Consider the following 285548-nt stretch of genomic DNA (forward strand, 5'->3'; position numbering starts at 1 on the left):
ATTTATGAAAACAGAGATGTATAGGAAAACAAACATGACAGTACCCAGATATTACCAATGTAAAAATTCTGCTATAAAAAGACAAATACTGTATGATTCCACTTATTTAAGTGGTAGCAAAAGTAGTCAAATTCATAGAAACATAAAGTAGAGTGGTGTTTGCAGGAATAAGTGGGGCGGGGGAGGGAGTTATTGTTTGATGGGCACAGAGTTTTAGTTTTGCAAGATGAAAAAGTTCTGGAGATGTGTTCCACAACAATCTGAATATACTTAACACTATGGAACTGTATACTTTAAAGTAGTTAAGATGTTAAATTTTATGTTACTTATTTTTAGTACATGCACACAAATTTTTGGATGTATTTCTTTCCAACAGACACACTCTAGTACCCAGTTTGAAAATTTTTTCAAACCCACTAGTACCAATGCCATATCACTTCTTCACTGACCTCTACTTGTCACATCCTCCCTTCTCTCCCTACCCAGCTTCAGGCATTCCCTTGCAGACACCCCCAACTCCCTGCATGTATATTGCAAACACCCCATCTCTGTCTGTTCTGGTTGCTATAACCAAAATATCATAGACTGGGTGGTTATAAACATCAGAAATTTATTGCTCACAGTTTTGGAGGCTGGAAGTCCAAGATCAGGATACCAGCATAGTCAGGTTCTGGTGAAAGTCCTCTTCCAGGTTGCAGACTGCTGACTTCTCGCTGTGTCCTTACATGGTGGAGGGGCTAGGGAGACAGACCCATAGGTGTCTTTTTTAAGGTCACTAATCTCATTCATGAGAGTTCCACCCTCCTGACCCAATCAGCTCCCAAATGCCCCACCTCCTAACCACCATCAATTATTAGGATTTCAGCATATGAGTTTGAAAGGGTCACAAACGTTCAGACTATAGAACACCTGAATATATGTTCCCAGCCACAATCTCTCAGCACTTCGGATTCTTAATTCCAACTGCACATTGACTCTTGGGTGTGTATTAGGCATTTCAGATTTAACAAGTCCATTTCCAAACCTGCTCTGCTCCCAGTATTTCCTGTCTCAATAAATAGAAACATTGAATTGCTCAAGCAGGATCATCCTTGACTCCTCTTTCTCCAAAACTATGTTCAACCCACCAGAAAATTCTGTCGATTCTGTCTTCAAAATATAACTTTTCTCATCACCTCCATTGCTACCACCTATTTTCTTTTACACAGATTATTGCACACTTGCATCCCCCGCAGTTTATTCTCTAGAAAGCATCCATTTTATGTTCTTACCATGATTTGCGTCAAGCAATATGGCATTCCTTGGTGATATATGCATATGCCCACACATGCTCCCAGCTCAAGTTCTTTACCTTCTGCTAAGATGCTCTTTTTTCAGAGCCCCCTTGTAGTCACTGTCCTCTAAAAGGTAGCTTCTTATGGTAGCTCACAGAGAAAAAAATGTGACAATGAATATATATATGTTCATGTATAACTGAAAAATTGTGCTCTACAGTGGAATTTGACACAACATTGTAAAATGTTTAGAAATCAATAAAAAATGCTAAAAAAATAAATAAAAGGTAGCTTCTAACATCATAGATTAGTTTAACCTGTTTTTTTAATTTATTTAAATAGAATCATATGTATTATTTTGTGTCTGACTTCTTTTGCTCAATACTGTATTTGTGAGATTCATCAACATTGTTGTGTGTAGTTGTAGTCTCTTTATTTTCATTGCTGTGTGTACTCCACATTGTATGATATAACAGTATTTATTTGCCCACTGCACTGCTGATGGGCATTGGGTGGTTTCCAGTTTGGGGTTAATATTAAGAGTGTTCTAGGAACATTCTAGAATATGTCTTTTGGTGAATGTTTGTATGCATTTCTGTTGGTTATATACCTAAGGATAAGATTGCTGGACATAATGTTCAGCTTTAGTAAATACTACTGCTAAATACTTTTCTGAAAGAGTTGTACCAGTTTATACTCTCACCAAAAGCACCTGAAATGTCTGGTCCTTAATTTTAATGTGGATCAATTTATCAATTTTGTCCTTTAAGTTTAGCATTTTTTATCCCATGTAATAAATGTATGCCCACTTCAAGGTCATAAAAATATTCTCCTATTTTCTTCTAAAAAATTTATTGTTTTACTTATCACATTTGGATTTGTAATCCAACTGGACTGATTTTTGTTTATGTTATAAAGTAAGGATTAATATGAATATTCAATTGACCTATCACCAATTTATTTAAAAGATCTTCTTTTTCTCCACCCTTGTCCTAAATCAGGTGATGGTCTATACATAGGTCTGAATTTGGAATCTTATGTTCCATTGTTCAGTTTGTCTATTCTTGCACTAATACCTACCTTATTGTCTTAATTACTATAACTTTATAATAGGTTTTCATATTCAGTAATATAAGTCTACCAGTTAACAATATACATTTTCTACTTACCAAAATTTAATGTTAATGAATAATTCTACTCTCCTCCACAATAGTCCTTGAACACTTTAACTATGACACTTTAATTTAGAATACTTTAACTTCATTCATGCCCCTTTCAACCTATATGCTATTTTTCTCAGATATTTTAATTTGATTTTTTAAACTTCACAAATCACTAAGATATTTACTCTACATCATTAATTCTCATTTAGATTGAGGCACATGTTTTGCTGTCATTGTTCTTTCTTTTTTGCATTTTAGTCCTTTTGTCTGGAATCATTTTCTTTCTGCCTTGAAAATTTTCTTTAAACTTTCTGTAGTCTGCTGGTAGCAAACTCTCTGTTTTTAATTTTTGTTTGTTTGTTTGTTTGTTTGAAAGTGTCTTTATTTCTCCTTTATTCTTGAAAGATTTTTTTGAAAATTCTGCGCTGAATTCTGGGTTGCTAATTATTTCTTCTCAACACATTGACGATTTCATCCCACAGTCTTTTGACTTCCATTATTGCTGATGATAAGTTAGCTGTCACAATGCTGCTTGTGCTAGTTATCAAAGTTTGCCACTGTATTAATTAGGAATTTCTGCATAACAAGTAACTCCAAAACTTAATCGCTTAAAAAATTAAACATTTTTTAATCTCACATTTTTAATGGGTCAGTAATTCAGAGGCTGCTTAGGTGGGAGTTTTTGGCTCAGGATGAAATCAATATGGGGTTTCAGTAAGATGTCAGCTGAGGTGGGAGCCCTAGTAACACATTCCTTTTAAGATATATGTATATATATATTCATTCCAGAGTTTTATTTTTAAAATGACTGTTGTTTTCTGAGTTGAGTTGGTATAAATATCCCTGCCCACTATTACCAGAAAGAGGAACTCCAGCCATCCTCTATCCCCCTCTCCACCTGCTGCTTCCTTTTTCTTCATAGCTCTTACCATCACCGGGGGTATTAACTCTTTATTTTTCTATTTATTGTGGACTGAAGAAAAATGCACAACCTGAAAGATGTGAGTTAATTTTTACTTGAGGACCTTACTGAGGACTATAGCCTGGGAGACAGGCTCTCAGATAGCTCTGAGGAACTGCTCAGAAGAGGGGAGCCAGGATACATAGGAGTTTTTGCTGAAGAGAATCATGTAGTCAAACATAAAAAGATTACTGTTAATCACAAAAACACCCAGACATCTCAAGTTAATGATTTTAGTGCTGTTCTATGTATAGGAAAATAGAAGAGTCTGGGCTTATTGAAGTTATTCCTTAGATATGCATCTGGTAACTATCTGGGGCCAGTATCCAGAGCACAGGATGTTTCCTGTTTTTCTCCAGCCTGAATTCCCCTCAGGGTGCACCATCCGTGGCTGATGGCTTCATGGTGGGCAATTGGTTGTTTACTGGAATGACAGGCAACCTTCCCATTCCACATTATTATTATCTATTTAGTTCTGCTAGAATTAAGATCGAACAAAGAAGAGACTGTGTTTTGATGACTGGGATCTCCTTGGAGCCTGCAGCAATGTGTGGAGGATTTAGGCTCTCAGAAGATAGTTGTTGCACAAATGAATGAATGAATGAATGAATGACAGAGAAAGGGCTTCTCCACCGGAAGAGCTGGGCGGCCAAGTGTTCTCTTGGGACCTCTGTCAGGAAACGAGGGCGATCTGCCAGGGTGGGGCTGTCCAGGGACTGGCAGCCCTCGGGGGGGGGGGGGGGGGGGGCGCGCTCCTCGGGTTCCGGACTCCGGGTTTTCACGAGCGCCTGCCTCCCCGAGAGGGCGGGGCCCTCGGCGGCTCCCCATGGGCGGAGCCGGCGGCTGGGCGTGCGGAACCCGCCGGAAGACGCGCGGGCTCTGGGGTTGGTGGCTACACTGCTGTGTCCAGGGACCGCACCCGGGGCTGCCCGGGCTGGGGTGAGGGCGACCCGGGGTGCGGGCAAAGGCCAAGCCGCGTCGGGAGGGCGGAGGCGCCGGGATACCAGGGCTGGGGCCCAGGAGGCGCGGCGCCGGTGGATCTGGCCGCTGCCGCCGGCCCGGCATCAGAACAGCAGTCGGCGAGGTGCATTCTCGCCCCTGTCTGCGGAAAGCCGGTTCGAGGCACCCGTCCCATTGCGGTCCCCAAAGCCCCTCTCCTGAGGGTGCGGCTGGGAAAGGACACCTTGGAGGGGCAGTGGGGGATCTGGTGCCGCAGCACCTGCCCTAGGCCGCCTCTGGGGAATTTGGAAAAGACCCCCACCCAGTCCGGAGGCCGACAGTCCTCTGGGGTTCCGAAGGAAGCCTGTGTGAACGTTGGGCGATTTTTGAAGAATCATTGTGTTGGGTAGGGGTGCGATCTGCCTATAAAAGGCTGGGAAAGAACAAAGTCTGTTATCCCCAGTCTTCTCTAAAGAGACACCCTCTGGAGCTGAAAGCCTCAAGAACGGGTGCTCTCGCGCCCCCATCTCTGATCCTACCAGCTTCCAAGGCCGGTCTGGTGAGTAGGAGGCTACGTTCGCAGCCTGTGTCTGTTAAGTCTGTAAGTCCGAGGTAGGCATATCTGGGAGCAATGAGAAGGGGCATCCTCGAAATAAAGCTTCTCTGTCTTTAACTGTTTCCTAAGTAAGATTTGAAAGTTTCTCCACTTGGGTTGCAAACCATTTTACATTTTATATATTCAGGGGCAGGATATTTTCCACATGCTCCAATCCATAGGCTCCTTTCTCTGCATCAGTCACAGCTAAAAACAAAAAGAAGCCAAATACCCTGTCCCACAAACTTCAAAAAATTAGGCCGGCTTTCTTTCCACGGAGCTAACACTAGGACTGTTCTTGGGGCCCAGGTACACTGGATCTGGTCGCTGTGGAGACCTGTTCAGATGCCAGGGGGTTCGATGGGATGATAGATTTGGGTTGTTTCCAAATTTTCCCTTTACAAACAGTTCTGCAATAGTCCTCATTATACATCAAGTTCTCTACTTCCTCCATTTGAAGTCATACCCCTCTCCCCCAATTTTTACATTTTCTGAAACCAGGGTGCGTCTTAACAGAGAGGTTTAGAGGAGCTGCCACTGCTGGACATCCATGTGGGTGGCAATGTGTCTGTCACTGCTTGCCCATGTGAAAACTTGGCTATGTGATTGTTCCATCAGCTGAGATACTCAGACTTTAAATTCAGATCTGTAATTGTTTTTTTTTTTAAACTTAGATAATGCTGTGATGCAACATTAAAGCAAAAGGTCTATAATAATGTTTATTAAGGGTTTACTGTATGCAAACATTTTTTCAATTAATCAGTGCACCCTATGAAGTACAATTATCCCCATTTTCTAGATGAAGAAACTGAAGCTCAGAGAGTTGAAGTACCTTAGAGCTTTTAAGTACAAATGTCAGAATTCTAACCCAGGCTGTCTGAGGTCTAAGCTTATCCTCTTAACTCCCAAATCTGTGTCCAGGCAGAAGATACATGTGCTTACAAGGAGGGAGGTCAAGGCAGAGCCTCTGAGTGTGTGTGGGTCTTTGGCTGTGTGTGTGTGTGTGTGTGTGTGTGTGTGTGTGTGTGTAACTGGGAGATAGAGCCACATGCAAAGCATTGGTTCTACTTATTCCCATATTGATGCCAAATCCTTGTTTTTGGATCTTTTGCAGCTCTAAGTATATTTCTGCAAGTTCTGGAGGTTGGAGCTGTATGATCAGTTTTCTGGATCCCTCGTCTCCTGCCTTTTTCTCTGCTAGAAGAATATAAAGAAGCATGTACTCAGACCTACTCAACCGGCTGCCTCCCAAGGAGGCAGTACTTGATTTAAGAGAGGAGCCAGTGTTTCAGAGCTATTAAAGCCACATCAGCCTCTAGGAGCCACCAGGTTCTCCTGCCGCAGGGACACGCCAAAGTCCTGAGGGCAGGAGGCTGTGATCAGAGGAGGACCATGCAACTTTGATGCCTCTCAGCGTAGGCTCTGGCCGGTTCCTCACTGGGAAGTGGACAAGGCCAGTCAGGCAGCAGCATCATGCTGCAGCAGCTCCTGATCACCCTGCCCACAGACACCAGCACCTGGGTGAAGCTGCACCATCCAGAGAAGGCCAAGGAGGGGCCGCCCCTGTGGGAGGATGTGACGAAGATGTTTGAAGGAGAAGGTGAGGGTAGAATGATGGACTCGGGAGGGAGGAGGGGGAAGGGTTCTCAAGTTATGTGTGGAAAGGTAGGTACACACTTCATGGTGGGAGCCCCTTGGGGAGAAAATTGGAGGAAAGCACTTCCTTGGGGCTCATGCTTATGGCTTTGGGGACGGGACTGCTATGAGAGAAAATGTTGGGCTCTCAGCACTGAATCCTGGTCACACGTTCCCCATGCTGCTCCCATCCCCTATCCTCAAATAAACACATGACAGAAGACAGAATCCAGGGTGTTACCCACCAGCGGCTCCCAAGTGTATCCGTGCGATTCACAGACAGCGGGGTCAAAGGTTTCTACCCCCTTAAGCCCTCCAGTGGTTTTCCTTCTTAAGTTTCAGTCATTTTAGCCCCAAACCAACATTTTTTCTTTCTTTTCCTCTCCTGCAAAGTGGAAGGAATGACATGCTTGGTTACTCTCATTTTATCTTTAAATGTATGAGTTCAGTGGGAAACATGTCCAAGGTTACACATTATTTAGTGGTCTGATCAGGATAGATGGATGGACAGAGGAATTCCTATGTTTTATGTGGTCTCTTAGTTCATACCTTTAAGTCTTCAGATTCAGCCTGTATTTACTGTATTCTAGCTCTGTCAGGCAGGGTCTTTGCTAAGCATCCTGACAGATGGAAAAATGAGTAATGATCCCTAATGCTAATTATGAGTTGATAGAAACAGACACATACCCAGATCAAAAGAATAGAATGGAGCCCAAGAATATTCTATGGTAAAATTGTTGTGGAAGACAGGAGACAGGAAACAATCTTCTGATTGTACTTAGAGCAGTTTTCACAAAGCAGATGCTATTAAACTGGGCTTTAGAAGATGTCTAAATTTTTTTTAACATTTTTTATTGATTTATAATCATTTTACAATGTTGTGTCAAATTCCAGTGTTCAGCACAGTTTTTCAGTCATACTGTCTAAGTTTTTGATGGAAGAGTCAGAGAAAGGATACAAAAGTTGGGTACCTTGAAAAGTGGTTCAGAGAATGGAGACTCTTCCAGTCTAACAGGGTTAAGAATGTGGTTGACATGTGTCCCACAGGTAAAGGATGGTGGTTAGAGGAAATCAGTGCTGGGGAGAAACGCTTCAGGCAGCTTGTAGAGCGCCTTGAAGTCCATGGGAAGTGTCTATATTGTTCTTCCTTGTCAGGAATCTTTGAACAAAGGCATGGTCTGGTGGATCTGTGCTTTTGGACCATCATCGACCATTGGGAAATATTAATGCCCAAAGCAATGCCCTGCAGCTCCTCCTCACTAAGGAGGCTCCAGTCTGCTCTTGAGTCACTCTCAGTGTCCCTCTTTGTGAATGTATGAGAGAGGAGCCACATTCAGCAGGTCTGCAGGCAGCTTTTCTATTTGGGGGATTTGGGGAGATACAAACTTCATAGCTCTTTTCCTTCTTCAGCTCTGCTGTCTCAGGATGCTGATGAGACCCAGGGAGGAAGTTTAAAGGATGAAGTGACCCCCAGGTCCCCGACAGCAAAATTCCAGGTGGGTTGGAGTTTCCTGTCACTTTCTTGACATGCTTCTTGGTTTTTAAGATTATAACTTGCCTTTTGTTTTGGAGTTGGGGTGTGTTGAGGCTAACAAGTTCAACCCAGGGAGCTCAGTGCAAGTTGCTCTCGTATAGAAAACTGGGCCCCAGTGGCAGCAGTTTCTCTACTCATAGAAAGCTTGTTTCTAACTGACATCTAGGTCTAACATTGTGAAAATTTCTGTAGAGAAAGCAAAACGAGTGACATAATTCTAGCCCCTAAAACCCAACAGATACCCCTGGGATCTAAGCTAAACCTTAATTTTTATGAGTATTTTATACTTAAAACTTGTGAGAAAGAAAGTTCTGACATTCTTCGTGAGGTGCACATATCACTTCATGAGGTGGTTCTTAGAATAGTACCAGGAGCAGAGCTGAAACTGCAGCCAAAGGAGACATGAGTGGAGAAGAAATGGTCAGACCACACACATTAGACACGCTGTGTGGTTACAGCAGGGTGTGGAAACGGTGTCCTCACTGCCTGGTGGAAGTGGAAGTGAAACAAAAGGAAAACTATGAAATAAATGAGAGATGAGGACTTGAGTAAGTGATGTTATTCAAGGACAGAAGAGTTTTAAGAGAGAAGAACCTGAGTTCTGAAAGTAGTATAGGATTTGAACTTATCTCTTGTATCTACTTGCTCAGTGTTTTTTTTTTAGGTGTTTACAATCCCAGTTTCCTCAGCTAATTCAGATACTAACACCCTGTAGGACTGAAATGCATTCCAGGAGTATTTCCAGTAATATAGAAGCAGTAATAATAGTCTAATGTTTGAAGAGTTATCTCCACATTCAACTTATCTGGAATTCTGATTTTTTATCTCCTGACATATATCAGAAACTGATGGGATTTTTAGCACTGGAAAAGATTAAACTTATTAAAATTGAGCTCTAGTTTACGTATAGGAAAATACACTTAAGAAAGTGTTTAGTTCTATTTTGACATATTTATACACCATGTAACCAAATCAAGATACAGAACATTTCCACCATCTCAGAATGTTTCCTTGTGCCCCTTTCCAGTCAAAGCTCTGTTTTGCCCCTAGTAGAGAATACATGGGATCTCTGCATTATTTCTTATAACTGCATATAAATCTATAATGAAATTATATTAATATATAATAAATGTATAATCTCAAAGAGTTTATTTTAAAAAAGAAATCTATATACTGCAGTTGTTGGTAGTAGTCTATAAATGTCAATTAGGTTAAGTTGGCTGATAGGTTGTTCAAACTATATCTTTGATGAATTTTTGTCTACTTCTCTCATTTACTGAAAGGAGTGTTGAAATCTCTAATTAATGTGGTTAATTAAAGGGTCTAAATCTCCCTTTAGTTATGTCAACTCTATTTTATTTATTTTGAATTCTGAAACGTGTAGGATTGTTGTCTTCTTGATGAATTGACCATTTATCACTATGAAATATTTCTTCTTTATGCCTAATAATATTCTTTTTCCTTAGCCCAGTTTATCTGATTTAACGTAGCTCCTTCAGTGTTCTTTTAGTTATTGTTTGTATGGTATAGCTTTATCCATTCTTTTACTTTTAACCTATCTGTGTCTTTATATTAAAAGTGTGACCTTCTTAAATATAGGTGGGTCTTGCTTGCTTAGCCCATTTACAGTTACATAATCATTGATATGGTGGGATTTAAGTGTATACTCTTGTTCTTTGTTTGCTGTTTGTCAAATCTACTCTTTGTTTCTTGGTTGCTCCTCTCCTGCCTTCTTTTAGGTTGTGTAGTCTTTTAATATTCCATTTTATGTCCTCTAGTGACTTTTATAGCTATACTTCTTTGATCTGTTTTTAGTGGTTGCTCTAGCCATTACAATATGCATTTTAAAATTTTTATTTATTTATTTATTTATTTATTTTATTGAAGTACAATCAATTACGATGTGTCAGTTTCTGGTGTACAGCACAATGTCCCAGTCATGCATGTACATACATATATTCATTTTCATATTTTTACAATATGCATTTTTAACATGTCACCATTGAATATTATACTGCTTCACATATAATATGAAAGCGTCATTTCCCCACTTACCCTTCCCATTCTTTGTGTATTGTCATCGCGCCTCTCTCTTTACATGTTATCCACCCCACAGTACATTGTTCTTATTTTTGCTTTTAACAGTAAATTGTCTTATAAGGAATTAAGAAAAGGAAAAAAATCGAGTCTTTCATATTTGCCCACATATTTACCAATTCAGGCACTTTTCATTCCTTCCTTTAGTTCCAAGTTTCTAAATGGCATCATTTCCCTTCAGCCTAAAGAACATCTCTTAGCATTTCCTGTAGTGTGGGTATTCTGGTGACAAATTCTCGCAGCATCTGTCTTTATGTGGTCTTCCTATTTGAGGATCTTTTACTGGATATAGAGTTCTAGGGTGGCTGTTTTTCCCTTTAAACACTAAAGATGTTCCATGATCTTTTAGCTTGTATTGTTTCGGATGAAAAGTCAGCTATTATTCTTATTCTTCCCATAAATGTGATGTCTTTCTGTTCGTTTCTTTGTTTTATACCAACTTTTCTTGTTTTTTGTTTGTTTGTTTGTTTCTCCTTTCCTACCTTCTTTTCACTACTTTTATGATCTTCCCTTTTATCTTTGCTCTTCAGAAGTTTTAATGAGATGCATAGACGTAGTACTTTTTTTTTTTTTTGAGTTTTTTTTTGGGGGGATGGTTTGTTGAGCTTTTGGATTCATGGGTTAATGTTTTTAAATTAAATTTGGAAATTTGTTTGGCCTTTATTTCTTCAAATACTTTTTTTTTTTTTTACCCATTCTCTCTTCTTCTTCTGAGATTCTAACTACATATATATTAGACTATTTGATATTATCCCAGGGTTTTCTCTCTCTCTTTCTCTCTCTCTTGGTGTTTCAGTTTGTATACTTTCTATTGACCTGCCTTAAGTTTCACTGATCTTGTCTTCATCAGGGTCCAATCTGCTATTCAGCGTAGCCAGTAAATTTTGCAGATCTTTTATTTGCCAGTTGTAGAATTTTCTTTCAGTTCTTTTTTAGCCTTTCTTTCTCCTCGGTTACCCTGGTGTTTTCACCTATTCATATTTTATTATAAATTCTTCAACATACATTTAAATAATTGCTTTAAACTTCTTGTCTGCTAATTCCAGTGACCTGGTTACCTGGGATTTTGCTTCTTTTGATTTTTATTTTCTTGTTTATAGGTCAGATTTTCTTCCTTCTTTACATATCTAATAATTTTTTTTATTGCAATTCAGATATTGTGTATAAAAGAACAGAGGAGAATGACGTATGCATAGGTAGGCCCATTTCTCCATCAGCCTGGAAGGACTTTGGTGTTGAGGAGATTAACTCTCTTCGACAAAACTTCGGATGCATGGCCTTTTGGCCAAGCGTCTGTGATTTCATATTGTTGGAACATTTGTTGTATCCCTGGGGGTTGCAGCTTACTATAAGTTTGCTGTGGCTGAACCAAGAAAGAAGGCATATGCAGATTTCTGCAGAAATTAGGATTCCATGAAAGGTTTTGAGGAGATGAGGAAGGTGGGTATCTTTCAGAGTGCAAAGTGATTTTGGAATGTGAAGAATTTCTTTCGGTTGAGTTCCATGGAGGTTTATCCCTGACCTGTGTTCCTCAACTGAAACGTGAATATCTGGGCTAAGGACTAGTTTCTCTTAATAAATAATTAACAAATTAAAAATACATGAATATACATATATTCGTTTTCATATTCCTTTTCACCTTAAGCTACTACAAGATGTCAAATACAGAAACTGATACAACATTGTAAACTGACTATACTTCAATTAAAAAGAAGTTTAAAAAAAACTGAGTGGAAGAAGCAATGAACTAGTCTCAACATCAAATCAAATCAAGTGAAGTGAATAAATATCCACTGAGCACCAAAAAATAATATATATATATGAATAGATAGATAGATAGATATAGTCTGTTTGTTTGGTCTGTTCTGTTTATTTCCAGAAGACTCTAAGGTCTTTCCTCTGACTGGTGATTAAGGTGAGGGACTGAGTATTCATGTTTTCCCTAGAGCTGTGGCTGCATTCTGGCTGACATACACTTTGAGTTCACTTCTGATTAACCCAGCTACCTCTGCTGAGGGGCTGATCCGTTTTAATCCCTTCAGTATTTGAGCTAAGGAGAGGTAAGACCGCAGTTCCAGACAGTTCTGTTCATCTTGCATTAAACTCCAGCAGGGCCCCAGAATTTCAGCTCGGCAGGAACACACTGGTTTCTTTGTGACAGTAAGTGCTGAAAGCCTCTCTCTCCCCTCCCCCAGCCCCTCTGATCTCATTTCCTCCCATTCTCCCCTTCGCTAGCCCACCTCCAGCAATGCTGGCCACTCTCTTGTTCCTCAGACAAGCCAAAGATGCTCTCACCTCAGGTCTTTTGTCCCTGCCTGGAATGCTGTCCCCTCAGATGTCCATGTGGCTCTTCCTCACTGAATTCATGTCTCTGGTCAAATAGCACCCTTGCAGGAAGTCCTTCCCCAGCTATTCTGCACGAAAGGTCCTCACTGTGACTCTCCCTGTTTCCCTATCCTACTTCATTTTTTTCTAAGACACATATGACCATCTATCCTCTATATTTAGTTACTTATTTATATTTACTTCTTACTTCTCTATATTTAGTTACTTAATCTCCAGAGAATCGCCAAACAGATCCAGAGGAGGCTCCCAGTAAAACCAGTTTAGAATCTCTCAGGATTTAGAGTACTGTCAGACATCTTGGACCTTGATGGAGGTGGTCTGACTGAAAAGGAATATATTTGATGTTCTAGGAACTGTTGACCTTCAAGGACATATGTGTGGACTTCACCCAGGAGGAGTGGAAGCAGCTGGCCCCTGATCACCAGAATCTGTACCGGGAAGTGATGCTGGAGAACTATGGGCACCTAGTCTCAGTGGGTAAGGATGGGCTAAACCTACATCCAGAAACCTGCCTATTACAGGAGAGTCATAATTTCTTAATTATTAAATGTTGTGGATTCCCTGGAGTTTGGCCTTGGGTTCAGTATTGGAGATAGATATCTCATTCCTTTGAAAATCAAGCTAGAGCGTATCTGAACCTCCTTTCTTGGGGGAACAATTTTACTTTGTAGAACGAGAATAGAAAGACGTGCTGCGGTGCCCCTTTCCATTTTGAGAGACCCTAAATGCCAGATGACTGGAACTACATGCTAGGGATGGTTCTTCAACCTTAGCAGAAATATTCATACTCTTTTTTCACTCCATAAGCAGGATATCAACTTTCCAAACCTAGTGTGATTTCCCAGTTGGAGAAAGGAGAGGAGCCATGGATGACAGAGAAAGAAGGCCCAGGAGATCTGAGTTCAGGTGAGACCAAGGCAGATGGTACCTTTTAATATGTAGGCCAGAGAGGGGGAGAGCATAGCTCAGTGGTGGAGTGCATGCTTAGCATGCATGAGGTCCTATGTTCAATCCCCAGTATCTCCATTAAATAAACAAACAAACAAACCTAATTCCCCCCCAAAAAAACAAACAGAACAAACAAACAAACAAAAAACACATTCATCATAGTCCCTACCACCTGATATGAACTGCATTCATGGGACATGTGTATAAGAACATTCAGGCAACCAATATATAGGCCAGAGAGCCCCACATCTCCCCAGGCTGTGGGGAAGGCTGAGGCCAGTGGACAAGCACTGAACCCGATTTCACCCCTCCCTTTGCCACCCTTTTCCTTCAGCTGACCTTGCAAAGCTCTCTCTGGAGTTGGAGGGAAGAGAAGTCTTCTCTTCATTAAGGTTAAACTTGATTTTTCCTCTTTCTTCAGCATCCTAAAGTCTGCCAATCGAGAGTTCCTTTCTTAAGCAGTCAGATGTACGTCGTCTCTCCTCACAGAAAACAGATCTCTGGTCAGGACTGCCATCGCATTCTACAGATCTTTACTCTTCTCTCTTGCATTCTGTCTCCACAGTCCCCCAGCTTCCATTTTACAATCCCAATTCTGTTCTCACTCGCTTTTTGACTCATGTATCTTAATCTATTGTGACAATTACTTTGTTATGGAAATTTCTGCAAGAAAAATTACCACAGGATTCCTTCTCATCAAGTCCAGTGGTCTTTAACAATCTCCTTAACTTTGCTTTTATTATGAAATATTTAGACATTCAGAAAGGCATAGAGAAAATTATAAATTTCTGTGTAGCTTCCAGTTGGATTAAGAAATAGAAGAGTTGAAGCCCCACTGTTTCCCTCTTACCTTTTGAAATAACCAGCTCTTCTGAGGTTAAATATTTTCATTGCTATATGTGTCTTCATACTTTTATGTCATGTGGTGTATATCCCCGAACAATATATAATACTATTTTGCATGTTCTTATTCTTTAAATAAACGGTATATATGCTTCTCCCACTTGCTTTTCTCTTTCAACACTGTTGATATTTACCCATATTGCTCTGGTTCATTCATTTCCATTGTATTCATAAACTACACTTTATCCATTTTCCTGTTGATAGACATTTGTAGTGTTCCTGAATTTGGGGGTTACAAAGATGCTGCAGTAAATCTTCGTGTATGTATATTCTCATGCATATAAGCAAGTGTTTCCCTGAGATACTTGCTGGAAGCAGACTTGTTGGGCCATGGAGGAGATGCACCTCTGTTTTGCTAGGTCTCACCAAATTGCTCTTCAATGTAGTTGCACCAATTGCAGGTTTTAAGCGTTTCCAGAACTCAGCATCTTTGTCAACACTTGGCATTGTCAACCTTTCACATTTTTATAAATTTAGTGGGTGAATATGGTATTTTGTTGTTTCTTTCATTTTCCTGATGACTAATAAGAGGGAGCATATTTTTCATGTTTACTGGCCATCCATCCAGGATTTCTTTTTTGTAAATTACCTGTTTATATCCTTTGCCAGTTTTTCTATTTTTTTCCTTACTGATATATAGAAAAATATATATGTTATTTGATCATTTTTAAATTTTGCTTTTCCTATTTAGGTTTAAATCTGAATTTATTTTTTATGTAGTGTGAGGTGAGGATCTTGTTTCACCTTTTCCATGTGGATAATCAGTCCAGGAACCATTTATTGAATAGTTAATGCCACTCTGTCACCTGCCAGGTTTCCTTGAGTCTATTTCTGGACTCTATTCTGTTCCATTTTTCTATTTTCTATCCCTACTGTAATGCCAAGCTGTCTTAATTATTGTATTTCATAGTGAGACTTAATATCTTGTTCTTCAAAATCATCCTGGCTGTTGTCAGCCCCATGCTTTTCCATTTGAATTACATAATGCATGTGTCAGATTACACACATACACATTGACTGGAATAGACTTGAATTTATAGATCAATTTGGGGGGGGGCAAAATTAATAGTATGACAGTGAGTCCTCCTGTCCAGGAACATGGTATATTGCTCCACTAATTGATATTTACCAATACAAAAAAATAGTTTCAGAATTTTCCCCCATAAAAGGTCTTTTACACATGGTACATCCTTCGTCAGATTCGTCCTGAAGAACCTACATTTTGTTGCTATTGCAGATGCTATAAATTTTTTAAATGATGCCTCCTCTTTGCTGCTAGTGTGTAATAACATGATTGGTTTTGATCTTCTAGCCAGCCACCTTGTTTCACTCTGTTATTAATTCCAATCATTTGTCCATTCTCCTGGGATTTGTCTTTTTCAACTTATAATAATGAAAATAATAATAAAAGCTACCACAAATGTTCTTTCCCTGCCTCTGGGTGAAATCTCAAAGAGGTCCTGTAGATAGTCCAGTCCCTTTAAATAACAAGAACAGTCTGATTTTAGTGAAATGTTTAGTTCGGTGCAATAATAAAAACTCCCAACCTCAAAGTTAAATCTTCTCTCCTCCCCTAGCTTGGACCTGCTTCAGCTTGGATACTGAATTGGAGGGGGTCATAGATGGCCTGTTCTCTCTCTCCCTCTCCTCTTCTTCTCTTCCTCTTTCCCTATTTGGGGGCCTGCAGAGCACAGACTTTATTATGGCCTCTATTCATTTAGAATTTGGAATTTGGAAGTACTAATGATCCTTCTATGTTGATCAAAAACCCTACGAGAAGTCACACTATTCAGGAATACAGAGCTGTCAGTTGAAATATTAGTCATGGTACAATAAATTATCAAGTAAAAAAAAACAGTCAGAATTTTAAAGGTTAAAGGATATTTTCATAGAACATAACAATCGTTGCAACATAGCAGGCTGGGTTTCTTACATAAATAACACTTCCTGGGACAGGTGAATAACTACAGGAAGCAAAACAATGTGTGAATATTAATACAAGTTTCAATAATAGAGAGCTTGACATTCTTGTGAATGTTCTTACTTCAAACCTCATTTTTTGAACTGGCTGGAGTGGGAAAAGGGAAATCTTTTCATCTTTCTGAGAATGTTTTCCAAAGTAATTATCAATTAAAAAGACATATTGTTAGTTCAAAATTTGTAGATACTGACAGGTATATGTAGAATAGATAAGATTATACTGTATAGCACAGGGAAATATATACAAGATCTTGTGGTAGCTCACAGCAAAAAAAAATGTGACAATGAATATATGTATGTTCATGTATAACTGAAAAATTGTGCTCTACACTGGAATCTAACACAGCATCGGAAAATGACTATAACTCAATAAAAAAAGTTTTTAAAAAAAGGCATATTGTTAAGACACAGCCCTGAAATTTCATTATTTAGTATTAATAGAAAAGGAATAAAATGTTCAATTTTTAACTCTGTATGTAAAAATCACACTTTTACCCTGTTTGTTCTTTTTTTTTTAATTGAAGTATAGTCAGTTTACAATGTTGTGTCAGTTTCTGGTGTATAGCATAATAGTTCAGTCATGCATATACATACATATATTCATTTTCACATTCGTTTCCATTATAGGTTACTGCAAGATATTGAACATAGTTCCCTGTGCTATACAGTAGAAATCTGTTGTCATTGTTTCTTAATTTAATTTCCCATTTCCTCTCCAGGCTACATAACCATATATAAATATAGTCAAAATCTCATGTACTTTATATGTATTGTTATCTAAATCTCTATTCCATACCCAGTATAATAATTGATTTTTCAGAGCATAATGAAGATGAGTTATGTGCATTTATCCATTTCTTTCAGACTTGAAGAGTAAGACAGAAACCAGTGCGTCAACTGCAAAGAACGACATTTTACAGAAACAGTTAAATCACGGCACGATGATGGGAAAGTTCATGAGGGATGATGTCATGTATTCCACATGGAGAAAAGTCTCCAAATATGATGATGAGTTAGAAAGGCACCATGATACCCCTGAAAGAGACGCGAGACAACCCATCTTGACTCACAAGAGGAGAGGCCAAGAAACTGACAAATTCGGCAAAAATATTGTGAGTTCAGATGTTGTTATAGAACAGAAGCACCGTAAGTGTGACACACCTAGAAGGCGAAACAGATGCAAACTAGATGTAATTAACCATCCAACGAGTTACATAAGAACAAAAACCTATGAATGTAATATATGTGAAAAGGCCTTCAAACAACCCATTCACCTTACTGAACACATGAGAATTCATACGGGTGAGAAACCTTTCAGGTGTAAGGAATGTGGAAGGGCCTTTAGTCAAAGCGCATCCCTTACAACACACCAGAGAATCCACACTGGTGAGAAACCCTTTGAATGTGAAGAATGTGGCAAAGCCTTCAGACATCGCTCATCCCTTAATCAGCACCATAGAACTCACACAGGGGAGAAACCCTACGTATGTGATAAATGTCAGAAAGCTTTCAGCCAGAACATTAGCTTGATCCAACATTTGAGGACTCATTCTGGAGAGAAACCCTTTACGTGCAATGAATGTGGCAAAACCTTCAGACAGATTAGACACCTTAGTGAACATATAAGAATTCATACTGGGGAGAAGCCCTATGCATGCACTGCATGTTGTAAAACTTTTAGTCATAGAGCATATCTGACGCATCACCAGAGAATCCACACTGGGGAGAGACCCTACAAATGTAAGGAATGTGGGAAAGCCTTTAGGCAGAGGATACACCTTAGCAACCACAAAACTGTTCACACAGGAGTGAAAGCGTATGAATGCAACCGCTGTGGGAAAGCCTACAGGCATGATTCATCCTTTAAGAAACATCAGAGGCATCACACAGGAGAAAAACCTTATGAATGTAATGAATGTGGAAAAGCCTTCAGCTATAATTCATCTCTTACTCGACACCATGAAATACACAGGAGGAATGCCTTCCAAAATAATGCGTAAAAACAGATTATTCAACATGAGAACAAAAACCAAGTCTAAATCAGTCATTCTATGCTTTGAATTTCAGGACTGTAAATCTGAGGAATTGACATAATGATGCCAACTTCTGATTTTGCCCACCATGTAAATAAATGCTACATTGGTAACTACTGATACCTCCATACAAAGTACTTAATCAAGAATAAAGGATGACCCTTCAAATTAAATTCAACAGAATAGAAAATTCATACATTATTATTTTTATGATTTCATGGTAGATTAAATATCTTCATGGGCAATGACTGATTTTTCAGACTGGCATTTGGAAACTACTGTTTGAAATATCACCACCCCTATTTTTTTAATTAAAATTTTATTTTTTTTAAAAGGGAAAACTTTCACATGGTATGAAGTTCATAAGACACAGTCATTTTTACAAGTGAAAAGCCTTCTTCCATCCCCCACCACAAAATTTACCTAGAAGTAACCGTTTTTTATAACTAGTGTTTTGTGCGCCTTTCCAGAGATTTTTCAGTTTACATCCAAGAGAATGCAAATACACATTTTTTCTTTTTAACAATAAATAGCAGCCTCCTATACAGATGCATCTGCATGTTACATTTATTGCTTCACCGTATATCATGGAGGTCATTCCATATCAGTAAATAAAGTGCCTACTCATTCTTTTTCATAGCTGCAGAGTATTCCATGATTTGAATATACTTTAGCCATTTCACTACAGATGGACTTTTTTGGATTTCTGATCTTTTGTTTATATGATCTTGCAATGAGTAGTCAACATTTTCATTTCTCACGCATATAAGTACATGCATAGGGTAAGTTCCCAGAACTGGGATTTATGTGCATTTGTATAATGGATACTGCCAAACTGACCTTCACAGAGATTGGACCAATTTATTTTCCCACCAGTAAGACATAGAACTATAGGAACCATATCCGGTGCTGAAGCATCTCCTGGACCAACAGCTCTATCATCATCCATCAAAGAAGTATCAGCTTCTCTCAATAACATAGCCTAGAAGTACCAGGTGAGCTGCATCCCCAGAAGGAGCAGCACTTGCTGTCCTTGAAGCCAGAGAGAAATGTGCATCTTATTGAATAGCAGCCAAACCCACCAAAGTTTCAGTTGGACAAGGAGAAGACATCCCTCCACCAACTGCTCTAGTCCCTGACTTCTGAACCTGGAACTGTCTGATGAATAAGAGTCCCATTAAAGAGACTGGTCCACCTGCCTTAGTAAGTATAGTCTTGGCTGTAACCCCTTTGTTTGGAACGGAGGAAAACTGACAATTGAATCAGGGTACTTAAGATGGCAGGGTATACCACAGACGATCAACTGACCACACGTAGCATTTTAAAGGATGGCTATGTTAGCAAGTTACAGTTCACATGTGGAGGGAGACAGAAACGAGCTAGGACACAGTTGTCTAATTAATAAACATTAATTAATGAATGAGCATTAATTAATTAGTTGACATTGCTTACTATGTTGTGAAAGCTGAGTGCCAAGGTCAGGACCACAATGATTTTGTACATGTTCATTTTTCATTCTGGTAAAATTTTATTAAAGTTTTAGTGATTCTGCAAAATGTTGATGGATTTCCCCTCATCTCCATCCCCACAGCCACTACTCCAGTTATAAACCAAATCCTGGCACTTAGGATCCTTCATTACATCTAGTCTTCTTTATAACTTCTTCTTCCATTTACTTCTCTCCTTCCCACACAGGCCCTGACTACATCAAATATGTTACTTGAGACTCTAAGTTGCAAGTAACAGAAATCAACTGAGGCTAGTTAAGTCTCAAAGGGAGGTGTTAATAGAAGGATATTAGTGTATCTCCTGTAATTCAAGGCAGTGATACAGTATAACGGTGGACAGAGACCAGGACCTGAAACACCGAAAACCTAGGCACAGGTTTCTCTCCATCTCTCACCTCTGCTTTGTGTTTTCTTCATTCTAGATTTTTTTTAACACCTCATTGCAAATCATGCTTACCATCAGCTTTAGATTTTACTATCTTCAGTTTCCATCACCCAGAGAAAAGCTGTCTTCTCTTTCTCGCTTATCTCAAAATCCTGGGGAAGGCCTCTTATTGGCCCAGCTTGGTCAGCTGCCCACCTCTAAACAAGTCACTTGTAGGCAGAGATTGCAGCTTCTGTGGGAACCATGTGGATGGCGTGAAGAGGTGGTGGGTGGGGTGATGGGGAGGGCTGCTGGAGCGGTGGGAGAGCAGGAGAAAGGGTTGCTGTTCCGAATCCTACTTACTCTTCAATGCCAGCTCTTCAGATCAGAACTTTAGAATTGGAGAGAGTCTATGAATTCACCTAATTGGAACTTCTCACTTTATAGATGAAGAAATGGAGAATCCTCTTCTTTAATTACTCATGTCCTTTCACCTGAGTCATATTTTCGAGCACTTATTCTGAGTTGTTAGTCTAGCTTTCCAAACACTTGCCCTTAATAACTTAACACATCTGCACTTTGCCATTATAAGGGTTTTACTTCTTAGATCTCCTTTTGCCCCAAGAAGATCTTTCAAAAGTCATGCTTCAGAGCCTACCCATTGGCTCTGCCTTTTATCAGTGCCTATTCATTCATTCTACTTAACCCACAGGCACTTCTTCTGCGGTTATGTGAATGTTCTTCCCCAGAGCTGTGTCCTTAGGCATATCGTCTTCTCAAGCTATACATTTTGTCTGATTGATCTTTTTAACATCCCAACATGTCTCACATCTACATCTGTATCTTAGAAATCTCTCCTGAGCTCCAGAACATTATATTCAACATCCCACTGGATATCTCCACTTGGGTATCTCATAGTCACCTCCAAGTCAGTATGTTCAAAACTCAACTCAATTTTTTCAATAAAATCTGTAATCCTTAATCCAGGAAATGGTACCACCCCTCATCCAATTCTCCAGTTTATACTTCTCCCTCTCCCTTATTGATCATTTCCCCTAATCTATCACTAGGTCCTATGTATCCTATTTGGGATCTCTTCAGTATGTATCCTCTCTAGTCCCATTGTCAGTGCTTTAATGAGGCTCTTAGCATTTCCTAACTGCTTAAATAGATTCCTGGTTTTTTTTTTCTGTATTTAATGGACTCATCTCTCTATCTTCCCCACTGCTGCTAGAGAGATCATTTAAAACACATAACTAATCAAATTATTGTTTGAAATCCCTAAATGGTTTCTCATAAAGGACAGATTCCTTAATAGAACAATTGGTATAGAGCATTGCCTATTTTTCCAGCAGTAGCTCCCAAACTTCCCCCCAAGCATACTTTTCTCCAGCCATAAAGAGCTCATAGTCCTCTAAATATTCCATGCTATTTCATGGTTTCTGCTCATCAACTGTGCTGGGGTTTTTTCTTCTTTCTGCCCAACTTCTTTAGTTAGTTCCTACTCATCCTCCCAGATTTAGTTCGTGTCACATCCTCAGGGAATACTACACAACATTTTGTGAAGTTTTGGGGTGAACACTTGAATTCTTGGCTAAATTTACTAAATAAAGAGATCAGCCTTATCCTGCAGGAATTTTGGCCAGAAAGTGCTAACATGGGATTTAAATTTTACAAAATTACTCTGGAATCAGTATGGAAGACCATGGCTTGACATGAAGCAATAGCCAGTCCTATACCACTTCAATTTGATTCACACTGTTGCTTGCTACACTTCCTTCTTTTCTTGCCCTTGCTAGCATGGGTTTGCACCTTAAAAAAAAAAAAGCCTCCAGTCCTTGCCTCAAGCTCTGTTTTTGAGAAGATTCTGGCTAAGACAAGCATATAACCCCCGTTTCAGTAATCAGGGTCAATGGGACAATTTCTGGACTTCCTGTTTTTCCACTGGACATAAATCTGGAAGACTGTTGCCCTGGGAGATACTGGCAGTGGAAGAGGAAGGAGGCTGCCAATAAGTAGAGAAACACAGAGGAACTAAATCCAAGAAATGGAGACAGAAATCTCAATTCTGGTCACACTGTTTTATGCCTGGATCAAGCCTCACCTGAAGCTAGAGCTCTTGGGTTTTCAAACTGATAAAAGAATAAACCCTAATTGATTCAAGGGTTCAAATGTCCTACATTTGAGGCTGCCTGTTTTTAGCAGAAGCTTGGCTCAGTCTTAAGTGCTTAACTTATTCCCATCTCCCCTGACTTTCTAGCTTAGGGCTACCTTTTCTGGCTTTCTCCAACTAAGTAACACCCTATTCAATGACCAGAAATTGGTGTTTGGCTGAGGAGAGGCTGATCTTACATGGTGACGAGAATCTTCTCATACTGTCAATGGGTTTCTCTTAAGCGTGTTAAAGTTATGTCAGTGATTGTTTTAGCACCTGTGGGGAACACAAATTTGAGCAAGGTAAGTTCCCTGCTGGTAGGTTCTGATGCTCAAGAGCAACATTGTCCAAGAGAAATATAATGTGAGCCACGACACAAATGTGAACCACATTAAATAATTTAAAAATTTCTACCCGCCACATTAATACAATTAAAAGCAATAAGTAAAATTAATTAAAAAATAGATTTAACTCAATATATCCAAATATTACCATTTCAACATGTAATCAGTATAACAATTATTAGTGAGTTACTTAATTTTTTTAACTAAGTCTTAAAAATACAGTATATTGATAGTTACAGCACGTCTCATTTTGGACTAGCCACATTTCAAGTGCTTAAGAGCTAAACATGGCTAGTGGCTACCGATGGCTGGGAGTCGCTTATAGGTCAAATGACAGCACAATTCCGTCCCGAGTCAAAACACACGCACAGCCAGCGGCGCACGGGAAGGACCGGTCCAGAGCTGTATCCTGCATCAGGACCCTCCTCCGCCCCGCAGCCAACGGGCTCTCGCGGGATCCGCGGACTCGCGAGGACTAAACGGTGCCGCTGAGGCCTCTGGGAGGGGCGGTCCTTGGGCAGCCGCTGGGCATTCTGGGCCTGGTCTCCGGGAGGCTTCTTAGGACGCACAACAGCAAAGGGCCTCTTCCGGACTTTAGCGTGCGCATCGAAGGTAAGAGTTGGGGAGCTGTTTTGAGGCTGCGGCGTTCAGAGGAGTATCCGAGGTTAGGGGAAGGCCGGCGAATGGGGGTGGCTGGTGGAGGTGTTGCGGTCTGGAGCCCAGGGATCTGTCCCCGCTGTTGCCGCGTCCGCCTACCGGCTGGGAACGTCTCCGTGGCAGCGGTGTATCTCGTCTGTCTGCTCTTGTGCCTTTAGGACCTTGCGCCCTCCAAGGACCCTGCTGTTGGCTAGGACCCCTTCCCGAGGCCAGCGACCCCTTGCTCGCTCCTCCAGGATATTGCCGGGAGTGCTCAGTAAACTTTCGGGCATGCTTGAAACTCCCGGGAAGACAATGGTTTGGGGCCGGTGGGAAGGCTCCCGCTGAAGGCGGTAGTTTTCGGGGCCCACAAGTCTGGGCTGCACTTAACAAGTCAGGATGTTGAGGGTGAAGGCAGTGGCAGTTCCTCAACAGCAGGAGCCCGTCAGAGAGGAAAAGCCTCTGATCTGAGATCTCTGCTTGAGCTTCTGGACCTAGGTTGGGGCTGAAAGAGGGAACTGACCTTGGAGCTCCTGGGGGGACAGGCGTTATTTTTGACCCTTTCACTTGCAGGGAGCAGGGATTGGATCAAGTAACTGCATCCAGGGTATGGGCAAAACGAAGAAGTCATGGAGAATTTGCCCTCGGAGAGAGGCAGGCGTCACCTAGGACCTGGGTTGGGCAACAGTCTGTGCAGTGTGGACCAGAGAGGAGGAAGCGCCACAATGCGAGGGACAAGTGAGGAAGGACCAAAAGTCCCGGTTCCACCACAGCAAGGCCCAGAGTTGCTAATCTGAATTCTTCGATTGCAGACTTTCAGAGCTCCTTTCTCCTTCCTCAGCCTCGTCATTTCAGCATTCTGCCTTTTCCTTTGAGAAGTCAGATCATCCAAGTCCAGGTGAGTAGAAGTTTCCTCTCTCCTAAAGTTTACTCATTTGTCAGAGGGAATAGATATACTGTCTCATCTCTTCCTTGGGAAGGAGAAGGAGATCCACATTTGTTGAGTGCCAGGATGTGTACTGTGTCTTATCACTCAATAGTTTGGGTAGCTGAGTGTGGTTGGAAGGAGTATTCTAATTTTAAAGATGTATCAGAAAACAGGAAACTTGCATAAGAGTATTCGTAAGGCAAGTAGCATACTACTACTGCTGACCTAGTTAGGATCAGGTTCTGAACCCAGATCTGTAGGACCGGCAGACTTTTGACACTATGCTGATGTTTCACAAACGTCTCATTCACTTACCACCTGATGATTTTTGCCATACCTGGGGCCTACCTGTATTATTTTTCTCATATTTTTAATTTTATACTTACATTTATTTAAAAAAATCAAACTTATCCTGAGAAACACTGTATGAGAAATTATGTATTTGATGGATGCTCTAGTAGCTTTATATTTATTCTAGCATATATCTAAAGGTGTTGATCTATGTACCATATAAAATCATCTCTTGTCAGAAAGATACAGAATGTATTTTGGGACACCATGCACTGCATTATGCTTTGGCTGGATTTTTTTCTGTGTAGGAAAGTCCAAGCAGCATATCTGGGTCTAAATTGTCCATCCGCAGTGCATTGTTTTTTTCCTTTAGATGAATAATTCCACAGAGAATGCCCCTTTTTGTGTCATCTCTACAAAACATTTCACTTACCTATTAAGGGCTACCCTGTTCTGAATGTTGTGTGTAAAGCAAGTAAGAAGTCCCTACATTTCAGGAGCTTACTCTCTCTGGGGAGTTGATACATATACGTGAAATAATTAAACCAGTGCTGTCCAAAGAACTATCTGTGATCAGGGAAAAGTTCTGTCTCTGTTCCTTATAATGTGGTACCCACTAGCCACATGTAGCTACTGAGCACTTGAAAAGTACCTAATGCAAGAAAGAGAAAATGAAAAAAAAAAAAATTTTTAATTTTGTTTAATTTTAATTAAATTTAAGTTGCTATATTGGATAGCCCAGGTCTAGATACTTGAAGTAAACTATTTTCAAGGTCAGTTGATTTGGATTTAGTGCCCTCCCCCTACGGAGGTGACGGGTGGGGAGGGAACAAGCCAAAGTATATGTGTTAATTGCTATTTAACTTTTGTTTCTTGGTGGAGGGTAAAGATTCTTTCCCACTTTCAGGGACTTTATAGTCCAAATAACATACTCATTATGAAACTGTGTTCATCGAAGACATATTTATAGTTTAAGAGACTTGTGCAAATGTGCAGCTTCTGTGTTTTATTACTATTGACGTGTCCTATAAAGCAATCACTTTATAGGATATACACAAAAGTCTCAGCATTGTATTACTTTTGTTCATTGCAAATAACTTTTCTTCCAGCTATCTGTGTTTTCTTTCATTAGGGACATTTAGGCTATGTAAAAATTAGGAACAATGATAACTAATATTAATAGCATTTTCAAAGTATCAGATCTTAAGCGTTTTACATGGAAGTTGGTGTATTCAGCTCATTCATTGCTCATTAGCGTAGCAGGGAGGAAACTTGGTTCATAATTCCCTCAATCAGCTTGAATTCTCTGTCAAGTTATTTTCCTGGCACCCAGAGTCAAATACTAGTGGGCTAGTCATACCTTGTTTTGTTTTGTTTTCTCTCTATACAGAGTTAGGTATGTGGGGTTAGAAAGAAAGCTTAAAAAGAGTATCTTCACAGGACAATTTGCCTAATTTCTTAAGACTGAAAATATTTGAGAGACAAAATAACCAGACATACTATATAGTCTTTGTTTCTTGGTTTAAAGAAAAGCTATCCAAGCTGTTTTTAGGGCAGTTGGGAAAGTTTGAATATGGACAGGACTATTAGGGAATTATTAATTTTGTGAGATGTGCTGATAGTATTGTAGTTAATATAGGAATCTTCTTTGGAAATGCATGCTGAAGCATTTATGTTTGAAGTGTTATGATGTCTGTAATTTACTTTAAAATAGTTCAACTTAAAAAAGCACATGAAAAGAAGCAGATACAGCAAGCAACATGTCAATAGTTGTTTATTTCAATGGTGTTCATTGTTCTGTTCTTTCAATCTCCTGTATTTGTGAAATTGTTGTAAAATGAGAGGGTACTTGTCCCACAGGAGAGTACTGAAATACTGGATTTGAAGCACTTGGCTCGGTGTCTAAGCATACCATAACTGTGCACTAAATATTCACTGTTATTTATAGCAAAATACAGTAATATTTTAAGAGTATTCATTAACAGATATTTTCCACTATAAGCTAATTTCTTGTGGAGGGAGAAAACCTCCACAAGTGGGAAACATCAATTTCCATAAAGTTAGGAGGAATTTATGAAGTCAGTAAGGATAAAGTAAAACGCACCAAGAGCCTTTTCTCCTTGCCATTTTTAAAATATATCTCAAATACAAAAAGCAACTGATGTCCACATGTTGCTGTGAATATGCTCTCTCATGACTTCATGCTCTTGCTTTGTGTATGAGTAGGTCTATTTGTATTTGTCTGTAGTTAGTCTGAGTTTTGTCATACTATGTTCCAGGGAGCTACATTTGAAAACAGTCATTGTAGAGCTGATTTTTCTCAAGGAACAGTTTGTTATTGAGATTTATTTTCCTAGTCAAGGACTTTGTATCAAAGAAATTGTAGAAGTGGCCCATGGTAAACTGGCAAACATTGCTCCAGCATTTATAATGATCCATATTCACTTAAAATAATGAAATAATGTCCCAAGTCAGTAGAATTTTGAAGGAAAAAAGGCAAACCTCAAATCTCCTTTTAAATGAAGGAACTGAGGACAAGGAACATGATTTGCTTAAAGTCACATATACTATGTTAGTGCCAAATTCAGGAATAGAACTATTTTGCATTAAAAAAAAAACTTGCCAAGTGTCCATATAAGGATGATGCAGTGAGCCTTACGATTGTTAATTGTACCTATACTACAACTCTATAGCGTTACTAATTGGTCATAAATAAATAAGCATCTTTAAAGACTGTGTATAAATAATGGTCATGAATCTTTTTTACCTTATTAGAATTTGAAAGTGCTTTTGAAAATGTTTTTATTTGGATAATGCATTTCTTTAACATGATATGCAAGGCCTTTGCCCAATCCACAGCTGTACTATGGCAGAGCCTGGGGAAGAAGAGGCAGTGTCAGCAGAGGCCTCAGGGTTCTCAGACTTGAGTGACTCAGAGTTTCTGGACCTGGAAGATATGCAAGAGGCAAGTACTTCACCTAGCGAGCCTGGCCCTTCTTCCGAACTCCCTGGGAAGGATGGCAAACTCATTAGCTTACCAAAGTGGAAAAGAGGATTGGATGTCTCATCACCTATGGAGCGATTCTGTCTGAAATACTTATATGTCACTGACCTGTCTGCTCAGAACTGGTGTGAACAGCAGATGACATATGGGAAGGAGCTTCCTGGTTTCTTGACACCTGAGAAGTCAGCTGTTTTGGACACTGGTGCCAGTATCCACCTAGCAAGAGAACTAGAAGTTCATGATCTTGTGACTATCCCCGTCACCACTAAAGAAGATGCTTGGGCAATTAAGTTTCTGAACATACTATCAATGATTCCCACTCTGCAGTCAGAAGGGCGTGTCAGAGAGTTTCCAGTGTTTGGAGAAGTGGAGGGTTTACTTCTTGTTGGAGTGATTGATGAGCTGCACTATACAGCCAAGGGGGAACTGGAACTGGCTGAGCTCAAGACACGCAGGCGCCCTGTGCTTCCTCTGGATGCTCAGAAGAAAAAAGACTGTTTTCAAGTCAGCTTGTACAAATATATCTTTGATGCCATGGTACAGGGGAAAGTGACCCCTGAAAGCCTAATCCACCACACAAAACTGCATCCAGAAAAGCCACTGGGACCTTCAGTGCTGAGGCATGCCCGGCAGGGAGGCTTCTCTGTGAAGTCCATGGGTGACCTCATGGAGCTGGTCTTCTTGTCTCTAACACTGTCTGACCTCCCCATTATTGACAGCCTGAAGATTGAGTATATCCACCAAGAGACTGCTACTGTGCTGGGTACAGAGATCGTGGCCTTCGAAGAGAAGGAAGTGAGAAGCAAAGTGCAACACTATATGGCCTACTGGATGGGCCACCGAGAGCCTCAAGGTGTTGACGTGGAGGAGGCTTGGAAATGCCGGACGTGCAGCTATGCAGATATCTGTGAGTGGAGGAAGGGCAGTGGGTTGCCCAACTCTGTGCTAGAGCCACAAGCCAAAAAAGCCAAATGAACGGGTGTGCCCTTAGGAACTTTGATCTTTCCTGTTCCCAATATATTCAGCAGAGAAAACAGAACCAGTCTCTGAGCTTGACATTCATGGAGAATGTTCTTATTTTGGTTCTTTTCATATTTCCTCACCCTCTAACCTCACAAATCCATGACCAAGGCTCAGGGATGAGTGGGAGAGATCTGGGATTATACTGTCCCTGGAGCTTCGCCATAGATTGCCAAGAAGACAGAGGCTCATCATGGCTGGAGCAAAGGTATCCTTCAGCAATCACTGCTTTTCTAAGAAGAGTCTTCAGTTTCTTGTAAGTCTTTTCTCTATTTTTTTCTCAATCAAGGTGTCTACATTTTATATAATGAAATAAAGTGAAACACTGTCCAGGTTGGTTGAACTGATGTTTTTTTTTCATAATTTCAACCCTTCAAAGGGGACCACCACAAATAGTTGTGTGTGTGCTATTCCAAGCCTTTAAGTACGTACATAAACATATTTATGAAGTAGTGGAATGAGCAGAGCAAGAATTTAAAAGAAGCATAATACGTATACTCAAAGAAATAAGGAAAAGTGAAGCAGAAAGAGGAATTCATATACAATGAAAATAGTAAATGTGAAAAACATAATCCATGATGTAACATGTGACATTCACACACTGTACAATCCAGCAAGACTACTAAGTATATGCTAAGAGAAATTCTTATACATGTACAGCAGGAAATATGAACAAGAACTTGGTAGCACTTTGACAATAGCAAAGCCTAAACCGAGAAACTACCCAGTGCCTGTCATTGGAAGAGTGGCTGGTGTGGTACAGCAGCCAAAACACATGAGCTACAAGGACATGCAACCATGTGGATGAAACTCAGCACCACAATATTAAGTGAAAAAATAAGTCCCAAAAGGTTACATATGATATGATAATCTCTTTATAAAGTGAAAAACAACAAAATAAAAACAGTGTAAGGACAGTGTAAAGGTAATGGAGAAGAACCTCAGAGCATCTTAGAGGAGTCTCAGTGGAGCCTTTAACTGGAAACATCACCAAGGCCAAAGGAAAGAGTGACATGAGCATCACCTGGAAGGAGAAGGCTTGATTATGGAGACACCACGAGAGAATTTGCAAACGTAGCTGGAGGGATAAGAGTTGGCAGGGGTGGGGTTTCTGTATGAACTAGAAGGTCAAGAGCCAGCAGAAGATGGTGGATATTGTTAGTGTGACTGCATGTTATACATGAACTGGTAAAACGAGGATATTTATGGGAGTTAGAGGTGGCCTCTGGAGGCCTTCTGAGCTACACGTACTCTTTTTTTATGAACAGTGGGAATCTTCTAATAATAACTCTTCCCATTTTCTAAGTGAGTATTACGTCCCAGGCACTGTGCTAAGCACATTTTATGATTAAATTTATGTATCCATTAGTATCCCTGATGAGGGAACTCAGGCTTAGGAGGGTTCTAAAACTTGCCCAAGTTCCCACAGTTTGAAAGTGATTGACTTTAGCTGACATATGTCTGTGCCTACGCTCTTAACTATTAGGCTGTGAAGCTTTTCTGGCTGTGTTAAGCTGCCTGCTCTGTACGTTATTCTAAGCCCTAGGAAGTTTGGAATCAAATTTGGGCATGGTAAACTAGACCTTATGGGACAAGCAGTATTAAGCAAATAGTCTTCAAGAAAAGAACTTGCTCAAGGTTCTGTAGCATCATCTTAGTTATAGCAGAATCTTTAAAAAGAGGAAAAAGAGAAAATCAGTTGGTTTTAGACAGTGACTAATAGAATTTAGTCAGAATTCTATAATTCAGTAATTCCCTGAGCTCTCAAATCCTTATTTTAAATGAACATCTTTCAGTTATCACTTTATGGTTTCTCACAAGATAGTTGAGGCACCTATAGTTGGGATCACCTCAGGATTAGTGGAAATACTTCCCTGGTTTGCAGTTTCTACATATCTAATAAAGACATCTCTCCCTTGTGAATTCTGTCTGAGGTCTGACCTACAAATTATGAACCTCTTCGTTATTTTTGTTCAGTGAGTGAGCAAATAAAAAGAGATGTCATAACAAAGCTATTTCTTGATTTGTGGGGGGGGGGTTGGTTGTTTTGTGGTTTTATGTTTTGTTTTGTTTCGTTTTTTTTAACTTGTTTTTTAAAACTTGCTTCCTGGGCCAGAGAATAGGTTAAGTACCTTAATTAGGATTAGGTTCGACTGTTCACAATACAAATTGCCAAGACAGTGGTATTTAAAATAGAATTTTTTTTTCTCTCTTATGAAAAGGAACCCTAGGTACCGTTAGTCTAGGTCATGATGACCCATATGTCAGGAGTCCAGGTTCCTTCTCTCTGTTTTCTCTGAAATCAACAGGCATTTTCCTACTTCATAGTCCAAAACAGCTGCCCAAATTCCAATCACCCATTACACATTCAGCATAAAGCTCAAATAGGAAACGGGCATCATTTTAAGGACATATCATAAATTTGCAGCGCTTACATCCCACTGGCCAAAACTTGGTCACCTGGTCATAACTAGCTACAAGGGAGGTTGGGATATGTCACTTTTATTCTGAGAAAGCATATGTTCACACAAAAACAAGGTTCTGTGAACTGCCAAAACCGGAGAATGGATATTGAGTGACAGCTTGCCATCTCTGCCCCACTGAGATTTTCGGTAACAGAGCTTGCACTTTTTGCCTTGCCAAGGACTGTACACCCTTGGGGAAAGGAGGAAGATGGAACATGACTAGTCCTTAACCGATCTCCACAACTCCATCCTGGCACCAGAATGTGTCAGAACTGACAGTTAAGACTAAGTTAAGACTCATGATTTTAAAAATCTGATGTCATGTGCTAGATGGAATTTGAACAATTCTTTCTCTGCCTTGCATATTTTGGGGCAAAAGCATTAGACTTACAAGGTCAGCTTTTAGGATTTGATACTTCCAAACTCATTGGAGGCCTGCAGGAGGCAGAGCCTCAAGGCCTTGAAATCTTGAAGTCTTAACTAGTGATTCTGGACATCTCATGGCACAAAGAGAGCAGGTGTGAGAGGATCCAGCCAAGATAACTGCGTTCTGGCCCTCATGCTTTGTATAGAGAATACAGACAGGTAAACTGGCAATGACAGAGCCATGTGATAAGAGCTCGCATAGGGTGGTACAAGATATTAGAGAAATCTGGGCAAGATGTTAGGAAATCGGCACTGGGCTTTTAGAGATCAGGAAAGCTTTCTGGTGGGAGTGAAGACTGCTGAACAAAGTGAATTAGCTGAGTTAAGAAAGTTTGGGTAATGTTTCAGGCAGAGATTGGTACGTGCAACAGCCTGGCAGATAAAGAACATGGTGCGTTCAGAGATCAAAAAAATGTATTAAGTTTAGGTAGTAGGATGAAGGGAAGTGGGAGAAGACAAAACTAGAGAGATAAGCAGGGCACAGAATAAGACCTTATAAATCTTGTTTTAAGTTTGAGAGTGAGAATTGATTAAATTCTTGCCCCTAATTTCTCTCTCTCAATTTTCAATATCTTAAAACATTTGTTTTTTATTGAGATAAAATAAGTAACATCAAATTTACCATTTTAACCACTTTAAGTTTACAGTTCAGTGGCATTACATTCACATTGTTTGCCATCCATCTTCAGAACTTTTTTATCTTCCACAGCTGAGATTCTCTACCCATTAAGCACTGACTCCCCATTCCTCCCTCCCTTCAGCCCCTGGCAGTCACACTATACTACTTTCTGTCTATGAATTTGACTACTCTAGGTATAAGTGGAATCATACAATATTTGTCTTTTTGTGACTGGCTTATTTCACTTAGCATGATGTCTTCAAACTTTCATCTGTGTTTTAGCATGTGTCAAAATTTCCTTCCTTTTTGAGACTGAATAATATTCAGTTGTGTCGGTAACTTTTAAAAGTAAGTAGAAGCCAAGTAGTGTTGCAGAAGGGGAGCTGACTTGATAAAGAGAACGTGTTGCAGAATGATTTATCTCAGATAGATCTGAGATCAGAAATACTGTAGTGGTGTCACAGTCCACCAGGTTGTGTAGTTGTCAGACCCTCAAATGTGGAAGCAGAAAATGCAGAGTGGTCCTGTTGTTATGGAACCAGGGGGAGGCTCCAAGCCCTGGAGGTCTGGATGAAGTGAAAAATGAGCTGCCTTGAATTCCAGGTCAGTATCCCAGGAATACTGATGAAGGCCCCGTAAGCAAAATCTGTGAATGTGGGGCATAAGTAAGCTAAGAATCGTCATCCTAGCATCAGTTTCTCCAGTTCCACTGAACTTAACTTCTACGTCTTCCATAATGACTCCAGTAACCACAGCATTTATTGTGTATCTTTACTGGGAGTATCTTTTTCAAGTGTGTGACTTACCTTTTATTGTCATGGTGTCTTTTAATGAACAAAATTTTAATGAAGACCAGTCTCAATGTTTTACTAGTGCTTTTTGTGTCTCATTATCTTCCTACTTCAACACACTTTCTTTTACTTATCAATTTATTTTGGAGTTGTTTTATATTAATATTTATAGTTTACCTCCTTTTAGCAACTCAAAGGATTCCATTGTAAAGATACACTACTGTTTATCTAACCAGGCCTCTATTTACATACACTTAGCTTATTTCCTGTCTTTTCCTACTACAAACACTGTAACAATATATAAAGTAGAAAGTAAAAGTTGCTGTCACATACACACCTATTAATCCTGAATCCCAAAAATAACTATTGATAGAAAGTTGATGAGGTTCTTCAAGACATTTTATGGACATATCAGTATATCTTTATATATAAAACAAATATGTGTGTATTGGGGTGTATGTGATTAGACACAAAAAATCCTCCATAACTTGCTTGTTTGAGTCAAGTTTTATCATGGACATATTTTCATATTAGTATCATATCAGCAGCTGGATAATACAGTATTTCATTCTATAGGTGTAATGTAATTTATTATTTACTTATTCCTTCCCAGTCGGCACATACAGGGATAAATATAGACACATAGATGTGCGCAGCCTGTATATAAACATTGATACTGCGAATATTTTTCTAATTTTCCTCCTCTTATTCCAAGGCCTAGACATTTTGGGGTATAAGATAGGCAATTTAAAATACATCTGGATCCAGATTGCCCTGTGAAAATATTATACCTTTTAGTCTCTAGGATCCCCCAAAGCAAGGGTTTTTTGTACTTGTCACTGTTATCATCATATGACATAATAACTCAAAATTATTTTCTAAAAAGAAGTACATAAAAATGTATGTTCTTCTACACCCTAACAGTAGTAGTATAATTTTTTAAAATGATGCCAGTGTGAGATAATTGATATTTTAACCTTAATGTTTTAATTTGCACTATTCAGATAATCTGGGAAGACGAATATCTGTCCTTTATTTATTGATAATTTGTACTTTTATGAATTTCTTATATTCACTGCCCATTTTTAATGAGGATTTTAATCTTTTTAAATGATTCTTAAAAGCCAGTTTATTGCATGTCTTGTAATTTCCCTTATGGTGGAGTTTTCTGATAAAATAATACATGTTCCACATGTTCATGATCTAAAAAATCCAAAAAATACATTAAAGAATAGTAAAAGTACATTAAAATGTAAGGAAGAAAGTACTCCTTAAATTTTTTCAACTGTTATTTTTTTGGTTGTTGCTTCTCTTATTTTCTCTATAATTTCTATTATATATGTTTTCTGCATCTCCTAATTTTTCCTCTTATTATTTTATTCTGTCATTTTCTCTTAATACTGAGAAAATTGTTTGTGCTGGTCTTCAACTTCTTCAACTTAGAAAATATTTCTTTGAGTATTATCCCTCTATTCTCTTCCCTCCTTCTGGACTGCTTGTTATATGTACATTAAATTTCCTTGATCTGCCTTCTATATCTATTATCTTTTGTCTCATATTTCACTTTTTACTTTTTATCTTTACATTCTAAGAATTCTTTGACCTGTTATCTAGTTAACTAAGTAAGATTCCTGCATTTTTCCAGTTTTCTCTTCTATTCAAGAAGCCATTGAAGTTTTTGTTCAGTGATTTATTTTTCATGCCACAAAATCTCACTGTTCTCTGATTTCCCTTTTTCCGCATAAGGAATAAATGTTATAAGCATAACAAGTGTAGTAGATGCTTCACCTGAGTATTGAGCTCATCAGAAAGTCCACACAGAGACCATTAAATGTGATGAATGTGGTGGGGATTCAAACAGAACATAGGTCTTTACTATAAGGAGAATTCACAAAAGGGAGAAACTGTTTAATGTGATACATACGGTAAAGTCTTCAGTTGTAACACAATTCATATTCGTTGCACAGAGAGTGAGTCTATAAAAATGAAGGTAAGGCTTTCATTCAGAGAGTTATTTACTTTGTTAACCAGTATGATAAGGGCTTTTTCAATGGTATAAATTAAAAAGAGAAACAATAGAGCCAGAGAAACACGTTTTTGGGGGGTGCATTTATATATTGCAGTATGATTACTACAGTAGCTTTAGCTAACATCTGTAAAAATTTTTTTAATTTAATTTTATTTTTTGTGTGTAGAGGAGGTAATTAGGTTTATGTATTTCTTAGAGGAGGTACTGGGGATTGAACCTAGGACCATATTCATGCTAAGCATGTGCTCTACCACTTGAGCTATACCCTCCCCTCTTAGCTAATAACATCTTTATCACATTACATAATTATCATTTTTTTGTGTTGAGAACAGTTAAGATCTAGTCTTTTAGCAACTTTAAAATTTATAATACAGTATTGTTGACTATAATCACTATGTTGTGCATCAGATCTCCAGAACTTACTTATTTACTGTTTGTAATTTTATACCTTTCTATAGCTGCCCAATTTCAACCCACCCCTCCAGCCCCAGCCCCAGCCCCAGGTAACCATTATTCTACTGTTTTTATGCATTGAAATACAGAGAAACTCTTACATGTGCAATTTGGGGAGAACATTTTAACAACTTTTACAGCTTCGAACTAAAAAATATGATATCTAGGAAAGTAATCTTATTAGTACCTTGAGTAGAGTGAAATATATAAAATTGGTATTCATGGAAAAACTGTTTAGGAATGTTTACTTGCAAGTCACTCAGTGGCTATGGATATATTTCTTTTTTTAGATTTATATTCATATAAAAATGAATAGAGCTTTATCTTTTAATCTCATGGTTCATTTGCTGCATTATGAACATAATAATATACATTCTCTCCTAACATACGCTCTAGACTCCTACTCAGAGACATAATTGTTTCATCTGTCACTTAGCTTTCTAAATCTTAAAAATGTTACATCCAGTGATCAAGATCAAGTGTCTTCTGGACTTCTTAACTTCTCTTCCATTTAATTTTAGACATATTAGCCTTTGAAACTGGAACTCATAATTCTCAGAGGTCTAGAGTAGTCATTAATTAATTACATGGATCCACTGTTTTAATAGACCTTGATAATAATTTATTTAAGATACTTTTTAAATGTCCAAGTTGAACTTCTAAAGATGAAAAGTACAATGTCTGAGATGAAAAATAAGCTGGATGGGATTAATGACAGATTTGATACTGTAGAAGAAAAGATTAGTGGTTGCAGATTTAGCCAAAATGAAACAGAAAAAAAAAGTACTGAAAATGAAAAAACATCAATTAGCAATGGGAAAACTTTAAGTGATGGTCTAATACATATGTAATTGTTGTCCACAAAGGAAGGGAAGGGACAGAGGACAGGAAAAGTATTTGAAGAAATAATGATGAAAAATTTTCCAAATCAAATGAAAACTGTAAACCCACAGATCCAAGAAGCTCAATGACTTCTCCAAGAAACATGGAGAAAATTAAACTAAAACACATAATAATCAAATTGTTTAAAGCCAGTGATAATGAAAAAAATCTTACAAGTAACAAAAAAATAATAGTAATAATAAAGAGGGAAATAAAGAGAGAGGGAAAGAAAAATAAAGATGACAGCAGACTGTTTGTTGGAAATGATAGAAGCCACAGAAAGCAGTGGAGCATTATCTTTATTAAAGTCCTTAAATTAAAACTATCAACCTAGAATTCTTTATGCTGTGAAAATATTCTTCAGAGGTGAAAGTGAAATAAAGACTTACTGACATACAGAAGTTGAATTCATCACAAGCAGGCCTATATAGAAATAATGTTATACGAAGTCCTTCAAGCAGAAGGAAAATGATACCAGAATGAAATCTGGATATATACAAAGGAAAGATGACCGTAGGAAGTGGTAACTATGTGAGTAAATACAAACACTTTAAAATTATTTAAATCTCTTTAAAAGGTAACTTGCCCATTTAATAAAGTAATGATAATAGAGTGTTTTGTGGGATTTATAATGTATTTAGAAGTATGACAAAAGCATAAAAAGCAAGAAGGGAAAAATGAAAGTTTACTGTTGTAAAGTTCTTTTTTTAATGCCATTTTAAAAATTGAGATATAATTGACATGTAACATTATATGTTATAGGGTTCTTATATTCTGGTAAGTGAAGTGGTATAATATAACTTGAAAAGTAGTCTGTGTTAAGAACATATACTGTAGACGCTAAAGCAACCAATTACAGAGACAAAATAAAGATATATAGCTAATAAGCCAACACAGAAGATTAAAATAAAGTCATTAAAAATCATTAAAAATGTTTAATCCAAAGGAAGATTGGGAAAAAAGGAATAAATTACAAATGGGAGAAATAGAAAACACTTAGTAAGATGGTAGGTTTAAACTGGTCATACCAATCATATTAAATGTAAATGTTCTGAAGAACTTATTAAAAGGAAGTGATTGTCAGATTGTAGGAAAAAGACGAATATAAGCTTCCTAAAAGAAACTCATTTTAAATATAAAGATAGTAATAGGTTAAAACTCAAAGAATGGAAAAAGATATACCATGTTAACATTACTCCAAAGAAAGCTTGTCAGTAGAGGGTGCTGGAGGTACACTAGAGGAGGAAGTTGTGATGGTTTATTTTATGTGTCAACTTGAGTAGGCTAAAGGATGCTCAGATAGCTGGAAAAAACATTATTTCTTGGTATGTCTGTGAGAGTGTTTCCAGAAGAGATTAGCATTTGAATCAGGGTGTTGACTAAATAAAGAAGATCTGCCCTTACCAGTGGACAGTTATTATCCAGTCTGTTCAGGGCCAGAAGAACAAAAAATGTCAAGAAAGGGCAATTTCTTGCTCTCTCCTTGTTCTGGGGCATCCATCTTCTGCCCTCAGTCATTGGAGCACCCGGTACTCCAAGACTCACACTAGTGCATGCACTCTACTCCTGTTCTCAGGCCTTTGGCTTCAGACTAGGCATAACACCATCATTTGGCTCTGTTGATTCACAGGCATTCAGACCAAGACTGAATTACACACACTGGCTTTCCTGGTTCTCCAGCTTGCACACAGCAGCTTGGAGAACTTCTTAGCCTCCATAAATGCTTGAACCAATTCCAAACATCCATCTCTCTCTCTCTCAATCTCAATCTTTCCCTCTCTCTGTATTTGAAGAAGAAATACAAATAAAGTCTACACAAACTTTCAGAAAATGGAAGAGGAGGGAAACGTCCCTACTCATTCAATGATACCAGCATTACTCTGATACCCAGACCAGATATTACATGAAAAGAAAACTATAGACCAGTGCAGTGTACCCTGTGAACATAGATGCAAAGATTTTGAATAAAGTTTTAGCAAATAGAATCCAACAATATATATAAAGGACAACACACCATGACCAAGTGAGGTTTATGCCAGAATTGTAAGATTGGTTTAAAATTAAAAGTATCAATGTAATTCACCACATTAATATACCAAAAATGAAAAAAACATGATAATAGATACAGAAAATTTTTTGAGAAAATTCACCACCCATCCTTCAGAAAACTAAAACTAAAAGGGAACTTCCTCAGTCTCATGAAGAGCATCTACAGGAAACCTACAGTTAACATTATACTTAATGTATTTCTACATCGTCACAACAAACAATTGGAAATGGAAATTCAAAACTACAACTTAATAATATCAAAAATATGAAATATTTAGGGATAAATCTGACCAAAAATAAATGAGTTGTACACTGAAAACTAGAAAATATTGCTGAGAAATTAAAGTATACCTGAATTAAATGATGAGATGTATCATGCTCATGGACTGGAAAACTCAGTATTGTTAGGATGTCAGTTTCCCTCAAATTGATCTATGGATTTAAGACCCTAGCCAGACAGCTTGCGTGATGCATTTATGGAAATGAAACTATAGACATTTTCACATTCACTCGTCTTTATTTAGCATCTATTATGTGCCAGGTCCTGGAGGTATAATCATTGACAAAACTAAGATTTTATTCACACCAATTCCAATGTGCAGGGTTTTCCCCACCACAAGTAATTTTCAGACACCAGATGTTGTCCTACAATTCAACACAATTCTGACACTATCTACCTGGCAATAATGTCAGGTCTTAGAGTTTAAGGGTTCAGTCCTTGAAGACTGCCCCGCTGCCCCTCCTTCAGATGCCAATTACATGTCCAAGTTATCTACTTGTGCGTCTGACCTACTAGCTATAGGTTGGAGGTTCCAACAGCCCCCTCCTCAGGTTTTATTAATTTACCCAAGTGGCTCACAAAACTCAGAAACATTTTACTTACTCTACTACCAGTTTGTTATTAAAGGATATAACTCGGGAACAGCCAGGCAGAAGAAACGCATAAGGCAAGATCTGGGGAAAGCATGGCAGTTTCATGCTGTCTCTTGGCACATCACTCTCCCCACACCTCCATACATTCACCAGCCCAGAAGCTATCTGAACTCTATCTTTTTGGGGTTGTATGGAGGCCTCATTACATAGCCGTGATTGATTAAATCATTGGTAGTTGATTCAACCACCCTTCTCTCCCCTCCCAAAGGTTAGAAGGTGTGGGACTGAAAGTTCCAACTTTCTAATCACGTGGTTGGTTTTCTTGGCAACCAGGCCCCATCCTTAAGTGCAGTCCAAAAATCACCTAATTAATGTAACAAAAGACACCATTATTGCTCTCATCACTTAGGAAATTCCAAAAGTTTTAGGAATGCTGAGCCAGAATTGGGGATGAAGGCCAAAAGTATATTTCTTAGTCTAAATCACAGTATCACAAAAACACTGCTTTTTAATCTGCCGCACAGATTATTCTCTCAGTCTTCTTTACTGGGTCCTCTTCATGTCCCAACCGAAGCTGGTGTATTGCTAGAAGAAACTGAACTGAATAAGGGTATCTTATTCCCTTAGCATCCTGCTGATTTAGATTTTCCAGTACTTAAAAATTCTGGTGTCTATCATTTAATGATAGACACATTTCCCTTTTATAAATGAGCGCGTCTCTCTAAGCATAGCCAGAGACACCAACCCAGGAATATCTCCTCAAAAAAGCAGAAAGCCTCCGACACCTACCGGAAACCAACTCCACAGGCCTTGTGGGAAATGTAGTGTCAGATGAATAGCCTGCTCCGCAGGGGAGCCTGGGAACTCCGGGCGGGTAGTTACTTCCGCACACGCGCAGTGGGGCGGTAGTCGGTATTCCGTAATTTTCCAACCAGCGTCTCATGAAGTGAGAGTGGGTTTCTCCCAGATGTAGGAGAGCTCTGTAACCTGATAAACAGCTTAGAGCCGGAGCTGGGAGCGTGATGGTGCGAGGCTGGCAGGTATGACTCTGCAGAACTCGGGGGACATACGGGAAGGGCAGGGGGGAAAAGGGACGGGTTTATTAGCTTGCTCAACCGAAGATAAAACTTTAAAACTCTCACGTGCGGTAACTTCATTTTGGGTGTGTGGGTCCTGTCCAATTTTGGAGTAATTCAGAGAAAGCAAGAGAAGGGTCTCACTGCCACTGGGTGGGTTCCTAGATCCCAGGTGGGGGTAGAGCAGCTCTGCTTTCCTGCCCTCATAAGTAAAGATCACTGTGTAGAAGTCTGCATCAGACTGCACCTTTCCTGATTTCAGGAGCACCGTTTGCTGTACCAGAGCTTGCAAAAGGAAATATTAAACCATTTTAAGGGATCTAGGAAGAAAATATTTCTAGAGAAAGTTTGGTGCACTCTTCTTAGGATGCTCTCATAACAATCTTCTGAAATAAATGTTATCTCCCTTTTACATATGAATTAACTAAAGCTGAGAGAGGGGACGTTAACTTTCCTAGACTCACACGGTTTAGTATAGTGGAAGATCTGAGATTCAGATCCAGATGAGTTTTCTCCACATTCCATTCTTTCTGCAAGATGAAAAAAAACAAAAACCCTGCAGAACAAAGTGTTGGACTTACTTTCCTTTTGAACTATTCCAGTAATGTATGCTGAGTAAATTTCAGCTTGTCTTCTTTTTTTTTCTCCAATTATCTCTTGGTGAGTCTGAAGATTTTCCAATGAAGACTGTAAATAAAGCTCGGGGTCCCTCTTGCACATTTTAGCCTTTCTAGGGCCCTAGAAGTGCTGGTTGGAATTTCAAAAAGCCCAAACTGGGCTCATAGCAGTTGGTGAGTTCCCAGAGAGAAAGAAACAGATCTAGAGTCTAAACTGAAAACTCCTGCTTAAAAAAAAATTTCCCCAAGTCCCTCCATCCAGCCTTCTCAAGAGACCTAATTTGAGATCTCTTACTCCAGCTATAGAACAGAGACCAAGAATCACAGGAAGGAATGGCTTCCAAAGATAGTGAGCTTCAGAGATCAGGCTTTTAGTTATCCTTTTAACTCATTATTATTTACTTAGGATAAATTTCTGAGAAAAAAAGGCACTGGTTTAAATGTTAACTACTTGCTTTTAGGTCTGTAGGACAGAAATGTATAACATATCAAACTCCATGTATTCATAACACAAGTAGAGATCGTTGCTTATAAAATAGGAATTTTCTGACTTGCTAGGCATGTCATTCTCCCACTGGGTGGCATTTTCTGAGGCTGCAGCGTGTGTGCTTCTGTTCTCATAGAGCATGGTTCTATATTGCAGTCCTGGTATTTCATGTCTTTATTCTCTTCCTCATTTCTGCTTTCATAGATCTCTGTGCAAGTGCTGCAGAAATGATCAACTTCAAGGTAAGGCACCCACTTTCTGTTATTTAAATCTCTTAAAAATCCGTATAAAAAGGAACTGTGTAGTCAGGGGAAATGTAGATTCGATCCAAAAGGAAATTCAGAAAATTGGTAAGTTGATATCCAGGTTATAGGCTCTGTACATAGTTGGAGCTGCATATGTATAACCAATCTTCCTGGGGATCATAGGAAATGGATAGCCAACCAGTTAAAGTATTGGCTTTTTCCGTGAGGATAATTCAAAACAATTCCTCAGATAAGTAAAAATTTTTTCCTGGCACAATTCTCCAAAGAAAATATCTTACATTGGGATTTCATAGGGATAATGTTAGAAACACTGTTGATGGTGACAATCCTGTGACAAATATAACATCAGATTTTCTGTGACTTTCTTAGACTGTTTCCTAGAATAAGCAGGGAACCTAGTGCCAAGAAGTGCTACATGAACTCAATTTGTAAACCCAGGTACATAGCCTTTTTAATGTTCATTTGGATCCATAAGTAAACCTTGTACCTTTTCCAGAGTCTTCAGGAATTCTTGAGCATTTTCTCTTCCATGTGAATTTCACAATCAGCTTGCCAAGGTTCATAAGAGTATTTTTATTGTGATTGCACTACACTTTTAGATTAACTTGGAGAGAATTTGTAACTTTTCAATAATGAGTTCTCCATTTATTCAGTTTTTCTTTTGGTCCTTCATTACAGTTTTATAGGTTTATTATCCTAACTCTTGTATGTTTCTTATAATGTTTATTCTTATATATGGTTTAAGTTGCTATTGAGAATGGGATGGATTTTTTTTCATTATATTTTCTGATTGGCTATTCTGGTATATAGGAATGTATAGGTTTATCTATTTGACTTTATGTCAACTTACAGAATTCTTACTAAGTCCAAGAGTTTTTTACTTGCTTCTTAGATTTTCTAGGTAGACCATCCTAAACTCTTCAAATGGAGTTTTGTCCCTTTTTGCCCAATATGTATGTCTCCATTTTTTTCTTGTCTCATTGTAGTGGACAAGACTTCTCATAACTAATTTTGAATGGTATTGCTAGCCAAAATCTTTTTTGTTCCAATTTTAATGGCAATTTTCCTAGTGTTTTACTGTTTCCTCCTATATTCTGGTAGATAGTTTTTGTTTGGTTGGTTTTTGTTTTTTGGCTTTTTTAAAAAATCAAGTTAAAGATTTTTAGCTCAAGATTGTTTTCGTAAATTGAGAACTTTTTTCTTCTATCCTTTTTTTTTTTTACCTGTTAATGAAATCATGTGTTTTATTTTCTTTAATACAGCAGTTTAAAGATTTCATTTCCCAAAACTGAACTGTCTATGCATTTCTAGGATAAACCTTACCTAGTCTCTTAACTTTTTAAAGGGACAGATAGAAAAAAAAAGAGGGGGGACAGATAGTAAATATTTTAGGCTTAAAGGCCATATACCCTCTATGGCAACTACTCAACTCTGCCCTTGTAGCTTAAGTAAACAAATGGGCATAACTATGTTTCAGTAACATTTTATTTACAAATATAGGAAGCTAGCTTGTGGGTTATAGTTTGCTGACCGCTGCTCTGTATAGTTTTAACTATCTCTTTGTGATGGACGTGTTGCCATATGCCTTTTTTTTTTTTTAATTAAAAAAAAATTTTTTTATTAATGGAGGTACTGGGGATTGAACCCAGGACCTTGTGCTTGCTAAGCATGCACTCTGCCACTTGAGCTATACCCTCCCCCTCCACATGCCTTTTTTAATTTCAGTCTAAGTTAAACATGATTTTGACTTTATGGTTAAGATGATATATTTTATCATATAAGAAATCTCTATTTTTCTATTTTATTATGCTTATGTGAGGCTAGCCTGTTACCCTTATAGCCTCACTAACATCTTATTACACTTAACATGTTTATTTTGCAGTGTCTAGTAGATTGTAAGATCTCTGAGGGCTGTAATAATTTTGTTCTTTTTTGTATAACTAGTATTGTACTTGGTATGTCCTCATTAAATACTGTTATGAGTGAATGAAGAACATATAAGCAGTATTTTAAAATTATTCTATTGAGACATAATTCACATACTACAAATTGATCTCTTTAAATGTATACAATTTAGTTGGTATTTAAAAAAATATAGTCTCATAATTGTGAATTGTCTAATTTAAGAACATTTTCATTACCCTCAAAAGAAACCCCATACTTATTAGCAGTCACTCTCCACTTCTTTCTTCCCCAACCCGAAATAACTTTGTGTTTATATGGATTTGCCTATTCTGAACATTTCATACAAATGGAACCATACAATATGTGGTCTTTTGTGACTCTTTTCTTTCACTTAGCACAATATTTTTCAAGGATCATCTCTATAGTTTTACTGCTGAATAATATTACATTATATGAATATACCTCATTTTGTTTATCCATTTATTTGATGGATACCCATATTCTTGCCACTTTTACCTATTATGAATATTTTGCGTGGATATATGTTTTCAATTCTTCTGGGTATGTACCTAGGAAAAATTGCTGGGTCATATGGTAACTCTATGTTTACCATTTTGAGGAACTCCTAAACTGGTTTCCATAGTTGCTGCACCATTTTAGAATTCCACCAGCAATGTCTGAGAGTTCCAGTTTCTCCCTATCCTTGCTAACACTTGTCGTTGTCTGCCTTTGATTTTAGCCATCCTAATGGGTGTGAAGTGATGTCTCATTGTGGTTTTGATTTGTATTTTACTAATGATGTTGAACATCTCTTCATGTGCTTATGGACCATATCTGTCTTTGGAGAAATGTCTGTTCAAACCTTTGCCCATTTTTAAATCAGATTGTCTTTTTTATCATTGTGCTGTAAGAGGTCTTTTTATGTTTTAGATACAGATATCTTGTTGCAAATATTTCCCCCTATTTTGTGAGTTGTCTTTTTTACTTTCTTCATGGTGTCCTTTGAAACATAAAAATTTTAAATTTTGATGAATTCCAATTTGTTTTTTCTTTTGGCACTTATACTTTTCCTGTTATGTTTAGCGTCTAAGAAACCACTGCCTAATCCAAGGTCACAAAGATTTACTCCCTTGTTTTCTTCTAAGAATTATATATGGTTGACCCTTGAACAACATGGGTTTGAACTGTGTGGGTCCACTCCTAAGCAGATTTTTTTCAATAAATACATATTACAGTACTGCATGACCCATGGTTGGTTGAATCCATAGATATGGAGGCTGTAAAGTTACATGTGGATTTTTGAGTGTGGGGAGGGTTGGCATCCCTAACCCCCAGGTTGTTTAAGGGTCACCTGTAGTTTTAACTCTTAGATTTAGGTCTCTGATCCAATTTTAGTTCATTTTTGTATATGATGTGAGGTGTGTGTTTTGGGAAGAGTCTAACTTCATTCTTTTGCATGTGGTTATCCAGTTATCCCAAAGCCATTTGTTTCAAAGATTGTTCTTTTTCCCATTGAATTATCTTGGCACTAGTTGAATATTTTTAACACAATTGTTGTTTCTATCACAAAGTGTGTTTCTGAATCAGGTGTACAGTAGTTACGATACATAACTTTCTGAAAACTCACCAGTGGACATGATATGATCCTAAGAGGCTGCCATGTTTCTCTTGCAAGTCCTCAAATGATGCACACTTTAGTTTGAAGATCCATGTACTATTCCAGGGATCAGTGACACTCCAGGATGTGGCTGTGGAATTCACCCCAGAGGAGTGGCAGCTTCTTGACTGTGATCAGAGAACCTTGTATTGGGATGTGATGTTGGAGAACTTTAGAAACCTCATCTCAGTGGGTAAGGACAGTGGGTGGTAACTTTTCATTGAAACTCAGAATGTTTTATTAGTGCCCTTCCTTTAAGAATTGTGGAAGCTGTGAACATTCTGAAGCATTAATGAGTTTGGCCCTGAATTTTTGTGGTCAGAGATTCTTAATCCCCTTTGGGGATCAGATAGTGTGTTCATGCTTCCCAGATGGAGGCAAAGGGTCTTTTCTGTTCTAAAGCCTGTTTGTCATCCTTTCCAGGCCCTGAGACTCCAGGAGGCAAATCCAAATTGTGAGGTAGTTGTTTGTCCCCAGCACTTTGTCCCCAATTCTGTGTTGTTTCCCATGAACAGGGTGTCCAGACACCAAGACAAAAGTGATCTTCAAGGTGGAGCAAGGACAGGAGCCATGGATGGTGGAGGGAGAGAACCCACATTGGCGCACTCCAGGTGAGTCAGCGAAAATCAAGTAGACGGGAGTCTATGGAGTTGGGATCCCAGGTGGCGTGTGAGGGACAGGCACCTTTGAAATACTTTTCAGGAAGCACCTCTTAAAAGCCACACACCTTTGGAGGTGACACAACATCCTCAGATCCCCAAGTGGCACCTTCACTTCCACTCTCCCACGTGGCTGCCCTTCCTCTTTCTCAGCTCTGGTGTGGGGGGATGTCCCTCCTCTGCTCTGGCTCCTCCCACTGCCTGTTCCATCTAAGTGCTTGCTTGGTTCTCTTAATTCCTAGAATCCTCATTCTTCTTCCCTCCTCAACACGATCGCAGATCTTTTCATACACCTAGTTCTAATAATGTGGTTAGATTGTGTGGATTTGATTTTATTCCACCAACCACTGTGTAACCTAATTCTTTTGTAGCACAACTTTATTTATGAAATAGGGATAATATTAGTCTTTACCTCAAGTTTTTGTAAAGATTATATGAGTTAATAGATGCAGAACCCTTCAATTAGTTTACAGGCAGTAAGTGTTCAGTATATGTTGTTTTTATTTCAAAACTGTTAGTAACATATGCTCAAATTATTTTCTTTTTTTTAAAAAAAAAAAGTCACCCCTTTTCTTGCAGCAGGTACTCCACCTGTGTACCCACCTGGTTTGTCTTTAGTCTTCAAGTTCACTTGGGATATCTGCCTTCTAGTGCATCTTTCTGTTTCACTTGACAATAGTGATATTTTTTTGAAATCCTCCTCCAATTTTATTTGAATTGGTTCTCACTAATATGCCTTCACCCTTTCTTACTGCTTATTCCCCGTTTGTGTCTTGCCTTTTCTTCCATCTTCTGCATTTCTCCCCACAATAACTCCCTCAGAAACTTCATCACTCTAAAGGTTAGTTATTTGTTTTGTGCCATCTTCAGCCTCTTTGCCTCATGAACTTTCCATTCCCATAATTTTATCCCACCTGGCCTTATTGTCTGTTTTTTCATAGTAACCAATTTTTAATATCCTTCAGCCTTTTACCTTTATCTTTACAATCAAGGGTAATGACTGGCCTGTTGCTTTGTAGTCTCAAAGTCACTGTGGTAAGCGGTTTGGTTTTTTCTCTTAAGAATTTCTCCTTAAATACTACCTATGATTTATTACCTGTGATTTCAACTATTGGTTTACCCAAGTAATTCAAAATAAAATCTTCCCTTTCCACAGAGCTCATAAAAGAAGTATGTTTCAAATGAGTAAGACACCAATTAAGTGTATTTTAGATTCCCTGGGGCCCCACTTTCTACTAACATAAACCAAATGGGTTTTAATTCCTGATATGCTATCTAGACTGTTTCTGTACCTATATTGCCAATTCCTTTCTATTTGCTGGTTCATCTTAGATGTTCCTGCAAGATTTATTCAAATTACTTTATTTTTCTTGTCAGTCTTCTGACAAATAAACATAAATTATTCCTTTATAACCTGTATTGTGGTCTTTAAATGGCTTATAAGACCCTCTTTAATGTGATCCCATTTTGTTTATCCAGAATTGTCCATCTTTTCCTATTTCATGGCAGTTGGACTCTTCAGCATCCTCTGTACACAATCATCTTCTCTGTATCAGTCCTTTTGATTCTGGTGTGCTCCACCTACTAAAACTGGCATGCTGTATTTTTTTATTTTCCCTTAACTCTCTTGTTTCTTGTTTCTTGTTCCCCTGGTTACTTTGTTCATTGATCTCATCTCCATAGTGGGCTCTCTTCATTCTGTGAGCTAACCATGCACCTTTGTTGAACAGCTTTATTTCTTTTGTACCCTACCCACTGTACCTTGTACCAGCTTTACTACCTTTCCTCAGGCTCACAAGTTAAGCCATCTGTTCTCATTGCCAGTCTGTTCTCCTGTTTCCTCTTCAGCAGTTTTATTCTTAAAGCTCGAGAGCAAGGCAAATACAGGATTTGCTCCACAATGACAGATTAGATTTGAAAACATGTAAGTTTCTTTCTATAACCATTGATGGCAGAAATTAACTAGGAATGTCTTATTGTACTCCTTTTTAGAAGCTGACTGCCCAGGCAAGCACCAGGAAAGCAAAGACAATGTTTTGAACTCAGTTTTGTTCACATTCTGTAAAATTCTGACTGTGGAGAGACTCCATGGTTATAATATGAGCACAGGTCTTAATCCTACAAGAAAAAAATCATATAAATGTAAGTCATATGGAAAGAGTTTGCAGCCTACTTTAGACTTACTTAATTATAACAGATGTTATACTAGAGAAAACACTTACAAATGCAATGAATGTGGGAAAGCCTTCAAAAAGAAGTTTCATTTTATTAGACATGAAAAAAATCATGCAAGAAAAAAACCCTTTGAATGCAACGACTGTGGAAAAGCCTATAGCAGGAAGGCACACCTTGCAACTCATCAGAAAATCCATAATGGAGATAGACCCTTTGTGTGCACTGATTGTGGGAAAGCGTTCATGCATAAAGCACAACTGGTGGTCCACCAGAGACTCCACACAGGAGAGAAGCCTTACGAATGCGGTCAGTGCGGGAAATCATTCACTTGGAACTCTTCCTTTACGCAACATGTGAAATCTCATACCCTTGAGAACTCCTTTGAATGTAAGGAGTGTGGGAAAACCTTTAGGTATAGTTCGTCCCTTTATAAACATTCTAGGTTTCATACAGGAGAGAAACCCTACCGATGTATCGTATGCGGTAAAGCCTTTGGCAACACATCTGTGCTTGTTACGCATCAAAGAATTCATACAGGAGAGAAACCTTATGGGTGTATTGAATGTGGCAAAGCCTTCATCAAGAAGTCTCATCTCCTTAGACATCAGATAACTCATACAGGGGAAAAGCCGTATGAATGTAGCAAATGTGGGAAAGCATTTTCCCAGAAGTCAAATCTCATTGTACATCAGAAAATTCATACATAATGTTCACTTAAAAGTATGAGAAAACCTTAAATATTTTATAAACCTTATTAAGTAGAGAATTCATGGTGAGGAGAAATCCACCAATTTGAATGAATTGGAAGAATAGATTCCCATTAAAAAATTTTTGATGCCAATCATGTTCTGAAAATGATAATAAAGTTTTTAGTGAAAAGATCACAGAAAACATTAATTTATAAATGATAGCCCGTAGAGCTTGGAAAGTAAGCATAAATTAAACAATCAAGGAATCAATGAAAACTACATTTACCATCTCTGATTTTTTATTTTTGTAATACATTATACACTTATGCAAGTGTGAGTATGAAATATGCTTATATATTACGTTGAATCATATCTATTAAGAGTTTCTGCAGTAACTTTTTTTTTTCTTCCATCCTAACAACATGCAAGTGAAAAAATGTGGTTTAATTTGTAGTATGAGTTTCAGTAATATTTTCATCCATTTGCTGGCACTTTGAATGGGTATGGCAGTGTTGCTGAATCTCAGAGTCTCCTCTTTAATTCTAAAACTTGTTATAAAGGTGTTTTCCTATGTATGTAAGCATGAAAGCAAAAAATTTAACAAGATACCGATTGAGAGGGGGAAAGCGGTTGTATTCCATATTACAGTAAGTATTCAGTTGCGGAAAAGAAGTATTTAAGTATGTAAATAAAACATTTGCACTTCAAGTGTATCTGTCTTTTTCATTGGTGTATCTACATAAGGTGTAAGCATAGCTCAAATAGTGCTTAACTGAGCTGTCATCTGTATTTCATTTTAATACAGTAGAGTATCATGATACTTTGCAACTTTCAGGGAGCGAGTGTTTCGGTCTGGTTTTTGTTTTCTTGTATGAAATTGATACTGGTTTGGCCCCTAGGTGTGTGTGGAATTTTCTATATAACAGCATAGGCAGTATTAATCAAGTTGAAAAGAGCAAGTTTTTTGCTTAGCAACTTCACTTTGGAATGTGACATTTTGTAAGTTTCTTATATTCCCTTAAAAGGATGAACCAGCCATTATTTAAGCTACTGTTTTTATTGCTATCCACAATATTCCTTGATGATATCAAAAAATTTTATGTCTTTTCTTGAGTTGTGACAAAACAGCTTGAACCTAAATTCAGAAATCAAGCCTTTTCAAGTTTAAGCTCAGTTACAACTACTTGGCATTGTTTTTCTTTCATTCATCATTTTTTTGAATTAATGTTGAGTAATGATTATAAATGAATGACAGTGCTTTTTTGAACAAGCATACTATAACTTAAGGATCTCAACTAAATCTCATTGGCTGACAAAGATTTTTTTGCTTGACCAAACTTCAGTCAGGCTACTGAAGCTTCCCTCCCGTAGGTCCATCTGTACACTCCCTTGTAAAATCTAGTTTTAGCAAGAACCCTGCTAAGTCATTTTAGCCAGAACCCTCCACCCTCAATATCTGATCAGATTCCTCATTCTCCATCATCCTTCAGGTGATGTCTGATCACCCTGGCCTGTCTTCAGGAAGAACTCTGTTAGGTGGGTTTAGCCAGAACCCTCCTTGCCCCTGATGTTTTCTCTTATTAATTTTCCATCCACTGACCCTCCACCCTACTCCTTGGCTATAAATTCCCACTTGACAATGCTGTATTCAATCTCTCTGGGTCCAATCTCTCCCGACCCAAACTAAAATCCCATTGCAGTGGTCTCTACCTATCACGCCAGTCCTGAGTAAAATCTGTCTTGTCATTTGTCATCTTTAAGAAATGTGACTGAATACTTTTTTTCTTTCACATTTTCCCAGTTATTTTAGGAGGCTATGTATTGACTACACTATTACCTTTCTTTTGGGATTGTCTTCAGAATCAGTTTGCTAGCCAAATTCTTTGGGTATGTATTGTCCCGGGACGTGCCTTTTTTTCAGCTCAACAGTTTCATTTCCTACATGAAATCCTCGTTTTGCCCTGCCTAGTGTTCACCGTTCCCATCCTATCTCCTCTCCCCATGTCCATGCTTCTCATCTAAGAGACTCCAAACTACTTAAGACTGCAGGAAGAGAATGCATTTTAGGAGGGAGTAGGGGGCTCTACTGCTGTCAGCATGACGTGAGGTCCCCTTGGGAGAGCAGCTGTGTAGGTCAAGGTGGCAAGAAATGTGCAACGGTCTGCGAATAAAACAAGGGAGTTTTCATTGTAACATATCAGGAAACATATAATCTAGGTTCCATAAATTAATCTGCTCCCTTAAGTGAAAGAAGGAATACAGTAGAGCAAGTTAAAATATATTTGTGTGAACAAATACACACTGCCACCTTAAGAGTTTTTGTCACTGACCTCATTGTCTTAAGCTGTGCAAGATGTTGGCAAGAAGAAAACCAAAACTATGCTTAGCTCCACCCAAATGTCTCAGATTCCCAGAACTCCCTAGTCTATATTCTGTGGCTGAAACAGCCATGGACAATTTAAGTGATAAGTCCCTCGATTTTTCTTATCTCTTAAGAGTTTGTCATGCCTTGAGATTTTTTTTTTTCACTTTATAAAAAGAGTGAAAAATGCCTTCTTTCTCTTTTTTGTACATAGGGCAGATAGGGCATTTCTCCCACCCCAATGAAACTGTTCAGTTTTTCTGACTTTATCATATATGCTAACTTTTAAGAATCAAATACAAAAGGTATAATGAAAAGAAAAAAGTGGTGAAGGGAGATGTGAGTTTAGGAGTCTGAGTTCTGGAAAGGGGTAGAGAGTTTAGACCTTATATATAAAAAAAAGTAAGGGTAATCTGAAAAGCATTGAAATATAATGTGTAACTTAAAAATCTGAAGAGAAGACTAATAAAAATGTCATAAATCCAACAAAGCAGGAAAGAAAGGTAAGATAAATAAAAGCAAAAAAGAAGTGCTTTAGTCTTTATAATTTCCTTTGCAAACTAAAAGCCTGTTATTTCCAGTGAGCTAGAGCAGCCCACCAGACACTCTTGCCACCTTGACCTATGCTTTCAAGTGGATCTCACACTACACTTGCAACACTGGAACCCTCTACCCACTTCTTAAGGGCAGTTTGGAGTTTCTCAGATGAGGGACAGGAACAGGGAGAGGAAGAACCAATATTGTATGTTTTTTGTACTGTGTTTAAAGTTGTTTGAATTGCTTCATTTGTTTGCATGTTTGTGACTGACTTAAATATGCAGCTAGTTTCCTTTTTTTCTATTTGTATTTGATGTTAGAGTTTTTGTTTTTTCTTTTTTTTTCTTTAGGTAATGGAAAATTTCAAACATACACACAAGTAGAGAGAATAGTATGATGAATTCCCATCCTGTCTCCTACTTTAACAATCAGTAATTCAAGGCCAGTCTTATTTCTTCTATACTCCTTCCCAGGATCCACTCACTCCCAATTTATTTTTGAAGTGAATCTCAGATCATTTCATTCATAATACTTCAGCACCTATCTCTAAAAGTTAAGGATTTTTTTAAAAATACATAACCATAATAGCATTATCTCTACTAACAGTATTCATTAAAGTAATCCAACATATATATCCAATTGATGTTTGAATTCCTCTTTTTTTTAATTTATTTTTATTATATAAGTTTCAGCTGGACAGCATTATATAATCCAACATCTGAATATACTATGAAGTGATCACAAGTCTGGTTACTATCCATCACCATACAATTGACCCATTTTGCTCTCCCCCCCAACCCCCTTTCCCTCCAGTAACCACTAATCTGATCTCTGTATCTATGCATGTTTTGTTTTATTTTGTTTGTTCACTTATATTGGGTTTTTTTTTAGATTCCACATATGCATAGAATCGTACAGTATTTGTATTTCTCCATCTGACTTATTTCATTTAGCATACCTTCAGGGTCCATCCATGTTGTCACAAATGGCAGGATTTCATTTTTATGACTTAGTAATATTCCATTATGTATACATACCACATCTTCTTTATTGATTCATCCATTGACGGACACTTAGGATGTTTCCATATCTTGGCTACTGTAAATAATGCTGCAGTGAACATCAGGGTGCACCTATCTTTCTGAACTACTGTTTTTGTGTTCTTACAATAAATACCCAGAAGTGGATAGCTGGGTCATATGGTAGTTCTGTTCTTAATTTTTTGTCTAATTTATTTTTAAACAAATACTTCCAAGGTTCAAAAGTCAAAACTGTATCTTTTTTATCCCATTACCATGCACCCTATAGATAATCATTTTCATTCATTTCTGCTTTATTCTTCCAGGTACATTTGGCAAACACAGACACACACACACATTGTGTTATTAGATATTGTTCTTTCTCCTTTTTTCTTACACAAAATGTAGCATGCTATATATAAACTTTTGCACCTTGCTTGGTTTTTTCCCTCTTAACATATATATCAATCAAGGCCCAACCAGGAGACGGGAACCACACAGAAAATTTTAATGTAAGAGTTTTTAACTATAATAGGGGGTTGGAATAACAAAGGATTGGCTGATAACACGTAAAGAGAACTCTAAAGAATATAGAAATAGAAGAAGCAGCCACCACGTCTAGGGCTCAGATAGTGTGCTCAAGGAGGAGCACTCCCCCCACTGGTGCCGAGATCCTGACCTTGGCTGTGAGGCCTCAGCTGTGGCTCACTGGACAGCAGAGAAGCTGCTTAGACTCTGCACCTGCAGAAGTTGCTGCAAATCCACCCTCTGCAACACTGGGGGAAGCTACTCATTGGGAGGTATCTCACTGGAAGCAACATGCTAAAAAACTGCTATGGAAGGCCAGGGAAGCTGCTAGCCACTGGGTGCTGCTGGCCGCCATGCAGAGCAGGAGCCCGGCACTGAGGGAGCTAAAATGTTGCAGGAGCTGGAGGCATCCTGCTATAAAATCAATGAAGGGGGCGCTGGGGGAAGCTGCTGGCCTCGTTTACTGCTTTTTATTCCCTACGGAAATAAACTGAAAGAGCCTGGTTGTGCAGAGCAGAGGGTAGGAGGTTGGGAATTGGAATAAAACTTGATCTTGCGGCAAGAATTAAATCAAGGTTATAGCTGACACATACATCATTAAAACCTCACATCAGTTTAAGATTTCTCAGAGAAAATACCCAATTAATGTTATGATGCTCATAAAAACTTTCAACTGAGCAAAATAGCCGGAGGTAGGGAGGTGGAGACTAAAGATGTGCTTCTGCCTTTGAAGTCTTATAGGGTCAAAGTACTTGAATTAAGATAAGAGAGAGAGAGGCTTGGGACCAAGAAAGAAGATAAATGTAGTACATCTTGTCCAGGACAGAACTGTGGCCATGGCTATAGACGCCTGGGGCTGACTGGGATCACACAGGTGAGAAGTCTTTGAGACAACTGTACTACCTGATTTTTAAGAGACCAGAACTGTGCAAGACTTAAAACCAGCTCTTGGAGCTCCGACTGTCCACGTGCTGAAAGTGAGCTAAGAAAGCTGCACAAGAGGGCAGATTCTCCAATGTCCTTTCCAGCCGGGGATAATGAGGGCAATGAAAAGGGAAGGACATCCCAGAGAGGGAGCCAAGGCCTATGGAGAACAATGAACAATGACAACAAACAACAGTAAAGCATAATGAACAAAGCTACTCCCAGGAAGGAGAACCAAGACCTAAATAAGGATGATTTCTCACCCCAAGGGAGTACTGTATTCAGAATTAAAATGGACCTGCTGTGTCTTCCATTTTTCACCTTTCCTGTTGGGAATGTATGCTGTTGTCACTCTGTCTCTATTCTACCCTGTTCCAAATCAAAGTGTGTGTGAGGTACAGAAAACTTGTCCATTTAATTCACAGATATTCAGCTCAAGAGGAGCCCCATCTGGACTTGATGAGAAGACTACCACTTACCAACATCCTATTTATACTACTGTGCATTACCCAGAAGTCCTGAACTTGGGAGTCTGATACTATGACAAGACGAGACTTTTGGCTTTTCTTCATTGGGAAGAAGGTGCCTATATTTTGCCTTCAGGAGGGAACATGAGTGAATATTTAGTGACAGTGGTTGGTTGTTAATGCTTTCACTAAATATTTCTGACTCAATTCCTTTTAGGCACTTGTAGGACTGAGTTTTCTGGTTTCTTTGTGTTTGATGCCAAGGGATTAGTTCTGGCCCATGAATTATGACAAAACTGACATGTGTTATTCCCAGTCAAGCATTTAATTGCTGATACAAGACCCCTCAAAGCTTGATTTTCCTCCAGCATGGCAACTGCAATGTTCAAGATGGTGACGACTCTTCCAGCTAGAGTTTGACTATGAGACACAGAGCCCTGTACTGTTCTGCTGTAATATATAGCAAGTGCAAGAAATAAATTTCTGAGCCTTAATCTTAAATCTTAATCGACTAAGATTTGGGGATTGTGATAGACTAAACTGTTGACTATGATGCCATTCAACCAGTTCTAATTAACTCAATCAAATTTAATTAACTCAATATATTCTAAAGACTGAAAAATCCTCTTAATATCAAAAATGTACCTAAAAATATTCCTTCTTGCAAATGTAATTTCTCATGAAAAGAAACTGTCTCTAACAGCCTTACTTTGAAAAATTCTGATTTTCTACAACAGCATGTTGCCTCTGGAATAACTTAGCTCCAATCACCTTACAGTACTTTGTCACTGTTAAGGGCTGAATTGTGCCCCTCCCCTTGCCAAAATTCATATGTTCAAGCCCTAAATCTCAGTACCTCAGAATGTGACCATATTTGGAGGTAAGGTCTTTAAATAAAGTCTTCAGGTTGGGTCCTATTCTAATCTGACGGGTGTCCTTTCAAGAAGAGGAAACTGAAACACAGACATGCACACAGAGGAAAGACCAAGCGAGGACACAGCCATGAAATCTCTGCAAGCCAACGAAAGAGGTGTCAGAAGAAATCAAACCTACCAAAACCGTGGACTTCTAGCCTCCAGAACTGTGAGAAAATAAAATCCTATTGTTTAAGCCACTCAGTCATTGCTATTTTGTTACAGCGGTCCTAGAAAACCATACAGCCACTCTACTAAATATTTAAGTTCATAAGTGGATGTGATCAGCCTAGATTGGATATCATGTTCACCCCGTGGCAGGAGAGCAGAAAACCTTGATTCACATTACCACCAAGATCTCATGTAATAGGAACAGAGTCATCCCCATAAAGAATAAAAGGGTCTGTTACCAAAAGCAGGAAGAAGTGGGGCTAAGCAGATGCCCAATAACATTTCATCCCTTTGAACACGAACTTTCTGTTATATAACCACAGTTCAGAGATCAAAAAATTTTTTAAATTACCACTGATACAATACTATTGTCTAATCTGTCATCCATAAAGTCCCTAATTGTCTCAATATTGTTCTTTTTAAAATAAATTTTTACTTTTAGAATAATTTTAGGTTTATAGAAAGTTTCAAAAATGGTACAGAGAGTTCCCATGTACCCCTCACCTATTGCCCCTAAAGTTAACTCCTTCTATTACCAGAGTACAACTAAGAAACCAACACTGGTGTATCACTATTAACTAAATTCCATATTTTATTCATATTTCACTAGTTTTCCCACAAATGTCCTTTTTCTGTCCTAGGATCCAATCCAAGACACCACATTGCATTTACACCAATAATGTTCTTCTTAATCGTTTTTTTTTTTTTCTGGTCCAGGTTCCAAACCAGGATTACCCACTATATTTAGTTGTTATATTTTTTAAGACTCCTTTAATCTGGAACAACCCTTTGGCTTTTCAACATCTTTCATGACATTGATATTTTTTGGAGAGTACAGGCCAGTTATTTTGTAAAGTGCCCCTCAGTTTTGGTTGGTCTGATGTTTCCTCATGATTAGATTCAAGCTATACATTTTGGCAAGTATATCACACAAGTGATATTCTCAGCATTTTATGTCAGGAGGCATAATGTTGACTTGTCTCATTACTGGTGATTTTAACTGATTACTTGGTTTAAGGTGGCATCCACCATGTTTCTACATCATAAAATTACCATTTTCTCCATTGTAATTAAGTAATTTATAGGGGAAATAATATCCTGTTCCTCATCAAACTTTCACTAGAGTGCTAGATTTAACCCTCTGTTAATCAACCGGTTCCCCGTCCATCTTTTTTTTTTCTTTCTTAAATTTATTTTATTTTATTTTATTTCAGTCAAAGAAACCAGCTCTTTGTCCCACTGAAATTCTCCCAATCTAAATTTTTCAGATCATGTTCTCTTAAACTCACTCCAAGTAGGCTTTCCCCTACACCACTCCACTGAAACTGTTCTTGTTAAAGTCACCAATAAAATTCTAATTGCTGTATCCAATGATCAAGTTGTCAGTCTTAATTATCAATAATTTTGGACACAATGTATCACTCTATTCACTTTGAAGCACATTTTTTTATTTTCACTTGGCTTAGAGGATCCACATTCTCCTGGTTCTCTTACTTCACTGATTTTTTTCCTTCTCAGGCTCTTGCTGATTCCTTCTCATCTCTACAAACTTTCAACTTGGGAATATACCAGGTCTCAATAGTTGGACCCCTTCTCTTCTCTTTGTACACTGTCTTCATTGGTAACCTCATTTGTTTTGAAGTCTATCTATATAATGATATCTCCCAAATTTATTTCTTGTGGACATCTCCCCTGAACTCAAGCATATCTGCTCAGTATCACCAGTTGGTTGTATCTAATTGGCATCTCAGATTCAGTGAGTTCAAAACAGGTCCTGATCTCCCTTATTCTCCCTAGCTCTGCTCCTCCTGCAGTTTTCTCCATCTCATCTGATGGCAATTCCATCCTTTCACTTGATCAGATCTGAAACTTGGGAATCATCCTTGGATCCCCTTTTTCTCTCATACCCTCCCTGTGACGTACAACAAATCCTATGGGGTCTGCCCTCAAATTAGACTTTGAATTCAACTACTTCTCACTACCTCTTCTTCTACAACTTGGTCTGAGCCACCATCATCTCACTTCTTGACTATTATAATAACCTCCTAACTGGTGATGCCCTTGCTTCCCTCCAGTCTGTTCTCACAGCAGCCAGAGTGATCTTACTAAAACTCCAGTCAGACCATGCCACTCCGCTGCTCAAAATTCTCCAGCGGCTTCTATTTTCACTCAGAGGAAAAGCCAAAGTCCTTACATTAAGGTTATAAGTCCCTCTGCAGCCTAGGCCTCACCCTTCCTTACCTCTTTATTATTCTTACATTTCCATGCACACCCTCCTTGCTGTTTACATGTGTGGTCATTTTCTGCTTCAGGTCTTTGCTCTTGTTGCTTCCTCTATTTAAAACACTTCTCATTTGGCATGAGTTTGCAGCTTCATTTCCTTCAGGTCTTTGCTCAAATATCTCCTAACAGAGGCCTTCCTCAACTACTCTAGTTAAAATTATAGTTCTCCACTACTTCCTATCCCCTTTCTTTTTTCCTTTTAAATTTTTAATATTTTTTATTGAGTTATAGTCAGTTTACAATGTTGTGTCAATTTCCAGTGTAGAGCACAATTTTTCAGTCATGAATATACATATATTCATTTTCACATTCTTTTTCACCATGAGCTACCACAAGATCTTGTATATATTTCCCTGTGCTACACAGTATAAACTTGTTTACCTATTCTATATATACCTGTCAGTATCTACAAATTTCGAACTCCCTGTTTGTCCCTTCCCACCTCCCTCCCCCCTGGCAACCACAAGTTTGTATTCTATGTCTATGAGTCCTCTCCCCTTACATTGTACTATTTTTCTCCATAGCATTTATCAATATCTAATAAAAGAGAGCATTAGCTCCATGAGGGCAGGTGTTTTGTTTGCTTTATCACTACTGCACACTGAAATCAATGCCTCGAATATAACAGGAGCTCAGGCAACATGTTTTTGTTGAATGGATATTAGATATATGCTTACAAAAAGGCGTGACAGTATACAGTACACACACATTTTAAAAGGGGCGGGGCAGAGGGATGGGAGTTGGGGAGTCGGGGAGAAAGGTCTGAAGAAACTGTAAAAGAGAAGTTACAGAAATTGTCTCAAACCTGGTCTGGGAAAACGGTTTTTTGGCATACGATAATTCATGATTTCATTATGGGAAAAATTGTCATTCCTGATGAGTAATATCTAAATGACTTGAATGGGATTAAGACTTGTTCTAAAAAGCTAGTTGTCCACAAACCCTGATGCCTGTCACATAGACTCCTTTTTGTAGCTAGCCAACAATGATTATGTAACCATTCTCTTTTCCAGTATAAACGCTTTCCCTGAGTGAAACTTGAAATTGGCCTCTTGCTGTTGTTCTCTTATAGCAAGACTGTAAAAAAAAAAAATTGAAACATACTCATACATAACTAGGCTGTCCGAAAGAAACAAACAAAAAACTCGAATACATTAATTTACATAGTTTATATTTTTAAATTATTTACAGTTGTTATGTTACTCCAGTGTTACTAAAATAAGTTTAATTCCTTTAAAACATAAAATGAAAAAAGAAACTCTTTCTTTAAATAAATCACTTTTATTCACCATGTCTATGTCATATGTTATTTCTATTGTCTTGCCTATACTAATCAGTAAAGGTTACGTACACGTTTCCTTTCCATATGACCACAGCCCTCCATGAAGCCCCAGTGACACCAAACTAGAACTCCCCAGTAGGCTAAGTGGAAACCCCTGAAGCCTTCTGGACCGGGACTCCACGAGCATTGTGGGAAATGTAGTCTCGGGTGGATTTCCCCTGGGAACGCTGGGGAAGCTGGGTAGGTCACTACTTCCGCACACGCGCAGTGGGGACTTCAGGAATCGTCTGCGTCCCTCCACTTGTTTCAATTCTGAGCGCAGGTGACCCAAGAGGGCTTGAGGCACAGTTGGGGAGCAGAAACCGGTTTGTCCGCTCATGCGAAGGAAGTAAAATTGTAGGTAACCCCTACGCGCGGGGGCATTTGGCGTAGAGAAAGCCGAGTAAGGAAGGGCAGGCTCCCGTCTGCCCAGGTCTGGCTGCGGCGGGGCGGGCCAGTCTCCGTTGTGTTGTAGGTAGTGTGTGCTGCGTGGGGAGCCCATGCCTGTGCGTGGAACCTTAACTCACCTCATTCCGCAAGGCTTTTAACTCGCAGAAGGCAGTTAACCCCTTCAAAGTGGAGGGGAAGAGAACCAGTATATCCAGAGCCAGACAGTGTTAAGCACTTGTTTAAAGTATGGCATTTATTTACCACGGTTACTTTGTGATGTTAAATATCCTCATCGTTTTACAGAGGATGGGCAACTGCTTCAAATCACACAGCTAGTAAGTGGAGCCGCTCGCTAGTCTTCAGACTCAGTGCTATTTTACCCAGAGCTCATGATTTGCAACACAGTAATTTGCCTAAAACGAAGAGTTACTTTGTTTAGTTTGTATTCTTTTTAAAGAGTTAATGCTAAGTGAACTTCAACTAGTGATCATTGTTATTGAGAGAACTCTTGGTGTCTCTGCAGGAAGACTGTAATTGAACCTGTGAGTCCCTCTTGGGCCTGTCTCAGTTTACAGCGGCCCTGGTTAAAAATCTACAAAAAGCCAACCTTGGGCCACAGAATGGTGAATTTACAGAATTGGGACCCAGCGTGAAGGTTCCAGTTGAAGGAGTGTTGCCTCTCTATCACCCAGTCCATCTTTTCTAGGGAACAGTTAAGAGGAAAAAGGTTAATCCGGGGAAGATGCTCTCCTGACCTGTGAATTTCACCTCGTTTCAGGAGAGGTAGGAATCAACTCTTGTCTCTCCTGTCTAGTGAGAGTAGGTCTTGACTCATAGCATTACATGTAAGTACCATCAAGGACTGTGTCCGTGGAGGTATGTCCCACATGTTTCAGGAGAAAAGAGAGAACTGCAGAAAATGAAGAGTGGGTGTATGTGGTCAGGCTCCACAGGAAAATGAAACTCACAGGAGGAGAATGAGGGTATGGTCAAGGGGAAGAATCAAGAGCTACTATAGAAGAAATTCTACTTGTTTCCTAAATACATTTATTCATTCTCTCTCTCTCAGGCTCTCACAAGCACACATTCACACCAGTGTGTTCCCTTCATTCCTCATGGGTTCCTTCAAGATTAAACTGCCTCCTTATTATCTCACTTGTCACATTTACCCTTTGGGGATATACTGATTCCCTTTCTCCCCTTACCTAAATGCAGAAACAGTATACAGGGTAATCACAGCCTGGTAGTGCCAGAAGGACTTTTAGGAGTCTTCTAGATCTGCTTCTTCATTTTGAGGAGGAATCAAACTAGCCCTGAGATCGCATTTGAGTGCGAGTCCCACAGTTTGTGAGTGGCTGAGTGTGGCCTGATATCCAGTCTTCAATTCCCAGACTATTCTTTTTCCTGCATCGCAGTTCAGTTGGGCCGAAGTTGCTTAATAAATTTCTTTTGAAAACATGTAACAAGGAGATTCATTCATTCAGCAAATATATGCTGAGTGTCTGTTGTGGACCAAACACCTATTCTGGAACTGGGTGTACCACAATGAGCAAAACAGAGTCTGTGTTTTCATGGAGGAAAATAAACAAAACCCAAATAATCAGATACATACTCTGTCATTTGGTGGCAGGTGCAATAGAGAAAAAGACAAAGTAAGGGTGTACAGAGTGATGGTGACAGTAAGGGAGTCTCTTTTACCTGAAGTGGTCAAGAAAAACCTCACTGCTCAGTGAGCTGTGAGCAGAGACCCAAAGGAGCTTAGAGAGTGAGCCATGCAGTATCTGGAGTTTTCCTGAGAAAGAATAGTCCAGGCAGAGGAAATGTACAGAAATTCTGAGTAATCATCCTTGGTATTTTAGAGGAAGAGCAAGAAAGCGACTGATCAGAGTAGGTCAGAGGAGAGTGATGGAGGGGTTGAAGCAGATGAGCTTAGAAGAGATAGAACAAGATGGTGTAGGGCCTTACAGACCTTTGTTTAAATTTAATGTGTATATTTTTAAATGGTATATACTTATATGTGTGTGTATATATGTAGTTGGGAAAATACTGCATTATAAAAAATTAGAAAGTACAGGTATGTAAAAAAAAAAAAAAAGAAGTTATATATGATCCTGCTATCTTTACAATCCTAAATAATAATTATTAACATTTTGATATAGGACCGCTGAGTTTGTGTGTCTCTGCGTCAGCATGCATAGTCTTCTAAAAGGGGAGGAGAGGATCATGTTTTACGTGTCAAAGTACTTTTTTACCTACAAATATAAGTGGAACCTCTTTCCTTAACAGTATCTTTCTACAGCATCTCTTTTTTAAAAATCAGCATCGTATTAATGGACATTTAAGTTATTGTCATTGTTTTCATAGCATAAGCAATGATGTAAAAACAGTGCTTTTTATCTCTCCCTTTCTCCCTTTTTTATTTTTAAAAATAATAGCAATTTTACTAAGTGCTTGCCACATATTGTTCTGAATGCTTTACATGTATTAACTTATGTAATCCTCATAAAAATCCTGTGATGTGTGTACTATTATTATCAGCATTTTGTAGGTAAGAAAACTGAGGTACAGAGCAGTTAAGTAACTTTCTCAGGGTCATACCTTTAGTAAGTGGAGTAGCTGAATTTGAACTTGGATTGCCTGACTCTGGAATCCAGGCTTTTAATCGTTGTATCCATCAATTTTTATTGCTATTTCTAGAGAAGTCACTAGGTCAGAAATTAACCATAAATTGTAATAGATCGATAGGGCAGAAATGTATGCATCTACCCAAGGGAGAACATCCTTGTCCAAGTTCCCTGTAATCCTGTCAGAATCAAAAGTTGGTGCTTCTGGAACATGACTTCTCTGGCTTGTTTGAAAGCTCATTCTTCCACCAGTAGCCTTTTTTATAGTTGGTATATGGGTATTTATTTCTAGGCAGGAAAGGCATGGAACCACTTCCTTCCCACCCTCTCCCCCAGTCTTGTTTTCATAAGTCTGTGTCCTTTCCCACGAGCAGCAGACAATGACCAATTTCCAGGCAAGACATCTATCCATCCATCTATCCATCCATGTATTCATTCAAATTCAGCTTTGCTTTCTGGTGAATATGCAGTGACTTGTAAGACTCCATATATTAAAGTAGAAAAGTATTTTGAGGTAAGAATATAAACAGGAAAAATATACATTGAAATTTAAATTGAAGAAAGGTTAAAAAATTGATATGGAGATTATAGGGCCTGCACAGTTTGTAATGTTGAGATACAAATTCATGTTTAAACTTGGCAGTCATAAAAAAGGACACCTAATCAGTGAAATTATGGCCTCGTCCTAGAGAATAAGGTATAACAATTCCATAGATAAAGGTTTTCCTGGCACTTACTTATTTATTATGAAAAAAAAATTTAATGAATGTTTATATAAGAGATTTGTCGTAAATACAGTAGCAGTCTCCATGTGACCATTTTTCAAGTGTCCCTTTGTATAAGCAGAAAACATGAGGCCAAAGCAAGGCTTAGTGAACTTAATATTTTCTATTCTCTTCTCTTCCTCTTCCTCCATAGATACATAATATATGCATGTATATATACATATGTGTGTGCATGTATGTGATGGGAGAGTTTTAATATGATTTTCTTCTGTCACAAATTTAAATTCTGAATCAACTACATAGTTTTTAGTTGTCGTATGTAACTTCCCGCAAACTCTGAACAGTGAACGTAATTAGAGGAATTGCTCTGAATCTCCTCCACATGCCCTAGTGGTGCTCACTACAGTTCGAAGATGAATGTACTATTCCAGGGATCAGTGACATTCCAGGATGTGGCCATGGACTTCACCCTGGAGGAGTGGCAGCTGCTGGGATGTGCTCAGAGGAAGCTGTATTGGGATGTGATGCTGGAGAACTTTAGAAACTGTATCTCAGTGGGTAAGAGCAACTTCCCTGTGTGACTCAGCATATGCTATTAGTGCCCTTCCTTTAAGACTTGTGGAAGCTGTGAACGTTCTGAAGCATTAATGAGTTTGGCCCTGAATTTTTGTGGTCAGAGATTCTTAATCCCCTTTGGGGATCAGATAGTGTGTTCATGCTTCCCAGATGGAGGCAAAGGGTCTTTTCTGTTCTAAAGCCTGTTTGTCATCCTTTCCAGGCCCTGAGACTCCAGGAGGCAAATCCAAATTGTGAGGTAGTTGTTTGTCCCCAGCACTTTGTCCCCAGTTCTGTGTTGTTTCCCATGACAGGGTGTCCAGACACCAAGACAAAAGTGATCTTCAAGGTGGAGCAAGGACAGGAGCCATGGATGGTGGTGGGAGAGAACCCACGTTGGCGCACTCCAGGTGAGTCAGCGAAAATCAAGTAGACGGGAGTCTATGGAGTTGGGATCCCAGGTGGCGTGTGAGGGACAGGCACCTTTGAAATACTTTTCAGGAAGCACCTCTTAAAAGCCACACACCTTTGGAGGTGACACAACATCCTCAGATCCCCAAGTGGCACCTTCACTTCCACTCTCCCACGTGGCTGCCCTTCCTCTTTCTCAGCTCTGGTGTGGGGGGATGTCCCTCCTCTGCTCTGGCTCCTCCCACTGCCTGTTCCATCTAAGTGCTTGCTTGGTTCTCTTAATTCCTAGAATCCTCATTCTTCTTCCCTCCTCAACACGATCGCAGATCTTTTCATACATCTAGTTCTAATAATGTGGTCAGATTGTGTTTACTTGAGAAGTAAGGAATGAGGTATGAGTCCAGAGTGTTACACTGAGAAGATTCTCTCTTGATGGAAGGCAGTCTCAGAAATAGTGAAGAATTGTCTTCTCCCCCATTTTTCCTAACATTATTATATCAGTGGACTTAGCGTTAGTAGGGTTTTGAGCTTGGCAGTGATGATGTTGTGTTGGACATGACGTGGCATCACGGTAACAGTAGTCAGAGAACCTTCTTAACCACACAATATATAAAGGCACAAGTTGGTAGAGCCTAGGAGTCTGTGGTTCAGATCCCCAGAGTTAATGGAAGCTGTAAGTGTGGAAACCAAAATGTGAAATTTGAGTTGAAGAGTGGTGTCAGGGGCAAAGTAGAGTTCTGGAGGCTAGTATATCTGGAAGATTGGAAGAGGTTGTAAAGAATAGGATTAATGATCAGGAAAAACTCTTCTCAAGTAGCAGAAATAACTGATGATAGAAGCAAAAGGAATTTACATCTGGTCTCTTTTATAAATGTTCTGCGGAGCCTCTGTGATCCTGGGTATATGTCAGCATTGGAGAATGAACCCTAGCTAGAACTTGAGTTGGAGAACTTTCTACAGATATGCTGCCACTATTTGAGTGGTTTGAGAGGATATAGGAACATGCCTATAGGTAAACGGGAGTTAATGGCTTGAGAGTCCATTTGGTGATTGTGTGCAGGGTGAGTAAGAATAAAGAAGTGTATGGAGGAGTCTAGAGAGGACCCTAAGAGGATCATTTAATTTTTAGATGTTGTAGACTTTGATCAAACTTCTCCAAACCAATCCAGCTCTCCTCATTTCCCCATAATGCCTTTATCTCCTTGTTCCCCTCGTCACCCAACTCATTTATTCCTCTCCCCATTCTCAGCTTGTTCTATGTCCCTGTTAAGAGAGCTTCTTAACTTTCTTTGTCATCATTGTAGCTTTACTTTGTGTCTACTTCGCCATCTTTCACAGGTTGGAAAGTCATATTTATAAATAGAAAATCTTGTTCTCATTATTGTTTTCCAGAAGCGTCCATTTCAGCAGTTTCTTCTTAGTGCCCAGGGCAGGGCAAATACAGGTTTATTTTTTGTTCTGTAGTCCGGAATGGGAAACCAGGCCTGAAACCAGAGACTGTGTGTGTGTGGTTAAAATGACAACAACAACAACAACAACATATAATATAAAATCTGTACAATTTTACTTGCTATAAAAATCAGCAAAACTTTTAAGTGTACAGGACAATATTGTTAACTATATGCACATTAATGTTTGGGGGAATCTCTAGAACTTCTCCATCTTGCAGAACTGAAACCCTGCACCCACTGAACAACAATTCCCTCTCCTCCCTGCCCCTGGCAACTACCATTCTACTTTCTGCTTCTGTGATTTGACTATTTTAAGTACCTTATATAAGTGAAAGCATGCAGTTTTTGTCCTTCTGTGACTGACTGTTTTCACTTATTCTGAGGTCCTTGAGGTTCACCCATGTTGTGGCAGGCGACAGAGTTCCTTCTTTTTTAAAGTATGTATATATCACATTTCCCTCATCTATTCATCTGTCGATGAACTTCAGATTGTTTCCAGCTCTTGGCTATTGTGAATAATGCTGCAGTGAACATGGGAGTGCTGGTATCTCTAGGATTCCAGTTTTCAGGGTTTTTTTGGTAAATACCCAGAAGCGGGATTGCTGAATCATACGGTGTTTCCATTTTTGGTATTTTCAGGAACCTCCATGCTGTTTTCTGTAGTGGCTGCACTATTTTACATTCCCACCAACAGTGCACAAGGGTTCCAGTTTCTCCGCATCCTTGCCAACGCTCATTATTTTCTGTTTTTTGGATAATGGACATCCTAACAGGTGTGAGGTGATAGCTTATTGTGGTTTTGGTTTGCATTTCCCTGATGACTAGTGAGGTTGAGCATCTTTTCATATTCCTGCCAGCCGTTTGGAGAAATGTCTATTGTAGTTCTTGCCCATTTTTTTGCCATTGAGTTGTAGGGGTTCCTTACATGTTTTAGACATTAACCCCTTATCCAATATGTTTCTAAAATACTTTCTCCCATTCTGTAGGTTGCCTTTTCACTCTGTTGATTGTTTGCTTTGCTGCATAGAGACTTTTTAGTTGGATGTAGTCCCACTTGTTGGTTTTTCCTTTTGTTGCCAGTGCTTTTGGTTCCACATCCAAGAAATCATTGCCAAGACCTAAGTTTAAGTCTTTAGTACATCTTGAGTTGATTTTTGTGTATGGTTTTAAGTTTAGGGTCCAATTTCACTTCTTTACATGGGGGTATCTGGTTTTCCCAGCACCATTTGTTGAAGAAACTATTCTTTCCCCGTCGTGTTGTCTTGTCACATTTGTTGAAGACCATATATGCATGGGCTTATTTCTGGGCTGTCAGTTCTTTCCCGTTGGTCTATATGTCTGTCTTTATGCCAATACCATACTGTTTTGATTATTGTAACTTTGTAATGTGGTTTCAAGACAGGAAGTGAGAGGCCTGCTGCTTTGTTCTTTCTCAGTTGTTTTGGTTATTGGAAATCCTTTGTGGTTCCATATGAAATTTTAGAATTTTTTTTCTAATTCTGCAAAAATTACATTGGGATTGCATTGAGTCTGTAGATCGCTTTGGGTACATTTGGGACATTTTAATAATAGTCCATGAACACAGGATGTCTTTCCATTTATTTGTGTTTTCCTTAATCTCTTTCAGCGGTGTTTTGTAGTTGTCAGTGTAGAAGTCTTTCATCTCCTTGCTTAAGTTTATTTTATTATTTTTGATGCTATTGTAAATAGGCCTGTTTTCTTAAGTTCCTTTTCAGATTGTTTATTTCTAGTGTATAGAAACACAGCTGATTTTTATGTTGATTCTGTATCCTACAACTGTGCTGAATTTATTTGTTCTAACTTTTTTCATGAAGTCTTTAGGGTTTTCTGCCTAGAAGATCATGTCATCAAGGAACAGAGATTCTTTTACTTCTTCCTCTCCCACTTGGATGCCTCTTATTTCTTTTTCCTACTTTATCGGTCTAGCTAGGACCTTAGTACTACATTGAATAGAAGTGGTCAGAAGAAGCATCCTTGCCCAAAAGCATTGACTAGAAATTTCTTTCTATAACATGATATTGGGAGGAGTAACTGAGAATGTTTCATTTTACTCCTTTTTAGAAGGTATCTGCTTACTTGATGATGAGCTAGAGAGACAGGAAGGAAACAAAGACAGTTTTTGGAACCATGATATGTTCACCTTCAAGAAAACACTGACCAATGAGACAGTCCAGAATTGTAATCTGAGTATCAAATTTATTTCTTCAAGACAAAAACACCATAAATGTGAGTCAAATGGAAAGAGTTTGCAACCTAATTTACACTTCCTTAATTATAGTAAAAGTTATACTAGCAAAAACCCTTATGAATACAAGGAATGTGGAAGAGCCGTCAAAAACAAGTGGTGTCTCATTAGACATGAAAAAAAGCATGCAAGGAAAAAAACCTTTGGGTGCAATGACTGTGGGAAAGCCTTCCAAAAGAAGTCTTGTCTCATTAGACATGAAAAAAAGCATGCAAGGAAAAAAACCTTTGGGTGCAATGACTGTGGGAAAGCCTTCCAAAAGAAGTCTTGTCTCATTAGACATGAAAAAAAGCACTCAAGGGAAATAAAAACCTTTGAATGCAATGACTGTGGGAAAGCCGTTAACAGTAAGAGACACCTTACAGCTCATCAAAAAATTCATAGTGGAGAGAGACCCTTTGTGTGCAGTGATTGTGGGAAAGCATTTACACATAAAGCACAACTGGTGGTCCACCAGCGACTCCATACTGGAGAGAAGCCTTATGAATGCGGTCAGTGTGGGAAATCATTCACTTGGCACTCCTCCTTTGCACAACACGTGAAATCTCACACACCCGAGAACTCATTTGAATGTAAGGAATGTGGGAAAACCTTTAAGTACAGTTCATCCCTTTATAAACACTCCAGAATTCATACAGCAGAGAAACCGCACCGATGCAGAGAGTGTGGCAAAGCCTTTGCAGACTCCTCAGTGCTGGTCATGCATCAGAGGATTCACACAGGTGAGAAACCCCGTGGGTGCACTGAGTGTGGCAAAGCCTTCATCAAGAAGTCACATCTCCTGAAACATTACTTAACTCACAGCAGGGCAAACAAAATAAATGTAACACACATGGGAAATCTTTTAACCAGAAGACACATCTCACCCTCCATCAAAGAAGTCATAAAAACAAAGAAGCTTTGTAAGTGTGGGGACACTTAAAATTTAGCCTTTTAATAAAGCAGCAAAGAATTCATCATGAGAAAAACCCTATCAGTTGAATAAGTGTGGGAAAGTGTGTCCTGAAATTCATATTCTGTAAGTGATATTACTGATTTTATTGAAAAGATTACAGAAAATTTTGAGCCATAGACAACTTTACAGTAAAGCTGAGGAAGTTGTGAAAAAAAATGAGTAATTAAGGCACCAGAGCAGTATAATTGCATATATACACTGCCCTCAACTTACGATTTTTTACACAAATAATACAAATGTCTGCATTGCTTAAGAAATTTTTATAACCGTAGGTTTGAAATATGTGCTGTGCACATTATACAAAATTATATATGATGATGGTTGCACAACATTGTGAACATACTTAATGCCAATGAATCGTACTCTTAAAAATGGTTTAAATAGTAAATTTTATGTTACGTATATTTTACTATGATAAAAATATGTAAGTAAACTTAAACCGCTTCCAAAATTATATCTATTAAAATCTCTGGTAAACCCCTTCGCTATCTCTTCAAAGCCTAAAATCGTCATATCCAGAATTGCCAATTATAAGTGAAATAATAGGGCTCATGATTTAGAGTAAAGGTCAGTGCTACGAACTTGATCTCTAACCATTTCGTGGCACCTATGAATAGTTGTGGCAGTTGTTAACTGAGACTTCTTGAGCCACCTCTTAGATAGTAATCAGGGACAGTTAAGAAGTCTACTGGTCTGCTCACCTGAGACTATCTCGTAATAGGTTCTGTGCAAAACGTGTGTGTGTGTGTGTGTGTGTGTGTGTGTGTTTAATCCTGGTTGACCAGACAACAGCTGTGTTTTGTATTACTCCAAGCACTTAGTACAGAGAAGGAGGCATCCTGCAGGTAAACAGCCTTAAGTAAAAGCCATCCCATTTCACTGACGCAGCTCCGTAAGTAGAAGTCAGCCTAGCTCAAGCAGCATAGAACTGGGGTTCTTAGTTTAGAAAAATTAGGTGTCATGATGCTTTGTGAGACTTCTGGGAAAAAAAAATCAATTATTACCTTTTAGTTTTAGAAATTGTCTCAGAGATATCTCAGGCTCATTTGGAAATTTCCAGGTGGCTAGCATAGGTAGATCAAGCTATTTTGAAAAGCTTTTTTCTACTTCCTTGAACTGCTTAGCAACTCCTTTATAATTCGACATTATGTAAATTCTGTGGATTCCTTTTAAAGACACGTGAACTAGCGATGAGGTAAGTGAAACTTCTGCATTTCACTTGAAGTGTTACTTGCTATTATTAAAGAGTCTTTAAGCCCTTTCTTCAGATGTATTTGTGAAGCTTATGTACAGCATTGAGCTTGAACCTGTATTCACAAAACCAGGTTTTCTCTTGCAAGCATACATTTTTGGATTAAATGTGTGAACTTGGAATTGTTTTTCCTCATTAGCATTTTTGCAGGGTGATGAAAGACTTACGAATGAAAGTGATTTTCTGAATATCCATCAAATCGAAGGTAAACCGTGTCTTACAGCACTTTCATACTAAAACTATATGCTAATTAAACTTAGGCAATCACCCCAAATCGCTTGGCAGACCACAAAAGTATACATGTAAGTTATAAACTCAAGGAGCTTTTTTCAAAGCTGCCTCTTCTCTCACTTCCTTTTAAAGCTGACATTTTGCTTTATTTAACATTTTCTCCTCCTCTCCTGACTTTTTCTCAGCTCCTGGCCTTAGCAGTAATAGCATCTGAGCAAATCTAGACGTTAAGACAGCAAGAAAACACCCTTGAGGCGGGGAAGGGGGAGTGTTTTCATTGCTGCTGGAATGATGTGAGCCTCCTAAAAAGAGAGGCCTTGCACATCAAGGTGGAAAACTGAGAGTAAGAAGGGGCCCGGGAGGTTCATTTGATATTATGATCTGAGCTCTTAATTAAACTGTTTGTTCCCTTTCTTATAGAGGAAAATAATTAGCTAACTATGAACCATAATGAACCAGAACTCATTCATGACCTCCGAAGAAGAAAACTCTAGGTCCAGAGGATTTCACTGATGAATTCTACCAAACACTTAAGGAAGAAATAACAATTCTTCACAGTTTCTTCTAGAAGATAAAGAGGCAATACTTTGTAGCTCATTTTATAAAGGAAGTAGTAACCTCATGTCAAAACAAGGCAAGACAGAAGTCACAGTCTTCTGTAACCTAACCACAGAAGTAACACCCCCATCACTGTTGCCATGATCATTTCATTATAAGAAACTGAAAGGGAAATTAATATTGTTAGTATTTCTTATTCTGTTTGTTAGAGGCAAGTTATTATGAAATAATGCAAGAGGAAGGGATTGTCCAAGGCTGTGATTACTTGGGGACGTGAATATCATGGGAGCCATGTCAGAAGCTTGTAACCACATGCCCTTTTTAGATGACCTAAAATAAAAAATTCTAACAGTCTTGGAGTTCACACAGTAGAATGGCCTTGCAAATGTGCTGAGTGGGTTGAAGGTTTTAGCCAGTACAAAAATATTTGCAATCATAAAAGTGTCTATACAGGAGGGAAACCCTATAAATGAAGTAAACATGGTGAGGGTTACTCTAGAGCTGCCAGTCTTAGAGGTCATCAGAGTACACATGAGAGAGATACCTTATACATGCGGTGAGCATAGTAAGGGCTTCACCAGACGTTCTGCTCTTCTGCATCATACCCTCCACTCAGGAGAAAAAGCATGTCAGTGTGGGATGTGTGGTAAGAATTTTTCTCAAGAGCATAGAAAACTCCAATTTGAAAAGATACATGCACCCCACTGTTCATAGCAGCAGTATTTACAATAGCCACGGTGTGGAAACAACCTGAATGTTCATCAACAGATGGCTGGATAAAGAATGTGTGGTATATATACATACAGCACACTGGAATACTTCTCAGCCATAAAAAGGATGAAATAATGCCATTGCAGCAACATGGATGGACCTGGAGCTTGTCATACTAAGAGAAGTAAGTCACAGAGAGAAAGACAAATATTATATGATACCACTTATATGTAGAAGCAAAAAAAGTGATACAAATGAACTTACTTACAAAACAGAAATAGACTCACAGACATAGAAAAACTTATGGTTACCAAAGGGGACCGGATGGGGGAGGGATAAATTAGGAGTTTGGGATTAACATATATAAAATAGATAACAAACGAGGACCTACTATGTAGCACAGGGAACTATATTCAATATCTTATAATAACCTATAATGGAAAAGAACCTGGAAAAGATTAGCTATATGTATATATATAACTGAATCACTTTGCTGTACACCTGAAGCTAACACAACGTTGCAAATCAACTATATTTCAATTTAAAAAAAAATTTTTTTTTTCTTGGAGTGCAAAACTTGGCTTTAATGAAACAGCCCACTGAGGAGAGACCCTTTAAGTGTGACAAGTGCAGTAAGGCTTTAGCACGTCACACTCCACATAATAGAAAACTGATATTAATGAGTGTGATAGGAACTTCAGTCAGAAAGGAAATACCTTAGTAGAGTCGACATATAGGAGAAATCCTTTACAGTCGACGTGGTAATGGACTGTCAAAAATGTGTTACAGACACGCAGCAGAGACACCTATTACAAATGTGACAATCGCAGGGGGAAAAGTTTACCTAGAACCTTAGAACTCATAACAAAATTACACATAAGAAATAAACCATACCAATACCCTAAGTGAAATTTAAATGAAAATATTGTCAAGTGTTTTAATGTGACAAGATTATATAAAGAGTGACCTTAAGTTTCTGTTTATGAAGAAGCAATAAAAGAAGTTGAAAAGAATTATTTCTATGGGACATCCTGGACTCATAATTAGACAAACAACTCATGTAGAGTTGGGTTCATACCATGACCTGTCCAGCGGTGCAAGGCTCTGCCAAGAATGTAAGCGATCATGCAGGTAGTCCTGGGTAATCATGTCCTATGCAGTGTCTAAAATCTTGTCTTGAGACATGTGAAACTTTCCACTTTCACATATCTTATGTGAGTGTTCTTGTTTCTCACAGTGTGGTTTGCGGATCACCTGTATCAGGATTAATCAAGGTGAGTACTAGAGTGTAAATAATACTTAACATTCAGTGCACAAAAACGTCAGTGTGCGTAGTTATCTGGGGGTACTTGTTAACGTGCAGATTCCTGGGCCTCGACCGCATCTACTCAGTCTGTGGGTGTGAGGACCAAGGATTTGCATTTGTAAAAGCTCCTTCCGCCTTGTAGATGATGAGTCTGTACGCCAGAGTTGGAGAACTCCTGCCCTATATGGTATTTGTATAAGGAAAAAAGCAGAACATTGGGTGGCATTTTACTAGTGTGCTGAATCTACTGAATATAGGAATTTTTTTCAGTCGACTGAAATAAGGAGTAAAATTCAGGAGACTTGAAAATGCACATTAGCTGCCCAAGCAAATGTCAACAGCGTCATCCATGATGAGCTGGGTGATGACCACACATGAAAACTAATGGGGACAAGCAGCCACAACCGAGCTTTTAAATGATGTTATTGCTAAAGCTTCAAACAGCATTAAGCATGGTTTGGTGTGGAACATACAACTTGATAAGGGGAATCTGGTGTGAATCTATTATATATGAAACATTAAAAAAAGATTGAGAAATTCCTATACTAGAGTAGGATACTGGTTAAATCATCCTCAGTGCAGTGATGATTGAATTAGAAACATCAGCGTCCATTCAGTCTGTCACTGGAATAATTTGTGCTGTCTCTGGCATCAGCCTGTTTACTGTAAACAGTCATATGGAATGGTATAAACATGCAATTTGTACCCTCATCTGAGTCTGCGTCAGTGGTTCCCAAATGTGCCTGGGCATCTGAATCCACTGCGGTTTGTTAAAAATAAAATTATCTTGGGTTCCACCCCGGGAGGCTGAGATTCAGCATTTCTGAGAGAAGGCTTGACTAAGCATCTCAGCTCCAGGTTTGGAAACTGCTGCTTTATACTCCTTTTCTAAATGGAATCTGGGCATCCAGGAGGCTGGCTAATTCAGAGTCTAGGTCATGGCAAGTAAGACGGGCCTGGAACACCCCGTTAAAGTACTGATGCTCACTGAGTTGCCTGGGGTTGTGATTAAGGGAAGTAAGAGGACCAGGCAAGAAGAGGGCTTCCACTTATGAGACGGTAGCTTTGGTAGTGCCAGCTAGCTGGCTCTCTCTCCTGGCCTCTCAATCTCCCTCTGCACCACTTCTGAATATAATTTTTAGCATCTCTCAACATGTGAGATACTATTAACCTTCTAGCTATAAAGTCCTTGAAACCACTTCCACACTTGCTCTTAAAATTTCTGAGCTTCACTTACCCATTCAAATTGACTTAAATTCAACTGTGAATTGTTCTCAACAGTCTAATTGGATGGTAAGTGTTCCTGCATTGAAAGCCATTCATTCATTTAAGAAGCATTGAATGCAGATCCTATGAGGTGAGCTAATGGGAAAGGCTGGGATGCTGGTTCCTCCTCCATGTACCCCTCTCCGTAGGCTGGAAATGCCTGACCCCCCACCCCCACCCCGGGTGTTAGCCAAGGTTGGCCAGCACTATGTACTTCACTCAGAGCATTCTGGAATTTCAGTAAGAATTGTTATTTTTGAGGACATCGGTTAGATCACGTAGAGCATGATTCTCTTTATTCATCTTCAGTGAGTAACCGGAACTCAGAGTTCATGGAAGGCTCTCAGCAATAGCAGGTGAAAGTGTGAATGGCCTAGAAAATTAGGGAGACGTCTGTGACTTGAAGCAGTAAGGAATCACTTAAGGTTTTATACCAGGGGTGCAATAAACAAAACTGGATGTTTCAGGTAGAAAATTTGGCAGAGATATGAAGAGTATTTAGAAAGCACGTGACAGCTGTAAATGCGAGTAAGAAATCCAGCATTGCAGTCATGGAGTGATAGAGACTAGGCTCAGGCTACAGTGGGAAGGGAGCACATGGGAGGATCTAAGAGCTAGTTCCTAGAAGAACTGATGCAGGAGAAACGGATGTGGGGTGTGAGGAGGGCCGTGTGCCAGGCTTCGGCTGAGCCCCTGGGATGTGCCCCGCCAAGTGTGGGTCCTTGGCTTCACGCAGGAAAGAATTCAAGAGCGAGCCACAGTTGAGTGAAGGTAGATTTATTCAGAGGGATAACATTGAAAGGCAAGATAAAGGTCATGAGGTATGGGGTTGGGTGCTCAGATTAAAGGTAGGTACACATTCCATAGACAGAATGTGGGCCGTCTCCAAAGAGGAAGAGAGAGGGGCAGTCGCAAGGCATCGTGTTGCCAGTTTTTATGGGCTTGGTGGCTTCATACGCTAAGTGGAAGGACCAGTCTAAGTAGCCTGGGGAAGAGGCTGGGATTCCTAGGAAGTTGGCCATTTCCCACTCTTTGACCTTTTGTGGCTAGCCTTGGGACTGCCATGGTGCCTGTGGGCATGTTACTCACATTGTTAAAATATTACAATGAGTGTATAATGAAGCTCAAGATCTACTAGAAGTTAAATCTCTCATCGTCTTGTGCCTCAAGGCCTGCTGGGGGTTGAATCTTTCACCATTTTGATGTTAATTGCTGTAGCATTCCTTGAATGGCTGTGCCCTGTCCCCTTCCTGTCTCAAAACTGTAGAAAACAAGGGGGAAACTGGTGGTAGAAATATAGTACTCATTCAAGCTGCCACCATAGTCCCCAGGAGGGCATGTTACGAAGATGAAACAGTCAGATTTATTCCAAGGATTCTGAATAGCACAGAAACAATGGGCCTGAGTTTTGGACTACCAGTCTCACTGATGGGAGGCTACCATTTCCACTCTGGTTGGCTTTAAGACTGTACGGAAGTTACTTAATAACACTGACCACCATCTGTCTTTTCAGTTCAAGTTGTCTGGTACCTACACTCCAATAATTCTTCAACCCCACTGGGGTTTCCCAGGACCTGATGCCCCCTACTTTCCATGATCCTTCCCTATCCTCCTGTCTCCACTTTCCACCTTTCCAGGATTATAGATCTCTGTAAACAGCTACAACCCCCCTCCCCTCTCTTTCTCTATCCATCATATTAACCTAGAAAGCCCCCAACCCTTGATAACCCCAACTCTGACCCTGAGCCTGTACTCAAGCAGCTGCTTGTTGCTGGAGAAAAGTCACACAACACTGACTGCCTTTACATTCACCCTCAACTGGGTAAGTATAATTGAATAAGCTTCGCTCGTGACATCATCCAAGTAATTTTATTTTAGACTCTTACCATCCCTTTAATACTCTCTTATGGAGTCACCTCCATTCCTGGAAGAGACTCTGGCAGACCTGCACTTTTCTTCTCTTAAGAAAGAAACAGCCCTACCATCGCTTCCAGTTCCAAATAGTCTACACTTCCACACAGTGATAAGAATGTCCAGACATGGCTTAGTGTTGAGTCCTGTGACCTTCCCCACATGGAACAACTTCATCACTCTGCTCCCTCCTGTCTTCCTGCTCATCTCCTCCCCTATTCATTAACCACTGTTTAGGACCCACCAGAGTGTAAGGACAGAGGAGGAAGGACAGTAGCATGTGAACTGGTGCTCTTAACACCTGCCTTCAAGCCCTCTGGTGCAAGCCGGCACTCTGGTTGGCTCTGGTAGGTGGAGAAAATCAGTGCTCTCATGGGTGCTGTGATGATTATTCAGAAGTCTCCTGTCGCTGACATATCTCTCCCTGATCGGTCAGTGATGCAGAGCAGTGCACCTGTGTTCTAGGTAGCTGCTTGTGATTCCTTCCCCAGCCCTGCCATCAAGCACCGCTTCTCAGCCTGCGTCAATCAAGGTTGCTCCACCCCTCCACACAGCCCTGTTGAACAGGACCTAAGATAACACCATGCCAGCTCCCTCTCTAGCTCTTGGCCCACCGGAAACATTTGTATCCCCTTGTTATTGCGCATTCCAGGAATGAGACCTGTCCCACTGCAGCAAAACGCCCTGACCAATGCAGTCAAACAGCCCTCTGGCCTCCAGACTTCCATGTCCACAGTCTGCTGTAGCTTTTCCCGGCATCCCCAAGCCTCTTTGCTTCCAGCTTAGTTAACATGACTCAAAGCTGTCCTGTTGGGAGCTCTGAAGCCCCTTCAGTAGACTTGGGTTCCAGGGTAGCATCCTCCCACCTGACCAGAGTGGATGGAGGACTCTCAGCTTGGCGTCAGCAACATTTCTCCAAAGAGAACCCTTTGCTGGTCTCCTCCTCTCACTCTCTGCCCCCTTTCTGTGCATCTTGGTCTGGCTGAGAGTTCAAGGAATTCTAGAAGAGATTCTTAGACCATTTTCTTTGTAAATCCTCAGAGGATGATCTGGCCCCTCCCTCTGGGATTTCATATCTGTTGTATCTTGTTTCACATCTATTATGTCTTGTTGTCAAAACTTCATTTTTAACAACTCGTTTCACTTTAAAGAACCACCCAGGAATTCTATAGTTTCCTAATTAGCGTGCGGCCTACTTTCCAAAACAACTCAAAAATCAGGGCAGTGATGTCTGAACTTGCAGAACCTGGGTTCAGACCCTCTCTCTGCCACCTAGTAGCTGGGTAACCTCAGGCAAGTGATTTAACTTCTCTGTGCCCCATTTCCTCATCTGAAAAATGGGCTCCAAATGGTACTTACTTCACAGAGTTTTTATGAGGATTAAATGAATTGACACCAACAAGGTGCTTAGAACAACCCCTAAAGTCTAGTAAGCACTCAGTAAGCGTTATTACCGTCTCCTCTTTCTGGAAACCAGCTGTAGCTCACCCCACTCTCATTTGATGACTTTGCCTCATCTTTTTTTAAAAAGTATTTTATTTATTTATTATTATATTATTTAATTATTTTATTTTGGCTTTGGTGAGTAGGAAATTAGGCTTATTTATTTTTATAGGAGGTACTAGGGATTGAACCCAGGAGCTCATGCATGCTAAGCACACACTCTACCGCTTGAGCTACACCCTCCCCCCTTTATCTTTTATTGAAAGAATGAGGCAACCAGAAAGGGAAGCCCACTGCCTTCTTCCTGCCACCAAATCTACCAGCATGCCTGCTTCTCTACTAATATTCTTTCTGTCCTCTGCCCCTTAAAATATCCTTGCCAACCCCCTGACCCCAAACTGTGCGCACCCTGTTCACTGTCAAGGACTTCTTCAACTTTCCCCTCCCTCCAGTGTCACTGACCTCCCCGTCTCACAACACGCAAACATATCTTAAAACAAGAGTGCAAACACCAAACCCTTCCTCGGCAGCCTGTGAAGGGTGGGGTGGGAGAGCAGAAGAGAGACTCCACATCTCCCCCATGGAGTTGTCGAGAGAAAAAAAATTACCTACTAAATGATAACAAGTCCTAAGCACGGCACCTAGCTTGCAGCGAGGGCATACATGTTAGCCACGTTACTGTCATTGTTGCACTTATTCTTGTAAATTTTCCTTTCAGTGCTTGCTGCCGGAGTGGAATCTCTTAAAAATGATATTGCCAGCAACAATTAGGGATCCAAATTTAAGACAGAATCCACACAACTCCCTGGAAGATAGGAAAGGATCTCTAATAGAGCCTGTTCCCTCTCCATCAATTAGAGGCAACCGTCCTCTACCTGCCAATTGTCAATTTTAATTATTTCACTCTCTTAATAGTTTTCCATTAATGTTTCTGCATATAAGAGGACAATGTGTTTTAAACATTTCAAAAGCAACTTTGTTCTCCAGTATTTTTATTTTATTTTATTTTATTTTAATTTTATTTTCAGACTATCAGTTGTCCAGAAAAAAATAATATTAAAAGCACAAAGGAAACAGATTTCCTATCAATGGAATATGCATCAGGTTGACGTCAGACTTCAGATGAAAATCTGCAATACTTGTTGCAAAAATACAGTGAAGCAACAGCTTCAAATTTCTGGGAGAAAATAATATTGAACCTAAAACTCTAAACTCAAGTAAATGCTCATTCTGGTGTGGGGGCTTGTCCTTTGTGTTCCTGTCCCTTTTCCCAATGTGGTCATTTAACGGGAAGAGCACAGAACTAGGTGCCAGGATTCTGAGGCTGTGTGGCCCTGGGCAAGTGTTTTCATCCATCTTGGCATAGTTTCTTCTTCCTGAAAATGGAGGTAACATCCCTGCCTGATGAATTTCTAATGAGACAAACAGTGAGAAATGTATTGGAGCATCTAACGCAATGACTAGAGGGAGACTCTAAATTCTCCTTGACCCACCCCCGTGCTCCAGATCCTTCTTCCCCTGGTCCCCAGACCCCAGGCTTGGATTTCATCTAAATTATTGCTTGGTGAGTGGGTCAGTATTGATGTTTCCTTCAGGTTCAGTCCCTTCCCTGGGCAGTATTCAGTGGGCTTTCCCATGGTGGGGAGATAAGAGGCTTCTTGCAGGTTCTGATAATGACTAGACAGAGGTAGAAGGTGCCTCTCAAGGATGGAGAGTGGCCACCTCCACTGCCTCTGTCTAGGCCCCTCCCCAAGGACCAGAGGGGCCCCTTCCACGCCCTGGAGAGCCCTACACTTTGGTCCACTGCCTAGTTAGCCTGGAAATTTTTTACAAGCTCCGGATTGGATTCTGTCCAAATTGTGCCCCTAAATAACTGTTAGGTGACTTTGGACAACCCTCGGATCTTTGTTTCTTAATTTATAAGATGGAGAAATCTGTACTCATGGATCTCAAAGGTATCTTTCAAGTCAAAACCTCATAGAATTTTGGACTCTTTTAATGGAATCTGAGTCATAATGGCATCAAGCAAAGAAAGAATGCAGAACACTGAACCCAGCACTTCTCAGCTGAGAGCCATGCAGAGGAAGCTGCCCTGTCTTCCTGCTCCACCTCCTCTTCATCACACTTCTCCCCTTGCCCCAGCTCAGCTTTCCGCTCCCTCCCTTCCTCCTGTCCTGCCTCTTGTCCCTATGACTTCCCAGTCTCTTGGCCCTGTGCCTACCTCAGTCACCAGTTACTCAGCCCAAACTGGTCCTCTTCCTACCTCATGCCCAGACCGGCTCCCTCCTCTTACCAGTTCTGCACCCTCCCACCTCCCTGCCTGGGTCACCTCCAGCCTGGCCTGTCCCCCTGCCCCTCCTACCACCTGCCTTCCTCCTCTCCCTCTCCCTTCCATTCGCCGCCCCTTCCGACTTGCTCCCCTCTTCTCCCGCACCCCTCCCTCACCCGTTGCACCTCCTCCTCACCCTGCCTTTCCCCACACCTGCATGGGCCTTGGGCCCAGATAAGCCTCCCTAGTTCCTGCTAGCACATCTGCCCCAACCAGCCCTCACCAGACCTGATTCCCACTTTCCATCACGGGGCCATGTGTTTCTACCAGTGGGGCACCTGGCACATCCCAGAACTCTTGGGAATGTGGTACGCAGCATCCTGGTGACCTGGTGGACATGGGGGACACTGGATGATGGCCAGCAGGCATACAACCTGGAGGAGCACCTCCCTCAGGTAAGAGCCTCTTTCCCAAGATGGGTTCTCAGCTACTCCCATGTCTTGGTTATCTTGTTGCCCGAGTTTAGCGTATGTCTTCACTCCCATTCCTTACACCAAATATAAAGGGGAGCAAAGCTTAGGGAAAATTACAAGTGGACTCTGAATTTCAGTCCCTGTACATCTCAACACTTGAGTCATGGACACTGATACACACACAGACACGTGCCGTCCTGCACCAACTCCCAGTGGCCATAACCCTGTACAGAGATCAGCTCCAAGTGCAAGGCAGCCTGAGCCTGATGGTGGTATGGATGGAATGCTCCTGAGACATTCCGTTTCCCCGTCTTTTTATACAATCTAAAAACCTTGGTTTGGACCTCTCGGTTTCCTTCTGTAACATATTGGTCAGTTGAGGTCCATTGGCCATGGTTCATAACATGCTTTTATCATTGGCCTGTGCGAGGCCCCTTTCTTGTTCATTTAGTTATTCACTTTTCTGCCCATTTCTCATTTCTCCACTCCCATTGTAGAGAAAAAAGCCCTCTGAAAATATTTTGACATGTGGGTGTGTGTATTCTTGCAAAATATGTGGTGTTATGTTGGGAACTGTATTTTTAATTTTCATACATGATATTATGCACTAGACTTTATTACATTTACTGCCTTTTCACCCAGCACTATTTTTAAGATGTGTGTGTGTGTGTGTGTGTGTGTGTGTGTGTGTGATCTGTGCTCCTAACTTCTGCACTGTATCCTGCTAAGTGTCTCCTCCACATTATACTCATCCATTTTCCCCAAGCAGATGGACACCTAGATGGCCTCTAACTCTCCACCATGGTGGACAGTTCCCAAATGGCCATGCTTATACATGCCCGCCTTTGGTGCCATGTGGGAGTTCGCTGGGATAGATGCCCAGAACTGGGAGCGCTGAGCTGAAGGGTGCTCTAGTCAGTCTTCCATTATTCACATACAAGTGTTCTTGCTGGGTAGAGAAGTCATTCATTCTATACGCATATTCATAGAGCAACTTTAGTAAACTCCCTCTGGGCCACTGATGTGCCTGAGACCTAGGAAGTGAAATAATTTCTCAAACCTGCGAGATAACTTTTGGTTCTGCTGAGGCGAAGACTTTTCTAACCAGACTATATTTGACAGCTTTGTCTAGATCTCAGTAAATGTTCTCTATCCATCTGTGGGGTTTTGAGGCAAGTACACACACATACAAATCAAAAACTATAGGATTTCTCCTCGACCCCAGCACAGGCAAGCTTTAGCTACTCAGTCAATACCCATTGTTAGGCTTTATTTATAAAGGAGCTGCTTGCCGGACTTCTGCAACTTCTTTGTTCTCATGATTAATAGTATTACCAATCTCAGTTGTTACCGATATATGTCAATCCACAATGCTTCATGCTTTCAGAAGCTGCTGGGATCCTTAGTTAAGTTCCTTTTCCTTAGGCAGTTTGCTCCCCCTGAGTCGCTCATTCCTGCCTGGTTAGTTGTCCAGTCTTGAAGGCTGTCTCCCTCTGTAATTGTCCCTGCACACCACCTGGGCTCTGGCCAAGCCATGAAAGATACAGGACTGGTGATGGCTGAGCTAGAGAAGAATGCAGGGGCCTGCCCTTAGGGAGAACATGACTGGAGTTTCCTGGGCAGCTCCCTTCCAGGCGTATCATCTCATCTACTTCCCAGGAATAATCCAGAATAATCCTCTATGACCGCCGAGACTTTCCCTCTATGAGAATCCAACTCCTGCAGGAAGAGGGAGGTTTCCAATGTTCAGATCAAAGCTGTGATTTTTCTCAAGTGGAATTTACAAGGCAGCAGGGTTTGGAAGGCAGTGGTAGTCTAGATCCTACATGGCTGTAAGCATCTGATTTACAGGTGATATTTTTAAGATAGACATTGCTGAGGCACAATTTACATAAAATAAAATATATCCATTATAATGGTACAGTTTGATGCATTTTTATAAATACACACACCTATGTAACCACTACCGCAATCCAGATATGGAATATTTCTATCATCTCCCCAAATTCCTCTGTGATCCTTTGCAGTCAATACCACACATCCCAAATCCTCAGGTAACACCGATTGACATTTTTTTCCCTATAGATGACTCTCATGTGGTCTAGAATTTCATATGACAGTCTTTTTTAAATTGAAGTATAGTTGATATACAATGTTGTGTTAGTTTCTAGTATACAACATAGTGATTCAGTTATACATATATGTTCTTTTTCATTATAGGTTACTACAAGATATTGAATATAATTCCCTGTCCTCTACAGTAGGACCTTGTTGTTTATCTATTTTGTATATGGCAGTTTGTATCTGCTAATCCCAAACTCCTAATTTATCCCTCCCCTCCGCCTTTCCCCTTTGGTAACCATAAGTTTGTTTTCTATGTCTGTGAGTCTGTTTCTATTTCATAAATAAGTTCATTTGTTTCATCTTTTTAGATTCCACATTTAAGTGTTATCTTGCGATATTTGCCTTTATCTGACTTACTTCACTTAGTATGACCATCTCCAGGTCCATCCATGTTGCTGCAAATAACATTGCTTTATCATTTTTATGGCCGAGTAGTATTGCATTGTGTGTGTGTGTATATGCATGTGTGTATATGTATATACCACAACTTCTTTATCCAGTGATCTGTCAATGGACATTTAGGTTATTTCCATGTCTTGGCTATTGTAAATAGTGCTGCTATGAACATTGAGGTGCACGTATCATTTCAAATTAGAGTTTTCTCCAGATATATGCCCAGGAGTGGGATTGCTGAATCATATGGTAATTCTATTTTTAATTTTTTAAAGAATCTACATATTGTGTTCTATAATCACTGCACCAAACTACATTCCCACCAACAGTGTAGGAGGGTTCCCTTTTCTCCACATCCTTTCCAGCATTTATCATTTGTGGACTTTTTAATGATGGCCATTCTGACCGATGTGAGGTGATACCTCATTGTAGTTTTGGTTTGCATTTCTCTGATAATTAGCGATATTGAGCATCTGTTCATATGTCTGTTAACCATCTGTATGTCTTCATTGGATAAATGTCTGTTTAGGTGTTCTGCCCATTTTTTGACTGGGTTTTTTTTTTGTTACTGAGCTGTATGAGCTGTCACATAACAGTCTTTACTCTTTTGTGTCTGCTTTCTTTCATTCAGTGTGCTGTTTTTGCCATCCATCTGTGCTGTCCATTTATCGGTAGTTCATTCTATTTAGTGCTGATGAGCAACACATTAATCTGCCACAAATTGCTTTCCCATTGCACCTGTTGCTGGATATAACAATTATCAATTTATTGCCTCTCAACTCCAAATCTACCCTTCATTACCTACTCTGCGATAGTTGGATAGCCCCTTTATGCGTTTCTCCTTTGCAGTGACAACAATATAGAGCTATGTCAGTAGGTGGTGCTGGAGGGACATGGCAGGAGGAAGAAATATTTCCTGGGTCCAGGGTTCTTCCGTTTGCTTCTCTTCCTTCAATTGCCCTGCTGCCAGAGGCACATGCATGGGCATATCCATTAATGTTCTGTCCCAACTGTGTGTCCAGGGCATGTGATGCCTATGAGTTCACAGCCTCAGGCCTACCCCTGCTCCCACCTTGCTAGATCCCTCCCATTGTAGGCTCTGTGCCCCTTGGGCACCACCCTCTGACTCCCTTGTGCACCTACCTGCCAGCCTCCACCCACCAGCTCCCTGGAAGGGTGTTTCCAGTGGCCCTCCAGACATGGGCACATGTGTCCTAGGCCTTCACGGCTCAGCCTGCAAGTAGGTTCCTAACTGGACTCGCCCAGGGCACTCCCTGCCAGCCTCTGCTGCCAGTACCCCAGAGGAATGCTTCCTGATGACCTGGAGTCTGTGGACCAGGCCTGGCCTGGGCTCCCAGCACACCTCACATCAAATTACACGTTCTTCAACAAGGTTTGAGTCCTGGCTTGATGGAAAGGTCCCTCTTCAAATTTGTTCCTTCCTCGGACACTCCCTCAGCTTTAGAATATTCTGTACATTTCTCTCTACACTGGTAGCATTAATAATTTTTAACCTTAAGGTTTCTTTGTTCTAATTACTGTGTGGTTTCTTTGTTTTGATTGACCCCTGACAAATACATTAGACATCTGTCCTGCTTCCAAGTTGGAGCTATTATAAATAAGGCTGCCATGAGCATTTCTGTCTTTCAGTGGACACTTTCATCTTTCCTGATGAACAGCTGAAAGTGGAGTTGCTGAGTCTCGGGGTAAGTGTGTAAGAAATTTACAAGAAATTGCCAAACTGTTTCCCATAGTGATTATACCAGTTTCTGTTTCCATCTAGAATGCTGTTCCAAGGGGAAAGGTATAGCTCAGTGGTAGAGCGCATACTTAGCATGCACGAGATCCTGGGTTCAATCCCCAGTACCTCCATTAAAATAAATAAATTAATTAATCTAATTACCTCCCCTCTTCACCAAAAATTAAAAAAAAAAAAGGAAAGAAAAGAAAACGTTAAGAACGATGCTCCGCAGGCCCACCAACACTTGATACAGCCAGTCTTTAATTTTAGCTATTCCAATGTGTGCAGCTTCCTGATGAATTATGGTGATACATATCTTCCCATGTGCTGATTGGCAATTTGTTTCTCTTTTTTTGTGACACGTCCATTTAAATCTTTTGCCCATTTTTACTTTGTCTTATTAAGTCATCATCTTATTCTAAGTAATAATGGTATCTTTCAAAGAGAAGACATTTTGAGGAAATCCAATTTATCTTGTTATTTTTATTTTAGGGTTAGTTAGTGCTTTCTGTGTTCTAAGAAATTGCTGCTTACCATAAAGTTGTGAAGATGTTTTCCTATATTTTCTTGTAGAAGTTTTATAATTTTAACTTTTATGTTTAGGCCTATGATCCATTTTGAGTTAACTTTTGTTTATAATGTGAGGGGTAGAGGTTCATATTTTTCCATTCAAATATCCAGTTGCAGCAACATTTGTTGAAAAGATTATTGAATGATTCTGGGACCTTTGTCAGAAATTAATTGGTGGGGGAAGGGCATAGCTCAGCAGTAGATTGCATGCTTAACATGCACAAAATCCTGGGTTCAATCCCCAGTACTTCCATTAAATAAACAAGTAAATAAACCTCACTACCTCCCCCCAAAAAAGTTAAAATTAAAAAAAAATTGGCCGTGTGTTAAGTCTGTTTCTGCACAGTGCTCTTTTGCATTGATCAATCCTTATGCCAATACCATTGTTACTTCATAGTCAGTCTTGCAGTCAGGTAACATAAGTCTTCCAACTCGGTTCTTCCTTTTCAAAATTGCTTTTGCTTCAGTTCTTCTGCCCATATTTTAAATGGGTTGGATTGTTGTTTACTTGCTTTTTAATTGAAGTACAGTTAATTTTGAATGTTGTATGATAGCATGGATGGATTTGGAGAGAATTATGCTAAGTGAAATAAGTCATACAGAGAAAGTCAAATACTGTAAGATACCACTTACATGTGGAATCTAAAAAGAAATACAACAAACTAGTGAATATAACTGAAAAGAAACAGACTCACAGATGCAGAGAAGGAACTAGTGGTTACCAGTGGGGAGAGGGAAGGAGAGGGGCAAGATGGAGGTGGAGGATTAAGAGGTACAAACTATCAGGTATAAAATAAAATAAAGCTACAAGGATGTGCTGTACAACATGGGGAATATAGCCAATATTTTACAATAACTATAAGTGAAGTATAACCTTTAAAAATTGTGAATTACTATATTGTATACCTATAACATAATATTGTACATCAACTATACTTCAATTTTTAAAATGTGATTATTATGAAATAAATACATAAATTTTTAAAAATTGCTTTTACTTTTCAAGGTCTTTTGCATTTCCACATAAATTTTATTACTGGTATGTCAATTTCTTCCAAAAGCCTCCTGGAATTTTTACTGAAAGTGTGTTGACTCCAGAGGTAAACTTGAGAAGAACTGACATCTTAACAATATTGTGTGTTTCAATCCATGAACGGGGTATGACTAACTCTCCATATATTTATGTCTTTAATTGCTGTCACACCACATCTCTCCAATCATTCTTCTGCAATCACATCTCCTTTTGACTACAGCTGAAGAGTTTTCCACTTTTAAAGACCCAAGTGATTAGAATGGGCCCACCCACGTAATGCAGGATAATCTCCCTATCTCAAAGTCCTTAATTTAGTCATATCTGCAAAGTCCCTTTTGCCATGTAAATGAACATTTTCACAGGTTCTGGGCATTTTATGTGGATGTCTTTAGGGGGCCATTATTTGGCCTGCCACACTTCACCACAAATACTGCTACGATGAATATCCCTTGTACATGTCCCTTTAGTGGATCAATGCACAAATTCATAGGTCTTAGTGTCTGCGTATAATTGTCTTGCACTCCAAAATGGCTGTACCAGTTGAACCTCCATATCCTTGACATCACTTGGCAGTATCCAGTTTTCTAATTTTTGCCAGTTGGTCATTACTAGTATAAAGTGATATCTCTTTACTGCCTTGATTTGCATTTCTCTGATTATAATGATTCTGAGGTTATTTTCATGTGCTTATTAACATTTGGACTTTGCCTGTTTATTTCCTTTGCCTGTTTTTTCCACTGAAGTTATTACCCTTTTATTGTTGATTTGCAGGATTTCCTTGTATATTCTAACTATTAATCACTTGCTGTTTCTTGACACTGTCAATTATCATTCTGCAATCTGTTTAACTTCTGTCCATGACACCGTTCATTAAATAGAAATCTTTACTTTTAATGTAATCCCAGTACACAGTTATTAATGTATAATTTGTGCTTTTGAAATATTAAAACTTCTTCCTTGCCCTTAGTTCACAAAAACTATTTCTTTTACATTTTTAAGAATTATCTTTACAGTTGGCCTTTCAATGGGTCTATTAACCCATCCAGAGCTTATCTTTGTAACTTGGTTTAGGTGGGTGTCGGGTCAAGCCACTCAAGATGGCTGTTCTCCTGCTCTCTGTACATCCCCTGCTCAACCAGGCCCTGCCTCACTCACAGGACTATCCAATCCCCTTAATTATAGGGCTGATCAGTAACTGCCTACGTGCTTGCCACCTCCCCCAGCTGCTGGTTTCCCTGGTAACTGATGAGCCAACCTGCCATCAATTCCCCCTATAAATGGTAGCCGCCCTCTCCCCTGAGTAGCAAAGATTGCTGCCCTGTCCTGCCTGCCCTCTGTGGTGCACGGAGGGGTGTCACTCCAGGACCCTTTGCTTCAGACGTGTAAGATCCCCTACCCAATAAGCTGTTGGTGTCTCTGCTACTGTCTCCAGGCTCTTTCTTCCGTCTCGAGGCTGGGCAACTACAAGGCTTGCAGGCCTGCAGGATGCAGCCCAACAACTGGTGAGCCAGCCAAGAGGCCGAGAAAACTCCCAGGAGTGTGCCGAGATGTGGGGAAATAAGGACAAGGAACAGAAAGTTGCAGAGTAATCCCGAGGCAGCCACGTGGGGCCCTGTGGCAGCTGACTGCCATGAGAGGGGTCTTTCTCTCCTATTATATTGATGATGTCCTGTTAACCTCAGGGTCTCTTTCCAGTTTAAAAGTAGCAACCCCTTGCTCAGGGTTTACCTGACTACGTGAGAATGGCTGGTGAATACAGACAGAACACAAGGACCTGGATTATCTACAAAATACTAGCATACCCCTGACCCGCCACCCCTGAACAACTACAGACACAGGCTTTGGGGATATTAACTCAAGGACAGGCTTGTGAATTGGACGTGGCCAGTTACCCAAAAGGGTTTTGTTGAGGGCTGTGGCAACGGCAAAATAATAAGAGTATCCTTGAGCTTCTGGTCCCAGCTCTGGAAGGGGTGAGCAATGATACGGTGTGATGGAACAACAGCTATATGCCATTATGAAGCATTACAGGTGGAAGACATTACAAAAGGTCTACCTGGGTGGTCAAGCAATGCCAAAACCCACTGTTTAGGGTCTAGAACAGCTGTATGTGACATAGGGACCCCATGGACAGCCACCAAGGAACCACTTCAAAGGCCATGAAGTTCAGGAACAGACTGATAAAAATAACATACACTTAGGATTTCCACCTGCCTTACAACCCCCCTGCTGCCGGACTAAGTGAAAGGATGAATGAACTACTTAAACAACAACTGAGGTGGGAAACCTGTTCTCTCACCACGTGGACCAGGAGGCTCACTCAGGTCCTCCCAACTATAACTGAACATCCCTGGAGCCATCGTCCCAGGGCTTACGCACTACGGTCAGGACAATAACTCACTTTCGTCCCCACCACAGGATCCACCCCCAGGGGGACACATTATAAAATGGCCCTAGAACTGGCAGGTAAAGCCCCAGTGGTTTGGGTTTGTCATGGGGAACAGGATTAGAAAGACACTTACAGATTTCACCTGTCTTCTATGTGGTCCCACCTACGACTACTAATATAATTATTCTGGGCTCCCTACCGGAGAAGGCACCATTATATTAACCCTGAGGTCTGTTGTTCTGTCACCTCTCCAGTGCTTGGCACAGGCTATGGGGGCTGAGGGTGGACAGGTGATATGGTATGGTATTGCACACCAGGACAAAAACCACAGGCAGGGGTGGTATTATTGCAGAATGGTTTTACTGCTTGTGCTTTGCATAATGGTCATGTCTGTACTGCGTAATGGTCAGCCCTGTAATGTGCCTGTTAAACATCTCAGATTTCATCCCTCGCCTGGGTGGAGGGAATCTGTTTGCAGACTGGGCGACAATGGTGGCCTCACTTGGAAATGAGTCTGATTGCTAGGTCTGCAGTGAGCTTCCGTAGAAAATCAGCGTAACTAATGAGACCATGTGGGGACGACTGAGGACTCTCACCTTTCTCCTGTCCCACATGCCAAGTGCCTGGCTCTAAAATTGCCCACTTCTTGGCGAGTCCCTATTGTTAGCATACTAGGTGTCCTACTCTTGATACTCTTTTCAGCTGCTGCTGTCTGTATTGCGCTGGTGGCATTTGGTTGCAGTGTCCCCTACATACCTGATGCCAGGGATATTGCGGAAGAGGGGTGGACCAGGACTGTTAGGGTCATACAGGGTACACAGGGGTGGAGGGTCAGGCCACTCAGATGGCTGTCCTCCTGCTCTCTGTACATCCCCTGCTCGTCCAGTCCCTGCTTCACTCACATGGCTATTCCATCCTCTTAATTATAGAGCTTGATCAGTAACTGCCTACATGCCTGCTTCCTGCCCCAGCTGCTGGTTTCCTTGGTAACTAATGAGCCAATCTGACGTCAATTCTCCCTATAAATGGTAGTAGCCTCCTTCTCCCCCAAGTAGCGGACTGCTGCCCTGTCCTGCTTGCTGTCTGTCATACCCCATGGGGAGTTTCTCCAGGACCTTTTGCTTCGATCGTGTAAGATCTTTCCAATAAACCATTTATGTCTCTGTCACTATCTCCAGGCTCTCTCTCCCATCTGGAGGCTGGGCAACCACAAGGCTTGCAAGGCACAATGGTAGGAATTTCTTTTTTCCAGATGGTGAACCAGTTTTTCTAATATTTTGAACCATACATTTCTCTCCACTGTTTTTTTTTTTAATTTAATTGTATTTTTTTTAAATTAAAGCCCACGGCTCTTGCCAAGGCTTTTTATTTTTATTTTATTTATTTATTTTTTTATTGAGGAATATTCAGTTTACGATGTTGTTTCAATTTCTGGTGTACAGCATAATGTTTCAGTTATACATATACATAGATATATTTGTTTCCATATTCTTTTTTATTATAGGTTACTACAAGATATTGAATATAATTCTCTGTGCTATATACAGTAGAAACTTGTTTATTTTATATGTAGTAGTTGGTATCTGCAAATCTCAACTTATCCCTTCCCACCTCATCCTTTCCCACCTCCTTTCTCCCTGGTAACTCAAAGTTTGTTTTCTATGTCTGTGAGTCTGCTTCTGTCTTGTAAATAAGTTCATTTGTGTCATTTTTTTTTAAGATTCCGCCTGTAAGTGATATCATAATATTTCTTTCTCTGTCTGACTTCACCTAGTATGACAATCTCCAGGTCCATCCATGATGATGCAAATGGAATTATTTTTCCTTTTTATGGTTGAGTAGTATTTCATTGTGTGTATATATACACAAACACCCCCCCCCCCGCCAACAACTTCTTTATCCAGTCATCTGTCGATGGACATTTAGGTTGCTTCCATGTCTTGGCTAATGTGAATAGTGCTGTTATGAACATTGGGGTGCATGTATCTTTTCAAATTAGAGCTTCCTCCAGATACATGCTCAGGAGGGGGATTGCTGGATCATATGGTAAGTCTATTTTTAGCTTTTTAAGGAATCCTCCATACTGTTTTCCATAATGGCTCCACGAAACCACATTCTCACCAACAGCATGCGGGGGGGGGGGGGGGTGTTCCCTTTTCTCCACATCCTCTCCAGCATTTACCATTTGTGAGCTTTTTAATGATGGTCATTCTGACTGGTGTGAGGTGATACCTCATTGGAGTTTTGCTTTGCATTTCTCTGATAATAAGTGATATTGAGCACTTTTCCATGTACTTATTGGCCACTTGTATGTCTTTGGAGAAATGCTTGTTTAGGTCTTCTGCCCATTTTTGGATGGGATTGTTTGGGTGTTTTTTGTTATTAAGTTGTATAAGCTGTTTGTATATTCTTTTCCCCCACTGTTTTAAGGTGCCTCTTTTGTCAGATATTAATTTCCCAGATATACATGTGCCAATCTGTTCCCTTCTTTAAACAGAAGTTGATTTAACCATTCATAGACTAACATTATTGCATGTAAGTTGTAGAGTAAGTTTAGTTAACATACAAACCGAAATTTTTAGACTACATTGAACTTATAGATTAATTTAGGGAGAGTTAATATCTTTATATTAAACTGTCTATCCAACAACAGGGAATGTCTCTTCATTTATTCGGATCATCAACTCTTCTATTAGAGTTTGAAAATTCTCTCCATAGACGTCTTGGTATCTATCCTGACTGGTGTTGTCTGAGCTTCCTAGATCTGTGGTTTGGTGTCTGTCATTAATTTTGGAAAATTCTTGGCTATTATAAATTTCAAATATTTCTGCTCTATTTTTTCTTCTTTGGTATTCCCAATATACTCATGTTATACCTTTTAGAAATTGCCAACAGTTCTTAGATGTTCCATTCTGGTATTTTCACTATTTTTTCTTTTCATTTCAGTATGGAAAGTTTCTATTGTCCCGTCTTCCAAGCTCACTGATTCTTTCCTTGACCATGTCCTATCTAATGATGAGACTATCGAGGGCATTCTTCACTTCTGCTCATTTATTTTGACTTTTACCAGGCTTTTGATTGCTTAGTCTTCTCTACCTGCTTGCTTTACTCATCTGTTCTTGCATGTTGTCTACTTTTTCATTAGAGCCCTTCACATATTAATAGTAGTTATTTTGAATTTCCTGCCTAATAATTCCAAAGTGTGTGTCACAACTGATTCTGACTCCACGGCTTGCTTTTTCCTTTCAGACTGTGGTTTTTTTTCTTGCCTTTAATATGTCTAATATTTTATCTAAAGCTGGACCTGATGTATTGGGCAATGGGGTATATTGGATAACAGGAACTGAAGTAAATATGTTGTAATGGTGTGGTTTTGTTAGTCTGGCTAGGAGTTAGGCTGTATTTAATGTAGCTATAGTTGTCTTAGATTTCAACTTTCTCTAGTGACCTTATTTTTATCTCCCCTATTGATATGGGGCTTCCCTAAGAACTTCTTTCAGAGGCTGTGTCTTGCAGCTATTCCAACAGTAACACACTAGATTCCTGTTCATATTGGGGTAAGTCGTGGGACAGAGGAAGCACTGTATCATGCTATGATTGCATCTCATTCTTTTAATGGGTCTGTTTCCCTGTGTTGTGACTTTCACAGGTGCTTTACTTTTCTTCTCTCCTCAGGTGGGAGAGGAAATCTAGAGGACCCCAGAGTGGGGAAAATGCCCTTCTCCAGGTGATTCTGGTTGTGTTTCCCTTGGAGAGTAAGCCTTTGCTATCGAGGAAGCTCTGGAGGTGCTTCAGAACTATTTCTCTTTCCCTCCTCCTGATAAAACCACTAGATCTTTCTCAGATCTTTACTGTGGGTACCCAGAGAGACAAACCCATGTAAGTATGCCGCCTTCCCAAGACCACAGCCCCCAGTTGTTCGTCATTCTCAAATTAGTCCACATTCAGCTTCCATCCATTTGTTAATATTAACACTTAAGCATTCCCATCAGTTTTTGGCTCCAGTGGGTTCTCCTGGTAAGCATATATTAGCTCTAATTCTCTATATGTGCTTGTCTCTCCAGATTTCAAGGTAGCAGTTTGCCTTGAAACATCAGTTCTGACAGGTCCAAGAAACATCACTGATTCTCCTTGCATTCATCTTAAAGAGAATGTCAAGTATGTTCAGTAACATTTGCTATAGGCTTTTTGGTATATGACTCTTATCAAATTAATCTTCCATTTGCCAGAAGTTTTATCATAAATAGGATTAAATTCTATAAAATGCTTCTTCTGCATTAGGATAATTGTAATTTTTTCTACTTTAGTCTATAGATGTAGTGAATTACAGTGATGAATTTTTCTAATGACCCACCCTTGCATTCCTGGGATAAATACCAGTTAATTATGATGTATTATTACTTTTTTAAATCCAGGAATCTTATCTTTATTTTTTTATTAAAGTATAGTTAGTTCACATGTATTATTTTTTAATACACTGTTGGATTTCATAGTTTGTATTTAGGTTTTTTGTACCTGATTCTATTTTTCTTAGTATTTACTCTAGATTTTAGCATGGATACTTAAGGAACATTGAGGTTATTCAGTGTTTTTAGCCTCCTCAAGAACATTCTAAGGATCAATTTATATGCAATCATTCTCCAATATTTTTAGTTCATGACTATATTTTTTAACTTTAAAAATTAAGCATTATTATAGTTTTATAATCTGTATGTTAATATTTATTAATTTTTAAAACTTTCATCTTTTGCTCACTTTCTTAATTTCAGCCCTTCCATCTAGGATCATTTCCTTAATTATAGCAAACACAGTAAATGCTATCTGCCAGGCCCTCTTCTGAGCACTTTAAACATATGACCTCATGCTAACCCCCCAATAAATTCCCTGTAAGTTATGTACCATAGTCCTTCTGTCTGAAGAACATCCTTTAGAATTTCTTCCTCTGGATCTCAGATTTTGTCTGTCCTTTTGTCTTTTTTCATTTTCTGTTTTGTTTTTGTTTTTGTTTTTTTTTGAAAGAATTTTGCTGGTTAGAAGCAGAAAAGTTCTTAAACTCATGAGAGTGTATGGGATATCTCAGGGAGAGCAGAAGGGAAAAGAAGAAACAGAACCCTTGGGAGTACCAGAGCTTACGTATTGGTCTCCTGAGCTTTCCCCAAAGGAATGGTACTCACTGGAACTGCAAGGCCAAAGGCCAGAACCAGAGCAGGGGAGGCCACACTGGAGGACTCTTGGGCTGGGGGAAGCATGTGCTATGACATTGCTATATTTTGTCCATCTTCTGTACCCCTAGACCCGGTCCTAGGAGGACAATGGCACTGCCCATAAGTGACTAAGTGACCCTCCCTGAGGCAGGGAGGGGAAGGGTTGTTCTAGAGGTCAATGATTGCTATAGTTCACGGCACTGGAGGTCAATGGCTATGTCTACTGCTTGTATCAGGTGTGGCTGAAATAAGCAAGACTGCCCCAGCCACATGCCTGAGCAGAGCTGCTGGAACCAAGAACTCAGAAAGAAACAGTGGGCGGAAAGCAGTGGCCTTAGCTCCATCTTATCGTCCCCTCTAGTTGGCTCTGGGCATCTCTTGTGGAATCTGTGAGAAGAGAAGGCTTTGAAGCCTGTAAGCTGCCTGGAACAGTCAGATTTCATGGCCCAATGACATCACTGTGGCAACAGAGTTCCCAAAGAGGAGTCAGAGGCCCAGGTCTGATCTTTCAGGCCTTTTTCTGAGATGTAATTCTCTGTCCTGCCTCTCAGCCAAGGCATCTTCCTTCCTCCTTTAGTCACCTGCAACCCCATTTTCTCTTCCCTAGAATCAAGAACTGTCTTCAGAAAGCAACACATGAAACCATTTTCAAACTGACTTTAATCATTTTTTGCTGCCCAAATACTGTACATGCAGAAGCCATGTGAAGAATGTTCTCCTCAAGGGAATTGGCAAGAATGTTGTTAAGAGACAGCTGGCCGTCCTGCCCAGCCATCCACCTGCCACCTGGGAGCCACAGCGAGTTTGGAAAGAAGCTGCACATAGAAAATGTATAGAGCGCAGATATAAAAGGCTAACTGCTTATCTAAACAGTGTGCTTGTCAGTCCCTATCAGCTCGCTCTCTCTTTGCAGGATGCATTTGGAAATTCTAAAAAAGGGGTTCCTGCTGCTTGTTAATTTACATTCTAAAGGAGTAGATAGAACAATCAGGCCAACTTTTCCTAAGGAAGCAGCCACTCTGCCTGCTGAGATGGTATCTGGTAAAAGACATGCTGGAGAGAAGAGTGATGTTTAAGAAGCAAAATACTTTGAAGGGAAATAGGTTCCCTCTCTCCTCCCATCAGAGAGCATTTCCTTTAAGATTCTCCCACTGATGTCATTCTAGAAGCAGAAATGAGGACCAACCCAGCCTCGTCTGCTGGTGGGGATACTGACCTACACAGGTGCAGCTGAGGCTGCGACGTCACATCAGCACCTTGGAAATTGTCCATTGTAGACAACCCTTAATTATGTCTCATCATTACACAGGAAGAGAGGAGCAACGAACCACGAAGGTGTGGAAGCACAGTCTGGTAGGATTCCCAGAGTTCTTGTCGGAAGCAGCATCTGGGCATGGACAGTTGGGGACCTGCACCCAGCTGAGGGCACCCAGGGCTGGAGGGAACCAGCCCGTGGAACCAGGTGCCGGGTGCACCAGGCTCACAACCCTCATCAGCTCCAGATCAGACTTTTGAAACCTAGAGGGGAACCCTGGAGTAACTAGCAAATGCTCTGGTTTTGCAGATGAGGAAGCTGAGGCCCAGAAAAGGGAGGAGCCTTGCACAAGGTCACAGTTTCTGGCAAAACTGTATGTTAGAGCCTTCGATTCTCTGTAGCCAGCTGTCCAGGGCATTGACCATTGGGACAGATGCTCTGCTGCCCCTGGAATTCCCAGGGCCCATTTCTGTTTGCCAAGCTCTCTGGAACCTAGTCCCAAGGACCCTTCTGGCATCAGTGTGAACTCCTTGGGAGGCTCAAGGCTCCTGGCCTTACTGGCCAAGTTTCCAACCAGAGCCCAGGAAGGTTTTCCCCAAGCAGTAACACTCATGCTTTTTGATGAGCATCCGCCCCAAGCCAGTCTGTGAGAATGCAAGTTTCCCTCACAGGCACAGCCTTGCTATGCCCACAACAGCCCAAGTTCAGGGTCGAGGGGACGGGGGAGTTGCTTTGCTACATGGAAAGATTAAGCCCTTTGTCAGAGAACAAGGTCCCACCATCAGGCAGGCCAATGCCTGAGCCGCACGTGTGCAGCTCAGCCGGCAGAGCTGGTGCCCAAGGAGGCCAAGTTCCTCTCTTTGGCATCAGTGACATTGCTCTGAGATGCTCAGGCACTCTTTCAAAATAACCCTTTCCCAGCCAGACCAGGCTGAACCAGCCCCCATCAGGCCTCACCGGATCGGGCAAGGCTCCCCTGCCCTTCAGTCATGATTGCTTTGTTTTGTTTTTCCCCATCTCTTCTGACCTGAGTGAAAAGCAGACTTGAGGGAGAAGGCGGGTGAGGAGTCTACATTCCTGTCTCCTCCCTGATCATTCAGTGAACGGTAATCCAGGACAGGAAGCAGCATTTTCAAGAACCTCTTTCCGTGTCAGGATATTGGAGAAGAAAACACCGGGGAGAGGAAGAGAAGGGGAGGAGTTGGCAGGGCAGCAGGCCTCTTTACCCTCTTCTTGCAGCCACAGCAGAAATCCCGCTGGACCACACCTCCTGGCTGCGAAGGATGCACCACCACTCTCCACCGTCACGCAAAGGCAGCAATTTCTTGCATGGGGTTTGCACAGTGCAGGAATCAATCAGAGAAGCAGAAGAGCAGCCTTCCTGAAGCCCTGCTGCTTTCTGGGCCGAGGAAGATGGGGAATTGGAGGTATCCGGAGCACTGGAGCCCCGGGGAGGTGGAGGGAGGGGCACGGCAGCTCCTGGGCAGCAGGGCGCGGAGCAAGAGCCCTGGTTACAGGTCAGGGCTCCTGGTAACTCAGTCTAAGATTGTGCTACATTTCATTTCCAAAGAAGTACCCTTGGAGGGCTCTGTTGTCTTTAAAAGGGGTGGGGGGCTTCTGCACTCCTCAAGGCTGGCAGTGAAAGAAGAGCTCAGGCATGCTTGCCCTGGTGGGGGTCACGCCCCTGGGAGCCCAATGATCCCACGAGTGATGAGCTGTGGGGATGCCCCCTCTGTCGGCCCCTGAAATGCTGGCAGTGCCTGGGGCTTGCGGCATTACTGACAGCCTCCTGAGAGCTCCTTTCCTAGGAGTGCGGCGTGATGGGAGAGACTGGATGGGGAGTAGTTTGGGAGATGTTTCTTCCCTGAAGGGTCACACCCCCTCTGTCACACCAAGACTTGGCCCCATTTGCTGGAGCCTGATTCATACCAAAGGCCCATCACAGACTTCCCTTTAGGGAAGGAAGGAAGTGGGACAGATTGAACAGAGCAGAAAGGTGAAGACAGAGACTCTGAATCATCCATCACGGTTCCTGCCCAACAGCCCAGCATCACTGCAGGGCCACTCTTGTCTCTGCCACGTTTCCCACAAATTCTGCCTGAGCCGAGGAGAACAGGATGACAAAGAGTCTTCCTGCTGTCATCAGCGCTGGCTTCCCCTGGTCTAAGGGGGCAGGTGGAGCCAGGATACTGCATCTAACAGTGAGTTGGTCCCAGGTTAGGGAGAATTCTGAGCGGATCATGTTTCTTCCCTCCCTGCCATGCCCTCTTCAAAGGACAGATGCTCCCCATCCAGGGAAGGCCAGGAGTCACGCCTGTGCTCCCTTCTCTCCTGGACAGGCTGGATCCAGAGCAGCTTCTCAGACAAGCCCCTGCATCCAGGCTGCAGAGAGCCAGACCCTTAAGTCCAGCCACTCACCATCACACATGTGCATAGCCTACATGACTCTACCCTCATGGGGGGAATCCAGGTGGGGATTAGGAACCCATTCGGTACAAAGGGTTAAAAAGAATAATTCCCCAAGGTCAACATGTGGGGGAAATTACTTCTCATCAGTGAGGTGGGACAGCCGAGTAGCCCAACCCTTGGGCTGTTTCAGCAGCTGGGGATTGTAAGCAGGTCAGCAGAGGTACCAACATCTCGGGCCCTACCTCTGGCTAGAACATCCCCTGTGCTACCAACCTTCCCCTGGACACAAGAGGCCAGCGGCCTTCAGCTCCCCAGCAGCAGCCTCTGCTGGTTGCTCCCTGCCTTCTGTCTTCCTGGCCCCTAGATGCATGAGAGTGACAGCCCTCACTGACATCCCGGATTCCCGGGGTGACTGCATGGGCTGGGTATCATTAAACTCAACGCCACATCACATCGGCAAATGTCTACACTACCCCCACGGGTCACTAATAATCCCCCCACTCCGAAGGTGTCGGGCATCTTCACCCCCTTCTGAGGGCCACTGCTCTACATCACCGACAGGACATAAGGATACTCTTTTGCAAGTGAGTTTCCTCCCTCTCCCCACCCTAGGATCTCAAAGCACAGAGCCCTTTGCCTCATTTTAGAAACAGGAGGAAAGTGTGTGCACTAGCCAGTCCCACCACTAGGAGAGAAATTCTGTAGAAAGAGAAAACTCAACCCAGCTGCCTCCTCTCTCCACTCCACGCACACAACTGTTCCTGCCTCTGACGATCCAAGAACGGAGGCTCCAGCAGGAGTCAGGGGCCCAGGAGCTCATTCCGTTAGTTCTTACTGCCCTGACCCACTTTTTGTCTGTGGGCAGGACCGATGGGGTCCTGGCTTCTCCTAGTTTTCTTGGGAGGGAGGTTGCCGGGCCCTGGCTTCAGCCTAATGTAGATCCTGCCAGAAAGGCGACCCATTGGTGGAGATGGCTGTCTCCAGAGAGCCTCTTCCTTCACCCCCACCCCGAGCAGCCACCTCCATGCCCACTGGGCTCTGGTTACAAATGGAGTCCAAGCATGTCTCCACTGCTCCCCTGGGTCACTCCCCTCAACCCCCACGTACATGATTAGAGACACGCAGCCCTCGGGGATGATGTCTGGGGAAGAGGTAGAGGGGAGCCTGCCCCAGACCTTGACTCCTTGTGTTACCTCTTTCCTCCCCACCAGACATGGACCCGAGGGCTGCTGTGTTCATCTCCTGGGTGGCAACCTGTCTTTCACCCTAGACCTGAGGAGGGAGAGAGACAGATTTGGGCACTCCTGAGCCAGACTTCAGGACCCCCAGCAGGCATCTCACAAGGTCCAGTCCAGGCCTTGGTGTCCACCCACAGGGCCCAGCTGTCCAGTCAAGGCAGGGTTTGAGTGGCTTTGGGCAGCTCCAACCAGACAAGGGTGGAAAGAAAGCAGAGGTGGGTGCGGTGTCTAGAGCAGGCCGGGCCCTCTCCACAGGGCAGCAGCGGAGCACGGGAGGCAGGCAGGGGGAGTATTGCTTGTACAGAGCTGGTGACTGTGGTGGTCTTGACTTCAGAGCCAGGCTGTCCATGGAGCCAGGAGGCTGGAGCCCGCGTGAGTCTGAGCTCCCAGACAGGGACCCTGGTCTGGAAATGAGCTAAATAATAGAGCCCCAGTGATCAACTTCATGCAGCTAGTCCTCAAAGTTCAGACAGAATGATCAACAGGGCTCAGAGCAAGTCAGCCCCGGTCTTCCTCATTCCAGCCAGCAGCCCTGCCCTCGGGGGCACCTCAACAAGCCAGGCACCACCCCAGGACGAGCCTAGAGGGGCACAGGGCCACCCTCAGGGCCTGGGGAGGACACAGGTGCCTCCAGGGGCTGCCTGCTTTGGCAGGTAACATCCCCTCTGAGGCCGACCTCTCGCACATCACATCAAGACCCTCCAGTCTGCACCTCCTGAGGTCCACTGGGAGAGCTGCTTTGGCATGTTGGAGGCAAGGAGGCTTGGAGGGAGACAGGAGGTGAATGCTAAGGGAGGCACCAGAACTTCCCCTCCAAGGAACCTGGCCAGCAACCCTAGGAACTGATACCTCCTCAGATCTGACTTGCAGGAAGGAGGTAATGAGGGAAAAAGCAATCTCCAAGCCCTCAGCTCCCCGGCACCTTCTACTCCCCGGAGCCCAGGCCAGGGTTCTCTGTGAGATGCTACATGCTGCCGGTGCCTTCGGTGGGAAGAGCACCTGGAGTGCCGGGGGGAGAAGGAGGGGTGTCTGGGTTCCCTGGGGGGCCTCATGTGGCCAGCTGCAGTGGAGGCTACATTCCTCAAAAAACAGCAGCAGTGCTGGGAGACGGAGAGGTGGAACAAAGAACAAGACAGAAAACTAAGCAAGGACCACCAAGAACAGGCACAGATGGGGGGCACATGGGCTCTGCCCTGAACCCAGGACCAGATGGCATGGACCAAGGACCACGTCACCCACTTCCACCCCTGGACTCGGGGGGGGGGGGCTTGTGTCCATGCAACACTCCTTTGTGTTTCATTTCAACAAGACACAGAGACATGAATTTCAGCCCATATAGTCACCAAGACCACCCAGACAAATGAACAGATCTAACATGATCACATACAGACACAAATGCACACACAAACACACAGGCACACACACTAGAGTCTCCACTGTCAGCTGGGACAGGCCCAGTAGCCAACAGGCATGCAGGAGGGCAAGGGGTCCAGAAAGACGTGAAGACTATGTACATGGGAGGAGGTCACCCCTTCCCACACAGCATCCTGGCCTCTTCCTGAGGTCCTCAGGGGCACGAGGGGCTGGTGGCACTCTCCAGGGAGGACTGGGACAGGCGCCTGGTGAGGGAGCCAAGGGTGGAGTCTGCCACTGAGGATGTGGGGAAGAGTTTGTACCAGCCGGTGACTGCAGCACTCAGGTCCAGCTCGTCCAGCATGATCTGGGCCATGCCCATGAAGCACTTGTGGTCCATGCGGCCGTAGTCTCCCCAAACAATCACCTGCCAGTGGGGAGGAAGAGAGCGGAGCTGAGCCACCTCTCTGACTCTAGGGCTGGGCAGTGGGCCCAGGAATCTTGTAGGAGTTTTGCCAGGGCACTGATGGGACAGAGGCAGAACTCAGATTTCAAGCAACAGATTGCTGAGTACTTCAGGTACGCTGGCCTCGGCCCTATAGACTTTATACACATTATCTCAACTGTTACAACCATCTAGGTAGATGTGCTATGTATTATCTCCACAAAGAGGAAATGCAGCTCAGAGAGGTTAATTAACTAACCCAAAGATACACAGTAATTGGTGGCAGCACTGAGATTAGAACTTGGGTCTGACTTCCAGAGCATCCCAGATGACAGCCTTCCTGAGGGAAGAGCAGACTGGGAGTCCAGGACCTGGGTTACAGCTCTCACTCTGCTGCCGGATCACAGGGACAATAAACACGAGCGCCAGGACAGGACGTCAGGTGGGAAGCCACCCAGGAAGAAGGCATCTGTCAAACCCTGCTTCTACCTACCAGCTGTGCAAGCTGGGGGTAATCGAGTTCTCCCCCAAATCTCTGTTTCCTTATGAGTCAACCAGGGCAATAACATCTCACTGGGTTGTGACAATAAATGGATAAACATGTCTTAATGAGCCTGGCACAGGATAAATCATAAATGAAACAAATTTTAAGTTACAGTTTGTAGTCTTTGAGAGTTGCTCTGCCCCACTGGCCCCAGGACACACACCTGCAACACCTTGCCCTGGGGCCCCTCGTCAAAGAGCAGAGCCTGCTGGTACAGGGGGTCACAGGTCTTCTTGGTCACCTTCGTCTTCTTCTTGGCCAGGCAGGCCCCGTTCTCGAGCAGGTAAACCTTGATATAGATGGCTGAGGGATGGAAGAAAGCATGATGGGGAGGGGTCCAGGGAAACAGCCATGGCCTGTCCCATCCCCTAACCTCCAGGTGATCATGGAGGTGAGCAGGGTGAGTAGGACGAGCTGACCAGTGGGCAGCAGGTGGAAGAGACTGACTCAAACACCCACCCTTCCACCCTCCCCCCCATCCCTGTTCCCTGGCCTTCTAGGCAATCCGTGAATCCAGTGTTGAGAATACAGACTTAGGCCAATGGGGAGCTGGGACTCACTAGATCCAGAGCTCAGCTATATATCCCTCCCTGGCAGGACCCCAGTTCCAAAATCCCTGTCCCAGCTGCTCTACCTCACCTGGGAGGGATTTGGAGCCTGGTTTGGGGGTCAGGCCCCGAGCCTCAATCACTTCCACCTCCAGCTGGCCGCTCCGGTCCATGATGGCAATGTGCACGTCCCCTGCAAGGGAGAAGAGGGGCGGTCCAGGCAGAGCCAGGCCATGGGGCAGGTAGGCCAGCTGCTGTGCAGAATGCCAGTCTGCAGAGGATGCTACCACACTGGAAAGGACACAAGACAGACAGAACTGCATGCCCCAGAGCTGCTCTTGGGAGACCACTTTAAAGTGGCTGAGAAAAGTTTTGATAGGGCCCTTGGGGTGCAGTGGCAGCATGACCCTCAAGGGCATGCTTGGCTAACAAGAAATGGTTGCCAAACTCCCATGTAAGTCTGGTTATGGGGGTGGGAGAAGGGCTTCTGTTTCACTGAACAAGTTTGGGGACAGAGTTCCCTGTCAGGAAGAACAGTGTCAGCGGCCCTCAGCCACTCCCCCAGATAAACATCAAACTGAGATGTAAAGGTTATCAGTTTGCAGAGATGCAGAGATACAAGTGTGCCCAGGATACAGACACGTCCGGGGGGATGAGGGCCTGCTGGTACCCTTGATAAAGGATGGAGGGAAGGCTAGCAGAGGTCCCAGGAGCAGAGTACTGAGAACTCCCTACGGCACCCCAACAAAATGGATTATCCACCCGGGGCGAGTTCTCTGCTTGGAGTCATGTCATCTGATTTCTAGAACTCTTAGCTTTCTTTGACACAGGAACAGGTTAGCAGACTTTGAAATTCTGCACTAGTTACTTGAGACGTCCTTCAAAGGGGTGCAGCATCACAAGCCTGATTGCGGAAAAAGTTAAATGGGCTGGACTTTAAGTTCAGTCACCCATTTTAGATTCTCTGAGCTGTCATCCAATTGTTGGTATGTGCACACTTTGGAAGCTGGGGATTTGTTACTTTCAGGAGACATCCTGGAATTCATCCCTCTCCTTCTAGCTATTCCTAGGGAAGGGGGAAAGGGGGAAGGTCGGGGAGGTCTCAGGAATTAATCTCCTCTGTGTTTCACTGTTAACAGTCTGAAAAAGATGAGCCAATGCAAACCTGTCCTTCCCAATTTGGGACACCAGGGGGCACCACGTACAAATGCTCTAGGCTGTGATGCATTAGCCTTGTAGAAGTGGCTGGTTCCTCTCTCTCAGCTGTGGGCTGGGCCTAAGGCTAGGAAAGCAGACTCTCCAGGCCCTTAAAAGCCCGAAAGCAAAGGTTGGGAATTCGCCAAATCCAACCCAAGAGCCAGATAGGAGCTGACGCTTACCCTCTGAGGGTCCCTGTGCTCCCCTCTTCCAGGAGACAAAAGCTCAGGGGTGAGCCTATTAGAGGAAGACAGGGCAGTGCAGTGGGAAGAGCCCTGGCCTGGAACGGAGGCCAGCTCCACTGCGTGGCTCACAGCAGGGCTCTGTCTGCACTTGTCCTCCTCATTTGCTGTGAGGTCAAAGGTTAGACACTGTCTACAGGAGGGCTGAGTGCAGACGTCTGGGTCAGACACTGCTCAGGTCAGACTGATGGAGGGGGAGGCGGTGGTGGTGAGGAGGCATCTCTGGGGAAGCCAGCCTGGGAGGAGCTGCTTGAAGCCAACACTGCAGGGATCTAAGGGAGAGAGAGAGAGGGAGGGAAGGGGCCAGAACTGCAGCTAAGACAACTGAGAATAGATTGTAGGGAGTACTTCCTAGCTGCAGGGAAGAGGGATGAGAAAAGTGCTAAAAGGCTTCTAGGTGCCAGGCACTGTCAGAATAACAAGTCAAATAAGACCCAGTTCCTAAGGAGTAAATGAAATAGTTTTGCAAAGCATCACATAGGGTCTCGATAAATTGTCTTTAGATTGCAGAACTGAGGCAGGCATTACTAGTCCCAATATACAGCTGAGGAAACTAAGGCTCAAAGAAGGGAAGTGACTTGCCCAAGGTCCCCCAGAGAGTCAGTGATGCAGCAAACCCCATTAACGTCAATGCTGTGATGATTTTTGTTCACCATTTTATGCCCAACACTTAGTGCTGCCCGGCACACAGTAGGCGGTGGGAGAGCAGATGAGTGTGTGGTGATGTGAGGGAGAGAATATGCTGGAAAAGCAGCTGCAGGGTGGTGGCCAGTGTAGAAAGGCTGGAACCCCTTTCCTCTCTGATGAGGGAGGGACTGATGAGTGCTATGCTAACTCTGCCACACTGGCACAAAAGCCCACACTGCCCTTAAGACGACTCACCCATTGGTGGTGTTGCCAGCGTCTGTCGCCCCACAATCTGGGCTGGTCCCAGCCCATCCAGGAAATCGCTGAACTGGCTTTCAGCCCCGAGCCGGGTGGTGGGGAAGATGAACCTGGAGAAGGAGGCAGAGGGGTGTGTGAGGGCATCTGGATGGCCCCTGGGGCACTGGGCACTTCTATGCCTCAATCTCTCCTCTGCAGAGTGTGAGGGTACTACTTTGGCTGGGGACAAACAGAACTGTTCATCTCTGCACATTAAAGAAAAATACTTTGATGTCACTTGAGAAAGAGACTAATAAACATAATTATGGCATTTAATCTTCAAGCACCAGAATTTCTAATGTAACCCTGAAAAGGCAGGGCTTGCTGGACATCTGTGTCCTCATCAGGGGCTGTTAATGCCAAGAATCAGAGATGCAGGCCAGAAATTTCAATTCCTGGAGAAAGTTGCAAGAACTGAGGTTTAGTTGATTGTAAGTTTGAAATCCAAATCAATAATGCAAGATGGTGCCCCAAACTGCAACTGAGACCAAAATAATATGATTACAGGGTTGAGATGAATGACAATTTATGCTGGGTGGTCCATAGCTGTGAGGGGACTGGAAATAGTAACAGGATAAACTGACAGTGATTGAAAGTTGGCCAGATGCCAGCAGCGTACTATGTGCTCCTGGTGTGTATCATTTAAGCCTTATAATCACTGTGTGTGGCAGGAGCTATTAGCCGATTTTGCAGACAAGAAAACAGAGGCTCCAAGAGGTAGGAGACTTGCCTTGCCTGTAGAACAGAGATGATGCCCTACTATACAGGATGATGGAGAGGATTAGGGCAGATGGTGAATGAACAGTTCCAGACAAACAGGAAACAATCAGTGGCAGTTACAGCTGCTCTTGTTGTGAGCATCAAGGAAAATGTGCTACATTTTCATGTCCTCAAGCCTAGACGTTCTGGGTGTGGCTAGCAGAGAAAGGACAGGTGAGGGAGGGCTGGCCCAGAACTGCCGAGGGACTATGATGGACCAAAGAAAGTTCTAAGATCTCCCAGAACAGCCCAGGCTCCTGCCTAGAGAGAGAAAAGTTGTCCCAGAACAAATCCGTTGTTGGACCGTTGGCCTGAGTCTCCGTTGGCCAGTGACAGGCAGGAAGGGGAGACAGACTGCATATGCTTATCAGAGAGGGCCTGTGTCTCCCCAACTAATCTCAGCCTCCACTCCCCAGGGGAGGGCTTCAAGGCCCATCCATTTTTATTGGCCGCAGTCAGCAATAGCCTAATATTGCATTTTTAGGACAGAGGGATCTGAAAAGGTTAAATGAATAGCCAAGACATGGAAGCAACCTAAGTGTCGGTCAACAGGTGAATGGATAAAGAAGATGTGGTATATATATAGTGGAATATTACTCAGCCATAAAAAGGTGAAATGATGCCATTTGCAGCCACATAGATGGACCTGAAGATTATCATACTAAGGGACGTCAGAGAAAGACCAATATTATATGATATTACTTACATGTGGAATCAAAATATAATACAAATGAACTTATTTACAAAACAGGGCAGACTTACAGACATAGAAAACAAACTTACGGTTACCCAAGGGGAACAGGAGAGGAATATATTGGGAGTCTGGGATTAACAGATGCACACTACCATGTTATAAAATAGATAAACAACAAGGATTTACTGGGAACTATATCCAATATCTTGTAATAACCTATAATGGAAAAGAATAGAAAAAAAAGAATATAGATCTATATATGTGTATAACCGAATCACCTTGCTGTACACCTGAAACTAACAATATTGTAAATCAACCATAGTTCAATTTAAGAAAAAAAAAAAAGGATAACAACAACAAAAAAGAAAGACTCTTCAGGTCACAGAATTTCAAGAGCTTGGTATAGAGAGTGTAGAGATTGTGAACAAAGGTTATAGTGTCATATGGCCTTAATTCAAATCCTGATTCCACCAGCACTTAATAGCAGTGACCTTGGGAAGGTACTATACCCTCTTCCTGTGCCTCAGTTTCTCCACTTGTAAAAATGGAGATAATGGTTGTACCAACATCCCTTAGGATTGTTGTATTAACTGAGACACTGTTTTTGGCCTGAGAGTGGCTGGTAGACCCCAGAGTAGGAGGCACTGATCTAAAGTGCCCAGTGATGCCTTGTATATGGTAAGATGCACAAAATGCTAGCAGCTAGAAGGAGGTATAATAGCGAGATATGTGATCACAGAATCTTAAATAATAGAGCCGCAAAACCCTGAAATCACTGGGCCTTGATGAAGCCGATTCAGAAAATCTTAGTCATAAAACAATAGTGTCACAGATTTAGTAGAGATCCAAGGGAATACCTAACCCAGAGACTTTCAAATTTTGGACTGCAAGCCATATACACATGTAAGAAATACATTTAACATCACAGACCTAGCGCATCAATATATATATAAAAGTTCACAGGGTAATTCTTCCTTTCTATTTCCTTTTCTAATGCTGGTTTTGGCCCACTAAACTGATTTTACTTCCTGCCTGCGAGCCACCACCCACAGTTTGAAAAACACTGATCTAGTCCAATCTCCTTCCCTAAGCTCCAAGCAAGGCCAACTGTGAGAACTTCATTCATCTGAGCCATAGCAATGGTTTCAGATTTTAAAGGATATTAGGATCCCATTTTTCTTTCTAAACCTCTCCTCTGAGCCGGGCAGTGTGGAGGTGCAAAACATACAGAAGGATGAACTGCTCCTGGGCCACTGGGGTATTCAAACGGGAAACAGCTGCCTGGAGCAATAGAAAGACTGGGGCCCAGGCAGCAGGTGTCCAGGGCAGGGGGACACAGGGACGCAGGGATACAGAGGAACCCAGATTATCTGGGGACCCAACCAGGAGATTTTCTAGCCCTGTGCTTATGACTAGAGAACTGAGGAGGAGGGTGGGGACACGGTGGGGGTGGGCTGAACGCACGTGCCATCGGAGCTATTGCTGTTGGTGCTCCCGTCCGTGGACTCCCGGCTGCCCTGGCGAGGGACCCGACTCCGCATCTCCACGGCAACACCCGTCTCTGTGCTTCGCCGGATGTTGCTGCGCAGCTTCTTGGTGGCCCCTTCTGTGACCCGCCGCCCGCAACAAAGCACAGAGAGGGAAAATGGTCAGATTACCAATGAGGCTTATTTGAGAGCACTGCCAAAGTCATCCTCTCGGGAGGGGGCAGGACGGGCTGGGCTCTGACTGGAGGCAGAGGCATTGCTGAGATAACCTCTAGAGCTTGTCTGCACCCTGAACCCCTGGCCCTGCTTGGGGCAATGATGCAGACAAAGCAGACCAGGATGGCTGGAGGCAGAGTCGAGATGGTGGGGCTATGGGTGGAGAGTCAGCAAGCAGAGCTCAGCCCTGCAGCCCTCAGCCTCATCCCTGCCAGATTCCCCTGCCATATCCCTTCCCACTCAGTCGCAGTCCTTGCCCCAAAGGGCTAAGTTTCTTGAAAGTTTGCCTTCTCTGGAATTCCCACATTTGGTTTCCTTCTTCCAGGTACACCATGAACCCTATCATTCCCAGATATCACAACCTACCTCTGTGATACCTTTACAGCCCTATTAAAAAACCCTTGTGAGCCCTGGCCACTCTCAAACTAACACTCATTCTCAAAGTGGGTTGAATGTGGAGGGGGTTGTGTGTGGAGAGGTGGAGAGGCCATTAGGAAAACAAGACCGAGAAGGATGGCTAGGGTGACCTGAACTGACTTTGGCTTTGAGGGAGAGGTCTGCAGAACCTCAGAAGCCGTGTGGTGAGAGCTCACCCCCAGGGTCTCTGTACCTCCTGTTTGGGGAGCCCTCCACCTCTCAGCCTCCCTCTTTAGCCGTGCAGGGAACATGGGGCACTTTACCTCTCCTAGTAGGGCACCATCCTGCCTGGGTTTCCATGGCAACCTCCTAGGCATTGCAGTGTGGTCCCTTTAGACACCCTGTCCTAATGGGGGTGGGGCAGGGGAAGCAGAAGACGGGCCGTGGGTTTGCAGGGACTTCCCCTCTTGAAGCTCGGCTGCCTGAGGAGCTTGATGGAGAAGGAAGTGGTGCTCAGATAAGGGCTGTACCAAAGAAGCCTTTTGCTGTCACTGGTAAGAATCCCAGGCAAATTAAGAGCAGGGGGAGAGGCCAGGGTGGGGCAGGCAGCACAGCCCCTGAAAGCAGTGGGGGGAGGGACCAAGTGGGATAGTCAAGAACCCAGTCAGGGAGAAGGGGGACTTTATTCCTCCTGCTTTGCCCTATTTATCTTTCAGGAAGTCCCACCAGGAGAGGAAAGGCTGAGAGGGCCAGCATCACTAGTGAATGGGAGGAGGGGACTGGGAGTTGGAGTGGTGGGGTGGTAGTGAGGAGGAATGTGTCTCTGAAACCACCCCAGCTTCTGGGATATTTGAAGAGCTACTATCAAGGAATCAATGAGCCCATCAATGTGTCTGTCTGTCTGTCTCTCACTCACACACACATACACAGCCACATTAGCTCATACATATTTCCTTCACACAGGCATAAGCAGACATATATGAGTACCAACAATCACATATATAAATATAGTTATCTCACATACAAGGTCATGTGTATGTTCACACAACAATCACATAGTCATTAAAGGTCCTACCAAGTCTTAGTCATACGAACCCACGACATAGTCTGCCACATACATGTGACGTTCACACCATAACACTTGGGGTTGAACCCATCCACTCAATCACATAGATGCAAATCCACAAATGGTGTGACCCACCACACATAGAGGGCTGGGCAATAATGGTGGGTGTGGGGGGACTTGCCCTGTCCCTTGCTCCTAACTGTCACATCCCCTCTAACCCAGTTAGAAGACAGATGGGTGTGTTGGGGCTACACTTTTCTCTCCCTCTCCTCGAATCCCTCCAGCATTGACTCTGAGCTGAAGTCAGAGCCTCACCACCTCATGACCCCAAACCCCCCTCTTCTAGAGCTTGGGAAAGCTTTGACCCATTTGGGAGAAAATTCACCTTCTTTGACCTGCCCAACCCACTGTAAGCCCCTGGGTAGGGGATGTAAAGAATCCTGAAATGCACCCCCCGCCCCACCATTTCACAGGTGCAGATCCTGGTGTCCAGGTGCTCCTGGGGCCAGGGCTAGACCCTAGGCCCTCTGACTCCCAATCCACTCATGTGCTACTTTTCACTCCCCTCTGCCAACTACTCATTGCTTTGAGAAGTGACTCAGCAGAGATTAAGCTCCATGTCTCTGGGTGGGAAGAAAGGTCTTGCAATCTCAGAGAAAAGTCCTCTGCTGTCCAGTCTCTGAACCCTGTTGATCTGAGGAATAACTTTATGTAGCCTCTCCCCCTAGAAAACTGGGCCAAGTTGCTCGCAATAATTCTATGGTTCTTGGAGACCAAAAGACATCCCATCTGTTCCACCACATAGAAGGGAGAAACATTCACAGCCTCCAGCAGCACTCCCCATGAGATCTCCTAGCAGGATCCTGAGCCCTCACCCCACCCTGGTCCAGAGCCCAGAGCATAGGAGGGGAGAGTTGCTGTCCTTGGTACTGAAAAGAGTAGCTCCATTTGGGCAGGGGCCAGGACAGCCCAGGACGGCCCTATACGGACCCAGCCTAAGGCCATGCCAGAACCCACCTGTGTCCTGGGAGCCCAGAGTTCTGACCCCAACTTCCTCACTGCTTCCACAACTTAAAGAATGTTAGATCTAGGAGAAAGTTGTGAGATAATCTTGTGGTTTCCATTTTACAGAAGAGGAAACTGAGGCCCAGTGGGAAAGTGACTTTCCCATGAGGAGCTAGAGCCAGGACTAGTCCTCTAAAGCTTCAGGGTGAGTTTTTGGAAGACCACTTCAGGGCAACGTGAGGAATAAGTGGAAAGGGCAGGGAGGAGGCAGGGGAACTAGAGAGGCGGCTGTGCAATAGACCAGGCTTTGAAACAAAGAGGAGGGGATGGGTGGGGCCCAAGCCAATGTAGGGCATGGAGGCCCCTGGGAAGGGCAGATTCAAAGCCCAGAAGACTGGGTCCAGGAGAGGAGTTCCTCCCCCACTTCTTACAGCCCTGCCCTGCAGGGGCCTGAGCTATGCCACCAAGGGCAGCAGGGTCACCCTGCTAGGATCTTTTCCCAGAAGAGTTTCTAAGGCCAATGCCCACAGTGAGTCAGCCCCATACATTCCCTTGGCGCCAGACTCTCCCACGCAGGAAGGAGCTCTAAGCAGGGACATGGGCAGCCTCAAGGCCTGGGAGAGAAAAATGGGGATAAGGAATTACAGATGGGAGAGGAGTATGCTACAAGCAAGGGGCAGAGCTGTGGAGGCCAAAAAAGTCACTTCTTTTCTGGCCCTACTGTGTGACCACTGGTAATAATAACACTGACAGTTTACCAAGTGTCTACTACGTGCCAGGCACGAGGCTGGGTGTCTTTGCCTATCCTATCTCATTCACTCTGCTTGCCAACTTGGCAAGGCATGTTTCATTGTTCTTATTCTACAAACAAGGACACAGGCTCAGAGAGGTGAAGTTACTTGCCTGAGTCACCCAGCTAGTAAATGACAGGGTGTACCTCCGAAGGCCAATTTGAAGCCCTTCTCCAAAAAACTGCCCTCTCCTCTCCAGGCTCTGATGCCTCATTGATAAAATGAGCACAGCAGACCAGATGATCTCCAGGGCCCCTTCTTGCTCTGACATTTGGCAACTGGATGATTCATAACGACCTTTGGTTAAAAGGGCAGGGGGCATTCCCCTGGCTCAGGACCCAGGCCATCAGCTGTGCCCTTGCACACCACACAGACAAGTGATCCAGAAGCCCCATCATCATTCATCTCCCCTCAAGGCTGGAGGTCATCCCGGTGTCTGCTCCAATCCCTGCCTGCTGACTGTAGAGTTTAGATAGGTGGACAGTCCCAGGCAGACCACTGAAATGTCTCCCAGTAACTCAGGCACCTGCCCTGGCCTTGGAAGACTGTCTCTCCAAATCATTTGGCTCTGAAGAACCCTTTGGATCTAAAGCTGAATCAGCCGATTCAGCCAGAGATCAGCAGGGCTTGGTTTCCTGGAGCCAGACTCCTGGGGCCTAACACCTCCTCCACCCTCCTAATCTTAGTCCCACCAACTTGGTTCTGTCCCAGCCCAACTCCCGGATTCCCAGATCCCATCGCCCTGACTCCCTAGTGTCTAGCATATTCACAGAGGCCGTGCTTACCCTGGGGCACTAATAATCTCAAGCCCCCTCCCCATCTAGCATTTCTCTGAGCCAGAAACCACATCACAGCTTGATTGCTGGAAAAGACCATCCCACATGCTCCTGTGGAGGGCTTTGTAAAAATCTATTTTAAGGCCTGGAAATGTCCCCCACCCCCACCCCAACTGGGAGTCTTGATGAGCTTTCTCCCCGGATCCTCCGGCGCCCCCACCCCCTCACCACCCCCATCCAGCTGCCTATTTGAAGGTTTCTTAGGGAAGTTGTTACTCTGAGCAAAATAAGCAGGAAGAGATTTTAAAACAAAACCAGCTGGTGTCTGGGCTGATGCCACAAAGTGAGCAGGTCTTGGTGGGGAAGACTGGCTTCTCTGTGACGTGAGCTCCAGGTGAGACTGTGTGTGACCAGATGGGTCACCCACCAGTCTGAACATCAGTGTGATTCTATAACCAGGTGTCTGAGAAAGTATAATGTATTTACCAGGCTGTAGCTGTTAGGGTAGTGTGTGAATGTGGCTTGTGAGGTATGTGCATGCGTATGTGTGACATGTTTCTGTCACCACAGGCCACTGAGTGTGCATGTAACTGTGCTTCTGTGACCTGAGTCTGAGCATCTGTATTCAGAGGACTATGTATGGTTTGCATGACTGGTTTTATATGTGACCGTGTGCAGCATGAACGAATGTCCTGTGCTCTCCTGGCAGCAGGGGTAGCTTTCCAGAGCAACCGAGCATGCTATTTACATGACCATGCAAGCCATGTGTCTTTATGTGTATATGTCTCTCTTGTGGCTTTGTAACACATGTGTGTGGCTATTTGTCCTTAGGAAACTTGGAGATTACAGGTGAGACTGAATCTTGTGGGTATGTGCGTCTATGAAGTTGTGGTGTCACCTAAGGACAGTGCCAGGAACACGATGGTGGTTTACTGAATAATTGCTAATTAGTGTGTAAGTCTGTGCATAAAGGCAGCAGAGTATAAAGATTGGGAGCATGAACTCAGAAGCCTAACTGCTGGAGTTTGAACTCAGATCCCACCACTTCCAGGTGTGTAGTTTGGGGCATCTTGCTTCTCTTCTCTGTGCTTCAGTACCTGCCTCGAAGAGTTACATGAGGATTCAGTGAGTTAGGACACAGACTGGACCCAGAATGGCACCTGGTATGCGGTAAGTGCAACATAAGTGTTGTGGGCGTGGGGGAGCATACCCACGAGGACAGTCCCTGGGTGCCCTGTCACTGCGAGGTGCCCCACCCCAGCCTGGGTGCCCCATGCTCCTCACCAGCTTGTGGGAGCTGAAGTGTGCTCTTGCTCCACTGGGTTAGGCCCACGATGGCCACCATCTTGGCCCCAAGGCTGCTGCGCCGCTTCTTGGCAGTGGTGGTCCCGGTCCCGTCCCCAGCCTGCTGGGATCCGCAGATTTCGCCGCTGATGCTGGAGCTCCGCACCACGTTCCTGGAGGCCGCAGCCGAGTCTGGACCTGGCTCCCCGTTAAACATGGTCCACAGGGTGGCAGGGCTTCAGGCAACCCTGTGGGGGAGGGGAAGAGACAAAGGGGTCCTACATCAGACCCTAGGCCACTCTACCGCGGCCCCACCGCTTCCTAGCTGTGTGACTTTGGGGAAGGCGCTCAGCCTCTCTGAGGTGGTGAGGATTAAATGAACAAATCAATGCTGGGGGTGTGCAGAGAGTCTGGCTCAATGAACAGGACTGACTATTCTCATTAGCACATGGCTGCCGGACAAGTGACCTGGTTTAGCAGTGAAGATGGAGGCTGGGCAGCCATGTGACCCACTCTTGAATTCCAAAGGCCTCTCCACACTCACCGTGTGACTTCAAGACTGAACATCTTGGGGTTTCAGTGACCACCTCAGCAAAACGAGAAATAAAAGCACTTACCTCATGGGATTGTTGCAAGGATTAAGTTAGATAGTGCAGGTGGGAGTGCCTGGAACAGTGTAGGCACAGAGTAAATATTCAGTAAGTGTGACTGCTGTTTGCATAGCCAATAATGAGAACAGGGAGAACAAAACTGGCTCCAGCCTGAACAGACTGTGGAAGGGGTCTTCCTGCTTGAAGGGGGTGGGACAGAAAAGCGTAAAGAAGCAAGAAAAATCACCCTTAATTGCACTGCCAAGAGGCAGCCACTCTAGACATTTTAACCTATTTCCTCCCAGTCTCTTTTCTACACATTAAAAAAATAACTGAACTTGTACTGCAAATACAATTTTATATCCTGGTATTTTTGCTTTAATGCTATATTACAAGAATTTCCCAACGTCATTAACCCTTTGCAGAAATGTTTAAATGTACCATAATGTTCCATTGTATGGAGGCAGTATAATTGACTTAAATATTTCAATAGTTACCCCTCAGGTAAGTCCAACTTTCTCCTCTCTCTCTCCTGTCTTTTAAACAATGCTGCAATAAATATCTTTCTACACTGATTTTTATCTGCTTATTTCCTTAGGACTGACTCCTAGAAGTGGAGAGGCTGGGCTAGTGAGTGTGAATACTGCTGCTAGCCTTCTCCCCGGAGCCTGCTTCCTGACAGAGTGCTGGTTTTGTCCAAATACCACCTCATCCTTTGTTCTAGAGGCAGGTCCTGATTTGTTTAAACCAGTGAATGGCATTCACCTTGGTAAATCTTACTAGTCCAAGGTTAGGCATATGACTAAGTTGGCCCAATGTGACTTAAGGGGAAGATGTGGACTCCATGCTTACAAGAGCAGTGGGTGTCTCTCCCTCCATCTCTGTCTTCCCTTCCTCACCCCTCTCCCAACAAAGGGCCTAGTCTAGAATGAAACCAGTGCTGCTGAGGGCAGAACGGCACAGAAACACAAGGGAACTCAGGCCACCCTGCAGCCAGCCTTCTCTGGCCTTCCAGTTACATGAGACAATGTGTTTTCCATTGCTTAAGAAGTCTGAATCAGGGTTCTCTGTTACATCCAAAAGCATCCTACCTAATACCGAGGGCATAAACATTTTTCTGATTCTTGGAACATATTGCTAAGTTCCTTTCCAAAGTATACAAATTTACTCTCTAATGCTTCATTCAACAAATATTTAAAGGGAATACAGCTGATATTGTATAATAACTATAAATGGAGTATAACCTTTAAAAACTGTGAATTACCACACTGTAGATCTGTAACTTATATAATACTGTACATCAACTATATTTCAATAAAAAAGATTGAAAAACAAAAACAAAAGTCAGTTATCCCTAAATTGATCTATAGATTCAGTGCAATCCCAATCAATATTCTAACAGACTTTCTTACAGAAACTGGCAAGATTCTGTCCTAAAATAATCAAAGCAATTAAAAAACTTTATCCATTCATTTTTTAAAACTGAAGTATAAATGACCTACAACACTATGTTAGATCCAGGTATACAACACAGTGATTTGATAGTTCTGTACATTACAAAATGATCACAAGTGATCCCAAGTTTTAACTATTACTTATATTCATGCTAAGGGTCATCATTTTATTTAATAATATACATTGGAAAAATATTTTTTTTCTCTGAGTATAAAATTAAGAAAAAATTTAAAAAAAATGTAAGCCCCTAAAATTCCAAGGACTATGCTGAGTGCCAATGATACAGTAGTGAGCCAGGCTGACTTCATCCTGCCCTCCCAGAGCCTGCAGTCCACCAGGAGGAGAAACAGTGAAAAACTAATTATGCAATTAAATATTTAATGGCAGTTCCGACCAGTGCTAGAGAAGAGGACAGAGGGTGCTCGTGTGACAGGCTGGGACCTGGGACCCTTTGCTGCAGTGCTTGCCCTGGACAAATGTCTCCTGGAACAACAGAAAAAAAAGAAACTCTAAGGGACTAAAAATAACTACATGCATGCACAGTTGGGGCAAATTATGAACAAGATACAGAAAGACCAAAAATCCAACTGCCACTTTTGAGGTGTTGGGGAGCAAAAAGCAGGGGACTGTGCATGATCTCTGTACACAGCACCACCAAGGGGTGGGCAGACCACCTAAGCCATCCCTCGGACTCAACTCGTGGATCTGTCCCTACCTTCACCCCATTTAAGGGATGAGCTTGCCCCCAAGCAGGCAGTGAACAAGGGAACCTGTTACTTGTCTCCCTCCCTCAGGCTGCAGCAGGAGTCCCAATAAGCCTTGCCTGAATTCCTCATCTGGCTTCTTATCAATTTGTTTTGATTAAAGAGTCCAAGAAGCCAGGTTGGCAGCACCGGGTGCCACTCTAGGGGAACGGGACAGCAGGTGCCTATGGCTCTGTTTTTTGCAGAGGTGGGATCTCCTGCTGTTGGCCTCTACAACTTGGCTGGAAGCCCGAAGCCCAGGCAGAGCACCAGAAAGATCCGCTGTGGGCAGGCTCTGTGCCTGGCCCTTCCCAGCTCTGTCCTGGCCCCCAGCGTTTTCCCCAAGGCAACTCCTCATCCCAGGGCTCAGGACCCTGTCACCCTGAGGGAATCTGACTTTTCAGAAGGACACAGAAAGGGGAGGGGAAGTGGGAGTGGGAAGGGAAGGCACCACTCCAGCTGACCAGGAAGACAGTCCTCAGATAGCTGAGAATGGCTGCCTGGGCTCCCGGTCAGCATGGCTCCCGCCGGCCTGGCAAATGTGGGCTGACAGTGGAGATGAGTTAAAGCCACGTCTTGCCTTCTTTGCAGCTGTCTGGGCTGTTCTCACTGGCCCTGTGACGTGTGCAGAGTCTCAGATCATATTTCTCCATCCATCCCCCATCAACCTCGCAGCCAATGGAAAGTCCCTCCGGACCTGGGCCTATGATGACCTCTTTAGTTTCCAATTCTAGCGCCAGTTGGTATGTTTTGTGGGTATCTGCATGGTCTTCTGGTGAACGGTGGGAGAGGGCTTATCTGATACCTTGAACTGGCTATGGAGTAAGACTAACTTTCTCCTTAAAGTATTTCTGTTAGGTGTGTTGTTATCTCTGTGTCACAGATGAGAAAACCGAGTCTCGGAGAAGTCAAGGTCTCACCCATCCTACTCAGCTAAGAAGTGGCCAGGCCTGGACTCCTGTTTCCACAAAGAGACAGACACGCTCAGCCCCCACCCCTTCAACCCAGAGCTCACCCAAAGAGGGGGGCCCATCCCTCCCGCTCAGGCTTTGCCCTGGGTCTCTGAGCTCTTTGAGAAAACTGCAAGCAAAGTATCTAAGGTGAGTAAACCGCCTCTGGCCCAGGTTCCCACGGCTGGCGTGAGCACTGAGGGGCGGCAGAGATGCCACTCAGACCACAGCTGGAGAAACAAGTGCTTCCCTGGTGCCACCGACAGGAAGCTCAAGAACACTGCTCCCAGGGGGAAAGAAGGGAAGAGGGCAAGGGACAAGATTCCTGACCCGGCCAACCCCAGGGCTCATGTTTCCTCATGAATAATGGATGGAACTGACAAGCAGATGGACATCCAGGACTCTGTACCTTTCAGGGCCATGTTCTCATCTTTAACCACCTGGGGATCACCCAGGGGGCCTGGGAGGGGTTCTAGACAGGCAGGCCACCCCCACGGGGACAGGAGGAGTCAGACCCAAAGAACTGGACCCAGGGTCTTAGGGCCTGGTCCCAAGCCCTGGGAAGGGCAGCCTGGGAGAGTTCAGAATCAGGAGGTGGGGTTAGATTGTACACAGATTTTTCTGTGTGACTGTCTCTGAGCCTTGGTTCCTCATCTGTGTGTCAAGTGAAGGGGTCAGATGAGGGGACCTCTAAAGTCCTTCTGACTGGGAGAGCAGGGCACAAACACAGACTGCAGCAGCAGGCTCAGAACTAGGGCTCCAGTTGGCAGCCAGTCTAGCTCAAGAGGGGCAAGATGGAGAGCCAGCCAGAGCCGACCACCTGGCCCCTATAAGAAGGGATGTTCTACTCACAACAAGCCCCCACCTCGAGCCATCAGACCACAGGGGTGGGAAAGGGGCTGCAGGCAGAGATGGGAGCTGAACGGTGAGGGGCTGGCAGGACACAGAACACAGCACTTCACATACTGGTGGTTCTACAGGACTGCTAAATGAATTTCTACGAAAGTCACCTCAACAATTCCCTGCCTCTGAGCAGACTGTCCCTTTCCCAGCCCAGGTCATGGCTCCTGGCAGAAGAAAACCCTCCATGATCTCGCTGGGTCACAGGAACCTCATCCTGCAGCTCTCCCTGCTGACTCCTATCTATTTGCTACAGTAGCATCTATGGCTGCAGCTTGGACAAGCCCTCCAAAGAGGAAGGCTGCTGGTCCCCACTCCTGCCAAGCTCCATGCCACTGGTACCTTCTGAGCTCCCCAAGGAAAGAGCCTAGTGTTTTCTTTCTGGCCCTCAGTGTTTGGCCTCTACTCTGGGATCTCAGTACCCTAAGGGCTCCCCAAACCCTCTCCTGGATCCTGACAACAGCAGGACTCTGGGCTCTGCCTGGCCACCCTGGGCCCTGTGGTCCCTTTGACCATGTATCTAACCAAGTAATGAGCCTTTTTTTGAGAGTCAATGAGACTAATCAAAAGCCCAAGATGAATCTAGCTACTCATCCCTTCAACAGAAATGACCAAGGAATGTCATAGGGTGACAGACTGTTAGGCTGGAAGGGACGGCAAATTATTAAGGTTCTTACCACCCCTTCCAATCCTCCATCCACAGCAGACATCACTAATCCATCTCATTCTCTCATTGGGGCCAGATTTTTAAACCTTAGAATCCCTCTTAACACGGAGCTGCAGCAGCAACTGATTAGAACCAGCTCATGAGGTAAAACTGATTTGCTTCCCTATTCCAACCTGAGCCTTTTATTTTGCAGAGGAGGAAATCAAGGCTCAGAATGGGAAAGAGACACACCCAGGGCCACATAGAAAGTTGCTGACAAAACCAGAGCTCCAACCCAAGACTCCTAACTCCCAGGTCCCACATCACCTGTCAGGTGCTTCCTACCCACCTCTCATCTGGAAGAAAATCCAAACTCACCAAACTGATGAATCTGAGCGTGGTGTTCCCATCACAGGGGGCTGTACCCCTCCCAACAGCACGCCCTTAGGGCATTTACACAAGCCTTCTGTTAACTTCTGCTGAAACACCAGTTTTCAAGAAGGAAGGAGGTGAAGACAATCAGGGTAGATCCCAGGAGGAAGTGATGTGATAAGAGTCTGGAAGGAAAGAGGGGAGCTTAGGGGAAGGGCTAGAGAAGACATTTGTCCTCCAGGGCTTCCAGTAGCTCATGGAGTAAAAAGACAGACTTTGGAGATAGTTGTGTGACCTTGGGCAAATCATTTAAACTCTCTGATGCTGTTTCCTCCTTTGTAAAACTGTCCAGACTCCTGGGCCCCCTAATCTGCCTTTAAGCACTTTAATGTCAAATTGCTGGTACTGAAGCCAAGGGACTCATCCAGGTCCAATTGCTAAGGAGCTTCAGACCCTATTTTTCCTTCCTCTGTCCTCCTCCTGACCAAGGGGGTTTATGTCCCTCCCCAAACACTGTGACACGACCAGCAGTCAGGATTGTGTGTGTGTGGAGGGGCTGTCAGGGGGTGGGTCCACCTTTCCAACTTCTGGGTCCACCCCCAGCGTGTAAACCTGAGAAGGTCATTCAGCATCTCTGAACCTCCATCTCTTCTTCTATGAAAGGAGTCTACATACCACCTGGACCCAACCCGGCTCTCCAGCCTGGACTGGGGATCAGATGAGATAACAAGCAGCAGGAAAACACAGTGATTAAAAGCACAGGCTTTGGAGGCAGACAGACTTAGTTCAAAACCTAGATCTGCCACTTACAAGCTGTATGACACAGGGCAATTTCCTTAACAAACGCCCTGAGCCTACAGCTGCTCATCCCTAAAGTGGAGATAATAATACCTGCTTTAGGATTCTTAGATGAAATATTGCAAAAATAAGGATTGGTACATGCTAAATGCTCAGCTGGGCAATTATATTATTACTATTCATAATGTGCCTTTGTAAACGGGAAAGGACTTCACATGTGTTAGTGCTTATTAGTCTAGATTGCACGCCAGGTGCAACCACTTCATGGGAAGGCCAAGAGGATCACCTCCCACTCCAGCCCCAAGTGCTTCCCCCCAGAGCCCAGGATCAGTGTGGGATCTGGGTCCCTGCACTTCTCAGTTGAGGTGGGAGCTGGCATGTGAGGCTGTGCGCTTCTTTGCCAGCATCTCAGCTCCTCGCCCCTCAGTGGATGTTGGATCTGGCATTTGAGACCCCTGCTCCAACCATCGTCCAGCACCAGAGCTGCCCACCACGTCGCCGGTGCCAATCTGTGCTCAGGTCAGAGGCCAGACTTAACCTTAGAATCCCTCTTAACACAGTGCTGCCTCAACAACTAATGAGAACTAGCTCATGAAGTAAGACGTATTTTTTACCTGCATCCACTGGGGAGGGGTCCCTTGTTTCTAGCCTTTCCTCTCCCTGCTCAGGGAGAAGCAGGTGGGTGACAGGGCCTGTGTGTGGTGCAGCTCCCTCTGGGCCTAGGGAGCACACTCAGCCTGAGTGGGGAGCACTTTGCCAGCTCTCCTGGTTGTGTGACTTTTGTCTCCCCCAAACCAGGCTCGCACACTCACTACACACAAGGAGAGACATGGGGTATCGAATTTCAAATGTGTGATCACACACCATGAAGATCCACACAAATGATACACAAAGACATGATCACATGTGTACACAGATATGCACAAACCCCCGAGACACTCACCCACACAAAAGCACACAGAAGCAGCCACACTGACAGTCACAGGGGTTCGCAGACTCACACCCACACACACTCACACACCCTGGCCCCTGTCCAGCTCAGAGAGATGGAAAGAGCCCCATCCCTTCAGTGGGCAGGAAGGCAGGAAATGTCTTACCCAGATCTGTGCAGTCCCTTGGCCAGGCACCCACACCAGCTCTGAGCAGGCACTTGAGTGAGCTTGCACACACACATTCATACACACTCTGGCCCCCAATCTCACCCTCCTGGCTTCCATCCCCACAGTTTGGACAAAGGATCTCATCATGAGGTTTGTAGTGAGGAGATGAGAAGGCTGGCAGGGAGCAGCTGCTGTTGCCATGGCTACTGAGCTGACCCACTTCTGCTCCACCCAGCCTGGCCCACCCAGCCCAGGCAAGGGGCACAGGCAGCTTTGGGTTGGGGGCAGGGGAGGGGCTCTCCCATCACATGGTAAAGGGGCAGCCCTCTGAGGGTGTGGTAAGGGATGGATTGAGCACCAAATAGGCTGCGTCCTGATACGAAGGCAATATCCAGACATCTCTTGAGGGGAGCAGGGTGCTGAGGACCCAGCCCCTACAAGACTCAGCCCCGGTCTCCCCCAGCATTGGGGCCTCTGGCCTCAGGGACACACAGAGGTCATGCAGTTGCCCCGGACACATTCTCATAGTCCTCACAGCAGCACAGGGGGTCAGGTGGCCAGGCCCAAGTTGAGTCCCCCAGACTCCAAGGACTCAGGACACCCAAGGTGAAGCAGACCTAGAGCTGGGACAGCCCCGTCTTCCTTTCAGAACAAGGTTCCTGAGGGCAAGTCTTGTCTTCCCTACTTGGACTAAGGGCTGCTGGGAGATGGCCAGGCCTTCCTTCCTTAGGTGGGTTGCCGTGTGTCTTCTCTCAGCCAGGGGGCTCCTGAGGACATGACCATGTGTCTTCCTGCAGAACTGGGTTCACAGAGGAACAACACAGCCTTCAGACAGCTCAGTCTTGTGAGGAGACGGCTCACAAAGCAGAATGAATCACTCCTGCGTGACAGCCTCCGGTAGCTCTCCACTCCCTTCAGGAGAAAGTAAAAGCCCCTCACGAGGCCCACGAGTGAAGTGACCCTGCCACCTCGTACTCCCACCCCTCCTCTGCACTCCGGCTGCACTTACATTCTTTTTGTTATTATTATTACTACTTTTTTATTTGAGGTACTGGGGATTGAACCCAGGACCTCCTGCATGCTAAGCACACGCTCTACCACTGAGCTATACCCTCCACCCTACACTTATATTCTTTCCCTCCTCAAAAGTGCCACTTTGTCCCCTGCCAGCCTGGAATGCTCTCCTCCAGCCCACCCTCACCCTCACACTCCGAGGACCCAGTATCTGTCTGTCGTGCCAACTTTGCTGGATAATCCCTACTTAGTGCTCAGTCCCACTCTGAATGTCATGTCCTAGGAGTCTTTCCAGACAAGGTAGTCCCCCTGGCATGCTCCTCCAGACCCAGTATTGTCCTTGCCTCTTATGGGTTGAACTGTGTCCTCCCCAACAAAGACACGTTAAAATCCTAACCCCTGGTACCTCAGAATATGACCTCATTTGGATGTGATGTGATTCATTAAGCTGAGGTCATACTGAAGTAGGGTGGGTCCCTAACCCAATATGACTGGTGTCTTTATATGAAGATGGCCGTGTGGAGACAGAGATAGAATGGAGAGGGAAGGGCATGTGACAATAAAGGCAGAGATTGAGGTGATACAAGTGAAGGAACCCCAAGGATTGCCTGCTGTCCCTGGAAGCCAGGAGAGAGCCAGGAAACATCCTCCCTCAGAAGGAACCAACTGACACCTACTGACACCTTGATTTCAGACTTCCAGCCTCCAGAATTGTGACAGAATAAACGTCTGTTGTTTTAGGCCACCTTGATTGTGATACTTTGTTACAGCTGTCCTGGGAAACAAATATACCCCCGGTCCTAACTCCTTCAGTCTCCCAAACCCCGCCCCCGGCTATGAGCTGCTTGAAAATAGGAACCATGCCATTTTCACCCTCAATCCCCAGTGCTTAGCACATAGTAGGGCTCTGTAAATATTTGTTGAATGAATGAACAGTGATCTAAAATAGTGATATAGCTGGGTAGTAGAATGGTGAATCATTTTTATTTTCTTCATGTGACATACTGTGTTTTCTAAAGTTACTACTTTAGAAACTATTAACGGTGTCATAAAGAAAAAGCTAAAATACGTATTTTTCTTTTCAAAACATACATTAAAATAAAATTTCCACCAATGTGTGTGTTGTGGACAGAGAACAGTTCTGTCCTACGCTTGATGACTGTCTTTTTATTGATTAATTGATAATTGATTCCTCCTTTTTATTGAGTAATTGATTAATTGATTCCTCCTCCTCCAATTGATTATTGATTTATTGATTAATTGATTCCTCCTGTCACTAGAGTGCTTCCCAGATTCAGATTTATAGAGCTTCAGCTCTGCCACCTTGTGGGGCATAGATTCCAGGTGGAAGCATCCAGGCAGAGTGCACATGCTTTCCAGCCATTTACATCAGCCACCCCCTCTCATAGCTTATGGAACCTGGCCAGATGTGGCAGCTGTCACCTGACAAAGGCTGCTAGGCTTGGCACTTGAGAACACCACTAGGAAACACCCTGGCTGAAGGCCACTTCCAAACAGAAGCAAGATGCTGCCCTCAATGAACACACCATCCAGTGCTTCTCAGACTTAAATGTGCACAGAAATATAACCTAGGGATCTCATTGAAATGCAGATTCTGACTCCACAGGGCACAGGAAGGTGGAGCCTGAGATTCTGCATTTCTAACAAGCTCCCAGGTGATATCCATGCAGCTGGTCTACAGACCACCCAAAGCACTGAAAGGAAAAGATAAAATACTCTGGCTGTTCTGCAGAAAGAGTGACCACTTCAGGATGGGGAGACCAGAGAAGGCATCATGGAGAAGTTCACTGCAGAGCACTTCAAAAGATGGGTGGGATTTGGAGAGACAGAGGTGGCAGGAAAGAGGTGGGAATTAGCTGGGAAGGTCCAGAGAAAGAATGGCATGTTGAGGGGCTGGTGAACAGAGCAATGCAGCTGGAGCAGGAGGCAGGTGCCATTGTGGAAGAGAGGGCTGGAAAGGTAGGCTTGGAATAGCCAATGAAGGGCTCTCAATGCAGGGCTAAGAAGCTTGGCTTTAATCCTGAAGGGAGTGAAATCTGACATGGCTTAGATGTAACATTTTACAGAGATCAATCAGACACAGTACAGAATCAGAAGAAAGCCTGACAGCAGGAAGAGCAGTCAGGAGGCAGGTAAGAAGGTCTGCACTGCTTCAGATAGTGCTGGTGGAGAGAGGAAAGCGGTGAGGGAGTCATGGGACGGCTTGAGGGGATTGCCTAGAATTAGTGATGGGACAAAGTTAGGGAAATGGAAAAAAAAACATAATCCAACATGATTTACAGGAAGGGTGGGAGCTGACGGATGCCATCAGCAGAGTCTGAGGTCCTAGAGGGAAAAACTGAGTTCCCGTTTTAGAAATGATAAGTCTGAGATAATATTGCAACTCCCATATGGAGGCGTTGGGCAGATTCCCTGGAGTTCAAGAGAGCAGTGTGGGTGGGCAGGATTTGGGTGTGTTCCCCATAATGAAGGAAAATGCCCAGATTAGGGTACAGAGTGAAGACAGGGTAAGAATAGGGGTAGGAGGAAAAGATAATCTGCTGAAGGAGGGAAAATCAGCAGGTAAAAGTAGAACTAAGAGAAAATGTCATGAATACACAGATGGCCAAACTGGAGGCCCTACCACCCCCTGACATCGAGACCAAGGAGAGGCCTGTGCAGCCAGAGATGCAGGAGGGCAAAGGAAGCCCAGGCCTGAACAAGAGTACAGCTTGAATGGAAAGCAAAATTTGGACTGGTGGAGAAGAGGGCTGGTTCCTCTGGGGAGGGTCTGGGTTGCAGCAGGATCCCAAGGGGCCCGGGGCTCCCAAATCCTTATTCCAACTCAGCCTAAGCACAGGAAGGACAATGTCCCCACCCACAAACACAGACACTGCACTTTCACACCCATGTGGCTACAGAACCCTCAGGGGCAGAGCAGAGAAGCGGAGAGAAGAGGTCTTTAGAGCAAAGCCTTATTGCTGGGAAGCGAATAATTTATCATCCAATTAAGACTCTTCTGAAAGTGAGCAGAGACACTAACAATCACATCAGGACCACAGCTGTAAATGAGGAGTGTCCCAGGCAAACCTAGCCCCATGGTTGCCCTAGCCCTGAGGGATACTGGATACCCCCCAAATACTCATTTGGCCCCTGTTCTCCTTTCCTACATGGGGTGGTGGAACTGACAGACAGGTGGTAGGGGCAAACTAGCTCATCCTCAGAGGCAGGGGCACCGCTGAGGGTGTCGGTGGATGGGGAAACCTCTGCCGCTCCCAGCCCCGCCCCAGCCTGAGCGCTGACGCCCCCGCCAAGAGACGCGGCAGCACCACGGACAGCGGCCGGCCGCCGCTCCCTGCCGGCCCTCCTCTGGCCAGGGCCGCCGCGAGGAGGATCAATATTTCATGGGGGAAGGGGCTCTGATTACCAGCCTCCGCACCAAGCCGGGCCGGAAGGCGCCGCCTGCCCGCGCCCGCCGCCCACTCTGGGGACCCTCCCGGGGAAGTCAGCGCACCCACGGCCCCAGCCCAGACAGACACTGCCCTCAATGCACTCGGCCTTCCCAGCACAACCCCCTGCCCAGCACCCTCTCCCCAGCACAAAGCCCCGAGTGCACGTCACACACCTGTACGCGGCCACTCAGACACACCACATTGCCGGACGCGCGCTCTATAAAGACGATGACGTACACAAAACAACAGACACACACCACACCCAGCATGCAGTCACCCAGATGCACAGCGCACACACACATACACACAGCACATGCCTCACAGACACACTTTACACTAGATACAGTCACCACAGACCCACCTGCACATCACACTCAAGACACACTAGACACCTTGCCACACACGCCCAAACTCACACTCCGTACAGAGCCTCCCCCACATAGACCCTCAGACATATCCCTCAGAGGTACATTCACCACGGACACACCAGCACACATCGTATGCACATGTACATACAAACTCTCACATACACACACACAATATGCCTTCGCAGAGACCCCTGGACATTCACCATGGATATGCAAGCACACACCCCACACTACTCAGGCTCTCCACCCTCCTGGAGCCCAGGCATGCCCTCCCACAGTGAACATGGAACTGGGGAAGGACAGGCAGGACTTCCCTCCTGCTCACCTGGCCCTGGTCTTGGGCCCTGTGGATAAATCCTCTGTGTCCTCTGAGGCCTCCTAAATCATTGCCCAATCCGCAGGGGCAGGCAGTCCATGGCACAAAAAGGTGGAAAAGGGGGGAGCAAGGAGTGCAGGACATTTGAGAGCCCAAAGCTTCCTGGCTTCACTGTCCCTCAAGCTCTGGGGACAGCCTCACCCTCACTCACGGCTCCGGCAGCCTCAGCACTCCCTGGGATCCAAGCCCTTTGGGAGTCACTGAGGCCCGTGTTGTGCATGGAGACCTGGAGGACTGTGGAGTCTGCAGCTTCTGCTCCCCCCAGGAGTGCCCAAGTCCTGCCTCAGAGGCAAGGGGGCATCCTAGTTCCATCCAGATACCCCAACTCCAAGAGTCCCTTCTCAAGCAAGCTGGAAGGCAGTGGCCCACATTCTCCCATCTTCAGGACAACTATGGCAGAATTCTCTGAAAGAAACCCAAGCCAGGGCATGAGGTGAGGAGAGTGGAGCAGGCTGGCACAACAGGAAGAGATCTCCAACTTTTCCAGATAGGTGTAGGGGATTTGAAAAATCATTCAAGTCCACATCCCCGATGTCACCATACAACTTCCCAGTTTTGCATTATCCACATAACATTGTGTGTCCCTCAACCATTTCTGCCAAATGTCCATACACCTGTCTTGTTCATTATTTTCTTGAAAGTGACACTTTTAACTTAAATGCATTTATTTTAAATAGAAATTTTGTGGTACTACCATAAACAGAAAGCAACACCATTTTTAATAAATAGAAAATGACAGGAAAATAAGTACAGTGAAAACAAAGCTATATTATTAAATTTTAGCTACACAGAGCTGCCAGTCAAGATCTCTTTGTTTAAAAGGGAGGGCAGCAAGTGTTGGAAAGTTGTTAAAGACACACTAGCACTGCACTGACACTTTATCCCTGGGACAACCTTGGACTCAACAGACTTGAAAGGGAACCAGCTTTCTATATGAGTCAATGCCATGTATTGGCAGGTCCACAAGCCACCAAAAGAAAGTCATCTCAGGCCTCACTGAAGGTACCCAGCCCACACTGGGAAGGAACCTCTAGGCTTGCCTGCCTCCTGCTGAGCTTGGTTGGCACAGTGGCCAGCTGGCACCCTGTTGTCATGATCCATTCTGTTAATAACAATCCTTAGAAATTGCTCAGTTCTCTCCTATTTAAAAATTGTCCTTATACCTACCATCTAATATGAGCCTCATGGTAGGAATTAGCATCCCCATTTCTGAATGAGAACATGAGGCTTTGAAATGTTAGGAGACTTGTCTAGAGTCACACAGCTACACAGCGTAGGTCCACGAGTAAAAGACTCCCACCCAGATGTCTTTTCTACTCTACCTGCATCCATCTATATCACAGTTGAGAGCCCTTGCTCTGGGCTGGCCCTGTGCTGGGCAGTGGGGAGCAGAGGGAGGATGGTAACCTGGTATCTGCCCCTGAGGCCCTCACTATCCTGAAAGGTAAGCAGGCAAATAGCTGAGGTTAAGAGCTTTCCTTCTGGAGTCACACCGCTCCTGTCCTTAGCCTGTAAATGTCACTTCTCTGAACCTCAGTTTCCTTGTTTTTAAGATGGAGATAATAATAGTACCTATCTTATAGGGTATGAGGATTAAATAGTACATGTGCATAGTGTCTGGTACAGAGTAGGTGCTCAAAAAACCACTTACTAATAGGAAAATACAAAGAATATAATTAATGCAGGTAAAGAAGGGGGAAGGGGGCGGTAGACATGCATGGCTCTTCACTGAGGAAAGGAAACAAGTTGAGTCTTAGGAAGTGAATAAGATTTTGGCAGAAAGAACTGTCCTGACTGCTCACACCCTCCTCTTCCCTCTCCCAGTCCGAAGAAAATCAGAGTCTCATCTCCCTAACTCTCTGCTCAGCCTCTGAATGACATTTGACAGGTTCTTTGGTGCCTGCCCTGGACACTGCCACCCCAAGAAAAGACTCCTCTTGAAGTCACAATGCCAGGTCTGCTTTCTCCAAGTGCTGTCCAGGTGGAAGGTCGAGGACCAGGCTCACCTGACCCTGTAAGAATTCTAGCAGATGTCTTTTGAAGTATTTGTCCAGATAACAAACAAACAAGAGCCATGCTAGCATGTCTGACTTTGTGATCCTTCCCTGCAGGCAGCAGTTGATTGGACAACAGTAGACACCTGACTCCCTCAGAGCCAATCAGATCCTCTCCTGGGAGTTTGGACTTGGATCTGCTAAGCTTCGGGTTCTACCTCTGAATATGGCTGGAACTGAGGGGTACAATACAGGAACTCTAGGTGGCCCAGTATCTGGAAAAGCAGAGAAAACCCAGTCTGGGGAGACAGAAAGGTGAAGGCAGCCAATAAGGCACAGAGAATGGCTGTTTTAATTTCTCCTGGCTGGCCTAGAGGTCCCATCTCCCAGAGACTAATGATTTTCTTACTCCTCAGTTCCCAGGAATCCCTTGTGTCCTCATACTAAACCCTCTTTACCACCAGGGCCGGCTTGAGTGGGTTTCCGTATACAAGCAAAGAACTAACTAGGGGCAGGGGAGAAGCTGGGAGCTGGAGGCACACAGATGAACAAACATAGGAAGAGCTCAGTTTAATGGGAGACAGAGAGGAAAAGATGTAGACTCCGTATGGATGTGGCCGAGGGAGGGTGTGCTAACTCTGCACAGGGAGGGCTGGGAGGGTTCCTCAGAGGCTTCACATTAAAGGTGGTAGCTGAGATGATTTTGAAGAATGAAGGATGTTCTCCAGGGAGACAAAGCAGGGGTGGGGAGGCATTATAAGCAGAGAGAACAGCAAGGGCAAAGGCACAGAGGCACAAAACTGCCTGATGTGTTAGAAGAACAGGAGTTCAAAGTGTGTGGGGGGTGAGTAGGGGAGATGAGGCTGGAGAGGCCGTCAGGAGCAGATCATAAAGGGCTTTGAATCCCATGCTAAGAAGCTGAGACCTTTCCTGTCCACAATGGGGAGCTATTGAAGTATTTTAAGTAGCAGGGGGTGACAGGGTCAGTTCCGTGTTTTAGAAAGATCGCTCTGGGGCTGTACTGAGAAAGGACTGGAGAAGACAGGCCTGGAGGCAGGGAGGCTAGTTAGGATACAGCAACAATGATTCATCTATTCCTTTCATTCACAGAACAACTCACTCTTTACCTACTATGTGCTGGGGCGAGGCAGAACAGGATTGCTGACCCCACAGAGTCCACAGTCTAGCAAGAAGGAGAGACAAGGAAAAGCAGGTCAAGTGTGCTAAGGGTTGTGAAGAAGTACAAGGTCCTATGGAGGGGAGGGGCGGGGTTTAGTTTCTGGTTTAGGCTTCTCTGCAGAAATGATGTTCAAGCTGGTGTCTCTCTGGAGGAGACAGATAAGGAAGGGGAAGGCGTTCCAGGACGAGGGAACAACATGTATGAAAGTCCTGCGGCTGGGGGAGGAGAATGGTACAGACGATCCAAAAAGGTAGGCAAGGACCAGATCCCACAGGGCCTCGAAGACTGCGTCAGTCTGGTTATTCCAAGAAATCTTGGAAGGTTCTTAAGCAGGGAAATGACACAATCAAGTGTTTAGAAGATTACTGACTATGGTGTGAAACATGAGAAGAAACAGGGCAAGAACAGACATGTAAGGAGACCAGTTTAGGAGGCTGTCACAGTGGTCCAGGTGAGAGCGGACTCTGGTCTGGAGTGGTGGGCAGGGAGGGAGATGATGGACTCAGGCGAGACACTCAGGAGAACTACCAGGACTTGCTGAAGACTGGCTGTGGAATGTGGGGGTGAGCGAGAGGGAGGTGTCCAGGAGAACTTCCAGCTTTCCAGCTTGAGCAAGTGGGTGGATGGCGGGGGCAGAGATAAGCTGGGGACACTGGAGGCAGAGCGGGTGCCGGCAGGCGGAGCTGGGACCTGAGTTTGGACATAGACTGATCATGAGACATCTAAATGTGGTCCAGCTATGGTTACCAAAGGGGAAAGGGGAGGGGATAAGTTAGGAGCTGGGGATTAACAGATACACATTACTAAATACAAAATAAACAACAAGGACCTACAGTATAGCACAGGGAACTATTTTCAATTTCTATAATAAGCTATAATGGAAAAGAATGTGAAAACATATGTGTGTGTATAAATATATATATATATACACATACATGTATAACTGAATTGCTTTGCTGTACACCTGAAACTAACATTGTAAATCAACTACACTTCAATTTGAAAAAAATGTAAAAGAAAAAAAATTTTTTTTTAATGTGGTCCAGGAAGTAGTTAGATCTGCAGATCTTGAGCCCAGAAGAGATCATTAAAATCAAGTAAATGAGATTACCTGGGAGTAGAGGAGGAGTGGGCAACACAATGAGGCCAGGCTGGGGCATTTCTGAGGAATCATGGTAGCAGCTGGGCCTGGGGGCAGAGTGAGCTTGGAAAATCAGAACCGTGAAATCCAAAGGCTACTTCTCTCAGCCCTGGGAGGCATCTGGCTTTGGCTCTAGCTCTCCTGGCCAAGTATCAGGCCTGGGCACAGGCACTTTCCAGCTGAGACAGCCCTCCCTTCCCCACATGCTTCCTCCCCGGTAAACTCCAAGTTATCCTTCAGACCCAGCTCAGGAGGCACCTTGTCCTAGTGAAGACTTCCTTGGTCCAGGCATGTGCTCTCCCACCTACAGCTCTATCACTTGATAGCTGTGTGACTTTGGCCAAGAATCTTAACCTCACTTTCCTTTTCCATACAAGGGAAATAATGATCGTACCTGCCTCATAGGGCTGTTTGAAACTGAATATGCCAAGTGCTTAGCTAAGAACCTAGCACACAGTAAGCACTAAATAAATGGTACTATTATTAACATCCCACCCACCTTGGGACAGTTAGTCATGCCCTCCACCTTGTGCCTCCTCCATTTGGGAACTATTTGCAGGTCTGTGTTGCTCCCTGTCTCTTCCTGTCCCAGCTCAATTTGGAGGGCTCTATAATATGCAGGGCCTAGTGCTAAATGAAAAAGCAGGATCCCTTGTTCAAACTTATTAAGAATTTCAAGATGATGACAGCCAAACGTTAAACCAAGTGTGGGGTTCTTCTAAGTGCAGGTTGCACAACCACAGACTTGTGAATGCAGCCCTGCCCCTACCCACAGCCAGCCCTGGGCCTCAGCCTGGGTGTTAGCCCCCCTGCAAGAGAGTTAAAATGCCAACCGACACTGTGATAGGCTTTTGTGATTTCCATCTGGAATTTTTTTTCCTTCCCAAGAAAGATAACATCAACCCCATTTTATAGTCAAGGACACTGAGGTTCAGAGACAGGTGTGCCTTGCCAAAGGTCTCCCACCTCATGACTGCAGAGCTGGGATATGAATATAGGTCAGCCTGGTGCCAAAGCCCTGCCTCTCGCCCTCTGGCTCCCCAGGGAGGTCAAGAGAACCTGGGCCCAAGAGATGAACTTCGTCAACAAGGCCCAGAGAGAGGGAGCTGGAGGGACTGGGACTGGCCACCTCCCTCCTGGGGCCAGCCGCATAAACAAGCTGCTCCCTGGGCACCAGGGCTCCTGCACAGGGAAGGGGGTAGGAGAGGGCAAAAGGTCAAGCCCGAGAAGGCTCTGCTTGAGGGCCACAGACCCCAGCCCATGCTCTCTGGAAATCAGTCCCTGCCTCCTCTGCTTCAAACCCTTTAGGGGCTGCCATTAGCTTCAGGATAACCCCCAAGTCTTTAGTATCCTGCTAATTTAGTTTAGATAGACCAGGGAGGTCTGGCCTGGCTGTGCTGACTCCTGCCCGCTCTCCACCACTGCTGCCCTCCCCCACTACACCAGGCCTGTTCCCGTCACCAAGCTCTTAGCATCCTCAACTCCTTGTCATGCTAGCCTCCCTGAATCCCTCCTTTCAACACATGACACGTGTGTAACTACCTGGTCCAGACTGTCTCCTGGCTAGAATGCCCGCTCCATGGAGACAGGGGCTGCCTGGCACACGGAGATTAGTACATTAGATGTCTGAGTGCATCATCCTGCAACAGAGGCAGGAGGGCCCCGCACTCCTTACCACACGCCTAAAGTGGTCACAGAGCCTGGAAATGGAGGATGCGGGATTTGAACCCAGGTCTGTCTGGCGCCTGAGAAACTGGAGTCCTCTCTGCTGCTGTGACTCACTGTTCCCAGCCAGTTCACCTCCAAACAGTGAGCAATTTTTTCTAACCTGTGCCCTCAGTTCACACACACTCCAGGCAGCACAGCTCCTTTGTCAGGTCAGCAAAACACCAGTGCAGGAGACAGCGCCACTGTCACTGACAGGCCAGTATAGAAGCCACCCCTCCCTGGGTGCCAGCAGGGGAGAAACCCCCCACCCCAGGGGAGCCAAACACTAATGGGGGAGACACCCCTACTGTCAAATGCTGGTACTGGAGGCATATCCTGCACCTCATGTCAGCAGAAGGCCAGTGTGAGAGACACTTCCTGACATCCCCCTCAGCATGGGCATGCACAGAGTCCCCCAAGGTGGTGCTTCCAGGGTGGGGTGTGGGGGGGGCAGTGGGGCTGGGCCGCTGCTGCAGCCTGGGAGTGGGGCAGACTCGGGTGAGAGTTCTCACATGGCACTAATGAAATCAACCACCAGCCTGCCCCCTCCTCCCCAGGGACCCTCCAGGCTCCAGCTGATGCAATGCCCGGGCTAGATAATTGTTTTCTTCCCTCCTTAAAGGGCCAGCTGCTGTTGCAGCTGCAGACATCACCTAGACCCTTGACAGACCCCACAGAGCTTAGCACCTGGTTAGGGACAGGGCAAGCCCAGAAAGTAGCAGCTCAGCCCTGGGCTCCGCAGAATAAAATCCAATTATGTCCAGAGACCAGGAATGTCTGCGAGCAAGGAGGGAGGGGGAGAGAATAGTTCAGAGACAGTGCCTAGCCCACTGAGACTGTGTGCCCCAAGGGAAGGGACCTTGGTCCCTGCTGGATCCTCAGCCCTGGGCTCCTGCCTGCCTGTCCCATCAAGTCCTTAGCACAGGGGTTGCTCTGGGAGTTCAGCAGTTACCTACTGAGCTGCCTTGAGTGCCAGCTACTGTGCTAAGCAGCTCAAATCCACCATTTCATTTACTCTTCCCAGCAGACCTAGAAGGTGGGTCTGTTTTACCTAAGGAGGCTCAGAAAGGGGAAGTGATTTCCTCAATAGCGCATAGCCAGAAAGTGGCAGAGTCTCTGCGTTTGAAGCCAAGTTTGCCTGACTCTGGGCTTCATATCCAGCAGAGGGTGGGGTAGGGGTCGAACCCCAGGGCAGGAGGTCCCCAAGCCAGGCAGCTGGCACAAAAGGCAGGGAAGGGGTCTGTGGGCCCTAAACTGGCTCTGAAAAGCACGGGCGCTTAGACTAAGCAGTTTCACAGACCCCTTCCCCCATATCCACCAGAGAATGCCCCATTAGGCTGCCCACATGCCCCCAGGGACAGTTGGCAGCTGCCAGATTACAAACTAATTGGTGGCTGGCAGCAACTGTGGGGCTGGCTAGTTAACTCCTTGGTGACCAGGCCTAGCCCAGAAAGGCCCTCCCCTACCACTTCAGGCCCCAAACTCAAGGACCCTAGACTTAAGAAGTCATCATGGGCGGAAGACAGGACCAAAGGGACAACAGCCTTCCTCTCCACAGCTAGACAACACATCTGGGTCTTGGGGTTGGACACTGACATTCACCCAGGCTCCCCAGTCTCGAAGAGCCACATCCAAATAGCCCCCAGGTGGCAGTGCAGCCAGTGCCCCTGGTCTGTGGCCTGGGTATGGCACTGCCTACCCCATCCAAGACCACAGGAACTATGGGCCTTCCCTGGGTTTCCAGGCCCAGGACACCGGGAAGAAACCCACTCCTCAGAGATGGGCTATCCAGAGAAGATGATGTGGGCACAAGTTCAGGCAGCCTGTAGGCCAGGAGGGGAAGACATCCTTCCCCTGAATGAGAGGTGCCCAGGTTTTCCCTCAAGGATCTTACCAAGCCTCCCTGAACCATGGACTCTCTACCATGGATGGACCAACTGCCTTTCCCAGATTCCCAGAAGCCCCCTCTCCCCACCCTAGGGCTGGAGGGGGCATCATCCCTTTTCTTTCATGGGGTGGGGAGTCCTCTGGGCACCACAATGGTGTCTCGTTGGGAGGAAAGAGTAGCCAGCTTCTCAACCAGGGCACAGGCAGGAGGGAGAAAGGCAGGCTGCCTTCCAGCTCCCTTTCCAGGAGGGATTTTAAGCACTTTCCAAAAATGCCATGGGAGGCAATGCTGTTGAAGACCAGGGCCTCAGGTGCTCTGAGCATCAGCAAAGAACCTAAGACTCTGGGGCCCCCTACTCCGTTTTCCGGGCTTCCCCGAATACCTAATGTTCCTTTCTCATACCATGGCCCCTACCCAGAGTCGTCACACACACTGTGCTCCTCTCCCGGGCCCCCGGCAACTCCGGCCCCAGACCCTCCATGCTCAGATCCCTACGTGGCGCCTCACGACCGGAGACCCCTCCCCCGCCCCGTGGTCCTGCAGAGCTCGGCAGCCCCCTCCCCACATCCACCCCCAGGCCAGCGAGGCCTACTGACTCACCCGGAGGTGGGGCTGGGGTCCAGACAGGGAAGGGTCTCCGCTGGCCAAGGCGGCTCCGCAAGGCGGGGCAGGTGCTGCCCCGGACCCCGCCCCGCGGACCCGGCGGTAGGCGCGGCCCGGTCCCAGGCGCGCGGCGTACTCCGAGGGGCAGGGGCGCGGGGCGGGGAGGGGCGGCGAGAGAGGCTCACGGGGGCATCGCCAGCCACCGGGCCGGGCAGCTCTGCTCCGCCCGCCTGCGCTGCCGGCTCCGCAGCCGCCACGGTTCTCAGCCGCCGCCGGGTGCAAAGCCCAATCCCGGGCTGGCGGGAGGCGAGCAGGGAGGCGGGGCCTGGCGGGGGCGGGGCCTCGGACGGGCGGGGTCTATGTAGGGGCGGGGTCAATAAGGGCGGGGCCTGTGGTTGGGGCGGGGCCTAAGGGAATCCGGGGAATCTGAGTTTGCCTGGTTGGGGGCGACCTACCGTTATAAGACATCCAAGGGGCAGGGTGGAGAGAAAGCCCCAAGCCTCTCGCTGTCTCCAGAACACTCCTGCTCATGCTTGCCCTCCCTCTTCACCTTCACCTCCACCTCTGTCTGTTCTTTCTCTTTTTCCTTCTCTCTGGGGGACCTCCCAGGATCTCACTGGCACCTCGGTACCCTGTCACACCCTAAACCAGATCCAGGAATGTCAGACAGTGAGAGAAGGGGAAATGACCCAGAAACATCAAATCCAATTTACAGATGGAAAAACTGAAACCCAGAGAGGAGAAAAAACTTGCCCAAGTGACTGCTATGAAGAAAAAGACTTCATGATGTCCCTTTCAAACAGAGGGTAAGGGGGTAGAGAGTGTCCTGCCCTGAGACTCAAGTTAACCTCCCTCCCCTCATCTCTCCTCCCAAAGCGGTGGTGTTCAACTTGGGATGACTTTGCCCCCAACTCCTGAACATTGGACAACGTCTGAAGACATCTTTGGTTTTCACAGCTGGAGGTTGCTACTGGCAACTACTGAGAAGAGATAAGGGATGCTGCTAAACATCCCACAATACACAGGACAGCTGCACACCAAAGAATAATCAGGCCCCAAATGTCACCAATGCCAAGATTGAGAAGCCCTGCTCTAGGACCTAGCATCTGCCTAAATGGAGCTTCCAAATGGGCTCTTGGAGTCCTGGGTTCCTTGGCAGCCTGGGACTTCAGGAGGATGTTGTATAAAGCCTCTCCCAGGGTCATGTCTGCCCCCATCTTGCGTGCTTAACCTTCCTCAGCTGGTCAATGCCACTTTTGGGCCCCAAGTGTTCTTAATTCCACTCATTTACACAGGGGACCATATGATTACTATCTGTCTTCCTAATTGTTTGCTGAAGGCAGGCAGAAGTAGTCTCCTGCTGAGGACATGGATTAAAATGTGAATGGAGAGTGGAAAGGTGTGGGGAAAAAAGAAAAATAACTGGGATTAAATGACTCTCCCAGGGATAGCTAACTCTGTCTTCTACATACCCCTCACCACATCTCATTCCTTCTCACCTGTCTTTGAGAAGAGTAAACTGAGACCCAACTACGTGGAGAGCCTGTAGCTGGGTCCCATAGCCGGCCAGCTGTGGAGGTGGGACTCCCGATTTTATTCACTTATTAACTAAACTTTTGTTATCATCTAACCTACATCAGGCCTAGAACTGAGGCGTGTGCTGTAGAACAGTTGCTCTGGAGCAGCAAGGAGGATTAGATTGGGGGGTGAAGATGGAGGCGAGGGAAGTAGCTGCAACAATGGTGGAGGTAAAAGTGGGGGACAGCAGAGCTTGTGAAGACATGGAAGAGAAGGGAGGCGTCAAGATTGCTCTGTGTTCCTTGTATGTGCCCCATCACAGAGACATGTAAACTAGCCACCCCCTTGGGAATCATGGTCCCTTTGCACATCTGATGAAAACTTAGACTTTCCCTCTGGAGAAGTATGTAGATGTATATTTCACATATAATTTCAGGGGCTCCAAAGCTTCATATTGGCTTCCAGAAGGATTGGGTGGGGGAAAAGGGTAGGGGTACTGGTTGATTCTTACGTGCATATAGGTGGGAGATTATAGCTCAGTGTTAGAGCACGTGCTTAGCATGCATGAGGTCCTGGATTCAATCTTCAGTACCTTCATTATATAAATAAATAAACGTAGTTACAGCCCCTGCCACAAAAATAAAAAACTTAAGAAAAAATAATAAACTTCATTAAGTGCATATAGAAGAATAAACATGCAGAGACCAAAAAAATTTTTTAAAGGAATGGAAAGCGATTCGCCTTACCTGATATTAAAACATATTATAAAGTAAATATATTTAAAGCAGTGTGGTATTGAAGCAGACCTAGAGAAATCAGTGGAATAAAATGGAATATAGCCATGGACAACCACACAAGGGAATTTGGTGTAGGATAAAGTTCGCACTTCAGGTAAATGGGGGGAAATATAAGCCTTTGGACAAATGGGTGGAATAAATGGCAAGTCATTTAGGGAAATAAAAGAGAGCTGTGTCCTTACTCTGCACCGAAATAAACTCCAGGTGGAGCTCACATTTAAATAATAGCACCATAATGTACTAGAAGAAAACATAGTGAATGTTTTTCACAATTAGGGGGATGAAAAAGACTTTCTAAGCACAATGAAACCTGGAAGCCAAAGGAAAAACATCGATAAAATTGACTATAAAAACTTCTGTAGAGAAGTGATCGTACTTAAGTTTGAAAGACAAATGACAAAGTGGAAGGGATACATCCCAGTTACCCTCTAATCTTGCACTCTCTGGCCCGCCAGCCCCTCCCCCAAGCCACGAAGGCCATGAGCAGAAAGGACGGCCGTGGCTGTGAGAGTCAAGGCCGAGTACATCACAGAGGCTCCTCCCACGGCGCCCTGGCCAGCGCCCACCTGTTCAGGGGCCGGGAAGCCCCGGAAATCCCAGCCGGGCCATCTGGGTCCACAGCAGGTGCCTTAGCACAACGCAGCCAGTCTGCACCGAAGCTGCTCACCACTTCTCTCGTGTGGTCATACTGGGAACTGCAATCCTCGGATCAGTTTATGCAACTTCCGAAGTTAAAGCGGGAACATTTTTCTTAACATAAGTAACAGTTGAATTTTGAGGAAGCTAACTATGTTGCAGGCATTGTGCTAAACACTTAAACATAGAATATTTCCTTTGATCCTTAAAACAACTTTCCTATGCAGATCCACTGTATTATCATCTCCATTTGATAGATGAAACAGGATTTGAGAGAAGTGACTTGTCCAGGCTCTAAGCAGCGGCATCAGGATTCCAGGTCCGACTCCTAGACCCATTCTTAACGTAAGAGAGCCAAGTCCTTGGGAGAATTCAGTAAAACAAAGTCTTTTGAGGTTAACCTTGATCCAGGCCTTATCCCCGGTGCTGACAATTCAGAATTATCAGCCATTAGAAGAGACAGACAGAGAAACATTTCTGATACGGTGAACCCTGGAAACAGCTAGAGGACATGTTAATCCCAGGAAGGGGTAGAGGGAGTGGAGAGGGATCCCAGAGGAGCTGTCCTTGAAGCTGAGTCTTATGGAGTTTGAGGGAGGAGGGAAGGAGTTGGGTAGAACTACAAGCCCCCTCGTGAGGAGAAAGAGTAGGGGTGAGGGAGGAGCAGTGGTCTACATGCCCTGAATCTGAGGTAGTTATAGATGAGGCTGGACAAATACACAGGACCAAGCTGGAGTCTGGGCATGGAGGAATTTGGGCACAAAGATTTTGAGAACTTTTCCACGTTTGTGTTGGCTGGGCCTAGGGACCACCTAGACCAACTCTGCCTGCATCCTTCCTCCCAGATAGATGCTCCCCACCTGAGGTCAAGGTACCAGTTGCCCAAGCTAGCAACCTGGAGTCACTCTTGACTCCTCCCTCGTCCTCACCTCCAATCAGTTAATTATCAGGACCTGCCCAATTTACCTCCTAAATACTTCCCAGGTTTCCTATCTGCTTTCCATCTCCTTGGCCACTCCCCTCATCCAGACTGCCTTCCTCGCACTCTTGAATCCAGCTGCTGGCAGTGAAGTGGCTTCACCACCTCCAAACTCTCACATAAGACAAATCCTTCTAAAGCAAATCTGACCACATCCCCTCTCCTGTTGAAAACTTTTTTCATTGATCCATTCAACAAATATTGAGCAAGTGTTTGTTACAAGTCGAGTACACGTGAAGACACGACAATAAGCAAAACATAGAATTTAAAGCTGATTGGGGGTAGGTGGGGGCCGTAGCTCAGTGGTAGAGTGTGTGCTTGGCCTGCACGAGGTCCTAAGTTAAATCCCCGGTGCCTCCAATAAAGGAAATAAAGATGAAATTTTTAAAAAGCAAAACAAATAAAGCCAATTGGGGTGGCAGATACCAATCTAATGACCCCCTTATCAAAACAGTATATAATTACAAATGGGAATATGTGTTATAGGACGGCCTGACCTAAGGGAGTCCTAGAATGCCCCCCAAGATACCCCATCCAAAGTGTGAATAGCAGTCAGCCAGATCAAAGAGTCAAGGATGGGGTAAGAGCTGATGCAAATGCCCTGAAGTTGCCTCTCTGAGCCTCATAGTTTCCTCATTTGCATTTTGGGGATCTTCAGAGTTGTGAGGATTAAATGAGTTAATATATATAAAGTTCTTAGAACAGGTCCTAGGACATGGTAAATTTTCCATAAGTGTTAGCTATAACAATAATAATAATTATTATTATTAATTTGTTCAAAAGTTAAGAGCCATTGGAAGCCTATCAGCAAAGGAGTTAAAAGAGAAAGTAACATTTTCTAAAGGTCACTGGCTGGGAGGAGCATGGATTGGAACGAGAAAAGAACAGATTTGGGGGATCTAATTAGGAGACTTTTGCAAGGGTCCATTGAGAGCTATGGGACATTTAAACTAAGGAGGCAAAGAGGATTTGGAGAGATTTTGTGATTTAGGTGGTAGAATCTACTGGCCTTGGTGTTTAATTGGTGGTGGGAGGCTGGAAGGGGTGGCAAGGGGCCTCCCAACCTTGGGGCCCTGGGAGCAGAGGGTGGTGGTGATGTTCTTCACCAGGTCAGGGAAGCCTGGAAGAAGACCAGGCCTGGAGGCAGTGCTGAATCAAGTTTCAGATGTGTTCAGATTCAGGTATGGTGGGGCATCTTAAATGAAGGGCTGAAGAAGCAGCTGATTCATTCTGGAGTTCAGTGGCGAAATTGTGGTGGGAGACATAAAATGGACATGGTCGGCAAATACATGAAAATTGGACCACAATCATCCCGTCTGGATAAGGTGGGAGGAAGGAGATAGATGATTTTTAAGGTTTCTTCTGGTTCCAACGTGTGTAGGATTCCAAGTATGAAGGTTGGTAGGACCCCAGAGAAAAAGAGAAAAAAAATCCCACATGGCCTGAAAGACCTGGCAGAAGCTCCCTGGAGGCTATCTGTTATTCTTTCATCTGATTTTCTTTTACTGAGCAGTTACTACAAGCCACTGTGGGGAAACAGACAGGCAAAGGGCAATTCCAAAATAATAACCCAAGTGCCCTAAGGCAAGCCTGGGAGACCTGCGGTTGCTTCTTAGAGGAAGCAACACCCCAGACCAGAGCTGAACATCAATCAGTGCAGGAAAGCTGCATGGCGAATCCAGGCAGAGAGGGTGTTCGTGTGGTTATTTTGAAGATTCTCATTCCTCCTGAATTTTCCACTTTGGATTCTACCCATGTGCTCTGAGAGTCCATTTCAAGATGAGAACCAGACAGTAGTATTTGCATCTCTTAGGCTTTGTTGAATTTGCCTTCTCCCAGGTCCTTCTAAAACCCTTCCTGCCTCAGCTCCACACTCCCTGCCAGGGCTTGGATGAGGGAGGGGCAAGAGAGATACTGGGGCAGGGAGGGGGGTAGTAAAATTTAGGGAGGCACTTATTCTCAGGGGCATGCAACATGCTCCCGGCCCTGCACCCTGCTCAAACATCAGTGCTGTTCACACATGCGGCTCCTTCTGACTCTCCCCTACCCCCATTTGCCTGCTGAAAGCTCACTCCTGCTCCAAGGCTCAGCTTAGATACCACCTCCTCCTAGAAATCTGCTTCTCTCCCCAGTCATCCCTGCCTCCTCCCTAGGCTAGGGTGGTCCTCTGTGCTCTAACTGCACGGTAAGGTCTACATAGCACAGTGGTTAACAGAGCAGGCTTTGGCATCAGAGCACTGCTGTGCTGTTTGTTATCTGGGAACTGCTCTCTGAGCCTGTTTTCATGTGTATAAAATGCAGTGCCGACTTCACAGGGGAGCCATAAAGATTAAGTGAGAAAATGTATGTAAAGCAATCAGCAGTGATTGGTACAGAGTGGTAGCCATTATGACTTTGTTTACACTTCTTCTAAAGCACTCATACACTTAAAGCTATAATGTAATTATTTTCCTGCCTTCGTCTTCACTGTATCATAAGTTCCTTGGGGCAGGCAAGGGTAGGAGGAGAGGAAGGAGGAGGAAGATCTTCATGGAGGATGTTGAACAGGCATTGAGACTTGTCTGCTGCGTAAGTCAAGGAAAGAAATGACAAATCCTATGGGAAAAGTTCTGGGCAGGAAATCTGGAGCCTCAGACTCCAGTCACATGGTCCCAGTGATGGCACAGTGCCTACCAGACTCACATCCACTTACAAGAAAAGCTGCCCAGGCCACAAACCCGGCTGGGGCCATGCTTTAGATCACTTGGCCCCTCCAGCCTCTAAACATCACAGACGGGGCCAGCCCAGAGACAAGCATTACCATCACATATATTAGCTGGTGACCTTTAACTGATAGTCCAGCACAACAATCCAAGACAGGCCAATTAGGGGCTCTCTTGAACCAAGAAACAGAAAGAAATTGTCATGTGGCAGAGGAAACTGAAGTGGGGAAGTCAGAGATGGGCGCGCCTTAGCCAGGGAAGCCATGTGCAAAGTGAGATGAGAAGGAGCAGAAACAAGAGTAAGCAGCAGCCTGCTGGTAAGAGGGGAGAGAGGGCAGTGCCCTGCGGGGATGGGGAGGGCGTGAGGAGAGGGAGGAGGAACACAGCAGCAAGTCTGAGAGCTGCCTTGTTCCTGCTGGCATTTCAATGACGGTCCTTACAAGAAACTCCTTTACAGGTCAGCAGATTGGGTCCGTTTCTGGTCCTTGCAGCTCAGTGAGCCTGACTTGTTATCTTGGCAAGTCTCTGCCCCTCGCTGGGCCTCAGTTTGACTATACCCCCCACCACCGCCCCCGCCTCAAGTTCCTCCCCTGATCAACCCCACACTCCCCAGATCAATGTCCTCTTTGAACACGATATACAGAGGATGGTTCTTAGGTTGTGGGCAACTGAGCTCAGTATTTGTTACAGAGTGCCTGTGACATCCTGGCTCCCCTGATAGCTTGGTAGGGGGTTAAAGAGTCTGTAGGAGGATCCAGCACCTACCTGGCTTTGAACTTGAACCTCCCCCTTCCATTGCATCCTTTGTTGGATCACAAAGGAACTGAGGAACCAGGGCTGGTGTTGCTGCAGTGACTTTTGGCTGCTGAATCCCCTACCTACCCCCTTAGCACTTTCCTGGACCCATGTCAGCATTTCATAGGATTCCAGTGCCAGGTCTGCTCCAAAGAAAGTGCCACTCCAGGAAGAATTTGAACAAAGAAAGTTTCCTTTTTTGGTGTTAAGCGTTCCTGCCTTCCAGCTGTTTGGCTCTTGGCCTATGTCCCACCTTCCTCTCTCTAAGCTAACAACTATGTTGATAATAATACTTCCTTGCTTTTGTACGGCGCTTTGTACTTTTCAGAGCATTTTTGCACTTGTTATCGTATTTGATACAGAAACCCAGGGAGGATGGGTGAGAAGGAGGGGTAGAGGGTAATACCTATCATTTCTCCCATCCCATTCATCCCCTTAAAACAATTTATTTTTAAAGGTTTTAGAAAAATGATCCCTCTGCTCTTTTTAAAACAGATGAAAATATTTTTTCTTTCTTTTTGTTTCAATTTTGTTGTTATTGTTTTGTAAAACAGATGAAAATATTGAGACTGAGCTTGATTAAGTGACCTGTCCAAGATTACAGAGCAAGCTGATGGCTGAGTTGGATCTCAAAGGGTTCCAGGCCTGGATGATACTTAAGTGAGACTCGCCTAACACCATCTTGCAAAATACTGCTGGCTGTGGCAAGGGCCCTCTGAGAGAAGTGGTGTTCTTGGCCCTGCTGCCCCTCTGAGGCCACGGGGAGTCATCTACAATCTTACCTCTCCAGTCCCTCAAGAGACTTATCTATCCCTGGTGGCCTGGATAGCAACAGGAGCCCATAGAAGTAAGCCAGCTTAGATGTAAGGATTCAGTAACAGTTCCTCTGGTGTTGGCCGGGATAAATGCTATTCGAAGAGTTAGTTTTCTTGTTTTCATTACGGAGCACTTGGCAGAAAGTAAGACAGGAAAGGCTGAGAACCATAGATCCATCCTTCCATCAGCTCCTCTGCAAAAGGAGATGCAGAGGTCATAGTCTCTGCCCCTCCTCCCTTCCTAAACTCTGCTCTGCAGCAAGGACACCTTTTCCTGGCCCATCCGTTTTGGGCCCCTTTGCCAACTGTGCTCATTGCTATATTCCCACCCCATCATTCCAGAGCCCATCGCTTCCAGCCACAACGTGGAGTCAAATTATCTTGGGAGGCAGGCAGTAAGTTCTCCATCACACAGTTCTAATAGTTATGATGTAGCTGAGGAAGGAAAAGGAGTTGGAAGCTTTCTCCAGGGTCTCTCTTGCTCCTGTCCCAATGCCCCAGCAGAGAGCTTAGTGTGCTTCTTTTGTGGTATCACCGCAAACAGCACACCTGGGAAATTAGTCATGGCAGTCAGCTAATGGCCAGAGCAACGCCATGCCAGTCAGGGTTAAGACAAGAAAACGGCGAATGTGCTTGGAATTTCAAACAGGGATGATTTATTTCAGAAAACTGGTTGGCTTGAAGGAGCAAAAGGGTAAGGTGGGGCAAATAAGAGATTAGTATCTGCAGAAGCTTCTACGACCGCCAAGCCTGGAGGAGCAAATGGAAGGGTGTTACTAGTCCAGAAGTGCACTTGCTGCTGACTCTACTGGAATATGCTTTTGAAATGAAGCTGTTGGAGGAACTGCCAGAGGCCACTGAAACCTGCCGCTACCCACTGCTGCCCCTCCAGTACCATTGACACTTCTGGAAACATCGATGGCCTCTGAGTCCATAACCACCAGGTAGCTGCCAGACTCTTCAGTGGATGCAGAGAGAAAGTGGCTGGCTTCGCCTCTCCTCCAGGCGTCCCATCTCCAACCAATTTCTCACTCTTACTTTACATTGGCTGCATCTGACAGGAAGCCAGCGAGCAAGGGGAGTCTGGGAAATGTAGTTTTCTGGGCCTTTCAGAGCCTGGCCCTCTTCAGTACAAAGTAGAGCATGGAAAGTCTAGAGTAGAGCTCAGAGCAAATAAGCAAATGACCAGCATAAATGCTATTGAAACTTACAACGAATTTTGGCACCTTCAAGGCCATTTGTATCGGACATTAGTTGATTACCTCGTTTCTCCATTTCTCCTTTCCAACAGCCCCTGATTTCCTTTCCAGCATACATGTGTTTCCAGGAAACTGACTCCATCAAGGTAGAGGAGGGTAAGCCAGTCAATCCCACTGGCCAGAATGATTGGTTCAGCGTGGTCACATCAACTTGGCCTGTCCAAGAGTGAATCTCAGGATTTTCTTCTCAGGAAGAAAGAGTAGCCCTGAAGACTAGGCAATTAATGTTTGGGCACAGATGGAACCCACATGCTGTAGCCATTGCTTAGGAAGTTCTGCCATAGTTGATCAGGCTCATGCCCCTTAGGTCTTCTATTACTGGTCACAAAGCAAGACCGATTTACAGACACCATGGAAAACTCCGGAAGAGAAAGAAAGTTCTAGGAATCAGCCACTCTTCCCATGGTCCCATCCTGGAACAGTGGCTTTAGAATATTTTTTTTTTTACTGTACTCTCAATAAAAAATAAAATTTCACAGTGTAACAAGTGTACATATAGCTGAATATATAACAGAAACAAAAGTTTCACAATAGTTTTCACTGTATATACCCTTGCTATGTGCAGTTAATTCAAATTTTCAATTCTATTCTATCCAATTTTTTTTAAAATTAAGCTGGTTGCAAACTTCTAAATGATTTCATGATCTACTAATGGGCTAAGACCTGCAACTTGAAAAACATTGCCCTAGAGCATGTCATCATCAGTTGCTGCAAAACTTAAGTTTTGATTTTAAGCATCCTAACCTTTACTAATTTTCCTGCTTCTGTACCCATATTCTCTGTCGTCCTTTGCTCTGAAGAAAAGTCACAGTGTATCAGCTCCTATCAGAGGCCAAGCTCTCCCCAACCTATGCCAAGGACCCCAAAAACTTACCTCTGCAGATCTTTCCTGTCTTTTGCATAGTCAATTTCCATCTGTCTATTGAAATACTTAGTTTACAAAATTGCTCTAGGGTCTCTCTTCTTAAAACTAAAACAAACCAACAAATAAAAGGCTCCCTTTGACCCCAATTCAATTCCAGCTTCCTTGAGTCAAACCAGAGTAGACATGGTTGGACAGGACAGAGAGCAGAAGGGTGGCCTTAGAGGTGAACTCAGTAGAAGGGATGAGGACCTTGCCAAGAAGGCAAGTAATGGGCGTAGAAGGAAGAAGGCATCATGGTTTGTGTAAATGTGTAAATATCAGAAGTGAATTTCAAACCCAGAGCTGCCTTCCTTAAACTCCTCTTTTGACAGTCCTATTCCCTGCCTCCCAAATCTTTGCTGCTGGAGCCTGGACTCGAGTCAGGTAAACTCAGATTCAACAACAGCCCTGCTGTTTCTGAGCTGCCTAACTTCGGAGAAATTCCATCTCTGCTTTAAGTTTTCTTATCAGTAAAATCAGTCTGATAAAGCCTATCTTGCTGAGTGGGCTTAAGGATTAAATGAGATCAACACATGTTAGCTCTCATTATTATCAAGGCTTCCCTTGATCACTCTGCAAAATCTTACTCCCCCAGTAATAATCATTATCACTGTGACCACTTGTTGAGCAATCCCTCTGTGCCAGGCAATATGCTAGGGACCATACAAACAGGGTTTCTGAGCCAAGAAGGATTCCCTGGCACCTTCTCACTGTATAGTTTCCTCCTTCTGACAACTGAACATTTTAGAGTGTCTACTACGCACCGGGAAGTGGACTGGTTCATCTGCACCCATTCATTCTACAGATGTTAATTAAACACCTTGTCTGGTGTCAGAAACTTCCTAGGTGCTGGGGATGCCAAGATGCACATGGCCCTGAACTCTGAAGGGCTCACAATCTAGCCACACAGGAAATACTATGTAATGAAAGTTTTTTCTGAGGGTCTTTCCTTCTAGTTTCCTTGGTCTAGGCAACCCCATCGTTGGCTGCAGACCCTGTGGCTGACTGTTTCTGGTTCTGTTTTCTGGCTTGATCTTGGAGCCCTACCTTCAGGACATGCCTTTGGGTTCTTAGCTCCCCAACTGGCCACCATGATTTAGAGAAAATTTTTGTGTTCCTTATCTCTCCCCTCCTGGAATCTCCCTCCAGAAGAAAGATACTTAACAGATGTCCAAAATGTAAATGGCTGATCTGGCTCTTACCCCATGACACTTTTAACTCTTCTCTGTTTTAATTCACTAATAGTCTAATTGCCAGATCCAAACGACTTTTTGTCCCTTTGCAGTTTTTTTGTCCCTCTCTCTCTTTTTGGTATCATATATTGTTTACTATCCTTTGCATCTTTCGCTGTTACATCTCAGAGGAGTTAAGTAACCTGTTCAGTTTACAAGAAGCAGAGATTTGAACCTAGATGGAGCTATCTCCAAAGCACATTCTGTAGCCAAAACTCCATGCTGTCTTCCCAAGCAGACCAACAGTCTGATCTCTCCTGTCTAGTATATGGTCATTAATTACACATAGTTGTTTAAGTTAAAATTAAAACAAAATGAAAAAAAATTCAGTTGCTCAGTTGCATTAACTGTGTTCAAGCACTAAATAGCCACATGTGGCTGGTGGCTGCTATATTGAACAACACCAATACAAAACATCTCCATCATTGCAGAAAGTTCCCTTGGATAGCGTTGGTTTAAATAAAGTATAGGATAGCATTGGGTTAGATAGTATTCTGTCCTTGGACCCCTTCTCTTCACCTTCTCCCTCCTTGTTTATTCTCAGGGAGCAGACAGCCATTATTTGGCCTGCCCAACTCTCTATGTCCACTTTTCTAGGAAGTGTTACTGTATCCCTACTTGCTATCACACCTTTATTTACAGGGTTACAGGGGCTACAGCCATGTTTGTACATGACCCTGTGCCCCAACAACTATGTTGACTTGTTCAGGGGCAGACATCTGGCAAAAGCTAGTCCAAGCAACAGCTCTTCCTCCCAGGAATTTGAAACTGAGCCTTAAAGTCTAGTCATCTGGCTGAACTCTTGAATGGACCCAGGATTCATGGGTGACCACATTTTTTTAAATTGGATTGGGAAAACTGGTCTTCAGAGAGGGAAAGAAATGACAAAAGTTACACATGTTGGGGAGAGTTGGATGTAGGAGCCTAAAGGATGTCAGATTTCTGTGTCCCTCTTTCTCTGAGCTCTGACTTCCCTTGTGATGCCTTCATGCTCTGGTAGGCTCTCTCTATAAGGCAGAAATGATAGCCACCCACAGATCTTTATGGCTCAAGACTTCCAGAAGGAAAGTCCTGTCTCTCCTATATTTCACATCTTTAGGAAGGCTTTGCTTAGCTTAGTTTGGGTCATGGGCCCATCTGTTCAGAAACTGTGACCTGTCTTGGCAAGGGTTCCTAGAAAATAAAGCCTGAAGAAGGGATTAAGTGCTGAAGCTTTATGTGGAATGCACAATCCTAGGGCAGTGAGAACGAAGGGATAGCAGAAGCAGGAACAGATGGGAAGGAATGCAAAGAAATGTTTGCTGCTACTTCTGTACAATGAAGAAACACATATGGTCTCTGGACAGGTCTCCATGTAGAATGCCTATAGACAGGTTGGATAGAGAAACTGTACCTTGAAACTGTCCATCCAAGGAAGGAAGGGAGAGTGGATTGTTCTTCCATTAATCATAGGTGGCCCCATGGGCATTTAAATCTCCTGAACTTCTAGGTTGCTTCACTGGCCCCTTCAGCAGCTGTGTAGGAAGCTGCCTCTCACGCTCTGTGAGGTAGTGTGTCATCAGGTCTAGAAGTTGCAGGAGAAGCCATAGAATCTGTTTAAACTAGTTGGCCTCAGGCAGCAGAACTGTGAGGTCTCACTCAGAGTTGATCAGCCGTGTCTGTGGTTGAGGTGGTCCAAGTAGCTCACAGTCTGGGAGACAAACGATGCGGAGAGACTCTGAGGAGGCACTGCGCCCAGCTGTGGGGATCATTATGATCGGTCAGGCTGGGTCATATGCTCACCCCTATGGCTGATGGGGTATAGAAGAGACACTAAGATCTCAGCCTCTCTCCCCTCATGTCAGTTCACACCCTCAGAAAACAGACACCAAGACAGGGTTAAATGCAAGAAATTTATTATGGAAAACACTGGTGACAGAAAAGGGGGGCTGGAGCTGGAAGCGACAGAGAGAGGACAGTGACGCAGGTCTGACCCTAAGTTAAGAAGAAAGAAGGAGGAAGTTCTAGGTGGAAGCACCTTAGACTGCAGTGCTTCCCCAATGAAAGTTTGCGAGGTCATTGAGGAGTCCTTGAGCCAAAGTTGTCCATCAGCAGAGTGTCACTTAGGAAGAAGTCTGTCCTAAAATCCCTGCTGTACTCAGTCAATGGCCAGGAGCAGCTTGTGGGAAATGAGGTCTGAGTGTGAAGGACAATGGATTTCAGAGCTGCTCAGCAACTGGGCTGCAAGTAGACTGACATTACCATTGGAAAGGGCAAGGGTGTTGAGCACGTAGGACAAGTGTCCATCTCATAGCTTACAATGTCCTACTTACAATTCAAACTCTACTTGTCCAAACCCAAATAAATGGCTTCTCCATGCTCTGCAGAAGTCCAGAGTCTTCATCTGAAGACTACCATCCTCCCAGATGTGAAACCTGGGGGTCATACTAAACACTTCATGTCTCTCGCTCCCCACCTCTGCAACAGCCAATCAATAGTCAAGTCCTTCCAGTCCTATGTTGGTAATACCACCTCTGCATGTGTATCCTCTTCCCTCCATTCTCACTGATGTGCTCAGGCTCTCATTACAACTTGCCTGATACATTGTAGAAGTCTCCAACTGGTCAATCTGCAACCCTATTCCATTCCTGTTTTCTCTGCCAGATAGTCTAAACTTTTTCATCCATGCTTCTATCATTGGGAACGTAAAATGGTGTAGCTGCTGTGGAAAACATGGTATGGTGGTTCCCCCCAAAATTAAACATAGAATTACCATATGAGACAGCAATTTCACTTCTTACCCCAAAGAATTGAAAGCAGGGACTCAAACAGATTTTATTAAATTGAAGTATTGTTGATTTACAGTGTTCTTAGTTTGGGTGTACAGCATAGTGATTCAGTTATACATTTATATACATACTCTTTTTCATTATAGGTTATTGTAAGATATTGAATATAGTTCCCTGGGCTATATAGTAGGACTTTGTTGTTTATCTATTTTATAATAGTTTTTATAGCTTATACCTGCAAAGCCCAAACTCCTAATTTATCCCTCCTCCATCTCCCTTTAGTAACCATAAGTTTGTTTTCTATGAGAGTCTTTTTCTGTTTTGTACATAAGCTCATTTGTGTAATTTTTTAAGATTTCACATATAAGTGATATCATATGGTATTTGTCTTTCTGACTTACTTCACTAGTTTGATAATCTCCTGGTCCTTCCATGTTGCTGCAAATGGCATGATTTCATTCTTTTTTATGGCTGAGTAGTATTACACACACACACACACACACACACACACACAAACGCACGCACACACCCCACAACTTCTTCATCTGTCAATGGACATTTAGATTGCTTCCATGTCTTGGTTATTGTAAGTAGTGCTCCGATGAACCCTGGGGTGCATGTATCTTTTCAACTTAGCATTTTCTCCAGATATATGCCCAGGAGTGGGATTGCTGGATCATATGTTAACTCTATTTTTAGCTTTTTAAGGAATGTCCATACTGTCAAACAGATATTTGTACCCCAATTTTTATAGCAGTATTATTCACAATAGCTAAACAATGGAAACAATCCAAATGTCCATTGATGGATGAATGGATAAATAAAATGTACTATATACACACAATGGAATACCACATTCAGCCATAAATAATAAGTCTGGCAAGTGCTATGACATGGATGAATCTTGAACACATTATGCTAAGTGAAATAAGCCAGACACAAAAGACAAATATTGTACGATTCTGCTTACATGATACACCTAGAAAGAACAGTCAAATTCAAAGGGAGAAAATACAATAGTGGCTCCTAGGAGCTGGGGGAAGAGAGGATGGGGAGTTATTATTTAATGGGGAGAGTTTCAGTATGAGATATTGAAAAAATTCTGGATATGGATAGTGGTGATGGTTGTATAACAATATGAATGTACTTAATGACAATGAACTGTACACTTAAAAGTGGTTAAAATGGTAAAACAAAATAAAAACAAACAAAATTTCCACTACTAACTTTCCTTAGTAGGAAATAAAACCTAAGGGCCTTAGTCCGACCACAATGTATTTTTCCAGATGATTCTTATTCCTTTTTCCTCTTACTCTGTATTTTCTCAATCAATCTCCTGCTTTCTACATTTGCTCTAGTGGCCACCTACACATGGCATGCTCTTCCCCTACTTCTACTCATTTTTCAAAAGTCACATCCTCACAAATCTTTCCTGAAGTCCTCCTACTATTTCATACTAAGTGGAAGTAATCTCTCCCTTTTTGAACTCCCACAGCATGTGAACTGTATCTTTCTTTAGCACTTACTGTTCTTCCTTGCAATCAAAGAAGGCACATAATGAGACATACGGGTGTAGCTTAAGGTAGTCCAGCTGGCTGTCTAGACAGGTCCCTCTTCAGTGCTACAACTTTAAGGAATTTACCATCATCCCAGAACTTTTCTCAGACGTGCAAACTCAGAAGCCTGATTTAAATAGTAAGCCAAGTGGAACCATCTCCCTGAGGGCTCTTGTATTCACAGAAACTGATAGTTATATAAACTAGGATCCAGTAGATTAATTTACAATGAAAAATGCAACTACCAAAAGGTGGCAGTTCACTAAATTCTGTCCCTGTAGTAGCAAGACAATTGCTGGGTGGGCATGTAATCACACCAAGAAAGCACATTCATCTTAAGCATTTCTTAGCTGAGGCAGCCTCAGATATTCTACCCCAAGGACAAGGAAATCTTAATGGACAAGGAAACTTTAATGTCGAGGTTAACTTCACTGAGACAGGGCTCATGCTTGCCTCTGTAACTGTTTAGTTTTGGGTTGTCATGGCTGATTAAGCCCTTTGGTTCACAGAATCTCTCTTCAAATAGGATACAGAATGACTGGTTTATAAAATTGATTAGGCTTCTAGTCATTAAATTACAATCATGTCAGCCTTGAGATTCTTCCCATTTGGCCTGAATCAGAGTTTGGTTTGTTTTTTGATCATGTTTGTAGACAAGCTCTTGGCTTACTCCTACGGCTAGCTCATTTCAGAGCTGTATTTGTCAAGCTAGCTAGGTTATGCTGCAGTAACAACTACAACAATCTCAGTGGCTTACAATAACAATTACATGTCATATGCATCAGCTGTGGCCCTGCAAATCTTCCTAGGACCAAAGCTGGAAAACCAGTTCTATTCAGAACATACTGCTCTCATGGCAGAGGAAAAATATGGTGGAATCAAGAGGTGGCCCATACATTTCTGCTCAGAAGTGGCTCAAGCCATTTCTACTCACATTTCATTGACCAAAACATAGCCAAGCTTGATGACATTAGGGTGAGAAATAAAATCTCCTAGGGACAGGCCAGATAGGGTTTTAGAAAAGGAAGGGCAGAGATTATTGATGATCACAGTCTACAGTAAGGACTAATATTCAGCTGGTAGGTACTAGTGTGACTGCTACCAGTTATGATATTGACTATTAAAATGTTGAAATATTTTCACACTAGCTGGTAAATAGCTGCTGTACCAAGCCTCCTGACAACTCCCCTCCCCTGGGACCTAGTATTCACAAACTAGCAATGGAAGGGTTAACACCTAGCATAGAAGGATATCTCCAGGACCCTTCCTGGATTTCACATCTGGTAGCTCAGTGCTTGAACACTACCTGTTATCAATATGTTTACTATTACCCTTGGCTAATTTCCTCTACTATGTATGTTATTTTAATTCTTACGGCAAACTGATTTCTAGGCTCTAGGAGGGAAATTGATTGCAGCCCCTATATGCTGTCAGTACTTAATTATAACAACGATAACTAAGAATCTTGCCTTGTGCTGCACATTTTTATTTATCTAGTATATGCAATAAGTGCTCAATAAATATTTGTAGAAAGATTGACCTAGTTTTTTCCCCAGTAGCTAAGCTTATCTATTTCAACATACTATTTTTTTAAATCTACATGCAGCAATTCTTTTTTAAAAAACTTACTTTATTTTTATTTAAACTTTTGTTGGGGGAGGTAATTAGGTTTATTTTTTTAACAGAGGTACTGAGGATTGAACCCAGGGACCTCATGCATGCTAAGCATGCACTCTACCACTTGAGCTATACCCTCCCCCCTCAATATACTATTTCTTGTTTAGAATTAGTTTTTAATTCATGCCATTTCTCATGTCTGAAAATATTATCACTTACTTCTTTATAGCACTTTTGCAATTTACAAAGCACTCTCCCTTGTACTATTTCATTCTATCACCCCAACACTCCCAGAAGGTAGGAATTAGATCATTTTACAGATGAAGAAATCGAGACTCAGTGAAGTCAGGTGTCTTGTAACCAGTTAGGTTTTGTTCATTCATTCATCAAATATTTATTGAGTGCCTGAAGCGAGATTTTTTTTAAGACTGGATTTGGAGACAATTTTCCTGAGTTCAAGTCAAGGGTTTATTCTAGTATTCTCAACTATTCTATCACCAGGGTCATAAACTCAAAGGAAGGAAATAGTAATTGTGAATTGATTTTGTTGTTGAGGACTCCTGCAACACAAGTCTCAGAAAGGCTTCAAGGTCATTTGTAAAATTCAAGGTAAACACCAGCAGGAGCAGTCTCATTTCCCTTTGTGCTTGTTACCTAGTGCAAACTGTCTCCTTCTAGATAACTCCTTCAATACATACTTGATGCATTAATCTACAGGTTTTGGGGCCATTCAAACTGAGTTTTGACACCTACTAGCTGCGGAGCCATAATCAAGTCACTTAATCCTTTTGCGTTTCAGTTTTATCATCCGTAAGATACAAATAATGCGAATGCCTTCGAACTAAGCAGTTGTGGAGATTAGAGAGATAAAGTATGAAAAAGATGTAATGCTCATTGCAGTTGTTTCCAACTGTCTTTGAAGAAATTTTAAACTCTGCGTTCAAGTGAGAAAAACAATGTCCATGTAGACGTAAGGTTACAAGGTGACCGTTTTGGGAAGTGCTGTGATTCTGGAGTATATAACTTAACAGTTTTGGTGTTAAACCCCCTCTTTTACGGTACTAGTAGCTATCTTCTTTAACTGTGCACTTAATCTGGCATCCCTATGATGTGCTTCATCCCCCAGCTGTTTCCTCCCAAATTAAAACACACACAAACTACTTATTCCCTGAAACTCAAGTGTGCACACCAAAGCAGACATTCGCAGGATAGAACGAACGCCCTACGGAACCCACACACAACGCGCACAGAAACTCCTAAGAGGGGCGGGGCCAGAAGACTCCAGCCTCTTTTTCCGCCTCACCAGGTCACCGCCCATTTTCAGTTCTCGCGAGATTTCAGTGACTCAGCTTCTGCGCGTTAAAAGCTGAAAGTCGAAGCGCCAAAGGAGGGGGAGGGGAAGGGGGGGGAGACGGTGCAAACGGCGTGGCCGCCATCTTGTTTGTACCCCCGCTTCGCGCGCGCTCCGTTCTCCGTGACGCACGCTTCCCCCTCCCCTCCGCCGTGCCCAGGCCTCTGCATTGCTCGACTCCACAGGAGCGCGGGGGCGGTTCCTGCTTTTTCCTGGACTCCTGAGCAGAGGCGTGTGAGTATGTGGGAGCGTCTGCGGGAGATGGGGGGAGAGGTGAGCAGCAGCGGCGGCGGCGGGGGGAGGGGCTGCGCTTCCCGCCTTCGGTGGAGACCTCACTTCCCTCGCGCGGCTGCCCGCCGCCATGTTGTATTCTCGCCTGGCCCGCCGCTGTCGCCGCCGCCGCACTCGTGGGGTCCGTGCGCCTTGGCGGCCCGGCCCGCGGGCTTTCTCCCATTGGCGGAAGGCGACGGCGGGGGGGCTCGCTCGTGATTGGTCGGTGGCGGGGAGGCCGAGGACCTGGCACCTTATTGGTCGCGCTGGCTCTGGCCTGGGGGGGTGATGAAGGAATGGAAGGCTGTAGGGATGCGCGCGTTTCGGCTCGGGCTACTGGGCGATGACCCCCTACGGCGCAGGCGTCGGGTGGAGGTTAGGGGACGAGCATAGAGGCCTTAAGGGGGAAGGAGGATGATGGTCTGGCAAATGCTTCAGGGGTAGCCACTGCTTGGCCCATAGTGGGAAGCACTCCTAATTCCAGAGGTACCCTCCATGGAACATGCGTGGCCTGGGATAGGGGCGTGCAAGTTCCAAGGGTTGCCAGGCTTGGAAACGCTGAAACCCGAGTTACAGGTTGAGAGGATCTTCGCGATCCAGGGGTGCTACACTTGGAGTGTAATACGGGGAGTGACCCTGGTGTCCGTGGATGCCAGATCTGAGGGCATGATACCGGAGGAGAGGGCATCAGGGCTCTAGGGACATATCTGAACAATAGAATTAGATCAGGAATTTTGCTGGAGAGTGCCGGGGTTGAAACATTGAGGTTTTAATGGAACCCTGGAGTCCAGTTACCAGACCTGGGATGTTGATGTGAGAAGGAAATAAACAGACCCAGGTTGAGAGAGGGATTCTATGGGATAGATGTGCCCAGTCTTAATAACTGAATGCCAAGCCTCGGAGGCACAGTATTAAGTAGTGACAGATCTAGAGGAGTGAAAAAATAGAAGCATTTTGGGAAATATTTTCAGATTTGGGAATTAAGAGAGAAAATAGTGATAGATTATTGGGTCTCAGGACCCCTGCAGCTAATTTTGAGGTGTTTTATGTGAAGTTTTACTGCTCTAGGAAAGATTCAGGTCAGGGCTTAGTTTCCAAGTTTCCAAAGATACTCTTTGCAGCAGACATCAGATTCTTGGCAATTATTTTTGAATGGATATTGTTAGGTTCGTCTTTAGCAGAAGAGAGCTTGACAGAGATCCTGGATCTTGGCTCATTTGTTTCTTTTTATATATTCCTAAAAAATACACCCACCGTCATATGCACTTAAAAACATTAAAAAAAAAAGCAGCCTGGAATGAAAATAATTTAATACATATCTTCTTGCATCTTGTCTTAAGTAACAGGACTTGTCAACTCTGTGTGGTTCATGTTTCAAACAGCTTTTCTTCTGAGAGTTGTTAGAGTCAGCTTGTTGGAAGTACATTCCTTTTCCGTTGAATTGTAATGACTTGGATTGTTTTACCTTTGCTCCTCCCAAGATTTGGGGATTATGGAAACACCTCTGTGTTTAAACCTCTGTATTTTCCTAATTTGTTTTTCCTTGTCTATTTTAGACTAAGGTGGTCTTTTCAGCTTTAGATGGATGTTAGACTTCTCTGTCTTTATACCAATTTCAGGAAACTGATTTTCAGATTTGGTCAGTTTTATGTGAATGTAACTAAATTTTTAAGAGAAAAGGGGAAAGCAGTAGAAGAAGGAATTAACATTTTGGAACACATTTAATGTTACATTCATGTTAGGTAGGAATTATCACCCCATGTTGCAGATGAGAAAATAGAAGATCAGAGAGGTTAAGTAGCTTGTCCAGTGTCACTCATTGATTGAGGTGGGATTCAAATCCAGATTGCCTGATGCCAGAGCCTGTAGTTTTATCTGCTACGTCATGCTATCAACATAAACCTGACTATTCAGACTCCCAGGTAGTTTTATATTTCACAATGGATCATCTTTCTTTGACTTCTGGGTATTAGGAGTGTACTGATTGGGAGAATATAATTAATAAGAATTTCATGTACTGTTCAAAGATTCAGACCACAGACTAGTAATCATATAGAAGATAGGTTCTTCAGCTAGGTATTTAAATCATATCCTTTGGTTTCTTTTGTGAAGGGAGAGGTTTACAAAGTAAACTGGAGTTTTTCTGAACCCAGGTAGATAATGGGGAAAATATGTGCAGAAGGTTTAAGAATCTGCATTCTTTAAAACCAGGCTTCAGAATATTGCTGACAGTTTTTCTATGTATGGAAATGATTAATGCCAGCCAGTGAGGTACTACCAAGAGCATGGTGTAAAGAGCTCACTGGAGAGTTTTTTCAAATATCATCAGTTCTTTAGGATGTTTGTCTTCAAACACTGGGACCTATCCAAAAGCCTAGTGCCTTCTTCAAACTGGAGTGATTCTAGGATATGCTTACCCTCAACGATGTGCAAGATTAAAACTGGACACAACAAAATATTTGCAATCCCAATTTTGCATGGAAACCTTTAAATCAGATTTCAAGGGGAGAGCAGTGAATTGGAAGTCTTAATTGCTTTGTGTCTTGATACCATTAGATGAGGGTTTCTGCCCTTGTATTTGCAATTACACTGCAGTGTGGAAGATAGAGTCAAAAGTATGAGAAGAAATAGGGCTTCATCATACGTTTTGTACATCGGTCATCTCAGCTTCATTTGGCTCAGTCATTAAGCTAATCAAATATGAAGAATGTTATGGCATCCATAACTTAGTTTCTTTTTTAGCAAATCTAGACAAGAATATGAAAACAAGTATACACACATGTCTTTTTTTTATTCATCAAGCATTTCTTGCCTATCTGCTCTTCATTACCAGTGAACCACCTTCATTCTACATTAGCTCATGTACATTCTACGTTAACCCATGGCCACTTGCTGGCCCTTGTTGTCATCTGAAATTGACCACCCTGGAAATCTTGAACTCCCAGGAGGTCTGAGTTTGTACTAAAAACTTGTGAACATCAGTTTTGTCTTCTAAGCAGAACTCATGCTAATACTTTATGCTTTGCAGACTGTGCCCATGTCATTTAATCCTTATGACAAATAATTGTTACTTCATTTATGCTTACACATTTTCTATTTGATCAAAACTGATTCATTGTACTCGAAAAAATACAGTTTTTTATCCCCATTTACAGAGAAGTGGAAGCAAAGTGAAATGGGCCATTTTAAGTATCCTTTTGAGGCAGTTTTGAAATTCGCCTCTAATCTCGAAGTTCAGAAGTACTGGGCCACTGAAGAAATATGAATAAAATTCAGGATTAGTATCATAGTTATTGCCTTTTATTGAGTGCTTATATTGAACCAGCAAGGGTATAAATATATGTATTATCCTCACACAGTATGAGGTAGGTACTATTACCACCTTCATTTTTACAACCGAGGAAACTGAGGAGTTTCAGTAATTTCCTCAGGGTCATACAGCCAGTAGGTGGCAGAGCCCAGATTCAAACATAATTCTTAATTTGTACACAATGTGTGGAGCCCTTACTCTTAAACACTGTGTTCTCTTGACACTATAGAATACTATGAGAAATAGAAAAATTCTTACATCTTAGGATGTGACCTTTGATTCCTTTCAGTCATGTCCTTTGTACTGAGACCCTAAAGAGTGTGATGACCTTGACAAGGTCATTTAACTATGCAAAGGCAGAGCCAAGTTTATTTCAGATCACTAGATTCCCAGGCCACTGCTCATTCCTCTGGACAGCTTTGCCTCTCCTGTGGAAGGAAGCATTGATTTGGTGGCAGAGGTGACTCTAAGGCACATTTTGTGTTTTGACAAGTTTGCGTCATTCACAGGAGAGAGACTAGCAGAGGACGAGGGTCACAAATGACCTTCTTGAGGTTCATTCCAGCCTCAGGCGTACAAGCTAGGAAGAACATTCCTTAGCCAGCAAGTTGTTCTTTTCCATTCTATTTCTTGTGCTCAAAGCAAACTGATTGTGAGTTATCTGATGTCTTACAGTCTCTCTTTTCATTTTGTTTATTCAGTTTTTCATGCATGCATTGTGACTAGTTAGGAAGGCTACAAGGTCATTTTAGTATTTTCCCACAGAGACTCAAAGCACCCAACATAATTTAAGTAGATTAATTGTAGGAGGAAATGGATTTAAAATACTTGGGCCAAAAAGTGCCTTTGAGAGGGGCCACTGCTGTTGCTGACGTTGGCGTCAGAGCTGGGAAAGAATTCTGTCTCTGCAATGCATTTACCCGCCCTGTGAGCTGGAGGTCAGATTCTTAACCTGTGTGAGCCTTAGATTCTTCCTGTGGAAAGTAATGGTTAATAATATCTGTCTTACAGAGTATGTCTGAAAAATAAATACAGTGGTAGATGATAGGTGCCTGTCACTGAGTGGACCTTAGTGAGAGAACACGTCACTTTGTTTTTAGAACAGTATAAAATCTACCCGGACAGCAGATTAGTGCTTCCCTGATGAGGAGACCTTTTGTAATTACCTATTCTGTTATGTACAGTGAGATTTCTTTATGGGGGAGCAACCACTTGACATGAATGAAATAGTCTACTTTAGTTGTGTTGTTGTGGTTTAGGAGCTGATTTCCAGTGGACCAGTGTGAGGTCAGTATTACATATGAATGCACAAAGTCATAGGATCATTTGTTTCAGGGTTAAATTGTCTCCTGATCGCCTCTGTTAATTCCTGGGTGCTGAGTGGTTATGATTCTGATGAGAAGAAAATGTCTTTATTTGCCAAAAATAATGATTATTGAAATCAGAACAGCCAGCTTTATCATTGTGTTCAGAAAGAGGCTTGGATTATAAGGCGTTTAAAATCTTTTCTAATTGTTGAAATTGTCAGTTGAAGTAGGACTGTCAGTTTGATTTGTAGTCTTCTGGGTAATATGTTCTTTGAAGTAAGCAGAAAGACAACATTGTGGAATGGTTCAGTTAAAAAAAAATTACCCTGCCTGCAGATTTTTTGCCAGGTTGCAAAATTTGCTACACCCTTCCCACACTTCTCCATGTTTTAGCAGTGATGTACCTGATAGCAGTGAGGCCTCCTCTGTACTCATTTTAGCATGGGAGGTATATTTTCCATTTTGGTTTTAAGTTCTTACTTGTCTGCAGATTACTTTTAAATCCACTGTACCTTTTTTTTTTTTTTTTAATACAGTGAGCGCTTTCTAATGGATAAACTTAAGGTGCATTTTAGAGAGCAGGACCTTTGTATTTGAATATTTCCAGTAGAATAGATTTAAATTAAAGGTTCAAACTCTATGTCCAAGGTTTATAAGGTGTCCTATTTAAATGAATACCCTTTATTTAAAATAAACAGTATACTGTTACAAATCAGATTTAAGAATTATTTTTAAATATGTTCATGAATATGAGCTAAAATAGTGATCTTGCTTCACTAAATGCTTCACTAACTGCTTCAGTGACTCATAGGGAATGATATTGGAATATAGAATACTTTTTTTTTTATCTTATCATTGGCTTAAATTTGTTAAAGTTACTGAAGGTTTTCAAAATTCCTGATTACTGTTAACCCTGTTCTCAGGAGCTGCAAATTGTCCAGTGATCTATATGAAGTGTGATTCTTTGCCCAATGTTAAGAAAACATATTTCCTCTCTGGTGGCATGATCTGTCCATTTAAAAGAGAAAAAAGAAAGTACATGCTATTAGTGCTGTTGAACATCTTTGTCATTTTTAACTGTCTCAGAAATTATTACTGTACCCTGAAGGTAAGTAGCTTAGAATTTGCTCATTATCAAATGGCAAAGTTGGTGCCTTTTTAAGAAGCAAAGCATACTTGGCAGGCAGTAATTTGGGAGGCAGAGGATTGCTCTTTATGGTGATATTTAATGTCATTTTCATTAAAAAGGGAAATGCCATAATGTGTGTAAAACTCCAACCATTTTGGAAGATGGTCAGAGTAGAGTTGCCTGTAGTCTTCTTTTCATTCCACTAAAATTTGTAAGTTGGCTTGAAGTAGCATTTCCCAAGCTGTTCATTGAACATTAGTTCTTATACAATGCTAATAAGTGTGTCTGGGGATGGAAAAAGGATCCAGAATGGCTAGAGTGAAATGGATTTCTTTTCTGCAGAATTAGTTTTGAGAGCATTTGTGCTCATATACCCTTCAAGAGAAAGGATACATTATGCAGTGTTTCTTAAACTTACTTCACCATGGAATCCTGTTTATGAGAACACCTAATAGCATTCATGTTACGACTGGTGTGATGTGGAGACCAGGTGAGCAGTTCTGGTGTAGAGAGTTTGTGAATAAAAAAATGAATTCTTGCCTATAGGATAGCTTGGCCAATAGAGGGAAAGGACTTCTCTTGGAACATGTAAGATATATCTCCAAAGTAACATAGATTCTTAGGGATGAATGTGATTTTAAAGATCATTTAGTCCCATTGCCAGGAACAATAAAAATAGTAGCAGCCTCCATCTTTTGGAGTACTTGTTGTTTATCAGGCACAGTATTGTTACTCAACATGCATTATTAACCGCTGGTCTCTCTAGAATAGTTCTTCATCCATTGGTCTTCATTTATGCTTTGGAGAATGTAACTTATTTTTAAAAACAAATAATTCAGAATTTATAATCCACTTATGGTCTCATTTGTTAGTTTACTTTATTCATTCATTTACTGAGCAGCCATTTACTGAGTATCAGCACCATGTTCCTTATTCTAATTATGTTAGCATTACTCAGAATGTTTCTGGGACTTCTTTGGGGATTATCTTAAGAATGTCTGTCAGATTCTTTTGAAAATGTGCCAACACACTTTTTTTAAAAACTTGAAGGTGGTTTTGATTTGGGAAGTAGTTAATAGTTGTTCAGGACCAAGTCAGGTGAAAGATATGGGTCAGAAGTCACAATGTGGCAGCCATCAGTTGTCTTTGATCTGCTTATAATTTTTAAAAAATTAGTACCAAAATTGAAAATGGAGAGATTTAACATTAAAACAATCTGGTTTCTTTTTTTTTTTCTTAAGCCAGACAAAATGATACTATTTATGAAGTGGCTGCAGGGGTTCTGGAAGAGATAATGAGGGTAGTGGTACAGGAATGGCATAATGGATGTTCTCTGTGATGCTACTTAGAATATTTTAAAATTGAAGACATTTAAATTTTTCATTTATTTGGAGCTAATTAAATGATGTAGGTTTATATTTGATAGGGAAAATTATTCACATTTTTTTAGGTGAGAAGAGATTACAGAACAGTTTGATATTTTTGTATGGTATTATCTAATATTGAGGGAACTAATTCAACCTTATATCTCATCTACATAAGACAAACTTAAAGTATATAACCCCAAATACTAATGCTGCTTGATTCTGGGTGCTTGGATTAAAGGTGTTCTTAACTCTATCCCATTAACCTGTAACAGCATCTGTGCAAAACAAACTACTGTATATATCCATCTCATCAGCTTAATATGTAATAAGGCACACGACAAATTTGAGTCAAATGAATATGGCTTTATATCCCCATCCCAATATATGAAAAGTTCATTTTTCTCTAGAGGTTCTCTTCTCTGATATTTCCTGAGACCCCCAGGTTTACTTACTAGTCCAAAGGGGTCAGTTAAGGACACCATCAATAAAATGTTCAGGCCACCGAAGAGCCCAGTTTCTTTGCTGCTGTTTTTGCTTCAGCTGGAGTACAGTGTAGCCTCCAGGATCAGGTAATCTGGGGTACTGAGCAAGACTCTGTCCTTGGCAGGAGTTATCATGATGGTTGAGGCCAACTTCTGCTATAACTCTGGATCTTTAGTTATTCTTCAGGATGCCAGATCAAGAGCTGTGCTAGCATCAACTTTTTGTGTGCAGGATCTGAGTTTTACTTCTTTTATTGAATCTGAAGCCCTTACTGCAGTGGACCAGCATTCCCCCATAACTTTCATCAGTTGGAGCTGAGTAGTAGCTGCCTCCTTAGATGGGACATGCACTCTCCAGTTTTCCTCAATCCCCACTACTCCCTGTTATTTCACTGACACTATGACTAAAGTCAGGTTTGATTTATATCTATGTACCCAGCACTGGGGATATATGTGGATATAAGTGAGACACAGTTGCTGCCTTCAAGAAGCCCTTCTCTGATAATAGACACTTGGTAAAAAGTAATTATAATATGTAAAAAGTACTATAGTCAAGTGTGTACTTAAGATTGAACACCTACCATATGTCAAGTATTAATAATGCTGAGTGCTTTAACTTATCTCATTTAAGCCTCAGCACTTCTGTGAGTTGGTGTTATTTTTTCCATTTTTATACATGAAGAAGTGATCTCGTAGATGGTTAAGTTAACTTGGCCGAAGTCATACAGCTAGTAAGAAGGTAGTTGTGATTCAAAATCAGTTTTCTAAGAGCATCCATTCTCACTTTGCCGTCTTTGAAAGCATTAAAGCTTGGCTCATGTAACCAGATGCATTGGTTTTGTCTCAGGGTGTTTTTTAGGGCAAGACGATTCAATTGTCTGGTGTAAATGGCTGCTAAGATGCAGGACCAGCAAAGAATGTGAATTAGAATCCCAGAGATCCCATGAAGCTTTTAGATCACAGTAATGACAAGCTAGAGAAGGGAATGCTGTCCTAAGTGAGAGGGTCAGGCTGTCAATTGGAAATTCTAGAATAATTTGAGTTCTCTTTCCACTAGTGGCTTGAATTCTGTTAAGGTGATTATTGATGAGAAATAGGGGTTGAAGTGTTTTTCTTGCAAACTGCCAAAACTAATAAAAACCATGCCAAAGGCTTTCACAAAGTATCAAGGGACATGTTTGGTTTAATCTGGTACATCAAGCAGAGTCAGAGGGTAGGCTTTTGGAACAATAACCAGACCTCAGCCAGGATTGGTGGTGAAAGGCATAGATTTCCGGCATAAAAACTGGGGAAGATTTTTAGTAGCAGCTGGTAGTCCTCCCACACTTCTTTTTATGGCTCAGGAGTTGCTTTCTGTACAGTTGCAGGGTATGCTGGAGATAGAACAGAGACTTTTCTTCATAGTAGCTTTAGGGCCTTAAGGAGATAAGCCTTTCTGAACCTTAATCCCTGTGTAAAACAAAGAATTTGGGTTGGATGACTTTTAGCAATTTCCCTTTTTTCAATGCTCATTTGGACACAGTACAATGTACTTTACATATGTTAGGTCCTTTAATCTTTACAGTGGCTCTGTTGTATAGTGATACCCATAAATTACAGATGAGGAGACTGAGGCTCAAGGTTCAACCAGTGGCATATAGTTAATATGTGGAAGAGTCAGAATTTGAAACTAGCTCTGCCTGACTCCCAAGTATTTGTTTTGCCATAATGACACTAACTGTAGTGATGTGAACGTGTTCTTCATATTCCTCTGCCTCCCACCCCTCACATGAGCTTCTTTGCTTCCTTGCAGCTGACTTGACCCTCAGTGTTGTGGGGTTAAGAGAGGCTCTGGTGTGGATAAGGTGCACAACTGGCCTGTTGTCCTCCTACCTTCTCTTCTGAGGCTGGTAGCTGTTCAGAATCTGTGATCTAAACTTTCGGATAAGAACTACGATGTCTGCAACTCTGTGTAGTTTCAGGGATCATCCCACAATGCACCCTCTTAGCAAAACTAAACTCTTATTTAGATGCTAGAGTGAAATTACCATGCAATCCCTTGATATTTTAATGTGTACTGTTTTTTAATGATTTAGTTGTTAGTTGTTTCAGGTCATTATAAATTATACATGTGATTTCCTGGTGGTTAAATATATCTAATAGTTTAGTAGTAAAATTTGTATCAGTTTTTAGAGTGCTGCATTAGCTAGATATCTAACCAACAGATCAAATTAAACATTAGTCAGGTATTTACTTTTTAAATTCATGAAGTTGAGTGTAGTGGTTTATGCTACCTATACACAGTCAACCCTCCATATCTGTGTATGTGGGACTCTTAGATGCAGAGGGCTAACTGTACTATGCCATTTCATATAAGGGACTTGATCATCCTCAGATGTTGGTAAACACGAAGGTCTGAGGGTCAATCCCCCATAGATACCAAGCGAGGACTGTATCTGTGATACCTAAGAATTTATTTGAATGTACCCAAGGTGCTTCATGTCTTGGTAAGCAGTGTGGTGCCATGGAAAGACTACCACCCTCCGTGGGACCTGAGTTTGCATCCTATGTGTATGGCTAGAAACCAGTTGCTTAACTTCTCTGATCCTCACTCTTCCTCCTAGAGAAGTTATTATGGCAGAGTGATTGGACAGACCACCTTGCTTCTATTTCAGGGATATGCTGAATCTCTTCATATGCCTAAAACTAAACAGTTGGGTCCAAAATCCATAAGGAAGTCTTTGACCTCCACTCGTAAACTTAAACACCCCAGGATGTCTTCAGTAACCACAGTACTTTTAGACTATCTCTCCTGAGATCAGGCCTGCTGCTTATTCTTGAAAATGTAGTAGAAAAGTTTATCCTTTATGATATCAAAACTGTTATATTAAGAGCTAATCAGCAGCATTTTATAACCATGCTAAATGAGTTAATCCATCAAACTATATTGCGCTTTAAACAACATACTCACTGATGTTCACTCTTCTTTGCCTCTTTTACCTCACTTATTATTATATTTCCCTCTGAGGTTCTTGGTAGACTTCTTGGAAATGCCACTGTCCCTATCACTAACTTGATAAATTATTCCAGAATTTTCCTATTTAGATTAGTTTGTGTTTCAAAGTAAAGTGATTTGTCTGTAGTAATTTTTGCTTTTAAAACTACCGTGGACATGACAGGTACCTTTTGGGAAATCTTGCAAACTTGTATGACCATTGATATCACTCTTTGTTACTGTTAAAGAAGCTGCATTTTCTTTGGAGCCACTGGATTTATCCCACACGATTTTCTCTTTACTCTTCTGTTAGTGCTCAACAGAAAACTGAAGATAGTTAAGTCAGAACTTTCCGACCTTGTGCACATTGCTTCTCTGGTTTACTGCCATAGGATACTGTAGCAGTATCTTACAGACATCTTTGATGGCCAATCAGAAGCAGTTAAATTACCTTAAATTTTTTAAATGGAACTCTGACAGCCAGTAAGAAATCCTTTGGGTGGGAACTGTAATAACCCTTTCGCATGATTTTCAGAACAATTATACATTTTCAGTATCTTCTGTTTTGGAAGCACATGAGGTCCTACTGCATCTGCTGTGTGCATTTGCCTGGCATTTCCAAGCCTTAAGTTCCTCGTAGTTTGAAGTCTAGATCTGACCCCTGTTCTGCTTCTCAAGGTAACTTTAAAACAGGAAGTGTACAAAGGAGGTAACTGATGACGTGAACAGCCAATCATGGCTTTGTGTTCTTAGCTGATAAAGCAGCTCAGCCAATGGGACCACTTTGGAGGCAAGGTTTGGTGTCAAATAGCATGCTAGATTGAATGCCTTTGACTGTTAAAGTGGAAGGAGGCTGCAGGGCTTCATTGGAGCCTCGGAGTTTTCACTGAGGCAGGGGTCAGCTGAAAGACAAAGAAAAATGGCGAATAGTTTGCTGGGGGGTGGGGGGACAGCTGTTCGGGCTTTCACTGGAGTGGACATTCCAGACTCAGGTTTCTGCATCTCCTGCTGCCTTTTGTTTCCTCCGTCCTTTTTGGGGGGGGGAGGGATAGGAGTGACTTAAATTCTCCCTGTCCGAGGAGATATAAATAACTACATGTAAAATTAATGCAGTTCCCGGTAAGTTTAATTCTTTGTTTTGTGTTAAAATGGTAGAAACTGTTTAGCTTCAGAGAGTGTAGCCAAGTTGCACTGTTTCAGAAAATGGCCACTTTACATTCCATGCATACCTTTTGGTGCACCTAGAATACCTTGCTCTGTTTAGATTTTGCATGCCCTTCAACTAGGATTTCTTTTCCTAGTTGAGTATTACTGGAGCAGGTATATGAAGAAAGGCTAATCATTTTTCAGGGGCACACAGAAGCAAAGCACTTTCTCTTTGCATTCGGTAAAGTTAACTGTTTTCCAAATAATTTTCCTTTGTTCAAGTGCATTGAAGCTTTCCGACAGAATAAGCTGAGTTGTTATAAGACTTTATCTATTGCCATGCACTTTGTTGACATCTGTGTTTTCAGAGGTGTGAGCAACACCATTGCTGTTCTAAATTTGTGTGAAAATACAATTTGCACTGATGCAGGTTCTTATGGTGAAGGCCCACATGCCAGTGTGAAATTCTCCCATAACTTTCTTGATTTACCTGTCTGCTTCTAGATTCTAGTAAGTACCAATTAATTAACAATCTTTGTTTTAAAATGCACATTTTAGCTTAAATGCTGGTTAGAAACATCTCTACCGTATTGACAATGACAAGAGCAAATCTTTTCCCATCAGTTCTACACATTTTGTTAGGTGTTGATTTAGTTCTTTAAAATGATGTGAGCAAAATGCTTTTCATTTTCTATATGAAATCTTTAAAATCCTAATTTACCTGCAGTTTCTGAGTAGGAAAGTTGAAAATATAGGCACCCTGTCTTTTGCCCTTGATATTGTTTTTCCCTCTTCAGGGATATGAAACTAATGCAGGTTGCTGGCTAATCAGTAACCAGCCAGTTCTTGTGAAAGTGAAATCTTCTATCCCACATACTAAAATCTATAATACACTTGATTTGAAAAAGCAATTCTTTGTTTTCCTTTTATTTGCAAATTTGGAATGAAGGTCATTGGAACATTTCTGCAGCAGACTCAGTACGGAACAGTGAGCCGGCAGCACTCAGCTTCTGGGTAGGGAAAAGGAGCAGGCCCTATTAGAGGAGAAGTTTGGAGGGTGTTGGTTTGCTTTCCCCTTGAGTAAAGAAAGGATTTACCTGAGAGGATCGGTAGGGGTTTAAATTTGGGGCTCGTGGAATTGGAGTGGTGTAGCAGTCAAAGTTACTAGATTCAGGCCTCTGTCGTTGCTCACAAAAGTGACCTTGAAAAACTGCCGAGGAGTTGAAAGATTGAAGGACAAAGTTTGTTTATGCAGATTTGGGCTGAAAAGCTCTGTTTAAGATGAAAAGAAACTGTACTTCTGATGTTCAAGTCCAGTAAGAATATGTTATAGATTCAAATTAGGAGTTTTCAAACAGTAAGACAATGGGGCTGCATTCATTCTCTCTCCCACTCTTCTTCGTTCCGTTCCCTCCCCTCAGCAAAAAAATTTTAAATCCTTTTGGTATGATAGTGGAGTGAACTGCCTAACAGATTCAGATTCCTTGCATGCTACCTTGTCGTCTGTGTAATCTGGAGGGTTCTTAGTGAAGAATGGTATTTCAGGAGTTCAGAGTAGTTATGTTTGTGAAACTTCTTTTGGGGAATTGGAATGCATATAGTAAGACAACAGTCATTCAAAAAAAGAAAAAAAAAGGCAAGTGGTCATTCTGAGAAGTTAAGTCCTAAGAAAAAGGAGTATGTGTTAAAGAATACATTTTAACAGATAATTATTTTAATTAAAATTTATTTTTTACAAGTTATTGACTTACATGTTAATAGTTACTCTAGTTTTTAATATGTGATTTAAAAAAGTTGTAGATACTGAATGACCCTGTTGGCCCTGGGAGGAGGCCTGGAGCAGGGGAGGCAGAAGGTAAGTGGCTCACAGCCTAAGTGAAACTCTTTTAAGAAGTTTGTGGATTTAACTTCTTGGAAAGATGTCTAGCCACTGCCTCTAGCCTGGGTTCCTAACCTGTTCAGGGTCATGGACTCGGAGGCTCTGACCTACCGCCTGGGAAGATAGCACGTAGGCATGCCTGTGCAGAGTCCTGGTGACTGAGGTATTTTCCAGTGTGTATTGAAGGGTGTTACTATGATCTCCTTATTTAACACTTTAGCCAGATAAATGTTTCCCAGAGAAATGAAAATTCTACTTCCATAAGGAGCAAAGCCCTGGAGCTAACTATAACTTAGACTGGGGAGTGGGTGTGTGTGTAAGGGGAGGCTTAGACGGGGTCTGAGATTTGGGCATTTATTTACTCTGATTACAGTATTTGAGGCAGCATTGTGCAGTAGCAAAAGCAGGAGACCTGTGTTCAGGGCCCACTCAGCTATTACCAGCTTTGTGAGCTTGGGCAAGTCAGCCATTTAGTGTCAGCTTCCTCACATGTAAAAATGGGACCTAAAAATAGCGCCTTCCTATTTAGTGGTGAGTCTCAAATGAGATCATGTATGTCAGTGTTTTGCAAATTGTGAAGTGCTATATAAAAATTGGTTGTTACTAATCCAAACTAGGGGTTAAATGCTTATAAAGTTAGGTGTGGCATCAAAGAAAAAAAATGCCAGAATTTTAATATTTACAAAAGAGTTTGTTTAACCCGACACATCTCTTTTTAAACTGGTTCCACATGCCTCCGCCTGCATATTCCTGTTTATGCTGCCAGGACCCTATGTAATGCGTGCACTGAGACCATCTAACATTCCTTTACCAAGATTCCTATGGAAGAATTTTAACCCCTCTGTCAAAAATTAAGGGCCCTTTAGAATATGATAAAATGAGGAATGCTGATTTTTTTTTTAAACCCTTGTTAGATTTAGGAACCTCTCAGAATAGAAACTGGGGACTTGTTCTATTTGGATACTAAGATTTGCGATATAAGCAGGTAAGTTGTAATAGTTGCAGATGTTTACCAAACAGGAGTTAACATTTTTTGTGCACAAATATTTATAAACAGGAGCCATTTTTGTTTGCTTTGTGGTCATATGATCTCTTTTTGTCAGCTTTCAAGCTTGGGAGGTAGTTATAGCTTGCAGAGTAGTAGTAAGCTAGTAAATGTTGGGATGAAGACTTAAAAAAATAATTGGTCTCATCAGAATATAAATGTGGGAATAAATTTCTCACAGTTGATACCTATTGTGGGATACATTTACAAGGTAAATGATGGGAACCCATGGGGATTTCTTTCTCACCCATTTTACATGCCTGGTGTCATCTATTTTTAGAACTCCCCTACCCGCACCCAGGGTGTGTGTGGATATTTTGTGATCTATTTGATTTCATGTCCTACTAAGTCACTTCCTCTCAGGCATGGTCAGTCAGTATTGGTGTCTACCTCCTTTCTGTGAATTGAAGGAATCATGTTTAGACAGAATAAAGTCTGGCAAAATTGGCATTGGCCTCTCCAAATAAAATTCTAGTTCCAAGGATGTATATGTTTGAAAACAGCAGTCATGGTCATGTGAGCTTTTTTGTTCCTAAAATAAGATGGGGTCTCCCTCTTAAAGTAGTTATATACTTTCATGGAGACTTCTGTAACCCCAAAGGCATTTTTAAAGCTAATCATTTATACATGGTCTTCTTCATAAATGAAGTTATTTTTTGCCTATGCCTATCCCCAATAATACATGCATACAGAGTTTGTATACTCTTAAGTTAGCCTAATGGAAATCATTTAGGGATCTAGTCTAGTTCCCTTCTTGTAAAGTGGGGGAGTTGAGGCCCAGACAGGTTAGTTGACTCAACCCTTCACGTTTTTAATGAGTGGCCTATGCAGATTCAGATATTTACCTTCTACTCAGTTTGTTCCATATTTCTTTTATTCCTCTAGGTTGTTGTTACTTTTTATTTTTCATATTTGTCTTCCTTTTTGGTACATCTATGCAGGTTTGCTATTTGAACACAAAAGGAACAGAGGTAAAGTGGGCCATGGAAGAGGTTCAGAAGTCTTCATGTGGAAGTCTGCTGGTTAGAAAGACTGCTGTGGCAGCAGACTTACTGTCCCTTTTGGGATCTGAAGATCTCTTGCCTCAGCCATTTGCTTATTCAGAAAGTTGAGAATCAGCTAGGAAGCTAATGGTATCCACCTGGCTGAGGTATCCCAGAGAGCTGGGTCACTTCTGTGCATTACAAAGAAGTAAACTAAGGTATACAAACACAATGCCTGCATGCCAGTTTTGTTGTTAACACACCTCAAGAACAAGCTAATTGCCAAACAAGTTTGGGCCTGGTTCTTTAAGTGAGTCCTTAAAGCCAATATGTATTTAATAAACAAAGATCCCAGGACCATTTTAATCATTTGACAAGACTCAAATAGAAATCATTGTCTGTATACTCCCAAAATAATATTTTAACTATGCCAACTTTAATCTTTACCACTAGCAAAGTAGTGGTGTGTATCTGCATGTGTATGTTTGGGTAGTTGTGGATTTGATTTTTGTTCTTATTTTGCATATTCTCTGATAGACCATAATCTACTTGAAAATTTTTAATTTTTCTCTTTTGTAGTTGGATTTCTTTTCATCACCTTCACGTATTTGAACAAAAAGGTACAGTATATTGAAAGAATAAGAGCTTGAATGATGTAACTTAAATTCTATTTAAGTCCTGAGGTATACTGTGACTGAAAATTATAGTAGACAGAGCTGGATGGTATCTCCCTTATGTGTACATTTCCCAGAAGCTTAGTTTTCTTTTTTGTCTGTTCTTTCTGTTGCCTCAGTATTGGGCCTGGCCCTTTAGAACTTAGATTCTATTTGTGTTATCACCCTTATCTTCCTGTCTCTCCCCTCGGCATCTCAAAGCCAGACCTTACTGTTCAATAATTGACCAAAAGTTTTTCTCTAAGAGTTTTAACTATAAATTAAATTACAGGTCTGTACCCTTCGGTGAGAAAGGGCAGTTGAAGGATAAGAAATGAAGGTAAATTCCAGTGTAAAGGTAGAACTAAAGGAAAAAAAAAAACAACCTCGTAAATGTTTAACTTTAAAGTGGCATAACATAGCTTGTGACCTTGTGTTCTTTAGTTCAAAGGAAGAAAGGAGACTAAAATAGCCACAGCAAACAGCAGTGCTGATTCACTTGGTTATCATTTTTTCTTGGAAGTACTACCATTTTGGTCTGTCTCCATAGTTTCAATCAATTACATAGAAAACTAAAGAGAAGACCTGCTTGACTGGAAATATCCAGATAAAATGAATTTTTCCTTTATCTACCTAAGCTGTATAGTTCTTACCTTTGAGAAAATACTCACGTTGGATGCTTTAATGCTTTATACTTCCTCTAACTAATTCACCATGCATGCATGTCTTTTATGTGGAGATTTAAAAAATGTATACAAATAAAATTTTACTGTGAGATCTAACAATCTGGTAGGGGAGACAGATGATGTACATCAATTACATGAAACTGATATGGAAAGTGCAAGCAAAGGACACAGAATTCAGAGGAGGGGAGACCTTTACTTCTGTCTTAGAAATGAAGGAAGGCAACTGGGTTTAACTGGATTTCTGGACTCAGGGAGCTAGGGACAAGGGCACTTCAGGTGTGGAAACAGGAGGAGCAAAGTCATGATTCCAGAAGTGTAGGGTGGGCTGAAGAGAGCAGTAAATGGTCTAGTCTGCTTAGAGCATAAGGAGATGAATTTGGGACAGGAGGGAGTGGCAAGAGAAAGAAGTCTGGAGAAGCATGTTGGAGTCAGATGTTGTACAGCCTTAACTACCAGGCTAAGAAATTTGAACTGTCTGCTTGATATTGGTAAACCATTGGAGATTTGGGGTAATAGGTTGATGTGGCGATATAAGAGCTGTGCTATTATAAGATTTATTAGCATCATTACGTGGAAATGAGTAGAAGTTGAGTGGAAGACACTAGAAGCAGTGAACAATGCAGTGAATTCACACATCCTAGGTTCACAACCCTTAGGATTGTTAAGAGGGTTATAAGACATAGCAGTGTAAAAGGCTTAGAACTGTACCTGGCACACTGTGTGTGCTAAATGAGTAGTATTAACTATTACTATCATTTTTATCATTACAGAAGTGATGAGGACCTGAACAGAGATAGTGGTGATATGAAGAAGGTCAGGAGGTGGACAGTGTTGGACAGTTACTCCAGAGTTTAGCATTTGGTCGGAATTGAGGAACAGGGTCTAGGATGACAGATTTCAAGCCTAGGAGACCGGTGAACAGAAACAGAAAAGTTAGAAGGAGCAGGTTTGGGGAAAGAAGAAGATAGATGTGAATTGGACACAAGGAGTTTGAGTTCTGGGTGGCTTTCCAGTTGGAGATATCCAGCAGGCAGCTTTGGAGTTGGACTGGAGCTTTGGAGAAATGTCAGAATTAGTAACATATGTTTGGAATTTAAGCTTATAGAGATCATAGCTGAACCTGGGGAATGGATGGGACAATCAAGGGAGAGGATAGACAGAGGACTAGAAGAATAAAGCTTCACGTCAAAGATGGAAACACAAAAAACGTTGGACCCCGAAGTTTAAACATCTAGAAATGATCATGGTGGAGTCCTCTAGGCCAGTGTTTCTAAGCTTTTTTGATTGTGCACCCCTGTTATCTGAGTGTGCAGTTTCCATATATGAATTAGTATTCTTTACTCTTAAAAAGTCACTTGTCCATTTTTGTAATGTTAATTTAGTTAAAACTAGAGAATATCTATAACTTATCTAGGCATACATAAGAAAGTGAAGGTATCACCATTAGCCTACATTTTCCTCCGAATACTTAAGAATACCATGCGTGATACATGATCTTGTGTGTGACAAGTTAAACTGAGCGAGGGCATCAGTATCAGCCCATAGGTTACATATTCACAAAGCTAATATTAACATTTTCTGTGTGTGCCTTGATATGTAAAAGATTAGAAATGCTGCCCTGCAATCTGGCCTTCACTTTTTCTGAAAAAGTACAAGTATTTCCGTGAAATGTTATGTGGTAGCTCCTTGAGATTAGTTATGTATATGCCTGTGTGTGTGTATGTATAACCGTAAGCTTTCCTGTTTAAACTTTTAAGTATACACACGCATCTCCATCCAGTGCAAAGGCTTTGTTTTTGGTTTTTTCTTTCTGAGTTGCATTGGGCTTAATCTTACTAATGTTAGCTTTGTAAATTTTCAACTGGCAGCATTCTGCAGGAAGCCAACCATAAATACACATGTAGGAATTCGGCAGCATTTGCTTAGCAAGTAATTTATATCCACATGATCACAGTAACACTAAAGAGCAGCACACACAGTGAATTACCAAGAGTAGGACAGCCTCATCTGTAGGATTTAGCAGAATTTTTAGTGTAAGTCACCTACATTTAATTTCTAGGATAGGTATGTTGTAACTATCTTCAATCTAAAATAAAGGAAATAAGAAACTTTCTACTAGAGAAACAGTGGTAAATTTTCAGCCATCTTACTTGGTTATTTATATCCTGAACTCCATGATTATTTCTCTCCTGGTTAATTAACTGGCCAAATGCCTTTGAAGCTACCCTTAAAGGTAGTTAAGCAATGTAATATGTTTATATGAAAACACAGTATTTTACAGCTAATGGAATGATTTTATGTTTATTCTCTCACTTGGTATTTACCTAAGGTTGGTAGGACAGAAGATTATTATCCCCGTTTTGTGGGTGAGGAAACAAGAGGCAGAGCCTACCGACACAAGCCCTGTGCTCTTTGCATTGCCTTGTTACTGTATGTGAAAAACAGGCTATAGCTGTGTTCACCTTATGTGGCTAATTCCTCCTCCCACCTCCCTTTTCCCTGTGCTTATTCTTCCCCCAAAAGGCATACATTACAAAGGAAGTGGGGAATTTCCTTAGACTTCTCACATAATCTTAATTATGTGACTAAACAAGTTGAGTATAAAAGGAACAAATATGTAGTCAAATTGAATTACTTTTAAAGTTTTTGTCAAACAAGGTAGGTGAACACAAACCTTTTTGTTTTTTTCAGAGCAAAACATAGTACAAATAGATACTAATATGAGTACTACTGGTGTATTGGGAAATTGTTTTGTGTGAATCCTCAGTTCACTAAGGCCAGATAAGTAGTTGAAGGATTTCCAAATAGATAGGAGGTTAGAGTTGTGTTTGGTATTCTGTGGTGTTCCTTAGCTGTGTACATACACACTTTGTGGTAGGTATTGGGAACCTCTTAGATTTGGGTTCATATCTTAAACCACAGAGGTTGGTGTTTTTAGATGAGTCATGGTGTTCTTAAATAATCAATTGTTTTGTACTTCTTAGCTGTGATTTTTAATCTTTGTTTTATCCCTATTGAGGTAGTTAGAACACAGGATTTCTAAGAGTAATGGCTGCATATTTAAAATAACATTGTCACCACGTTCATGATATAACAATGGCTATAATTCTGAAACACTGCGTAGAATTTCACCTGATCGTTCCTCCTATAAGTGTGCAGCTATGGAAACATCTCCAATAAGGGGGCTAGGTAAGGCTGTTCCTCTGAACTATAGTGAAAAGATAGAGTGACTTCTCATCACTAGGCCCACATAGAGTGAACTTGATCTACCAGACCTTTTAATCTCTACTCTTGGTTGGTGACCAGAATGTCTCCAAGTCCCAGTTCTTGTGGGCTACTGCAGCTTTAGCAAACCTGGAAACCTTAAGCTTTGCACTTTGAAATGTGTAAGAATTTAACATCTTGGCATGTTGGAGTACTTTTTCCAGGAGAATGATCAGGAAAACTAAAGATAAAGGACTTGATGGATTTGTGTTCCAGACTGAGAAGACCCATATAGGTTCTTAAATTTTTGGTTCTTTACTGAGTTATCAATTCTAAAGAGGGAGGAGAACATGAAAGAGCACAGAACTAAGAATCAGGGCCCATAGGTTGCGGTTTCAGTTTCGGCATATATTTGCCCTGTAACCTAAGGCAAGAGAGACCCTCAGTCTGTCTGGATTAAGTATCTTTATCTGTCAATGGGAATATTAGTACCTGTGCTATGTTTGTAGAAAAACAAATGAGATAGTGTAAAGGAAGCTTCGTTACAAAGTGTAAAGCATGTACAAATGTAAGAGATTAACATAACTATCTCAACTACTTTGGATTCTTTGAAGTAGTCTTTACATTCTCTGTTCCTGACAGCTGTATACACGGAAGTGGGAGATTTAAGAGTCTGGTTGACTTGGAGGATTTGTTTAGTCTCATACCCTTTCTTGCTTGCTTTCTTGCCTGCTTTCTTTTATCTTTTAAATCAGTGATAAAAGACACTAAGTAGAGGGCAGAATTCAGTGTGTCTGTGAATCAGCCAAATCCATACAGCCAAATCAGTACAGCCAAGCTCTTACTGACACCCTTATAACACCCTTCAGGTTTTTAATTGAGAATCCTCCAGTTTTCAAATGGACTAACTCACCAGCACAGTCTTCTATTTTCCAATGGCATTTATGATTAGATAATTACTTACATTCGTGCTACAGTTTCTGAAATAGAACAGGTTTCTCTCCATCCCGACTCTTTTTTGACTTTTCCATTGGATTACTGCACAAAGGTTTTTGCACAGCTGAGCTAGGTACTTGAGAAGGGATTTCCTCATATGCACATTTCAAAGAAAAGAACCCAGAGTGAGGTCAGAGATACTTGGGATCTTAAAATAGTTCTTGAGGAGTTTGTGTTTGTTTATTCAGTAGATGTGTGTTGAATCCCCACTATATGCAAGGCATGCTTCCCTTGAGGATGTGCCAGAAGCAAAGACAATTACATAAGAACTGGGGAGAAAATAGGAGCATGGGAATTTTAGGCTTAAGAAATAAATGTACCTAATAATAATGTCTGAGGAAAGTGAATATGCTAGTTGTAGAAATAGATTTTATTGGATGCCAGGAGTGGTTTCTTTGGGAGAAAAAAATTTAGTGCTCACTGATAATGTGTATATTTAATTTCTTGTGGTTGTATATACTATAAAAGCAAACTTCTTAACCGTGCTAGTCCCCAAAAAACTTTAAAAGTTGGTTTCAGTCCATGAGCTAGTCTTAAAAAATTCCTGCTTTCAGACATGTTCCCTTTACTCCAAGTTCTTGGATGGGGATAGAAGTAGCCAGAGCTCTCTTTAGAGCTCAAAACAGAATCTTTTTTTTTTCAGTTGATGGGGCCAGATGAGGTGGGATGCTGCCTAGACTCCAGGTCTCCTCTGCCCCCTAACATAACAAACAGGATTCCTTCTGCAAGACAAAACAGCCACATACTCCTAGCTTACAGAAGTCTGAGGTATCCAAAGACATGTTCTGAGAATTTTAGTATTTTTGGATTTGTCTGGAGGGAAGGCCTGCATAGCTACTGATCATTGATATACCCGAGGATTTAAATTAAGAGCACTCTTAGTCATTTCCATCTTGAATTAGTTGCTTATTTGGAACTAGTACATTCAATCTAAGTTTAATAGTTTAAAGGGCTTTAAAAATTATTTTATGTTTATATAAGAGGTGGAAGAAGATGTTTCTCTACATTTGTTTTCATGCATCTGATACTAGACTCTTAGAAAACATGTTAAAAATAAAGTAAGTAGTGAAAATTAGAGAAAGAAGCGAGTTGGGTTATCATGCTACAGTACCTAACTAAGGGAGATTGATCTTTGGGCTTGGTGTTGTGTCTTGAGACTGTTCAAGCCAGGAGTAGATGTCTAGCTCTGAGCAGTGATTTTGATATGCCATCTGGTATTTGCATGATGCTTGATATTTTTCAAGGCCTTCTGTCATGTGTTTCCTCTTTGTGTACTGTAGCTGCCCTGTGAGGTGAACAGAGGCCCCAAGAAGTTACGTGACAAGTTAGTAGCCAGAGAACAAGGACTTCCTGGTCCAATACATTTTGTGTGTTTATCCTGTACTTTACTGCCCCCCACTGTTTGCAGCTAAGTATTTGTAGTTGCTATTGACTGACTAGAGACATACAAGAGGTAAGGATAAAACAGAGTGACCGAGCAAGGAAAGAGAAACAACAGGGAAATAAGAGAAAGATGTTTATATGATAGGAGAGAGCGGTGTCATTAGCATCTTCTTTGATTGCCATAGAGATGTTGAGAGCAACTGGATAAAAATGATCTTTTGGGGTATATATTTATCAAAATTCATCAAATTGTATACCTGAAATATGTGTAGATTACTGTACCTAAATTATACCACAATAAAGTTGTTTTTTTAAAAAAAATGATCTTTTGGGTTAAGGGTTTGAGTCAGTGATCCAAGCCCAGATTGCTCATCTCTCTGAACAGTTTGAATATACACATACCTTAAAACAGTGCAAAAGTGAGAATAAACAAGCTGTACCAAATCAGGATCAGAATTTTAGAGCTTTTTTGTTTCTGACTTCACCATTTACTATATTGTGACCTTGAGCAAGTAACTTAAGATACCCAACCCTCAGCTTTATTATCTGTAAAGTTGGAATGATGCTGACTTCTTTGGCACTGAGCTGAGTGAAGATCAGTTGAAGGTAATGTATATGATAAGTACTTTGTAAAACTAAAGCTCTTAAGTTGGCATCTTCGAAACATTTTCCAGAATCACACTTCTCACGTCTCCTGGACACACACAAACACAGGATCCTGCTAGAGTTTGGGCAAAAGGTTGTTCTAAGGTTTTCTGAATCTCAGAGGGGATCCAGTAAGCAAAATGGCTCTTTGTTTTAGTATACAATTTAACTCAGACTATAGGCCTTTCTTTCTCTAGTTCATGTCAGAATTCTCTTTCAGGCTCAGGGTCTGAAAAACCAGTTACTTGTCAATCTTCCTTCAAGAATTTATTTACTTTCATTAAGTTGGAGGGTCAGAGAGATTAACAAATGTTTCTGTGGGGCATAGTTCACTCCTAGTGGAGGCTGAATGGGTGAAGAAGTCGTCTAACAGCTGTGTGATCTAGGGCAGGCTTTTCAACCTCTGGCACTCAGTTTCTCCATCATTATATTATCTGTCCCTTCTTTTTGTAAAGGGCCAGATAATATTTTCTGCTTTTGAGTCATACGGTTTCTTTTGTAACACTTCAACTGTACTGTTTTAGCTTGAAAGCAACCATAAACAATGCAATTGAATGAGGGTTGCAGTCTTCCACTAGAACTGAGTTTACAAAAACAAGCTGTATGCCAGATTTGGCCTGTGGGTGTAGTTTGTGGATCCTTGCTTTATAATACTTTGCTAAAATAGTCTTTTTTTCTCCATCATACAAAATATTGATAGTGTTTTGTTGTTGCTGTATATGCTGGTGTATGTAAGTTGAACATCAGTGAAGGAGTGAGGAAGAAAGTGTGAAGTAAGATGGTTACCTAGCATTTCTATTCCACGGAAACATGTTTTTAAATGTTCTGGTCACGTCTTCCTGTTAGTTTCATTTCTTACACCAGTTGCAAATTTGCCTGATACACTATAACTATATTATGATCTGCTTGAAGGATTATGTTGTAGCAGACAGCAAACAGAAACATGTTTTTGTTTTTGAAGAAGTATCTCTGCTGCCAATTTGAAAATGTGTCCTTTGTAAGCAGATCTTTAGGGAGGGTAGTGTGCAACCAGTTTCAACCCTTAGCCTTTTGGGAAGCATGATTTTTCCAGTAGGCAGTTTGGCTAAGGCTTCATACTTAGCCTCTCGGAACTGGAGACAGACACACCCTCAAACTCTGAACTTGGCATTATTCAGGATTGGTGAAAGGGGTCTACATTATTCATTCTTACAATAGAGGGATACTACTTTTAATAACTTGCCAGCAAGTCTGACCATCTGGTATCCAGTTAATGCTTAAAACTTACGTAGTAAGATTTCTGGCACTAGGCCTAGAGCTTTCCTGCTTAAGTAGAAACCTTAGATGAGCTTAAATAAAGACTCTTGAACCTTCTTTTCTCTCTAGTCACCCTTCCTTCCCTTGTATTCATTCATTTATTGCATCCTCTGGCAGTGAAGTGTAGGCCTTCCATACCAGATCACCCCTTTGGCATATATGTTCAGTATACATTGCTTCTGGGTGGCTTAGTAGAGAGACTGGCCCAAGGCCATCAGCTAGTAGGCAGTAGGCCAGTTCACGACTTTCGGTCCTTTTATTTCCAGAGCAGTATTATTTTTCTCCTTCTGAAATTGTCAGTTTCAGATTGGTTTTATTGTGGAGAACATATGTCTCCTTAAGGCTCAAAATGCTTTTTAGCCAACATGATTGATTATGGCATATGTCCTTAGGTCCATCTGTATAAACATGAGGACCAACTTGTCTGTTGGTGGAGTTGTTTTGTTTCTAAAATCTCAGCCCTCAAGTTTAGTTTTCACTTTTTTTGTAGTTTGGAAGAACATCTAAAATAGCAAGCACAGATTAGCTTAAATCCTACCCTTCTTTTTTCTTATTTTTTCTTTCTCTTTATCTCTCATTCCCCATTTGAAATATAACATCCCAACAGTTTTAGCTAATTCAATTAGAGAACCCTGGAACTACAGAAAATAGTTGAGCAGTATTAGAACACAAAATTCTTGTGATAGTGCTGCTGATTGGGCAAAATAAAAAGCGTGTCATCTAATGACAGAGGAAGACATGATCAATACGCAAGTAGGAGAAGGGAGTAAAGAAGTTAATGTGCTTTGAACATTGGGAGATAATTTATATACGTAGGGAGGTACTTTATATTTTTATATATGTTAACTTGGAGACACAGAGGAACAATTGGGGACACTCACAGCCTGACAGGCCTAAAGGCTACAAGTTGGATTGAGGGGCATTAAGGTGAAAGATGGTACCCATGTTTAGATTTGTTTTTTAGTCACAGTTGGGCTAAGAGATACTTGTTTGCGTTTGACAACGAGAGCATCGTGTTTAGGTAAGATTTGACTGCTTGGGATGGAGCAATTTTAGTATTTTAATAGGAAGCAGCATTGGTCAAGAATTAGACTTCATTTTAGGGGAGCTTCCTGTGGTGTTTTTTCCTTGAACAATTGTTGCAATGATAGGAATATAGATATTATCTCCCAGCAACATCTGTTTGATTTTAGTTATGTCAAAGAGCTGTATCATGGGATTAAACATATTATAAAGGACTTTTGTAGAGAGACTGAGGTATATGCTAAGAAATAGAGAGCTAAAGCCTAAAGGTGCAGAGTTTTAGAAACTAGGGAATATTGTACTAAAACCTTATGTTTCTTTGTATTTTATGAGGTTGATCATTTTGATATATTCTGTTCTATGTTCAGCATAACACTAAAGGTGGATTTGTCCAGAATGGAACCTGGTTGAAAGCAAGAGTTTGAAAGACTTCCAAGAGATAAGGGAGGAGCACTTTGCTTCTGGGATGTTTTGAAAACTGCTTAGGTCTGTTTTTCTTTTTTCAAGAGTCGTAATGAGTAACTGGATATTAGAATGACAGCTAGATTGTTTACCCTTGAGTGATCTGATTGAATCATCTCATTTCCTCCATGATTTTCTCCTTATCTTCCTGGCAGTGGATGGCCAAACTGAGGTATCCCCCCTCCACACCCTCCACCCTTCTCCTTCCATTTACCTATTATCATTAATTTTTCAAGCTTTGCTAGTCTATCCTGGTCACCTTTATTTTTTGGTGGGGGTAATTAGGTTTATTTATTTATTTTAAATGGCAGTACTGGGTATTGAACTCAGGACCTCATGCATTGTAGGCATGCACTCTACCAGAGCTATACCCTACCCCCGACCTGGTCACCTTTCTGAGACAGTTCTGACTTTCAAAAAGTTAACACTTGCAAATGATATGTACCCATGTTTCCAGACTTCCAGTCTGCCTTGCAGCTTCTGGGACCTGTGTGTGTGTGTGTGTGTGTGTGTGTGTGTGTGTGTGTGCGCGCGCGCACACGCGCATGCGAGCATGTGCACGCACGTGTCCTTCCTATTACGCCCTTTTATTTTAAATTCACTTCAGCAAGTTAGGTGGATTTCTGATTGTAGTCCTACTTACTTTAAAGGGTCAGAGAGAACCTCGTTTATTCTGAACTTCCTAGATTAGTTTGCAATCCCAGTAAGCTTTATTTCAGGTCCAAGCTTTCCAAGAGGCCTCATTTTTTTCCTCAGGAAGTCCATACACAGCAACTCTCTTGCCCCTTCATTCAGAAGTAATTACTTTTCAGACTTTTTGCTAGATGCTGTGAGGGAGCCAGAGGTGAATTATACCCAGGTCCTACCCACAAGGAGCTTATAAACCAGAAGGGGAAATACGGTAATAAATATATATATATACAAGTGATGATCATACAAAGTAATGTGGTGGTGCAGAAAGAAGTACAGATTAAGGATTCTGAAGGTTCACAGGAAGGCGCGATCACTTCCAGATGGGGTTATTTAGAGAAGACTTGTAGAGACATGGCGATTGTGTTGAGCATTGGAGAAATGGCCTTTTCATGGTGGACTATGATTCTTCCCATTCTAGCTTTGGAAAGCAAACCGTTTTTAAAGCCAGATAAATTAAAAGATAATGGGATTTGAGATTCCTTATAGCAACAACATTTGATACTTCATTTTGTCCTTAAGTCTTTATTAGATAGTCAAACAGGCAGTCTTACTGAAGTAATTATAAACTAATTAATGAACATGAATGATAAATCTGATACTAATAATGAATTAAATCTGGGGAAGTCTGTGCTGCATTTTTCATAAGAGTCATCTAAGCTAATGTGGCTTCATCTTACTGTATATAAATAGCTTAATCTCGTGATGGCGGTAGCAATTTAACATGGAATAAAAAGATTCCTGGAATATAAATCTCTTTTTAACTTTTAAATATATACCTTCTGCCACCACTCTAGAAGATGAACCTGGCATGTTTTCCATGGGCTTTAGATGTTATAAATAGGCTACTTCTGTAGCAAAATCAATTCAGTTGCAATTAATGCATTAATTATTAAGATAAGTGATAAGATTAACTAAGGTTACTTTATATTTTTTTTAACTTGTTGGGGTGTTTGGTGAGTAAAATTTGTTTGTTTATGATTAGGTTTTATTATTTTAATTTTAAGTTGTGCTTCAGTAAGAAAATATTGAGAACATTACCTTGTTTTCATAAAATCTGTTGCTTGAGATTTGACCTGATTTTCAAAGCCCCATGTGAAGACTGTATTTGCTTTAAAGAAAGCCTTTTGAATAAAAGTACTCACTTTTTCTAGGACTTTATAGTAACAATTTATGTCCTTCCAAGAGATATTAAAAGAATTGGCTACTAATCATCTCTGCAAAGATGCTAGAAAACATGCTCCAAACCTTTTCCTCATAAGAGAATCTTCTGTCCCTGATGAGAGTACAGTGCTTTTGTTTTTTGAAGTCAAGAAATTATGAAAAGAGGTTTTTGAATGGAAAAAAATCATAAAAACTGCAATTCCAAATCCAAAGCTAAAATGATCCTTTGTTTGTAAATTCAACTTAATGTAAAGAAGAACGGTCAGAGCTGTCCAGAGATGGAAAAGAATGCCTTATCAGTGAGCAGTTTCCTAGAACCTTAAAGGGGGGAGCTCATAGTTTAAGCTGAATCCACTTAGGGTAGGATTGAGGGAGCTGGGCAGAGTCTGAAGTAGAGCTGTGAGCATCTTTTAGAGGGGTGGGCCTGGGTGGTTCTTAATGCCTTTTTTCCAAGTCCTAAATTTCTTTGATGCAGTAAAATATAAAGGGCATTATTATTGACCTGTATTTTTTGCCATTATCTATTTGTTTTTCTAATTCAGATGGGCCTCTCAAATTAAAAACTTAACCTTTAATACATTTGTCAGTTCCAGAAAGATTTATTAACTTCTGTTTTGTATCCAGCCCCCACTCCAATAGTGTATCGCTCTGAGCTAGCCAAACATTCATTCATGATCTATCAACTGCACAGATGTTTGGGAACTGATTGCGACAGCACATCCTTAGTTAGGGCAATTCAAGATTTAAAAGCAGACTGTGCACAGATGGTTTTAAAAATGTTTCTTGAATTGTGTACCTTGGTAATGTTTGTGAGAAGAAGAGATCAGAGGACAATCAAAACTGGTTACCAACTTTCTAAATCTCACTGACCTTTGCACTGATACTAAACCTACCCATCATTAGCAACTTACACAAAGATACCACACTAGCAATTTTGCATCTTCCTCTGACCGTAGCAGTTTACATGACAGATTTTGCTAAGATCAGGCCTGTCCATGGGTCTATTCAGTGAAAGGTTAGATTTTTTTTAAAGTTTTTTGATAATTATTTTCATTTCTACAAAGATTTTATTTGCTTTATTTAAAAGGTTAGAGTGAGTCCACACTGTCATCATTGTCATAAGTACCTTATAAGAATCTATTAATAAAAATAAATTAAACTTCTCTAGATTACCTTGATTTCTTTGTTTTCAGTACGGTTAAGGGAATAGTTTATAGGCCATGTGCATATGGTAATAAGTGAAAAGGTCGTGGAAGCTAAGTTGAGAGGATCTTACTTGGTTATTAGGATTCAAGATTTTATCTAGTCATCTCCAACTGTGATTCAACACTCTTCACTTTAATTCCCTCCAGAAACTCCAAGATCATGTTGCTTCCTAGTACTTAGAGTTCCTGTTGATGTATAGAGCTGCTTGTAGGCCTCCAGCACCAGAAATTGGCTGCAAACCTTTTCCCATTACATCATCACCCACTAATGTCATTACACCAGAGTTAAATCTGCTTTGAAGATTATACTCTTGTTTTCCTTCCATTTCTTTCCTCTCATCATTTCCTTTAGAAGGAAAAAGAAAAAGATCTGAGACCTCTAGGACAATCCCAGGCAAACATTTAGGAGTGAATCAAACATCCTGACAGTCTAAACCTAGATGTATCACCCTTCATTCCACTCTGCTGATGGAGAGTGATCTGCCCAGCATGCATACACTTGGAGCCTGGAAAGTAGCAGTTTGGTCATGTGACATCTGGCTTTGGTGCTTTTCTTTCAGCCCTTCAGAATTAGTTCTTTATGACTTAGGTCGCTCTTTGCCAGCATCCTGTCACTGGCGTGTTAAACCTTTTCAAGTAATTTCCCAGAATAGAAACTCTTAGGATATCACTAAGTTTCTCATTCTTTGTGTTTAATTAAACTGTTTCTTGCATTTAGTATTTACCAGATAAGCATTTAAGCTATCTGGAGTTTTTTACCTTCCCCTGTAAATCTTTTAAGATACTACAGTATTATCTATACAGCTGATGTGGGGCTCCTTATTCCTGTTCCCTCCCCATCACAAAGCACTTGACCAAATGCAGTTCTGACCTTCTTCTCTCCATCCTAAATGTAATTCTCCATTGTTTTCCAGCCATCTTTAAAGCTTCTAGTTGATGGTGTGCATTGTTTGGCTTTGTGCCTAACAGCAATGTTCAGATAAGGAAAGAATGGGAAGTAATTTCAGTTCAGAGACTTTGTGCCAACCACTCGATTACTGGTATGCTTTAGTGCTTTTGTGTCCTTTGAGGCAGAATAGCTTGAGATTGGAAGGAATGATCATCATCAGTAGCCTCAAAGAAATGGGACCACAGTGTCTAAAACAAAAGAATAAACTTGGCTCTTATTTTTTAAGACTGTGGGTTTATATTTTTGTACAGTATTAATCACTGGGGACCCTTAATATACGTGTTGCAGGCTATGCATGGAGTGTGAGAAGCCACATAGAACTTGAAAGCATTGGTGAGAATGGCATTGAAAATTATGGACCAGCCTCAGCAACCAAGTGCCTTTTCTTCCCCCTGCACAAGATAAAACATTAAAAGTCCATGATTCACTTTAAGATTTTAGTTTGGATTTCTAACAATTTTAGATTCTCTGGTTGAAGCTCCTGGTTAGCCTCTGTGGTATAAGTTGGATAGAAGGGAAAACTTTCCTCCTTACGTTTTTGCTAAGCCTTAAGTCTGAAGAACCTCTTCAGCACAATTATATACCTTCTCAGACTGAAATATTGAATGAATTAGTGAAAACATCTACAAGAAAAGATATAAAATAACCTGGACAGAAAGTCTGACTTTATTATTTCTAATGTATCTCACATATATATTTTTTCAGGTGTCAAAATGTCCACAGAAGGAGGATTTGGTGGTACGAGCAGCAGTGATGCCCAGCAAAGCCTACAGTCCTTCTGGCCTCGTGTCATGGAAGAAATCCGGAATTTAACAGTGGTAAGGAATAATTGAGAAACTTATGAAAAATTTGTAAAGAATGTAAAGAGCTATGGATGAATAACCAAAACGTAGACTAAAACATTTTTAATCTCAAGCATATTAACAAAGGCAGAGTTCATTCCTGACCTTTGGATAGGAAAATGAAAATGTAATTTATCTTAAGTGAGATAACTCCAAGGATTTTTTTTTTTAATATCTTAGTGGCTTTCTTTAGGCATGTTGATGTATAGTGGGTGCTTTGACTTGGAGGTAGTTTAATGTGAGGCACATCTTTTAGAGAATGCAGAAGAGCAGAGCTTACCTTCCTTCAGTAGCTGTAGCTCATTTCTTAGGCCTAATTTCGTGGCCCTGCCAAATTTCTAAGACCTGGTGAAAACTGTTGATCATTTTATTCAGCAACAAATCTATTGTAAGCAGGCACTCTTTCCAGGTGTTAAAGGGTTCACCTAGATTGGAGTTTCTTAACAGAAGCATTGCTGACATTTTGGGCCAGATAATTCCTTGTGAGGGGCTCTTCCCTGCATTGTAGGGTGTTTAGCAGCATCCTTGGCCTCCAATCACTAGATGCCAGTAGCACGCTCCTTCCAATTGTAATAACCAGAAATGTCTCTAGACATTGGCAGCTGTCTCCTGGGGGCTAAAATCATCCCTTGTTGGAACCACTGTCTTAGAAGAATCTAAAAAAACCCTGGCCCTTGAGGAGCTTACAGTGTAGTAATTACAACCAGAGTCATTAACTCAGTAAGTATGTATTAAATAGTTACTGAGTCAGGCACAGTGATGAATCTGAAGCAGTAAAAGTCAAAGTGCTATGAGAGCACAGAAGACATCGTACTTGTTCCTCCTTGGTTGAGTTAGGCTGGCTTTAAGTAAAGGGGACATTTTTGTTGGGTCTTGAAATATGAGTAAGCATTCACCAGATGGAAAGAATGGGAAAGTATATCTTAGGCAGAGAGAAGGGCATTCGTAAAGGCATGGAGGCCCAGAGTAGGGGGCCTTTCACTTAGTGGGACAGCGAGAAGTTCATAGTGGCTGGAGGTTACTGTGTGGGTGGTGGGGCTGGGGACTGGAGTAAAGTTGTATAATAGTGGTAGCAGGAAGTGAGACAAGTTAGAATTGGAATATTTTCTGAGTATAGTGTCATGTCCTTAGTGAAGAATGTTCCATGTGGTATCATTTCAGCAAATGCTGAAGGAGCTCTCTGTTAAATATGCCATTCCTGCCCTGAAGTTATTAGCATCCTGGAAGAGCAAACCCTGGATTCCTTCCTAATGTAGAACTCTTATGGCATTTTCTTAGAGTTTATGGTCTTTAACGTCTAACATAAGTTGTCAGTTTATTCATTCGCTTGACAAATACCTTTGAACCTGCTATGGCTATGCTAGTTACTGTGGATCAGATGTGAACCAGACAAAATCACTGCACTCACAGAACATGTATTCTGGTGGGAGAGAGAGACTATAAACAAACAATGAGTGAATAATGTAAACAAAGTAACTTCTCATTGTGATAAATGCCCACTGACTTCAGGACTGAAGAAAACTAATTCATATTTTGGTTGTATCTGTGTGTCATGTTTGTTTATATGGGGGATTTTCAGCAGTTAAGCTTGGGCTTTCTCAGAGTGGCCTGTGTTCACAGGTGGATTTCCACTGAAAAGTCATTTCTGTGGTAGTTATTGATACTGTCTCAGATATAAAACAGAAGGGAGAGGACAAATGAAATTATAAAGTCAAAAGTGGGGCATTATGTTCATATTTTTGAGGGGATAATCTCATGGTTAAGCTTATCAGGTTTTAGTGCTGGGACAGCCTGGTGTAAAACTAGTGCCCTCCTGGGATACGGCGGTACTAGGCCAGTGCAGCACGTCTGTGCTTCAGCTTGAGGGCAGAAGCAAATCCAGGATCAGGCAGGTGGCCAGATAAACTCTGGAAGTTCAAGCTCAGCACTTATCTTTTCTGTATTTTGTTGGCTTGGATTTTTGTTTTTTAATTTTGGTAAAACAACACAACAAAATTTACCATTTAACTGTTTAAAAATGTTACAAATCAGTAGTATATTCACATTGTTGTGAAACGGATCTCCAGGACTTTTTTATCTTGCAGAACTGAAACTTTATACCCATAAAACAACAACTACCCATTTTCCCCTCTCCCCAGCTCTTGGTAACCACCATTCTGCTTTCTGTTTCTATGAACTTGGCCCCTGTAAGTATCTCATATAAGTGGACTCATACAGTATTTGTCTTTTTGAGCCTGGCTTATTTCACTTGGCATAATGTTTTCAAGGTTCATCTGTGTTTAGCATGTGACAGGCTTTGTTTCCTTTGTTTCGGTTGAGTAACATTCCCTGTATTTGTGTATAGACCACATTTCGTTTATCCATTCATCCATCAGTGGGGATTTAGGTTGCTTCCACTTCTTGCATATAGTGACTAATGCTGCAGTGAACAGGAATGTAGGTTTTGATTTTTATCCTACTTGGTTTAACTTTCAAGTTTGATTGACAACAAAGCAGTTTGTGGTGTTGACCAACTTTTTCTACCCCAGACAGCTAGTCCTTCAGAGGTTAAAAGTGGATTACTTTGAGGGATTCAGTTTTAATTCAAATTTTGTGAGGAGAAAGAAGGTCAAGGAGGAAAGTCGTCTTTAATCATGCTTCTGCTGTTGGCTAACTAAAATTCTCCTCCTGTGTATCCTTGGCAAAAGACTCCTAGACTGCTACCATGGTCACTTTTATATCAGGTGCTTAGAACGACGTTTGGCATATAACAGGTGCACAATAAATACTTGGGTGAAGCAGACTCCTCCACTTCAGATTTAGTGTGAAGCAGCATAGTGCCAGGTTTGAGTGAGAATGCAATCCAGTCAAGTCCCTTTGTAAGATTTTTCTTTTCCTCTCTACCTATGACATATGAAGGCATCTGCACTTCTGCCCATGTAATGTGGCCAGGTATTTTAGTGTTTAGTCTGTGCCTTTCCAAAACTCAATAGCACTTAGAACCAGACTTCCTCAGTTACATCAGATCCTCTTAGGCTGACATTCAAAATGTCTAACAGATTAAAAAAAATCCATATGTTCAAACTATCCAAACATAAATAAAACTTATGAAAATATTTATAAGGTGTTGTGGTCTCTCTAAGACTGGGACAAAGATTGTTCCAAAAACAAGTAATTGAAGTTTGCTAGATAATATATTTCAAGATGTATTGGAGACTTTGGCCCCAATCATTTTGGTCTGTGTTCTGCAAAAGCAATTTGTCTTTCATCTCAGCTTGGCCATCACACTCTCCTCTCTCTTAAAAGCTCTCTGTAACTATCCATAAACCCAGGTGGTGTGCAGCTGAGATTGAAGTTGATTAAAAATGATACTAAAATGATTGTACACCAGGATGATTGTATAAAATACTGCATTCCTGCTTAGCAGAGCTCTGGGAACAATAACTAATAGGCTTTTGGGCATTGAATTTTACCCTTCTAGACCTCTTTGAAAGCAGAGAAGAAAAAGCTAACTTGTCTTTTGAGGGGCAGTTATGCAGGCTGAACCTTGAAAAGAAGAATCTAATCTGCCTTAATGTATTCCCTACATTCCACTTAGCCTTCAGTTAGTGGTAATTTAATGCTTAGGTCGCTTTCTTTTAATTGCCAGTTATATCTTTTCATTCTTCAGTGCCTCCATGTTGAACGATGACATTTCCAGCATCACAGTCAAACTGGGTAACCATTTAAACAAGAACCTGGAGGTGAAGATTGGCGGACTGTTAAAAAACAGGTCCTGTGCTGTTGGAGCCCTTCCTGTAGAGCAGTGCTTCTTAAACTATAGTGTCTGTACGAACCACATGAGGGTCGGGTTGAAATACAGGTTTTGATTTAGCAGATTGGAGTGGAGCCTGAGATTCTACATTTCTTTTGAGTTCCCGGATGATGCCGTTGCTGGTCTAAGGACCTCACTGAGTAGCAAGGCTTTAAAACAGTGGTCCTTAATCCTCACTGTGGATCACAGTCACCAGGGTAGTTTTCAAAAAACATGATGTCAGGGCTCCAGCCCCTAGAGTTCCTGAGGGTCGGGGGGTAGAACCCAGACATCTTGTTTTTCAAAAGCTCCCCCAAGTGATTCTAACATGCGGTCAAAGTTGAGAATCACTGCTTTTGAGAGGATAGAATCTTGACTTGCCAGAGTGCCTGGCTGGGTAGGCTTGCAAAAAATTTCTCATCATTATTTGAAATTCCGGATGTTCTTTAGTGCAGCCTAAGACCCATTTACCCATTGGCTTTTCTTTGGCTTTGAACTCTCATTGAGGGAATTCAGACTTCTTGAAATTCGGCAGTTTTGGATGGCAGCATTTTGTAAATGTAGTTCTTTGGTTGTGGTCAGGAAGGTTGAGAATGTTCTGAGAGAGAATCTGCTCTCCCACCTTGGGATGTTACTCCCAAGAATAGAAATGTGTCAGTTTTTCTTCCACTTTGATCAAGAGAGGTTAAATGTTACTCACATTAGTTGCATGGTTGCTAGTGACAAGGTGGGCATTGACTTGAAAGCCAGTTTAGTGGACCTCAACCTACTGATAGCGAAGGGCCGTCTGCCTCCAAAAAACCTGTTGTAAACCCTTCCATGTGACTGGAAGCCAGACTGAGATTATGGGCTGTTGTCGATGATAATGAACCACACATGCACATCTGAGGATCCTTTAAAAACTCAGGGTTTGGGGATCATGAGAAAGTTTCTCACAAAAGAAAAGGTTGGGGTGGGGCTTAGCGCAGAGCTTTTTGTAAATTTCTGCCTATTTTACACCTCTTCAAGGTAGGAATGATATAATCTCTTTATCCTTGGCCCTTTCTTGTTGTTTTAAATTATAGTCTCAGAAGTGCCAAAAGTAATATTTTATCCTAAATTTTTAGCTGGAGAAGGAGTTTTGTTTTTTTTTTTAAATCAGTTTTGGGCTTTGATTAAGTAATCTTAGAGCAGTCTTGTGGGAATTATATTAAATAACCAAGCCAAATAAGAGCACACTTTGCAAGAGACCTAAATCTTGTGGTCATAATCTTGTGCTGTGTGTATCATCCTGGGAGGCCTTCCAATCATCCCTAGCATTCTCTTTGGCATTTCTATTTAACATCATCATTTTGTGTGATATGCCACACAAGGAAGACCAGTGATTGATTTCTGTAGTTAAATTTTTTTTTAATCCCTTTAGAATCTGGCCCCAATCCAGCATTTCCTTCCTACTGCTCCCCTCTGTGCTAAGATCATACATCCAAAACATAAACAGACCAGGTTTTGTCACTGTGCTTCTGTGCATGCTGTTTCCTCTGTCTGAATAACATTCTCATACTTTCCTAGCAAGCAAATTTGCAATATCCCTAGACACAATTCAGATGTCACCCCCTCTGTGGGACATTTGCCAACTCCTCTCGCTCACTCCAACCCCCCATTGTGAGCTGGTCATTTCTTTCTTTTCCCTGTGGGATATTACACCCCCATTAAAGTGTATAGTATAGAATAGAGTATTATACTGTTCTTATGCAACAGTCTCTGGCAGTTAAACTATACGGCTTTTCAAAGGTAAGAATATATTTGCATCTTTCCCATAGTAGTAGGTATCATACATGTGCTGTTAGTTGAGTTGCATGAATGAATAAATGAGAGAGGAGGAGAAAATAGAATGTGTCCTGCTGTCTTCTTTTGGTGAAATTTTAATAAACTGGACTTCTAAGCTGCCTCTGCCACTCCAGGGTTAGATTTTTAGAGGCTTCGAGGAAAATGCTGATACCTAATTTGGAAAAGGAAAAGATGACAAATTGATGTTGGAGGTTTGTAATGGTGAGTGGTAGCCAAGCAGCTTGTTGGGTTTGGGTGGAGAAATTAGATGTCTTGGTGTACATCTTATCCTAATAGTTGTTCTTCTGTAAACATAAAATAGATTCTGAGAAGGCTGGTGATGTTTTTCCAGAATGCTCCACTGCCTTCTGTGACGTATAGTTTAGGTTTTCTGTTGGTCTTGGAAAAGAAAGTTCACTAATGTGTGTTAATTATACCAAATCTCAATAAGAGCTGCTTCTTCCATAATGTGATGATGCAGATTCCCAGGTGAGCATATTGGGTTTGGTGAGTCACATTTCAGACCACTTATAGAATCAATCATTTGACATCTAGTCCCAGTAGGGATTTTGCTGATTTTAGCTAATCTCTGCCTTTGCACCTTTCTCTTCATTGCAGCTCTGAAACTCAAAATTGATTTTTATTTCTAGAATTGCATGCACCATTGGTCATGTGTTTAAATACCAGTAGTATCAAAATAAAATAAAAAAGCACTTTAAATCACAAATAATTGAGTAGTGCTAGTCGAGAAGTACTTTCCTGAATCCTATCCACAGCAAAGTTACGTGGTTTTCCCTGCACCTCAGCCTTGTTTGTTAAGAAAAAAGTGCCAGGGCTGTTCCTAAAAGACAGCTGATAAATTCACCCTTACCCTTTTTCCATACTCTTCTACTCCAGCCCCCACTCCCAAAGCAGATTTTGAAGGCAAGGCCTTTGCTGCTGTGATGGGAAAGGAGCTCCTCTGCAGTTTCTGGTGTCACGGTAGCGCAAAAATCAGAAGTAGCCAGTATCACACTGGCTGAAGTGAACTGTGAGTCACTGTGGTCAGGTGCTGCTGGCACTTGCCCTTGTACTCCCTAAATACAAGAGGAAAGAACTAGCAACTTGAAGGAATATCCTTAAGACAGAAATTTCATTTTAATCTGCATATTGCAGACTGGTAAACTTTCTTGGAGATAAAAAAAAAAACACTCATAATGCACGTCAGTGTTGTGCTGGCGAAACATCTGATATTGTTTGGGGCTACTTTTCATGATGGCAGTCAGAAGCCATCGTAAGTGTCTCCTGAAACTCTTTGAAGCTCTGCATTGGTTAAGAAGTATTTTGCTCTAGAGCTTATATTTTCTTAATTTCATTTGTACCTCCTCTCCTGCCATATTTTCTGAAAGAAGCGACTAAACCAGTCAGAGTGTTTCAAGCTGCCTGTCATGCCCTACTGGTTATCCCTACCATTTATGCACCTCTTGTTCCTCATTTCAGAAAGATTTCCGAGTACAGGAACTCCCACTGGCTCGTATTAAGAAGATTATGAAACTGGATGAAGATGTGAAGGTGAATTCACATTCATTTTTATTATCCATATTGAAAGTAAAATGATGGGTAGCTGATTGCTCATTCCTCTGGAGCTCAAAGTTTAATTAAACAAAAATGAAAATATTGTTAGATTATTTGTTGCTTTTTTATTTGGTTCCTGTCTAGAATTGTTAAGTGAGCTGAAATTGAACAGTTTTAGTTGTTGTATGCTGCTTCTCTGAAAATTGGGGATATTCTGTTTTCTTGATGTTGGGAAGATGCTGGATGTTTGCTTTTTTAATCACCCCATTCTTTTCACTATATAGTGTAAACATGTATCATCAAATCGAAAGTCCAGTGCTGTCTTCCTAGTGTCTTATTGCAGTCTCTGGTTGATCTGAGCTCTAAGAAATGTTTGATAATGATACTGTTCTTGTTCTAACTTTTTGATCTATGAGTTGTTTACATGAATTATCCTTGTGAAAGGATTTACTTGGCGGTGGCCATTTCTGTATTCCTAGGTGTCTACCTCCTGTTACAACTTTTTCAAGAAAAGAGCAACTCTGTCTCTGTCCACTCAAAATTAATAGTCTCTTGTTTGTATAGGAAGCTAACAGTTTATAGCAATTTACCCTTTTATTACCTTTCTTTCTCCTTACAGTAACCCTGTGAGATTTGATAGAATACGAATTATTAGTTTAACCATTCTGTAGATATGGAAATAGACACAAAGAGGTTAAAAGTGACTCACCCAGAGTAGGAGAACCAAGATCCCAGTTCTCACCTCCTGCTTCCAGAGCTCTTCCCATCCTGCGCAGACCACATCACCAAGGGTTCAGAGCCTTGTTTGACCATAAGTTTGAACTTGGAATTCAGACTTGGCAAGGAAGCTTACATTACTTGAGCACTTACTATGTGCCAGGCCCTGTGCTGAGTGCTTTTATGTATATTATCTCATTTGATTCCCACAACACTGGAAGGTTTTTATTCTCTTTTCACTATGTGAAAAATAAAGCCCCAAAGGAATGGTAGCCTGAGATTTTAGCAAAATCCATTGGCTCTCATACTCATTATCTCTCCCCACATTGTCTTTCTTTGGGTTAGATTCTACACCCTACCACTTACTGGCTCTGTGGCCATGGGCAAGTCACTTCACCTCTCCCAAACCCTACTTTGTCTGAAAGTCTATTATTAGAGAAAGAATGGGCATGGTAGGTAAGATAAATACTTACCTACCTACCTTACCTAAGATAAAGAAAAGATAAATACTCTTTCTCCTTCTTCCCATCTTCTGTCTGATACCTGTTTTGTCCCTAGTCATGGATTTATTTTACCTTAGAATCTCTTGAGGCTACCACCTTCCTGTTTTCCAACCCTTAATCCATAGCCCAGTGGCAGGACATGAGGGATGGGACAGACTGACTGGCTTGAATGACTTGCTGGTGATTGACAGGGAAGGCCTACGTCTGTTGCAGATGATCAGTGCAGAAGCCCCTGTACTCTTTGCAAAGGCAGCCCAGATTTTTATCACAGAGTTGACTCTTCGAGCCTGGATCCACACAGAGGATAACAAGCGCCGGACTCTACAGGTAATGTTGTAGACTTACATCAGGAAAAGTCTTCTCTCCCATGGCTTTGGACCAAAGGTTGTTCTTTCTTAGGCCTCTGTCAAGCTGATGTGTGTAAGTGACATCTTCCTCTACTGGTGGGAGGCAGACAGACCTTGAAGCCATAGTAGTATGTATTTCCCCACCAAGAATCTCAATTCCCAGCTCTCCTGTTTTTCATAGCTCAGTGACTGAACTTTGAGCTCTCACTGTAAACAGAGGCTACAGTGATATTTATCTATTTCCAGATGTAAACAGCTTCTGGTTGGAAGCCTTGAGAGCCTCCAAGAAAGGACAATCCCAGGAAGAATCAGTCTCACTAACCTCATTAGTCTTTTTATTCCTTGTCTGCCTTCCTGGGAATCTTTTCCTTCTTTTTTGTTTTCTCTTTTATTTTAATCCAGCAAATCAGCATTCATAGTGTTTGCCAACCCCTTGGTTACTGGCTCTAGAGGTCCTCCCCTCAATAGCCAAGCCCTAGCTCTTAGAGGAAACGTTTCCCAGACATAAGAGGAAGGGTGTGACAGATACAAGACAGTGACAGTATTTTAACAACGAAGCCAGGGAAGTAAATTATACTTTGTTTCCCCTTTATCTCCAGAATTGAGATGCTTTTATTCATTTATTCTCCAGTAATTAGGTTTATTTATTTTTAGAGGAGGTACTGGGGATTGAACCCAGGACCTCATGCATGCATCTCATGCATACATCTCATGCATGCTGAGCATACGGCTCTACCACTTGAGCTATGCCCTTCCTCCTCTGGATATTAACTGAATACCCACCATGTGCCAAGCACTGTTCTAGGCCCTGGGGACTAATACACAAAACAGACAAAAATTCCTCCTTTGAGAAGCCTATATTTTAGCGCAGCTAGACATTGAAAACTTACTTTATGCTCTCTTGAAGGAACTCTGAATCTAGAGAGATCCAATTAAAGTTGCCTTCAAGATCAGTTCAGATTAAAAAATCAAATGGGCAAAATACTTGAACATGCCCTTCAAAAAAGAAGATATCCAAATGACCAATAAGTGTGTGAAAAGGTACACAATATCATTTGTCATTTGGGAAATAAAAATTAAAACCACAGTGAGATACTGGTTTACACCCACTAGGATGGCAAAATTAAAAAAGACTGATAATGACAAGTGTTGCAAGGAAGGGAAGCGACTGAAACTCATATGTTGCTGGTCAGACTGTAAAGTGGTGCAGTCACTTTGGAGAACTATTTGGCACTTTCTGATAAAGCTAACATATTCCTTACTCTGAGACCCAGCCCTTCCACTCCTAGGTGTACCCCCAAAAGTATGGACGCTTTGTTTAAGAATGTTCATAACAACCTCATTTATAATAGTGGGAAACTAGAAACAACTCAACTATCCATCAAAATGGGAATATGTTAACTAATTGATATAAAGTGGATTACTACTCAATAAAAAAACCAAATTATTTATTCATACAGCAATGTGGATGAATCTCAATAATATTATATTAAGCGAAAGAAACTAGAGGAAAACATTACATGGCACATGATACCATACATTGTCACCATTTGCGGTGGTAAAAATCAGAGTGGTGGCTGCCTCAAATTGGTATAGGAGGGTAACAGACTGGTGAGGGACAGAAGGAAGCTTTGTGTTTTCTTACCTGGGTGCTAGTAACCTGGGTGCATGTATTTATTCAGATTCATCAAGCTGTGTACTTAAGATGTGTGTGTGTGTGTGTTAACTGAATGTGAGTAACAATTCAGTAAAATATTGGCATTAAAAAAGGCAAAATAAAAATGTTAAAAAGTCCAATTTAAGTATATCTGTTTCCAAAATTCTGTAGAACACTTTGGAGTATTTTTGTAGGTGATTTTTTTTTCTTGTATTCCCCCTCTTTCTACTCGTAGATGAGCTGTTTGGATAGCTTGAGTAGGTGACATCATCAAGAATGTGATACTGTGTTGTACTAATCTTAAATGAGACCTGGCAGCCTTAAGATGTGCCCTGCTTCGTTTGGGAGAGTTTATCAAGCTGGTGGTTGGCAGGAAGGGTTGACTGGAGTTTTGCATTTCAGTGGCTTGGGGCCATCACAGAGACAGGGGAAGGAAAAAACAGAAAATTTCCATCCCTCCTATTTTGTCTGATGAGTCACCTTCTTTTAAGATGTGATATATAGAGATTGCTGTGGATTTCTGTTAGCATGTTGACTTTTCCCCCTACATTTTACTATGAAAAAATTTAAACGTAAGCCAACTTTATGGTGAACACATGTATACTCACCACTTAGGTCCTACTGTTAACGTTTTACTTATTGTATCCCCATATCTATCTTTCCCTCTATCTAGCCATCAAGTCATCTATTTTTAAATACATTTAAAAGTTTACATTCCCTTGAACACTTCAGTATGCATACCATACACTATAGAGTTCACTGTTTTTTTTCCTTTTTTTCCCTTTTGCTTTAAAATTGTCCTGCAGTGCAGTACTCAAATCCTGAGTATACATAGTGTGTTCTTTTTCAGTTAAAAGAAAACCCTCTTATTTAAAGAAAGGGAATGTCAAAAGAACCTCATCAGAATAGGCCTTGGTTTCAGTAGCGTTAATCAACTGACTCATGTTCTCTCCCCACCTGCCCTCTGTTCTACTGATGATTCAGACTTCCAATGTGCATGTCACATGGAATAAGATTTAAGCTATGGATCTAACATTGTGATTTTGAATTCCAAAATAAAAATTGTAGCCTTGTAGGAACTAACCTATATAGATCCAATGACTAGAAAATATTGCCAAAAATTATTGAATTACGATTTCAGCTAAGAGATTCAAAATAGATTATAACTACTTGTGAACCAAAGAGCCAAACGTTATTTAGGAACTTAAAAAGGTTATAAGATTGAATGATAGCCTAACCTTGCTAACCGCAGAATGACCAGAAACCTGTCAATTAGATTGCTAGACTCATACAGATATATCTGGAGGATGATGACTTAACAACCATGGGACCTTGGGGCAGGGTCAAGCACAGGTGGTAGTAGTTGCTGGCTCGAATAACCAGTTTGTGGAACATGAGCTGCATGTATCTCTTTTCTGTTGATGTTTGTCCATCAGGTCTGATCATTGAAAGTTTATAAAAGTTTGGTTGTGCTTATTTCAGCTATAGGCTTGGCCGTGGGTATTTAGTTTGGCTTAGAAGTCATCATCTTATCTTACTTATAACTTTGAGGGTAGAAAGCTAGGTGAACTAGTTTCTCCCCAGGCTAATTTTTCAACCTGCTTTTCTTTGTTACAGAGGAATGATATTGCCATGGCAATTACAAAATTTGATCAGTTTGACTTTCTCATCGATATCGTTCCAAGAGATGAGCTGAAACCTCCAAAGCGTCAGGTGAGCCAAGAAGGCATTGCTCCTGCTGACTAGAGAGTGAGCACCTTGCATCCTCGTGTCAGATGTGCTGCTTTCCTCTCTCAGCGCCAGTCATGTGCTCTTCCTTTTGTTTCTCCTTCTCTAGACAAGATCCATCTTTAACATCTCCTTCTGTTATTCATTTAGGGATACTTTTAACTCAGTGCCTCTGAGGTGGTATTTCAGTGAAAAGTAAACAAAAGGAAAATTAAAGGCTTTAGTCACAAACAGTAAAGTGAAGCTCATTTCAGGGTATTCCTAGGAAGTCTATCAGAGTTCTTAATCTAGGGTGGGAGAACATTCCCGGCAAGTTACAGATTTTAGATTTCCAAGAAACAACTTGTGTGTGTACGTAGTGGTGTTTGGGGTGAGTGGACTTTGGTTTTCTCTTACTCTCGATTATGGCTTTCTCCGTATTGCACTGGCTACACATTAGAATCACCTCTTAGGGTTTTAAAAAATACCAGTGCCTAGGCTCCGTCCCACACCAGCTGGAATCAGAATCTGTGAGGGGGAGGCCCAGGCATCAGTACTTTTTAAAGCTCTGCAGGTGCTTTTAATGTGCAGCCAGATTTGAGAACCATCACTTAAATCGTTTTTCTGAGCAGTCACGAGAAAGAATGTGAACGTCTGCCTTTCCTGCTCTTCTGCCTGCTCCTCTCCAAAGGTCACACCATTGTTTTTCAGCACCTTGGGTGCATAAAGCTCTTAACTGCATTTGTAATAGACCCCTCTCCTGTATAGCTCATCATTTAAGGCATGCAGATTGCATGACTCACTAGGTGTAGTAGAGACACTTGGGGAATAGTGGCAGAGTCCGACAGGAGCAAAGCTGTGCCTTGATCTGCTTGCTTTATTTTGTTAATAAAATTTTTAAGTGTTTTTAATGAATTATTTCATAGTGTACTATCCTTAGAAACAGTCATTCAGTGATGACCATTCTCCTGTGCTGTCTCATATTAATAACCAGTAAGAAAGTGGAGGAGACGGGGGCATCTTAAAGAACTTTTGTAATCCCAACTCTGCCTGGGGGTTAGCAAGCCCTCTGCACCTCCTTCCTAGAGCAGGGTGCCTCACCGCGTCTCCGTTCTTTCTGGGCAGTCTTTGCTACTGTAAACATCCTTGACTGGAAGCTGTAAGGCGTTCCGAGGAGCTTTCAGTCGGATGTTTACAGCGGCAGGCTGCCACGGTCGTCCCGCTGCGCATCGCCTTTGAAACACTGCAGGTTTGTGCCCGCAGCTCAGTTCCTCCTCTCTGAGAAGTCACTACAGCAAGAACCCAGGCCACTTCTCTTCCTTCAGAACAGATGCTGCCACACACCCACTAGCCTTGCTGGAATTTGTTTCGGGAGCCCCCTTTAAAAACAAAGTGGTGAGCTCTGACAGAATAAGGCCTTGCTCAGGCTGGTTACACCAACTCCTGCTTGATCCCTGTGGCTGCCTGCTGAGCCAGCTGGCCAGAGAGAATGGTCATGTCCTCTCCCTTCCTCTATAGAGTCCTCAGTGCTTGGCTCTCTCAGGGTGTCAGACAGTTCCTTGTTACATCCTGGCCTGACTTAGAATGCTGTGATCCATCTCCTTTAAAGTGTGTCTAGCTGAAACAGCTCCTTGCTGCCTGGATTCAGTTCTTTTAGGTGTTCAGGCCATTGATTGGCATCCTCTTCCGGACAGCTGCTGCCTGGCCTTTGAAAGGTTGAGATTGCTGAAAGCTGGCCTGAAATTCTAAGATAGCACTTTTAATCCTCCATAGACATGAAGTTTTCCCAAGCTTCAAATTGGCTGGCACCTTCCTCAAGTTCTTTAAAAGCGCCTACTCTCCAAAACTCACTCTTTCTGAAGGAGGCAGCAGTTCATTCTTGCTACTGAAGCGAATGTGCTTTTTTCTAGTCTAGGGCTGGCTGCACAACACTGTGGTGGTGGCCCTAGGATGTGATGCTTCTCATTCTCTGGTGGTGTTTGCCAGAGTCCACTTCCGAAGAGATTCCAAAAGCAAGCGCTCTGGTTGGGAGGCCACTGCTAAAGTGCCTGTTCTGAATTAATCCTGCCATTCAGAGATTGTTCTAGCACAGGGGCTGATTTCCCACTGCTGGGGAAAGAATCGAGCCAGAAATACTGAGTTGAGGATCTAAGGCCCTTGACTTGTTTCCCTTGTTCTTTGGGGAAGCAAGTAGAGACTTCTCAAGCAGAAGATAGTTGAGGCCTTGACTTCTATCCCACTAAAGCTATGAGTTGAAAGTTCCTGCTCATTGAAATGTCATTTCCTCTTTACCCATTTCTTTAAACCAAGCATAATCATTCCCTTGCTAGCTTGACTTCCATTGGCAGAATGAGTCTTCATAATGCAGAAGAAGCTTAGATATGCCTCCTTCCATTCCAGTGATTAGAGAGTGAGCTGTCATGCCTTGTCCTGACAGCACAAACCTAGGTGCCTCTGTTTGATACTCAGAGAGTGCCCTAGACATTGCCCAGTTCATAAACAAGATCAGAGGGTATAGTAGCAGCATAGGAGAAGCTCTTCCATGCTCTCACAGCTTTTGGCAAAGGGTATTTTGGCTTCTGAATGTGGTATGTAGAGGGTTTGCTTTTCGTCTGGCAAAAAGACCACAGTCAGGTGCAGATCAGTAGTAGTCAGGGATAACTGGAGACAGAACAGTCACAGGTTAGGCTGGGAAATGCCAGTGTTTCCCTACTCCCCAGACTTCCTACAGCTTAGTTCTGGGGGTCTTAGTCCTCAGTGCCCTCTCATCACCCAAGAGCTTTTTCAACATAGGTTTGAACTTTAGTGGTTGATGTTCTTTATAAAATGAGAAGGGTTTTGAGTGGAAAATAAATTCATTGAACCTATTCAGCAGCTTTGAAAAGAGTAGTTGGCCTCTGTTTCTTGGCTAAGGAAGGTGTCAGTATTATCCTTGCCACAGCCAAGATCTACTTGACCGGCTGACCTTTATAATGGTGAGAAGTTGGAGTTGGAATGAAGATAATGTTGTCACAGCTAAATTGTTCTGGAAACTGAGACCTAGATGAAGGTAAAAGGGAGATCTCCTTTTTCTTCTGCCTCAGCATGATCATGTCCAGGGTTCAAACTACTTGTGTCTGAAGCACAGAACACATTCACCTAGAAAGTTGGTTCATGTTTGAGGACTAGCTTTGAAACCTAGAATGTTACGAGTGTCTGCTGGGTGGGGTGGATGGCCATTGGGAATCCTTGTCATGTAGAGATCCGGGTTTCTTAGTGGCTAGATAGCAGCAGTCCTGATTGTGGTATCCTGGGCCCCCTGTCACTGGGCAAGCAAAAGACTACCCAGCCGCACTCTATAGCCGATAAGAGCGTCTCCTCGCACTGTGGCCGCAGAGTCCTAGAGGGGGCAAGCACTTAGGGATTCTTTTCTATTGCTAACAGCTGTTGGGTTCAAGAGACTTTGTCATACTCCCAACTTGGGTTAAAAAAACCCACTTTCCTACCTCCAGTTGTCTGCCTGGCTCTGTGAATCTATTCATTCAGAACTGCTTATTGAGTGCCTGCTAGGAGACGCATGGGACAGTGGGGAGCAGGAGAGAGCAAGGCTTTGCCTTCATAGGGCTTTCACTCTAGCAGGGAAGATAGTTTAACAAACAAGTACAAAAAAGTATAATGAGGAGAGGAGGATAGAGCACAGATTGGGGATGGGTCAGTACCAACCTTGTAAATGTCACTTTGGGGAGCTTTGAGACAGTCCAGAGAGTCTCTATACCTTGAAGAAGTGTCTTTTCCTCTTTCCTTGAACAAGCAAACTTAGTCCAGAACAAGGAAATGAATAAATTTAGCTGATATTTTTGCTCAGCCAATCCAAGTGGTTGTATGTTTCTGTTGTTTTTGTTGTCCCAGGCAGGGGCACCATGTGTCACAGGGCCTCCGGAGCAGACGCCGATCTCTGTGTCAGTGGTCAGGGGCTGACCAACCCTGGAGCCTCAGGCTGTAACCATGCCGTAGTGTGTGTAAACATCCTACACTCTCAGCTGTGAGCTCGAGGTGGCTGGGAGAGGGTTGTTTACTCCTTCTGCCATGGAAAACGTCAGCTGAAGAAGGAGCAGTCTCTTCACTCAGCAGATCGGCCAGAATGCGACCTCCCTAGTCAGCCAAGGCAGCACCCCAGCGGAGAGCTGTCCCTCAGGCCCCCTGGGTTGTGCTTCTGCGGCTTAGGACCACCAAACCAGATGTGGCGCTGGATAGATGTGGGCTCAGTGACCGCAGTGAAAAGCTGGGCTTTTGCCTCCCAGTGCTCTTGAGCCTGACATTTGATTCTGAAATTCCAACCCAGAAAAAGCCCTGTGTTTCCCTTTCTCCTGCTCTTTACCTCATGAGGTGGTGGGAATGAAATAAGGAAGTGCTGCCTGTCTGGGAGATGGGACGCCAGCCTGAGAGCGTGGTGTTTGGGTAGCAACTTCCCAGAGCTTGCAGTTAGCAGTGTTCTCAGATCACAGGCCCTGACGGCATTTACTGACATGCACTGCTAGTGCGTGGTTTTTAGTTACGGTAATTATTTGCCCATTTGCAACTCGTCATCGCACAGTGTACTTCAGAAAATTGGCTGTATGTTTTGTGAAGCCTATGGAATCTGTTATTTTTAGTTTGATTTAGCACAACTGGTCTCTTCAAATTCCACTTTCCCTTGGCTTCAAATGTGGAGAGCTCAGCATTCAGCAGGCAACTGCACAGAGCCCATTTGGGGGAAGAATGGAAATTCACTGTGGCGGCTGCTGAGTCGGTTCTTTCCCTCTTACCTGCCTCTCCTTCTTCCCCACAGGAGGAGGTGCGCCAGTCTGTGACTCCTGCCGAGCCTGTCCAGTACTACTTCACGCTGGCTCAGCAGCCCACTGCCGTTCAAGTCCAGGGACAGCAGCAGGGCCAGCAGACCACCAGCTCCACAACCACCATCCAACCCGGGCAGATCATCATTGCACAGCCTCAGCAGGGCCAGGTCTGTGAGCTGCCGAGGCTGCCTGCCCAGCAAGACAGCACTCCTTAGTTTGGGATGGGAAGAGTGTGGCTAGGGCGGAGGGGCAGTCAGATCACTGTGGAGCACAGGATTTGAGTTCTGGAGACTGGGCTTTTCCCCAAATTCACTCAAACGTGAGATGACGTGTCACCTAATCACTCTGGGCCCTGGTTTCCTCGTGGGTCAGATGAGGAAAATGTAGTGAACATGACATTTTCCAGGATCCCTAAAAACTTTTAGGAAAAAAGTCTCTGTAATGCCCCCATGAAGAATAGTGGCATTTCTGTAGAAGGTATTTTGAGCGGACTCCATGACTGCAGTCTGTGTGTCTCCACCAGAATTGGAATTTTAAGGGGGAGATCAGACATCTTTTCCAGCTTGCATTCCTCTCCTCCCCCTTTCCCCATCATTTTTCTGTCCCACCAGATTTGTGCCAGTGACCTTCTCTTTTCACAATAGTAATCAGAAGCTTCTTTCTTTCAATAGTACTGCTGTGAAAGTAGTAACATCCGCATTTGTTGGGGATCATGAGAGGCTGCAGAGGACTGTTCTCTGAGCTCTTACTTCAAAATCTCTGTCAATCATTAATCTATTTATTCATCAAATATTGAGCATCCTCTGTCAATAAAGTCCAGTGCTATGTGTTGGGGATACAAGCATGAATAAAGCAGTCACTGTTTTTAGGAATTCACAGTCTAGTTGGAGCTACAAATATTTAAAGTTACATACACCATTTGCCAAATGGGAAGTGTAAGATACTCTTAGGGTTTGTATAGCAAGTGTTATGACAGCCCTTCAGAAGGGGTCCTAATAAAGATGTGAGGTAGGTTGTAGGAGAGGACATCAGAGAAACTTCCCTGAAGGGAATAATATGAGTCTTGGAGGGAACAATGGAAATGCATCAAATAAACAGGGAAGGAGGGCTTTCCCAGGAGAGGACACGGCACGAGCAAAGGCTCAGAGGTGAGAAACGGCACACGAAGTGTGGGAGGGGAGGGTATAGTCAGCAAAGGGGAACATCTAGGCAAGTCTGAGAAGACAGGCAGAAGACACATCCTAGACAGCCTTCAGTATTCCAGTAAGGAGCTGGGTTTGCCTAAAGTAAAAAAATTGGGATTTAAATATTGAGTATGATTTTAGTATTTATTCCCTGCTCATTTGTTTATTCATATGGCAGAAATTTAATGAGTGCTTGCTCTTTGCTAGACACAGTGCTAGGCAGGAGGGGTTTAGAGATGACCACAGCCCAGTCTCTGCCTCAAGGTGTCCACTGCACCATGATGCCTGAGGGACCTCTTTGGCTATCCCTCGTGCTTCTGCAGTGGTGAGCGCTTTACCTGTCAGAGGCTTTATCCCTGTACAGGGCAGACTTCAAGGGAGTCTGCCAAGAGCTGGCTCTGATCGGCTGGTCATCCTAAGAAACTCATGGCCATCATGCCCTGACAGCAGGGCACGCCATACGTGATTTGACAGCTGCTATGCTAACATGAGCCTTCATTTTCCTGAAGTGATTTAGAAATACCTTGGAAATCCTCTCGGAAATAGAGTTGGTATAGTACAGTGATGAGTTGGCAGTATGCATCTTTTTTTAGTCAGCGAGAATTTCATCTATCCTCTTCTCTGCCACCCCAAGACTTGCTCAGCTTGGAGCTGATAAGGCTTGTGAGGACGGGGAAGTTGGCTCCTCTCGGCATCTCCCAGCTGTTGTTTTGCCGTCCTGCTGGTTCAGGGTGGCCTTGTATTGTGTATGCCTCCTTGGACCTGTCGTAATAGCTACTTTAGGTTGAATTCAGATATCTTTTGCAGGATCATACATAGGAAAGTTGGAAGAAAAGCGTATTCTGGTAAAGCGAATCCTGTGTTTTCTGTCATAAAATTGGAAACTTTCATTCCTGGAGGTTTGGGGAACAGGCTGAGTTGAAAATTGTGGTGTGAGAGTGGAAGGTATTTCCTGTTGACCTGGCCCACTGCATGTATTTCCTTCTGTCATCTTTCTTCTCTCCCCTCCTCCAGTTTGTAGTCATTTTTCCTTACTTAATAATCCCTTGAATCTCATCTCTAGTTCCCAGAACACATCTCCATCCTTTGTAACTTTACATGCATAGGAGAGCTGCACATTCAAAACACAGAGCTGCGGAACAGTGACATCAATGGGAGCCCGTGACTCACTGAGACTCTCTGAGTCATCTTATGAGGTGGTTCTTACTTTATACCCAAAGTGGGGAGATGGGTGCAGGTAGAGTTGAGAGGCCCCACCCTCCCACCACCACCAAATGAACAAGATATAGTGGGCTCTGTAAAGCTCACATCTCACATCTGAGATTTAAAGAAATGATTGACTGACTGACCCCTTTGACAGTATGAGTCTACTGTGTCTCAAAGGAGTAGGAAGTTCCATAGGACTACAGTCCACTGTGTGTGTGTGAGACACAGAATCTTCTAAGTCATGTACATTAGACCGAAGTTTCTTAAATCTAAGATTCCTGTTTCTAGAAGTTTATAATTATTGCTGTATTAAATTCTGTTATTTAGGATAGCCTCAGTTAAAATCCAGGTCTTAGTGCCCAGGTCTTAAGGGTTTTTGCCTTTCCAGTGGGAATCTGAGCTGTGGTCCAGAGCAGCCTGCCGGCCAGTGTGAGCTGAAGTCACTTGCTGTTTGAATAGGGGGAAAACTGGTGTGCAGCTGAATTTTTTTCACAGTGTCTTTCTTGCCTGAGAAGGAGCCCAGGATCCTGAACTTGGTAAATCCATACTCACCCCACTTTCCATTTAGTTTGTTCTCTAAACTCACCTGCTTCAGATTGACTTTGGCCATGTCTCAAGCAAGTTATCATGGTTGCTTTTGATTCTTTTGTATTGTATGTGCCTTGAAGGGGCTATCATTTGAACCACAGAGATGTTTGGGGCCTAGGCAAATACCCTGTACTCTGAGCCTAAAAATCTGTTTCTCTTTCCTGTCTTACTTTGGAGAGTGACTTTAGCAGTGCTCTAAGCCTGAAGGACTCTGTAGGCTGAGTACTGTCAGTGTTGAGATGAGTTCAGGCATTCATGGGGGGCTCCTGGTAAACTGCTTGTCATTCACTCCTTGGTAAGCCTAATAACTCTGAGCCAGAGTTCAGTCAGCTTTCTCATAACTCTTCCTTCCAGACCACACCCGTGACCATGCAAGTTGGAGAAGGTCAGCAGGTGCAGATTGTCCAAGCCCAGCCGCAGGGTCAAGCCCAGCAGGCGCAGAGTGGCACTGGACAGACGATGCAGGTGATGCAGCAGATCATTACCAACACAGGAGAGATTCAGCAGATCCCGGTAAGCCCTGCCCTGCCTCAAGGTCTGCGTGGCGCTGTGCTCAACGTTCTAGCAGGAAGTAGAGATTTCGTATACACACACACACGCTTTTTTGTAAACCTATATTCCCGTTACCTTAGAGCACAACTTGCTTCACTGTATACTCACTGCTTTCCTTTAATCCAGGTTCAGGCTCACCACTGTGGGGCAGCTCCTCTTAATTTCCCCTCACTCCACCTACGCAGAGAAATCCTTGTAACCATTATCCCATGCCAAGGCACAGAGGTCCTATGAGGCAATCCCGTTATTTGATTAGCAGAGAGTAAGAGGGAGGTGTATAGAGAAAGCTATAAATACACTTGTTGCATATTCATGAGTCAGTTCCCAGTGGATCCTGCAGCAAAGTGTATTTCTGGCTTTTATTTAACTTATCTATTCCTTCACTGTGGACTGCTGCTTCCTTTGTGCCTTGAGGGATTTCATTTCTTAGATTTGTTGGCTTTTTTACTTATACTTGTTCTTTTGTAAAAAGTGTCTTAGCACTTGCCATCTATATATTATTGATCATTTTGCCCTCCCCAAAAAATATGGAAAGTGAGTGACATGGAGCAGTCCTATTCCTGCCCCTTGCTCTTCCTATTATAAGTGAAATGTAGGCAGATACAGAAACTCACTTGGACTTGGTTGCCACTTCCTCTTTGAAAAAAGCTCAAAGAGTATCCTCAACTCTGTTTTTGGAACTATTCTTATTAACAGAGTATAAGCCAAGAGAAAGCTTGGGAAAGTGGAGTGTGTACCTCTCTCTCTCTCTCTCTGTCTGTCTCTTTCCTTCTCATCTCTCTCTCTGCCCACCTCTTCCCTCCACCCTTCCCTCCTTCTCTCCCTCCCTTTCTCTCTTCTCCTTGTCACTGCACGTGCATGCACACGTACACATACACATACACAAAATACCCATCAATTCCAGATGCCTTGCCTCACTGTTTTAGCCACCAACCAAAGACTCCTTTCTTGAATGGTTCTCATTTTTGCATGTGAAGGCACCAAAACAAGTTCATCTAAGCGGGAGAAGAGTTCCCACTTTGCAGTAACTTCAACTTAGCTTTTAAAGCCTCTAGGGCACAGAAGATTTGCTGTAGAATTCAGGACCTGGTCTTCACTATATACCTCCTACAGGAACCTGCATTTCTAAACTCACCATGCTCGTGTTAGTGATGATCTTCAGGAAGGAAGCTTTGCTTCTCTTTTGAAAGCCCAAAGGATAGGCTTATTTACTTTGTAACTAACATTAAAAAGCTGTGAGGGTCCCCAGGCCTATCATCGTGGTAGACGACTAAGGGCCAGAGCATCACCAGATGTCTAAACCTAAGCTTAAAAGAAGAGCTTACTTCTAAGAGCTGCTTGGAACTATTTGGCTCACAGCTTTTCAGTCACATTTGAGTTTCTGCAAAGAGCTCTTCCCAGCTGGGAAATGTACAATCCCTATGGCTGGCAGTACGCCTTCCCCCATTATTGGGACAAGAGTTCAGTCTTTCACCCCATGTTCCTTGGTGGAGTTCTGGTGACTCCTGGGACCAGCCACCATCAGTCTCAGCAGATGAGGTTTCCCAAGCATCCACCCAGCTGTCTGTTGCCTGGAAACTGCATTATGGGATGTAGTGCAGAGTTCAGGTTTGGCACCACAACTTCCTAGTAGCTCCTCTTGGCATATTCTCAGGAAAGAAGTGACTACAGGTCGCAATATCTTGCCCTGTCTCCTTTGAACCAGATTCCTAATGGGTTTAGATTTTGTGTCCCTCCATCTTGCCTTAAGAGGACAATTGTGGAATGGTCTACCAAGAACTTTAGTGTCAGTCTTTTATCGGTGGTTCAAGTCCTCTATGAGGCTGGAGTTTCACAGAAGCAGTTTGATTTCACATTGCATGCAGGAGCTTCATCCTATCAATATTTTCCTCATGGAAGTAAAAGTACCTGCTGTGAAGTTAGCTCTTGAAGACAAGAGGAACATTTTCCCCAGGACAAAGGGGCATGACTTGCCGCTTACCCTCAAGAAGGTCACCCTTGCAAGAAAGGCAGACGGGGCAGCCAGGGTGGGCAGTGTCTGGACCCCCATATAAAGAGAGACCAAATCTGCTGTCCACCTGGTGCTTCCTTCATCCCCTGCATCCAGAGTGTGAATGTCTGCAGTCCTCTGCTGACTGTTTTCTCTGCTGAGCCACAGTTCCTCTCACGTTGTAGTGTAACTGCCTTGGTCCTCTCCCCATCCCCACACTCGAAGCACTAATACTTTCATGGTACGCTGGAGCGTTAAGAGCCTGAGTTAAGGCTTTTAGCATACAATTAAATGCAGCATGTGGTATTATTGTATTATCTGAGGCAATCTTAAGCATGAGGGACTCTAAGGGCATTTTTGTATGGGGTTTTCTGTGAGAGGTTTATTGATTCAGCTTCCCCTTGGGAGGTGTTTGGCCAGAAGCTAGTGCTGAACACCAGGGATCCTAAAAGTCTCACAGACCCCCTTTGGTCCTGGCTCTTGGGGACAGAGTTGGTAAAGCAGGCCAGCTTTTTCTTCCAAAATGTGCAGCATGGGGTTGGGCAGTTCTCGGGCTGTGGTGCCAAGGAATAGCCGTCTGCTTTGGGCTCCTGGTGGACGCTGGGGTTCTTCTCAATATTAGATCAGCCATCCCGGGAACTGGAGTGGGGAAGGTGGAGATAGAGGGGAGAAAGGCCCACATTTAAGGTACAAGTATTCTGATAACATCAGACAGTCTTTGGCATAAAATCCCAAGATAAACTGTGAGCAGATAGCTCAGTGAATGTTGAGGGTCCGTGTTATTCTCACATAGGTGACAAGATTCTCTGGGAATTTTTCCCCAAGTCCATTCAACATACTCTCTTTTGTGTTGTGTGACTTGTGTGGTAGGGATGTTATGGTTTTGCTTGTTTTGATCTCTGTTAAAAAGGAACTTTACAGGATCGGCTTCTTTAGAAGTGGGAGGGGGTGGGTGGTGGACAATCACCAGTTCTTGTCATGGAAAGTTTGCCTATCTGAGGTTGCATTCAATCTCCTATGGTGTGTTTGCCTCTGCTCCTGTCATAGGTGCAGCTGAATGCTGGCCAGCTGCAGTATATTCGCTTAGCCCAGCCTGTATCAGGCACCCAGGTTGTGCAAGGACAGATCCAGACGCTTGCCACCAATGCTCAACAGGTATGTGCTGCTGAGATGCAGGGCTTGAGTTGGGACCAGCAGGAGCTGGCTTCTGACTGGAGAGGAGTGATCTGCACACAACTCTCTCGCCACTTCACCTTCAGCGAGAGCCACCTCCACACCCTGCACATCTGTTCTGCACCCCACGGGACAGATCGGGTGTATCTGAGAATTGGATTTCAAGTGTGTCCCTGACCATCTTGTTCTCGAGGGACAAAGAAATGCAAGGCAGGGAAGGCCCAAGGATGCTTGAAGAACACCTGATGTGTGTGTATGCATGTCTGACCAGAGGAAGCATTTCAAGAGACTGCCTCATTGTCAGGCTGAGTTTCCATCTTAAAACCTGAGTAACTTGTGTTCTAGCATCTCCTTTGCCCTTTGGAAAGCTGCTTATTTTTACCCCCACCTTCTCATGCACCCCTAACCAGAGACTAAACCCCTCATTTCCTCTCATGCCCTAAGATATTGAGGGCTGTGAGCCATGGGTGCTGAGGGGGCTGCCTCCCTGGGCTTGGGGATTGGAGGAGGTGGGCATTATTTGCAGGGGACAGGGGATGCTGGACAGGGGGAGGCATTGCATTGTTAATGGATTCCTTTGCCTCAGACCCAAAAAAAGCAGCAATCGTTTAAGAGCTGGACTTGTCTGGCCCAGTTGCATTTCTGGTGATGTATCTATTGACAGTGGTGACAGAGCTGAGTTTGGAGAGCAGGTCTCCAAAGATCTCATTTGGGAAAACATGAGGTATGAGCCAAAGGCAGGGCTTCTGAGTTCCATGTAGTCTCTGGGATCATTAAAGGGCCCACTCCAAATCCATTCCTTGGCTCACATAAGGATTTGAGCTTTTCCCTAATTTCCTTGGGGCTCACCGACACTGAATCAAATCTCAAGACTAGTCACATCCTTTAGTATCCCTCTTTTTTTTTTTTCTTTCTTTCTTTCTTTCTTTTTTTTTTTTTAACTTGTAAGATTCTTACCTGAGATTCAAAATCTTTTTATGGCCTAGGGTGGGAGGAAATGAGAAGGAAGAGTTCTTGGTTCCCCAGAGGTCAGTTTTGGGACCAGAAATTAAAGCCAGGAAGTGGATAGAGTTGGGTGCACAGAGAGGAGGGAGAGAAGCAAGCAGAGGGCACCCGAGGACAGTCGGTCTACAGTAACAGCAGATTGTAATTGTGACAGCCGGGCACTTAGTAGTTGCTCAGTAAATGTTTGTGGAATGAATACTGAATACTATATAAGTGGAATTTAAAGATAAATGAAACTGTCTTCTTAGCTGATTTGAAGGGCACCTGTCCACAGGGCACAATTAACCTCATCTGTGAGGAGTATTTTCCGTCTGTCTTGGGATTTTTCATTTATTCTGCAGATATTTCTTTAGTACTTACTTTGCACTGGGAGATGGAAAGACGGAACTTAGCTCCTGCCCTCAAGCAGCTTATAGGCCGGTGGGAGGAGAAAGACTCAAAACAAGGACCACTAGTAAGGAACCCTCATGAAGCCCTTTCATACCTGTCCCCTTACTGCTCCTCAGAGCCTCATGGGTAGGCCTGACAGGTTGTTCTTGGCCATTGTGAGGACACTCGAGAGGACAGTCCTTACCTTGCACGTTGGCTGTGACAATTCCAGGAGAAGGTACACAGGACATTAGCCAGTCAAATGTTCTGTAGATAACATACTTGCACACAAACCCTTTTCAGTCCTTTTTCTAGTCTACCAAGCTGTCTCCAGCAACTGGCATTGTGTGATATAGTTCTCTGTGTCAGTAAATTTCTTTCAAAATGTATTTAAAATCCCCACGTAAGATTTTAAGTCTGTGTGATAAATATTTACCCCAACTTCTTCTTGGCCCAGAGGACTGCACGTGGCCTCTCTTGGAAAAAGTTCTTCATAGGTTTGCCACAAGGGCTTCCAGGGCCAAGGCGGTCCTGCTCGCCAAGGTGTTTTATATTCCAGTCAGATGATCTGAGTGATACAGTTTTGGTTTGGAACCCACCTTCCAAGAATGAAAGGGACCACTCACCACTTTGCCCAGTGTTTTGTAATCTGCCTTCACTGCTTGAAAGGCAGACTCAGAATTTCTGCTTAAACTGTGAATGTTATACCCTGTCATGACAGCACCTAGGATCTAGGTGTTTTTGTTTGACTTGAGCCTCAGGCCCCAGAAATACCTTGCAGTGAGGAGGTTTGGGGAATGGGGGTGCAGTGGACATTAAGAGAGATGGTTATGGAAATTGAAATATTGCTTGCTCCAGGGTCTTCTCTGTAGTGCCAGCTCTGAGTAGCCTAGTGGATGGGGAGGGGCCCTTGCTTTCCTTTTACTCATCAAGCACCTTTTCTGTGGCCAGCCTTACGCTGGGCACTTTATACCATTGTCCATTTGATCTTCACGACCCTTTTCTGGGTGGGGGGCTGGTGGACTAGTGGACCAGACCCTGCAGCTGATCTGCCTACTTTGCCATCTTGATTCCTGTAGATCACACAGACAGAAGTCCAGCAAGGACAGCAGCAGTTCAGCCAGTTCACGGATGGACAGGTAGGACACCAGCCTGGGCAGGGACAGGGTGAGTTGTGGGAGGGTGGGTAGCGGGTGATATCAGTGGGTTTGGATGGTTAGGGCAACTGTCCCAACATGTGTTAACAGTGAGTAGACAAGAGATTGTTCAAACAAGAACAGTCTTGCCTATCTTCTAGATTTAAAGACTTGTGGGAGCTGAAAATACTCTTGGACATTATATAGGCCCAGCCCCCATTTTACAGATGAGTGATCTGAGCCCTAGAGGTGGGACATGCCTTGTCTGCCCACTCGGCTGTTCACTGCAGAACCAGGACTATCCTGCAGGCCTCCTGTTTGCCCCTCTAAGATCAGCTTTTCTGTATGCTGCCTTTTAATTGCGTGGACTAGTTGAAATGCAGAGAACATGTGACCTCTCAATCCCTCTTGGTGCCTCGAAATCAGTCATTCTAAACTCACGTGAGGAAGGAATCTTCCCTTTTCCCTCCACCTTTCCCTTCACGCTGTGGTCCCAGAGACCCCTGAGGACGTGATAGGATGACATACCTAAGCTTTTTCTCCGCTGCCCAGAAAGGAGAGGAGCTGGCATGAGGACCCAGCCCTGGCTTCTGCCAGCACCAGCTGTGAGGCTCGCGTGCCAGGGCTCCTGTGGCAGGGGTCTTAGCTTTTGGTTTCTTTTGGAAATACCTGAGGAATCAGTGTCCTGTTGGCCCTGACCTTCCGTAGTGGCTATGTTTGCATCTTCTCCACCCTTCATGGGTCTTGGCTGTTGCGTTTAATCCCGTGACTTCCTCCCCATCAGGGCCCATGCAGGAGATGCAGCTGCAGTGTAGCCTCAGCCCGAGCCAGATATTCTGAGGAGAGGAGGAGGGGGTAATCCCTGCTGCCCCTGCCAGGGAGGATTACTAAGAGTTGGGGAAATGCTGACTTCCAAGCTGCTGGTACAGTGGTTCAAATTGCTTGTGTTTGTCACAGAGGAACAGCGTGCAGCAAGCTCGAGGCTCTGAGCTAACGGGAGAGGCAGAGCCCAGAGAAGTGAAAGCCACAGGAAATGCAACTCCCTGCACCTCTTCCCCACCCACCACACATACCCCCTCACACCGGGCTGGTGCCTCCTGTGTCTGCTGTTCCCAACCCCAGCAGAGCTCCACATCCCCTCCTCCCTCCGATGCCTTGCAGTGGGTGGTGGTTGAGGTATCCGGGGCCCCCAGCCAACTCGAGGCCCATAGGGAGCTGCATGCCCCTCTCCCAGGGATGACCTCACTCTCTCCTCTCCACCCCTCGCAGCAGCTCTACCAGATCCAGCAAGTCACCATGCCTGCCGGCCAGGACCTCGCCCAACCCATGTTCATCCAGTCAGCCAACCAGCCCTCCGACGGGCAGGCCCCCCAGGTGACCGGCGACTGAGGGCCTGAGCTGGCAAGGCCAAGGACACCCAACACAATTTTTGCCATACAGCCCCGGGCGATGGGCACAGCCTCCCTCCCCAGAGGACCCTGCCGACCTCAGCGCCTCCTGCAGGCTAGGACACTGGTGCACTACGCCCCACGCCTGGGGGCCAAGATTCTCCAACAGAAAGATGCAATATTTTTTATTTCCTTTTTCCCCATTTTTTTCTCCAAGGAATCAGTATTTCAGTATGTTGAGCTGTGTGTCCAATGCTATAAAATGAAAATATTAAATAACATATTTATGGCATTTTCTCGAAGTGTGTGGTTGAAGACGTATTTCTTTTGTTTTTATTTTTTGGTTCTTACTGCCACTTCTTTTAGGAGCAAATCTGTTTCCTCAGGGGTGTATGTGATCTCTTGACTCTTAGAACAGCTGCTACCCCAGGATTTACCACCTTCCTCTGCCCTCAGATTAAATTCGGCGACTGTGTGTAGCTTCTTTTCCACTAGTGCTCCTCTCCCCATGCCCCTGCTCTTCTTGCCCGGGAGCTCCATGGATTTGTATCCAGAGGCCATGGAAACATTCCTTGCATTTAAGAGATGAACTCATTTGCCGTGGTGAGCAGATAGATTGATTTCCAAATCCTTCTCTCCCAGGGACCCAAGGAGACTAGAACTTTGTGCATTTTCTCCCACCTTCCCCCACTTTTTAATTTTCTTTTTAAAAGCATTAAAAATTGTGCTAGTCTCCTTTGCTGCATGGACTTCAGACTGCATGAAATGCAATAAATCTCATTTTAGGTAATTTAGAGTCTGGGTTTCTGTGTCTGGCGGCATTCATGGGGCCACTTTGTTTGGGAAAGGCTTGGTAAGATTTGTCTGCCCTTAAGTTGGGTGTCTGTGAAGGAAGGAGGGTGACCCTTGTGAGGAGGGGATGTTCGAAGCTAAGGGGACTTAAGCTGCATATCCGATTCAAATTGGGGTCTTCAGCTGATGTAAAAAATGAACTTCATCAGAATCTGTTTGCTGCTCAGTTGCCTGTTGCCTTACTTCCTGAACTGCCTATGACACATGGGCCAGATTTAGCCTGTGTCCTTCTTGGCTGAGGGTCAAGAGAGCATCTCTCATGGAGAAAATTATCTCTGTCCTTCAAGCAAGGACTCGAGTAAATCCCTCCACTCCTGCCTTGGCACAGGTGGGCACTCTGAGCTGCCTGCTGCGGCCATGCCCATTACCAAGGCAGAGCCTCTGCAGCAGAGGACAGCCCAGGTCCCTCGTCAGCCAGCAGGTCTGAAGGGGTCTACAGCCAGGGCCTGCTTCCTGTTAATCAATGTAGGGAGAATAGAAAGAGCGTTCCTTCTTCATTGGCCTGTGTTGGCCATAGAGGCCAGTGAGGAGGCGTCTTTCTTCCCTTCCCCATGTCATTTCTACAGCTAGAGTGAGGCCTGTAGTCATGGGAAGAGCAGAGAACTGGGTGCCAGGAGAAGTATTAATTTTTCTGACAGTAGTATGTCAGAAAACCTTGGCAACTCCCTTCTTGGGGACTATGGGGTGAGGTGAGGATAGGGGAGAGGCTTTAATATTAGATGATTTGAAGTCTGACCCTGGTGCCCTTATAATTCCCTCAGCAGATATCCCCCACTGTCAACCATGGTAAGCACTTGGACAGCTATGTCATCTATTTCATTGTGAGTTATTTACCTAAGTGTACCTTACTTCACACACACACAAAAAAGGTGGCTTGCATTGAAAACATACACAGTGAAATAATAAAATATGATAAATTAGAATTAGGAAGAATATAAGTGAGTAGAAAATCAGGATCATCAAAAACAACAAATAATCTGACCGTAAAGATCTACATAGTTGTTAAAATTAGGTTTCACATTTGATCCTGAGCTTCCTGGCCACCAAAGCAAAAAGAAATGGGACCAGGTAAGAGATTCACACTATAAAAGGAAGGAAAATAACATCCTTTTACAAAAGCAAAGATTTTCCTAGCTGTAAGCTTTTGGATACAGGTACCCCCTCCAGTGTCATCAAGGTAGGTGAAGCAGGTGATACTGTCACTATGAGAAGTCAGTAGGTCTGTCCGCATGAGTGAGGGGCAGCAGCATGGTCTTCTTACTCCCAAGTTTCGTGCCCCTCCTGTGTCCAGGTCTTTATTCTAGCCCTGGACTTCACTCTGAAGGGGATCATCTGGCCTTTCCCACTGTCCTGTACCCAAACACATCTCAGTGAGCCACGCAGGTAATTCACTGATAGCGTGTACCCAGCCCCACGTGGAGAGGATGCAAGAGAGCTAGTGAGAACAAGAGCATACCAAGCACCCGGAAGGGATGCTGGGCTCAGAGAAGGCAGCTCAGCTGTTTCATTTCCTGGCTAACCCCTCATATTGAGGCCACTGTACTGTCCCGCCTTGCTGCTCTTCAGCTCGTCCCTGAAAACCCAAGCGTAATTGGAATTTCAGACCAGTCAATGGATCTCCATTTTCCCACAGATTTCCATTCTTCTTTTGGAGATGTTTTGGCTCTCTTACTGAGCACGTTCCCTTTAAATTTCCCCGGCAGCAGGGCCCATGCGAGTGTAAACAACACTTTGGTGCAGCCCAAGACAGCCCCTATCTAATACCCAGCGCGATCCCCTTACATCCGGAGCACTCTTTAAACATTTTTCCTAGCACTTGCAGCATCCGTCCTCCCGATGGATGATCTTCACGGTGACCCTGCAGGGGAGACAGGAAGAGGGATCGTGATCCCTGTGTTATGGATGAAGACATAGGCAGCCCAGTGAAGTGCAGTGACTTGCCCAAGGTCACTCCATGAATAGGCATGGGTGTGTATGTGTGTGTGTGTGTGTGTGTGTGTGTGTGTGTGTGTGTGTGTGTGTGTGTGTGTGTGTGTGTGTAACAAGGCTTTTACTACATATGAAATGTCTGCTTTACTAAATACGAACTGGTTCTGCCTCTTCAAACCCATTGGCCCATCCTTGAGTATATGTGGAATAAAGCAATTGGATCTGGTCTCTGGACAGCTGATGGTTAGGATAACTCCCAGAGGGTGATGCTGGAGACTGGAGGCCCCTGGGATTATGAACAGACCACCTACCTGACTGGCTGCCTTGCTTAATTCTGCTGAGGCCACAAGGGGGCAGCATGTAGCACTCACCCAAATCTGGGGGGTGTCCTGTCCCACTGATCCTAACTTGAGACAACACTAGGAACTATAGGGATATGTCTACCCCTTTCTCAATGGATACTAGATCCTTAACCCCCTTCCTGATAAAACCCTTAACTTTCGAAGGGAGGAACTTCCCTAGGGCAATGGTGAGGGCTGGAAACTATCCAGAGTACTTACATCAGGGTAGGTGGTTAGATTTTAATAAGGACTTTGTGACAGACCTAGTTCATTCAAGGACCTTCCTATCTCCCCAGCTTTATGTCTTTCCATGCTTCTCTATCGTGCAGTCTACACTCCTGTCACACTCATTTATTCACTGGTCCCTGAACTCCCCTCCATGTTTTCAGAAGTACTGGTCCCAATGCCTGGAATGTCTTTTTACTTCCTTTTCCACTTATTGATCTCCTATACATCCATCAAGGCCCAATTTAAATGGCCCTTGCTGAGAAACTTCTAACTCCTAGGGCAGAGTTAGTGGAGACCTCTTCAATGATCTCATAGCAACTTCCACAGCCTCTGTTAACTGTGCTCATATACCGTCATTCCACAAAGATTTCCTTGGCACTTTCTGTGTTTCAGATATTGTTCTGGACATTGTGAAGACAGATGAAAACAAGCCAGATGAGGTTTGTGCTATCATGGAGCTTATGTTGGGGTGGGAGCAAGGGGAGAGGTGGGAGTAGGGAGGGGAGAGATAGACAACAAACACAAGACAAGTTAGGCTCTGAAGAAACCCCTATCAGTCTGTTAGAACTTCCTGGTTTGGGCTATCTTCCTCCCGATGGTCCTGACCTCCAGTTCAGGTCTGTCTCTGTGCCTCCAGTGCCCAGCGCAGGGCCTGGCACCACGAGAATAACTGTAACTGATGAGTGAGTGAACAAACACGAACCCTTCCCTGAAGACAGGGCCTCCTACACTGCACACATTCCTAACTCTGCTCATTGGCTCTCCCTCACTTTTCTCTGGGTAAAAATTTTCTACTGAGCACTGAAGATACTAGGCAGGGGTATCTGATGGAGATTATTTCAAGAAATTTCTGTGTAGGGAAATATATCTAAAACTTGATATCTAAGTGGATTATCTTATTTCATCTTTACATCCTCATGAAGCAGGTATTCTCATTTTATTAGTAAGAAACGGAGGCTCAGAGAAGTTAAGAAATTTACCCAAGGGCACCAGCTGGTTGAGTGGAGCCAGATGCTCCCAGAAGCCTCCTGTCCCAGCCAGCTCAGCCCCATTGGACTTGTCCCCTCTGATAGTGATTCTTTTCTCACAGAGAAAGAAAATCTCTGCCCCACCCCCACCCCCAACTCCTGGGTAGGGACCTAGTTTTAGGTCCCATTGCTCAGGCCATCTGTAGGCCTCTGTAAGAAGGAGAGGGCCCCAGGGTGGAGGGCAAGTGCCTGGTCACATGAGTTGGCATGGCCTCCTCAAGGCCCTCTGAGCCAGGCTGGCAGTGTTAATCCCCAGTTTGGGTGCTGGGCTGCTACCCTGGCCCAGGAAGAAGGGATAGGACAGCAAGGCTGGCACTCAGGAGGGGAAAACCTGAGCTGGGCCCTGGCTGGGCCAGGCTGGGCTGAGCACCTCAGGCTGGCTGGTGCTGAGGAGAGGTCTGAACCCGAGCCCAGCCTCCCTCCGCAGGCCCGAGCCCTGTCCAGCTCCCAAGCCCTTGTGCCTGTCTCTTTCAGTGAAGGTCTGTGGGGCAGAAGCTTTTTCAGATCTTGCATGTGTCAAAATGTCTTTATTTTGCCCTCTATTTAAATGACAGTTTGGCAATGCATGAAATTCTATGTTCACACAATTTTCTGCCCTGAGCACTCTGAAAATACTATTCCATTGTCTTTTGGCATCTGTTGTTGCTGACGAGATGCTTACTGTCAATTCAATTATTGGACCTTTGTAGACAAGCTATCTTTTTTCTCTGTTGGTTTTTAGAATTTCCTTTTATTCTTGATAGTCTTCACTTTGGCTACAAGGTGTCTAGTTGTAGCTTTGTTTTGTTTTTAAAGATATCTTACTAGGCAGTCTGTGGGCTTTTTTAAAATCTAGAAATTCACATCTTATTTCTGGAAAGAGCTCAGTCACTCTTTCCAGTATCTTTTTTCTGGAAGTAATAATATATATGCTGGAGTTTCTCATTCAATCATCTTTGTCTCTTTTCTTTCATATGTTTAATCTCTTTATTGTTCTGTGCTTCATTCTGTAGGATTTCCTCAGTTCTAGCTTCCAATTCACTTATTCTCTCTTCAGCTGTATCTACTCTCCTAACCCATCTACTGATTTTTTTTTCAATGTCAGTGACTTTAATTATCATTTCTAAAATTTCTAGATAGTTCTGTTAATATCTGCTATGTGTTTCTGTTTGATATCTTTCTGCTCTTTTTTTTTTTTTATAGATGCTAGTCCTTCCTCTATCTTCTTGAAAATTTTAACTATATTAAACTTCCTTTCAGATCGCTCCATTATCTCTAGGTCTTTGAGTATGAATCCCCCCATAAGAGAGGTGTCTTTCAAGATACTGTATTTCTTATATGTTGTGAAGTTTATCCTTGAGATAGTTATTTTCAACACCTTTTCTTGACTATACCCTGGGATATGGAGGCCACCCTAAGGGATGATTTCTCAGCTGTATCTGCCCAAAACATATGGAAGTGCACCAGCCCCAAACTAGCAATTATATAAGTGTCTTGACTTGGGATTTTTGCATGGCATGAGTATCAGATCCTGAGTCCACACCCCAAGTGGACAGGCTTAAGGAGTTCTAGTCATATGGGTACTCTTTCTACCCAAAGCCAGAACCAGGTGGCTAGGAGGCAGAGATATTTTAGTCCTGTTTATGGCAGGCAGCACTTTCCCAGGCCAAGCTTTAAGCAGGGGGCTTCTCCTAGCCCCTGCCACTAGTGAGGTCTGCAAGTATATTTCCCACTCAGCTGGAATGCTGAACCCCTCCTCAGAGGTACAGCCACAACTCCTGCTCTCCACCGGAATTCCTCCTCATTTTTGGCCCTGAGAGATTTCTCATTCTTGCTTTTGAGCTTGGATATGTGCATTTGTTTTTGTTTTTAATTATGCAGGATTTATCTTGTATATCTACTCTTTTAAGGAGGAGGGACTCTAATGTTTGATCAAGTTTGACCTGGAAGTCCTGCTCTCTAAGCCTCCCATCCCTGTCACTGAGCCTCTAACCTCCCTTCAGAGCCTCCTCTCTGAGCCTCTATCTCCCTTACCAAGTCCCATCTCTTTTATGAGCCCCCTTCCCTGACACTCAATCTGCAGTCCCTCCCACTCACATCACCTCCCTCCCTGAATCCTTGTCCAAGTTTCTCTGACCATGGGAGCGAGAAAAGGGAAGCTTTTTTCCACTGCACTCTCAGCAGCTCAGAAAAGTCCTTCCTCCTCATTTTCCAATGAACTCCACTGTCCCAGTGGCTCTCTCTAAGAACACAGAGCCTGCCCGCAGGGCTGCAGTAATACTGCCTTCTGCATGGTCTTCCAGGAGTTGGGGTCATGGAGGAAGAATCTTGAAGGCAAAGGAGATGCCATGCAAGAAGGGATGGCTTTGACCTTCATTTCCACACCCACTTCCCTCTCAATATCTCCTCCATGTGGGCCCCCCTCCAGCCCGGAGGATCAGTTGGGGTTCACTTTTGCTGAGCTCAGTGACCCTGCTCCCTTTCTACTTCCTGTGGCTCTGAGCTGACCAGCCCAGAAATCCAGCAGGGTCTGAGCAGGAGCAGTTCAGTAGCACACCCAGATCTGCACCCCTTTTGCATCTCTACCTGCCAGGTGGCCTCAGCCTCTTGTCCTCTCTGGCCTCACTGGGAAAAGGAAGCAGGCCTGATCTTTCTTACTTCCTCGTCCAGTTCTCCGTAGAGGTGGATCCCTAGAGGTACATAATGCATGTGGTGACATCACCCTGCAAGCACCCTCTACTCTAATCCCCTCCTACTAGGAAGACTTCCCACATGGAGAAGAGCTGCTAGAACTAGGGAATTCTCACAGTATCTCCCAAACACCTGAGGAGTGGCAAGGTCAATGGGTCACTCTGTACAGCTCCCTGCATGGTCATAACTTTTTCTTGCATTATTGTATTCAGTCCTACTGATAGCCGGGAAAGGTGGGGCAGAGATGCAGTGACCAAGGTCACCAGCTAGTCCAAAGGTAGAGCCAGGAAGTCCAGACATGAACTGTTGCTGAGTGTTCTTTCTGTACCCCCCACCCCCAGCACTGCCGACCTCTCTGGGTACTGGTGCCTCCAACTCCCCCCATCCTGAGCTCTCTCCTACAGAGCCTGAGCCTCTGCAGCACACCCAGGCTCAGCCCCGGCCAGGCTCCCTGTTTCTTATCAGGCCAAATTAGGCCCATCACCACAGCACTCAAGGTTCCCTGTGTCCCCCTTGTCAACCTTGCTCTTCCTCCCCAAGCTCTGTAACATCCCACCATCCCCACACCCCACCTACACACACACACATTCACTACAGCACAGGGGTAAACAGCAATACTAGGCAAATCTCTTCACTGAGCCTCAGTCTTCTCTTCTGTAAAATGGAGGTGAGCAGTATTACCTCAGAAGGTTTTACTGGGATGCTGAAATAGACCATGCAGGTACGGCACCCTACACAAGGCTTAGTATTTAGCCTGGGCCTCATTCTTGGCAGCTGCAGGCGTTACTGGTTGCACTTCTCTGCACCTCTCCAAGTCCTCCTGACCCCTGTCCCCAAGAAGTCTCCCTCTGCCATAGCCAGTGGAGACTTCCCCTCATCTGACGTCTAGCAACACTTAGAGCTGTAGGAATACTCAAAGGGCCTCTGAGTTATGGAGAGGAAAGAGGAGGGGGTGTGGTGGGTGGAGCCTTGATCCCCTCACCCCAATTCAACCAGAATACTTCTGCTTCAATGCAGACTTAAGAGTCAGTCTGTAACCTACTGTATAGCACAGGGAAATATATTCAGTTTTTTATAATAACATATAATGGAAAGAAATGGAAAAAAAAGTATGTATATGTATAACCGAATTGCTTTGCTGTACACCTGAAACTAACATTGTAAATCAACTACACTTCAGTAAAAAAACAAAATAAAAAAAAAAGATTCTGTCTGTAAAAAGGATTCCATTGCTGGTAAGGTCTGAAAACCTCTGACTTATAACCCTCTTTCCACTCCAAGGAAGGAATCTGCGCCTTTGGTTGACCTAAAGTCACACTGGCAGGGTGGCTGTTCCAGTCAATGACAGGCTTGAACCTGGCTCCAGGGACTGAGGTCCCAGCCACTACTAGACCTCAACCCTTTCAGACTTGGGAGTCTCCACTCCTGGCAGGAATAAGTCCTAGAAAACAAAGATTGGACCATCTATGGTTCCCCTCAGCCCACAGCCCTGATCCCAGGACCCAGTGCCCAGTACATAGGCACCAGCCAGGGGAGAGGATGGGTCACAGGCAGTTCTGAATACTGGCTGTTTGTCCTTAGATGAGTCCCTGAACCTCTCTGAGTCTCAGCTTTCTCACATGAAAACGGCTGCTCTGGATCCCAGAAGAGGCACACAGTTGGTGATCAGCAAATGGGAGCTCCCTCCTTCCCTACCCTTCTTCTCAATCAATACTTGCTCCATTGATGGATGAGAGTGACAGTGATGGATTACAGGGGACCCTGGAGCCCTGCCCACTTCTTGTGGACAGATGGGGAAACAAGCCCAGAGTGGAGAATGGGAACGGACTTGCCCAGGTGGGACAGTGATTGAGTCAGGGCAGAGTGGGACATTTCCTTGGCAGTGTTACCAGGGAGAGATGTGGGAGCTGGGTGGTGGGAAGGAAGCTGCTGAGGGTGGGGTAAAGGGAACAGGTGGGAGAGAGGGAGGGAGGAGGGTGGGAAACCACAGCTCCTACACCCCCCTACCCCCAACCTCCAGCAGGGAGACAGACTGAGAGAGCCTGAGACAGCTGTGTGCTCAGAAAAGTGTCTTAGTCACTAAAGGCTGCAGTGGGGAAAGGCCTTCCTCCAGGTCATGGTAATGTCCTGGGAATCCGGATGGGGCAGGAAGGCCGCAGGGTGACCCTCAGAGTAGCCACCTGTCTTGTCTGAACTGGACTTTCTCCTTTGCCTCCTCCACTTTCCCATGCACGCGCGCGCGTGCGCGCGCGCGCACACACACACACACACACCCCCCTCAACTAAACATTGCTTACATCCTCCTAGGACCATTGTCCCATCCCCCCACCCCTTAGGAAGAGTTCCACGAGGACACGACTCTCCGTTTTAAAAAAACAGTGGGCCTATCCCTCCATTACACATACATCTGCAGGAGAAAGACATCTGTGCCCTATGAAACTCCCCTCTGAGATCTGCCATCCCTCTGCTGCATCCATAGTCTCTTTCTTCCTCCTGCTGCCTTTGAGGGGGTCATCTGGCACTGGAGTGAGGAAAGATGATGAGAGACCCTCTCCCTGCAGTGAGGGCTCCTTACAAGGAGAGGAAGGGACTTTTGCCGTCCTCCAAATGGTAAGAGAGGCATCGGGTCCAAAGGTGATGCTGAGCTTGAATATCCAGCTTCCCCAGAACAGACCCAATTTCAGATATCTTGGGTGATGATAAGGGCAACCTGTGTTCAAGGGCCTTTTCTACCACAGAAGAACCTCAAAAACACTCCCAAGAAACACCCTTGCAACTGCTTTCCTTCCCACCATTCAAGTTCCCAGACCTTAGCCCCACCCACCAGGACCCCCGATGGAGGAAGCCCAGTCAGGTAGTCCTAGAGAGTCTGGGAGGGCAGTGCTGCATAGCTGAGGGGTGCTAGCTCCAGCTCACAGGGAGAGGATGGGTTAACCCAGCCCCAGCATTGCATCCATAGCTGGGCCCTGGGGTCCAGAAACTTCGCCCAGGTACTAGTAAAGACCAGGCACAACCTGCACAGGGGCCCCAGGCTCTGTCCCTGGGTGCACCTGGAGCCAGAAGTGGCGAGAGAGATTCAGGTCAGACCCGAGAATGCAGCCCTTGCTATGCAGAGGGAAAGGGGGTCACTGTTAGGGTCGGGGTGTGGGCCTGCTGCCAAGCCCAGCTTGGGGGCCCCCAGGTCCCTGCAGCCCCTTCCCTGCCCGCTGGCTGCACTGCTTCCCTCCCTCCCTCCCCCGCCGGCGCTCAGCAGATCAATGCTGCCTTTGCTGACAGCTGAGAATCGAGCTCGCCTTCCCGCCCCCGCTCCCGCCCCTCCCGCTCGGCTCCGTCCCCCGAGATCCTCCCGGAGGAACCGGGAAGAGTTTGCTGCGGAAGCGCTTCACCCTGGGGCAGGGCCTGAGAAGGGAGCTGCTGGTGTGGCTGAAGCTGTCGGCAGGGGAAGAGGGAAGGAGGCTTGGAAAGCCCAAATGATCACTCTGTGCTGGGCCAAGGGGGTTAAAGGGAACGAAAGGGCCTCCCTCAAAGCTGGAGAGAGTAGGTCAGACACCAAGAACTTTCCAGCTGGAGAGAGAGTGCCTTGGGAGAACTTCTCCCCGCTTTTGGGTGGGATCTTTGAGCTTTTGAGGAGGAGATTGGCTTCCGCGCTGGTTCAGAGCTCACCGCCCAACACTCGTGCCCTGAACCCTGCCCTGACCTGCAAGCGAGGCAAGGCGGCGCTTCAGACTGGGTTGGCGGGGAGCAGGCCCCTCTGATCAGCGAGGCTGTTCTTTGGGGCAGAGTGGCGTAAATGGGGGCTCTTCCCTCATCCAGAAGAAAGGACGCTCAGAGTGGGGGTGGGTGGGTGGAAAAGCGGATGCACTTGAGGCCCACAAGTCTGCACACACTGACAATCGGGCAGCGCTTGGGCGCGGGTCTTTCAGGCATGCGCTCACCCCGCCACACTCTGCATGAGAACAGTTACACACCCCGCACCACACGCACAAGGCACGACCCGACGGGGCACGCCTCTCTTGACACCGCCACCCCCAGAGGCCCAGCGCTGTACACCCATCCACACCGTACCTCCGCCCCGCCCCGCCACTGACAGCATCCCATCACCTCGCAGAGCCACAGCCACTCACTCCGCACACACAATAGGTACGTGTGCATCCACTCGCACCTAAACTCCACGGGACACGCGTCCCATCGGCCGCGGCGGCCACGACTCCACGCTTCACTCTCCACAACCACACACGAGGCGTCCCGCCCCCAGCCCGGCCTTCGGGTCCTCGCAGCCCAGCGCAGCCCGGCGCGCCGCTCGCACCCGCCAGCCTCCCAGCCCCGCGCTGCCCACCCTGGGGCCAGCGCCACGCGGTCCGGTCCCCGCCCCAACTCGGCGGCCCGCGCGGCCCGGGCGCCCTCCCGCCGCCTCTCCGCGTGTCCCCTCCCTCCGCCCGGCCTCGCCCGCTCGCTCGCTCGCTCCCTCCCGATTTGGGAAGGCGGCCGCGGGGCGGGAGGGGGCGGCGGGGGAGGGGCGGGGCGGGGGAGGCTGACATGTGAGCGGCGCGCCGGCGGCAGGTGGAAAGGCGAGCGGCATGGAGCGCGTAATAAGAGAGTTGGAGTCGGAAAGAGCCGCCCCAGTCGCCGGGGAAGCGGGCGGTCAGCGCGGGCTCCAGCGGCCCCCCGGCTCCGAACGCCCGCCCCCGGCTCCGGAGCGGCCCCAGCCCGGCCCCTAGCCCCCGCCGCCCGCGCCCACCTCGGGCGGCCCCGCCGGCCCCGGGTCCGAGCCATGCGCGGCTGAGCGCCCCGCGAGCGCCCCCGCCCCGGACCGGACCCGGGCCCCGGCCCCCCCGTCCGGCGCCGCCCATGGCCGATGCCCCCCCGCGCCGCCTCGGCCTGGCCCCCCCGCTCGTGGACGCCCCCCGTGCCGAGCTGGTGGCGCTCACGGCAGTGCAGAGCGAGCGGGGTGAGGCGGGCGGGGGCGGCTCCCCGCGCCGCCTGGGCCTTCTGGGCAGCCCCCTGCCCCCTGGCGCGCCCCTCCCAGGGCCGGGCTCGGGCTCGGGCTCCGCCTGCGGCCAGCGCTCCTCCGCCGCGCACAAGCGATACCGCCGCCTGCAGAACTGGGTCTACAACGTGCTGGAGCGACCCCGCGGCTGGGCCTTCGTCTACCACGTCTTCATGTGAGTTTGCGACCCCGCGCCCCCGGCCGCGCTCGCGCGCTCGGGCCCCGCGCCGCCCCTGCCGTAGCCTGGGCTCCCGGGGATGGCCGCCCCGCCTTTACTCCGCCTTCTGTCCCCCTGCCCCACTGCCCGCCGACCCTCATCGCTCTGCCCCCAGGCCCGAGCCCGATTTCTGATCCTCCTCAGCCTGACCCTCCTCAGCTTGACTCTAACCGCCGCTGTCTCTCCAAGTTCTGACCACTGCTTTACCTCGCCTCTGACCTCCCCGACTTAACTCCTTATTTCTATCCTGATCTCCAACCCCTGCTCTTCTGTCCCAGGTACTCCAGCCTCCGGCTTCTTTTCCGCCATCTCTCTGCAATCTGGAATTTCTAAACTGCAGCTCCCCTTTCCTCTTCCTCACTCTGTCTCCCTCTGTCTGAGACACAAAGAGGACCTTTTGCCCCCCACCTCCCCGCACACTTTCTGTCACCTTCTCCCCAGCTCTGTAGCTACAATGGGTTCCCACCTGGTTTCCCTTTGGAGATGTCCTTCTCCAGGGATGATCTCCACCCAAGCCCAGGGCTGGCCCCCCATTGTAGGTGTTTGGGGGTCCCCTTGAGCCACTAGAGTTCTGACACTGGCGTGTACTGTCTGAATTCTCTGAGTCTTCACTCAGTCTTCCCCTCCACCCTAAACTTCCCAGGGGCAGCAGCAGTAGGCCCTGCCGCCTGCCCTGCGGGCTCAGCCAGCTAGCCTGGCCGCTGCACCAGGCCTGGCTCTGGGCACCCCAGGGGAAAAAGAAAGAGGAGGGGGAGTAGGTTTGGAAACAGTCACTCTGCGGGGGCCCCCTCCCCCTTGCCGGGCTCCTACAACTTTCGAAAACACTGACCCTTCTTGGATGTAAAGAGTGAATTTTGGCAGCTCAGAGCTCAGTCTTGGGAGCTGGCCTGGCCCAGCCGGGAACATGAGAGGCCCGCAGATATCAGTTGAAGGGCTGGGCCTGGCGCTGGGACGCTCGCAGGTACCTGAGAGAAACGTCTGGTCCCTGGAAAATGTGCCACTATTAATCCCTTATTGCTGCCCCCAGAGAGGGTCCTCTGGTTGTGGGATCTCCTGGGTGGTCCTCTTGCCTGTCCACCTGCCTGTCCAACAGTTCTTCTGCCTGTCTGGCTGTCCCTCTACCAGAGTGAGTTTCCACCTGTGTGTGAGTCATCCTGTCTGTTCAACTCTCTACCTAACTGTCCAACAGTCCATCTGCTTCCATCCCTCTGTTGGCCTGTCCAGGTATCTCTGTGCCTGTCTGTCCATCTGTCTATCTGCCTGTCCACCTGACTGTCTCACTCTTCTACTTCTCTGTTTCCATCTGTCTTTTGGTCTGTCTTCCTACCTGACCCTCTGCTGCCTCCTTGCCTGCCCTGCCCCATCCTAACGGGCCAACAGAATGTCAGTGGGGAGGGGAGGAAAATGCTGGCAAAGGAGTCCCCTGACCACAGGGAGGGTAGAGGAAGGGAACTCTTTCATTTGTTAGCCCCTGGGGGCGGCAGCCACAACTTTCTGCTGCAGAGACCCCATCTTTGTGCAGAGACTTCAGGTGGGCCTGGTGGAGGGCGGCAGAGGTGGAGAGTTGAGATTGCTCAGAACAGGAGGTCAGACTTAGGCTCAGAGTTAATGGTTAGGAGTAGACCAACCCCCAGTGCCCACTAGGCGGGCCTGGGATGAATCTTGCACCACAGAGCGGGCTGTTGGAGTGCCGAGGGTTCTGTGCTGGGGTAGCAGGGACAGTGGTGTTGGAGATGAGGGGCAGGGGGCTGCTCACTCAGAGCGGCTGCTCGTTAAGGTGCAGTGCCCTTGGCCACACCGCAGCCTGGGTGCCCAAGGAGGGTGAGACACTCCGCAGGGAGAAGCTGCGTCCTCCACAGGCTCCTCTTGGGAGGTGACTTTTCCAAGGCAAGACTGGGTGGGCCTAGTGAAGAAATAGGGCTCTGAGGTGGGGGGTCCTTGGTCCCCAGGCCTGGCCTCTAAGCCCCCATGAGGGTTACTGGGGGTGAAAGATCTGCCTCCTGTCCCTTGGTCAGCACTGTCTTCACCTCCTCCGGAGGGGCCCCTCCTTCCTCTCCAGGAGCTAAATCCGCTAGTACCTTTGCCCCACATCCTGCCCTTTCTGGATGCCAGGAATGCCCTGGCCAGGGACATGCTTGTTCTGACCACTTGTCCCCAGGAGCCCAGGGATGAGGCATCTCTTGGAAGCTCTGGGAGAGAAAACGCTGCGTGAAATGTCCAGATGTTTAGGGATCTCTAGGAACTGATCATTCATCTTAGAGGTCAGAGGAGGCTGAGGGGTCAGGAGCCCCACCTCTCGTGTGCTGTGTGATCTTAGGTTGATAACTATGCCTCTCTGAGCTTTAGATCGCTGGGCCATCAAAGTGAGTCAAAACCCCAACCTTGCAAGCCTCCCTCTTGGACGAGGTAATGGATGGGAAAGAGCTTGGTGAGCCACAAGGGCCCATGGGGGCATGAGGGATGGATGTTATTATTAGGGCTGGGGGAGGGGGCTGCACAGGAGGCCTCTCACCTCTCCTTGTCTTGAGGAGCTCCAGAGGTGGGGCTTCGCAGTCACTCACTGCAAGATCTTGGGTGAGTCAGGAAGTACTTCCTGCTGTTGAATTTCTAGCCCAACTGCTGGACTTTTGGTCAAACCCTCCCGCCATCCCCAGTGACTCTCAGAGGCAGTGCAAACGAGGGGAATCCAGTGTGCACAGGTAGCTAGGACCCCCTTCCCAGAGACTAAGGCCCTGGTGGGAGGGGCCTCAGCAGAAAAGCTTGCCATAGAAGGGCTCAGCAAGGAGGGAATTAGGGTGAGCTGGGTCCCTTCACCCCATGGACGCCTCCCTTACACCTGCCAGCCAGGTCCGCACACAGAACCTGCACATTTTCTGGCCCTGATGTGTGGGAGATTGCCCAGAGGACCCCAGTTCCACCTCTCCTGGCAGCAGCCCCAGCCTCTGGGAAGTGGGAACCGCTAACTCCTGGCTTCTGCTTCCTGAGATCAGAACAAGGGCTTGCTGGTCCCTCTCCCTCCTCTCTCTAGGCCCTCGGTCCTGTCACCAAGCCTCTATTCCCCTCCCTGTGCCCCAGTCCCTGATTTCAGCCTTCAACCCTTCACAGTCCCCACTCTGTGAATTTTGGGAAACATCCCATTGCTGCCCATCCTGGTTTTGAGATTTTGGGAGGAGTGTTCTGTTTCCTTGCTGTACCCGGTCAAAGGCCACCCCAGCCTCTCTTTTGAAGTCAGAGGGCTGGAGGGGGCTAGTACCAAGCAATACCCCATCTCTCCTCATCTTCCCCATGCCGCAACCGCTATGAGACTCTGGCAGCTCCCAGCCCCCAGCTGCCCCACGAACTTTCTCTATGTGAAGGTCTACGCTCTGTAAACATCCTCCGTCAGCCTTGTCCCTGGGGTCAGAAGCTGTGGGAATGGGGAGGGGAGGAGGTAACGTCAGCTTCTGGGGCCCTCAGACTTCCGACCCCGACACCCCCCAAGTCCCCACCCTGACTGAGAAAGAACATCGCCCGGGTTGGAAATAATCTCAGCAAAGTGTGCCCAGAGGCCCCGGGCATCCCTGCTAGGTGGGTTGACACATTTTGACAGTCCCATTTTGTTTATGAGAAAACTGAGGCTCTGGAGACAAACATCACACAGTGAATCAGTGGCAGGTGCAGGCAGGACCAGACCCAAAGACTCCCATCTCTCTGTCCAGGACCTCCCCGATGCTCCCTGAGGCTGCCTGGGTTGGCTCTTGGAGTTTGGACTGAAATTTCTGGTCACATGTGGAACATCAGCTGTGTGCCAGGCACCGTGCTAAGTGCTCTCTATAACCCATTCTCACTGTGTCCTTAAACAGCCGGGTGAGGCAGGTGCTGGAGTCCTCCTCATTTGCAGATGAGGAAATCAAGGCTCCAGGGAGGTCCCCCAGTCAGCGTGGGGGAGCCTCAGCCCAGAGATAGGGCTGACTCAAGTGCTATCTTCCTTCTGCACCTCAGCTCCTGCCAGCACCCCAACCTCAGGCTCATCAGAAGCCACATGCTTGCGTCATTGTCCCTCTGTCCCCAGCACACAGGCAGCAGGGTGGAGGTGGGCAGCGGCAGAACTTTGTGGAATTGAGTGGAAACTGCCCGGCCTTACCCAGTGCAGTCACAATTTTGTCATACACGGCTTTGCACGAGCATACATATCCCTGCTGGGTGCCCGTAGGTCCATCTCGTGCACACACTCACGGTGACTTGGACACACCTGCCCGTGGATGTCACAAGAGCACACACAGCATACATCCCACTCAAAGAAATCTAATGCACAGCTGCTTCCACCTTTTCTCTGCCCTCACAGATGCATACCCGGGCCTGCGCCCCAGCCCAGGCCTCCAGGACAGAGCAGTGTCAGCCGTATCGCCTGAGTTTTCTGCTTCTACCCGCCCACAACTGCAGGGCTGCCCTATGGGTCTGTGTGTGTTCTCGGGTCCACCTTGGAGGGCAATCCCAGACCCATGTGGGAGTAGGGTGGCTGGCTTCCTAGGACTTTGCTGGCTTTTGTTCCTCCTGAAGGGCCCTCCGAGGTCCTCTGTCCAGCCCCGCGGTGCACTACTGGGTTCACCAAGTCTCGGAAAGGGGCAGGTACTCGTCCAAGGTCACACCTGGTGAGTCAGTGGTAGAACTGTGCCAGGAACTCAAGCCTTCTGCCTCCCAGATCGGGACTTCAGATAACATTTTTCCTTGTCCCGCCAGTAGGGAAGACTGATGCTCCAAGAACTTGGCCTTGCAATGGGGAAAGTCTTGGAGCGTGACCCAAATTTTTTGTGCTGCTGTTTTTCAGTCCTCCTCCTCTTGTCTGGTCTTTGTAAGAAGAGGGTGAGTGGAGAGACCATCCTGCCAGCGTCTTGTCTTTCTTCTACCCTTCCCCCTCCCCCTTACGCCCCTTTGCTCCCTCCTTTCCACATTCTTCTTTGAGGTCACCAGAGCAGGTTAGATCTCTCACTGTCTGCTACCCCATCCCACCTCCACAGTACATCCATTCCTTCCGTTGAGGAAGCCTGGCTGGATATCTAACTTTAATCCCTCTTGCTGCAGAAGCCTGTATTCTCAGAATGCTGGAACCTGGAGAGTTTCAAGAGGTGATTATTCTTGGGCTGAGGGCAGCACTTTGAGTGGGTGATTAATTTAAGGTTCTCTGAGCCAGTCAAGGGAGCTGAACTTGCCTGGGGAACAGGGAGAGAGAGGCTCTGCAGACCGGGCCAAGGCCCTGCCCACAGAGGCGGCTGTGCAGGGAACTTCCCCAGACTCGGAGAAGCAGCTGGGGGTTTCTCACCCTCCTTCCTCCCCTGCACCGATGTGGCTCTTTGGCCAAGGCTTACCCTCTTGTGGGCTAGCGGCCCAGTGGGGAATTCTGAATGTCTGAGCTGGGAGGAGCAGCCCCCTTGTTAAAGCCCCTCATGATGGAGCTGTGGGGCGGGGGTTGAGGAAGGGGTGTACTTTTCATTTCTGCAGAGGCTGCCTCACAGAGGGGTTAAAAGCATGGGATCCAAGACCGACAGATTTGGGTTCATTTCTGGCTCTACCCTTAGCAGTTATGTGTCCCTGGACAAATTACTGAACCTCTCTGAGCTTCCATTCTCTTATCTGAGAAATAGGACTGATCATACCTGCCTCGAGGATTGTCGGGGCGAAGTGAATTAGAGCACCCGACACTGTGCTGGGCACAGCTGGTAGCCACTGGCTTATCACTGGTATTATTCTATTGTTGTTATTACATCCTTCTCCTCCCTGGGGAAAGGTTTGACGGATGCCTGGTCATCCCTGTGAGTGTGTCAGGTGTGCCTGGGGCCCAGGAGCTGTGTCTGCCTGGGTGCCTGGGTTCCTGAGGGTGCATCTCCTGGATATCTGCTGAGCATCTGGGCCGCTCTGTGCCCGGCCGAGCCCGTTCCCCTCATTCTCTCCTTTAACTCGCACAGCCGTTACATCAGGTGGGCACTGTTATTCTCATCACACACTTGAGGAAAGCAAGGCTGCTGAGGGGATGTCACTCCCTTGCCCAAGGTCACACCACGAAATGGTGGTACCAGGACGCCAACCTGGGTGCCAGGACCTCACTAATTGTTCTTTCGTTGACTTGACAAAGAGAGTTAAAGGGCGTCAACTCTGTACCCGGACAGGGCAGTAAAGGGAGACAAAGCCTGCGCCCTGCGTGGGAGTGGAGGGTGGGGAGTGGGGAGGGGGCAGGTTGGCTAGTAAGTGCCCGGACCACTGGGCTCTCCTGCCTCCTCTCCCAGGGACTCGCAGACAGGTCTGGGTGTAGATGTGAGGGTGTCACTGTCCGGCTGGGGTGTGGGCCTCACTGTCAAACCCCGCAGCTAGCCTGGTGGCAAGCTGGTGGAAGTGGAGCCGTGGTGTTCAGGGTGCAGCTTGGGACCCCTGCGAGGGGAGGGCGAGCCTGAGCATTTTGTCCTGGGGATGGGAACAGAGAATCCCAAAGGAGATGTAGGGGTCTTAGTCCCAAAACTTACTGGGCAGGTGCCCACACCCACTCCACCCCAGTCCCTGAGCCTCACTATCCCCCTCTGTAAAATGGGGCTAAACAGGAAAGTGGATCATTAAGGGCTACCAGGCACAGAGGGACTCTGGGCGAATGGAGAATCCACTGTCCCAGACTTTGAGTTTTGTGGGGGTGGGGTGGGGTGCAGGGTGGTGGGAGTTCTTCCTTAGAGGACCTGGAAGCACTTAGAAGGGCACCAGAAGGCTGCCTGCCCCCAGCTAGGGCTCTGAGGGGCCGGGGAGCGGGTGCTGTTCAGATCTCTGGGGCCCCCATAACTGTATCTCCAGGAGTCCAGGCTTTTTGTGCAACTTGTCCCTAGGGCAGGATCTGCATGCCCTAGGGGTTGGCACCTGGGGGGTGAGAATGGGAGGGGCAGCCCCAGGCAGCAGACTAATTGGGCTGGGAATCCGTGGGCAGCGCCTGAGGGAGGGAGGCAAGGGAGCAGGGAACTCAGCGAGTCCTTCCTTCTGGAGATTGGGGGAACAGTGGGTGGAGCAGGGTCTCTGGCCCAGGGGCCCTCCGCAATCCCTGCGGGGAACCTTCTCTCCTGAGACTCCTCAGACATCTAGGCCAGGCAGGTGGGGCAAGGGGAAAGCAGCTTGCTGGAGATAAATGGACCCACAGAAGCAGAAGAGATAGAGGTCAGACAGCAGGAAAGACTGATGACCCCAAATCAGGAGGGAGTGAGATTCCCTGGGGCGCTCTTTTCCAAACTTGGGGAGTCGTCTACCTGGGCTGGATGAGATTTACTCTGCTCATTGTTCCTATCAAGCAGGTGGCACCTGTCCCTCCCGGTGTGACGGAAGGAGAGTGGATGGAGCCGCTCCCTTGGAGCCCATCTGTGTGTGTGTTGCAAGGGGATCAAATCAGGCACCCTTTGGCCTTTGTTGGGGGTGGCATAGGGTGCCTCTCCTCCATCCTTCCTTCCCTGCCGCTCCTCCCTGGAAGCCTAAGGCCCGTCCAGGTCACTGTCTTCGGGTTTATTTTTTGCTGGGCTCGGCTGTCCCCTGGGAGGGGAGGGGGTAGGGAGAGAAGGAGGGGAGGAGGAACAGCCATATCAGCACAATCCCAGAGCCTCTGCTCCTGCCCTCCTTGGCCTGGCTGCCACCCTCTTCTGGAGGGACCAGTCCCTGGGGACAGTGGGGACCTAGATCCCTGTGGGACCTCCTCCCCTGGGGCAGGACAGCAGGTCCAGAATAGGCCTTCCTCCCCTTGCCCTTCCTCCATTCATCCTGCCACTGAGCATCAGAGGGAGAAGGGTCTCTGAGCTCAAGTGGATCCAGGCTTCATTTCACAGATGGGACACTGAGGCCAGGAGGAAGGACACAGCACATGGGGTGGGGCCTTCACCTCCCCTCAGCAATAGATGGGCGTTGTTGCTGAGAACCACGGACAGCTGCCTCCCAATTCCGTCCTGCACTCTGAGGGAAGGGAGCAGCCCCTGATTCACTCACTCACCTAATCTTTGGGCCTCTAGGCACTGATTGCAGTCTGGTGGGACACACAATGGGGGAGGAACATGTGACCCATGGAGGCCCAGTCTGGGGATGCAATGAAGGCCGAGCCAGGATGTCAGCCCCTCCCCTCATGCCCTTTATCTTCCTTTTTGTTAAAAGATAAATTAACCCTATTTTACAGATAAGGAAATTAAGGCCCAAGGTCAACATGGCTAATAAGTTGTAGAGACAGGATTTGAACCCAGAATGTGGCTCCTGGGCTATGGTCATGTTGCCTCCTGTGGGGCCCCTCCTTGCCATTTCTTGACTCTCCTCAACCTGCCTCCCTGGTTTTTCCCTCGGTTCCCAGGTTCTGTCAGCAGCTCTGCCTCCTTCTTCTGCCCCTTGAATGTTGGGGCTCCTGGGGGCTCTGTTCTGGGTCCTTCTCTCCATGCACAGTTTCCGTGTGGGTGTGGGTGAGGGGGCATTTCATATACTTCTATGACTTTGGGGGGTCACCTCTGTGATGACAGCCTCCCCCTTTGCAGTTTCATCCCTGAGCTTTACCTTCTGCCTCAAACTCCCTCCCCTCTCCCACCCACTCCATCATCTAGCGAACTATTCATCCTTCAAATCCCAGTTTGAGCACCACCTCTTTTTGGAATCATTCCCTGCCCACCCTACCCAGAGTTTGATTGCTGACCTTTCAGAGCCCCAGATCTCTACTCACCGACCCCTGCGTGTCCTTTGCTTTTCTGGGTGGTGGGGGTTGAGCAGAGTGCTTGGTTGGTAATTGTTGAATGTTTGCTGAGCCAGGGAATGAAGGCAACATTGAGACTGGTTGTAAGGATGATAAGGGTTCTGCCGACTAGAGGGAAGTGGAGAAAGGACCCCTAGGTCCTCTGTGTGCAGGTTGGGAGCTAGAAACTCTTATGATGTTTGTCCTGAGCACGCTCCACATGGAGGCAACAGCTAGAGCAAAGGCTTTGAGGTAGGACTCTGTTCCTCCACCCCCTTTGCCCCAGGATCTGCAGAGTCTGGTGTGTTCAGGGGCCTGAGGGTCAGGCTATAGAGGTGAGCTTTACCCTGAAGGACATAGGCAGCGGCAGGACAGGGCAGCACCACTAGCTGGGAGCCTGGGCTTGATTGATCTCTTCTCACAAGCCAGTGCTCTGAGCACACTAGACTATGTCGTGCTCCAGGTACTGCTATGTGGCAGCTCTATTATTGTCCCCATTTTGCAGATAGGAAACTGAGGCTCAGGAAGGGGAAATAAGGTGCACCAAATGACACAGCTTGTCCATGGTGGAGCTAGGATTCGAACTCACATCTGCGTGATTCCCAGGCCCGAGATCCAAATGGTTCTCACCTGCATCAGCAGACCTGGGCTTTTTTTCAACGGCCTAAGGCAAACTGAGAAATAAGGGCAACGTGGTGACTTTCATAAAGCTAAATTTATTCTATTTAAAGGGCTGTCTTTTAGTCTGAAATTACATCCTTTCTTTTATGAAATAATGGGGCTGGGGATTTTAAAAAAAATGTCCTTACTTGGCGAAATAAAAAGTTGACGACCTTATTCAGTCCCTAAATTGTTTTTGAAAATTTTACTGGTGCGTGAAATCCCTGAGTCGGGGCGCCATCCTGCCTCCTCCCTCCTGAGTTCTGGGGCCAGAAGTAGGAGGAGGCTGGGTGGGGATGGAAGGATTAGGGGGATGGAGGAGCCATCAGTCTCCCCTGTCTATTCCTCCCATGCCCCTAAGGGCAGTGAGGACTGGCTCAGGGCCCTTGCCAAGACTGGACTAGGAAGAGGGCTAGGTCAGCCAGAATCAGGGCTTACCCCTCAGTTAAAAGGGCCCTGGACCAGGAATCAGCAGACAGAGGGTTGGGCTTCCTCCTCTGTTTCTTAAAGGCTGTGTGACCCCAGGCAGGTGACTCAACCTCTCTGAGACTCCGGCTGCCATCTATGTAGACTGACAATTATCATTTCTACCTGCCCACCTCACAGGGCTGCCCCCTGTATCAAGTGCTTCATAAACTACAAAGTGCTGTGAAGAATAGAGGGCCTGTTGTGCTGTCCCTGTTCTTACTCCCCAGCACAGCTCCCTTTTCTCTTGGCTTCTGGGCCCCCTCATTTCAGCCTGGCCTGCACTGGTTTCAGCACCCACCGAGGAAGGGGCATTGCAGGGGAGGGTGGGTGGTATATAGACCCTGCAGGAGCGTACGGGCCAGCCTGGCAATTCCTTTCCCCAGGAGCCCCTGCACAGCGGCTGGAGGCCTAGGGGCCTCTCTGACAACCTTACTGGGGGCCAGGCTCAGAGTTCTGATGGTTTTCACATAGTAATGAGTTTCATAGTCTAGTCTATATGGGGTTTTGTACCAGATGTTTTCCACATACTACTTTATGTGATCCTTCTAACAGCCCTAGGAGGTAAGCCCTAAATTACCCCAACATACAGAAGAGGACACTGAAGCTTAAATGGTCAGCATGTGCCCTGTCACACAGCCACGAAAGGCGACTGTCCGGGAGGGTGGAATTTAAGCCTGAGTGTGCAAGGCCTCTGTGCTGTGAGAGCGTGGGAGCAAGATTGTAGGGCCACAGTGGGCAGGCTGGGGTGGGGACACCCGTAGTCTCTGTAGGGGTGTAAGCTGGAGTGGGAAAGCAAGAGACAGTTACCTGCTGGGTGGCTTTGGGCAGTCACCTCCCTCTCTGAGGCTCAGCCTCCCTCCATTGCTGTGGCTCTCAATAATAATCAAAATAACAGCCGATGCTCCGGGGTGCCTGCCGTGTGCCGACGCTGCTCTGAGGACTTGACATTCCTTTTATCTATCAGTGACCAGATAAGGTAGATACTATTGTTATGCCCATTTTTCAGATGAGGACGCTGAGGCACAGAGAGGTTGAGGAATTTGCCTGGGTGTAGGTAGTGGGCCCAAGATTCAAGCCCCAGAAGTCCAGCTCTGAAGGCTGTCACCTTTCCCGCCATATTACACCTAACTGGCCTGATGGGCCTGCCTGCTAGGAAGCTGATGTGAGGGCCAGTTGAGCCTTAAAGTTCAGGTCCTGTCGCCACCCCAGTTCTACACTGGGAACTCATTCCTTTCTTCTTGCTCTCTGATTTGGGAAGCCTCGATGGGCAGTCCCTTGTGGCCAGGACCTAGCCCAGGTGCTGGGGACAGAGCAGTGAATGAGACCCTCCCCTGCTCCCCGGGGGAGATGCACCTGGAGGCTTGTGGTTGCCTGGGTAGCACAGAGTCCTGTGGGGGCCTGCACAGAGGGCCCGAGCCAAGCCCCAAACTGGCCATGGCTGGAAGCCTTCCCAGAGGAAGAGGTTTCAATTGAGACCTGAAACGTGAGTAGGAGTTGGGGTCAGGCAGGTAAAGAGGAGGAGGGAACAGCATTCCAGGCAGAGGGACTAGCATGGGCAAAGCCCAGAGGTGAGGCTGAACGGGACATTTGCAAAGAACAGAAAGAGGACAGGAGAGTGGGAGCCTAGAGGGGCAGGAGGTGTGCAAAGAATGGGCTTGGATATGTGCAAGGGCAGGCTGAGAACTCCAGGCTGAGGAGCAGTGACTTCCTGGAGGAGGCTGAGTTCAGGAAGGAACTGAGGATGGGGGTGCCACAGGCAGATTGGTATTTTAGAAAGACTTCTGTGGATCTGGCAAGGAGGATGGTGGAGGGAAGACTCCAACAGGGAGCCCTGAGGATGCCATCCACTTTTGGCCTCTCTTTCCTTCTGCCTTCCCCTCATAGCCCAGTCCCCAGAGCTGGCATCTCTGGATTTGCCCACTAGCCCTGCTGGAGCCTGGCTGGACCTGGCCTGAAGCCCTAGGATTTTGCCTGTATGGAAAGTTCAGCTGCTTATGCAAAGCCTGGCATGGGGGAAAGTGTGTGTGGATGAAGCCTTGGAAGCAGAGGGGGTGGGTACAGGCCCTGGGGATACCTGCAGAGGGGATCTGGGGTCTTGGGGATGTCCCCATGAGAGCACCCGGGTTTGGCCCAGCTGGCGGTAGGGTGCCCTGGGGAAAGCGGCAGAGCCCAGGAGGCCCAGCCTGCCAAACCCCCTTGCAATAGGGTGTGGAAATCACTGATCTCACCCAGCCCCCTCAGTCTACTGATGGGGAAACTGAGACCCAGAACGAGTCAGTGGCAGAGCCCAGTTGTCCCTGACAACAAGAAGTAACAGTGAAAACAGTGAAACCTCTTTGCAGAGCTGGCCAGGGCTCAGGTCCCCTCAGTGTGGTCTTGGGCAGGTCTTTTCACATCCCTGAGCCTTAGCCTCTGGGTCTGAAATGCTCCCTTGTACTGGGAAGAACATCACCTCCCCTACCTGATGATCCACAAAGCACTTTAAGACAGTCCTGGACTATTGAGGGGCTTAATTGGTGTTTTTACTCAGTGAATCCCATCAAAGTCTCGTAATGACGCTGGAGGAAGATACCATTGCAGGATTTTATACGGAGGCTCAGAAAGGAGAAATGACTTGCCCAAGGGCATTCAGCTGAGAATTGACTGATGCAGGGCTGGAGCCAGGTGTCCAGGTACCTGTCCAGGACTCCTTATTGACACAGCTCCTGTTTTGAGCCCCTGCTCTTAGTGAAAAGCAGCTGGTGTCCCAAGCAAGACCCATTAGTCCATTGGGCAGAATGTGTGTGGGTGTGTGTGTGTGTGTGTGTGGTAGGCTGGGCTGCCCTGCAGGCTTGGAACTCAGCTCACGTCAGCTCCTGTGCCTCTGTGCTTGGGTCAAGCTGCAGCTGCTGCCCCGTAGGGAAGAGGACCTTTCCACTTATACTCTAGCATTGAGGTTTTTTTCTCAGCCTGACCAGCTGGTGAGAGGAACTGGCTGTGGCATGACCAGCAAGGCACCTGCCAGCCCCTCCCACGATGGGATCTGGCCATGTAATGCCCTGCACATGACAAGCATGGGGCGGGCACTGGGCTGGGGAGAGGGATTTGCACTTTTCTAATCCGAGGGCTGTAGCCCTCCTCTGCCTTGGCCAGGGTCGTGGGAGAGGTTTGTCCCTGCCCCCGTGCCTAGCAGCCAGAGTTCAGATCCCTGGCACACACCCAGCTACTCTGGTTGGGGCCTTCCCTTGCCTTGCTCGTGCTTCCCCACCCCCTCTTCCCCGATTTGATTTGAGCAGAGTTGGGACTTAAGGGGGCACATTCTGGGGCATTGTGACTGGTGGAGATGCAGTACCATGAAGCATTTGGGGCTGAAGGATGGGGGCAATGTCAGGGAGGTTTAGGGCCCATGTTGGGGCAGAGTTAGGGGAAGGACCTGATTGGGGTGCAGAACTGGAGTGTTTAGGGGCTAATCATGGGCCACCCCTTCCTGGAGAAATTTGGCTACAAGTCAGGGAGGCAAATGTGTGGGCCATGCCCCCCCTCACTGGGCGGTAAACACAGCCGTCGCCCAGGAGACGGGCCCAAACATCTCGGCCCCCCATGGTTATTTATACCAGGACTCCCTCTCCTTCTCAGGCCTGGTCTGGCCTCTCAGTCCTGAGCTGGGTGTCTTGAGTGGAGGGTTCAGCCCCCTTCAAGGCAGGAGGCCCCAGTAGCAGGCCCATTCGAACCCCACCAGGGACTGGGCACTCACCACCTCCTAATGGCATGTCCACTGAAGGCACTGGATCTCACTGATCAGAAGTGTGCTCACAGAGGCCAGGGCCTCGGCAGGAGGGGGGAGCCCTAGGATTGAGCCCTGGGTTTGCTCTAAACTCCTGCATGACTGTGATCCCTGGTACCCTGTACTACACCTTCCCTGCTGTTCAGTAGAGGGGAGGGTCTAGATTAGTGCTTTGCAAACTTACAGGCAGTAGATCTTGTTCTTTAAATGAAATGTGACACAGGAGTGCAGTATATAAAATACATTAAAGCAGGGCTGCTCTAGGTGGAGTCAAGGGTGGGGGGCCCAGAATTCCAGCCACTCAGCCCTGCATACCATCAGCCTGGAGCCTGTACACAGCCCTCCTTATTCTAGAACACATTCCAAGTGACCCCAGAGTTCCCTGGCCAAATCCCTGTGCCTGCTTCCTGGGCTGGCACAGGCTTCTTTCCTGGTTCACTAGCCCAAGGGCCACCGTTGTCTGAGCACTCCTAGGTCCAAGGGCAGCCGTTTGCAGCCGAAAGCAGGCTGGGCAGCCACAGGAGTGTGCCCAAGGTCCCCCCGGGGAGGGATGAAACCACTGTGAGAAAAGAAGAGGGCGCATCATGGGCTGGGGACTGGAGGGTAGCAGGGGCTGGCTGTCCCCTCCCTGCCAGATTCCAGCATAGAACTCAGTGGAGTCCAAGATTTTAAATTTAAACCTGGCCTTCCAGATCATTATGAACATATATGTGTCAGGAGGAATTGAACACACTTTATTTAACAGCTTATTAGCTTGATTCAAACTTTAAATATTTAGATTTATAGTGTGTGGGTCTCCATTTGTACTCTTTCCCAGCCCCTCAGTGTTCAGGGTGGGCTTGTGTTGGCCCTCCCTACATCCACCCACCCACCTCTGCAGCAACCCCAAGATGCCTTTACCCAGAACTCTCAGACTTCGGATGATAGTGGGAAAATCCTGACTCACTGATGCTCAAGGCCCTGGTGACCTGGGTCTTCTCATTCCCTCCCAGATACTGTCTGAGCATCTGCTGGGCCAGCCTGGGGGATGTAGGGGATTCAGAACTGGGCTTGCCCTTAGTGGATGGATCCTAATGAGCCGGTTGGGTGGGTGGACAGAGGCAGGAATCGCCTCAGCACAAGAGGATCCTGGGGTGCCCAGAGGGGGCCAGGAATTCCTACCAGGGGCTAGTGGAGCACTTCCCCTCAAAGGATATCAGGGATTCTTGGGGAGGAAGGGGGGACATCCCAAGGAAAGGAGAGAGCACAAAAGTCACCAAGATGGAAATGTACAAAGTATGGAGGGGTGGAGTGTAGCTGATGCCTAGTGTGTGTGTATAGCCTCAAGCTCTGGGCTGAGGAGCTGGCATTTTAGGTTGTGAACCACGAGGAGCCATTGTAGGATGGTAAATGGGAGAGGGGCACTCAGCCTGTGAGGTAAGTGGACTGGGGGTGAGGATGGGGTTAGAGCTGGAATCGTGGTGGTCAGTGAAGAGGTGCTGGAGGGAGGGGGAATGGGGTGAGTGCTCGGCTGGACAGGAGTAGAGGGCTAGGAAGAAGAGTTGATCTCAGCTTTGCCTTCTGGAACATTTTTCCTATGTCCTCCTTTGCTCTTTCTCAGTTCCTGCCTGTTTCTCTGACCATTCCGCTGCCCTGGGTCTCCTTGTTGGGGAGAGGAACACCTCTTCTCAAACCTTTTCCCCAAATAGGTGGCAAGTGGGAGGCTACAGCTGTATAAGAGGGGACCTACTCATTCATTCAGTCAACAAATTTTTATTGATAACGTGCTCTTGCACCAATCCCTGTTCTAGATGTAGGAGAGATAGTGAACAAGATAGATAGTCACTATACTCATGGAGCTTACATTATGGGGGGCCAGGGGACCAGAAACTGTATCTTTCCCTGGTGTCCACCCTCTGGCTCTCTGGCCCATGCCCCTGGATGCCTGGGAGTGGAGACTCTCTCCATTACCCACTCATTCCTTCCAGCTGCCCTGGTATCAGCTCCTATCTTCGGAACATTAAGAGGGGGGCCCGATGCCCAGGGTCTAACCCCAGGGACCACATCTCCATAAGACGAGTCTGGGTCTGGGGGCAGGATCTGGGCTTAGACTCTTGTCCTTTTCACTGACGCCTGACTTTGAGCCCCTTGTAAGAATCTTCCTGGCCTCAATTTATTTATCTGCCAAGTGGGGCTTTGGGGAGGCCCTGAGGAAGTGAGGGGAGGGGAAGGCCAGTCAACTCCAGTATTCCCCACTGGTGGACAGCTCCTTTAGCTGTGGGTGGAGGTGGAGGGGTGCCGAGGACTCAATGTCATCATCACTACCAATCCAAGATAAAAGCCGCTGTCTGTTGTATTCACTGTGGCCAGCCTCGTGCATCTTCTCATTTAATTTGTTCCTCACAACTAGCTCTGAATGGTCGGTGTATCTTCCCTCCCCATTTTCCAGATGAGGAAATTGAGTCGCAGTAAGGTGAAATGACTTGTTGAAGTCAGACGTGAACCTACCTGACTGTGGGAGCCCTTAAAGACGGTGCTATAAGGGTGCTGCCTGGCACCTGCCCCTCCTGGGCACTCAGCCTCGAGAGTAGTAACCCAGCCCTAGTGCCTCCCCGCTAACCCCCCTGGGGGCTGGCACCATCCTGAGTCCAGGCACTGCGTCCTACAACACTGGCCAGAGCAGTACCATGGGCCAGATCAGGCCAGGACCCGATTTAGGGGGCCTTGGTACCTCTCTGTCCTGTGGCGCTCAGTCTCCGCACCCGGCGTTGGTGGGTGGGCGAGCCCGGGGCAGTTGGGGTGTTGCGCCCCCTTCTCTGCCCCCGTCCTCCGGGACGCGGCGGCACCTTCACACTTTCCGCTTGGCCCGCTGCTCGCCTTTCAGGCTGCCGCGTTTTCAATTGTTAATTTGGAAACGGAAAAAGAAGCCGGCAGGGCGGGGGAGGCCGCAGGGAGGTAACCCGAGCCGCCGCTCCGCCCGCGCCCCTCCCGCTCGCGGTGCCTGGTGTCGGCGACGCTCCGCCCCTCCCAGGGATGGCCCGGAGTCCCGCCCACCACCGCGTCCCGCCCCCAGCCTGCCCCGCCCCTTCCAGTACGCCCCTCCCAGCGCCGAAACGGCGGGGCCAGCGCCGCAGACCCCGGAACGCCTAGGGTCGGCGCCTTCCCTGGAGAGGAAGGGGCCCTTGCGGGGGAAGTGGGCAGAAGCCGTGCCGCGGGAGGAGTCCCCCAAGAGCCCTCCTCCTCAGGAACCCCTCCTTCTCCCGAAGAGCCCCGCCTGGTGTCAACCTCCTCTGTGTCCCGAAGTGAACCCAGCCCTTTCTGCAACCCCTCAGCGTGTGGTCTGGGACAGATTCTTGCCTCCAAACCCCGGCACCAGGGATTATTGGCCCCATTAGACGGAGAAACTGAGTCCCGGAGAGGGACAGTTCACTTGCTCAGTGTCACGCCAGGCTGAGTTCTTGAGCCTGGCAGGGGTCAAGGTCAAAACTAAATACAAGCCCCATTCTTTGGGCCCTGATACCTGCAGTGTTCTGTCTTCCTTGGAAGAGGAGGGGGCGTCAGGACCAGAGGTGCAATTTGTCCCCTTCCCCTGACCTCCAGCACTCTTTCAGTGGTTAATGAGCTATTGGAAGTCCTGCTTTGGTCTACCCTGACTCCTCGTTGCTATCATTATTCAATTATAGGGGAGTTTTGGAGGTAGAAGGCTGTCCCTCTAGACTTTCCGTGCTGGGGATCAGCATACAAATGAAATGTAGAAGACCCTCCTCCTCCAGAGACTCTAGAAGTCCCTCAGGACCTGCAGCTTCAGGAACTGGCTCGTTCTTCATTTCCTACTGGGAAGCTGAAATCACTAGTCCCAGATGCATCAGTGAGAGATCGGGCTCTTGGAGACCCTCACTCAACTCCTTCCTTTCACTGAGGAGTAAACTGGAACTCAGAGACAGCTTTCCAACCCTTCAGCCGTGTGGTGTCCGAGTCAGGACAGAGAGCCTGTGGACCCAGGTTCCTAGCTCTGTCCATCCCTAGTGCCTCCCCTTCTGCTGCCCCCAACCCTGACACCTTCCTCAGAGCCACCAAGCAGACCTCTGCCTTTTAGGGGACTCTGAGTCAGTCAGTGCCTCTCCCCTTAAAGGCTGAGGAAACTTGGGTTATGTCTGCAGATGTACTTCCAGCTTCCAGCCTAAGACCCTCCAGACCACTCCTCCACCTTGGCTGTGGAACAGGCCCAAGCTCATTCAGGAAGCTTATCCCAGCTGTCAGGGCCCACTGGAACCAGTCTTGCTGGATTCAGTCTGGCTGATCCTAGATTTGAGATTCTCATGGTGAGCATGGCTCTCAGGGCAGCTGTAACCAACTGCCCCCGGTATGGCCTGTGAATTTGCATGCTGCTTTGCTTGTTAGTAGCAAAGGTATTGAAAAGCCCCTCCCCTGTCATGCCCCCTAAACCTCCCATTGGGTGACATCCTCAATGGCTGAGTCTGCAGGACTCCCAGGCTGGGCTCAGTCTCAGGGCCTGGACTTCCCAGGGGGCCTGGCCCTCCCTGGAGCTCCTGTTCCACCCTGTCAGCTCTTGGTGCTCTGGGAGTGCTGAGAACCAAGTGTCGGGAACTGAGCTCTTCCCCCTCTTTTGACTCTTCCCTCCCTCCCCTCTCCCCCCTTTGCACAAGTTCTGCTGATTCAGAGGACAGAAGCTTTCTTAGAGGTGACCCTAACCCTTGCCAGGCTCAAGTAGCTGGTGGCCTGGGTCATCCTCGAACCCAGTGCCACCCTGACAGATACAGCAGGAAGGGCAGGGGCTAGGCCCTAGGCTGATGCCAGGATGGGGGAATTTTTGAGGTGGGGTGAGGGGCAGGTGCCTGGTCCTTCTACAGAAGAAAAAATCAAAAGAACATTACCTTAGGAACTGGGAAATCTGAGTGCCAGGCCCAACTCTGCCTCTGATCTCCTGGATGATCACAGGTAGGTCATGTCCTTCTCTGGGACTCAGTTTCCCATCTATAAAGAGAGGATTGGTTGACCCTGAGGGAGCTTTCAGGGCCAAAATATAGTCAGTGTCTGCTCACCTCTTGCCACCTCGGCTTCCCTTTGTAGGGGTCACCATCATCTCTTGCTTGGATTATACCATCAACTTCCCAACTCAAGGCAGGTGTAAATGCCATTGCCCTCTTTCCCACTCCGCACCATGCCACAGTCTGTCCTCCGCTCCACAGTCTCTATGATCTTTTGCAAACATAAGTCAGATCATGTTACTTTCTGCTCAAAACTCTCCATTCCAAAAAAAAAAAAAAAAAAAAAAAGAAAGAAAAAGAAAAGAAAAAACTCAAAGTAAAAGTAAAAGCACAAATCCTCGCAATAGCCAGTACATAATCTGCTTCCCACCTCCGCTGCCTCGCTACCACTACTCTCCCCCTTCCTCACTCTGCTCTGGGAGCACTCCTTTCTCCATGATTCTGGAACACACCAGGTACCCTCTGGCTCAGGTCTCTTGCACATGCTTTTACCTCTGCACAGAGCCCTCTTCTTCTCTCAGATACCTGCATGGCTCACTCCCTCGTGTCCCTTAGCTCTCTCCCAAATGTCACCTTCTCAATGCTGTTTTCCCTGCCCACCCTCTATGGAATCGCTCCCGACTCCCACACCAATACTCTTTGTCACATTTTTCCTGCTTTATTTTTCTCCATCATCATCTGACATTTGAACATTGTCTTGTTTATTTATTATCCATTTCCCCCGTGAGAATGTAAGCTGCGTGAGGGTAGGAATGTTGTCCATCTTTGTACCTGGCTCATACTGAGCACTCAGTAAACACTGAATGAATGAATGAGTGAGTGAGTGAGTGAATGCTCTGTGGCTCAGGACTGCGTTGCTGCCTGCCCGGGTTCCCTCATAATCCCATCGGAGGCTGGAAGGGTTGAGGTGTGGAGCCAGGAGCAGCCAGCCCGCAGGGTGTCAGCACACTGGGGAGGTGGGTAATACCTGTCAGAGGTCCAGTGCTGGGGTGGTCCCTTTTCTCAGGAAACTTTTACCTAGCACCCATTCCAAGTTGGTCACAGGGCACTCAAGGTGAAAAGGACAAGACCTCAGCCAGCTTTCAGTCTGTGGGAGGAGACAGGTACTCAAGCAGAACTTTTCATGCGTCGCAGTAAATTCCCTGATGGAGGTGAGCGTAGAGATGGGGATGCAGGATTATGGGAGCATGGATGGGGCAGGGGCTCCCACCTAATCCAGCCAGGTTGGAGGAGGGGCAGACACAGCATGAGCAAAGGTGAGGAGGGGAAAAAAATCTGTCTACTCTTGTGGGGGGACAAAGTCCGGACAGTGGAGTATTGTGTGCCAGGTGGGGCACTGAGTTGGGGAGAGTCAGGTGGCAGGGTGGGTAAGGGCCTTTCTTGCAACCCTGCTAAGGTGCTTGGGTCTGAGCCTGCAAATCGGCAGATTTGACACTTTTTAAAAAGCAGCAAAGCTCTTGGTTCAAATGAGATCTTACTGAGTCACCCAAATCCACACACACCGCTCAGGTAGAACGGGGTGGAGGGAGTTTCCATCGCCCATCTTGTTTATGTTTCCAGAATCCGGGCTGCCTATATTTTACCCTTTTGTTTGCTTTCACTTCACTGACCTCCTGCTTGGAAGCCCACGCTCCCTGTTTATTTGTGGAGTCAGCACCGCCTGGCCGGCCTGAAATAGATGGTTAGCCCCTGCTCCCTCCTTGTTCCCACCCTTGATGTGTTGCTCAGCCCACTTACCTGGTGCCCCAGGTAGTCTGGCTGGTGTGGCAGAGGGAAGCAGAGAGAACAAGTAGGAGGGTTTGGAGCTGGTCCAGGTGGGAGAGGATGAGGCTGTGACTCATTCAACACCTTTTCCAGAAGTCACCGCCTTCTGTAGTGTGGTGGGACCGAGACCATTCATGCTGGCTCAAGAAAGGTTGGCTTGTGGAGGTGGAGGACACCTCCTGCAAGAAGAGGGTAGAGGCTTCTCGTCAGGAAGTGCATCTGAGCTTTGTGGAGTTGAGACGGGGTGAGGGGATTCTGGAGCCACAGTCTCAGCTCCACTTCTCTCTGCACCTCTGCCAACTTTCCTCTATGGTGCTTAATTCCATTCCTGAGATAGACAATCTGATTGGCTCAGCCCAACCTATGGAGGTCCCTTCTGGGGTCAACGTCCAGCTCTAGATAAATCAGTGGTGGCCAGGAAAGGGGCACGGAGCCACATGCTACCATGTTGGGTTGGCCCTTTTGGACTATGTTGGTTGTCACGGCCATCCCAAGGGCCGCCCCTCATCCTGTGCTTCCAGTGCAATGCAAAGGGCTGGCCTGAGAGGATGAGTGATGCCGAATCCAGCCTGTGCTCGGGTCTGGATCAGCCCAGAGCAAGGGATGCCTGGTTCTAATGGGGTCATTTGGAAGGGTCAACTTTTTATAATTTTTCAGGCTAAAGTGATGGCCTTTTCTAATTGGCCCTCCAAGAAGGCTCATTTTTTTCATAGTTTGTACTATGTACTGGTGGCTGCTTTCCCTCCAGGGACATCCTCAAAGAATCTGGAACTGAGCTGAAGGCCAGCCCTTTCCCTTCTGCCCCACAGCTGGAGAGTTATGTGGCTGAAGGGACTTTAGTCATCACTAAGTTGTTCCCCACCTTCATGTTGCAGACAGGGAAACTGAGGCTCCATTGAGACCTTACCCCCAGCCCTGAGCCCCAGCTCAGGCCTCTGACCCAGAGAAACGGCGGCCGTGGCAGCAGCCCTGGTGTGGGGCCCTGGGTCACGTGCTTCTGCTCCCTTTGCCATATTTAGAATCGCTGGATCAGGGGAAACTTCTCGTCCCAGCCCCTGAGGATTCTTGGAAAGAGCCTCTGAGGCCTGGCTGACTGCCCCTTCCCTTTATTCCCCCTGCAAGAGAGAGAGCCAGCCTGTTCTCTCCAGAGGAGCCACACTGCACCCCCATCAGGAAGTGCCTCTCAGGTCTAGTTGAAGCCTTTCTTGGGTATCAGCTCTGGTCTGGGGTTTAAGAAGGCCTTTCCGGCTGGAAGGTGGTGGGGGTCGTGACCTCTGTCCTCCAGGAACCTTGGCTGAATGAGGACAGAACAGCCCCTGGGTCCCCCAGCTGAGGGAAGATAGAGCCTTGCCTTTGGGGTCCTGGTCTCGGGGGCAAGGAAGGGGTCATGCACTCCCAAGGCTAGATGCCAAAATGGGAGAGCCAGCTGGCGGCCAGGCAGGCGGCAAACCCTGGCCAGGCTCAGTCTGGGAGGAGGGACGCTGGAGAGAGGAAAGGAAGGAGGGAGTCCCGGGAGGAAGGAGGGGGCAGAGCCTGGATCTGCATTTACTTTGACCTGGTAGGAAGGGAGGGTCCCCTCGTCCCACACAGGCTTTTTCCTCCCTCAGGATCATCAAACTTTGAAAACCAACAACCAAGCCAAACCAAACTAAAAATGCATGTGTGGCATACCTGTTATGTTCTAGGTCTTTTCTCCTGTCATCACCTGTGGGGATACTGGTCCTGTGATCCCATGGGACCCCTCTCCAGGGCTTGGTCAGTTCCCTCTGCCATCCTCCACGTCTGCAGTGTCAAACTCCTCCACCCCTTCAGACCCCTACCCACCCTACTCCCCACCTCTGAGAAACAGACCTAGCCTCCTCTTCCCAGAGAAAATCAAATCCCCTCGTGGGGGCTCTCTGGGCTTCCCCCATCTGACCTCCGACCTCCTCTCCCACCTGGTCTCTCTCCCTGCCCACTTGTCACCATGGAAACAGGTGAGGTCCTTTCTGCTCAGCACCAGCCCTTCCCCTGCTCTGGATCCCAGCCTCCCAGCTGCCCTGGGGACTTCATTCCATTGATCACTCCGTGTCTTTCTCGTATCTTGAACTTCTCCCTCTCTCTTGGCTTCTTCCACTCTGGCTCTCTCATCTTAAAAAAGCAAAAAACCCCCAGTGCATTCTTCGCTGTGCTCCATAGCCTTCTCCAGCTACCAATCTCAGCCCCTACACTTTGCAGTTACACTTCTATAAATAGTTATACCTCCACTCACAGTCTCTACTTCCTCACTGCCCCGCTCCCTTGCTCAACCCATCTGAACCTGCTCTGACCCTCCCCTCCCTCTAAGGCTGCCCCTGCCAAGGTACCCAGTGACCAACTTGTCACCAAATCCAATGGACATTTTTCAGGCCTTATCTCACTTGACCTCTTGGCAGCATCTGACACTGCCATCCACTTCCTCCTTTTTGAAACACTTTCTTCTCTTCGCCTGACACCTCTCTCTTCTGGTTTCCCTCCCATCTCACTGGCTGCCCCTTCCAAGTCCTGGTGGAGGGTGTGTCCTTCCTCTGTGCCTCTGGGGTCCCATTGAGTCCTCCTCTAAATTTGCCACATGCTCTCAGGACTATCTCAGCCACACCCGTGGCCTCAGTCATTACCTCTACCTCGATGTCCCCCAAGTCCACATTTCCAGCTTGGGTCTCTGTATTCATACTTAGAGTGATTGCCTAGTGTCCCACATCCATCTCAACATGTCCAGAATGGAACTCATCACCCCCACACCTGCTCCTCCCCTGGGCTTTCCCATCTCAGTTCACTGTGGCGCCTTCACCTAGCCAGTGTCCCAACCAGAAACGTCATTGTCCCCATTTCCAGTCAATCACCAGGTCCTACTTCCTAACACTATCTCTAGTCCGTCCGTTTCTCTCTAGTGCCACCACCATCCTCTCTCATCTGAATTACTATGGAGCTGTCTACTTGCTTTTTCTGATCAATCTTGCCTCCTCTAATCCATGCTCCCACCACCCTTGAGTGGTGCCCCTGAAACACAAATCAGACCATGTCATTCCCTCTCAAAACTCTTCAATGGCTCCCCACTGCCTTCAGGTAACATTCATAATGCCTGAGGATCTGTCCCTCTCTGGTTTCTCCACTGCCTCTTCACTTTGGGCCCACACCTGCCAGAACTGCTGGCCACCCTGGGCTGCCTACAGGCTCCTGCATCTCTGTTGCTTGCACACACATCCTGCTTCCTCTGCTTGGGCCACCCACACCCGAGTCTTTGTCACCTCCTCCAAGTCTTCACAGATCCTGCTACTTTGGCTCCACTATCTTGGGGTTCCCCCAACCCCTCTGGCACACTGTCATCACCTCATCCATCATGTAACCACTGTGTTACATTTGTTAATTTCTTGAGGGGGGCCTGGGTTATTCATTTCTGGCTTTACAATAAATCTGGCTGAGTGTAGGTGGCAATGAACATTTCTTAGGAGAATGTGGCTCAGAGAGGTTAGGCAGTATTCTCTCTTCTGCTGTGCAAGAAGAGAGAATGCAACCCCACCCCCCAGCCCTCCCACCTTCCATATCCCCATCTCTCCAGCTTCTAAGTATCTGTCTCCCCAGGGACCTCCCCAGAGAGTCTGGGACTGAGCTCAGGGCTGATCCTCTCCTTCAACCCCACTGCTGGGGAGTCGTAAGGCTGGCACTCTCCAGCTCATCCTGCAGACAGGGAAACTGAGGCCCAGCGAGGTAGTATGGATTGGTGATCCAGGTGGACTTGCATTCAGTTCCCGGCCTTATGCCTTTGTACAACCTAGTATACCTTTCTTTCTATCTTTTTTTCCCCCGTTTAAATAATAGCTTTATTGAGATATAATTCAGATGCTATAACCACTAACCCCCTTTTAAAGTGTACAATTCAGTGGCTTTTAGTGTATTCACAGAGTTGTACAGTCATCATTGTAAACCTCTCGGAGCCTGGTGACTGTGAGCCGTGGTGACTGTGGTCTGCTCTTATGGGGATGCTGGGAAGAGGGCTTGGGAATGTGCACATGGAGGGCTTCATGTAGCACCTGGCTAGTAGGAAGCCTTGGCCAACGGAGCAGTTATGGGGTCACACAGCAAATCGGGGTGAAGCTGATGTTGGCATGAGACCCTCCTCTTCAGCAGGGCTTTCCTCAACCCCCCTGCCCTGTGGCTGTTTCCCTGGCAGTAATTTGAGGAAGGCCATGGGGACAGGGGTATTGGGGTGGAGGGAAAAGGCAACGATAGCAGTTGTTTAAAAAGCCTTGAGTTGGTTAATAATTGAGTCAGCTGCCGTTACTCCCATTCACTAAGCCAGTGATTCTCAAAATGTGGTCCCTGGGGGAGCAGCATTAGAATCACCAGGATCTTTGTAGAGACGTATATTCTCAGGCCCTATTTCATAGTTACTGAATCAGATGCTCCAGGAATGGGGCCCAGAAATCAATAATTTAATAAGCCTGCCAGGTGATTCTGATGCCTGCTATAGTTTGAGAACCATGGAGTCAAGCAAACCATTCACCTATTCAGCCTTAATCTTGCTTCCCTCCTGAATGAATAGGATAGTCACAGAATGGGTGGGTGGGGGAGGAAGGCTTGCAATAAGTCTCACGATCAACCTCAGCCAGGGAGAGCCAGCCAGTTAGCTCCTACCTGTCCCAGCTCTGCCTGCTGGGCTGGGTAAGATGGAACACTGGCCCCAAGTTGCACCCAGGCAGGATGGGCAAAGGTGCTCCAGTAAGTGGCTGCCAGTCTGGCCTCTCTGCTAGGGCGATTGTAGAGGACCCAAGCCAGTCAGCTCCTGAGCACCATCTATACTTTGTAGATGGGGAAACTGAAGCCTCAGAGGGGGCCAGAGACCATCTTTAGACTGTCCTTATTTGTTGTATGAAGAAAGTCACGTGCTAGTTCTGGCAGACACTCCAGACCTCAGCTGTCCCTGTCTCCTCCATCCCTAGGCCCCAGATATGATCTCCCTTCTACTGTCCCCCGAGTGGGTGTCTGTGTAGGACCCCTCAGGAAGGCCAAGGCAGCTTGGGCCCCAGCTCTGCTATGGATTCACTGAGTAATCTTGAGCAAATCTGTCCCTCCCTGGGCCCCATTGCCTCATCTGGAAGATAGGGATAATTATTCAGCTGCCTGGAACACAAGATGCACTTTATCAGACAAAATATATCTGTTCAACTGTATTGAGCATCTGACCTCAGCCAGTGTATGAAGGCTGGGGGAGGTGAAGTTCAGGGTTTTTTAAAACAGTGTCTACCAAATGGAGCTGGTCAAGGTCAGAGACTTGCCTTCTCTTTCCTTCTCAGGAAGGATGCTCGGGACACTGACGGGTCAGGGATGGATGTGCTTAGAGCTTTGGGAGCCTCCTCAGTGGGCACAAACTGGGGAGTTTGGTGACATGATGTTTTGATGTTTGTTTAGGGTGAATTCTGCTGTTCCTTTACTCAGTCTATGAAAAAATAAATAAAGCAGAGTCAGGGGAGACAGGTTGGGGATGGGGCCATTCCTTTGGAGAAGGGGTGGTTGGGGAAGGCGTCTCCAAGGAAGTGATGTTTAGACAGAGATCTGGATGAGTAAGGGAGCAATAAATAGGCAGAGGAAACAGCAAAGCAAGTGCAAAGCCTGGAGATGCAAAAACTTCTGATGTTTTCTAGGAATGGAAGGGAGGTAGAATGGCTGGTGCACAGTGATGGAGGGGCTGGCGGGAAGCAGATCAAGTTCAAGGGCAGGGTGGGGCCGGATCTCACAGGGCCGTGCTGGACTCACTGAGGAATTTGACTGCCTCTCTCTAAGTGCGATGGGAAGTCAGGGGAGAGTTCTGAGGAGAGTCCTGGCTTCCGGCTTTGCATTTGTAGGAAGAATACGCTGATTGCTTTGAAGAGGGCAGTCATGGTTGGGCCAGGGTGGAGGCAGGGAGACCAGTCAAGGGCGAGATGATAGTGGTTAGTCTGTCCAGGGCTACATTCTGAAGTAGAGCCCACAGTAATTGCTAAAGGATGAGCCGTGGAGGGTGAGGGAAAGGAAGTGTCAGGGTAACTCTTAGACATTTGGCCTGAGCCCCTGGGTGGAGGGTGGTGCCCTTCCTGAGATGGGGAGACTGGAGAGGAGCAAGATTTGAGGGCAAATCGAGAGTTTGCTTTTGGACACGTTCGGTTTGAGAGGCCCCTGACATCCCAGAAGAGACGTTGATTGGGCCATTGGACTGGTGAGCTGGACTCTGGGGAGACGCTGCCACACCCTCACACCTGCGCAGTGGACGAGGCTATTGTGGTAAAGGGTAGGGGCAGGATTTAAAGTGTTTTATTCCCCCATTTGTATTTTTAAGGAAATGCACTTTAAAATTTATATTAGTTTGTTATTACTCAAGCAGCCCATGTTTATTTTTTTTTAATTAGGAAATGAAGATAAGCAAAAAACAAAACAAAAGCCAAATCACTCAGTTTTGCTCTGCTGACTCTTGTATGTATATAAAAAAATCTATATTTTTAGAATTGAAGTATAGTTGATGTACAATATTATATAAATCACAGGTGTACAATATAGTGATTCACAATTTTTAAAGGTTATTCTTCATTTATAGTTATTATAAAATATTGGCTATATTCCCCATGTTATACAATATATCCTTGTAGTTTATTTTACACATAATAGTTTGTACCTCTTAAACCCCTACCCACTCCCCTTCCCTAGTTTCTTTTCTATACCTGTGAGTCTGTTTCTTTTTGGTTATATTCACTAGTTTGCTGTATTTTTTAGGTTCCACATATAAGTGATATCATACAGTATTTGTCTTTCTCTGTCTGACTTATTTCACTTAGCATAATACCCTCCAAGTCCATCCATGTTGTTGCAAATGGCAAAGTTTCATATTTTTAATGGCTGAGTAATAGTCCATCTTGTATTTATACATCTTTTTCTATTCATCTGTTGATGGACACTTAGATTGCTTCCATATCTTAGCAATTGTAAATGATTCTCCTATGGACATTGGGGTGTATGTATCCTTTTGAGTTAGTGTTTTTGGTTTTTTGGATATATACTGAGGAGTGGAATTTGCTAGGTCATATGGTAGATCTATTTTTAGTTTTTTGAGGAAACTCCATACTGAAAAACATCTATATTTTAAAAGTTGAGATCACATTGTCCTTAAGGTTTTCTAATCTGCTTTTTTCACTTAGCTTACTGTGAAGTGGACATTTTATAGATGTGTCACTATTGACATGGAAAGAATAGCGTTGAGGAAAAAAAATTCTTGAAACACTCCGCAGGAAGCCCCAAACGTGACCCACTTACCTGAGGTTCTGAGTCAGCTGAGCCTTGGAACTAAAGGATTTCTGTCCAGGGCTGGGGTGAAGGTCCATCGAGATTTGGCAGCAACTCTTCCCAGAGGAGGGGCTGGATGAGACGCCCTCAGGAGGACCCTCCCGCCCCCGAGCCCTGTGTTAGCAGTAGTACCTATTTCCCCGGGATGCAGCCGCTGCCTTTTCTGTGGTTAATTATTGAACCCGAGGACCTGGTGCTCACCCCCACCTCTCTCTGTGCCTATGTCTTTGCTGACTCAGCTCTTGCCTGGAATTGGCCAAGGAGGCCTCCTCTTCACTCATTCATCCAAAACCCTTTACTGACATACTGACTACCTCCTCCACCCCGGGGCATGTGCTGGGCTGCAGCCCTATTCCTGCCCTCCAAGGAGGCCAGGAACCTCCGTCCGAGGAGCTGTAAATGGGCCAGGGTGGATCCCCGCCCTTTCCACGTCTTCCCTTCCATCAGCCCCCACTTTACTGATGACGAGAGACTGGCTCAGAGAAGGTAGGTGACTTTCCTAGGGTCACACACAGCAGGATGGGAATTTGAACCTGGATCTCTCAGACTCCGAGCTCATGCCCTGGCCACGAGGAAACATGAACACAAATGAAGCCATGTGGGCAGTGACTTGGGAGGCAAGCCCTGGGAGGGGGAGTTCTGAAGAGGGAACAGTGGGCAGGGGGCCTCCCAGAGCAGGAGCCCTGGTTTGAGGGGAGGGTGAGCAGTCTCGCCAGGCTTCACCGGTGAGGTGTTTCATGGAGAGTGCAGTGTCAGCAGTCCCAGGTGGGGACACTCTGGAAACACTTGGGGGAGGCTACAGGTCAGTTCACAAGGGATGCATTTCCAGAGAAGCCCATTCCCTCAGGAGTCTCTCCCCAGCCTGCTGTGTGTCCGGCACACCCCTATCAAAAGAAGAGCGCTTCGGGGCAGCCAGCCTCGTTTCCTTCACTGCATCTGCAGCCTGTGCCCCACATCCTGTCTTCCTCCACACACTCCCCACACCAGAGCTTCTCTCATCATGCCCTTTCCCCTCTTCCCATCCACTGGGAAGCTGGGAACCCTGGCTCTAAGCTCACTTCTATCCTGGACATACTGGGTGACCTTGGGTGAATCCCTTTCCCTCTCTGGGTCTTAGTTTCCTCATGTGTGCAGTTAGGGTGGAGGGAAGTGTTGGCTGAGTTGGATTCTAAAGTTCCTTCCATTTCTAAACGTCTGATTCTGGTTCTGTTTCTTAGCAACTTCCCACTGCCCTATGCGGAGATCCAGGCGTCCATAGCATGGCTCCCCGCTGCCTGGTGCCCCTCCCCACGCCCTCTCTCCTCTGCATCCTCCCGTCCCTCCCCATCTTCCCTGATCCCCTTTCCTTTCATAGCTGTCTCAGTATTTAATTCCATCAGAACCCACAAAGGCATAGGCAGTTGTTCTCATTCTGCAGATGAAGCCACACTTCTGCTGTCTTGGAATTCATAGGGAAGGGGGGCTCCTGGGTCCCTCCCTTGGCCAGCCCAAACAGACCTGCCACCCGCAGCCAAGTGACCACATCTGTGAGCTGCAGCCGCATCAAGGGCAACTGAGAGTGCTTGCTGTAAGGTGTCTGTGAGCTCAGCAGCTTGGAGCTCTGGGGCTTCTCCCTCTGGTGTCTGGCACAGAGTCACAGCTCCAGGGAACTCTGATTCTAATCCCACTTTCCAGATTATTCTGCCAAAACAATGCTTTCCTCCTCCTCTGACTCTGACTCTGCAGCCCTCTACCAGAGGCTCCTTGGCTGTCCTGTCTGTCCAGCAGCTAACCCTCTCCTCCATGCTGCTATTGCAGATTTTTGCTGGTCTTCAGCTGCCTGGTGCTGTCCGTGCTGTCCACTATCCAGGAGCACCAGGAATTTGCCAATGAATGTCTCCTCATCTTGGTGAGTGCTGGAGTCTGGGTCCAAGGGAGACTGGGGCAGCACCTCTGGGCTGAGGGTGAAGGTGGGGAGAAGTTTCTCATACTGTGACTCAGGGAGTGGCTTGCTGTGCTGTGTTCCCTGAGCTGGTGGCTGCCCCTCTCTGGGCTTCATCCCATGCTTTATGCAGGTGTTGGGAGAGTTCTTGCCTCTATGCCAGGGCTTATGATGGGCCCAGAGAAGAGAAGAGGAGGCCCACTCCTCACGACCAAAGCTGCTAACTACACCCCTGTTGTGATGGGGTTTTTTCCCCCTCAACAGAAGCACTTCAGAGGGGGACAGTGACTGACAACCAAACCACCCCTTATGTCACCTGGTCAGGGTTACAGACTTTGGGATGGCTGGGAGGGAGAGGGTGGGGCGAGAAGCAGGAAAACCTAGACAGCTAATGGGGATAGCAAGGGAGGACAGACTTGAGCTTTCAGTCTCTTTGGTAGACATGGGAGAAGACACCTGCCTTCTGGAATCCTCTTCAGGTCCATCCAGGTGTAAGGACCTCTGGGAGACGTGGTCTGAGGAAATCCTAAAACCCCTAATCCAGGGACTCTGGGCTGGGTGGGTGTTGTGTCATCTGGGCCCTGGTCCTGAGGTGTGGGGACCAGAACCCAGGCACCTGGGCCCACAGGAATTCGTGATGATCATCGTGTTTGGCCTGGAGTACATCATCCGCGTCTGGTCCGCCGGGTGCTGCTGCCGCTACCGAGGATGGCAGGGTCGCTTCCGCTTTGCCAGAAAACCCTTCTGTGTCATCGGTAATGGGCACATCACCCCGCCCACGCCTTACCCTCAAGCCCCAGGGCTAACAACCTCACCCCATCCCTGACCCGGACCGTGGCTGCTGACACAGACTCAACGGACATTTCCAATCCCTCCCATGGCCCCAGGAACCCCCCGACCTCGGGTCCAGGCGCCGGGTAGGTTGGCTCCCCGGCGCTGGCCGTGACCTTGCTCCTCCGCCCTTCCCCGCCCCCTTACAGACTTCATCGTGTTCGTGGCATCGGTGGCAGTCATCGCCGCGGGCACTCAGGGCAACATCTTTGCCACGTCTGCGTTGCGCAGCATGCGCTTCCTGCAGATCCTGCGCATGGTGCGCATGGACCGCCGCGGCGGCACCTGGAAGCTGTTGGGCTCAGTGGTCTACGCGCACAGCAAGGTGAGGCCGGGCCGGGGCGGGGCCGGGGCAGCCGAACAGGGAGGGCGGGGCCGAGCCGAGGGGAGAGGTGAGAGAGTGACGAGGGACCCAGTGCCCGGAGGCTGAAGGAGCTATCTCGGGGGTTGGGCAGGGGCGGGGTCTGGGGTTCTGGGCCAGGCCAGGAGGTGGGGCCTGAGGGGCAAGGGCTTGCGGGGCTCACTTGGAAGCTTCTGAGTTGGGGGTCTACGCTCACAACAAAGTGGGGAGCTGGGGCTGAGTCTGAGGGTGAGGATGGGGCGGGACAGGATGTGGGGCCGGATCGACGCTTGAAAGTGGGGCTTGGGTGGCAGGGCAAGGTGGGCTTGGGGGTGGAGAACTGAGCGTGGAACCTGGAGGGTCAAGGGCAGGGCCAGGGCGTGCTCTGAGATTTTGTGTTGGAGGGCGTGGCAGGTTAGGGAAGGCGGAACAGGGTCTCCTTGAAGGGAGTTGCTGGGAAAAGAAAAGCGGGCAGAGCCGCCGCCTGGGACCTCCGAGAGGTTGGGGTTCTCATCCCCTCCAGAACACCCCTCATAGGCCATTCTGGGAGCCTCCCACCTCCCCACCTGTGCTAGGTGGGCACAGCGTTCCCCATTTCCTCACCACCTCTGCCTCGGTGCTCCCTGTGGTCTCACGTGTTGCTGCCCCCGCAGGAGCTGATCACCGCCTGGTACATCGGGTTCCTGGTGCTCATCTTTGCCTCCTTCCTGGTCTATCTGGCCGAGAAGGACGCCAACTCCGACTTCTCCTCCTACGCCGACTCGCTCTGGTGGGGGACGGTGCGTGAGGGTCTGTGCAGGGCCGCCCTTCTCCCTGGGACCCTCCCTAGCATGATCATTGTGATCCTGACCCAGGGACCTGTCCCTGTCCTCTCACCTAGGGCTGGGAACCCTTGTGACCAGCTCCTGTGTTAGCTCCCCAGCTTGCCCCTGTGGACTAGCTTGTGTTCCCATCTAATTCCCCACTTCAAGTCCTTGTGACCTGTACCTCTCCCCTAACAACACGGGGGAGGAGGGATCCATCTATGCCTGTAACCAGCCCCTGTGACAAGTCCTTGTGACCAGTTCCTGTGGGGAACCATGGCGACCCCCCTCCCTCATGATCAGGCCCCCGCAGCCTGTGACCCCAACAAGTTCCAGTGGGTTGGCCCCCCATGACTGGCCCTATGGATAACCTGTTTGTGTCCCCAGATCACACTGACAACCATTGGGTACGGTGACAAGACACCGCACACGTGGCTGGGAAGGGTCCTGGCTGCTGGCTTTGCCTTACTAGGCATCTCCTTCTTTGCTTTGCCTGCAGTGAGTCCCCCTCTACTTAGGATGGCCCAGGCTGGGGGAGGGGGCCGTAGGGGCAAGGCTGGCCAAGCCCCAGTCCAGCATTTGCATGGGCGGGGAGGGGGGCACCTCAGATGGGCAGGGGCGGGGGCACCTTTGCTGCCTTTTGTTGTCCCCCCCCCAACCACCACATTCCCCCAACCATGCCTGTTGTCCTAGGGCATCCTTGGCTCCGGCTTTGCCCTGAAGGTGCAGGAGCAGCACCGGCAGAAGCACTTTGAGAAGCGGAGGATGCCAGCAGCCAACCTTATCCAGGTACAAGATACCCAAGAAGCCCTGGAACTGAACTGGTTTTCTGAGGAGCATTTAACAGGGGACCTGGCCTGATCTGACCTTGAAGGAGAACTCAGGGATGACCACCCTGAGAAACTGACACCTGGGCTGAGAGCTGGAGAATGACTAGGAGTTAATGAGGTGAAGAGGTGAAGGGGGAACATCCAAGGTATAGGAACAGCATGTACAAAGGCCCTGTGGTGAAAGGGAGCAGGGTGTGTTTGAGGAACTGGAAGGAAGCTAGAGAGGCTGGAAAAGAAAACTCAAGGAAGAGTGTACAGTGGAAGGGGTTGGAGAGGCAAGTGAGGCCCAGACCTGAGGGCCGCAGAGTCCTGATTTTAACATTTTCCTAAGAATACTTGAGGAACCACTGACAGGTAGGAAGCAGGAGGAAGGGGTGACATGATCAGATTTATGTTTTGAAAAGTGGTGAGTGGATTGGAGGGTGATCCAGGTGTCTGAGGAAACCAGATAAAAGGCTCTGGCAACAGTCTAGGTGAGGCAGGTGCTGGGTGACTTGGACTAGGGTAGCAACAGATGAGATGGAAAGAAACGGGCAGATTCTACGTATTTAGGAGGTGAAATTGGTGGCATCAGGAGTAGGGGCTTGCCCCACTGGATGGTGGATAACCCTACTCATTGGATGAGGACCAGATATGGGGCATGAAGAGTGTGAGTTTGGCTGGAGCAGGTAGAATCTGAGGGGCCTCTGAGACCCTGAGGGGGTGTTGAGGAGGCAGCTAGATATACTGGTGCACAGCTGAGGATAGGAATGTGCTGGACCTTGTGTGCAGAGGGCGATGAAGCCCCAGGTGTGGGTGCTTCCAGTGGAGGGAGGAAAGAGAGAGGGGAGAAGATGGCCCAGAGCTGGGCTTTTTGGAACCTTAGCATTTAGTGGCTGGGCAGGCCGAACTGAGCCAGCCAAGGATGCAGAAAAAAACGGGAGTGCATGGTCTCAGTTTCCCGTACAGTCTGAGGCATTCTGACTGGGGCCCGGGCTGAGGCGAGGACTGTGAGTTTTTGTGACTCTGGCACTCAGCCTCGGCTTCTCTCTAGTTAGGGCATGGCAAGAGAACCCCCTGCGGGAAATAGTTCGGGGAACACTGACACAGCCCACCTCAGCGTGCTCCCCCCTTGCCACCCTCTCACCCCCCAGCTCAGGTCTGATTCACCCTCCCTTATCTCTCCTCCCCAGGGTGGAACCCCCTCTTCATCTCTGCTATCTCCAGCCACCAGCCCAGCCTTTCCTCCTCAGCATCCCTTGGGGCACAATGGCCGCTGTCCCCTGGGAGCTGGTCTTCCGAGGGGCATTGTAGGGGCAGGCGGCTGGCACAGTCCGTGCAGAAAGACAGCTGGTATTGTGGTACCCATAATTAATGAGACAGCTCTGGCAGCTGCTCCCCAGCCCAAGCCAGGGGCCTAGGCAAGCAGGAAGTAAAAATATTCCTGTCTTGGGAAGGTGCCTGGCCAGTGAGGTCAGCATTGGGCAGTCCCTTAAGGACAAGAGGCATCCAAAGAAGGGCCCAGTTCTTCTTTGTCCTGCCCAGCACTTCCCACGCCTCCCTGTCCTCATTGATCGCCCAACTCACAGCCCCTACCTGGCTCTTCTCTTTACCTGGGAAGAGGGACAGTCCTTCCTCTTATCTGACCCTCATCCCTCCTGCTGCAGAGGAAACCCTGCAACTTCATGGATGCCGAGGGGTTGGTAGGTGATGCTCTTTCCTCCCCTCCTCCACCCCATGGGCAGTGACAGGCAGCTGGGAAGGATGGGGTGGGATTATCATTAGTAATAATAATTCATTTCGTCAGTATTTATTCCCCAAACATTTGCAGAACATGTGCCAGAGGATACAGTGCTGACCAAGACATAGCTTACAGTCTGAGAGAGACCATTAATCAAATCCCCAATGAAAAGACATTCATCAGCTGTGGTAACAGGCAATAACAGGAGTGTTTAACAGGGGAACTTTGTATTAAGTGCCTACTCTGTGCCATGCACCATTCTTGGCATTTAATATACATTCGTCCATTTAGTCCTCACAACACCCTGTTGGGTAATTAGAATTACGTCCATTTTACAGATGAGGAGCCTGAGGCTCTGCAGCTTCACTTACTTGTTCATATGAGTAGGCAGCAAAAGCTGGGATTGCAAACCCACTTCTGCCTGACAAAGCCCCAGCTCTTAACTCCCACACTGCAAGGCCCTGGCTCTGACTCTGATACGCTCATCACCTTGAGGAAATCATTTCTCTCCAGGCCTCCGTTTCCTTCTGGCCCTGCTGGCGGCTATAGAATTGGAACTGGCCTCTGCCTGAGAACTGGGTTCTTTTGGGGGCAGAGGGCTGGTGAGGGGCTGAGAGCCCTCCCTGATGCCTTGGCCCTCACACCTTTCCCCTTTCTCCCATCCACCAGGCTGCGTGGCGCCTGTACTCCACCGACACGAGCCGGGCCTACCTGACAGCCACCTGGTACTACTATGACAGCATCCTCCCGTCCTTCAGGTAGGCCTGGCTGTAGGGGGGAGGGGGGGTTGGTGGTAATGCCCCTTGAGGACAAATGGCTGGGACTCAGCCCTGGAGGGTGGGAAAGGGGTGACAGCTCCTATGGGAGCATCTGGGGCTGGCTCTGTAACCCATAGCCTGGAGTGCTCTCTCTGCCACTGTGCTATACCCAGGGAACTGGTGACACTGGACACAGGGCATGGGGAGGAGCCCCGCCCACTGGCTAAGCCCTGGGTCTGGGAGTGCTGGCAGTCTGCGTGGTCACCCAGATTTGATGCCACTCAGGGCAGTGGCCCAGCCAGCTCACTCCCCTCAGTCTGAGTTGGGAGCAGTGTTTGCCAGCCTGGAGTATTGCAGCTGGATAGAGAGAGCGGGGTGTGGGCAAGAACGTGTGGGCCAGGGTTGGGTGCAAGTGCCCACCCATCCCAGCATCCCCATCGTGAATATGTACCCGTGCCAGGAAGCAGCCTTAGGGCCCAAAGGTGGGTTCGCTCCACTGGCCCAGGCTGGGGTAAGACTGCATGGGGATGGGCCCACACCAGGGATTATTAACAGCGTCACCAAGATTTGTGTGGCCAAGTTCCTGGCCAGGCCCTGGGGCAGGGATGAAGACCTTGGAGAGTGACTCAGTCCTGCGGGCAGGCGGGCATCAAGAGCGGCGGGGTGAGGCTGCTGTGTTCAGCATTTCTGCCCGCGCCTTTTTTGCCTCATTTGTTCTCCAAGAGCAGCTGTTGCGTGATCCCACTCACCCCTACACCTGGCTGCCCCACTCCCTGCTCCTTCCCAGACCCTGGGGCTTCCCAGGGAAGGAGCAGGAGAGAAGGGGCTGGTGGGGGGGGGTGCTCCCAGAATCACACTGGTTCCCCTCGTCTCTCCACCTGGCAGAGGCAAGCTCCCACCTCACAGACAGGGATGGTGGTTAGATTAGAAGGAGTCATCCTTTCTAGAAGTAGACCTAAGGACTCAAGGCCAGGCCTGGAGGAGGTGGGCAGAGGCTAGTTTCTTAGAAATATGTGTGTGTGATAGGGAGGGACGATTTGGAGAGTGTCCTGGGTCCTCTGGTAAGATGGTCAGAGCTTGGTTTGAAAATTCTGGACCCAGAGGGGAGGGTATATAGCTCAGTGGTAGAGTACATGTTTAACATGCATGCAGTCCTGGGTTCAATCCCCAGTACCTCCATTAAAAATGAAATGAAATAGAATAGAAAATTCTGAGTCCTGCTCCCTGGACCTCAGTTTCCTCATCTGTACAATGGAAGGCAGAGAGGGAAGATATCCTCCTTGGGTTATGGAAACAGGAAATGGTCTGGAGAGTGAAGAAACTTAGTCTCCAAGAACCCAGCCGCAAAAGCGAATGCTGCAGGAGAAGGAAGCTGGGCTGCCACATTGAGTCTCCCTCCTCAGCCTCAGTTTCCCCCTAAAATCCAGTCAGATCTGGACGGTGAGGAGTTCAGGGCTGCCACTGGCCTCCAGGTGGGCACAGCTCCATGTCCAGGCGCTCGGCTTGCTGAGCAGAGAGTAAGCTGGATTTGAGTTCCCCCTGCCCTGGCGTGAGGGTGCCCATCCTGCACCGTCATACTTGGCATCCCTGAGAGTTCCCAGGAACTGAGTGTGTAGAAAGGGAGGGAGGAAGGCTAGTCTCCCACCCACACCCCTGCCTATGCAGGCCTAGGGTGTTTGCTGAGCATCTCCAGAGAGGCAGGGCCTGGCAGGGTCTGAGTCAGGAGCTCGGGGGCCCTGGGGTGAGGAGGTGGTGCCAGGGCTCTGCCTGCCGCTGACGGCGCCCTCTCCTGCAGAGAGCTGGCCCTCTTGTTTGAGCACGTGCAACGGGCCCGCAACGGGGGCCTACGGCCCCTGGAGGTGCGGCGGGCGCCAGTACCCGACGGAGCGCCCTCCCGTTACCCGCCCGTTGCCACCTGCCACCGGCCAGGCAGCGCCTCCTTCTGTCCTGGGGAAAGGTAGGGGCCCCCTGGGGCTGCCACCTCCTCTTGCTTCTCCTCCTCCTTTTCCATTCTTTGTCTCATCCTCTCTCAGACCTGCTTCCAGCCACTATGTGGGTGTCTGGGCCTGTTCTGGGGACTCCCAGGCCTTGTCATGAGGCCTGGACAATTGTCGTCGGATGGCTCTACAGGTACAGACTGAGAGTCTTTCTGGAGAGGCCAGAGTTGACTCACGTTTTGCCACATGGGGCTCCAAGGGTCTGAGTTGGGGAGAGGTCCACACCGTCCTTCCCCATCACCTCCTCCATTCATTCCATTGTCCTCTTTCTTTCTCTGTTTCCACGTCCCCCTCACTCTTCCATCCCTGCACCCCCATCCCTCCCGGGAAGCTGGAGAGAGGAGGAGGCCGCTGGCCACAGGTGCTTACGGCTCAGGTAATCGTGGGCACCAGATGGGTGTGAGGGCCCCTTCCCCAGCATGTTCCTCTAGAAGGGGCTTGACACTGAACTTGCCTCTTGGGAACGAGATGCCAGCTGGAAAGAGAGCTCTGTGACTAAGAACTGCTGTAGGGCCTATGTAAACTCAGCCAATGACTAATGCTCTTGTCTTGTGCAACCCTTGTCTGCAGCTTTGCTAATCCCAGAGGGTCCTCCTGGGATTCTCCCACAATGCCTTTCTTCCTTATGGAGGGACATTTTGCTGTTCCAACAGTCTCTTTCCCCTTGATCTGCCTCAGTTTTTGCATCTTGAAAGAAGAACAAAGAAAGAACAATGCTTACCCCCATGTAAATATTCATAAATAATGGAATTTCAGGTATATTTGGATAAAGAAGCCCACTAACTCACAGTATGGAAAAGCAGCTACTCCTGTAGATGTGTAACTTTGAGATCAAGGATTCAAATTGCCCTTCAGTCATACCCTGTTCACTACCAGTCTGTTTGTTTTGTCTCATCTTTACATATCATCCCTGAATCAGCCAAGTGGACATATGGGCCTTGAGCCTCAGGTGTGATTCTGAGGCCCAGGCTCAGAATAAGGGAGAGGAGAAGAGGTGAACCACTCGGGGCTCAGAAGGAGGAGGTGCAGTGGAAGCTTGCCTCTGCTGCCTGATGCTGTGTGTCCTTGAGAAAGTCATCAGGTCACTCTGAGCCTCCGGGTTCTGGGCAGAAAATCAGCAACAGTTAGGCTGATCAGGGGCTCTGGGTTCTCTGGGTTTCTCAGCTGAAAAGGCCTGGGGAACAGGGAGGAGGGGGGTCTGGTGCAGAGGATGCTGGGAGCAGAATTCCTTTTCAGGTCTCAGGGAGGGCCAGGGGCTGAACAGGAAGTGGATAGAGAGGGAGGGCCCTTCTAGGTCTCTGGGGGGAGGGGAAGCATATTTGGTCAGGCCAGGCTAGGAGCTCCCTGGAAGAGAGTCCACAGTGGAGCCCCTACTTGTATTCTTTGTCACTACCTGAAGGTCCTACAGTGTTGTCTCCATCCCTCCCCAACCAGGGCTTACAGGTAGAAACCCAAAAGTTTTGGCTTTTGAGCAACCTTGCCCAGGGCCTGAGCCAGGGCTCTCTGTAGCTTCAGTTCCCTCTGGTTTCACTTTACCTGAGTAAGGGAGTTCTGGGAGTGGAGATTATCCTGGACCCCAGCACCTGTACCACCCCTCACAGTGGCTCTGGGTCTCTGGACTCCTGAAAGCCTAGGAACAGATGACCGCTGAGGACTTGGCCATCACTAACTCCCAGCCTTGTGTCTGTCTGCCCTGCAGTGTCTGTGTGGCTGGGCTCATGGTGATGGTGGTGGAGTGTCCCTTCTTCCCAGGCATCCCAGGGGCCTGAGCTGTGATTTCTAGGCGATCAGGCACCAAGCTCAGGCCAAATGGCCATATCCTTAATCTCTGCTGTGTGAGCCCCATGGGGTGGGTGTCCAAGACAGGATCCCCCCACAAAACACACACACACACACACACACACACACACTCATACACACACCTGGTTGGCCACACAGTGAGTATCCTTGTAGATGGACTAAGGTTGAGCACATTCCCAGGACTGCAAGGAGCAGGACTTCCTGAAGGATGGCATTGGGGCCAGCACCTCCTCTCTTTGGGGTTTTTGTGATGAGTGATAAGATAGTGGTTCTCAAAGCATGGTCCACTGACTTCCTGCATCAGCATCCCATGGGACGTTTGTTCAACATGCAGATACCTGGACCTCTCCCCAAGCCCATGGAATGAGAATCTGGAGAAGGGGCAAAGAATACTGCATGTTTAACATGCTCCCCAGGAGATCCTTATGCAAAGCTTGAGAACCTCTGTATTCTGGGCACGTGGGCTGGAGGATGATTTACGTGTGTGTGTTAGGGGGGTCCTTCTCTCCCACCAGCCACAGGAGGCCGGCCCCATCCTGGCAGCTCCCCAGGCTCTGCCCACTTGCCTCCTTCCCACTAACCTCTGTTTGTGTCTTGTTCTCAACTTTCCAGCCAGATGTTTAGTAATAAACGGAGTTTCTTTCGGATCCACGCCAGCTGGAGACCGAGGTACCCCCTCACCTGCTCCTCCTGTCCCCACTCCTCCTTGCCCCACCCAGTTTGGGGGCTGGAGAGGGGGACAGAAGGAGCCAAGGACAAGGTGCATGTGCCTGCCGCCTGCCGTCTGCCTTGGGGCCCTGAGGAGCCCCTCATCTTTCTGGGGATGCCTCTGCTAGGTCTGGGGTCATGGGCCTGGTGTCCAGTCTGCCAGGAGGGACACCTACAGGAGCCTTGGGCTCTGCTGCTGACCTCTCCCTGCGTGATCTTGGCCAAATTGCTTCCTTTCTCTGGACCTCAGTTTCCCATCTGTGGAATGGGCAGATTGAACTAGAGGCTCTCTGAGGGTCCTCCCCACTCTGACTTTGGCCAGGCCTTAGGTTTAGCTTCCTGGCTCCCCACTGCGCACTGGGACCTAGCAGATGCCCGAAGGAGCTGGGATTGGTGCCTCCTTTACTAACTCCGGGACCCAGTTCTTTTAGCTGCATCACCCCTATGTTCCTTGGTAACTGCCCTGGGCCAGGCCCTCAGTAGGTACACAGTGGTAAATAAAATATGGTGCCTAGAGACGTGCAAAGAGCAACTGCTATTCGATGTGATGAGCACAACTCAAGGAGGAAGCAGAGGGGCCGTGGAGCTTGGGGCAGGCATGTCACCCAGAGGGCGCCCCCAGAGGTGTGGCCAAAAGATGCAGTGCACACCAAGGTAAGGACGTGAGAGAGGGCACAGCGGTGGCAAAGAGCAGGCAGCCCAGCGTGGCCAGATCTGAGAGCGGGAGGTCGGGAGCTGAGGCTGGGTCATGAAGAACCCAAAAGCCCCTAGTGAGCTTTATCCTGCTGGAACTGCCTGGCAGCTCGGGCTCACGGAGTCCTGGGTTTCCCAAAGTGCCTTGGGAGCCTTGTGGATCGGGGAGCCCATGAGGAAGACATGGGTGACAGAGCTCCTGGCTGCTCTCCCAAGAAGAAACCACTGTTTCTTAGAAACGTGGGTTCTGGATCTAAATGTGGCGAGGGGACCTTGGGCATAAGCCCTCTGTGCCTCCGTTTCCCCAGGTGTAAAATGCAGAGGATAATAGGATCTGCTTCCGCTCAAACTGTGCCTGGCTCAGAGGAGGTGCTGTACAAACGCTAGCCTCATGCAGTTTGATGTGTTATGATATGCACTTGGAAACCATGGCTGTAGGACACAGGAACACGCTGAGGGCTAAAGCCGAGGTGTCTCTGGGTCAGATCTGTCCCTTTGCAAGATTCCTTTGGCTGTGTTGGCATCGGGGGGCAGGAAGGGCAAGGTCAGGGCAGAGAGGCCAGCGATGCAGCTGTTCCTGCAGTTCTGAAGAGAGGGGCTGTATGCAGGGGTAGGGTAGGCTGCCTCTGGTCCCCCATGAGCTTGGCTTTTGGCAGGCCGATGGAGTCCTTACAGAAATCCCTGTGGAAGTTGAGCCGGGGTGGGGTTGGGTCCAGCAGGGCAGTCAGAGGGCAGTTTGTGCCCCGAGCTCGCCCTCTCCAACAGGGCAGCCCCAGTCAAGCCCATATATCCGATCCCTGATTGGAAAATTCTTTGTTGTTGGGGGCTGTCACATGCACTGTTCAGCATGTTTAGCTGCATCCCTGGCCTCTACCTAGATGCTAGGAGCACCCCTCAGTGTGACAACCAAAACTGTTTCTAGCCAAATGTCCCCTAGAGAACAAAATAGCCTGCAGCTGAGAACCAATCCTGGTAGCTTGCCCCAGAGAAAGAACACAGTCTCTGAAGTCAGAGCAAACTGGGTTCCAGTCCTTGCTCCCTCTCGAGGAGCTCTATGACCTTGGAAGCTGTGTCCACGTCTATAAAATAGGGGTGGTGACTATAGAACCTGCCACGTGAAGTGTCTGAGAACACCGAAAGGGCTCAGGCAGTCAGGTGGAATCTTGTGTGTTCCAAGGAGCTTGGGAGGGGAAGAAGCTCTTTCGATGTCCACTGTGTGTCAGGTTTCTTTCCATTTTCGTTGAGCTTTTAGGCTCCAGAGAGGCTGATGTAAGCCATTTTCTGGGCCCTGCCCAGGGAGCTGGAATCCAGGGCCACCCCTGGGAAAACAGTGCCTTCTTACCCTGAAGAGGAGCGCAGGGTCTCTGGTTGGTCAGAAAGATACAGAACCCCACAAACCAGGCTGGAAGCTTCATCAACCATCACCGAATCAGAGCTGGAGAGGGACCTTTCAAGGCCTCTAGTGCAAGCCCCCAGACCCCTGCCTTCATAAGCCCTGCTGAGTGCAAGCTCAGTCTTGCTTGCACACTTCTTGTGACAGGGAGGTCATCCCCTTCCCCCCGAACACCATTGGAGTGACGTGCAGGGCACAGAGATCCAGAGTTCCTTGCCCTTGGCTGAGTGTCAGGTCCCTTTCCACCCGTCTCTTCCTCTGCCCCTTGGAGGAGTGGAGGACAGAAAGAGGGGTTGCACGGACCGGTTGGGGTGGGGGGTGCTTGCCCGCATGAGGAGAGCCTGAAGGAACAGCTTTGCAGAGGAAAGTTTGGGAGAGCCAACCTCAAACTTTGGTTGGAATATTTGGGATGTGTGGAGGGGATCCTGGGCCAGCAAACAGCATGCTGGATTGTGGGGGCCACCCCATCCTTCCCTTCTGATATCCTCAAGGGACCCATCCTCGACTATAACCTCTCTCCTCTGGGCAGAGGTCCCTACCCCTGAGGATGGCCCTACATCCCAGGTTCCTTCCCAAAGGCACCTTCCAAAGGTGCCCCTGGTTTCAAGATCTCCCTTACCTCAGCACCTTGGCCCTATACCCTGTCCCCCATGCCCTGGGCATGGAGGACCCTGGCTCCCACTCTGCCCTGAAACCAGAATCTGTCCTCTGATCAGCCCCTGATCTGAAAGTCCCTGAGACTAGGTGACACAGTCTCTTTCCTCAGCCCTGCCCCACCTCAGGCCTCCTCCAAGACTGGCTGGTGCTCTCCTGAACCAGGGCCCTGGATATTTGGGGCGCAAGGGCCCCAAAGCTGTCTGAAGGGGGCCCTTCAAGTGGCAGGTCACAGCAGGGAGGCAGCAGGGACACCACGGGGCACGGGATGGGGATGTTTGCATAGGTCCTATTCAAACAGCGATAACATGGTCCTTGAACCTCTTGGACACAGAGTTACTCTACCAGGTACTGGTTAAGCAGGGCCTGTCCTGGGGAACCTGAGGCGTCCCCTCACCTGTCTTCCTCCAAGATTTGGGGGATGGGAGGGGAGTTGGGGTGTGGGAAGGGAAGTCTGAAAGCACACACAGACATGCACACGTGTGTTCACATGCACACAGACTTCTGTAGGTGCTGTTGAACTGTGGACTCAGGAGGCAGTAGAGAGGTCACATGGACAGGACGTCAGTCCAGATGGGCAGAGCTTAGGCGGGGAGACCACAGAAGAACAGGTTACAGATCTTCACTGAGAGGGTAGGCACCAGGCCTGGCCTGGGCATACATGTGGGCCCTGCAGCTACACTCACACGGCCAAGACCCCCAGCAGGCCGGTACACTGCACACCTCCAGCGTGCACAGCATTTACACTGAAGTCTGAGTGACGGAGACCTTTGGAATTTTGCAGTCCACTGGCTATGCAACTGTACCAGGTCCTAAAGCCCTGACCTGACCAGTGTGGGGTCAGATAGCTCCAGTAGTCAGCCAAGGAGGAAAATATTAATCAACACATGTACAGACATGCCAACATATGTATACACGCTGGCACCTGTGTGATGCAAGCACACACATATACACACGCACACACCCTCAACTCCATACAGCCCGCCCCTGTGTACAGGGAGGAGCTGGGGATTACCTCAGTGTGCACGGCCAAGGGAGATGCTCCATCCCTCAGTAGCCTGTCTGTGCCCAAAGGGGTCACCACCTCCACCCACCCACCCACCTGGGCCTGGCTTAACTCCCCTGTCCTCCTGTCTGTCTCTGATTCCCTTCTTGGGTTTCTGTCACTCCTTCCACTCTGACATCTGTCTCCTGTGCACCCCTTATCTGTCTGGGCAATGGGGGGTGGGAGGTGGGGGTGGATCGGAGAGCTATTCAGACTGGCTCTGGATCAACTCATAGGAGTCAGGGCCCCCCTTATCACACCATTGTCCTATCCCAGGAAGTCTCCCCTTGGTGGAGAATCAGCCCCAGTAGCCACCCCCAAGTATTAAGTCAGCTGTGTCCCCACTCATACCCGCCCCCAGCCCTGGCTAACTTGGCTCTCCCCCTGCCCACCCTGCCCTGCCAGCAGCCGGATGGGCATCAAAGACCGCATCCGCATGGGCAGCTCCCAGCGGCGGACAGGCCCCTCCAAGCAGCACCTGGCACCTCCACAGATGCCCACTTCCCCGAGCAGCGAGCAGGTGGGTGAGGCCAGTAGCCCCACCAAGGTGCAGAAGAGCTGGAGCTTCAACGACCGCACCCGCTTCCGGGCCTCTCTGCGACTCAAACCCCGCACCTCTGCGGAGGGTGAGCATGTCTGCGGCCAGGACCCGCTGAGGGTGGCAGGGTGAGGAGTCTGAGCTTGGGGTAGAAACACTTGGTTCTAGTCCCAGCTCTGCAACAGACTGACCATCTTTGGGCACCAGTCTTCTGATTTGTAAAATGGGGGTCATAATACCTGCTTGGCTGGTCTCCAGCCTGAGAATCAAAGGAAAATGGAGAGGCAGCATTTGGTAGTGGATAAGAGCACAGGCCTTGGAGCCAGGCTGCCTGGGTTTGAATCCTAGCTTTGTCACTTATCTGAGGCAGGTAACCTAATGTCCCTGGGCCTCATTCTCCTCCTCTGTAAAATGGAGCCAATAATCATATTGACTTCAGAGGATTGTTGTGAAGATTAAATGAGGTTATCCACAGAAGGTGAATAGAAGAGTTTTGGGATATAGTAAATGCTCCACAAAAGCTAGCAGCCTTACACACATGCTCTGGAAGGAGCAGGAGGCCATCTTTGCTGAACTGAGCCCTGACTGTGAGCAGCCCCACATGGGATTATCTCCTTCACTTCTCTCAATGAACCTGGGAAGTGGGGTCTGTTTCTTGCCCCATTTTACGGATGTGGACACTGAGATCTCTCAGCTAGTAAGTGGCAGAGCTGCTATCCTCACCCAGGTCTAGCCCATGCTTCCCACCTTGTGCCTCTTTGCCTGCCCAGCCTGTGAATAGGAGGCTGTGGATCTGGTGAGGGTTGCTTTTAACTAGTTGGAGAGGTCACTTTTTTGAGCTCTAGCTCTGCTCCTGACTTGCACAGTGACCTAGATAAGACACTTCCCCTTTCTAGGCCTCAGTGTCCTCTTCTGGAAAACAAGAGAGTTGGAGCAAGTCCCCAGAAAGGCTTCTCCCAGCTTTGACATGCTTCAGGCCCCTGGGTGGGAAAAGGAGGGGGTGGTTGGACAAGGATGGAGGTTGGGGACAGGAAGCCTTGGAGGGAGGGGACCCAGCCATGCTGCCTCTGTCTGTGCTGTATCAGCCCCCAAGATGCTGCTGGCAGACAACTCAGACAGCCTTTCCTGGAAAGTTACAGAATCCCCACAAACCGGTCTTTGGGAGGTGCTGACCCAGGGGCGCCTGGGCATGGCTAGTGCCCAGGGCCTCATCTGCCCTGCCAAGAAGCTGCCTGGCCCCTTGTCCCCTCCTGCCCCTGTGACGCCAGGATAGCATCACTTCTCCGTGCAGCCTCAGAGAAGCCATTTCTCTCACCCCGGGGGAGAATGACTTGCTCTGGGGGCTTCCCCAGTAGCAGAGCTGGGCGTGGGAACCTGCCCTTTGCTTCCCTCTCCGGTGAAGGACAAGGCTCTGTGTGTGATTATGTGCAGAGGCCTTGAGCCCCTTGTCTCTGGGGCTCACTGTCCTGCGTAGTGGGACTGGTGGGACGTCCTCCAGGGCTATGTGCTGTTTGCCAGGGGCCAGACCAGATGTGCCCTAAAGTAGTTCCTACTTACTGGCCACCAGGCAGATGTTTATACAGGGCAGATGGCATGCAACGAACCGAGGTTTCTCACCCTGGGTAGGGCAGCCAGAGGGCTAGGAACCTGATCTGCCTTGTGCCCCCAGGAAGGTTCTGGGCTCTTCCTGGAACTCTGTAACCCTCTCCGTCCCTCTAAGGGTGGTGGTAGGGGTTGAGAGTGGCCACTTCTGCTGCCACCACCGGGCTCCCTACCTCCGACTTTTCAGAGGGCCCCTCGGAGGAAGTGGCAGAGGAGAAGAGCTACCAGTGTGAACTCACAGTGGACGACGTCATGCCCGCGGTGAAGACGGTCATCCGCTCCGTCAGGTGAGACTGAGGCTGGAGGTGGGCCACCCACTTCTGCTCCCCATCTGGGGCCTGCCCTCCTGGCCAAGCCTGGCCTGGCTCCCCGCATGCCAGCTGCTGTCTGCCTGGCACCCTCGGCGGTGCTGGCTGGGGGAGCCCTGGGGAGTGAGTGGGGTGGGGAGGTGTCATATGGCCCCCAGCAGGGTTTGTGCAGACTTATTGCATCTGGAGTGCAGTGAATGTGGCTGCCCATCACGGTCCCTCTGCTCACACCCGCAGTGTCCTCTCTGCTTCTCTCCCCTTCCTCTCTTTCACTTCGTGTCAGGAGCTCTTTATTTCTCTCTCCCTAGCTGTGTATCAGCATCTGCCTGTTTCTGCCTGGGTCTCTGTCTCATGCGCAGTTTCCTTCCATCTCTGTGTCTCACTCTCACCCTCCGCTGGCCTCTGTGACTCACACTTTCTTTCCTTGGGTGTCCTGACCTCAGCCTGTCTATTTCCCCTAGGACTTCCTCTAGAATAGTACTTTTCAAACCACAGGTCACAATAGTTTGAAATCAACTTAGTGAAATCAATTTAGTGGGCCATGGTCAGCATTAAAAAAAAAAAGAAGAATAGAAAATATCAGAGGGCATCTCTCATAGTAAGGAGAAATGATGTTTATGAAACTTCTATTTCAGTTGGGTGTGTGTACTGTTTCTGATATAAAATGTATTTTTAATGGTGGGTCTTGGTCCAAAAATTTGAAAGCCCTTGCCCTATTGGCTCTACTGGATGTCCCCCTGCCTTGACAATTTAGGGGGGACCAGGGTCTCCTGAGTCATTTAGCCTCAGCAGCCATGGATCTGGCCCCTAAACTCCTCAGAATGGAGGTCCGGCCTAGTCTCTGGCTCCACCCTGTAACTCAGCTTCACCCCTTGGGCCTTCCAGACTCACCTCCTCTCCTCCCTGGAGATGCACCTGCCCACATGCCTCTTTCCTCTGTGTTCCTTTTAAATCAGTGTCAGCTGGACATCCCCTACTGCTCCCCAGGGAGTCTGAGACCTCTCCCCACTCCCTTTTTACATATTCTGTTTCTCCCCTCCAAGCTTCTGGAACACAATACCGGAGCTGCCACCTGGCTCAGGTCAGCTCTCCCTGGCCATCCCACAGACCCCTCATACCCAACACCCTCCTCCTCCCATGTCTCCATGCCAGGCAGTGGCACTACCACCCCCCGCCCTGTGCCCCAAGCCATGGGAGTCATCCTAGATTTGGAAGCCTTTCAGTCCCCTCTCCTGAACTGTTCAAAGCTGGCCCACAGCTGAACCCCTCTGCCCCCTCCCAGCTCAGGTACATCCCCCAGAGCGGAGCTGGTCTTCCTGCCAGGCTGTCCCTCCAGGGCATCCTCCACACAGGCAGGCAGAACGGACCTTCTAAAGCAGAGTAAACCACACGGCCCTTTCCGCACCTCCCCAACTTCCCATTACCCAGTCCCTGCCAGGGGTTCGGGGCTCTTTGGAGTACCCCCCTTCCACCCCCCGCCTCCTGGGGGTTAACCCCTTTCCTTCACTTCCTGTCCTGGCTACTTTGAACGACCCTCCCTCACACACCTCCATGCCTCTCTGTGTCTGGAAAACCTCCCTTCATCCCTTTCCTCTTCCTGCCCTGGCGCTGGAAAGTATTACTCTCAAGACTTGTACCCTGACCTCCCCAGCCAAGCTCTCCCTTCTCATGGTCCCCAGTCCTCTTTCTCCATTCCTTGACATGGCCCTTGTCATCCCATAATTGTCTGTGCCTTCTCCGTCTCCCACCTCAGACCAGTGCTCTTGAAGCCAAGGATCAAATCTGATGCCCTTTTGGGTGTCGAGGGTCCAGCAGAGCAGTGCTAACAGGCATATGCAAAAAATGTCTTCCCCTAAGCTGTCATCAGGCAGTGTTGACTGGTGCCTGCCCTGTGTCCCACCTAGCAGAGAGAAACCCGGCCCAGTCCCTGCCCTCCCAGGTGACTGCAGATACAGGCACATTAAGGAATACCAAACAAACTTAGGGGGCCGGGCAGGAGTGTGGTGGGTAGGTAGGGAAGCTGGAGACCCAGCAGAGGCTGTTTGTGGTGGCCCAAACAGGAGGTGCTCTGGTGCTGGACAAAGTAGCAAAGGGACACAGAAGGGGCTGGAAAAGAATCCCTTCCCTCTGAGATCCTCTCCTCTACAGGATCCTGAAGTTCCTGGTGGCTAAAAGGAAGTTCAAGGAGACTCTACGACCATACGACGTGAAGGACGTCATCGAGCAGTACTCAGCAGGGCACCTGGACATGCTGGGCCGTATCAAGAGCCTACAGGCCCGGTGGGTGCACCGGTCCCGGACGGGGGAGGGGGACAGGGCGAACGCCGCACCAGCGCCGGGGGTCTGCTCCGGCCCTCCCGTGGGCGCCCGCTCAGAGCCCCGAGCGCACCCTAGGGGCCGCCGCGGGACCTGGAGTTTCTGGTCTTCAACGCCCTGGGGCCAGACTCCGCACCTGTCATTGAACCTAAAGAAACACCCAGCCACAGGTCCTCTGCAAGCTGCATTGACCTGCACACCTCGGGGATGTCTTTAGATGACTGTTTCCTCGTCCTAAAATAATAGGCTTAAAATAATCAGTGAGCTCCCATCTCCTGAGAGAATAGGCATATTGTCCTCAATGCTGTTCACCTCCTGCCTCCGACATCCTCCAGCACTCTTCTCTCCACCGGGCATATAGGAAGATTCTCACACCAAGACCCCAATCACCTACACCTTGCCCTCTCCTCTTCTGGCCTGCATTCTCAATCCCCATTCATTTGTTCTCTCAAGAAACAGTCATGGGGCATTTGTTACTTGCCAGACAGTGGGTATCTGGTAGAAAGCAAAAGATTCCCTGCCCTCATGGAGCTCTTATTCCAGAGGAAGGAGAACAGATGACAGTAAGTGAAACTAGAATATGTCAGATGATGATAAAGGCTAAAGAGAGAAATAAGGGTTAAGGTGTTGGGGTAATTTTAAATAGGTGAAAAGGTGATATTTGAGAAAAAATGGAAGATGAGGCAAACCAGCCCCATGGTTGATGTTTAAACAAAGATTTTCTAGAGGGGACAGCAGGTGCAAAGGTTTTGAGATGGGCAGGTGCCTGAGGTGGTGTTTCAGGAATAGCAAGGAGCCTGTTCTGGTGTGAGGGAAGCAGGAAATGAGGTTAGAAGGTTAATGGCACTTAGACTATGTAAGGCCTTGTAGACCACTGCAGAGATGTTGGCATTCATCCAGAGTAAGATGCGAGAATTGGAGGGCTTTGCACAAAGGACTGATGAGATGTGAGTTATATTTGAAAAGGAGTCACCCTAGGTGCTGTGTTGAGAATGACCTATAAGGAGTTAGAGTGGAAGCAGGGAGACCAGGAAAGGGGCTACTCCAGACATTCAGGCAAGAGATGTTGGGGACTTGGACCAGGGTGGAAGCAGTTGAGGTGGGGAGAAATGGTCAAATTCTAGACATATTTTGAAGGTAGGGCTGACAAGGTTTTCTGATGGGGTGTGCAGAAAAAAACCCAAAAAACGATAAAGCCAAGGTTTTGGCTTGAGCAAGAGGAAAAACTTGCTGTTTATTGACATGGGGGAAGTCAATGAGTGGAGCAAATTTTGATCAGGAAAGTTGGGATGTGTGGTGCTTGTGATGCCCATCCGACATCTAAATGGAGTGTTGATCTGGCAGAGGAGTGTGAAGCTGGGAGGAGAGGTACTGGCTGGAGATATAGATTTGGTGTCAACAGTATATAGAGGAACTGAAAATCTGGAACTGAAGACATTACTTAGCAAGTGAGAGTAAATAGAAAAAGAGGTCCCAGGAGTGAGCCCTGGGTCCTGCAATGTTTAGAGGTTGTGGAGATAAAGGAGGAAAGCAGCAAAGGAGGCTGAGAAGGAGAGGTTGGGAGAGGGTGATGTTTGGGAATCCACATGAAGAGAGGGCAGGAAAAAGGGGTGATCAGATATGTTGACCACTACTAATAGGTCAAATATAATGAGGAATGAGACATCATCGAATTTAGCAATATGGGGGTCATTTGGGATCTTGACAACAGTAGTTCTGGTGAAATGGTGGGAATGAAAGCCTGACTGGAGAGGTTTTAGAGAGAAATTGAAAATAGAGGGTAGGGATAACACTTTCAAGAATTTTGCTGCAACAAAGAATAGAAGAATAAGGTGGGCCCAGCTCCAGCCTTGTCCCTCTAATAACTCATATTCCTACTTGTGACTCTCCCTCCTCCCAGTCCACCCTTTCCTACCTGTCCTCCCATCAGGCGGCTGTTTAACTTGTCCTTCTTGTGTGTGGTGCCTTCGCTCCCACCACACGCAAGCATGTGGTTGGAAAACCTACAGAGCAGCGGCCAGTACCTCCATTTAACCTGGTCTCCATCTGGTAGAGCAAACTGGCCCCCTGCCTCACACTGCCTGCTCCCACCGGTGCAGGATGTCTCCTCTTTCAGTAAGAAACCTCGAATTCTTGTCGGAGAGACGTGTGGCCAGTGTCCGGGCCCTCTGACAGTTCCCTTTCCCTACAGGGTGGACCAGATTGTGGGCCGGGGCCCAGGGGACAGGAAGGCCCGGGAGAAGGGTGACAAAGGGCCCTCTGACGCGGAGGCGGTGGATGAAATCAGTATGATGGGACGCGTAGTCAAGGTGGAGAAGCAGGTGAGTGTGGGAGGGAGTTTCGCTGGTATGGCTGAGCTAGTCCTCGACCGAGAAGCTCTGGAGGGCCTTGGCGTCAAGCCCAAAGGAAGGGTGCGCTTCTCAGAGCCACAGCCCAGAGCATCCGCGGGGTAGGCCCGCGGCCAACCCCGCCCCACAGATAAGCCCCGCCTCCTAGGAAGCCCTCCGACCTCTGCTAAACGACCCTGATAAACCCACTCTCTCCGGCTAAGGCCGGCCCCAGGTTTCTAGTCTCAGCTAAGTCCTTCTAAGGCCCATCTACTTCATTTAACCCCGCCTCAGTTGTCTTTCTCAATCACCCGGACTATCTCAACCAATCACAATTAAATTTCGTTGGGGGACGAAACCCCAGGTTCCCAGCTTCATTCCGCTCTCCGGCCAACTCTCCGCCTTTCCTGTCACACCTCCCCCCTGAGGAGCCGCGTCTCCCAGATGCTACCCTCCCTGGGCAAGCCCCGCCTCCCACCTTCTCTTCCCAAGCCCCGCCTCCCGGCCGCGTCCCGCCTCCAGCCGCTCCCCACCCCCAGGTGCAGTCCATCGAGCACAAGCTGGACCTGCTGTTGGGCTTCTACTCGCGCTGCCTGCGCTCTGGCACCTCGGCCAGCCTGGGCACCGTGCAAGTGCCGCTCTTCGACCCAGACATGACCTCCGACTACCACAGCCCTGTGGACCACGAAGACATCTCCGTCTCCGCACAGACGCTCAGCATCTCCCGCTCGGTCAGCACCAACATGGACTGAGGGAATTCTCAGCCGCGGGGCAGCACCTGGCCAGCCCCCGGCCCCGGCGCTCGGACCCGCCCTCTGAGGCCTCCGGACTCCTCTCTTACTTGAACTCGCTCCCTCGCGGGGAGAGAGGCCACACGCAGTATTGGGCTGCCTGGGTGGGTGAGATACCCGATATGGGTGCCAGCGATCCGCCTCACCTCAGGAGCGTGAGATGCCAGGCCGCACAGAGGGCAGCAGCAGCGGCTGCCCCTCCGCCTCTGGGACCCCAGTGCCCTGCCCGTTCCATCAAGGCCCGATACGGCCCGCCTGGCAGGGGCACTGCCCCAGCAGTGGGAGCAAGGCGCTGGGGCCCTGGGCCCTGACCCAGCTTCCAGCTATGCAAGGTGAGGTCTTTGGCCCGCCCTTCGGACAGAGCAGGGAAGTCCTCCCGCCAACTCCCTGCCCCACTTGAGGCCCAAGGTGCCCACACAGGTACCCACAAGCACAGGACCCTGCCATAAGACAGGTGGGCACCATATATGCAAACTGTGTTAAATATGCAACTTTGGGGACCCCCATGGGGTCTCTGCCCCTCTCCCCCTGGGAGATGGGCCCCCAGCAGTAGCTGGTCTCAGGCTGCTTGGCCATGACCCCCATCCCTGATCTTTGGCTTATCAGTCCCTCCCCTCCCAGCATGGGGCCTGTTTCTTCCTTTCCTCCCCAAGAGCAGTGCCTGGGCTTTTCTTCCCATCTGCAGGTGTCCCCTCCCAGGGGCTCCCTCTTTCCTGCCAGATGTTCACTCCTCTCTGGCCATCCACACCTTTGGAAGCACAAGTTTCTGTGTTCTCCCCCAAACCTCCCACAGACAATGCTCCCACGGTCACACAAACATGTCCGTAAAGTTTCCCCAGACACAAAGGAAGTCTCTCACACTCACCCTAACACACGATCACACACACTTGGAGACTTGAGCAGAGAGCCAGCCACTCAGACTTTCCTGGGCCTCTGCAGGCTGATACCAGCGGACTGGCCTTGCAGGGCTATATCTACTTCTGTCCACCCATCTCTGACATGACCCCAGGTCCTTCTAGGCCCTACCCCAGAGCTTTACCAGCTCCCCTTTCTCAAGAGCTGCTTCTCACAGGCCCAGGAGCCCTAACCACTGCCTCTGCCTGCCCCGAGGGCCCTCCTCAGTGTCCCCACAGCACAACTCAGGCCTAGGCCTCTGGGGCCTGGCATCACTGGAAAGACCCCAGGCTCTTCCCCAGGGTGGTTATCAGGCCTGCTTCTATCTAGGCTTGCCCCTTTCCTAGTCACTCTGACTCCCAGAGAGAATAATAATGCATCTAGCCAGTACCATTTGTCAGGCACTAACTGTGCATATGGCGCTCACATGCACTGTTTCCCCTCCTTCCATACTCCACTTTCCACTTCAATTGGCAGCCCCCATCCACTCCAGGCCCCCAGCGCCTCTTTGGTATCCCTACCCCTTTGTCCCTCTTCTGCAAAGCCAATACAGGTAGCAGGAGGGTGATGGGTAGTGGATCAATGGTGAGCTTTTGTGGGGTGCCAGGGAATATGGGGCTCAGGCCCAGCTGCCCGCATCTCATGACTGGGGACCTGCATGCACCAGCGCCAGGGCTGGGGTTGGCTCTTGCTCAGCCCCATGGTGCCCAGCCTCTGCCCCCACATGCCCTCTGCATGTGACCATCATGCCGTGGATGGAGCCTATCCTGGCTCACCTCACCCACCTGCCCTGCACTGTCCCCAGAGAGCCACACCCCCGTCCCCTGAGAGACAGAGCTGTGGAGAGGGGCAGGAGAATGGGATCATCCTATGACCAAAGGAGACTTGGGAAGAAGCCCTCCCTCCTTCCACGATCGAGGTTCCCTCACCAACCCGGTTCTCAGATATGCAAGTACCTCACTTTGTTAACTTATTAACTTATTGATTTCATTAAAGTTTTCAGTAGGAGGTGGTTGGTCTTGGCTGTTCACTGTCTGAGGAGTGGGGCATCTGGTCTGGGGGTGGGGACGAGGAGATTTGAATTAATCATGACGCTTGGTTGTAAACAACAAACTCAACCTGATATACCTTAAGCAAAAAAAAAAAAGAAAAAGAAAGAAAAGAAGGAGAGAGAAAAGAAAGAGAAAGAAAGAAAGAGAGAAAGAAAGAAAGAGAGAAAGAAAGAAAGAGAGAAAGAAAGAAAGAGAGAAAGAAAGAAAGAAAGAAAGAAAGAAAGAAAGAAAGAAAGAAAGAAAGAAAGAAAGAAAGAAAGAAAGAAAGAAAGAAAGAAAAGGAGACATTTATTGGCCCAGAAAACTAAACAGTCCAAGGGATACTGTTGGCTTCAGGCATAGCTAGATCTAGATGCTTAATATGTCTTCTGTCTTAGCCCTCCTCTTAGGCGTGCTGACCTCTCTTGATGACCCCTGGCACTTCCAAATTTACTTTCTTGTGGTTTAGCACCCCAGTGAAAAGTAAGTACCGCTTTCCTGATAGTTTGTTATCAGTCAGGGTCTAATCAGGAAAACAGAAACTACACTAGGTTTTTCAACACAGAGAATTTACTACAGGGAATGGGTTACACTGATGGAGGTGGGTTGAAAGAAACAGAACAGGATAACCTAGAGAATACCACTGCAGGAAGCAGCCCCCACTCCTAAAGCTGCAGGAATACATGGAAGAGGTTGGGGCTAGCAGAACCCATGGGCTTGATTTGGGGAAGCCTACAGAGGTCTAAAGAGGGGCTGCTGTTTGGCTGGTGCTAGTACCTCCTAAGAGACCCGATGAAGCTTGTCTGACTGCAGAAAAATAGCTGAGGGCTGGGATCAACTGTGGCTACCAGACTGTCATTGATAAGGTTAATAAGCAAAGGAGGAAGGAAAATCTCCACCTGTCCTGCCTTCCAATGCCCCTTCTTGTCCAAGCCAGCTGACAAAGATGATGTGGTTTGTAGAATCCCAGGTCCAGTTACACAGAGCAGAGGACAGAAGGCTGCATCTGGAACTAAAAGACAATAGCTTCATAACTGACACCATCCACCCCTTTGGACACTCAGTATCCACACACATCAATCCACACGTTTGAACCTCCATCCGGCAACAGTAGCTTCCACCTAATAGGATGAAACCATCCTGCATACAATGAAGATACTCTAACCCTTTCCCTGAAAATGAGAAGAACAAGGAGTCCCACCATCCAATAGATGTATCCAGCTCCAAGAGTTGGTCATTGAATTCATATTTGGATGATGTTAATTACTCTAATTCAGTCACAATTGCACCTGCAACTGAAGAGTAAACTGTAAAGTTGGTAATTGCCTACAATCTTTAAATAAAATAATAAGGGAAAAGGAGAAGGGAGGGAAAAAAATCACTTAATATCACACACACACAAACACACACACACCAAGCAAGGAAGAACTGCAATAGACCTCCTTCTGGTAACTGGTCACAGTGCCATAGTTTTTGTTTTTTGTTTTTCTTAATTGGAGTACAGTCAGTTACAATGTGTCAATTTCTGGTGTACAGCACATGTCCCAGTCAGGCATGTCACAGTGTCATAGTTGATAGGTAGACAGATAAATAGATAGAGATTTATAGATACATAGGTATATTCAATTGAGTAAATGTTTCTCTTTATATATTATATATTTCACTAATTGAGTGAACATATAAAAAACTTCTTTCTTCCACTGTCCTTCTATGTTCCCCTTGTCCTCAACCAGGACCTCAGCTAGTTGGAGTTTATTACTAGGTAGAAGGATCCAAATAATCATTCCTGAAGGGTCTGAAGTTTCAGTGGTCCTGCATAGTTTTGGGTGCCATAGCTTTTTGTTACCTTTTACTATTGTACGTGGAAGTACGAAAGGGACCCTTGAGAATCCCCTGGGTCCCAGACATGGTCCTCCTTGCCCTTTCCATGTAGTGGCATCCTGACTTCCCCTTGGTAATGTGGATCAGCCAGGCAGCCAGTACATTAACTCTTTGCCTGTTGCTTGAGTGGCCTGAGATACCCCAAATGGCCAGTTGGAATTTTCAACTTCCAATTCAGTGAAAACTCTGTTGCTTCCCTTCCCTTGAGAATGAAGACCTCCAAACTAGCAGGGGCCAATGTTGCTGGGACAGAGAGCCAAAGTTTTGGAGTGGGTGTAGTAGCCTGAATAATGACCGTCCAAAGATATCAGGTCCTAATCTCTGGAATTTGTAAAATGCTGCCTTATAAGGAAAAAGGATTTTTGCAGATGTGATTAAGTTAATGATCTTGACATGGGGAGATTATCCTGATTATCCCAGGGCCCTAAATCCAATTGCCAGTGTCCTTTCAAAAAAGAGACAGAGGGAGATCTCACACACGCAGAAGAGGATAAGGCAATTTGAAGACAGAAGCAGAGATTGGAGTAATGTGGCTGAGGCGAAGGAATGCTGGCAGCCACCAAAAGCTGGAAGGGTCAAGGAACAGATTCTTCCCTATTGTTTTGGAGGGAGTGCAGCCCTGCTTATACCTTGATCTAGGCCCAGATGTTGAACTTCTGGACTCTAGAACTGTGAGAGGGTAAATTCTGTTGTTTTAAGTCACCAAGTTTATAGTAATTCGTTACAGCAACTACAGGAAACTAATACTGAGTGTTATTTGGTGTAATAGCGAGAGACGCCACTCCCACTTACCTTCCTTTTGATTCCTGGAGCCTTATATGCTGGCTATGTCAATGACCACTGCCCCCTCCGCAATAGAAAGGACCCAGTGGGTCAATCTGGCACCAGGTGGCTTGATGAATCCTAGTAGAATGGTGATATATTGGGTATTCAGCGTCTGTCCGTGCTAATGGTTGATCAGTCATACAGCTGTGGCATTAGCTAGACCAGCCTTAGTGAGGTGAGTCCATATTGTTGAGCCCAGCAATAGTCTCCATTCTTGCCACCATGACCACATTGTACAAGAGCATGTTGAGCAAGTGCTGGAGGGAATTCAGAGAGAGGCTGATTGACATCCACACATGTGCCGTCTTAGCTGTCTGATTTTCCAAAGCCTCCCTCTGCCATGGATGCCCTTTGGTGAGATTTTTACTTGGGATAGAAATATATTCATACCCTCTGCGCATTTCTGAAGGTCCATCTAAATAACTCTTTCCAAATCTTCCTTATCTGCAGTCCTATTCTGTGCTTCTGAGTCCTTGACCAGTCACATCATGAGCCACTGCCCAGAAACCAGTGTAGATCCACACTTCTTGTCATCTCTCAACCCAGGCAAAGTGGGCAAGCCAGAGTACTGATGGGTGAGTTGGATTTAGCCAGGCATGGGAATGGGTGATGGCAAATGTTCCAGCTAGAGGGCGTAGCATATGTAAAGGTCCAGTGGCACCAGAAAGTGTCATACACGAACAGACAAGAAAGAGATCCCTGGCTGGGCCCAGAGAGCAAAGGAGAGAGTGGTGCAAGATGGGACTTTAGAATGAGGCAGGAGTCAAGGTTTATAGAATCTATAAATCACTCAAAAGAGATTAAGACTTAACCGTGAAGGTAGTGGGGAGTCAGTCAAAGATTTTGACTAGGGATCAAACCAGGATACATTTGCATTTTAGAAAGTTTTCTTCCCAGGATGCAAGATGGATTTGAGGGAGCAAGTCTGGTTGTGAGGGGACCAGTTAAGAGACTGCTGCAGTCATCTGAGCTGGAGATGTTGGTAACCTAGACAATCCCATGGCATTTCACTAATTGAATCAGTATATGAAGCACCTGCTAGATGTCAGACCCTGGCTCAGCACAATGGATGGAATGATCAGATGCAGGAGACCCAGTTACAGCCCTGAGGTCATCCAGCCCCTGGGGGGAACAGATGCACAATTGCCCAATGCACACACCACTCTTTATCTTCCAAGTTTGTTTGGCTCAGCAAGGAGGGTTTGCAGGTGGCTATGGGAGTCTCCAAAGTGTCATCAAATAGGGCCTTGAGAGCAGGTGTGATTTTAGCTTGGTGTGTCACTTAGCTATTGCTATGTAACAACTCACCCTACACCTTAATAGCTTCCTTAATAGCTTAAAACAACAATTTTATTTAGTCTTGATTCTGTGGGTCAACAATTTGCACTGATCTCAAATTCTGAGCAGTTCTACTGGTCTTACCCGGGATCACTAATGTATTGCTATCATCTGGCCTCTTGGCTGGGGCTGGTTGTTCTGACCTGACCTCACTCACGTGGCTGGAGTTTGGGGCTGAATGTCAGCACCCTGGCTGGTCCACAGGCAGGATGGCTTGTCTCTGCTCCATGGGGCTTCTCATCCTCCAGGAGGTTAGACTGGACTTCTTCATGTGACAAGAGAGCAAAAGCAGAAGTCAAATGGCCGCTGGAGGCCCCGGCTCAGAAGCTGTACCAAGCAGCCTGGGACTCAGCTCCCTGGGTTCCGGGGTGTCCTGCATCTGTTATAGGTTTTACATGCTCATGGGTCAAAAAAAAACCATGCTGCATAGTTTCAAATTTGGATAATGTATTTTATGTACTTTGGACGGTTCCAGTTGTTAGCACATCTTCTCTGTTTTCCCTTGGGGAGGGGTGTCTCTTCCCCTTCCACACCATTTACATACAAGAGGTCATTCTCTTACAGACAAGGGGGCAGGGAGGATGCGGGCTTAAAAACCAGAAATTTATTTCCTCAGTTCTGGAGGCTGAAAGTCCAAGATCAAGGTGTCAGAGGATTGGTTTCATTCTGAGGCCTCTCTTCTCGGCTTGTAGACAGATGTCTTCTTCTGGTGTCTTCACATGATCGTCTCTCTGTGTAGGCAAGTGTCTGATCTCTCGCTCTGTGTGTCCTAATCTCCTCTTCTTAGAAGGACACCAGTCATGTTGGATTAAAGCCCACCCTAATAATCTCATTTTAATTTAATCGCTTCTTTAAAATCCCTATCTTTAAATATAGCCCCATGTTGAGAAATTGGGGGTTTCAACATATGAATTTGGAAGGGGTGGTCACAATTCAGTCTGTAATACCTGGAGTGGGGGTTTGACCCACAGACCTGGCCCCCTTTCGGTCCTAAGTGCACAGAGCCAAACATCTACTCTGGGGCTTGCTCTATCCCAGTTGGAACTCAGTGGTTTGGAAACCTTTTCTTCCCCCCAAGAACCTTTACTCCAATATAACCTATATTGGACCCCAATATATAAGATAAAATCAATGCAACCAAAAAATGGGAACCTCTCAGATGTGGCCCCAATTCTCACCCCACATTCACACTGTACATGTGCCCAGCATTTTGTTGCAGCCAAAAAAGATCAGCTCTATCTCCATGACGCATCCTTCAACTATTACAGTAGATTACATTATTTGTCCAATAGCCTTCCTTCCTTCCCTCCTCATCACTGCCATGGTGACCTTTGGGTGGAGTATACTTCCTTACCTGTCTACCATGGCTGTCCTACAAACAGATTCTGAGACAGAGTGGTGAGCAGAAGATTTATCAGGGAGTGTTCTTAGGAAATTCATCTGTAAAAATGGCAGGAAGGTAGGACCGGACAGAGAGAGAAACTGATGTGCAATGTGACTTCAACAGAAGCATCTACGAATCTGCAGGAGCCCCAGAGCTCAGATGGCCCTTCACAGTTGGGCCAAATTGAGGGAAGGAGGCAGGCCTTTGTTTCCTTTCATCAGTCAAGGGCATGACTTTAGATGAGGCAGGTCCCTCTGGCCGGAGCAGTTCCCAGTGACTGACAGTGGTGAGCCAGCAGTGGAGACATCTAGCAGCTGGAGAACAGGCCCTGAAGGGGGATCTGAGCATCATAGAATCCACTCTACCATCCTATTGACCTTGAGCTTGGCCATGGAATTTACCCTGGCCAGTGGAATGCCGGGGGAAAGGACCTGTGATTGTCCCAATGTAAGGCCGTAAGAGGCATGGTGTGTTCTGCCAGACCTGATGGTGCTTCCTTCCTCTACCAAGAGAAGACTCAGAGAGCTGTTGTTCCTTCATCCTGGGTCCAGAATGCAGACTCATGGAGCAGACCTAAGCCAGATTCAAGGTTGGGATTCCAGCCTGGCCCAGCCAGGAGCAGCTGAACTGCAGCTGATCTAAGACTCAGGAGTATGGAATAATCTTTGATTTTGTAGGCCCCTGAGACTTGGGGTTTGCTTGTTTCAGAGCTTTATCATAGCAGGCCTGACTAATACAACTAGTAAGGTGGATTTTACAGGAAGCAGTGCTGTCAAAGGTTTACCTTGCCCATCGCAAAGCAGAACATGCTCTACACTCTCCTCTAACATCTTCGTTTTTATCCCAAATGGCTTCCCTGGGCACCAGACACATCTTCTCTTCTCTTTCTCTTTTTCCTAAACCTCTAAAGTGGACAGGAGACATGGAGGAGGGAAAGAAAGAGGGAAGGTTGCTGGAGAAGAGATACCCTGGGAGGAGGATCCTGTGGCCTGAGAGGCAGGCTACACTGTCTGCTCAGAACCAGGGTGGGTTCTGCCCCTACCTCTTATCCTTGCTCCCACTAGACTGCCCACCCCCATCCCTCCACCCCAGCTCATCTCCAGGACCTCACGACCCCTGCCCCATCTCCCCTTCCTTAGATGTCACTTCAGCTCCTGGAGGGTAAGAAGTACACCTGCTTCCTGTCTGCAGTCATCATCATTTCCTGCACAAGGCTGGGCACAGAGGCCATTAAGAAATGCTGGTTGGCAGGAAGGGAGGAAAGTGGGGCCACCTGGGATTGGTCATCCCGCCCCTGTCTCCCCTCCCCCATCGTCTTAGTCCCTGTTATGTGTCTGCATGGCCACAAGGCGTCAGTAAAGACCTCGGCTTGGTGTTGCAGTGCCAGCCTGGGGCCAGGAGGGAGGCTGGACATTTGGGACCAGGGCATCCCACCATGAAGGCCCTGGTTCCATTTAGGACCAGTGTGTCTGGTGGCGGAGAGAGAGAGAGGTAGAGCGAGAGGGAGAGGGGGATGGCAGAGCCAAACTGGGACCTCAGGACTTGGCTCAGAGAGTGAGGGGCTGCATTCTCTTCCCTTCATCATTTATTCTACAATTGTTTGTTCACCTCTACCACGTGCCAAGCACTGTTTGAGGTACCAAGGTCATAGAGGCGCTCCCAAACTCACGAAGTCTCTGGTTACATGGAGTAGACAGTAGATTACTGTCTAGACAGAAAATAAACAAAAAGAAGTTAATTTCAGAGAGTGATAAGTGTTTTGAAGAAAATTAAACAGAAGTGGGATAGTGGCAGCGTGGGGAGGGAGCATTTTTTTTTCAGGGGGTGGGCAGGGAAGCTCAGGGTGGAAGCAAAAGCCTTCAGAAAAAAATCAGAGCTGCCAAGTTTCCCAAGAGCAAGGCTGGTCCAACAGACCTATTTTGTAGATAGGGAAACAGGTCCAGTAAGTCGGGACAGAACCCAGAGCTGAGCCCAAGATTCCTGACCTCTTGACCTCTATACTTACCTGTGGGTGGCCTTCCTCCCCTCAGATCCTTAACCTGCCCACGTGTCATCTCTGGGGGAAGGACAGATGTGGGATGCTCTCAGGATGTAATGGTCAAACAGGGACCAGAGGAGAGAGACACTGTCAAAAGTCCCAAGTGCAGAAAACACAAAACCACAGTATCGTGGTTAAAAAAAAAGTCCCACAGAGTTCTGATTTTCCCCATGATGCAACTTCAATGCTTTAAAAAAAAAAAAAAGACATCAAATTCTTTCCCAAATTTTGGTTGTGGTGCCTCTGCTTTGCCTGTTTGAAGGGTGTGACCCTGGGAAAGTCATTTCTGTCCTCTGTGAGCCTCAGTTCCTCCATCTGTAAAATCTGAACCCAGCTTTCCTGCCTCCAAAACCACTGCTCCGACAGTCCTTCTAAGACCCACACACACCCCTGCCCCCTGCCGGGCTCATCTGGTCTGGCTTCCCTCTGTCAGCTCCTGAGCCTGTCCCTCCTGCGCACCCCTGCCTTGATCTGCCCACAAGACGATCAGACATGACCACACTTGTCTAGAGACTCCCTGTGACCCCAGAGGTAGATTTGGGCTTGTTATCATCCCCAGTTTTCCAGCCAGGAAGCAGGACTTGCTCAAGGTCACACAGCCAGTAAGTGCCAGGATTTGAACCCAAAGTTCCATTCAGTTTCCTCTGTTCAATATTCTCATCTGAGAGGGCAAACCCCCTCCAAAGCTTCGGTGTTCAGGGAACTGAGTTTCATTCCCCTAAAAATATATTTATGTGCCCTGTGTTGGTCCTGGTGGTGTCACTTGGTGTGGTGCTGCCACCTCCTGAGATAATGGGGTATTACAAACCCATCTGGAGCCATACACTGGGCCAAACCCAGGGGTAAAACCTATCAGAGAAGCCCCAGACGTGGGTCGTTTGACCCCCGAACACAGTGAGGTCCGAGAGATGACTTAGACAAGCCATCGACCTTCTTTGATCCCTCTTCCTCTGTCCCACCTCCTGCTGACCCCTGCAGCCTGACTCTGACCTCTCCACTCCCCTGAAGTTGCTCTGGCAAAGTCAATTTTCACTTCCTGGTTGGCAAATTGAACAGCCTCTTTTCAGCCTTCACTTCACCAGACTTAGCAGCAGCATCAGATGCTGCCAGCCACTGCAGGTTCTTCTACCTCTCCAGGTGCTCCTTCTCAAGTTTCCATCCCTCCCTTTTCTTAAATGTCTGTGTTCCCCAAATTTCTCTCCTTGGCCACTTTCTTCCGTTCCTCACAATCATCACCCCTGTGGCAACCATGGATATGCAGATAACTCAAAACATGTTTTATTCTCAGTCCAGACCTCATTACTGAGCACTTGGTCCATTTACTGGCCTGCCTCCACCTGGGTATCAACCCAGGATGACCCCATATGTCCATTCTGACCTTATCCTACTGTCCCCAGTCTGCTCCTCCTCCTGAGTCCCACCTCGGGGAAGCCCCACCCTGTCCTCCACCCACATTCCTGGGAATCTCTCTTTCCTGTGGCCTCCACTTCAACAGTCCATTACAGTCTGTCCTTGCTATCCATTCCCACCTCCCTCCTTAGTGGGAGAACCTCCAAATTCTACTTAGACACATGGTCACCCAAAATAAAGACTGCATTTCTGGTGCTCTCTTGTGGTTGGATGTTGGCAAATTCCAGGACGTGCCCTTCTCCTTATCTTTTCTCCTTCTTTCTGGCTGGAGTGTTTTTTGTTTGTTTGTTTGTTTTAAAGTTTAGTTGATTTATAATGTTGTGTTTGTTTCTGGTGTATAACTTAGTAATCCAGTTATATACATATACATACATTCTTTTTCATTTTAGGTTCTTACAAGATATTGAATATAGTTCCTTGTGCTATACAGTAGGACCTTGTTGTTTATCTATTTTATATACAGTAGTTTGTATCTGCTAATCCCAAACTCCTAAATTATCCCCCTTTTGCCTTTGGTAACTATAAGTTTGTTTTCTATGTCTG

The 285548-nt window shown here is 45.5% G+C and overlaps 7 protein-coding genes and 1 long non-coding RNA gene across 27 annotated transcripts; 7 read left to right on the forward strand and 1 right to left on the reverse strand.

Annotated features, from left to right (window-relative positions):
- The first annotated feature begins 4255 nt into the window (after nt 1–4255).
- ZFP69 (ZFP69 zinc finger protein) lies at nt 4256–19959 on the forward strand. 2 transcript variants are annotated; one of them, XM_006174507.3, is made up of 6 exons: nt 4256–4896; nt 6047–6532; nt 7978–8063; nt 12895–13021; nt 13352–13450; nt 17240–19959. In XM_006174507.3, exons 2-6 carry the CDS (start codon nt 6406–6408, stop codon nt 18373–18375), a joined length of 1575 nt encoding a protein of 524 aa, XP_006174569.1. In that variant the 5' UTR covers nt 4256–4896; nt 6047–6405; the 3' UTR covers nt 18376–19959. The 2 variants fall into 2 exon arrangements, with proteins under 2 accessions (XP_006174569.1, XP_014422058.1); XM_014566572.2 differs by having other exon boundaries at nt 13355–13450.
- Nucleotides 19960–23262: 3303 nt separating this feature from the next.
- Nucleotides 23263–55727, forward strand: ZNF684 (zinc finger protein 684). 2 transcript variants are annotated; one of them, XR_004324950.1, is made up of 5 exons: nt 23263–23391; nt 23989–24313; nt 41630–41667; nt 45769–45864; nt 54572–55727. XR_004324950.1 is itself a non-coding variant. In XM_032493934.1 (5 exons), the coding sequence occupies exons 2-5, from the start codon at nt 41653–41655 to the stop codon at nt 48792–48794; spliced, it is 1128 nt and encodes a 375-aa protein (XP_032349825.1). In that variant the 5' UTR covers nt 24219–24313; nt 41630–41652; the 3' UTR covers nt 48795–49484. The 2 variants fall into 2 exon arrangements, 1 of the variants encoding a protein (XP_032349825.1); XM_032493934.1 differs by lacking the exons at nt 23263–23391; nt 54572–55727 and adding exons at nt 45320–45446; nt 47905–49484 and having other exon boundaries at nt 24219–24313.
- Nucleotides 24174–30665, forward strand: EXO5 (exonuclease 5). Of its 2 annotated transcripts, none has more exons than XM_032493936.1 (2): nt 24174–24313; nt 27475–30665. In XM_032493936.1, the coding sequence occupies exon 2, from the start codon at nt 27501–27503 to the stop codon at nt 28611–28613; it is 1113 nt and encodes a 370-aa protein (XP_032349827.1). In that variant the 5' UTR covers nt 24174–24313; nt 27475–27500; the 3' UTR covers nt 28614–30665. The 2 variants fall into 2 exon arrangements, with proteins under 2 accessions (XP_032349827.1, XP_032349826.1); XM_032493935.1 differs by having other exon boundaries at nt 24175–24313; nt 27494–30665.
- A 4281-nt stretch (nt 55728–60008) lies between the features above and the next one.
- Nucleotides 60009–71074, forward strand: LOC102524121 (zinc finger protein 684). Its single transcript, XM_032493933.1, has 4 exons — nt 60009–60027; nt 63473–63599; nt 63911–64006; nt 67541–71074. The coding sequence occupies exons 2-4, from the start codon at nt 63500–63502 to the stop codon at nt 68644–68646; spliced, it is 1302 nt and encodes a 433-aa protein (XP_032349824.1). The 5' UTR covers nt 60009–60027; nt 63473–63499; the 3' UTR covers nt 68647–71074.
- A 507-nt stretch (nt 71075–71581) lies between these two features.
- Nucleotides 71582–94298, forward strand: LOC116667950. Its single transcript, XR_004324952.1, has 7 exons — nt 71582–71615; nt 72669–72705; nt 78386–80081; nt 84267–84322; nt 92025–92228; nt 92414–92507; nt 94161–94298. It is a non-coding gene; the product is annotated as an uncharacterized LOC116667950 (long non-coding RNA).
- Nucleotides 94196–133731, reverse strand: RIMS3 (regulating synaptic membrane exocytosis 3). 2 transcript variants are annotated; one of them, XM_032493937.1, is made up of 8 exons: nt 133418–133731; nt 117806–117984; nt 112144–112391; nt 106626–106767; nt 103667–103779; nt 101437–101538; nt 100961–101100; nt 94196–100235 (listed from the first exon to the last, which is right to left on the reverse strand). In XM_032493937.1, exons 3-8 carry the CDS (start codon nt 112358–112360, stop codon nt 100023–100025), a joined length of 927 nt encoding a protein of 308 aa, XP_032349828.1. In that variant the 5' UTR covers nt 112361–112391; nt 117806–117984; nt 133418–133731; the 3' UTR covers nt 94196–100022. The 2 variants fall into 2 exon arrangements, with proteins under 2 accessions (XP_032349828.1, XP_032349829.1); XM_032493938.1 differs by lacking the exon at nt 117806–117984.
- Nucleotides 133732–152359: 18628 nt separating this feature from the next.
- Nucleotides 152360–211697, forward strand: NFYC (nuclear transcription factor Y subunit gamma). Of its 9 annotated transcripts, XM_032493941.1 has the most exons (12): nt 164257–164307; nt 166129–166189; nt 168821–168861; nt 183303–183415; nt 190497–190568; nt 192005–192118; nt 195413–195508; nt 200310–200483; nt 203649–203807; nt 206884–206991; nt 209463–209522; nt 210477–211697. In XM_032493941.1, exons 4-12 carry the CDS (start codon nt 183311–183313, stop codon nt 210906–210908), a joined length of 1320 nt encoding a protein of 439 aa, XP_032349832.1. In that variant the 5' UTR covers nt 164257–164307; nt 166129–166189; nt 168821–168861; nt 183303–183310; the 3' UTR covers nt 210909–211697. The 9 variants fall into 9 exon arrangements, with proteins under 9 accessions (XP_032349831.1, XP_032349837.1, XP_006174572.1 ...); XM_032493942.1 differs by lacking the exon at nt 166129–166189 and having other exon boundaries at nt 164227–164307; XM_032493943.1 differs by lacking the exons at nt 164257–164307; nt 166129–166189; nt 168821–168861 and adding exons at nt 166358–166361; nt 167560–167564.
- Nucleotides 211698–222442: 10745 nt separating this feature from the next.
- Nucleotides 222443–276106, forward strand: KCNQ4 (potassium voltage-gated channel subfamily Q member 4). Of its 8 annotated transcripts, none has more exons than XM_032493951.1 (15): nt 222446–223117; nt 252627–252717; nt 253379–253505; nt 253731–253906; nt 254575–254700; nt 255112–255222; nt 255418–255513; nt 257944–258032; nt 259828–259989; nt 260361–260405; nt 266728–266948; nt 268650–268749; nt 270919–271050; nt 273278–273407; nt 273906–276106. In XM_032493951.1, exons 1-15 carry the CDS (start codon nt 222804–222806, stop codon nt 274068–274070), a joined length of 2085 nt encoding a protein of 694 aa, XP_032349842.1. In that variant the 5' UTR covers nt 222446–222803; the 3' UTR covers nt 274071–276106. The 8 variants fall into 8 exon arrangements, 7 of the variants coding, with proteins under 7 accessions (XP_032349842.1, XP_032349838.1, XP_032349839.1 ...); XM_032493947.1 differs by having other exon boundaries at nt 222451–223117; nt 273953–276106; XM_032493948.1 differs by having other exon boundaries at nt 222451–223117; nt 266731–266948; nt 273953–276106.
- The last annotated feature ends 9442 nt before the right edge of the window (nt 276107–285548 follow it).

This window comes from Camelus ferus, chromosome 13 (assembly GCF_009834535.1).
Source record: "Camelus ferus isolate YT-003-E chromosome 13, BCGSAC_Cfer_1.0, whole genome shotgun sequence".
Classification (NCBI taxonomy): domain Eukaryota; kingdom Metazoa; phylum Chordata; class Mammalia; order Artiodactyla; family Camelidae; genus Camelus; species Camelus ferus.

What these genes read in the sequence shown, in the direction of transcription:
- ZFP69 (XM_006174507.3), top strand. Translation starts at nt 6,406, where the DNA reads ATGCTGCAGCAGCTCCTGATCACCCTGCCCACAGACACCAGCACCTGG. An exon ending in GAAGATGTTTGAAGGAGAAG is followed by an intron (nt 6,533 to 7,977) that starts GTGAGGGTAGAA and finishes TTCCTTCTTCAG; the next exon opens with CTCTGCTGTCTCAGGATGCT. An exon ending in TGGGCACCTAGTCTCAGTGG is followed by an intron (nt 13,022 to 13,351) that starts GTAAGGATGGGC and finishes TCACTCCATAAG; the next exon opens with CAGGATATCAACTTTCCAAA.
- EXO5 (XM_032493936.1), top strand. Translation starts at nt 27,501, where the DNA reads ATGGCAGAGCCTGGGGAAGAAGAGGCAGTGTCAGCAGAGGCCTCAGGG.
- ZNF684 (XM_032493934.1), top strand. An exon ending in TAGAAACCTCATCTCAGTGG is followed by an intron (nt 45,447 to 45,768) that starts GTAAGGACAGTG and finishes TCCCATGAACAG; the next exon opens with GGTGTCCAGACACCAAGACA. An exon ending in CCCACATTGGCGCACTCCAG is followed by an intron (nt 45,865 to 47,904) that starts GTGAGTCAGCGA and finishes ACTCCTTTTTAG; the next exon opens with AAGCTGACTGCCCAGGCAAG.
- LOC102524121 (XM_032493933.1), top strand. Translation starts at nt 63,500, where the DNA reads ATGGACTTCACCCTGGAGGAGTGGCAGCTGCTGGGATGTGCTCAGAGG. An exon ending in TAGAAACTGTATCTCAGTGG is followed by an intron (nt 63,600 to 63,910) that starts GTAAGAGCAACT and finishes TTCCCATGACAG; the next exon opens with GGTGTCCAGACACCAAGACA. An exon ending in CCCACGTTGGCGCACTCCAG is followed by an intron (nt 64,007 to 67,540) that starts GTGAGTCAGCGA and finishes ACTCCTTTTTAG; the next exon opens with AAGGTATCTGCTTACTTGAT.
- RIMS3 (XM_032493938.1), bottom strand. Translation starts at nt 112,360, where the DNA reads ATGTTTAACGGGGAGCCAGGTCCAGACTCGGCTGCGGCCTCCAGGAAC. An exon ending in AGCAATAGCTCCGATGGCAC is followed by an intron (nt 103,780 to 106,625) that starts GTGCGTTCAGCC and finishes CTCCTTCTCCAG; the next exon opens with GTTCATCTTCCCCACCACCC. An exon ending in AGGCTCCAAATCCCTCCCAG is followed by an intron (nt 101,101 to 101,436) that starts GTGAGGTAGAGC and finishes TCCATCCCTCAG; the next exon opens with CCATCTATATCAAGGTTTAC.
- NFYC (XM_032493940.1), top strand. Translation starts at nt 183,311, where the DNA reads ATGTCCACAGAAGGAGGATTTGGTGGTACGAGCAGCAGTGATGCCCAG. An exon ending in CACAGCCTCAGCAGGGCCAG is followed by an intron (nt 200,484 to 203,648) that starts GTCTGTGAGCTG and finishes TCTTCCTTCCAG; the next exon opens with ACCACACCCGTGACCATGCA. An exon ending in GCCAGTTCACGGATGGACAG is followed by an intron (nt 209,523 to 210,476) that starts GTAGGACACCAG and finishes TGTTTGTCACAG; the next exon opens with AGGAACAGCGTGCAGCAAGC.
- KCNQ4 (XM_032493947.1), top strand. Translation starts at nt 222,804, where the DNA reads ATGGCCGATGCCCCCCCGCGCCGCCTCGGCCTGGCCCCCCCGCTCGTG. An exon ending in ACTCGCTCTGGTGGGGGACG is followed by an intron (nt 254,701 to 255,111) that starts GTGCGTGAGGGT and finishes TTGTGTCCCCAG; the next exon opens with ATCACACTGACAACCATTGG. An exon ending in ACCCCGCACCTCTGCGGAGG is followed by an intron (nt 266,949 to 268,649) that starts GTGAGCATGTCT and finishes CCGACTTTTCAG; the next exon opens with AGGGCCCCTCGGAGGAAGTG.